Below are 288,358 nucleotides of genomic sequence, written 5' to 3' on the forward strand. Positions count from 1 at the left end.
CAGGAGTGTGGTGTCTGTATGTAATTGTAACTTTAATGCAGGGGTGGGTCTAGCCAGAACGCAGCACCAGCAGAGAGAGCGCTGTGGCAACCACAGACCACTTTGTACAATGCAGATAGAGAGAGAGAGAGAGAGAGATACACACACACACACATATATATAATGACTAATGTATATGTCATGCTGCAGACCATGTATAATTTAACAAGATGATTTGTCATTCCTCTGGAAGGAGGGAGACTGAAGGTTCCTTAAGGCTTATGAAGCAAATCATGGAGAAATAGCTAGGAGTTACATATTTAAATAAATGTACTTGGGCAATCAGAGTGGTTTTTAATGTCATATAGACACAGGGCCTGATTCTAACTTTGGAGGACGGTGTTAAACCGTCCCAAAAGTGGCGGATATACCACCTACCGTATTACGAGTCCATTATATCCTATGGAACTCGTAATACGGTAGGTGGTATATCCGCCACTTTTGGGACGGTTTAACACCGTCCTCCAAAGTTAGAATCAGGCCCACAGTATTATTCTGGTGTCCTGACTTCATGATGTGGAAGATGGGTAGAGATATAAACACCAACAAGGTAATGAAAAGAATTTGCCTTTTCCCTGAACATTTCCAGTTCATCATCGGTTATCTTCCAAGGTTCAGCTGCTCTCATCTTTTCAACAGTCTCTCCGTCAAACTCTTCCTCATGAAGTCTGGACGGCTCAATCAGGTCTTCAAAGGCTTTCATGCTGGAAATATTAATTCAAGAAAAAATATGACTATTTTCTAACCAAACGGAAAAGCCTTGACTTTTATACTAAAATAAAAGCATATTAAAGATGCATAACCACAACGACACGTTTATTCACTCCTACGTTTGTCAGCAAGCGAATCCTTGTAGAGGTGGTAGTTTGGGAGGTAGCCAGTGAATACCTCTACAGTGGTATTCATCTACATTGTCAATCATTATGGGCTATGTGGACTTTTATGAGCGAAACAACTACTTCATGTGCCCCAGGTATTAGGTTGCCCCAATGTAATGCTAAATGTGGGGACCTAAACATTGCTCTTAATAAATATAAAACAAAAGTGGTTCTTCAACTCACCTACTCTGGTATGGCATTTAGATAACAATTTAGACCTTGATTCTGTCAATTACTCTCCAGAGGAGTGAGCAAACTTTGTGATCTAAGTAACCAATATAGAAAGAATTTAGCTAGACCTGGGCCTCCATTGAGTTGATGCAATGTGTACAGTATATTTAAGTAAATGCATAACTAATATGATACAAACTGACTCTGATTTCTTGATTAGAACGTTTAATGAAAGTTGGAGCAGTAGAAATGCAAACGAGTGGGAAAAATTCAACGCTACCTATCTTTAACGGCCTGAAAGCTGGGATTAGCTCAGAGTGTGGACCACAGGTAAAGATATTCAAAGTTACAACCTGGTTTGCAGTCAATGCCTTGGGCAACAATCAAAGGTCAGGCCAGAATGTTTTTTAATTTTACTTCTACTGCGCATTTTCATAGTTTCCTGTTCAAGTCAAATCAAGCTTTATTCGGTTATAAACAAACCATAAATGCACATTATTATACAAATCACATGTATAAAATAGCCAGTTAAAAACCAGATACATATTTAAAATAATAAAAAAATCGATAAGACAAAACCATATCTAAAATGCCTTGATATATTAAAATACAGAATATATAGCAGAGCTTGAAAGTGCAGTAAATAATACCATAAGTTAAAAACATCAGAAGGGTGGCCTTTAAAATTCATCAAGTCATTAATACTGAACAAGAATCTTAAAATTAGCATTATGACCACCGACCCTAATTTGGCTTATCAAACTAACACTACAGTGACTTCCAAACTACTCTACGCAATCACATTGCTGAGGCAATATATCTGTATACAGTGATGCAGATGACCTCAGTCTGAAGATGCAAATCAAATAGAGCTTCTTTACACTTTCAAATAGTGAGATTACATAAAAGAGGTAGAGGCTCTTTGTAGAGGTTGCAAAAGAAAAACAAATTTAATTGCAATTGGGGCGATAGTGAGTCGCAAGCACATGGTAACAGATCCTGACTATTGTAAACAATGGATGGATAAGATACCAAATAATGGACTCTACCAAGCCTAAATCGGACCAAATAAAACCTCTGGTGACGCAGTGCTTTGGTCAGATAGGGTTCCATGCCAGGAGTGGTTCACAATGAGAGATAAATCTCAACTGATGTTTTCTTTGATTCAAGAGACAGCCTTTTGGCAACAAGATGGTTTAGTAATTCACACTTTACAATTACCTTAGTTGACTTAAAGTCATAAAGGTCATCTCTTCCAGTACCCAGCAATCATGTTTTACATGGATGAACCACCCATTTTATTAACCTATTCTAATTTAAGGCAATCAGCAATCACTGCTTCACTCAGCACAACCTCTGGCCTAGACCAAACCGACAGCCACAGCAAGGTCTGGCTATTCTTATGATGTCTTTGAGGTGTTGAAGCCCTCATTCCTCATGCACTTTTAAAGACAAAGTGCATCTAGGAAGAGACAGAGGTCTTCGTAAAAGACAATTTTGAATAACATGGAGAGGGGAGCAGTCGGTGAACCCCCACACCCCTGTGCCATAAGAGGTGACTGAGACTGATCTTGCTTTGTAAACAGTGATGGCGACATCAAGTAGCATGGACCCTAGTTTCTCAGCAAAGTGGAAAGCGCGGCTATAGATTTGTCCAGTTGCACTAACCTGACCCCCATCAAATGTTTCCACGAACCAGCATTATCGAACAGGACCCCTAAATAAGTGAAGGTGTAAATTCACTTAAGGGACGTGCCAGTGTTGTTAAAAGATGGCAGCCTTGCTCTGAGGTCGTCCACACACCATGGCAAAGGATTTTGATTTATTGGTAGAAAGCCCCAGGTCAGACATGAAAGCCACAAACTTGTCTTAAAGTTTTTGGAGCCCGTCCCCCGTTTCAGCCATTAGGACACAACTGTCAGCGTACATTAACACTGACAATGGCCTAACCCCTGCCTGCAGGGATCTGCTTCAATCTCTTCCACACAATCTACAAGCCCATTGATGTAGAAACTAAAAAGAAACGGGGCCAGCATGCAGCCTCATCTGACTCCTTTTCTAATTTTGATAAGGGCTGTACACTCTCCATGGACCCGAACCTTACACTTGCCTCCACATCTTCATGTGGTTGTGCAAGCAGGTGTATGATCCCTGGGCCAGGACCCTTCTTGGCTAACATGTCCCACAGCCTTCCCCTTATGACATTGTTGAAGGCTGTGCTAAGGTCCATAAATGCCAGGAAAAGACACCCCCCTTCGTCAGTACATATTTGTTAATTACAAAGTGCAGGTTCAGGAACTGATCAATTGTTCCAAGTCCCTGTCTAAATCCGTACTGGGCTGATGCTAGAATATTATTCTTATTTGCCCAATTCTCCAGGTGATCTAAAATTATTTGCCCCCATACTTTAAGGGTGGAATCAACTAAAGATATTGGCGATAACGTTGGGGATTACCTCTGTCATCCTTTTTGAAGATCAGGACAAATATAGCTTTGGACCAGGATTACGTGGGACCAGCAGTTTCCTGTTATTTTGCTTTGTCAACTTGAGAACTCTCCAAGAGGGGGCAGGCCTCCAGAAAGGCAAAACAACACTGTAGACGATGTCATAATAAAATTACAATAATAATACACAGTCTTCTAAATTGTCTCAATATTTATATGTCCTAAGAACATTAAATCCTATTCCACATATCTGTGTTAGAAATTAGATTGATATGTTCAACACTTAAAAAGAAACGCAAACATAAGGTCACTTGGGTAATCTATGCCAGGGTCATATATCCAAATGGGATGCAACAGAACATTTTAAGTAGATCATCAGGTCAAGAATCTTCTCTTTGACTTTTAGTACGTGAAGTGCTGAAAGGAATCAACAGCACTCCAGGTGCAGTAATACAAAGAGAAAACCTGAACTGGGTGAGTTTTTACACATCATTTGGCTAAGGTGGGAGACCTGCTAATTGCTGGACGTACCTCTGTTGACTGGGCTTCTTGTTGATGTCGCCAAGTATCACAATATCAGAAAAATCAATTCGAAACTTGCTCAGCAGAGTTGCCATCCTGTGGATTTGGAAACTAGTTTAGTGCCACATGGTAAATATAAGCTTCTTTCTGAGCATCAGTGTACACTCAAAAGACCAATCGGGTTGTTAACTGTAACAACAACTTTCATAGACAGGCATGTGGCATGTTCTTGAAGAATCAAACCTGGATCTCTTCTATGAACAGTCAGCCCTAATCATTAGAGTATGAGTGTGTCAGCAGTGGCTGAGATGTATAATCTTTCTCAGATTTTGACATTTCTGGTAGGGAAGAATTGAACTATGTAATGACTATCCAAGAGAAACTTTTGAAGATGGTCAGATAACCGCATGCTCCACCAGCAACATGAGGATCACACAATGCTCTATCCAGGCAGAACACAGACTCCCCTCATCCCGGATGCCACCCATTCCCTTGGTCTGTAACTCGTGACTTTCACACCATCCATAACGATCACTTACTACTTGCTTAAAGCAGGTGGTAAATATCAGCAAGTTCATCCCTAAATCAGGGTAAACCAGCAGAAAAAGACCTGGTAATTAAAGTCCATATAGTTATTCCTCATTCAAGTGACAGAAATTCATAAATGTCATATTTTGATATGGCAAAACCACCTAGTATTCCAGCATCTAAAACCAGCAATTTGCTAATGAAGGCCCTAGTTTTTTTTATGTTCTTATTGAGAAAGAGGCTCACACCACTTTAATAAGCATCCTTTGCTCAGTTCTTGGCACGTCCATCACTAATCCACACGAGCCAGAGGAATGTCAGATTTTCAGTATAATACCTATGTAAATTAATCTCATTCAAATTCATTGTATGTAAATTTATCTCATGTGACAGTCCTGAGATTCTGGCATAACTGCAACCCTCTAGAATAAACAAGGTATAAACCTCTTAGGGGACTGAAAGCACCAACCTCACATCCATTACAGGCTCTGGCAGAACTTACGTGCGCCTGCTGTCATCAATGGTGTTGAGTTTGCCACCAGTAAACACCCGGATTTTGCAGTCCTTCCACTGTTTTTTTGTGGTGAGCAAGTAGGGAATGAGAAGGGTTAATCCTTCAGAGAGAATGGAGAAAACAATATGATCAAGAGCATGTAGTATGAGTCTGGGTGAAGTCAACTGAACATTACATTCTGGCAAAAACTGACTTGCAGCTCTGGTCCCCCTTCTTCATTGACTGAACTTAGAAGCTACTTTCTAATTCACCCCATCTGCATAACTATCTGAACGCTTTAGAGGAAAAGGGTAAATGCACAATTTACTTTTCTGGAATACCCATCTCAAACACATTGTTCTCTTATTCCAACCTTAAAAAAGCAAATAATGTCTACACAGCAAGCACAAGTGCCTCTTTTATTTATTAAACAAAAAAGGTAATCTGGTAGATGTTAATGTTTACATCAAAGCTAATCACCACAGGTCACACCTATGGATGTTTTCCAGGTTTACACCTTTTATAGTAACTTGCTGAAGAACTGAAGAAGGATTGCATGATAGATATAGAGCGAGAAAAAAGAGAAAGAGACAGAGAACATAAAGAAAAATTGAATGAGAGAAATCGTGTGTATGTATGCGTGCATTTTTGAGAAAGACACAATGATAAAGAGATAATGAGAAAGAAAAAAGAGACATATGTGTAATGAAGAAAGTAGGAATGGCAAAGACCGCCTAAGTGAAAGGCAGAAAGACAGAAAGTGGGAAGAGAGAAATAGCAAAAATGAGAACAGGAGAGCCAAAAAGAGATACTAAGAGAGAGAGAACGTGTGAAAGAAAGAGTATGTGTGCAGGTGTATCAGAGAGAGAAAGAGTGTGTCTATAAAAAGACAGAATTTGTGAGAAGCAGAAGGATAGAGATTTTCAGAAAGGTTATGTTACAAAGAAAGAAAACAAGGGGCGGAGGAAGAGACAAAAAGAAAGCCAGAGTGTGTGTGCTTGAGTGTGCTTGTAAGAGAAAGGAACACTGAGATGGGGAGAAGAGACAGAGTCAGAGTGAGACAGCAAGAGAGATGGAGCGTGGTGAAATGGGAGTCAGATTCACCAATATCTAGCCAGAAGCAGATACATTTCATGACCGTCTCAAGTCATTTGTATTAAATAAGACTTTTCTAGCACATTCTCTAAGGTGTGACCTCACACTATTCTATTTCCACAAGCATCTTTCAAATGTGGTAGACACGTCTATTTAAGTTTTGTTTTTTACCAGTTAATATCTGTAACATACTGCCATGTTACTCAATAACATTTCTATACCTTTAGCAGTATGTGGTATTTTAAGTTTGAAGTGGGTCCCTGTATATCTTCAGCAAATCTCAGATGCCTAGTGTCATCTCCTAAAATTTGGGATAGATGTGCAAAAGGATGTTGTGGTTGCAAATCCAGCGATTCACAAAATCAATGGGTTTGCAATGGCAAAATCCCCTTTTTGTAATGTAGTCCATTTGGAGAGGAAGAAAACACATAAAATCAGCTTTGCCATCCATACAAATTTGGAAGAGATGTGAAAGAGGCATTGCTTTATAACAGTGATTCGGTATGGTATGTTTCAATAGTTTGTGACCACATATTGAGTCACAACCATTGAACAGTTAATTGAACCCTCAAAAGAGATGACTGCTTTGTACATTAGAAGTGTGGCATTGGACTCCTTGCTTGTGGGAATCTGGGCAGCAGCCCCAGGGACAGTAAGCAGTGGTCCAGGGAACCTCTGAGTGCTACCACTGAAATTTTCCAAAACAGAAAACATTTTTGCAATGTTCCACAGGTTCCTTTAAGGAACATGAGCTGCTTTAAAAATGTTTTGGAATGAAATCAAAGAGATTCTGGTTGGCTGTTCCTTTCAGTCTACCTGTGTGATTGTGACCTTCCTAATGAATATTACTTAGGCAGGTCGTTCTGCAACTCCCTGTGAATGGTGATTTTCTGAATCAACCTAAAAATATACACACTGGTTCACAAAATCCAATTGGACGTACAAAAAGTGGGTGTGTAATTTTCAACTACTTTTGTGAATGCAATCTTTGTAGAAATGGCCCTCGCTTGAGAGAAACGCTTTGTGGATGTATCCCTCAATGGATAACACTTATCTTAAAGATGTGGTTGAAGGAATCTGTATCTTGTGGTAATTCCTCTCCTATTAAACCAAAAGGTGAGCAGATTGAGTACCACAAAGAAAGAAACAGGTTTGGTGCTGTTCTTCATACTAAAGCCATTCGTCTACAAGTCTGCACTTGGTATGTGTGAGCACAGATCGTATCCTCCACCCAAGATGAGACCTCATTCCATTCATAATTTCCTATGAGCTTGCCACCATGTGTCTCACCTCCATCATCAAAGAGCCACCAGACATCAATAGTGCCTTTTCCCTGCTTCTTCTGAAATTGAGAGGTGACTTCCAGCTTGATTTTATGGCCTGCGGAAGTAACAGACTCACCAGGACTTGAGGACTTTGCTGTAAAAAAAGACAACAAACTTCAGCTAGAGTGGTTCAAAGTTTTGTTTACCTACACAATGATGAATATGCCTAAAGTGCCCACTATAACCCACTATCTCTATACTAGGTAGTTTTAATAATGAAGCATGCAGGTGATAAAATCCACTTTTTCTGTGTTTGTTGAGGTCCAATTACGAAAGAACTGAAGGCGCACCCCGTTAAAGAACACACCACTATGTATCAGTAAAATTTTGCTTCTCTAATCTTACAATGACTGTTTCTTTGACTCTGACCCTGTAGAGTACTCCACTGCCTTTCGGCTAGCTTTACACTATAAAGATATTAAATATATTCATGAGTACAGATGATGCAAGATGGACGTCTCCAACAGTGACATACAGAAAGCAGTCAGTAGTCATCTATTTTTCAAGTAGGTAGGCTTTTGTTGGGAAGTAGATAAAGTGATAAAAGAATTAGGGGACAAACAAGGCCTCTTTTCTGATATTAGATGACAATGAAGCAAGTAAACCCCTCGTTATCTATGATAACGGAGACCTTACACATGACCATAATTCTTCTATTTCGGTGGTGGCAATTTTTATGACAATATGTATTTTGTTCCTATTAATCATGTGTTCTGTCCCACTGATAAACTAAGTAAACATTCCACAGGGTGCATTATTAATTATGAACAAGGGCTCATTATGTGAATAATCCAGGGCACAATGTTTATCAGTCTCAGAGAGATACCTTTCTGAATTGACAAAGTTATTCTAGGCCAGTTACATCAAGGAGAACTTTGAGATATTGGCTGAGTCATAAAGCCCGCATAAAAACCCTAAAATCTTCTTCCGCAGTTTTCTTTCTATGTATGGAGTAGATTTTTTAGAAGAGTCCAAGAGAGTGACCCAGAAATTCAACAATCGCCTTTGATTTTCAGGAAAATTCTTCCTCTACTAATCTTAAGGAGATTTCAAACATCCTTGTGGAATTTGAGGGGTTTTCTTCTCCTTTTCACCATGGAAACACAGTTAATGGTCCTTTTTTACTGAATAGCCTGTCAAGTGATTCTAGAGTTGAGTGATGCAAAATGTATGTAAATACCTTCAAGCTTAATGGATGCTTTACTTCTTTTTCTAAAGCAATGTGACATTAGCATTTACAATTTTAGGCCAAGCTATTCACAGAGCCATGTTGACTATTTAGAAAAGACATGTAAGGTGATGATACACATCCTGTTGGTTTTTCAATGGTGTGAAAGAGAGTGGAAAGTCAGGAACGTAGCTTCAGGGGGGTGTTAACCCCCCCCTAATGAACGTACTTTGTAATAAGTAGTTCGGTATAGGTGCTCTCAGTTTGGTATGGTGAGGTCTCAGTCAGATTTCACAAGGAAAGTTTGCAGACAAACTCAAACGCACACATACTCTCTCCCTCTCTCTGTTTGGACAAGCTTCAATAATGTTAGTTATTTCACAAAAGTATGTGCCTTCTCCCACTTTCTACCCCTACCAATCCACATTCCTCTACTTTTCCACTGCCCCCTAAGCCCCTCTTGTGTGCCCTACTTGTTGTATGATGTATTTTAACATTATTTCCCAGTGTGATTGTTAGGAAATCTGAAGCTCACCCCCCCAGTCTCACTGCCCAAGCTACCCCCCTGGCACCAGTAATTATTCACCCAATCCAAAAGACTTTTAGCTGTATTTATTAGGGGAGTTAGTAAAATAGGGACATACTGGTAGGGCCAACAATAGGAATACCTCCATTTTTATAACAGGTGGGGTGCCCGGGCAGAAGAATAGGTGAAGCCTCATAACATTTACTCATGTAATCTCTTCTCTAGGGAATTCTATCCACTACAATGTGCAAGAAATAGGTAAAAGGAAAAGTAGACCCGGTGACGAAATAGGAGTATATTGTGCGAAAGGGTTTGCAAACCTATTCCTCACTCCTGAAGGGTATATCATCTATTCCCTTACTTTAAACCATACTATGAAGACTGTACTGTGGAGACCATACTAATACGTATCTAAAACTCAGTCATGCACTTTACTACGGATACTTCTACACTAAAATTGTTACTTTACTCTAGCAATACCAAAATCATGATATAGGGGGTTATTACAACTTTGGAGGAGGTGCTAATCCGTCCCAAAAGTGACGGTAAAGTGACGGATATACCACCAGCCGTATTACGAGTCCATTATATCCTATGGAACTCGTAATACGGCTGGTGGTATATCCGTCACTTTACCGTCACTTTTGGGACTGATTAACACCTCCTCCAAAGTTGTAATAACCCCCATAATGTAATAGTTTCATTGGATGAAAGGATTTTGCCCTTCCTAATCTCCTGCCAAGTAAATGCCATGTAAATGTCTGGATGTGCCAATCTATAGATTTAGCACTGGCTTCATATCTAGTTAGGAATCATGGTCCTCATTTTTGTTGGAATTAAATATAATTTTTTCTGAAGGAAATCTAGGCAATCCAGAACGGTGTCGAAAATCTAGGCCACATGTCTAGAGAAACAAAGTTCCCTAAATGAGATTTATATACTCCTCTGTGCAAGTAAGCTATAAATGATAAATGACAGATGGGTTATTTCTTAGTACTATTTATTCAATTGTTTGCTTCAAAAGATACATAGCAATTTAGACAGAAATGGCAGCTGATTGTAAATAATACTTATTGATTATGGTGCCGTGACAGATGAGGAGGTGGTGAAAACAGAACACATGCAATAAAATGGTGCAACTAATATGTATGTAAGTATAAATTCTATTTAAGAAACCATCTCTCCTTAGTAGATACAAAAGTTCATATTTTTTAGTATGATCAGTGGACTCAGTCTGGTTAATAAGGTTGTCAATGTTTTGACTTCAAATATCTGGAATTCAATGACGTCGTTACCAGGATAGTATGTTGTAAGAGGAGCTGCCATTCAGAAAACGCCACCCAGAGGGTCAACTGAACTAGACAACAAAGAAATAGCTCAAACATTTCAATTGGTGTCATTGAGAATGTCAATGAAGGAGAGATGCAGCTGGGGGAGAAGTTGCTAATTCTGCTTGATTATACATCACCCAGTATAGAGTACAATCCCCCATACCTCCCCATTGAGCAAGGGGCCACTGATTCTCCTGTGGATTTAGAACTTCCTTCTACAAAAGTGGAGTTCCATTTACCACTCAATGCTAAAAAATGACTCTCTGTGTCTCTTTGTGTTTGTATCATTACAGGAAGTGCCAATGAGTGGTTATGAATGAAAACCATCCAGTACAAACTAGCTGGAAAAAAAGCAAAATTAGCTTATTTTAATAGAGTTCAAAGTTTTCAGAAATCCACAAACTTTTAAAAAGTTCAGTTTATGGTCAGAAGTGTCTGGGGTTTAGAACTTGTCAAGATTTATAAAGGAGGCGTTTTAAAATCCAGGAGATCTTCTATGGTTTGGTAAGCAGCCCTCCAGACTGCTGTGGGAGAGGGGTCCCTGGCCTACATTTCCCTAGCAGAAGATTCTGACCATAGATGGTGATCACTGTTGGATTGGATTGGATCTTAATGCTTTCAGTGTATTTGCTCGTGTGGGGAATGCACTGAAAGCAGAGGGTATTCCTGAGCAGGAGCATTTTTTTGGGAGCATTGTTTAGTGGTACTGCTTAGTTGCACTCACAAAAGCACGAAAGACATGAAGATCTCTGCCGGACAAATAAAGATCTCTAAATAATGTGAGTGGTCATCTGGTTCACTAGTAGGCCACCTGCCAAATTGTAAAGTGTAATCTCTCCTTGGATTTGAACCTATAATCTGACAGTTACCACAGAGTATTACCCTAATACGTGTATCTGTTGGTTACCCCCAAACAGGCACATAAGCATCTCAGTAGCAGATGCTCAACTCAATAAGCTATCAATGAAACATGCGGCTTGAATATGACAAACAGATCTGTAGATCCTGTACATTAATCTATGGGCTTCTGTACAGGGAGGAGACTCATTAACCTGTGGGACCCCTGCAGAGATCTTTCTTGCTGGCACATTTTTTGTGTCTTTTCTCTTTACTGCCTGTTAGACTTTTCAACCTTGGCGTGGTCTCCCTTAACTTTTTGCCTCTGTTCCCCAGGTTGTTGATGTGTGCTGGACTGTGCTTTTACTGTTTTTGTTACTCTGGGCACTTTACCACTGCTAACCAGTGCTAAAGTGCAAGTGGTCCTGTTTAAAATGTGTACGTAATTGGTTCTCCATGATTGGCATATTTGTTTTACTGTTAAGTCCCTAGTAAAGTGCACTAGAGGTGCCCAGGGCCTGTAAATCAAATGTTACTAGTGGGCCTGCAGCACTGGTTGTGCCACCCACACAAGTAACCCTGTAATCCTGTCTCAGACCTGCCACTGCAGTGTCTGTAAGTGTATTTTTACACTGTAAATTCGACTTGGCAAGTGTACCCACTTGCCAGGCCTAAACCTTCCCTTTTCTTACATGTAAGGCACCCCTAAGGTAGGCCCTAGGTAGCCCCAAGGGCAGGGTGCAGTGTATGGATAAGGTAGGACATATAGGGGGTCATTCTGACTTTGGCGGGCGGCGGAGGCCGCCCGCCAAAGTCCCGCCGGCAGAATACCGCTGCGCGGTCAAAAGACCGCCGCGGTAATTCTGAGTTTCCCGCTGGGATGGCGGGCGACCGCCAGAAGGCCGCCCGCCAGCCCAGCGGGAAACCCCCTTCCATGAGGATGCCGGCTCCGAAGCAGTTGCACCCGTCGCGATTTTCAGTGTCTGCATGGCAGACACTGAAAATCTTTGTGGGGCCCTGTTACGGGGGCCCCTGCAGTGCCCATGCCATTGGCGAGGGGCAAGCTGCGCCGCCATGGAGGATTCCCCAGGGCAGCGGAAAACCGGCGGTACACCGCCGGTTTTCCGTTTCTGACCGCGGCTGTACCGCCGCGGTCAGAATGCCCAAGGGAGCACCGCCAGCCTGTTGGCGGTGCTCCCGCGGTCGTTGGCCCTGGCGGATTTTACCGCTAGGGTCAGAATGACCCCCATAGTAATGTGGTTTATATGTCCTGACAGTGAAATACTGCCAACTTCGTTTTTCACTGTTGCAAGGCCTGTCTCTCTCATAGGATAACATGGGGGCTACCTTTAAATATGATTAAAGTGTAGAATCCCCTAGAGAGTAGATGGACATGTGGAGTTTGGGGTCCCTGAACTCACAATTTAAAAATACATCTTTTAGTAAAGTTGATTTTAAGATTGTGCGTTTGAAAATGCACTTTTAGAAAGTGAGCATTTTCTTGCTTAAACCATTCTGTGACTCTGCCCTGTTTGTGGATGATTCCCTGTCTGGGTCAGTTTGACAATTGGGTTGTTTTTCACCTCGCACTAGACAGTGACACAAAGGGGGCTGGGGTGTAACCTGCATTTCCTGATTAGCCATCTCTGCTAGGAGGGAGGGGTGGAGTGGTCACTCTCATCTGAAAGGAATGTGCCTGCCTCTGACAATGCCGGCTCCGACCCCCTGGTGTGTGTCTGAGGCCTTGCCTGGGCAAGGCAGGATTTCACAAGAGGGTGTGAGTCCCCTTTGAAGAAAGGTGACTTCAAAGACTAATATGGGTATAAGAAGGGCACCAAAATCTACAGACTTGAGAAAAACACTTCTGGAACCAAGAGGAACCTCTGCCTGGAGAAGAGCTGATAGCTGAGGAAGAAGTGCTGCCCTGCCTGTGACTGTGCTTTGTGGAGCTTTCCTGCAGTGCTGTTTCTGCCAGAGTAAGAGGGCAAAGACTGGACTTTGTGTGCCTTCCATCTTGTGAAGAAATCTCCAAGGGCTTGAGTTAGAGCTTTCCTCCTGTTGTTTGAAGTCTCAGGGACAGCAAAGACTTCTCTCTGCCAGCACCTGGAGTCTCTGGAGAGACTCCTGCTCTGACAAGTGGTGCCCTATCCAGTCCCTGGGCCCTTGAAAGGAAAGCTGGTGGAAATCCAAGGAAATCGACTTCGGACGACTCCGGACCGACGCCGCTGCTGGATCCGGTGACGCCGCCTGCACCCGACGCCGTGACCTTCGCTGGAATGCGACGCTCTTCGCAGGCCCGACGCCGCTGCAGCCCCGCTGAAGTCCGCGACTCCGTGGAAGTCGCAGCACCACGTCGTGACCGACGCCGCTCGAAGTGCGTGGATTCAACGTTTCGCACAGACGCCGCAAACCCTGACTTCGCGCATCGGCTTGTTTTCACTCTTCACCAAAGGTACTGTACTTGGGGGTCTACACGACTCCGTGTCCGGCGCCGCTGGTGTCGGCTTGTTGGGAACAACTCCGTCACGACGCCGTGTTAACATCTCATCGAAGCCTTTTTGTTTCTAAGCACTATTATTTTTAGTTTAATCTTTAAAAATTCATAACTTGACTTGTGTATGTCGGATTTTTGTCGTTTTGGTCTTGTTTTGTTTAGATAAATATTTCCTATTTTTCTAAACTGGTGTTGTGTCATTTTGTAGTGTTTTCATTAAGTTACTGTGTGTGTTGGTACAAATACTTTACACCTAGCGCTCTGAAGTTAAGCCTACTGCTCTGCCAAGCTACCAAGGGGGTAAGCAGGGGTTAGCTGAGGGTGATTCTCTTTTACCCTGACTAGAGTGAGGGTCCTTGCTTGAACAGATGGTAACCTGACTGTCAACCAAAGACCCAATTTCTAACATTGGTGACATACAGTAATTAAGTGTACACTACTGTGTGAGTTCAGACCACTACGTGACCACATACTGCTTGTCTTGAGATTTTAGCTTTTTCTCTTTTTGTGGATTTTTTCCCTACGTCCACTTTGTTTTGTTTCTCTGATCCTTGATTGACTTTGAACTTCATTTGGGAACTTGTTTCTGCATTTGGAACTTTGCACTCTTTTTACCTTTCATTATGTCTCTACTTGGAGATGCATCAGTTGGAGCTGACTTTGACCTTGAGAAATTGGAGAGTTATACCAAAGCTCAGTTGAAGCAGTTCTGTAAAAGTTTTGACTGTCCCATTAAGAGCTCATCCAGGAAGGAGGAGCTGCAAAAGGCGCTGAGGGCCTGGGTGACAGCCAAGAGCACTGAAGGGCACACAGAGGATGAGGGAGATGAGGAGGATGAGGAAGAGTGTGCAGTACACAATGGTATTGTGGGTGGGCCTGTTATGTCCAGGGAGAAGGTCTCCAGGGCAGGTAGCAGTGTCTCATCCAAGGGTCTGACACCTGAGGAGTTGCAGGACGGACAGGCAGAGAGGGCATACCAATTGGAGCTGCAGAAGCTCAATCTGGAGAAATAAAGAGATGAGAGAAGAGCAGTCCTTGAGGAAAGGAAGACACAACTGGCTCATGAGCTTAACTTAAAGGAGTTAGATCAGAGGAGCCAGTCCAGTAGGGATGGTGGCAGCAATCCTACAGTGCAGCCGGAGAGAAGGGTACACATCCCAAAAGACCTTGTGAGGGATTATAAGAGGGAGGATGATATCTACTTGTGGTTCAAGGGTTATGAGTCAGCTCTCCACATGAACCTGGTCCCTGAAGCTCATTGGGGGGCAGCCCTGTCGAAGCATTTTGAGGCAGAGGGGAGGGACACACTGACGGCCTTAGGGGATGCTCAGAGTCTCACCTACCCTGTCATGAAGGAGGCCTTACTCACCAGGTAGGGTCTCACCCCTGAGCAGTACCTGGAGAAGTTTAGATCCTACAAGAGAAAGGAATCCCAAACATGGTTGGAATGTGTTGATTCTTTTTGCAGGTCACTGGATGGTTGGGTGAAGGGCAGTAAGGTAAACACGTATGAGGGGCTTTACAATTTAATTGCTTGGGAGCACTTGTACAGTTTATGTTTTCCAGAGCTGTGCCAGCACCTCATTGACAGCAAGCTGACTGACCCCAGGAAGCTTGCGCAGGAAGCGGACCGCTGGGAGAGCACCAGGGTCCAAAAGAGGTATGGAGGAGACTCCGCCAAGGGTGGGCAGGGTCCCTCTCAGAAGAAAGGGGGGGGGGTAAGAGCAAACAGGGGGAGTTCTCTAAAGGGCCCCAAACTGATTCCCAGGGTAAGGATTCCCAACCCCCCAGTGAAAAGAAGCCATGGTTGTCCAAAGGGAAGCCAGTGGCAGGTGGTCCCCCACGTAAGTGCTATGCAGTTGACCAGGTGGGTAATGTGAGGGTGGACCCCAAATGCCCCAAAAGTACACCAACACCCACTGGTGCACCGTCCCAGGGTTTGGCCAGTGTAGCGCTTGGGGAGGAGTTGGTTTCAGGTGGGTGGGAACCAGCAGAAATGACCCTTGTCTCACTAGGGGACAGTGAGATGGTCCAGAGAAACCTAGTGCCTGATAACACTAAGAAATACAGGCAATGGGTGACCATCAATGGACAGAGGGTGGAGGCTCTGAGAGACACAGGAGCCAGTGTGACTACAGTGAGGAGTCACCTGGTGTCTGAAGAGCAGATTGATCCCCGGGTACTTCACCAAGTAGTTGCGGTAGACAACTCTGAGCGCCTCTGCAGAGTGGCGCAGGTTCCCTTTGAATAGGGGGGGGGGTCTCAGGTTCCTGGAAAGTAGCTGTGAGTCCAACCATGCCTGTTGATTGTTTGCTAGGTAACGACCTGGAGGATTCCCCTTGGAAGGAGGTGGAACACAGGTCTCACGTGGAGATGTTGGGTCTGCCTGGGTGGGTATGCGTATCCACCCGGTCTATGGCAGCCAAGCAGGGTAGTCAAGAGCCCTTGGAGCCTGAAACAGTGGCCCAGGGGACCGCCAAGAAGAGGAAGGGCAGGGGGCGCGGGAAACCGGCCCCAGAAGTTCCCACGGTCCGGGAGGAGGCAGAGCCTGAGGGTGATGCCCCGGAGCCTACAGGGGAACAGGTGGCTGAACTGGGGGAGGTCCCTGAGCTGTCACAGTGGCAGCAGGAAGGGGGACCCACCAGGGAAGCATTCTGCACAGCGCAGAAGGAGTGCCCTACTCTTGAGGGGTTACGGCAGCAGGCTGCAGCTCAGGCGGCTGGCGAGGCGCCAGGTACTCACCTGATTTATTGGGAGGATGGCCTCCTGTATAGTGAGCCTAAGGTTCCCGAGCCTGGGTCAGCTCGTATGCTGGTGGTACCCCAGTGCTTCAGGGCCTTCCTACTGGGTTTGGCTCATGATGTGCCTTTGGCAGGACATCTAGGGCAGGACAAGACCTATAAGAGGCTGGTCTCCCACTTTTACTGGCCCTTGATGCACAAGCAGTCAGCTGCTTATTGTAGGTCTTGTCAGACTTGTCAGGCAAGTGGCAAGAGTGGGGGGAAATGCAAAGCTCCCCTCCAACCTTTACCGGTAGTCAGTACTCCCTTTGAAAGGGTAGGAATTGACATTGTTGGGCCTCTGGATCCCAAGACAGCCATGGGCAACAGGTTCATCCTGGTCTTGGTGGACCATGCCACACGGTACCCAGAAGCCATTCCCCTAAGGACGGTCACTGCCCCCGTGGTGGGACGTGCCTTGATGGGAGTTTTTACCCGCATGGGGTTCCCCAAGGAAGTGGTATCTGATAGAGGTACAAACTTCATATCCACTTATATGAAGTCTCTGTGGAAGGTGTGTGGGGTAACGTACAAGTTCACCATACCTTACCACCCCCAAAGTAATGGTCTGGTTGAGAGATTCAACCGCACCTTGAAAGGCATGATTCAGGGCCTGTCAGAGCCCTTGAGGCGTAAGTGGGACGTCCTCTTGCCATGCCTTCTGTTCGCTTATAGGGAGGTGCCTCAAAAGGGACTTGGCTTTAGCCCCTTTGAGCTCATCTATGGCCACACTGTGAGGGGACCGCTCAGTCTGGTGAAGGAGGCTTTGGAGAAAACTCCTAGTAAACCACCCCAGGATGTATTTAGCTACATGCTGGCACTAAGAAACCAGACTGCCCGCTTCAGGAGTCTCGCTCAGGAGAACCTGGAAGCAAGCCAGGAGGATATGAAACGGTGGTACGATCAGAATGCCACTCTGGTTGAGTTTCAGCCTGGACAAAAAGTGTGGGTCATGGCACCAGTGGAGCCTAGGGCTCTCCAAGATAAGTGGACTGGGCCTTTTGAGGTGGTGGAAAGAAAGAGCAAGGTCACCTATCTGGTAGACTTGCAATCCCCCAGGAACCCTTTGAGGGTCCTACATGTCAACCGCCTCAAACCACACTTTGAGCGAACTGAGCTATCCATGCTCCTAGCGACAGATGACGGGGTGGAGGAAGAGAGTGAGCCTCTTCCTGACCTCCTGTCTGCAGGAGAGAAAGATGGGTCTGTGGAGGGAGTGATCCTCTCCCCCTCCCTGACTGAGGAACAGCAGAAGGACTGTCGCCACGTGCTGGGACAGTTCGCCTCGCTGTTTTCCCTGATCCCAGGAGTCACACACCTGTGCACACATGGGGGGTCATTCTGACCCTGGCGGCCGGTGGCCGCCAGGGCCACCGACCACGGGAGCACCGCCAACAGGCTGGCGGTGCTCCCGAGGGCATTCTGACCGCGGCGGTTCAGCCGCGGTCAGAAAGGGTAAACCGGCGGTCTCCCGCCGGTTTACCACTGCCCTTCAGAATCCTCCATGGCTGCGGAGCGCGCTCCGCAGCCATGGGGATTCTGACACCCCCTACCACCATCCTGTTCCTGGCGGGTCTCCCGCCAGGAACAGGATGGCGGTAGGGGGTGCCGCGGGGCCCCTGGGGGCCCCTGCAGTGCCCATGCCCATGGCATGGGCACTGCAGGGGCCCCCGTAAGAGGGCCCCGCAAAGTATTTCAGTGTCTGCTAAGCAGACACTGAAATACGCGACGGGTGCAACTGCACCCGTCGCACCCCTGCAACTACGCCGGCTCAATTCTGAGCCGGCGTCCTCGTTGCAGGGGCATTTCCTCTGGGCCGGCGGGCGCTCTTTTGGAGAGCGCCCGCCGGCCCAGAGGAAATGTCTGAATGGCCGCCGCAGTCTTTTGACCGCGGTGCGGTCATTCAGCGGCGGTACCTTGGCGGACGGCCTCCGCCGTCCGCCAAGGTCAAAATGACCCCCATGATGTGGACACTGGGGACAGTACACCTGTTAAACATAAGGTTTACAGGGTGACTGACAGGGTCAGGGCTTGCATTAAGGAGGAAGTCTCCAAAATGTTAACCCTAGGGGTTATTGAGCACTCCAGCAGTCCTTGGGCCAGCCCAGTGGTCTTGGTCCCAAAGGCTGCTGCTCCTGGTGCCACTCCAGAACTTAGGTTCTGTGTGGACTACCGGGGTCTCAATGCAGTCAGCAAGACTGACGCACACCCCATCCCCCGAGCTGATGAGCTCATTGATCGGTTAGGAGCTGCCAAGTACCTCAGTTCGTTTGATTTAACATCTGGGTACTGGCAGATTGCCTTAACTGAGGGGGCAAAGGAGAGGTCAGCATTCTCTACCCCAGATGGGCACTTCCACTTCAATGTGATGCCCTTTGGGATGAAGAATGCCCCTGCCACCTTTCAGAGGTTGGTCAACCAGGTGTTGGCAGGACTGGATGAGTTCAGTGCCGCCTACCTGGATGACATTGCTGTGTTTAGTTCCGCATGGGAGGAACACCTGCAACACCTATGGAGAGTGTTAGAGGCCCTGCAGAAGGCAGGCCTCACTATTAAGGCGAGCAAGTGTCAAATAGGGCAGGGTTCTGTGGTGTACTTAGGACACCAGGTGGGGAGTGGCCAGGTGGCACCCCTACAGCCTAAGATTGACACGATTCTGGCTTGGGAGCCTCCCAAGACCCAGACTGAAGTGAGAGCCTTTTTAGGTCTCACAGGATATTACCGGAGGTTTGTTAAGGGATATGGTACCATTGTTACCCCCTTAACTGAGTTGACTTCTAAGAAGCAACCCAAGAAAGTGATCTGGACAGAGGCTTGCCAGAACGCTTTTGATGCCCTGAAGGCTGCCATGTGCACAGCACCTGTGCTGCAGGCACCTGACTACTCCAAGGAGTTTGTTGTGCAAACAGACGCCTCAGAGCATGGTATTGGAGCAGTACTCTCACAGCTTAATGAAGAGGGCCTAGATCAACCCGTAGCCTTCATTAGCAGGAGGTTACTACCCAGGGAACGTAGGTGGAGTGCCATAGAAAGCGAAGCGTTTGCTGTGGTATGGGCACTGAAGAAGCTAAGACCCTACTTGTTTGGGACTCACTTCCGAGTTCAGACCGACCACAGGCCCCTCAGATGGTTAATGAAGATGAGGGGTGAGAATCCAAAACTGTTGAAGTGGTCCATTTCCCTACAGGGGATGGACTTTACGGTGGAACATCGTCCTGGTACAGAGCACGCCAATGCTGATGGTCTGTCCAGGTTCTTCCGCTTTAGTGATGAGAACTCCCATGAGGTTGGGTAGTTGCTCCCCACTTTTAGCTGGGGGGACACGTGTTAGACTTTTCAGCCTTGGCGTGGTCTCCCTTAACTTTTTGCCTCTGTTCCCCAGGTTGTTGATGTGTGCTGGACTCTGATTTTACTGTTTTTGTTACTCTGGGCACTTTACCACTGCTAACCAGTGCTAAAGTGCAAGTGCTCCTGTTTAAAATGTGTACGTAATTGGTTCTCCATGATTGGCATATTTGTTTTACTGTTAAGTCCCTAGTAAAGTGCACTAGAGGTGCCCAGGGCATGTAAATCAAATGTTACTAGTGGGCCTGCAGCACTGGTTGTGCCACGCACACAAGTAACCCTGTAATCATGTCTCAGACCTGTCACTGCAGTGTCTGTAAGTGTATTTTTACACTGTAAATTCGACTTGGCAAGTGTACCCACTGGCCAGGCCTAAACCTTCCCTTTTCTTACATGTAAGGCACCCCTAAGGTAGGCCCTAGGTAGCCCCAAGGGCAGGGTGCAGTGTATGGATAAGGTAGGACATGTAGTAATGTGGTTTATATGTCCTGACAGTGAAATACTGCCAACTTCGTTTTTCACTGTTGCAAGGCCTGTCTCTCTCATAGGATAACATGGGGGCTACCTTTAAATATGATTAAAGTGTAGAATACCCTAGAGAGTAGATGGACATGTGGAGTTTGGGGTCCCTGAACTCACAATTTAAAAATACATCTTTTAGTAAAGTTGATTTTAAGATTGTGCGTTTGAAAATGACACTTTTAGAAAGTGAGCATTTTCTTGCTTAAACCATTCTGTGACTCTGCCTTGTTTGTGGATTCCCTGTCTGGGTCAGTTTGACAATTGGGTTGTTTTTCACCTCGCACTAGACAGTGACACAAAGGGGGCTGGGGTGTAACCTGCATTTCCTGATTAGCCATCTCTGCTAGGAGGGAGGGGTGGAGTGGTCACTCTCATCTGAAAGGACTGTGCCTGCCTCTGACAATGCCGGCTCCGACCCCCTGGTGTGTGTCTGAGGCCTTGCCTGGGCAAGGCAGGATTTCACAAGAGGGTGTGAGTCCCCTTTGAAGAAAGGTGACTTCAAAGACTAATATGGGTATAAGAAGGGCACCCAAATCTACAGACTTGAGAAAAACACTTCTGGAACCAAGAGGAACCTCTGCCTGGAGAAGAGCTGATAGCTGAGGAAGAAGTGCTGCCCTGCCTGTGACTGTGCTTTGTGGAGCTTTCCTGCAGTGCTGCTTCTGCCAGAGTAAGAGGGCAAAGACTGGACTTTGTGTGCCTTCCATCTTGTGAAGAAATCTCCAAGGGCTTGAGTTAGAGCTTGCCTCCTGTTGTTTGAAGTTTCAGGGACAGCAAAGACTTCTCTCTGCCAGCACCTGGAGTCTCTGGAGAGACTCCTGCTCTGACAAGTGGTGCCCTATCCAGTCCCTGGGCCCTTGAAAGGAAAGCTGGTGGAAATCCAAGGAAATCGACTTCGGACGACTCCGGACCGACGCCGCTGCTGGATCCGGTGACGCCGCCTGCACCCGACGCCGTGACCTTCGCTGGAACACGACGCTCTTCGCAGGCCCGACGCCGCTGCAGTCCTGCTGAAGTCCGCAACTCCGTGGAAGTCGCAGCACCACGTCGTGACCGACGCCGCTCGAAGTGCGTGGATTCAACGTTTCGCACAGACACCGCGAACCCCGACTTCGCGCATCGGCTTGTTTTCACTCTTCACCAAAGGTACTGTACTTGGGGGTCTACACGACTCCGTGTCCGGCGCCGCTGGTGTCGGCTTGTTGGGAACGACTCCGTCACGACGCCGTGTTAACATCTCAGCGAAGCCTTTTTGTTTCTAAGCGCTATTTTTTTTAGTTTAATCTTTAAAAATTCATAACTTGACTTGTGTATGTCGGATTTTTGTCGTTTTGGTCTTGTTTTGTTTAGATAAATATTTCCTATTTTTCTAAACTGGTGATGTGTCATTTTGTAGTGTTTTCATTAAGTTACTGTGTGTGTAGGTACAAATACTTTACACCTAGCGCTCTGAAGTTAAGCCTACTGCTCTGCCAAGCTACCAAGTGGGTAAGCAGGGGTTAGCTGAGGGTGATTCTCTTTTACCCTGACTAGAGTGAGGGTCCTTGATTGAACAGGGGGTAACCTGACTGTCAACCAAAGACCCCATTTCTAACACTGCCCCTTTACATTTTGCAGATTCTTCTCTCCGGCTTCATCCTGCATCTTTTCATTCCTCCTGTATAAGCTAAATCCAAACTACAATCTCTCCCTTAAACTTAGATCTAGCAGTTCAAGTACTTATGATTTCATATAGAGAATCAAACAATTGTTTATCCAGTCCCACTTTCTCGCAGCTAAAGTCAGTTGCTAACTCATCTTTCAAATGACAGCATTGATCTTTAGGATATCTACCGTATGCCCCATGCTGGTATTCCCTTCAAGCTTTCATCAAGGTACACAACAAAAGATAAACACCTTAAGCAATGATATATCTTTTTGAAAAACTCTCTTTTGCCATAGGATTACGGTCAACTCTGCCATCCAACCATCCTGAGACACATTCAAAAACGTAACTGAAACTTTATTCTGCATATCCTCAGTAGACTACGTTCCCAGCCAATAGTAGCTTGGCCTCAAATCTTATTGTCTACAGAAAATGGGTGAAGATCTCCCTGTTCAAAAACTATACAGTGGACTTAAAAGTCCCTAAATTGAGAAACGTATAGTTTGAAAATATCTACTTTGCGGTTTCCTTTGACATTCTGTGAATCTTTACCTGTTAAGACATAAGATTTTGCTTCCTACACTTGTCCAGCATATATGTGCCCTGTTGCCCCCTGGGTTATTGCATGATTCATACATATTTTAAATATCTATGTACCAGATTGTAAGGAAATGCCTCCTTGGCATGCTTACCCCCTGACTTTTTGCCTTTGCTGATGCTAAGTTTTGATTTGAAAGTGTGCTGAGGCCTGCTAACCAGGCCCCAGCACCAGTGTTCTTTCCCTAACCTGTACTTTTGTTTCCACAATTGGCAAACCCTGGCATCCAGGCAAGTCCCTTGTAACTGGCACCAAGGGCCCTGATGCCAGGGAAGGTCTCTAAGGGATGCAGCATGTCTTATGCCATCCTGGGGACCCCTCACTCAGCACAGACACACTGCTTGTCAGCTTGTGTGTGCTAGTGAGGACAAAACCAGTAAGTCGACATGGCACTCCCCTCAGGGTGCCATGCCAACCTCCCACTGCCTATGCAGTATAGATAAGTCACCCCTCTAGCAGGCCTTACAGCCCTAAGGCAGGGTGCACTATACCATAGTTGAGGGCACCAGTGCATGAGCACTGTGCCCCTACAGTGTCTAAGCAAAACTTTAGACATTGTAAGTGGAGGGTAGCCATAAGAGTATATGGTCTGGGAGTCTGTCATACACGAACTCCACAGCACCATAATGGCTACACTGAAAACTGTGAAGTTTGGTATCAAACTTCTCAGCACAATAAATGCACACTGATGCCAGTGTACATTTTATTGTAACATACATCCCAGAGCGCACCTTAGAGGTGCCCCCTGAAACCTTAACCGACTATCCGTGTAGGCTGACTAGTTCTAGCAGCCTGCCACACACCAGACATGTTGCTGGCCACATTGGGAGAGTGCCTTTGTCACTCTGTGGCTAGTAACAAAGCATGTACTGGGTGGAGGTGCTTCACACCTCCCCCTGCAGGAACTGTAACACCTGGCGGTGAGCCTCAAAGGCTCACCCCCTTTGTTACAGCACCCCAGGGCACTCCAGCTAGTGGAGTTGCCCGCCCCCTCCGGCCACGGCCCCACTTTTGGCGGCAAGGCCGGAGAAGATAATTAGAAAAACAAGGAGGAGTCACTGGCCAGTAAGGACAGGCCCGAAGGTGTCCTGAGCTGAGGTGACTCTGACTTTTAGAAATCCTCCATCTTGCAGATGGAGGATTCCCCCAATAGGGATAGGAATGTGCCCCCCTCCCCTCGGGAGGAGGCACAAAGAGGGTGTACCCACCCTCAGACCTAAACACGCCCTTAAAATTAGTATTTAAGGGCTCCCCAGAACCTAGGAACTCAGATTCCTGCAACCTAAGAAGAAGAGGACTGCTAAGCTGAAAAACCCTGCCGAGAAGACGGAGACACCAACTGCTTTGGCCCCAGCTCTACCAGCCTGTCTCCCCACTTCTAAAGACACTGCTCCAGCGAAGCTCTCCCCAGGGACCAGCGACCTCTGAGTCCCCAGAGGACTGCCCTGCATCTAGAAGGACCAAGAACTCCAGAGGACAGCGGCCCTGTTCACCAAAGACTGCAACTTTGAAACTAAGAAGCAACTTTGGAACAACTTGCGTTTCCCGCCGGAAGCGTGAGACTTGACACTCTGCACCTGACGCCCCCGGCTCGACTTGTGGAGAACAATCACTTCAGGGAGGACTCCCCGGCGACTGCGAGACCGTGAGTAGCCAGAGTTGCCCCCCCTGAGCCCCCACAGCGACGCCTGCAGAGGGAATCCCGAGGCTCCCCCTGACCGCGACTGCCTGATCCTCAGATCCCGACACCTGGTAAAGACTCTGCACCCGCAGCCCCCAGGACCTGAAGGATCCGAACTCCAGTGCAGGAGTGACCCCCAGGAGGCCCTCTCTCTTGCCCAGGTGGTGGCTACCCCGAGGAGCCCCCCCCCTTGCCTGCCTGCATCGCTGAAGAGACCCCTTGGTCTCCCATTGAAACCTATTGAAAACCAGATGCGTGTTCGCACACTGCACCCGGCCGCCCCCGCGCTGCTGAGGGTGTACTTTCTGTGTGGCCCTGTTTTCCCGCCCTGGTGCCCTACAAAACCCCCCTGGTCTGCCCTCCGAAGACGCGGGTACTTACCTGCTGGCAGACTGGAACTGGGGCACCCCCTTCTCCATTGAAGCCTATGCGTTTTGGGCACCACTTTGACCTCTGCACCTGACCGGCCCTGAGCTGCTGGAGTGGTAACTTTGGGGTTTCTCTGAACCCCCAACGGTGGGTTACCTTGGACCCAAACCTGAACCCCGTAGGTAGTTTACTTATCTGCAAAAACTAACAAACTCTTACTCCCCCCAGGAACTGTTGAAAATTGCACTGTGTCTAGTTTTAAAATAGCTATATGTGATTTATGTGAAAACTGTATATGCTATTTTGCTAATTCAAAGTTCCTAAAGTACCTACCTGCAATACCTTTCATTTGAAGTATTACATGTAAATCTTGAACCTGTGGTTCTTAAAATAAACTAAGAAAATATATTTTTCTATATAAAAACCTATTGGCCTGGAATTGTCTCTGAGTTCTCATTTATTGCTTGTGTATGTACAACAAATGCTTAACACTACTCCTTTGATAAGCCTACTGCTCGACCACACTAGCACAAAATAGAGCATTAGTATTATCTCTTTTTGCCACTATCTTACCTCTAAGGGGAACCCTTGGACTCTGTGCATACTATTCCTTAATTTGAAATAGTGCATACAGAGCCAACTTCCTACATTGGTGGATCAGCGGTGGGGTACAAGACTTTGCATTTGCTGGACTACTCAGCCAATACCTGATCACGTGACTAAATTCCAAAAATTGTCATTAGAAACTGATTTTTGCAAGTTGAGCTATTTTTCTAAATTTTTAAAAGTCCTGCTAGGGCCTTGTGTTAGTCCCTGTTAGCATTTCGTTTAGAGTTTAAAAGTTTTGTGAAAGTTTGAATTAAGTTCTAGAGATAGTTTTAGATTCTTAAAAAGCATTCCAACTTTTAGAAACATAGGGGGTCATTCCGACCCTGGCGGTCAAAGACCGCCAGGGCCGCGAATGACGGAAGCACCGCCAACAGGCTGGCGGTGCTTCCTAGCCCATTCTGACCGCGGCGGTAAAGCCGCGGTCAGAAAACCGGGGCTGGCGGTTTCCCGGCGGTTTACCCCCGGCTGGGAGAATCTGCCAGGGCAGCGCTGCAAGCAGCGCTGCCTTGGGGATTCTGACCCCCTTCCCGCCAGCCTGTTTCTGGCGGTTTTCACCGCCAGGAAGAGGCTGGTGGGAACGGGCATACTGGGGCCCCTGGGGGCCCCTGCACTGCCCATGCCACTGGCATGGGCAGGTCAGGGGTCCCCTAACAGGGCCCAGGGCAGCTTTTCACTGTCTGCTTAGCAGACAGTGAAAAGCACGACGGGTGCAACTGCACCCGTCGCACCGCCGCAACACCGCCGGCTCCATTCGGAGCCGGCTCCTGTGTTGCGGCCCTCATTCCCACTGGGCCAGCGGGCGCTAACTTGCTTAGCGCCCGCCGGCCCAGCGGGAATGTCTGAATGCGGGAAGCGGTATTTTGGCCGCGTGGCGGCCAAATGGCGCTTCCCGCCTGGCGGGCGGCAACCGCCGCCCGCCAGAGTTAGAATGAGGGCCACAATGTCTAATGCAGAAGAAAGTGTGATGGAATTCGACCTCACACCTTACCTCCATCTTAGAATGAGGGAGTTAAGGTCTCTCTGCAAAATAAAGAAAATAACATTTGGCATAAGCCCTTCCAAAGCACAGCTCCAGGAGCTGCTGGCAGAGTTTGACAAAGTCAACCCCTCTGAGGATGACCTCCCAGAGGATGAAGCTAGTGACTTGGAGGAGAATTCCCCCCCTCCAGTCCTAATTAGGGAGATCAGGGCCCCTCAAGCCCTGACTCCAACTGTGATAGTCAGAGATGCTGCTTCCCTCACAGGAGTGTCCAGCACCTCTGTAATCACTGAGGATAGCCTCAGTGAAGATGACCTCCTGCTAGCCAGGATGGCCAAAAGATTGGCTTTAAAGAGGCAGCTACTAGCCATAGAAATGGAAAGACAAGAGATGGGTTTTGGTCCCATCCATGGTGGCAGCAACGTAAATAGGGTCAGAGATTCTCCTGACATGTTGAAAATCCCAAAAAGGATTGTAACTAAATATGAAGAGGGTGATGACATCAGCAAATGGTTCACAGCTTTTGAGAGGGCTTGTGCAACCAGAAAAGTAAACAGATCTCACTGGGGTGCTCTCCTTTGGGAAATGTTCACTGGAAAGTGTAGGGATAGACTCCTCACACTCTCTGGAAAAGATGCAGAATCCTATGACCTCATGAAGGCTACCCTGATTGAGGGCTTTGGATTCTCCACTGAGGAGTATAGAATTAGGTTCAGGGGGGCTCAAATATCCTCGAGCCAGACCTGGGTTGATTTTGTGGACTACTCAGTGAAAACACTGGATGGTTGGATTCAAGGCAGTGGTGTAAATGATTATGATGGGCTGTACAATTTATTTGTGAAAGAACACCTGTTAAGTAATTGTTCAAATGATAAACTGCATCAGCATCTGGTAGATCTAGGACCAATTTCTCCCCAAGAATTGGGAAAGAAGGCGGACCATTGGGTCAAGACTAGGGTGACCAAGACTTCCAGAGGGGGTGACCAAAAGGAAGGGGTCACAAAGCCTCCCAGGGGAAGAGTGTTGAGACATCCAAAGGTAAAAATAGTAAAGAGTCTTCTACAGGCCCCCAAAAACCTGCACAGGAGGGTGGGCCCAGAGCCTCTTCACAAACAAATTTTGGGTACAAGGGTAAAAACTTTGATCCCAAAAAGGCCTGGTGTCGTAGTTGTAGTCAGCCTGGACACCAAACTGGAGACAAGGCCTGTCTCAAGAAAAGTACCACTTCTAACTCCACTCCAGCTAACCCTGGAATGGCCAGTCTCCAAGTGGGATCAACAGTGTGTCCAGAGAAAATCAGGTGTCACACTGAAGCTACATTAGTCTCTGAGGGTGGGGTGGATTTAGCCACACTGGCTGCCTGGCCGCCTAACATGCAAAAATACAGGCAGCAGCTATTAATTAATGGGACAAGTGTAGAAGGCCTGAGGGATACAGGTGCCAGTGTCACCATGGTGACAGAGAAACTGTTTTCCCCTAGTCAATACCTGGCTGGACAAACTTATCCAGTCACCAACGCTGACAATCAGACTAAAGTACATCCCATGGCTATGGTAACTTTAGAGTAGGGAGGGGTCAATGGCCTGAAACAGGTGGTGGTCTCCTCAAATATCCCTGTAGACTGTTTGCTTGGAAATGACCTGGAGTCCTCAGCATGGGCTGAGGTAGAACTGAAAACCCATGCAGCCATGCTGGGTATCCCTGAACTGGTGTGTGTCAAGACAAGGGCACAGTGCAAGGCTCAGGGTGAAAAAGTAGTGTTGGAGCCTGGAAAAAGGGCCTAACCTACCAAGAGAAAAGGAAAGACAACTGGGGAACCAGTTGCAACACAACACCAAAAAGAGAACCTCTCTTCTCTGGAAGAAGTTCTACCCTCTGAGGGAACTGAGCCTATGGAGTTAGAACCTTATCAGGTTGAGCTCTTAGGCCCAGGGGGACCCTCAAGGGAGCAGTTGTGTAAGGGGCAAGAAACCTGTCCCTCTCTTGAAGGCCTTAGGCAGCAAGCTGCTGAAGAGTCCAATGGAAAGAAAACAAGAACACATAGGGTCTATTGGGAAGATGGACTCCTTTACACTGAGGCAAGAGATCCCAAACCTGGTGCCACTAGGAGAGTGGTAGTGCCTCAGGAGTTTAGAGAGTTCATACTGACCTTAGCCCATGATATTCCTCTTGCTGGGCATTTGGGACAGACCAAGACGTGGGAGAGATTAGTCAACCACTTCTATTGGCCCAGCATGTCCCAGAAGGTCAAGGAGTTTTGTGTCTCCTGTGCCACCTGTCAAGCCAGTTGTAAGACAGGTGGGCACCCAAAGGCCCCCCTCATTCCACTTCCAGTGGTGGGGGTCCCCTTTGAAAGAGTGGGTGTGGACATAGTGGGTACACTTGAACCTCCCACAGCCTCAGGGAACCTATACATACTAGTAGTAGTGGATCATGCTACTAGATACCCTGAAGCAATTCCCCTTAGGCCGACTACTGCCCCTGCAGTAGCCAAAGCACTCATTGGTATTTTTACCAAAGTGGGTTTTCCTAAGGAGGTGGTGTCTGACAGAGGTACCAACTTCATGTCAGCATACCTGAAACACATGTGGAATGAGTGTGGGGTGACTTACAAATTCACAACACCATACCATCCACAAACCAATGGTCTTGTTGAGAGATTCAACAAAACATTAAAAGGCATGATCATGGGGCTCCCTGAAAAACTCAAAATGAGATGGGATGTCCTCTTGCCATGTCTGCTTTTCGCTTACAGAGAGGTGCCGCAGAAGGGAGTAGGGTTCTCACCCTTTGAACTTCTGTTTGGCCACTCTGTAAGGGGACCACTAGCACTTGTGAAAGAAGGCTGGGAGAGACCTCTTCATGAGCCTAAGCAAGATTGTAGGAAGTTGGCTCTGTATGTGCTATTTCAAAGTAAGGAATAGCATGCACAGAGTCCAAGGGTTCCCCTTAGAGGTAAAATAGTGGTAAAAAGAGATAATACTAATGCTCTATTTTGTGGTAGTGTGGTCGAGCAGTAGGCTTATCCAAGGAGTAGTGTTAAGCATTTGTTGTACATACACATAGACAATAAATGAGGTACACACACTCAGAGACAAATCCAGCCAATAGGTTTTGTATAGAAAAATATCTTTTCTTAGTTTATTTTAAGAACCATAGGTTCAAATGGCCATTTCTATGGCCAGGATCTGTCTTTCCAAAGCCAATCTTTTGGCCATCCTGGCTAACTGGATGTCCTCTTCACTGGAGTTATCCTCAGTGATTTCAGAGTTGTTGGTCCCTCCTGTGAGGGAAACAGCATCTCTGACTATTATGTTTGGAGACAGGGCTTGAGAGGCCCTGCTCTCCCTAAATAGGACTGGTAGGGGGGAATTTTCCTCCAAGTCACTATCTTCATCCTCTGTGTTGCCATCCTCAGAGGGGTTGGCCTTAGCAAACTCTGCCAACAGCTCCTGGAGCTGTAGTTTGGAAGGTCTGGGGCCCATTGTTATTTTCTTTATTTTACAGAGTGACCTTAGCTCCCTCATCTTAAGATGGAGGTAAGGTGTGGTGTCGAGTTCCACCACATTCACATCTGTACTAGGCATTATGCTTCTAAAAGTTGGAATACTTTTTAAGAAACTAAAAACTGGTTCTAGAATCTAATTCAAACTTTTAACAAACTTTTAAACTCTAAAAGAAATGCTAACAGGGACTAACACAAGGCCCTAGCAGGACTTTTAAGAATTTAGAAAACTTTTCAAATTGCAAAAATCAATTTCTAATGACAATTTTGGAATTTGTCGTGTGATCAGGTATTGGCTGAGTAGTCCAGCAAATGCAAAGTCTTGTACCCCACCGCTGATCCACCAATGTAGGAAGTTGGCTCTGTATGTGCTATTTCAAAGTAAGGAATAGCATGCACAGAGTCCAAGGGTTCCCCTTAGAGGTAAAATAGTGGTAAAAAGAGATAATACTAATGCTCTATTTTGTGGTAGTGTGGTCGACCAGTAGGCTTATCCAAGGAGTAGTGTTAAGCATTTGTTGTACATACACATAGACAATAAATGAGGTACACACACTCAGAGACAAATCCAGCCAATAGGTTTTGTATAGAAAAATATCTTTTCTTAGTTTATTTTAAGAACCATAGGTTCAAATTTAACATGTAATATCTTGTTTGAAAGGTATTGCAGGTAGGTACATTAGGAACTTTGAATCATTTCAATTGCATGCATACTTTTCAAGTTATTCACAAATAGCTATTTTAAAAGTGGACACAGTACAATTTTCACAGTTCCTGGGGGAGGTAAGTTTTTGTTAGTTTTACCAGGTAAGTAAGACACTTACAGGGTTCAGTTCTTGGTTCAAGGTAGCCCACCGTTGGGGGTTCAGAGCAACCCCAAAGTTACCACACCAGCAGCTCAGGGCCGGTCAGGTGCAGAGTTCAAAGTGGTGCCAAAAACGCATAGGCTCCAATGGAGAGAAGGGGGTGCCCCGGTTCCAGTCTGCCAGCAGGTAAGTACCCGCGTCTTCGGAGGGCAGACCAGGGGGGTTTTGTAGGGCACCGGGGGGGACACAAGCCCACACAGAAATTTCACCCTCAGCGGCGCGGGGGCGGCCGGGTGCAGTGTTAGAACAAGCGTCGGGTTCGCAATGGAAGTCAATGAGAGATCAAGGGATCTCTTCAGCGCTGCAGGCAGGCAAGGGGGGGCTTCCTCGGGGAAACCTCCACTTGGGCAAGGGAGAGGGACTCCTGGGGGTCACTTCTGCAGTGAAAGTCCGGTCCTTCAGGTCCTGGGGGCTGCGGGTGCAGGGTCTTTTCCAGGCGTCGGGACTTAGGTTTCTGAGAGTCGCGGTCAGGGGAAGCCTCGGGATTCCCTCTGCAGGCGGCACTGTGGGGGCTCAGGGGGGACAGGTTTTGGTACTCACAGTCGTAGAGTAGTCCGGGGGTCCTCCCTGAGGTGTTGGTTCTCCACCAGCCGAGTCGGGGTCGCCGGGTGCAGTGTTGCAAGTCTCACGCTTCTTGCGGGGAGTTGCAGGGTTCTTTAAAGCTGCTTCTTGAAACAAAGTTGCAGTCTTTTTGGAGCAGGTCCGCTGTCCTCGGGAGTTTCTTGTCGTCGTCGAAGCAGGGCAGTCCTCAGAGGATTCAGAGGTCGCTGGTCCCTTTGGAAGGCGTCGCTGGAGCAGAGTTCTTTGGAAGGCAGGAGACAGGCCGGTGAGTTTCTGGAGCCAAGGCAGTTGTTGTCTTCTGGTCTTCCTCTGCAGGGGTTTTCAGCTGGGCAGTCCTTCTTCTTGTTGTTGCAGGAATCTAAATCTTTAGGTTCAGGGAAGCCCTTAAATACTAAATTTAAGGGCGTGTTTAGGTCTGGGGGGTTAGTAGCCAATGGCTACTAGCCCTGAGGGTGGGTACACCCTCTTTGTGCCTCCTCCCAAGGGGAGGGGGTCACATTCCTATCCCTATTGGGGGAATCCTCCTTCTACAAGATGGAGGATTTCTAAAAGTCAGAGTCACCTCAGCTCAGGACACCTTAGGGGCTGTCCTGACTGGCCAGTGACTCCTCCTTGTTTTTCTCATTATCTCTCCTGGACTTGCCGCCAAAAGTGGGGGCTGGGTCCAGGGGGCGGGCATCTCCACTAGCTGGAGTGCCCTGGGGCATTGTAACACGAAGCTTGAGCCTTTGAAGCTCACTGCTAGGTGTTACAGTTCCTGCAGGGGGGAGGTGTGAAGCACCTCCACCCAGAGCAGGCTTTGTTTCTGTCCTCAGAGAGCACAAAGGCTCTCACCGCATGAGGTCAGACACTCGTCTCTCAGCAGCAGGCTGGCACAGACCAGTCAGTCCTGCACTGAACAATTGGGTAAAATACAGGGGGTATCTCTAAGATGCCCTCTGTGTGCATTTTTTAATAAATCCAACACTGGCATCAGTGTGGGTTTATTATTCTGAGAAGTTTGATACTAAACTTCCCAGTATTCAGTGTAGCCATTATGGAGCTGTGGAGTTCGTTTTTGACAGACTCCCAGCCCATATACTCTTATGGCTACCCTGCACTTACAATGTCTAAGGTTTTGCTTAGACACTGTAGGGGCATAGTGCTCATGCACATATGCCCTCACCTGTGGTATAGTGCACCCTGCCTTAGGGCTGTAAGGCCTACTAGAGGGGTGACTTACCTATGCCACAGGCAGTGGGAGGTTGGCATGGCACCCTGAGGGGAGTGCCATGTCGACTTAGTCATTTTCTCCCCATCAGCACACACAAGCTGGCAAGCAGTGTGTCTGTGCTGAGTGAGGGGTCCCTAGGGTGGCATAAGACATGCTGCAGCCCTTAGAGACCTTCCCTGGCATCAGGGCCCTTGGTACCAGGGGTACCAGTTACAAGAGACTTACCTAGGTGCCAGGGTTGTGCCAATTGTGGAAACAATGGTACATTTTAGGTGAAAGAACACTGGTGCTGGGGCCTGGTTAGCAGGGTCCCAGCACACTTCTCAGTCAAGTCAGCATCAGTATCAGGCAAAAAGTGGGGGGTAACTGCAACAAGGAGCCATTTCTTTACAAAGATATAGTGGACTATGTACTTGGCCTACGTTCAAGGATGGCAGAGTACATGGGGAAGGCAAGTAAAACCCTTGAGGCCAGCCAACAGCTCCAGAAGTTTTGGTATGACCAAAAGGCTGCAATGGTTGAATTTCAACCAGGGCAGAAAGTCTGGGTTTTGGAGCCTGTGGCTCCCAGGGCACTTCAGGACAGATGGAGTGGCCCTTACCCAGTGCTAGAAAAGAAGAGTCAGGTCACCTACCTGGTGGACCTAGGCACTACCAGGACCCCCAAGAGGGTGATCCATGTGAACCGCCTTAAGCTCTTCCATGACAGGGCTGATGTTAATCTGTTGATGGTAACAGATGAGGACCAGGAAGCTGAGAGGGAACCTCTCCCTGATCTCCTCTCCACAGACCCTAAAGATGGCTCAGTAGATGGAGTGATCTATTCAGACACCCTCTCTGGCCAACAGCAATCTGACTGTAGGAAGGTCCTGCAACAGTTTGCTGAGCTCTTTTCCCTAACCCCTGGTCAGACACACCTGTGTACCCATGATGTGGACACAGGAGACAGCATGCCTGTCAAAAACAATTTTTTCAGACAGTCTGACCAAGTTAAGGAAAGCATCAAAGTGGAAGTCCACAAGATGCTGGAATTGGGAGTAATTGAGCACTCTGACAGCCCCTGGGCTAGCCCAGTGGTCTTAGTCCCCAAACCTCACACCAAAGATGGAAAGAGAGAGATGAGGTTTTGTGTGGACTACAGAGGACTTAATTCTGTCACCAAGACAGATGCCCATCCCATTCCAAGGGCTGATGAACTGATTGACAAATTGGGTGCTGCCAAATTCTTAAGTACCTTTGACTTAACTGCAAGGTACTGGCAAATCAAAATGGCACCAGGAGCAAAAGAAAAGACAGCATTCTCCACACCTGATGGGCATTATCAGTTTACTGTTATGCCCTTTGGTTTAAAGAATGCCCCTGCCACCTTCCAAAGGTTGGTGAATCAAGTCCTTGCTGGTTTGGAGTCCTTTAGTGCAGCTTATCTTGACGATATTGCTGTCTTTATCTCCAGCTGGCAGGATCACCTGGTCCACCTGAAGAAGGTTTTGAAGGCTCTGCAATCAGCAGGCCTCTCTATCAAGGCATCCAAATGCCAGATAGGGCAGGGAACTGTGGTTTACTTGGGACACCTTGTAGGTGGAGGCCAAGTTCAGCCACTCCAGCCTAAGATCCAGACTATTCTGGACTGGGCAGCTCAAAAAACCCAGACTCAACTCAGGGCATTCCTTGGCTTGACTGGTTACTACAGGAGGTTTGTGAAGGGATATGGATCCATAGTGACAGCCCTCACAGAACTTACCTCCAAGAAAATGCCCAAGAAAGTAAACTGGACTGTAGAATGCCAACAGGCCTTTGACACCCTGAAACAAGCAATGTGCACAGCACCAGTTCTAAAAGCTCCAGATTACTCCAAGCAGTTCAATGTGCAGACAGATGCCTGTGAACATGGGATAGGGGCAGTTTTGTACCAAACAAATGAAGATGGCCTTGACCAGCCTGTTGCTTTCATTAGCAGGAGGTTACTCCCCAGGGAGCAGCGTTTGAGTGCCATTGAGAGGGAGGCCTTTGCTGTGGTTTGGTCCCTGAAGAAGCTGAGACCATACCTCTTTGGTACTCACTTTGTAGTTCAAACTGACCACAGACCTCTCAGATGGCTGATGCAAATGAAAGGTGAAAATCCAAAACTGTTGAGGTGGTCCATCTCCCTACAGGGAATGGACTGTACAGTGGAACACAGACCTGGGACTGCCCATGCCAATGCAGATGGCCTTTCTAGGTTCTTCCACTTAGAAAATGAAGACTCTCTTGGGAAAGGTTAGTCTCATCCTCTTTCCTTTGGGGGGGGGGGTTGTGTAAGGAAATGCCTCCTTGGCATGGTTACCCCCTGACTTTTTGCCTTTGCTGATGCTAAGTTTTGATTTGAAAGTGTGCTGAGGCCTGCTAACCAGGCCCCAGCACCAGTGTTCTTTCCCTAACCTGTACTTTTGTTTCCACAATTGGCACACCCTGGCATCCAGGTAAGTCCCTTGTAACTGGTACCAAGGGCCCTGATGCCAGGGAAGGTCTCTAAGGGATGCAGCATGTCTTATGCCACCCTGGGGACCCCTCACTCAGCACAGACACACTGCTTGTCAGCTTGTGTGTGCTAGTGAGGACAAAACGAGCAAGTCGACATGGTACTCCCCTCAGGGTGCTATGCCAACCTCCCACTGCCCATGCAGTATAGATAAGTCACACCTCTAGCAGGCCTTACAGCCCTAAGGCAGGGTGCACTATACCATAGGTGAGGGCACCAGTGCATGAGCACTGTGCCCCTACATTGTCTAAGCAAAACCTTAGACATTGTAAGTGCAGGGTAGCCATAAGAGTATATGGTCTGGGAGTCTGTCATACACGAACTCCACAGCACCATAATGGCTACACTGAAAACTGTGAAGTTTGGTATCAAACTTTTCAGCACAATAAATGCACACTGATGCCAGTGTATATTTTATTGTAACATACACCCCAGAGGGCACCTTAGAGGTGCCCCCTGAAACCTTAACCAACTATCCATGTAGGCTGACTAGTTCTAGCAGCCTGCCACACACCAGACATGTTGCTGGCCACATGGGGACAGTGCCTTTGTCACTCTGTGGCTAGTAACAAAGCCTGTAGTGGGCAGAGGTGCTTCACACCTCCCCCTGCAGGAACTGTAACACCTGGCGGTGAGCCTCAAAGGCTCACCCCCTTTGTTACAGCACCCCAGGGTACTCCAGCTAGTGGAGTTGCCCTCCCCCTCCCCCTCCGGCCATGGCCCCACTTTTGGCGGCAAGGCCGGAGGAGAGAATGAGAAAAACAAGGAGGAGTCACTGGCCAGTCAGGACAGCCCTTAGGTGTCCCGAGCTGAGGTGACTCTGACTTTTAGAAATCCTCCATCTTGCAGATGGAGAATTTCCCCAATAGGGATAGGAATGTGCCCCCCTCCCCTCGGGAGGAGGCACAAAGAGGGTGTACCCACCCTCAGGGCTAGTAGCCATTGGCTACTAACCCCCCAGACCTAAACACGCCCTTAAAATTTGTATTTAAGGGCTCCCCAGAACCTAGGAACTCAGATTCCTGCAACCTAAGAGGAAGAGGACTGGTAAGCTGAAAAACCCTGCAGAGAAGACGGAGACACCAACTGCTTTGGCCCCAGCTCTACCGGCTTGTCTCCCCACTTCTAATGACACTGCTCCAGCGATGCTCTCCCCAAGGACCAGCGACCTCTGAATCCCCAGAGGACTGCCCTGCATCTAGAAGGACCAAGAACTCCCGAGGACAGCGGCCCTGTTCACCAAAGACTGCAACTTTGAAACAAAGAAGCAACTTTGAAACAACTTGCATTTCCCGCCGGAAGCGTGAGACTTGACACTCTGCACCCATCGCCCCCGGCTTGACTTGTGGAGAACAATCACTTCAGGGAGGACTCCCCGGCGACTGCGAGACCGTGAGTAGCCAGATTAGCCCCCCCTGAGCCCTCACAGCGACGCCTGCAGAGGGAATCGACTCGGCACCCGCAGCCCCCAGGACCTGAAGGATCCGAACTCCAGTGCAGGAGTGACCCCCAGGAGGCCCTCTCCCTTGCCCAGGTGGTGGCTACCCCGAAGAGCCCCCCCCTTCCCTGCCTGCATCGCTGAAGAGACCCCTTGGTCTCCCATTGAAACCTATTGAAAACCTGACACGTGTTTGCACACTGCACCCGGCCACCCCCGCGCTGCTGAGGGTGTACTTTCTGTGTGGACTTGTGTGTCCCCCGGTGCCCTACAAAACCCCCCTGGTCTGCCCTCCGAAGACGTGGGTACTTACCTGCTGGCAGACTGGAACCGGGGCACCCCCTTCTCCATTGAAGCCTATGCGTTTTGGGAACAACTTTGACCTCTGCACCTGACCGGCCCTGAGCTGCTGGTGTGGTAACTTTGGGGTTGCTCTGAACCCCCAACGGTGGGCTACCTTGGACCCAAACTTGAACCCCGTAGGTGGTTTACTTACCTGCAAAAACTAACAAACTCTTACTCCCCCCAGGAACTGTTGAAAATTGCACTGTCTAGTTTTAAAATAGCTATATGTGATTTATGTGAAAACTGTATATGCTATTTTGCTAATTCAAAGTTCCTAAAGTACCTACCTGCAATACCTTTCATTTGAAGTATTACATGTAAATCTTGAACCTGTGGTTCTTAAAATAAACTAAGAAAAGATATTTTTCTATACAAAAACCTATTGGCCTGGAATTGTCTCTGAGTGTGTGTTCCTCATTGTAGGACGTTGGCTCTGTATGCACTATTTCAAAGTAAGGAATAGTATGCACAGAGTCCAAGGGTTCCCCTTAGAGGTAAGATAGTGGCAAAAGAGATAATACTAATGCTCTATTTTGTGGTAGTGTGGTCGAGCAGTAGGCTTATCAAAGGAGTAGTGTTAAGCATTTGTTGTACATACACACAGGCAATAAATGAGGAACACACACTCAGAGACAAACCCAGCCAATAGGTTTTGTTATAGAAAAATATATTTTCTTAGTTTATTTTAAGAACCACAGGTTCAAATTCTACATGTAATATCTCATTTGAAAGGTATTGCAGGTAAGTACTTTAGGAACTTTGAATCATTTCATTAGCATGTATACTTTTCACATAAAACACAATAAGCTGTTTTAAAAGTGGACACTTAGTGCAATTTTCACAGTTCCTGGGGGAGGTAAAGTAATGTTAGTTTTAACATGCCAAGGAGGCATTTCCTTACACAACCCCCCCCCCCCCAAACAAAAGAGGATGAGACTAACCTTACCCAAGAGAGTCTTCATTTTCTAAGTGGAAGAACCTGGAAAGGCCATCTGCATTGGCATGGGCAGACCCAGGTCTGTGTTCCACTATAAAGTCCATTCCCTGTAGGGAGATGGACCACCTCAACAGTTTTGGATTTTCACCTTTCATTTGCATCAGCCATCTGAGAGGTCTGTGGTCAGTCTGAACTAGGAAGTGAGTACCAAAGAGGTATGGTCTCAACTTCTTCAGGGACCAAACCACAGCAAAGGCCTCCCTCTCAATGGCACTCCAATGCTGCTCCCTGGGGAGTAACCTCCTGCTAATGAAAGCAACAGGCTGGTCAAGGCCATCATCATTTGTTTGGGACAAAACGGCCTCTATCCCATGTTCAGAGGCATCTGTTTGCACAATGAATTGCTTGGAGTAATCTGGAGGTTTTAGAACTGGTGCTGTGCACATAGCTTGCTTCAGGGTGTCAAAGGCCTGTTGGCATTCTACAGTCCAGTTTACTTTCTTGGGCATTTTCTTGGAGGTGAGTTCTGTGAGGGCTGTCACAATGGATCCATATCCCTTCACAAACCTCCTATAGTACCCAGTCAAGCCAAGGAATGCCCTGACTTGAGTCTGGGTTTTTGGAGCTGCCCAGTCCAGAATAGTCTGGATCTTAGGCTGGAGTGGCTGAACTTGGCCTCCACCTACAAGGTGTCCCAAGTAAACCACAGTTCCCTGCCCTATCTGGCATTTGGATGCCTTGATAGAGAGGCCTGCAGATTGCAGAGCCTTCAAAACCTTCTTCAGGTGGACCAGGTGATCCTGCCAGGTGGAGCTGAAGACAGCAATATCATCAAGATAAGCTGCACTAAAGGATTCCAACCCAGCAAGGACTTGATTCACCAACCTTTGGAAGGTGGCAGGGGCATTCTTTAAACCAAAGGGCATAACAGTGAACTGATAATGCCCATCAGGTGTGGAGAATGCTGTCTTTTCTTTTGCTCCAGGTGCCATTTTGATTTGCCAGTACCCTGCTGTTAAGTCAAAGGTACTTAAGAATTTGGCAGCCCCTAATTTGTCTATTAGCTCATCAGCTCTAGGAATGGGATGAGCATCTGTCTTGGTGACAGAGTTGAGACCTCTGTAGTCCACACAAAACCTCATCTCTCTCTTTCCTTCTTTGGTGTGAGGTTTGGGGACTAAGACCACTGGGCTAGCCCAGGGGCTGTCAGAGTACTCAATTACTCCCAATTCCAGCATCTTGTGGACTTCCACCTTGATGCTTTCCTTAACTTGGTCAGACTGTCTAAATATTTTGTTTTTGACAGGCATGCTGTCTCCTGTGTCCACATCGTGGGTACACAGGTGCGTCTGACCAGGGGTTAGGGAAAAGAGTTCAGCAAACTGCTGCAGGACCTCCCTACAGTCAGACTGCTGTTGGCTAGAGAGGGTGTCTGAGTAGATCACTCCATCCACTGAGCCATCTTTAGGGTCTGATGAGAGGAGATCAGGGAGAGGTTCACTCTCAGCTTCCTGGTCCTCATCTGTTACCATCAACAGATTTACATCAGCCCTGTCATGGAAGAGCTTAAGGCGGTTCACATGGATCACCCTCTTGGGGCTCCTGCTTGTTCCCAGGTCCACCAGGTAGGTGACCTGACTCTTCCTCTCTAGTACTGGGTAAGGGCCACTCCATTTGTCCTGAAGTGCCCTGGGAGCCACAGGCTCCAGAACCCAGACTTTCTGCCCTGGTTGAAATTCAACCAGTGCAGCCTTTTGGTCATACCACAACTTCTGGAGTTGTTGGCTGGCCTCAAGGTTTTTACTTGCCTTTTCCATGTACTCTGCCATCCTTGAGCGAAGGCCAAGTACATAGTCCACTATGTCTTGTTTAGGCTCATGAAGAGGTCTCTCCCAGCCTTCTTTAACAAGAGCAAGTGGTCCCCTTACAGGGTGGCCAAACAGAAGTTCAAAGGGTGAGAATCCTACTCCCTTCTGAGGCACCTCTCTGTAAGCGAAAAGCAGACATGGAAGGAGGACATCCCATCTCCTTTTGAGTTTTTCTGGGAGCCCCATGATCATGCCCTTTAATGTCTTGTTGAATCTCTCAACAAGGCCATTAGTTTGTGGATGATATGGTGTAGTGAATTTATAAGTCACCCCACACTCATTTCACATGTGTTTTAGGTATGCTGACATGAAGTTGGTACCTCTGTCAGACACCACCTCCTGAGGGAAACCCACTCTGGTAAAGATACCAATGAGGGCCTTGGCTACTGCAGGGGCAGTAGTCGACCTAAGGGGAATAGCTTCAGGATACCTAGTAGCATGATCCACTACTACTAGGATGTACATATTTCCTGAGGCTGTGGGAGGTTCTAGTGGACCAACTATGTCCACACCCACTCTTTCAAAGGGGACCCCCACCACTGGAAGTGGAATAAGGGGGGCCTTTGGATGCCCACCTGTCTTACCACTGGCTTGACAGGTGGGGCAGGAGAGGCAAAACTCCTTAACCTTCTGGGACATATTGGGCCAGTAGAAGTGGTTGACTAACCTCTCCCACGTCTTGGTTTGTCCCAAATGCCCAGCAAGGGGAATATCATGGGCTAAGGTCAGAATAAACTCTCTGAAACCCTGAGGCACTACCACTCTCCTAGTGGCACCAGGTTTGGGATCTCTTGCCTCAGTGTACAGGAGTCCATCTTCCCAATAGACCCTATGTGTTCCATTTTTCTTGCCATTGGACTCTTCAGCAGCTTGCTGCCTAAGGCCTTCAAGAGAGGGACAGGTTTCTTGTCCCTTACACAACTCTTCCCTTGAGGGTCCCCCTGGGCCTAAGAGCTCAACCTGATAAGGTTCCAGCTCCATAGGCTCAGTTCCCTCAGAGGGCAGAACTTCTTCCTGAGAAGAGAGGTTCTCTTTTTCTTGCTGTGTTGCAGCTGGTTTCCCAGCTGACTTTCCTTTCCTCTTGGTAGGCTGGGCCTTTCTTCCAGACTCCAGCTCTACTTTTTCACCCTGAGCCTTGCACTGTGCCCTTGTCTTGACACACACCAGTTCAGGGATACCCAGCATGGTTGCATGGGTTTTCAGTTCTACCTCAGCCCATGCTGAGGACTCCAGGTCATTTCCAAGCAAACAGTCTACTGGGATATTTGAGGAGACCACCACCTGTTTCAGGCCATTGACCCCTCCCCACTCTAAAGTTACCATAGCCATGGGATGTACTTTAGTCTGATTGTCAGCGTTGGTGACTGGATAAGTTTGTACAGCCAGGTATTGGCCAGGGGAAACCAGTTTCTCTGTCACCATAGTGACACTGGCACCTGTATCCCTCAGGCCCTCTACACTTGTCCCATTAATTAAGAGCTGCTGCCTGTATTTTTGCATGTTAGGGGGCCAGGCAGCCAGTGTGGCTAAATCCACCCCACCCTCAGAGACTAATGTAGCTTCAGTGTGACACCTGATTTGCTCTGGGCACACTGTTGATCCCACTTGGAGACTGGCCATTCCAGTTTTAGCTGGATGGGAGTTAGAAGTGGTATCTTTCTTGGGACAGGCCTTGTCTCCAGTTTGGTGTCCAGACTGACTACAGCTACGACACCAGGCCTTTTTGGGATCAAAGTTTTTACCCTTGTACCCAGAATTGTTTTGTGAAGAGGCTCTGGGCCCACCCTCCTCTGCAGGTTTTTGGGGGCCTGTAGAAGACTCTTTACTATTTTTGTTTTTGGCTGTCTCACCACCTTTCCCCTGGGGAGGTTTTGTGACCCCTTTCTTTTGGTCACCCCCTGTGGAAGTTTTGGACACCCTAGTCTTGACCCAATGGTCCGCCTTCTTTCCCAATTCTTGGGGAGAAATTGGTCCTAGGTCCACCAGATGCTGATGCAGTTTATCATTGAAACAATTACTTAACAGGTGTTCTTTCACAAATAAATTGTACAGCCCATCATAATTACTTACACCACTGCCTTGAATCCAACCATCTAGTGTTTTTACTGAGTAGTCTACAAAGTCAACCCAGGTCTGGCTCGAGGATTTTTGAGCCCCCCTGAATCTAATCCTATACTCCTCAGTGGAGAATCCAAAGCCCTCAATCAGGGTACCCTTCATGAGGTCATAAGATTCTGCATCTTTTCCAGAGAGGGTGAGGAGTCTATCCCTACACTTTCCTGTGAACATTTCCCAAAGGAGAGCACCCCAGTGAGATTTGTTCACTTTTCTGGTTACACAAGCCCTCTCAAAAGCTGTGAACCATTTGGTGATGTCATCACCATCTTCATATTTAGTTACAATCCCTTTAGGGATTTTCAACATGTCAGGAGAATCTCTGACCCTATTTATGTTGCTGCCACCATTGATGGGTCCTAGGCCCATCTCTTGTCTTTCCCTTTCTATGGCTAGGATCTGTCTTTCCAAAGCCAATCTTTTGGCCATCCTGGCTAACTGGATGTCCTCTTCACTGGAGTTATCCTCAGTGATTTCAGAGAAGTTGGTCCCTCCTGTGAGGGAACTAGCATCTCTGACTAGTATTTGTGGAGTCAGGGCTTGAGAGGCCCTGTCTTCCCTAGATAGGACTGGTAGGGGGGAATCTTCCTCCAAGTCACTATCCTCATCCTCTGTGTTGCCATCCACAGAGGGGTTGGCTCTTTCATACTCTGCCAACAGCTCCTGGAGCTGTTGTTTGGTAGGTCTAGAGCCCATTGTTATTTTCTTGATTTTACAGAGTGACCTTAGCTCTCTCATCTGTAGATGGAGGTAAGGTGTGGTGTCGAGTTCCACCACATTCACATCTGTATTAGACATTATGCTTCTAAAAGTTGGAATACTTTTTAAGAAACTAAAACTAGTTCTAGAATCTAATTCAAACTTTTACCAAACTTTTAAACTCTAAAAGAAATGCTAACAGGGACTAACACAAGGCCCAAGCAGGACTTTAAAGAATTTAGAAAAATTTCAAATTGCAAAAATCAATTTCTAATGACAATTTTTGGAATTTGTCGTGTGATCAGGTATTGGCTGAGTAGTCCAGCAAATGCAAAGTCTTGTATCCCACCGCTGCCACCAATGTAGGACGTTGGCTCTGTATGCACTATTTCAAAGTAAGGAATAGTATGCACAGAGTCCAAGGGTTCCCCTTAGAGGTAAGATAGTGGCAAAAGAGATAATACTAATGCTCTATTTTGTGGTAGTGTGGTCGAGCAGTAGGCTTATCAAAGGAGTAGTGTTAAGCATTTGTTGTACATACACACAGGCAATAAATGAGGAACACACACTCAGAGACAAACCCAGCCAATAGGTTTTGTTATAGAAAAATATATTTTCTTAGTTTATTTTAAGAACCACAGGTTCAAATTCTACATGTAATATCTCATTTGAAAGGTATTGCAGGTAAGTACTTTAGGAACTTTGAATCATTTCATTAGCATGTATACTTTTCACATAAAACACAATAAGCTGTTTTAAAAGTGGACACAGTGCAATTTTCACAGTTCCTGGGGGAGGTAAAGTAATGTTAGTTTTAACAGGTAAGTAAGTCACTTACAGGTTTCAGTTTTTGGTCCAAGGTAGCCCACCGTTGGGGGTTCAGAGCAACCCCAAAGTTATCACACCAGCAACTCAGGGCCGGTCAGGTGCAAAGGTCAAAGAGGTGCCCAAAACACATAGGCTATAATGGAGAGAAGGGGGTGCCCCGGTTCCAGTCTGCCAGCAGGTAAGTACCCGCGTCTTCGGAGGGCAGACAAGGGGGGTTTTGTAGGGCACCGGGGGGGACACAAGTCCACACAGAAAGTACACCCTCAGCAGCGCTGGGGCGGCCGGTTGCAGTGTGCAAACAAGCGTCGGGTTTCCTTTAGTTTTCAATGGGAGACCAAGGGGTCTCTTCAGCGATGCAGGCAGGCAAGGGGGGGGCTCCTCGGGGTAGCCACCACCTGGGCAAGGGAGAGGGCCTCCTGGGGGTCACTCCTGCACAGAAGTTCCGTTTCTTTAGGGGCTGGGGGCTGCGGGTGCAGGGTCTTTTCCAGCCGTCGAGAAATGGAGTTCAGACAGTCGCGGTCAGGGGGAGCCTGGGGATTCCCTCTGCAGGCGTCGCTGTGGGGGCTCAGGGGGGACAACTTTGGTTACTCACAGTCGTAGAGTCGCCGGAGGGTCCTCCCTGAGTTGGTTGTTCTCCACCAGTCGAGTCGGGGTCGCCGGGTGCAGTGTTGCAAGTCTCACGCTTCTTGCGGGGAGTTGCAGGGGTCTTTAAATCTGCTCCTTGTAACAAAGTTGCAGTTCTCTTGGGGCAGTGCCGCTGTCCTCTGGAGTTTCTAGTCTTTCTTGAAGCTGGGCAGTCCTCAGAGGATTCAGAGGTCGCTGGTCCCTTGGAAAGCGTCGCTGGAGCAGGTTTCTTTGGAAGGCAGGAGACAGGCCGGTAAGTCTGGAGCCAAAGCAGTTGGTGTCTTCTGTTCTTCCTCTGCAGGGGTTTTTCAGCTCAGCAGTCCTTCTTCTTCAGGTAAGTTGCAGGAATCTAAAGTTTTAGGTTCAGGGAAGCCCTTAAATACTAAATTTAAGGGCGTGTTTAGGTCTGGGGGGTTAGTAGCCAATGGCTACTAGCCCTGAGGGTGAGTACACCCTCTTTGTGCCTCCTCCCAAGGGGAGGGGGTCACATCCCTAATCCTATTGGGGGAATCCTCCATCTGCAAGATGGAGGATTTCTAAAAGTTAGAGTCACCTCAGCTCAGGACACCTTGGGGGCTGTCCTGACTGGCCAGTGACTCCTCCTTGTTGTTTTCTTTGTTTCCTCCAGCCTTGCTGCCAAAAGTGGGGGCCGTGGCCGGAGGGGGCGGGCAACTCCACTAAGCTGGAGTGTCCTGCGGTGCTGTGACAAAGGGGTGAGCCTTTGAGGCTCACCGCCAGGTGTTACAGCTCCTGCCTGGGGGAGGTGTTAGCATCTCCACCCAGTGCAGGGTTTGTTTTGGCCTCAGAGTGACAAAGGCACTCTCCCCATGGGGCCAGCAACATGTCTCTAGTGTGGCAGGCTGCTGGAACCAGTCAGCCTACACAGATAGTCGGTTAAGTTTCAGGGGGCACCTCTAAGGTGCCCTCTGTGGTGTATTTTACAATAAAATGTACACTGGCATCAGTGTGCATTTATTGAGCTGAGAAGTTTGATACCAAACTTCCCAGTTTTCAGTGTAGCCATTATGGTGCTGAGGAGTTCGTGTAAAACAGACTCCCAGACCATATACTCTTATGGCTACCCTGCACTTACAATGTCTAAGGTATTGCTTAGACACTGTAGGGGCACAGTGCTCATGCACTGGTGCCCTCACCTATGGTATAGTGCACCCTGCCTTAGGGCTGTAAGGCCTGCTAGAGGGGTGACTTATCTATACCTGCATAGGCAGTGAGAGGCTGGCATGGCACCCTGAGGGGAGTGCCATGTCGACTTACTTGTTTTGTTCTCACCAGCACACACAAGCTGGCAAGCAGTGTGCCTGTGCTGAGTGAGGGGTCTCCAGGGTGGCATAAGACATGCTGCAGCCCTTAGAGACCTTCCCTGGCATCAGGGCCCTTGGTACCAGAGGTACCAGTTACAAGGGGCTTATCTGGATGCCAGGGTGTGCCAATTGTGGAATCAAAAGTACAGGTTAGGGAAAGAACACTGGTGCTGGGGCCTGGTTAGCAGGCCTCAGCACACTTTCAATTCAAAACATAGCATCAGCAAAGGCAAAAAGTCAGGGGGTAACCATGCCAAGGAGGCATTTCCTTACACTCATTTATTGCTTGTGTATGTACAACAAATGCTTAACACTACTCCTTTGATAAGCCTACTGCTCTACCACACTACCACAAAATAGAGCATTAGTATTATCTCTTTTTGCCACTATCTTACCTCTAAGGGGAACCCTTGGACTCTGTGCATACTATTCTTTACTTTGAAATAGTGCATACAGAGCCAACTTCCTACACAGATGGTTCTGTGATTTCAATTATTAACATTGACACCTGGTGTGAGTTGCACAACACAAGTAGGAACTCAGGCAAGGCCAGCTCAGCCTTCTGGTTTCCAAGGTCAGTAAACTGAGTACTGTTAAACTGACTAAAAGTGACTCCAATTGTTTACAGTGCAAAGAAACAGTGATGGTGTTATATATCAGAGCAATATAAAAGAAAGTTATTATTATTGTTAAAAAAGAACTTCAGATTATCTCGTAGTGACTAATCCTAACTTTAATTGAGGGATGACATATCATCTAAGTTTGTTACCTTTGCAAAGAAGTGATTTAGATAGCCGGTTCTTCATTAGATTGTCCTTTTCAACAGTATCTGTGAATGAAAAATCTATACAACATCAGAAAACAAAAACTGGAAAGTTATGTTTTAGTAAATGAAACACTGCCTAAGGGGAAGCATACATTCTGGTTTAGAGAACTTTTTGAAGCATACACATTCAAAAATATTTATTTCAGTTTATAATTCAAGTTGGCATTTGTTGGTAAATGTTTTAAGCAACTGCAACGTTTTAAATCACTCCTTTAAACTTGCCATTTTTGCCATTTTTAAAAATGTCAAGGGTCTTGGAAATAGTTATTAAAATTATCCATAGTGCCCCCCAATTAATTATATTTTTATAATGTTTTATATTTATTAGAGTTTTTCAAAGTGTTGGGATTGACTGTCAAATATGATGCAATGCCTGCACCACTTTCTTCATAAAAATTGTTAACATTTGAGAAAACAGTATTTTCAACTTAACTTTTACAAAATACTAACATATCTTTTTTTTTATATTTTCATTATTTTGAAATTAAATTAAAGTTTAATAATTGTGTGACATATAGCTTTCTGCATTTCTAGTTAGTGATTAAAGCAAAACAATGAAAGTATACATCTAGTGGCTAACTAGGTATATAAATCAACATTGGATATCTTCAATCTTAGCTATCCCTCATTATAATCAACTTGTAAACCTCTTATTATGCTCAACTGTGGAGTGAATTCCCCAGTCTCATTTACCAACTAAACTCCACCCCTCCTTACCAAAACTGTCCCCTTACATGTGCTATGCATATTTGCAGGACAAATTGTATCATTCAAAAGTAGTTAAAGACTTGGCCCAAACTCATTTAGTCTTTGTGCCCCAAGATCTCTTTTCTTTTATGTAGCAAACATGACCTTTGCTGTGGGTATTTCATACCCCCCCAAAGGCATATTTTATTGTTATTGTTTGATTTTAAATGCAAGTGTTGGTCATTATTGTTTTATATTAATCAGGTGATGATTATTTTTCATAATTGTCACCTTATTCTAGTGCTTTTTAATTGTATTTGTTAAAGATATCATGTGTGTTTATATACGGAATACATGCACATCGGATATTATATTATAGTTGTATTTGATAATATCCATTCATATTCTCAGTTGGCAGCTACTTTGCAGAAATATGGCATAGATGAGTAATGAATGTCATACCTATGAACAGCCACAGCCTGTCCTTTAGGGCAGAGGGGCCACGCCCTCTACCTTTTGTCCTTCATGAAGAGTGGCTGTCAGGCTGAGCAAAGGTCAGCCTGACAGACACTCTTCATGTTCAGCTCAGGCAGCCAGGAGCGAGACATGTGCAATTTGTACAGACTCCTGGCAGCCTGAGCTGAACTCTGCTGGGTTGAAGAGGTCACAGCTCCTATGGCATGACCTCCTCGGCTCAGCAAAGGTGCCTCGAGGCCCTTCCCCTTGGTGATGAGGGGAAGCGTCACCTATTGACTCCAACCTGGGTGCTTCAGGGTTAAGGCCTAAAGCGCCCTTGGTGATTGTCAATCACTGACACCTCGTCACAGAGTGGGATGGGGTGGGGTCAGCAGTCTCACTGACCCCAACTCACTCTGTGACGAAGTTTGGGCTGCTGCCTTTCGTCATTGGCTGACCTAATGTCAGCCAGAGAGGGGAGGCAGCAGTCCCAACCCTCCTTGGACCTCCAAGTTGAAGGTAAATGTGTGTGTGATTTTTAAATGAATGTTTGGTGCGTGCGTGTATGCTTGAATGTTGATGAATGTTGTGAATGGATGTGCGTGCGTGTGTGAATGAATGCGTGTGAGTGTGCTTCCCACCAACCCCCTCCCTCTTAAAATTACCGGCCACCGCTGCCTATGAATAAACAATGTATTGTGTTTTTGTCTTCTGCGCCACACAATTCCACAATCTACATAACAGACAATCTTACTTAATTAAAAAATAGTTTATTTAAAAAACAGCCAAATGTTATGAGATTTCAGGAGTCCTAAAGTGTTGAGGAGTTTTTTCATATATTCTGCCCTTATTAAAAATGAAGAAAGTATCACTGCTGCCATAGTCAGAAAATCACCTGTGTTTCAGAAATGTTAGATCTGCCAGGTAGGACACCTATTGTGAAACACCAGAAATACGGGCAAACGCATTTTCTTCAAAACCTATACGAAGCTGCTTACCATTTCTCTAACAGTAAAAGAAGGTAGATTTTAAGATGGGACAAAATTGAGCAAAATCTATTCTAAATTACTAAAAACAATGATTTTTTTAATAATGTTAAATAAAATGTGCCTCTGTGGTGTCTCCAACAAACTAATAATTAGAATGAGGGTTTAAATCTAAAATCTACATTCGGGATGACTAAAGCTTAATGTCAAGCTAATCTACAGAATATTTTTACCCGTCATTTAAATGGATAAAAATCCACACTGAGTGATAATTGTACCACTAAAAGCATTCCATCTTAAAAACATTGCATCTCATTTACAAAAAATGAGCTGCAAATGTGTGAGAATAAAATTGCTCTTTGTACATGTGTGACAGCATTACCTCTACATTCCCTTCCCCATTCAGTAATGGACTTGCATGCTGGGAAGAGGGCTAGGTTAGAAGTGCAAGGTATATGATAAGTATTCCTGGCCTACTATATCAGATGGCATGCGCCTGCTGCTTTCGCATTCGTCGGCTCCAATAAACCTCATGTGTGAGCTGGAATAATGAAGGGTGTTGCTCACATGAGCTTGCCCTCTACTCCCTGATGTACAATAGTCAAGAAGTCTGGAGCACTTTCCTCACATGAGCCCTAAAGTTTTTTTACATTAATACAAACTGAAGTTCCTTAACCAATCAGAAAGTGGTAAAGCACTACAACCTGATTGATATGTCCCATGCGACAGGATAGCCAAAGTCGACACCAAGCGAAAACATACCTTTGAAGCTTGCGGACCCTTGTAAAGGCTCCTGAACCCCTTCATCTGCTGTCTGTGTGTCTGTCATGACTTCTTTGATGTCTTTTGTGCTTATCCTTCTGGCTTCTTCTGAAAAAATAATATGATAAAGACAAATCAATTTTGTTGAAATAAGTTATTTTTACCCCAGTTCTTTTTCAACATCTTTTTCGTTTGTTCAGGTTTCTAAGGTGTTGCACCAATAAAATGCCATTGAAATACATTCTCACACATCAGAAGAATACATCTCCATTCACTTTGAGTGGCCAGGAAATTCACCAGGTCCAATATAGGAATTACAAACCCCCATCAGGGATACACGTTTCACAGGAACACAACAGCTTCAGAGACGTTCTCCAGACATAAGATGTCTGGGTGAAAAATCAAGGAACAATAATGATTAATCAAGGATGTTGGTGGGTATTTTCCTATTTCCAAGGAGACCCTCAATAAACACTTGAGATTCTGCAGTATCCACCTGTAAGGAAATGCCTCCTTGGCATGGTTGCCCCCTGACTTTTTGCCTTTGCTGATGCTATGTTTACAATTGAAAGTGTGCTGAGGCCTGCTAACCAGGCCCCAGCACCAGTGTTCTTTCCCTAACCTGTACTTTTGTATCCACAATTGGCAGACCCTGGCATCCAGATAAGTCCCTTGTAACTGGTACTTCTAGTACCAAGGGCCCTGATGCCAAGGAAGGTCTCTAAGGGCTGCAGCATGTCTTATGCCACCCTGGAGACCTCTCACTCAGCACAGACACACTGCTTGCCAGCTTGTGTGTGCTAGTGAGGACAAAACGAGTAAGTCGACATGGCACTCCCCTCAGGGTGCCATGCCAGACTCTCACTGCCTATGCAGTATAGGTAAGACACCCCTCTAGCAGGCCTTACAGCCCTAAGGCAGGGTGCACTATACCATAGGTGAGGGTACCAGTGCATGAGCATGGTACCCCTACAGTGTCTAAACAAAACCTTAGACGTTGTAAGTGCAGGGTAGCCATAAGAGTATATGGTCTGGGAGTCTGTCAAACACGAACTCCACAGCACCATAATGGCTACACTGAAAACTGGGAAGTTTGGTATCAAACTTCTCAGCACAATAAATGCACACTGATGCCAGTGTACATTTTATTGCAAAATACACCCCAGAGGGCACCTTAGAGGTGCCCCCTGAAACTTAACCGACTATCTGTGTAGGCTGACTAGTTCCAGCAGCCTGCCACACTAGAGACATGTTGCTGGCCCCATGGGGAGAGTGCCTTTGTCACTCTGAGGCCAGTAACAAAGCCTGCACTGGGTGGAGATGCTAACACCTCCCCCAGGCAGGAGCTGTAACACCTGGCGGTGAGCCTCAAAGGCTCACCCCTTTGTCACAGCACCGCAGGACACTCCAGCTAGTGGAGTTGCCCACCCCCTCCGGCCCGGCCCCCACTTTTGGCGGCAAGGCCGGAGAAAATAATGAGAATAACAAGGAGGAGTCACTGGCCAGTCAGGACAGCCCCTAAGGTGTCCTGAGCTGAGGTGACTCTAACTTTTAGAAATCCTCCATCTTGCAGATGGAGGATTCCCCCAATAGGGTTAGGATTGTGACCCCCTCCCCTTGGGAGGAGACACAAAGAGGGTGTACCCACCCTCAGGGCTAGTAGCTATTGGCTACTAACCCCCCAGACCTAAACACGCCCTTAAATTTAGTATTTAAGGGCTACCCTGAACCCTAGAAAATTAGATTCCTGCAACAACAAGAAGAAAGACTGCCTAGCTGAAAACCCCTGCAGAGGAAGACCAGAAGACAACAACTGCCTTGGCTCCAGAAACTCACCGGCCTGTCTCCTGCCTTCCAAAGAACTCTGCTCCAGCGACGCCTTCCAAAGGGACCAGCGACCTCTGAATCCTCTGAGGACTGCCCTGCTTCGACGACGACAAGAAACTCCCGAGGACAGCGGACCTGCTCCAAAAAGACTGCAACTTTATCCAAAGGAGCAGCTTTAAAGAACCCTGCAATCTCCCCGCAAGAAGCGTGAGACTTGCAACACTGCACCCGGCGACTCCGACTCGGCTGGTGGAGAACCAACACCTCAGGGAGGACCCCTGGACTACTCTACGACTGTGAGTACCAAAACCTGTCCCCCCTGAGCCCCCACACCGCCGCCTGCAGAGGGAATCCCGAGGCTTCCCCTGACCGCGACTCTCTGAAACCTAAGTCCCGACGCCTGGAAAAGACCCTGCACCCGCAGCCCCCAGGACCTGAAGGACCGGACTTTCACTGCAGAAGTGACCCCCAGGAGTCCCTCTCCCTTGCCCAAGTGGAGGTTTCCCCGAGGAAGCCCCCCCTTGCCTGCCTGCAGCGCTGAAGAGATCCCTTGATCTCTCACTGACTTCCATTGCGAACCCGACGCTTGTTCTAACACTGCACCCGGCCGCCCCCGCGCCGCTGAGGGTGAAATTTCTGTGTGGGATTGTGTCCCCCCCGGTGCCCTACAAAACCCCCCTGGTCTGCCCTCCGAAGACGCGGGTACTTACCTGCTGGCAGACTGGAACCGGGGCACCCCCTTCTCTCCATTGAAGCCTATGCGTTTTGGGCACCACTTTGAACTCTGCACCTGACCGGCCCTGAGCTGCTGGTGTGGTAACTTTGGGGTTGCTCTGAACCCCCAACGGTGGGCTACCTTGGACCAAGAACTGAACCCTGTAAGTGTCGTACTTACCTGGTAAAACTAACAAAAACTTACCTCCCCCAGGAACTGTGAAAATTGCAGTGTCCACTTTTAAAATAGCTATTTGTGAATAACTTGAAAAGTATACCTGCAATTGAAATGATTCAAAGTTCCTAATGTACTTACTTGCAATACCTTTCAAACAAGATATTACATGTTAAATTTGAACCTGTGGTTCTTAAAATAAACTAAGAAAAGATATTTTTCTATAACAAAACCTATTGACTGGATTTGTCTCTGAGTGTGTGTACCTCATTTATTGTCTATGTGTATGTACAACAAATGCTTAACACTACTCCTTGGATAAGCCTACTGCTCGACCACACTACCACAAAATAGAGCATTAGTATTATCTCTTTTTACCACTGTTTTACCTCTAAGGGGAACCCTTGGACTCTGTGCATGCTATTCCTTACTTTGAAATAGCACATACAGAGCCAACTTCCTACATTGGTGGATCAGCGGTGGGGTACAAGACTTTGCATTTGCTGGACTACTCAGCCAATACCTGATCACACGACAAATTCCAAAATTGTCATTAGAAATTGATTTTTGCAATTTGAAAAGTTTTCTAAATTCTTAAAAGACCTGCTAGGGCCTTGTGTTAGACCCTGTTTAGCATTTCTTTTAGAGTTTAAAAGTTTGTAAAAGTTTGAATTAGATTCTAGAACCAGTTGTAGATTCTTAAAAAGTATTCCAACTTTTAGAAGCAAAATGTCTAGCACAGATGTGACTGTGGTGGAACTCGACACCACACCTTACCTCCATCTTAAGATGAGGGAGCTAAGGTCACTCTGTAAAATAAAGAAAATAACAATGGGCCCCAAACCTACCAAAATACAGCTCCAGGAGCTTTTGGCAGAGTTTAAAAAGGCCAACCCCTCTGAGGGTGGCAACTCAGAGGAAGAGGATAGTGACTTGGAGGAAAATTCCCCCCTACCAGTCCTATCTAGGGAGAACAGGGTCTCTCAAACCCTGACTCCAAAAATAATAGTCAGAGATGCTGGTTCCCTCACAGGAGAGACCAACACCTCTGAAATCACTGAGGATAACTCCAGTGAAGAGGACATCCAGTTAGCCAGGATGGCCAAAAGATTGGCTTTGGAAAGACAGATCCTAGCCATAGAGAGGGAAAGACAAGAGATGGGCCTAGGACCCATCAATGGTGGCAGCAACATAAATAGGGTCAGAGATTCTCCTGACATGTTGAAAATCCCTAAAGGGATTGTAACTAAATATGAAGATGGTGATGACATCACCAAATGGTTCACAGCTTTTGAGAGGGCTTGTGTAACCAGAAAAGTGAACAGATCTCACTGGGGTGCTCTCCTTTGGGAAATGTTCACAGGAAAGTGTAGGGATAGACTCCTCACACTCTCTGGACAAGATGCAGAATCTTATGACCTCATGAAGGGTACCCTGATTGAGGGCTTTGGATTCTCCACTGAGGAGTATAGGATTAGATTCAGGGGGGCTCAAAAATCCTCGAGCCAGACCTGGGTTGACTTTGTAGACTACTCAGTAAAAACACTAGATGGTTGGATTCAAGGCAGTGGTGTAAGTAATTATGATGGGCTGTACAATTTATTTGTGAAAGAACACCTGTTAAGTAATTGTTTCAATGATAAACTGCATCAGCATCTGGTAGACCTAGGACCAATTTCTCCCCAAGAATTGGGAAAGAAGGCGGACCATTGGGTCAAGACTAGGGTGTCCAAAACTTCCACAGGGGGTGACCAAAAGAAAGGGGTCACAAAACCTCCCCAGGGGAAAGGTGGTGAGACAGCCAAAAATAAAAATAGTCAAGAGTCTTCTAAAGGCCCCCAAAAACCTGCACAGGAGGGTGGGCCCAGAGCCTCTTCACAAAACAATCCTGGGTACAAGGGTAAAAACTTTGATCCCAAAAAGGCCTGGTGTCGAAACTGTAGTCAGTCTGGACACCAAACTGGAGACAAGGCCTGTCCCAAGAAAGGTTCCACTCCAAACTCCAATCCAGGTAACACTGGAATGGCTAGTCTCCAAGTGGGATCAACAGTGTGCCCAGAGCAAATCAGGGTCCACACTGAAGCTACTCTAGTCTCTGAGGGTGGGGTGGATTTAGCCACACTAGCTGCCTGGCCCCCTAACATGCAAAAATACAGGCAGCAGCTCTTTATTAATGGGACAAGTGTAGAGGGCCTGAGGGATACAGGTGCCAGTGTCACCATGGTGACAGAGAAACTGGTTTCCCCTGGCCAATACCTGACTGGAAAAACTTATACAGTCACCAATGCTGACAATCAAACTAAAGCACATCCCATGGCAATGGTAACTTTAGAATGAGGAGGGGTCAATGGCCTGAAACAGGTGGTGGTCTCCTCAAACATCCCAGTAGACTGTCTGCTTGGAAATGACCTGGAGTCCTCAGCATGGGCTGAGGTAGAACTAAAAACCCATGCAGCCATGCTGGGTATCCCTGAACTGGTGTGTGTAAAAACAAGAGCACAATGCAAGGCACAGGGTGAAAAAGTAGAGCTGGAGTCTGGAAAAATGGCCCAGCCTACCAAGAGAAAAGGAAAGTCAGTTGGGAAACCAACTGCAACACAGTCAGAAAAAGAGAACCTCTCTTCTCAGGAAGAAGTTCTGCCCTCTGAGGGAACTGAGCCTTTGGAGCTTGAACCTTATCAGGTTGAGCTCTTAGGCCCAGGGGGACCCTCAAGGGAGGAGCTGTGTAAGGGACAAGAAACCTGTCCCTCTCTTGAAGGCCTTAGGCAGCAAGCTGCTGAAGAGTCCAAGGGCAAGAAAAATGGAACACATAGGGTCTATTGGGAAGATGGACTCCTGTACACTGAGGCCAGAGACCCCAAACCTGGTGCCACTAGGAGAGTGGTAGTGCCTCAGTCGTTCAGAGAGTTTATTCTGACCTTGGCCCATGATATTCCCCTTGCTGGGCATTTGGGACAAACCAAGACGTGGGAGAGGTTAGTCAACCACTTCTACTGGCCCAATATGTCCCAGAAGGTTAAGGAGTTTTGCCTCTCCTGCCCCACCTGTCAATCCAGTGGTAAGACAGGTGGACACCCAAAGGCCCCCCTCATTCCACTTCCAGTGGTGGGGGTCCCCTTTGAAAGAGTGGGTGTGGACATAGTTGGTCCACTGGAACCTCCCACAGCCTCAGGAAATATGTACATCCTAGTAGTAGTGGATCATGCTACTAGGTATCCTGAAGCTATTCCCCTTAGGTCGACTACTGCCCCTGCAGTAGCCAAGGCCCTCATTGGTATCTTTACCAGAGTGGGTTTCCCTAAGGAGGTGGTGTCTGACAGAGGTACCAACTTCATGTCAGCATACCTAAAACACATGTGGAATGAGTGTGGAGTGACTTACAAATTCACTACACCGTACCATCCACAAACTAATGGCTTAGTTGAGAGATTCAACAAGACATTAAAAGGCATGATCATGGGGCTCCCAGAAAAACTCAAAAGGAGATGGGATGTCCTCTTGCCATGTCTGCGTTTTGCTTACAGAGAGGTGCCACAGAAGGGAGTAGGATTCTCACCCTTTGAACTTCTGTTTGGCCACCCTGTAAGGGGACCACTTGCTCTTGTTAAAGAAGGCTGGGAGAGACCTCTTCATGAGCCTAAACAAGACATAGTGGACTATGTACTTGGCCTTCGCTCTAGAATGGCAGAGTACATGGAAAAGGCAACCAAAAACCTTGAGGCCAGCCAACAGCTCCAGAAGTTTTGGTATGACCAAAAGGCTGCACTGGTTGAGTTCCAACCAGGGCAGAAGGTCTGGGTTCTGGAGCCTGTGGCTCCCAGGGCACTCCAGGACAAATGGAGTGGCCCTTACCCAGTGCTAGAAAGGAAGAGTCAGGTCACCTACCTGGTGGACCTGGGCACAAGCAGGAGCCCCAAGAGGGTGATCCATGTGAACCGCCTTAAGCTCTTCCATGACAGGGCTGATGTGAATCTGTTGATGGTAACAGATGAGGATCAGGAGGCAGAGAGTGAACCTCTCCCTGATCTTCTGTCATCAGACCCAAAAGATGGCTCAGTAGATGGAGTGATCTACTCAGACACCCTCTCTGACCAACAGCAAGCTGATTGTAGGAGAGTCCTACAACAGTTTCCTGAACTCTTCTCCTTAACCCCTGGTCAGACACACCTGTGTACCCATGATGTGGACACAGGAGACAGCATGCCTGTCAAGAACAAAATTTTTAGACAGTCTGACCATGTTAAGGAAAGCATCAAGGTGGAAGTCCACAAGATGCTAGAATTGGGAGTAATTGAGCGCTCTGACAGCCCCTGGGCTAGCCCAGTGGTCTTAGTCCCCAAACCTCACACGAAAGATGGAAAGAAAGAGATGAGGTTTTGTGTGGACTACAGAGGGCTCAATTCTGTCACCAAGACAGATGCTCATCCAATTCCTAGAGCTGATGAGCTCATAGATAAATTAGGTGCTGCCAAATTCTTAAGTACCTTTGACTTGACAGCAGGGTACTGGCAAATAAAAATGGCACCTGGAGCAAAAGAGAAAACAGCATTCTCCACACCTGATGGGCATTATCAGTTTACTGTTATGCCCTTTGGTTTAAAGAATGCCCCTGCCACCTTCCAAAGGTTGGTGAATCAAGTCCTTGCTGGCTTGGAGTCCTTTAGCACAGCTTATCTTGATGATATTGCTGTCTTTAGCTCCACCTGGCAAGATCACCTGGTCCACCTGAAGAAGGTTTTGAAGGCTCTGCAATCTGCAGGCCTCTCTATCAAGGCATCCAAATGCCAGATAGGGCAGGGAACTGTGGTTTACTTGGGCCACCTTGTAGGTGGAGGCCAAGTTCAGCCACTCCAACCCAAGATTCAGACTATTCTGGACTGGGTAGCTCCAAAAACCCAGACTCAAGTCAGGGCATTCCTTGGCTTGACTGGGTATTACAGGAGGTTTGTGAAGGGATATGGATCCATTGTGACAGCCCTCACTGAACTCACCTCCAAGAAAATGCCCAAGAAAGTGAACTGGACTGTGGAATGCCAACAGGCCTTTGACACCCTGAAACAAGCAATGTGCTCAGCACCAGTTCTAAAAGCTCCAGATTATTCTAAGCAGTTCATTGTGCAGACAGATGCCTCGGAACATGGGATAGGGGCAGTTTTGTCCCAAACAAATGATGATGGCCTTGACCAGCCTGTTGCTTTCATTAGCAGGAGGTTACTCCCCAGGGAGCAGCGTTGGAGTGCCATTGAGAGGGAGGCCTTTGCTGTGGTTTGGTCCCTGAAGAAGCTGAGACCATACCTCTTTGGGACTCACTTCCTAGTTCAAACTGACCACAGACCTCTCAAATGGCTGATGCAAATGAAAGGTGAAAATCCTAAACTGTTGAGGTGGTCCATCTCCCTACAGGGAATGGACTTTATAGTGGAACACAGACCTGGGACTGCCCATGCCAAGGCAGATGGCCTTTCCAGGTTCTTCCACTTAGAAAATGAAGACTCTCTTGGGAAAGGTTAGTCTCATCCTCTTTCGTTTGGGGGGGGGGTTGTGTAAGGAAATGCCTCCTTGGCATGGTTGCCCCCTGACTTTTTGCCTTTGCTGATGCTATGTTTACAATTGAAAGTGTGCTGAGGCCTGCTAACCAGGCCCCAGCACCAGTGTTCTTTCCCTAACCTGTACTTTTGTATCCACAATTGGCAGACCCTGGCATCCAGATAAGTCCCTTGTAACTGGTACTTCTAGTACCAAGGGCCCTGATGCCAAGGAAGGTCTCTAAGGGCTGCAGCATGTCTTATGCCACCCTGGAGACCTCTCACTCAGCACAGACACACTGCTTGCCAGCTTGTGTGTGCTAGTGAGGACAAAACGAGTAAGTCGACATGGCACTCCCCTCAGGGTGCCATGCCAGACTCTCACTGCCTATGCAGTATAGGTAAGACACCCCTCTAGCAGGCCTTACAGCCCTAAGGCAGGGTGCACTATACCATAGGTGAGGGTACCAGTGCATGAGCATGGTACCCCTACAGTGTCTAAACAAAACCTTAGACGTTGTAAGTGCAGGGTAGCCATAAGAGTATATGGTCTGGGAGTCTGTCAAACACGAACTCCACAGCACCATAATGGCTACACTGAAAACTGGGAAGTTTGGTATCAAACTTCTCAGCACAATAAATGCACACTGATGCCAGTGTACATTTTATTGCAAAATACACCCCAGAGGGCACCTTAGAGGTGCCCCCTGAAACTTAACCGACTATCTGTGTAGGCTGACTAGTTCCAGCAGCCTGCCACACTAGAGACATGTTGCTGGCCCCATGGGGAGAGTGCCTTTGTCACTCTGAGGCCAGTAACAAAGCCTGCACTGGGTGGAGATGCTAACACCTCCCCCAGGCAGGAGCTGTAACACCTGGCGGTGAGCCTCAAAGGCTCACCCCTTTGTCACAGCACCGCAGGACACTCCAGCTAGTGGAGTTGCCCGCCCCCTCCGGCCCGGCCCCCACTTTTGGCGGCAAGGCCGGAGAAAATAATGAGAATAACAAGGAGGAGTCACTGGCCAGTCAGGACAGCCCCTAAGGTGTCCTGAGCTGAGGTGACTCTAACTTTTAGAAATCCTCCATCTTGCAGATGGAGGATTCCCCCAATAGGGTTAGGATTGTGACCCCCTCCCCTTGGGAGGAGACACAAAGAGGGTGTACCCACCCTCAGGGCTAGTAGCTATTGGCTACTAACCCCCCAGACCTAAACACGCCCTTAAATTTAGTATTTAAGGGCTACCCTGAACCCTAGAAAATTAGATTCCTGCAACAACAAGAAGAAAGACTGCCTAGCTGAAAACCCCTGCAGAGGAAGACCAGAAGACAACAACTGCCTTGGCTCCAGAAACTCACCGGCCTGTCTCCTGCCTTCCAAAGAACTCTGCTCCAGCGACGCCTTCCAAAGGGACCAGCGACCTCTGAATCCTCTGAGGACTGCCCTGCTTCGACGACGACAAGAAACTCCCGAGGACAGCGGACCTGCTCCAAAAAGACTGCAACTTTATCCAAAGGAGCAGCTTTAAAGAACCCTGCAATCTCCCCGCAAGAAGCGTGAGACTTGCAACACTGCACCCGGCGACTCCGACTCGGCTGGTGGAGAACCAACACCTCAGGGAGGACCCCTGGACTACTCTACGACTGTGAGTACCAAAACCTGTCCCCCCTGAGCCCCCACACCGCCGCCTGCAGAGGGAATCCCGAGGCTTCCCCTGACCGCGACTCTCTGAAACCTAAGTCCCGACGCCTGGAAAAGACCCTGCACCCGCAGCCCCCAGGACCTGAAGGACCGGACTTTCACTGCAGAAGTGACCCCCAGGAGTCCCTCTCCCTTGCCCAAGTGGAGGTTTCCCCGAGGAAGCCCCACCTTGCCTGCCTGCAGCGCTGAAGAGATCCCTTGATCTCTCACTGACTTCCATTGCGAACCCGACGCTTGTTCTAACACTGCACCCGGCCGCCCCCGCGCCGCTGAGGGTGAAATTTCTGTGTGGGATTGTGTCCCCCCCGGTGCCCTACAAAACCCCCCTGGTCTGCCCTCCGAAGACGCGGGTACTTACCTGCTGGCAGACTGGAACCGGGGCACCCCCTTCTCTCCATTGAAGCCTATGCGTTTTGGGCACCACTTTGAACTCTGCACCTGACCGGCCCTGAGCTGCTGGTGTGGTAACTTTGGGGTTGCTCTGAACCCCCAACGGTGGGCTACCTTGGACCAAGAACTGAACCCTGTAAGTGTCGTACTTACCTGGTAAAACTAACAAAAACTTACCTCCCCCAGGAACTGTGAAAATTGCAGTGTCCACTTTTAAAATAGCTATTTGTGAATAACTTGAAAAGTATACCTGCAATTGAAATGATTCAAAGTTCCTAATGTACTTACTTGCAATACCTTTCAAACAAGATATTACATGTTAAATTTGAACCTGTGGTTCTTAAAATAAACTAAGAAAAGATATTTTTCTATAACAAAACCTATTGACTGGATTTGTCTCTGAGTGTGTGTACCTCATTTATTGTCTATGTGTATGTACAACAAATGCTTAACACTACTCCTTGGATAAGCCTACTGCTCGACCACACTACCACAAAATAGAGCATTAGTATTATCTCTTTTTACCACTGTTTTACCTCTAAGGGGAACCCTTGGACTCTGTGCATGCTATTCCTTACTTTGAAATAGCACATACAGAGCCAACTTCCTACATTGGTGGATCAGCGGTGGGGTACAAGACTTTGCATTTGCTGGACTACTCAGCCAATACCTGATCACACGACAAATTCCAAAATTGTCATTAGAAATTGATTTTTGCAATTTGAAAAGTTTTCTAAATTCTTAAAAGACCTGCTAGGGCCTTGTGTTAGACCCTGTTTAGCATTTCTTTTAGAGTTTAAAAGTTTGTAAAAGTTTGAATTAGATTCTAGAACCAGTTGTAGATTCTTAAAAAGTATTCCAACTTTTAGAAGCAAAATGTCTAGCACAGATGTGACTGTGGTGGAACTCGACACCACACCTTACCTCCATCTTAAGATGAGGGAGCTAAGGTCACTCTGTAAAATAAAGAAAATAACAATGGGCCCCAAACCTACCAAAATACAGCTCCAGGAGCTTTTGGCAGAGTTTAAAAAGGCCAACCCCTCTGAGGGTGGCAACTCAGAGGAAGAGGATAGTGACTTGGAGGAAAATTCCCCCCTACCAGTCCTATCTAGGGAGAACAGGGTCTCTCAAACCCTGACTCCAAAAATAATAGTCAGAGATGCTGGTTCCCTCACAGGAGAGACCAACACCTCTGAAATCACTGAGGATAACTCCAGTGAAGAGGACATCCAGTTAGCCAGGATGGCCAAAAGATTGGCTTTGGAAAGACAGATCCTAGCCATAGAGAGGGAAAGACAAGAGATGGGCCTAGGACCCATCAATGGTGGCAGCAACATAAATAGGGTCAGAGATTCTCCTGACATGTTGAAAATCCCTAAAGGGATTGTAACTAAATATGAAGATGGTGATGACATCACCAAATGGTTCACAGCTTTTGAGAGGGCTTGTGTAACCAGAAAAGTGAACAGATCTCACTGGGGTGCTCTCCTTTGGGAAATGTTCACAGGAAAGTGTAGGGATAGACTCCTCACACTCTCTGGACAAGATGCAGAATCTTATGACCTCATGAAGGGTACCCTGATTGAGGGCTTTGGATTCTCCACTGAGGAGTATAGGATTAGATTCAGGGGGGCTCAAAAATCCTCGAGCCAGACCTGGGTTGACTTTGTAGACTACTCAGTAAAAACACTAGATGGTTGGATTCAAGGCAGTGGTGTAAGTAATTATGATGGGCTGTACAATTTATTTGTGAAAGAACACCTGTTAAGTAATTGTTTCAATGATAAACTGCATCAGCATCTGGTAGACCTAGGACCAATTTCTCCCCAAGAATTGGGAAAGAAGGCGGACCATTGGGTCAAGACTAGGGTGTCCAAAACTTCCACAGGGGGTGACCAAAAGAAAGGGGTCACAAAACCTCCCCAGGGGAAAGGTGGTGAGACAGCCAAAAATAAAAATAGTCAAGAGTCTTCTAAAGGCCCCCAAAAACCTGCACAGGAGGGTGGGCCCAGAGCCTCTTCACAAAACAATCCTGGGTACAAGGGTAAAAACTTTGATCCCAAAAAGGCCTGGTGTCGAAACTGTAGTCAGTCTGGACACCAAACTGGAGACAAGGCCTGTCCCAAGAAAGGTTCCACTCCAAACTCCAATCCAGGTAACACTGGAATGGCTAGTCTCCAAGTGGGATCAACAGTGTGCCCAGAGCAAATCAGGGTCCACACTGAAGCTACTCTAGTCTCTGAGGGTGGGGTGGATTTAGCCACACTAGCTGCCTGGCCCCCTAACATGCAAAAATACAGGCAGCAGCTCTTTATTAATGGGACAAGTGTAGAGGGCCTGAGGGATACAGGTGCCAGTGTCACCATGGTGACAGAGAAACTGGTTTCCCCTGGCCAATACCTGACTGGAAAAACTTATACAGTCACCAATGCTGACAATCAAACTAAAGCACATCCCATGGCAATGGTAACTTTAGAATGAGGAGGGGTCAATGGCCTGAAACAGGTGGTGGTCTCCTCAAACATCCCAGTAGACTGTCTGCTTGGAAATGACCTGGAGTCCTCAGCATGGGCTGAGGTAGAACTAAAAACCCATGCAGCCATGCTGGGTATCCCTGAACTGGTGTGTGTAAAAACAAGAGCACAATGCAAGGCACAGGGTGAAAAAGTAGAGCTGGAGTCTGGAAAAATGGCCCAGCCTACCAAGAGAAAAGGAAAGTCAGTTGGGAAACCAACTGCAACACAGTCAGAAAAAGAGAACCTCTCTTCTCAGGAAGAAGTTCTGCCCTCTGAGGGAACTGAGCCTTTGGAGCTTGAACCTTATCAGGTTGAGCTCTTAGGCCCAGGGGGACCCTCAAGGGAGGAGCTGTGTAAGGGACAAGAAACCTGTCCCTCTCTTGAAGGCCTTAGGCAGCAAGCTGCTGAAGAGTCCAAGGGCAAGAAAAATGGAACACATAGGGTCTATTGGGAAGATGGACTCCTGTACACTGAGGCCAGAGACCCCAAACCTGGTGCCACTAGGAGAGTGGTAGTGCCTCAGTCGTTCAGAGAGTTTATTCTGACCTTGGCCCATGATATTCCCCTTGCTGGGCATTTGGGACAAACCAAGACGTGGGAGAGGTTAGTCAACCACTTCTACTGGCCCAATATGTCCCAGAAGGTTAAGGAGTTTTGCCTCTCCTGCCCCACCTGTCAATCCAGTGGTAAGACAGGTGGACACCCAAAGGCCCCCCTCATTCCACTTCCAGTGGTGGGGGTCCCCTTTGAAAGAGTGGGTGTGGACATAGTTGGTCCACTGGAACCTCCCACAGCCTCAGGAAATATGTACATCCTAGTAGTAGTGGATCATGCTACTAGGTATCCTGAAGCTATTCCCCTTAGGTCGACTACTGCCCCTGCAGTAGCCAAGGCCCTCATTGGTATCTTTACCAGAGTGGGTTTCCCTAAGGAGGTGGTGTCTGACAGAGGTACCAACTTCATGTCAGCATACCTAAAACACATGTGGAATGAGTGTGGAGTGACTTACAAATTCACTACACCGTACCATCCACAAACTAATGGCTTAGTTGAGAGATTCAACAAGACATTAAAAGGCATGATCATGGGGCTCCCAGAAAAACTCAAAAGGAGATGGGATGTCCTCTTGCCATGTCTGCGTTTTGCTTACAGAGAGGTGCCACAGAAGGGAGTAGGATTCTCACCCTTTGAACTTCTGTTTGGCCACCCTGTAAGGGGACCACTTGCTCTTGTTAAAGAAGGCTGGGAGAGACCTCTTCATGAGCCTAAACAAGACATAGTGGACTATGTACTTGGCCTTCGCTCTAGAATGGCAGAGTACATGGAAAAGGCAACCAAAAACCTTGAGGCCAGCCAACAGCTCCAGAAGTTTTGGTATGACCAAAAGGCTGCACTGGTTGAGTTCCAACCAGGGCAGAAGGTCTGGGTTCTGGAGCCTGTGGCTCCCAGGGCACTCCAGGACAAATGGAGTGGCCCTTACCCAGTGCTAGAAAGGAAGAGTCAGGTCACCTACCTGGTGGACCTGGGCACAAGCAGGAGCCCCAAGAGGGTGATCCATGTGAACCGCCTTAAGCTCTTCCATGACAGGGCTGATGTGAATCTGTTGATGGTAACAGATGAGGATCAGGAGGCAGAGAGTGAACCTCTCCCTGATCTTCTGTCATCAGACCCAAAAGATGGCTCAGTAGATGGAGTGATCTACTCAGACACCCTCTCTGACCAACAGCAAGCTGATTGTAGGAGAGTCCTACAACAGTTTCCTGAACTCTTCTCCTTAACCCCTGGTCAGACACACCTGTGTACCCATGATGTGGACACAGGAGACAGCATGCCTGTCAAGAACAAAATTTTTAGACAGTCTGACCATGTTAAGGAAAGCATCAAGGTGGAAGTCCACAAGATGCTAGAATTGGGAGTAATTGAGCGCTCTGACAGCCCCTGGGCTAGCCCAGTGGTCTTAGTCCCCAAACCTCACACGAAAGATGGAAAGAAAGAGATGAGGTTTTGTGTGGACTACAGAGGGCTCAATTCTGTCACCAAGACAGATGCTCATCCAATTCCTAGAGCTGATGAGCTCATAGATAAATTAGGTGCTGCCAAATTCTTAAGTACCTTTGACTTGACAGCAGGGTACTGGCAAATAAAAATGGCACCTGGAGCAAAAGAGAAAACAGCATTCTCCACACCTGATGGGCATTATCAGTTTACTGTTATGCCCTTTGGTTTAAAGAATGCCCCTGCCACCTTCCAAAGGTTGGTGAATCAAGTCCTTGCTGGCTTGGAGTCCTTTAGCACAGCTTATCTTGATGATATTGCTGTCTTTAGCTCCACCTGGCAAGATCACCTGGTCCACCTGAAGAAGGTTTTGAAGGCTCTGCAATCTGCAGGCCTCTCTATCAAGGCATCCAAATGCCAGATAGGGCAGGGAACTGTGGTTTACTTGGGCCACCTTGTAGGTGGAGGCCAAGTTCAGCCACTCCAACCCAAGATTCAGACTATTCTGGACTGGGTAGCTCCAAAAACCCAGACTCAAGTCAGGGCATTCCTTGGCTTGACTGGGTATTACAGGAGGTTTGTGAAGGGATATGGATCCATTGTGACAGCCCTCACTGAACTCACCTCCAAGAAAATGCCCAAGAAAGTGAACTGGACTGTGGAATGCCAACAGGCCTTTGACACCCTGAAACAAGCAATGTGCTCAGCACCAGTTCTAAAAGCTCCAGATTATTCTAAGCAGTTCATTGTGCAGACAGATGCCTCGGAACATGGGATAGGGGCAGTTTTGTCCCAAACAAATGATGATGGCCTTGACCAGCCTGTTGCTTTCATTAGCAGGAGGTTACTCCCCAGGGAGCAGCGTTGGAGTGCCATTGAGAGGGAGGCCTTTGCTGTGGTTTGGTCCCTGAAGAAGCTGAGACCATACCTCTTTGGGACTCACTTCCTAGTTCAAACTGACCACAGACCTCTCAAATGGCTGATGCAAATGAAAGGTGAAAATCCTAAACTGTTGAGGTGGTCCATCTCCCTACAGGGAATGGACTTTATAGTGGAACACAGACCTGGGACTGCCCATGCCAAGGCAGATGGCCTTTCCAGGTTCTTCCACTTAGAAAATGAAGACTCTCTTGGGAAAGGTTAGTCTCATCCTCTTTCGTTTGGGGGGGGGGTTGTGTAAGGAAATGCCTCCTTGGCATGGTTGCCCCCTGACTTTTTGCCTTTGCTGATGCTATGTTTACAATTGAAAGTGTGCTGAGGCCTGCTAACCAGGCCCCAGCACCAGTGTTCTTTCCCTAACCTGTACTTTTGTATCCACAATTGGCAGACCCTGGCATCCAGATAAGTCCCTTGTAACTGGTACTTCTAGTACCAAGGGCCCTGATGCCAAGGAAGGTCTCTAAGGGCTGCAGCATGTCTTATGCCACCCTGGAGACCTCTCACTCAGCACAGACACACTGCTTGCCAGCTTGTGTGTGCTAGTGAGGACAAAACGAGTAAGTCGACATGGCACTCCCCTCAGGGTGCCATGCCAGCCTCTCACTGCCTATGCAGTATAGGTAAGACACCCCTCTAGCAGGCCTTACAGCCCTAAGGCAGGGTGCACTATACCATAGGTGAGGGTACCAGTGCATGAGCATGGTACCCCTACAGTGTCTAAACAAAACCTTAGACGTTGTAAGTGCAGGGTAGCCATAAGAGTATATGGTCTGGGAGTCTGTCAAACACGAACTCCACAGCACCATAATGGCTACACTGAAAACTGGGAAGTTTGGTATCAAACTTCTCAGCACAATAAATGCACACTGATGCCAGTGTACATTTTATTGCAAAATACACCCCAGAGGGCACCTTAGAGGTGCCCCCTGAAACTTAACCGACTATCTGTGTAGGCTGACTAGTTCCAGCAGCCTGCCACACTAGAGACATGTTGCTGGCCCCATGGGGAGAGTGCCTTTGTCACTCTGAGGCCAGTAACAAAGCCTGCACTGGGTGGAGATGCTAACACCTCCCCCAGGCAGGAGCTGTAACACCTGGCGGTGAGCCTCAAAGGCTCACCCCTTTGTCACAGCACCGCAGGACACTCCAGCTAGTGGAGTTGCCCGACCCCTCCGGCCCGGCCCCCACTTTTGGCGGCAAGGCCGGAGAAAATAATGAGAATAACAAGGAGGAGTCACTGGCCAGTCAGGACAGCCCCTAAGGTGTCCTGAGCTGAGGTGACTCTAACTTTTAGAAATCCTCCATCTTGCAGATGGAGGATTCCCCCAATAGGGTTAGGATTGTGACCCCCTCCCCTTGGGAGGAGACACAAAGAGGGTGTACCCACCCTCAGGGCTAGTAGCCATTGGCTACTAACCCCCCAGACCTAAACACGCCCTTAAATTTAGTATTTAAGGGCTACCCTGAACCCTAGAAAATTAGATTCCTGCAACAACAAGAAGAAAGACTGCCTAGCTGAAAACCCCTGCAGAGGAAGACCAGAAGACAACAACTGCCTTGGCTCCAGAAACTCACCGGCCTGTCTCCTGCCTTCCAAAGAACTCTGCTCCAGCGACGCCTTCCAAAGGGACCAGCGACCTCTGAATCCTCTGAGGACTGCCCTGCTTCGACGACAACAAGAAACTCCTGAGGACAGCGGACCTGCTCCAAAAAGACTGCAACTTTATCCAAAGGAGCAGCTTTAAAGAACCCTGCAATCTCCCCGCAAGAAGCGTGAGACTTGCAACACTGCACCCGGCGACTCCGACTCGGCTGGTGGAGAACCAACACCTCAGGGAGGACCCCCGGACTACTCTACGACTGTGAGTACCAAAACCTGTCCCCCCTGAGCCCCCACACTGCCGCCTGCAGAGGGAATCCCGAGGCTTCCCCTGACCGCGACTCTCTGAAACCTAAGTCCCGACGCCTGGAAAAGACCCTGCACCCGCAGCCCCCAGGACCTGAAGGACCGGACTTTCACTGCAGAAGTGACCCCCAGGAGTCCCTCTCCCTTGCCCAAGTGGAGGTTTCCCCGAGGAAGCCCCCCCTTGCCTGCCTGCAGCGCTGAAGAGATCCCTTGATCTCTCACTGACTTCCATTGCGAACCCGACGCTTGTTCTAACACTGCACCCGGCCGCCCCCGCGCCGCTGAGGGTGAAATTTCTGTGTGGGCTTGTGTCCCCCCCGGTGCCCTACAAAACCCCCCTGGTCTGCCCTCCGAAGACGCGGGTACTTACCTGCTGGCAGACTGGAACCGGGGCACCCCCTTCTCTCCATTGAAGCCTATGCGTTTTGGGCACCACTTTGAACTCTGCACCTGACCGGCCCTGAGCTGCTGGTGTGGTAACTTTGGGGTTGCTCTGAACCCCCAACGGTGGGCTACCTTGGACCAAGAACTGAACCCTGTAAGTGTCGTACTTACCTGGTAAAACTAACAAAAACTTACCTCCCCCAGGAACTGTGAAAATTGCACTGTGTCCACTTTTAAAATAGCTATTTGTGAATAACTTGAAAAGTATACCTGCACTTGAAATGATTCAAAGTTCCTAATGTACTTACTTGCAATACCTTTCAAACAAGATATTACATGTTAAATTTGAACCTGTGGTTCTTAAAATAAACTAAGAAAAGATATTTTTCTATAACAAAACCTATTGACTGGATTTGTCTCTGAGTGTGTGTACCTCATTTATTGTCTATGTGTATGTACAACAAATGCTTAACACTACTCCTTGGATAAGCCTACTGCTCGACCACACTACCACGAAATAGAGCATTAGTATTATCTCTTTTTACCACTATTTTACCTCTAAGGGGAACCCTTGGACTCTGTGCATGCTATTCCTTACTTTGAAATAGCACATACAGAGCCAACTTCCTACACCACCCAAAGGAATTTCTCATGCCAGAAGCATCAGTAATTTCAGGGAATAAATATTGGGTCTTATTCTGGCTCCCTGATAATGGCCCCAGTAGACATTAGATATTCCCTAATCACCAGCAATTTTGCTTAACTCCACTGGACCATTAAAAAAGCAGGTGTATATTACAGCAGTGCCTACATTATGGCTTTGCATGATCATGGATTAGGGCTGAATGTGAAATTAGCAAAGCAATCAGACTTATGGGTACAAGCAAAATTCTAACTCATCCATGTAAGTGCCCCAAGCCCATTGTAGGAAGTTGGCTCTGTATGTGCTATTTCAACGTAAGGAATAGCATGCACAGAGTCCAAGGGTTCCCCTTAGAGGTAAAATAGTGGTAAAAATAGATAATACTAGTGCTCTATTTTGTGGTAGTGTGGTCGAGCAGTAGGCTTATCCAAGGAGTAGTGTTAAGCATTTGTTGTACATACACATAGACAATAAATGAGGTACACACACTCAGAGACAAATCCAGCCAATAGGTTTTTATATAGAAAAATATCTTTTCTTAGTTTATTTTAAGAACCACAGGTTCAAATTTAACATGTAATATCTTGTTCGAAAGGTATTGCAGGTAAGTACTTTAGGAACTTCAAATCATCAAAATTGCATGTATACTTTTCAAGTTATTGTCAAATAGCTGTTTCAAAAGTGGACACTTAGTGCAATTTTCACAGTTCCTGGGGGAGGTAAGTTTTTGTTAGTTTTACCAGGTAAGTAGGACACTTACAGGGTTCAGTTCTTGGTCCAAGGTAGCCCACCGTTGGGGGTTCAGAGCAACCCCAAAGTCACCACACCAGCAGCTCAGGGCCGGTCAGGTGCAGAGTTCAAAGTGGTGCCCAAAACACATAGGCTAGAATGGAGAGAAGGGGGTGCCCCGGTTCCGATCTGCTTGCAGGTAAGTACCCGCGTCTTCGGAGGGCAGACCAGAGGGGTTTTGTAGGGCACCGGGGGGGACACAAGTTGACACAGAAATTTCACCCTCAGCAGCGCGGGGGCGGCCGGGTGCAGTGTAGAAACAAGCGTCGGGTTTGTAATGGAAGTCAATGGGAGATCTAGGGATCTCTTCAGCGCTGCAGGCAGGCAAGGGGGGGATTCCTCGGGGAAACCTCCACTTGGGCGAGGGAGAGGGACTCCTGGGGGTCACTCCTCCAGTGAAAGTCCGGTCCTTCAGGTCCTGGGGGCTGCGGGTGCAGGGTCTCTCCCAGGCGTCGGGACTTTAGGTTCAAAGAGTCGCGGTCAGGGGAAGCCTCGGGATTCCCTCTGCAGGCGGCGCTGTGGGGGACAGGTTTTGGTACTCACAGTATCAGAGTAGTCCTGGGGTCCCTCCTGAGGTGTTGGATCGCCACCAGCCGAGTCGGGGTCGCCGGGTGCAGTGTGGCAAGTCTCACGCTTCTTGCGGGGAGCTTGCAGGGTTCTTTAAAGCTGCTGGAAACAAAGTTGCAGCTTTTCTTTGGAGCAGGTCCGCTGTCCTCGGGAGTTTCTTGTCTTTTCGAAGCAGGGGCAGTCCTCAGAGGATGTCGAGGTCGCTGGTCCCTTTGGAAGGCGTCGCTGGAGCAGGATCTTTGGAAGGCAGGAGACAGGCCGGTGAGTTTCTGGAGCCAAGGCAGTTGTCGTCTTCTGGTCTTCCGCTGCAGGGGTTTTCAGCTAGGCAGTCCTTCTTCTTGTAGTTGCAGGAATCTAATTTTCTAGGGTTCAGGGTAGCCCTTAAATACTAAATTTAAGGGCGTGTTTAGGTCTGGGGGGTTAGTAGCCAATGGCTACTAGCCCTGAGGGTGGGTACACCCTCTTTGTGCCTCCTCCCAAGGGGAGGGGGTCACAATCCTAACCCTATTGGGGGAATCCTCCATCTGCAAGATGGAGGATTTCTAAAAGTTAGAGTCACCTCAGCTCAGGACACCTTAGGGGCTGTCCTGACTGGCCAGTGACTCCTCCTTGTTATTCTCATTATTTTCTCCGGCCTTGCCGCCAAAAGTGGGGCCTGGCCGGAGGGGGCGGGCAACTCCACTAGCTGGAGTGTCCTGCTGGGTTGGCACAAAGGAGGTGAGCCTTTGAGGCTCACCGCCAGGTGTGACAATTCCTGCCTGGGAGAGGTGTTAGCATCTCCACCCAGTGCAGGCTTTGTTACTGGCCTCAGAGTGACAAAGGCACTCTCCCCATGGGGCCAGCAACATGTCTCGGTTTGTGGCAGGCTGCTAAAACTAGTCAGCCTACACAGATAGTCGGTTAAGTTTCAGGGGGCACCTCTAAGGTGCCCTCTGTGGTGTATTTTACAATAAAATGTACACTGGCATCAGTGTGCATTTATTGTGCTGAGAAGTTTGATACCAAACTTCCCAGTTTTCAGTGTAGCCATTATGGTGCTGTGGAGTTCGTGTTTGACATACTCCCAGACCATATACTCTTATGGCTACCCTGCACTTACAATGTCTAAGGTTTTATTTAGACACTGTAGGGGTACCATGCTCATGCACTGGTACCCTCACCTATGGTATAGTGCACCCTGCCTTAGGGCTGTAAGGCCTGCTAGAGGGGTGTCTTACCTATACTGCATAGGCAGTGAGAGGCTGGCATGGCACCCTGAGGGGAGTGCCATGTCGACTTACTCGTTTTGTCCTCACTAGCACACACAAGCTGGCAAGCAGTGTGTCTGTGCAGAGTGAGAGGTCTCCAGGGTGGCATAAGACATGCTGCAGCCCTTAGAGACCTTCCTTGGCATCAGGGCCCTTGGTACTAGAAGTACCAGTTACAAGGGACTTATCTGGATGCCAGGGTCTGCCAATTGTGGATACAAAAGTACAGGTTAGGGAAAGAACACTGGTGCTGGGGCCTGGTTAGCAGGCCTCAGCACACTTTCAATTGTAAACATAGCATCAGCAAAGGCAAAAAGTCAGGGGGCAACCATGCCAAGGAGGCATTTCCTTACACAACCCCCCCCCAAACGAAAGAGGATGAGACTAACCTTTCCCAAGAGAGTCTTCATTTTCTAAGTGGAAGAACCTGGAAAGGCCATCTGCATTGGCATGGGCAGTCCCAGGTCTGTGTTCCACTATAAAGTCCATTCCCTGTAGGGAGATGGACCACCTCAACAGTTTAGGATTTTCACCTTTCATTTGCATCAGCCATTTGAGAGGTCTGTGGTCAGTTTGAACTAGGAAGTGAGTCCCAAAGAGGTATGGTCTCAGCTTCTTCAGGGACCAAACCACAGCAAAGGCCTCCCTCTCAATGGCACTCCAACGCTGCTCCCTGGGGAGTAACCTCCTGCTAATGAAAGCAACAGGTTGGTCAAGGCCATCATCATTGGTTTGGGACAAAACTGCCCCTATCCCATGTTCAGAGGCATCAGTCTGCACAATGAACTGCTTAGAATAATCTGGAGCTTTGAGAACTGGTGCTGAGCACATTGCCTGTTTCAGGGTGTCAAAGGCCTGTTGGCATTCCACAGTCCAGTTCACTTTCTTGGGCATTTTCTTGGAGGTGAGTTCAGTGAGGGCTGTCACAATGGATCCATATCCCTTCACAAACCTCCTGTAATACCCAGTCAAGCCAAGGAATGCCCTGACTTGAGTCTGGGTTTTTGGAGCTACCCAGTCCAGAATAGTCTGGATCTTGGGTTGGAGTGGCTGAACTTGGCCTCCACCTACAAGGTGTCCCAAGTAAACCACAGTTCCCTGCCCTATCTGGCATTTGGATGCCTTGATAGAGAGGCCTGCAGATTGCAGAGCCTTCAAAACCTTCCTCAGGTGGACCAGGTGATCCTGCCAGGTGGAGCTAAAGACAGCAATATCATCAAGATAAGCTGTGCTAAAGGACTCCAAGCCAGCAAGGACTTGATTCACCAACCTTTGGAAGGTGGCAGGGGCATTCTTTAAACCAAAGGGCATAACAGTAAACTGATAATGCCCATCAGGTGTGGAGAATGCTGTCTTTTCTTTTGCTCCAGGTGCCATTTTTATTTGCCAGTACCCTGCTGTCAAGTCAAAGGTACTTAGAAATTTGGCAGCACCTAATTTATCAATGAGCTCATCAGCTCTTGGAATTGGATGAGCATCTGTCTTGGTGACAGAATTGAGCCCTCTGTAGTCCACACAAAACCTCATCTCTTTCTTTCCATCTGTGGTGTGAGGTTTGGGGACTAAGACCACTGGGCTAGCCCAGGGGCTGTCAGAGCGCTCAATGACTCCCAATTCCAGCATCTTGTGGACTTCCACCTTGATGCTTTCCTTAACATGGTCAGACTGTCTAAAGATTTTGTTCTTGACAGGCATGCTGTCTCCTGTGTCCACCTCATGGGTACACAGGTGTGTCTGACCAGGGGTTAAGGAGAAGAGTTCAGGAAACTGTTGTAGGACTCTCCTACAATCAGCTTGCTGTTGGCCAGAGAGGGTGTCTGAGTAGATCACTCCATCTACTGTGCCATCTTTTGGGTCTGATGACAGAAGATCAGGGAGAGGTTCACTCTCTGCCTCCTGATCCTCATCTGTTACCATCAACAGATTGACATCAGCCCTGTCGTGGAAGAGCTTAAGGCGGTTTACATGGATCACCCTCTTGGGGCTCCTGCTTGTGCCCAGGTCCACCAAGTAGGTGACCTGACTCTTCCTCTCTAGTACTGGGTAAGGGCCACTCCATTTGTCCTGGAGTGCCCTGGGAGCCACAGGCTCCAGAACCCAGACTTTCTGCCCTGGTTGGAACTCAACCAGTGCAGCCTTTTGGTCATACCAAAACTTCTGGAGCTGTTGGCTGGCCTCAAGGTTTTTGGTTGCCTTTTCCATGTACTCTGCCATTCTAGAGCGAAGGCCAAGTACATAGTCCACTATGTCCTGTTTAGGCTCATGGAGAGGTCTCTCCCAGCCTTCTTTAACAAGGGCAAGTGGTCCCCTTACAGGATGACCAAACAGAAGTTCAAAGGGTGAGAACCCTACTCCCTTCTGTGGTACCTCCCTGTAAGCGAAAAGCAGACATGGCAGGAGGACATCCCATCTCCTTTTGAGTTTTTCTGGGAGCCCCATGATCATGCCTTTTAATGTCTTGTTGAATCTCTCAACCAAGCCATTAGTTTGTGGATGGTATGGTGTAGTGAATTTATAAGTCACTCCACACTCATTCCACATGTGCTTTAGGTATGCTGACATGAAGTTGGTACCTCTGTCAGACACCACCTCCTTAGGGAAACCCACTCTGGTAAAGATACCAATGAGGGCCTTGGCTACCGCAGGGGCAGTAGTCGACCTAAGGGGAATAGCTTCAGGATACCTGGTAGCATGATCCACTACTACCAGGATATACATATTTCCTGAGGCTGTGGGAGGTTCCAGTGGACCAACTATGTCCACACCCACTCTTTCAAAGGGCACCCCCACCACTGGAAGTGGAATGAGGGGGGCCTTTGGATGCCCACCTGTCTTACCACTGGCTTGACAGGTGGGGCAGGAGAGGCAAAACTCCTTAACCATGTTGGACATATTGGGCCAGTAGAAGTGGTTGACTAACCTCTCCCACGTCTTGGTTTGTCCCAAATGTCCAGCAAGGGGAATGTCATGGGCCAATGTTAGGATGAACTCTCTGAACAGCTGAGGCACTACCACTCTCCTAGTGGCACCAGGTTTGGGGTCTCTGGCCTCAGTGTACAGGAGCCCATCTTCCCAATAGACCCTATGTGTTCCATTTTTCTTGCCTTTGGACTCTTCAGCAGCTTGCTGCCTAAGGCCTTCAAGAGAGGGACAGGTTTCTTGTCCCTTACACAGCTCTTCCCTTGAGGGTCCCCCTGGGCCTAAGAGCTCAACCTGGTAAGGTTCAAGCTCCAAAGGCTCAGTTCCCTCAGAGGGCAGAACATCTTCCTGAGAAGAGAGGTTCCCTTTCTTTTGCTGTGTTGCAGTTGGTTTCCCAACTGACTTTCCTTTCCTCTTGGTAGGCTGGGCCATTCTTCCAGACTCCAGCTCTACTTGTTCACCCTGTGCCTTGCATTGTGCTCTTGTTTTCACACACACCAGTTCAGGGATACCCAGCATTGCTGCATGGGTTTTTAGTTCTACCTCAGCCCATGCTGAGGACTCCAGGTCATTTCCAAGCAGACAGTCCACTGGGATATTTGAGGAGACCACCACCTGTTTCAGGCCATTGACCCCTCCCCATTCTAAAGTAACCATTGCCATGGGATGTACTTTTCTCTGATTGTCAGCGTTGGTGACTGTGTAAGTTTTTCCAGTCAGGTATTGGCCAGGGGAAACCAGTTTCTCTGTCACCATGGTGACACTGGCACCTGTATCCCTCAGGCCCTCTATTCTAGTCCCATTAATTAAGAGTTGCTGTCTGTATTTTTGCATGTTAGGCGGCCAGACAGCTAGTGTGGCTAAATCCACCCCACCCTCAGAAACTAGAGTAGCTTCAGTGTGGACCCTGATTTGCTCTGGGCACACTGTTGATCCCACTTGGAGACTAGCCATACCAGTGTTACCTGGATGGGAGTTTGGAGTGGAACCTTTCTTGGGACAGGCCTTGTCTCCAGTTTGGTGTCCATGCTGTTTACAGCTATGACACCAGGCCTTTTTGGGATCAAAGTTTTTACCCTTGTACCCATTGTTTTGTGAAGAGGCTCTGGGCCCACCCTCCTGTGCAGGTTTTTGGGGGCCTGTAGAAGACTCTTTACTATTTTTAGTTTTGGTTGTCTCATCACCCTTCTGCTGGGGAGTCTTTGTGACCCCTTTCTTTTGGTCACCCCCTGTTGAAGTCTTGGACACCCTTGTCTTGACCCAATGGTCCGCCTTCTTTCCCAATTCTTGGGGAGAAATTGGTCCTAGGTCTACCAGATGCTGATGCAGTTTATCATTGAAACAATTACTTAACAGGTGTTCTTTCACAAATAAATTGTACAGCCCATCATAATTACTTACACCACTGCCTTGAATCCAACCATCTAGTGTTTTCACTGAGTAGTCAACAAAGTCAACCCAGGTCTGGCTCGAGGATTTTTGAGCCCCCCTGAACCTAATCCTGTACTCCTCAGTGGAGAATCCAAAGCCCTCAATCAGGGTACCCTTCATGAGGTCATAAGATTCTGCATCTTGTCCAGAGAGTGTGAGGAGTCTATCCCTACACTTTCCTGTGAACATTTCCCAAAGGAGAGCACCCCAGTGAGATCTGTTCACTTTTCTGGTTACACAAGCCCTCTCAAAAGCTGTGAACCATTTGGTGATGTCATCACCATCTTCATATTTAGTTACAATCCCTTTGGGGATTTTCAACATGTCAGGAGAATCTCTGACCCTATTTATGTTGCTGCCACCATTGATGGGTCCTAGGCCCATCTCTTGTCTTTCCCTCTCTATGGCTAGGATCTGTCTTCTCAAAGCCAATCTTTTGGCCATCCTGGCTAACTGGATGTCCTCTTCACTGGGGTTATCCTCAGTGATTTCAGAGTTGTTGGTCCCTCCTGTGAGGGAACCAGCATCTCTGACTATTATTTGTGGAGTCAGGGCTTGAGAAGCCCTGCTCTCCCTAAGTAGGACTGGAGGGGGGGAATTTCCCTCCAAGTCACTATCTTCATCCTCTGAGTTGCCATCCTCAGAGGGGTTGGCCTTTTCAAACTCTGCCAAAAGCTCCTGGAGCTGTACTTTGGTAGGTTTGGGGCCCATTGCTATTTTCTTTAGTTTACAGAGTGACCTTAGCTCTCTCATCTGTAGATGGAGGTAAGGTGTGGTGTCGAGTTCCACCACATTCACATCTGTGCTAGACATTATGCTTCTAAAAGTTGGAATACTTTTTAAGAAACTAAAACTGGTTCTAGGTTCTAATTCAAACTTTTACAAACTTTTAAACTCTAAAAGAAATGCTAAACAGGATCTAACACAAGGCCCTAGCAGGTCTTTTAAGAATTTAGAAAACTTTTCAAATTGCAAAAATCAATTTCTAATGACAATTTTGGAATTTGTCGTGTGATCAGGTATTGGCTGAGTAGTCCAGCAAATGCAAAGTCTTGTACCCCACCGCTGATCCACCAATGTAGGAAGTTGGCTCTGTATGTGCTATTTCAACGTAAGGAATAGCATGCACAGAGTCCAAGGGTTCCCCTTAGAGGTAAAATAGTGGTAAAAATAGATAATACTAGTGCTCTATTTTGTGGTAGTGTGGTCGAGCAGTAGGCTTATCCAAGGAGTAGTGTTAAGCATTTGTTGTACATACACATAGACAATAAATGAGGTACACACACTCAGAGACAAATCCAGCCAATAGGTTTTTATATAGAAAAATATCTTTTCTTAGTTTATTTTAAGAACCACAGGTTCAAATTTAACATGTAATATCTTGTTCGAAAGGTATTGCAGGTAAGTACTTTAGGAACTTCAAATCATCAAAATTGCATGTATACTTTTCAAGTTATTGTCAAATAGCTGTTTCAAAAGTGGACACTTAGTGCAATTTTCACAGTTCCTGGGGGAGGTAAGTTTTTGTTAGTTTTACCAGGTAAGTAGGACACTTACAGGGTTCAGTTCTTGGTCCAAGGTAGCCCACCGTTGGGGGTTCAGAGCAACCCCAAAGTCACCACACCAGCAGCTCAGGGCCGGTCAGGTGCAGAGTTCAAAGTGGTGCCCAAAACACATAGGCTAGAATGGAGAGAAGGGGGTGCCCCGGTTCCGATCTGCTTGCAGGTAAGTACCCGCGTCTTCGGAGGGCAGACCAGAGGGGTTTTGTAGGGCACCGGGGGGGACACAAGTTGACACAGAAATTTCACCCTCAGCAGCGCGGGGGCGGCCGGGTGCAGTGTAGAAACAAGCGTCGGGTTTGTAATGGAAGTCAATGGGAGATCTAGGGATCTCTTCAGCGCTGCAGGCAGGCAAGGGGGGGATTCCTCGGGGAAACCTCCACTTGGGCGAGGGAGAGGGACTCCTGGGGGTCACTCCTCCAGTGAAAGTCCGGTCCTTCAGGTCCTGGGGGCTGCGGGTGCAGGGTCTCTCCCAGGCGTCGGGACTTTAGGTTCAAAGAGTCGCGGTCAGGGGAAGCCTCGGGATTCCCTCTGCAGGCGGCGCTGTGGGGGACAGGTTTTGGTACTCACAGTATCAGAGTAGTCCTGGGGTCCCTCCTGAGGTGTTGGATCGCCACCAGCCGAGTCGGGGTCGCCGGGTGCAGTGTGGCAAGTCTCACGCTTCTTGCGGGGAGCTTGCAGGGTTCTTTAAAGCTGCTGGAAACAAAGTTGCAGCTTTTCTTTGGAGCAGGTCCGCTGTCCTCGGGAGTTTCTTGTCTTTTCGAAGCAGGGGCAGTCCTCAGAGGATGTCGAGGTCGCTGGTCCCTTTGGAAGGCGTCGCTGGAGCAGGATCTTTGGAAGGCAGGAGACAGGCCGGTGAGTTTCTGGAGCCAAGGCAGTTGTCGTCTTCTGGTCTTCCGCTGCAGGGGTTTTCAGCTAGGCAGTCCTTCTTCTTGTAGTTGCAGGAATCTAATTTTCTAGGGTTCAGGGTAGCCCTTAAATACTAAATTTAAGGGCGTGTTTAGGTCTGGGGGGTTAGTAGCCAATGGCTACTAGCCCTGAGGGTGGGTACACCCTCTTTGTGCCTCCTCCCAAGGGGAGGGGGTCACAATCCTAACCCTATTGGGGGAATCCTCCATCTGCAAGATGGAGGATTTCTAAAAGTTAGAGTCACCTCAGCTCAGGACACCTTAGGGGCTGTCCTGACTGGCCAGTGACTCCTCCTTGTTATTCTCATTATTTTCTCCGGCCTTGCCGCCAAAAGTGGGGCCTGGCCGGAGGGGGCGGGCAACTCCACTAGCTGGAGTGTCCTGCTGGGTTGGCACAAAGGAGGTGAGCCTTTGAGGCTCACCGCCAGGTGTGACAATTCCTGCCTGGGAGAGGTGTTAGCATCTCCACCCAGTGCAGGCTTTGTTACTGGCCTCAGAGTGACAAAGGCACTCTCCCCATGGGGCCAGCAACATGTCTCGGTTTGTGGCAGGCTGCTAAAACTAGTCAGCCTACACAGATAGTCGGTTAAGTTTCAGGGGGCACCTCTAAGGTGCCCTCTGTGGTGTATTTTACAATAAAATGTACACTGGCATCAGTGTGCATTTATTGTGCTGAGAAGTTTGATACCAAACTTCCCAGTTTTCAGTGTAGCCATTATGGTGCTGTGGAGTTCGTGTTTGACATACTCCCAGACCATATACTCTTATGGCTACCCTGCACTTACAATGTCTAAGGTTTTATTTAGACACTGTAGGGGTACCATGCTCATGCACTGGTACCCTCACCTATGGTATAGTGCACCCTGCCTTAGGGCTGTAAGGCCTGCTAGAGGGGTGTCTTACCTATACTGCATAGGCAGTGAGAGGCTGGCATGGCACCCTGAGGGGAGTGCCATGTCGACTTACTCGTTTTGTCCTCACTAGCACACACAAGCTGGCAAGCAGTGTGTCTGTGCAGAGTGAGAGGTCTCCAGGGTGGCATAAGACATGCTGCAGCCCTTAGAGACCTTCCTTGGCATCAGGGCCCTTGGTACTAGAAGTACCAGTTACAAGGGACTTATCTGGATGCCAGGGTCTGCCAATTGTGGATACAAAAGTACAGGTTAGGGAAAGAACACTGGTGCTGGGGCCTGGTTAGCAGGCCTCAGCACACTTTCAATTGTAAACATAGCATCAGCAAAGGCAAAAAGTCAGGGGGCAACCATGCCAAGGAGGCATTTCCTTACACCCATTCACAAAGCCTTGCAGTTTACCAACTACGTTTAGAGGTTGGAAACTGTAGGATTTGCCATAGTGGAGCCTCAGCTATCTCTGCCATTTAAAAAAACTAAACATGGAGTCTCTGTCAGAAAAGGCATGCAATGGCCCTTATGTAAATGGAAAAACTCACTGTGAATCAACACCATTGCTTTCTTGTTTTTATCGAAGCAACTCAGTCTATGGTGGGGTTGTTCAGGAAAACCAAAAAAGTATGCAGAGTGGGGTACAAAAACATGGCACCCATTTCTCATACTATTGTGCTGTCTGTGCATTTGCCTTACTGGAGAATGCTCCTTTGGAAGAAAGATCCCCAGTGGGCTGGCAAGAATCTCAAAATGTGGCAGGAGGTCCTCTGATGGGGAATGGAGGTCTGGACTTCTGCTGAACTGATGGTTGGTGGTTCCCCCGGCCTGGTCCAAATAAGACCCTAGGTCACCTTGCAATTTTAAGAGTGGCAGTCATGGGACAAGCCTTCACAGCCATTGTACAAACCCTCCTTATGGATGGTTGTATTTCATTAGTTCTTCTTAATCCTGCTTTTCTGTGCTCTATTAGAGACAGTAATGCCTAAAATATAGTTGAGTTATCATATCTTATGTTGGTATGTTGATTAGTGGCTGTTGGAAACTTCCAAAAATCATAACCTCTTGGGAACCGGAGTGATGCTGAATTTAAAATACCCCATTTTGCGAAATCTCACTTGATATTTCAAACATATGAATTTACAATATTTGCCAGGAAGGAATTTTGATTCAATCATTATGGTAAGTGGTGTGTATGCCAATGATTTATGTGTTCACTGGATTGGCATCATTTGGCTATCTTCAGCTGGAATATTTGGTTGTAAAATAGATGTGGTCCAAGGTCACGTACCGTTCACTTCAGAATGCGTCACGTCTAGTCCTTCTCGGAGTCTTACAATGACAATTCCATACTGAAAATCAAAGGCATCACTGCAAACAAAACAAGGTGTGTTAACAGAAGTGGCATTTTGCCTGCAAAGTAACGAGGCATGCGTAAACTACATCTGGAACAAAATAAAGCTGTACTTCCTATCATGGTTTTTAAAACAAAAACAGCAGCTGCGTAGCAATCTAACCAATCCTCTGAGGTCTATGAATTACTGTCCAATACTGACATCCGGGCATGCCTTGGTTCAAACATAAAATACTAGAAATAAAATAAAATGCATGGAAGTATAAATCTCAATGAAATATGAGATAGAAAAGAAAGTAGTGTCAATAATTAACCTGCGAGGTAACTTAACATGGTTTTGGCCAATCTGGATTGTATGTACGGTGTGTAAATGCATCTATAGAGCCCTCAGTACCCCTGACGAGGCATTGAAGTGCGCTAAACTGAGAAATACACAACCCCGTAACCCAGGGATAGTGACTAATCCAGTGGTTATTTGCTGTTGGTGATTGGGGTTAGTTTTTTGCTCATAAGGAAACCACCCATGCCTTCACAGCAGTTTATATGTGGTAGATTAAATTAATAGGAGTTAAATGTGATTGTAGAGGGGGTAGGATTAGGAGAGGTCATGTAGACTATTGGTGGAGTGGATAAATAGGCCAGAGGAGTTCAAGTATTTTTAGGATGCAAGGGAATGATTTTCAAAGGAGAGGTTGTGATGTATGAAATGAGATTTATGCAATTTGCAGGAATACAGTATCAGAGACTAAGGCAAACAGGCTTGTGGCTTAGACTAGGCTGTATTCACAGACTGGAGGCATGCAGAGGTGAGAAGAGAATGTAAGCAGGCGGTCATTGGAAAGAAAGAATGTGGTGGGGACAATCAAATATTTTAAGTTATGGGGAATTTTTCATGCATAGTTTTAGGAACATAGAGGGAGGCTGTTGTTTGAGACAGCATACAATATGAGGATGCAAAACTGTACAAAGAAACATTATTTGCATGTGAAATAGTGCTATATCTGAGGTGCTTTTCAGAGGCACTAGAATCTGATAAATGGTCTGACTGCCCCTACACGTCCTCTAGGGCACCTCTTGTGCAAGACCAGCTGATCAGCTCTGGGTACAGAAGGGTAAAATAAAGGCATGTATATACATATATATATGCCATATATAAATATGTATGGGGAAATGGTGAATTCAGAAAGTAAAACTGTGTTTAACCGTCGATCATAGTCAGCACTTAATTTGTTAAAGAAATAAAAAGAAAGTGCAAGGTCCCAGTGTTTATTTTAGGGGTTCGCCTTGTGCACCTCCGAATGCCTCTTTCTTCTACCACCTAACACATCCTACAATTTGATAATGTACTTTGCAGACTCTGGGTTTGGACTCCCAGATCGTTCCTCTCCTAAGAGCCCTATATTCCGAAGGCAAGGCCAGAGTATGGTACGGTACCAAAGGAGATTGCACAAGCACTTTTTAATTGGGTAGGGGGGTAAGACAACGTTGTGTTTTGGCACCATTGTTATTTACTCTATATATTAATAGCTTGGAGGCTGCCTTGTGTAGTATTTGGTGGGGACCCCCTCCTCCCCCCCCTTCACCCCCCGCCTCAGATCGGCAATAGGCCCGTACCTTGTGCTGACGATGCCCTCAGGGTCTGCAACAGCTACTCAGTGGTTTTGCAACCTTTATGACCGATCTTGGCCTATCTATCAACATAGGTCAAACCTTTGTTAACAAATGTGGCAGGCTCAAGCAAAAGTGCCATGATTTTAGGACTATTAATGTCAAATGAAGTTTTACATCGACCTTCTGCTACCTGGGTATTGTCTTTGTTGAACGTGGCTCATGGACTCCTGTTATAGAAAACAGGTCGCAGTACTTCAATAACTCTGTCTATGCTATGTCTACGTTTGCCAAAAAGCTATGGGCAAAACCGGTCAGGGAGATGTTAACATTCCAAATGTGTGTCCATAGCTCATTATGGCGCTGGACTCTGGGGTTTAAAAAAGCTTTTGAGCATCAGAAACTAGAGAATGCTTCCTTCAGGAGTCTCTTGGCTGTCCCCAGTAGCTGCTCTAGCTCTGTCTGCCCCACTGAGTTAGGAGGACCTTTTTTAGCCGGCCTGGCCAACATTTAACCCTTGCTACCGTGTCATAAGATCCAGACCAGTGATTTTACAGCATTGAATCGCACAGTCTTGGCTGATTGTCTAAAGTTAGCTTATTGTGGCCCCCTCCCGTGCCTCAAGGTTGTGAAACCCTTTTGTGCAAATCTTGGCCATCGTTACTTTTTTGACACACCTGATGTTTTATCTCACAAAGGGAGAAAAGACTACAAACGCCTATGCTTATCCCATCTTAGCGACCATGGCCAAACCTAGCGTCATTATGAATCAACTAACACTGACCACACAAAAGGGGTACAGCCGTATCTTATCGCTGTTCATATCCCTCACCACAGGTTTGTTTCAACACATTTTAAGTTTGACATACTTTACCAGTTAATTACCTTTCCATTAATTAAGGATTGGACTGTAACTTTAAAAAACTGTCTGTGTGATGGCCTCTCGGCCCAATGTACCCTACACTTTATGCTTTTAGTCTCTTGCGACATATTTTACCTATTCTATGGGAGCAGAATTTTAGGCAATGTCGACCTGCTTTGCTGTAAGATTTGCTGTAAGGTTGCTTGTTTTTTATGCTCTGAGATACGTATAGTAGAAAGCTTAAATGATTTGTAGCAATGTTTATTATACATTTTTTACTCTGTTTTTAATCATTTTGTGATGATACAAATGTTTCCTCTCCTGTTTGCTTTCTTGATTTCTTTTTAAGAGAGAGTCAAATAAAGCTGTTTTAACTTGACTTGACTTGATAATGTCCTTCTGGCATCCTCTGGCAGATGAGAAGACTTCAGTTTGGTTTTAGTTTCTGATTTAATTATTTTTTAAATAGCTGTGGTGATTCAGGAAACGGTTATTTATAAGAAAACAATTATACATATAATTAAGGCAGCATACGTATTGTTAGATGCCTCCAGTTAAATATGCTGCAAATATATTAAATTACCTTCGACTGAATCATGTCACTTATATATCTTGACCTTTTACTCTGAGTCATCTTTCTTGCCCCCACTTGTTTACTATTCCCATTTGTATATTTCAATGTAAAAACATCGCATTAGAGTTGCTACATATAGACTTTTCTCATGTAGTCACACTGTTGCTATAGCTTGGCTACTTTGGTATCACTGTTGCCACATGTAGACTTAAACAAAATAATGTGTTAATATTTCTATAAGGGGTCACTGTTACTACACAGAGGCATTTCTGAAAATTTAAGGAGGCAAATAACTGAAGAAGGTACGAATCTGAAGATAACCGGAAAGGAAGTACGTTTGTAAAGGCAGTACAAGGCTTATATGTGTTCAGTTTCTTATTTAAAAATATATACAGTCCATAAAACCTGTGCGAGCCTGTTTCTGAGCGCTATAATTTTTATCAGATAATGAACTGAGGTACTTAAATTAGTTTCTCGACAGGAAGAATGACGTCTTTGATGAGTCAATCCACAACTCTATTCTACTCTTGTGAATGCTTGTACAGTGCACACCTACGTTTTACTTTTCTACACAATTACCTTCATAAACCTAGAGAACTGTGTAGCAAAGCGCTTGGTTTTCTATAGAATAACGTGGTAGGTGCTATGTGGTGAAATGCACTTATGCTACTTATCTTCCGACGTCGGCAAAAGTTCATATTAAGAATCCTTTGACACCAATTTGCACGCAGTACAAATACACAAACGTAATAAACCCTGTTCTTCAGTGGAAGCATACAACGTCTGTCCAATCAAAATATGTACTCTTGATAATCAACATTTGGGTGAAGCCAAAGCCCCTCTCTGACTTTTGTTTCTGGAAGCTCTTTTTCTGTTGATCCCATGACGCTTTGACAAATAAACGCGACCTGTGTCAGCCCTACCTAATTACTGAGTACATAAAATGGTGTAGTATGAAAAAAGACCACAAGGTGGCGAAAGTGTAAAAGCTAACTTTCATAAACGTCTCTGCCAGTGTACCGGCTGAATTAACAGAAATTAGTTAGGAATAGAATAGCACCAAGCCTCCGTATGATGACATAGCATCTGTGACTGCCAATGTATTTTCCCTCGTTTCACTGAATTAAAAACAACATAAAACGCAGCCATGTTTTATGGATGTTTGTTCTCCTCACCTTCACCCAATATTGCAAACAATCCTGCTGAGCATTGCTCCCCTGATTTGGAGGTTGTTTGTGCTATATGGATCACAAGCGTACACACATGGGGCTGCTTAAGATCCTCAGTACAATTCAGTTTGACTCAACTATATGGTATTTCAATATATTTATGAGTTTATTTCCTCCCTCATCATTAGGGCTGCCAGATGACTGAAGTCATGGCACACACTTTTTTCAGTTCTGTGGTTTCTTTTTACAAATTACTACTTTCAGGTGTATTGGTCTGGTCGATTCTATTGAAACTAAAAAAATGCTTCAATTTCCAGAATTCACTGATTTACTCAAGGAAAGACCCAGAGTGAAGACAAACGGGGGCGTTTGTGTATCCGCCGAGAGTGGCTGATGATGCACTCCTCAAACTAGCAGTTCCTTTACCCATTTACAGGTTGGTGAATGTCAGGGTGTCATCAACCTGTTCCGCTAGGGAAATCCTTCATCTGACGTCCGCGTGCTACCTGCCCTGCCATGTGTCACGCATCTCAAGTTAGTATAATGCATTTCTGGTCATTTTCACGCATTACCGCAATGCCTGAGATTGTAACGCAAGTTCAGAAGTGCGGCAAAACCTTCTTGTTCCAGTTTCTCACTTTGATAAGTGAACTCCAAGAAGTGTTCATCAAAGGCCACAAGGTGGCACTGGTGTACAATGGGAGGTATAGGATTCTCGCTATAGTATGATATTTATATGGTTCCCTCATCTTCATCGCTTGATTTTGCTTGCAAGAAAGTGTCACTCATAGTCGTTGAAATGTCACTCATAATTACACTGAAATTATGAAAATGTCACACATAGCAATCTGAAACCTTGGCAGCTGAGCCCTACAGGACTGCCAGGTCACAGTGAAGTCACCACATAATATGTAGGACAATTCAGTGAAATTAATAGAAACATATGATAAGTTACATGTTTAGACTTGCGTTTGCCTTATGCTAAATAATTGTGACGCGCCTAGTAGACACAACATTACTACCTTAAATGTGTTAAAAGTTTACAATCCGCTCATAAAAATTGACTTAAAAAATCAATTCTTCTTACCCACACTTGCTCTAGCAATACTTGCACAAACATTCATAGGCAATAAGGGCCAGATGTAGGAAAGCTTTAGCGAGTCGCAAACGGCGAAAATCGCCGTTTGTGAGTCGCTAAAGCCACTTTGATATGTAGAAATGCATTTTGCGAGTCGGAACCGACTCGCAAAATGCATTTCCGAGTCGCAAATAGGAAGGGGTGTTCTCTTCCTATGTGCGAGTCGCAATGGTATGCATTTTCATTTGCGACCGCGCAGTTACCATCCACTTGAAGTGGATGGTAACCCAGGCGCAAACGGGAAGGTGTCCCCATGGGACCCCTTCCCCTTTGTGTCTGGCACAAAAAATAATTTTTCAGGGCAGGCAGTGGTCCAATGCCCTGAAAAATACCGAAACTAAAGGTTTCGTTTTTTTTTCAAAGTGCAGCTCGTTTTCCTTTAAGGAAAACGGGTTGCACTTTGAAAAAAAAAAACTGCTTTATTTAAAAGCAGTCACGGACATGGTGGTCTGCTGTTCTCAGCAGGCCACCATCCCCGTGAGTGCCCTGAATCGCTATGGGGTCGCAAATTGCGACCCACCTCATTAATATTAATGAGGTGGGTCTTTGCGACCCCATAGCGACTCGCAGAAGGTGTCTGAGACACCTTTCTGCATTCCAAATTGCGAGTTGCAATTTGCGAGTCGCTGAGACTCGCAAATTGCAAGTCGCAATTTGGAAGACTGCTACATCTGGCCCTAAGTGTCTAAAATGTCCCTTTCTTTAATAATGTCTGAGTAGAGTTTCAGACCTTGTGTCATTATTCCAGATGCCTCAATGTTTTGTAGTTAATTTGAATATCTATCAGTCTGGGTTGGCTTTAAACTGATGACATAGACGTGGAAAGATCTAAAGGATTTAGGTAGTTTACCCTAGGGAGAAAGGGATTTGATAAGGTGATGGAATCGACTCACCTAGGGGTTTCTCAATCCTTGTCGTCAGTGGCTGTATTGTGCTCCTCTAGGCACTGTCCTTTAGGAAAGGGGGAGGGGTTTGGGGAAGCCCCAGGAGTTTCTTGGAAGGATAGGAAAGCCTCTTTCACAAATTAGCACCTTATTACAACATTATCCAGACCAAGGGATCTCACAGCTCAGCAAATGTATAATATCTCTAGAAATGTACAAAACTGTCTTTCAATCACAGAAAGTAATAATAATTATATATACACACTAGGAGATCATACCAAGGGTTCAATGTAAATACATTTCAAGAGCTTATAAATCAGGCGAAAGATCACAGGACAACAGCAGACATTTCATAGTTCAATTCTTCTGCTAAAGAAGTAAGCCAAGAATCCACAGTGAACCACAAATATGCTACTCACATGTTTATGTAAATGTAGACCATTGTCATACCATGGTTACCACAAACTGGTGAACTCTGACATTTAGCACTCTCAGCAACACCCAACCTATGAACTTTGAACTTTTATGCTATGAGGTTTTTACCTCATAGAGTAGACAGTACTCACTGTATGATGTTGACATAGTCATCCAGTGACTTTACATCACAGCTGCCCCATGTGCTTTTATACCCAAGAACTAGTGTGTTGGGTTTCATCCTTCCAAGGCCAGCAGCCTAGGGACACAAGAAAATGTACACAGTAATCACTACTAACAATAGCCTTGATTGGTGGTTATTACTCCTCTAGTTTCAATTGACCAACTAGTTCAAGACACAAAGTCTGAATAATAAACTTCCAAAAACCTACACTACATATACTATGGAAATAGGAAACAGAACCTCAACTCCATCTTGTGAAGAGACTCCATTTCATTTTGTGCCACTCAACCAAACAAGTGTGCAGAGAACAAACCTGTAAAGTATGTGTTACACCTTGAGTTTCAGTATGTAGATTAGTTGCAAGGCGTAGGCATAGAAAGAACACAAACAGTTCCAAGAAACAGCATTGGTTATCTTACCTAGAAGCAGCAGAACACACCCAGCCCAGGGAGTGTTGAGCGTTACTTACAAAAAAGATAGAGGCTGAGAAAGAAATCACATGAGTAACAGATTGTCAACACCAGGACAGTGCGCGCTCTACGGGCATCTAGAATGCAAAAACCCAACACTCGCAAGATAATGTAATTTATGCATGGTGATGATATGTTATTGTTTAACCTTTTGCATTGCAGAATTCCATCCAAAAGATTCATTTTTAAGGTGCTTATAAATACTGTACATTTGCAATGTATTGCTGCAGACATTCAGAGTGTGTTAGGGTGTGGTCCCTTTCCAGGGCCTTCTAGAGACTTTCCCTGCAATATGCCTGGGCATAGTTCTAGGCTAGGCCAAGACTCTATAAAAGAGAGTCAGCCCAACTTCCAGTGCTCACTATTCAGAGGTCCCAGTGCAGAGCAGCAGCTTCTTCCTGAGCTCCTGTCCCGGAGGCCTATTTGGATTTTCCAGTCTTCTGCACTCATCTCTCATTGGTGATCACTGTTTCCAGGTGGTAAGACGGTGTTTGGACATTTCCCAACACCGTAATTGAGAATTTTCATATTCTTGACTTTAATTCTTAAATGAATAACAGATTACTTGTGCGCTGCAATTTTTTGACATTTGTATGGTGGTTTGCAAATAGGGAGGACGCGCAATTTATTCCATAAAGATTTGACTTCGTTATTACATTGTTGTTCATTGCGCGCTGATATTTCTTGACATTTACATGATGTTTTACGAGTTGGCAAGACGTGCAACTCGTTTCATGAGCATTTAACTTTGTTGTTCATTGCGTGCTACCTTTTCTTGACATTTACATGGTGGCATTCGAATCGGCGAAACGCGCAATTCACTTCTCGTGTGTAATTCATGCTGTTCATTGTGCGCTACCATTTTCTGGCATTTACATGGTGGCATTCGAATCGGCAACACGCGCGATTCTTTCCTTGAGGGTTTTTTCATGTTATTCATTGTACGCTACCATTTCTTGGCATTTGCATGGTGGCATTTGAATCGACAAGACGCGCGATTCTTTCCCTGAGTGCTTTTCATGTTGTTCATTGTGCGCTACCTTTTCTTGGCATTTGTATGGTGGCATTTGAATCGGCAAGACGCGCAATTCTTTCCTCGTGTATAAATAATTTAAATTACTGTGCGCTACTATTCTAAGACATTTTCTTGGTAGCATTTCAAGTTGACACGTTGCGTGATTTATTCCTTGAATCTACGTTGTGTGATTTCATGGTGCACATTCCTTTATGGTGTTTAATACTCATATAAAAATCTGCAATGTGCGCAATTCACTTGCCAATGTTTTTTCTGAGAAGAACACAACAATACCAGAGTTCTAGATGTAATGCTGTGTGTTACTGATATGTATTCCTAAAAGGAGATTCATATGGTTGTTTAGAAATTGCTCAGAGTGTTTCCTGATTCTCATGCTAAAGAAAGTATTCGAATCTGAAAGTCCTATTCAACTTTTCCTGTTTCCTCCTCAGGTATTCGGTCATCTAAAGCCTAGTCAGTTTTAGGACTATTCTAGGGTTGTTCATTTTTTTCGGAAAAAAGACGAAGCTTAGAGTTGTAGCATGGTACTGAATTCATGAGATGTAATTTTGATGTTGTGTTTTAACCTTTTGCTTCCTACAGGTCTCCTTCCCAGCTGTTCCCGTCCTAATCCCCTTTTCCCCACTTGGACTCTCTTAGACTCTGTGATAAATCTAATCAGAGTATTGGAGCTGTCTTGTGGTGGAAGTGTTGGGAACGTGCACAGACCCCGAGGATCTGGTGACTCTGACACAGATGTGCTTGCTGGATTGTAATGTATGCATCAGCTATTGCATTCAATGCCTGTTAAAGTGTATAAATATTGGACGCCGTCAGATGATCTTTGAGACTCTCCCTTGTGTGTGACTTCACATGCAGCACTACAGTGGGTCTCCCATGCTGTGAAATAATGTCTATCCTGAGAACCCAAGACAGAAGGCTGTATTCATTTCTGAGGGCAAGGAGAGACAATTTTCCAGAGTTGACATTGGCGAGCCAGCCAGGAGACGCAATAGAGCTTGACCTTTCGGGCGCCAGGGACCACCCCATTGCCTCCCCTCTGGCGATCGGCGCACATACAGGTAAGCAGATACCAGCATTTATGCAAAATCTGCCATTGGGGAGGGGGGTGCAGGCCTCGAGGCACGGATAGACAGGTGGGCCTAGGGCGGTCTCCGAAGTATTAAAATTGTCCTTATTTTCCCTTCCATCTTGAGGGTTTTAAAAGGTACATAAGGTATGGATTGTGAGGTGGACTAGGAGTCTGGTCATACTTGTTTCGATCAGAAGCGTCCAAGTGTCTGCATTAAGTTTACCAGTAGAAAGCAAACCATTTCACGCCATTGAGGGTAGGTGGAAACAAAGTGCCACTAGAGTGTTTGCAAGTGTAAACAGATAAAGGAAGAATTGTGATATCCTGATTCATGATGTGTATTTTATGTGTCTAATAGTAAGGGGTTTTGAATACAACTACTGAAGATGTCCTCTCCTTTACAACTTGTGCTAAAAGTATTTATAGGGGACTCAAATTGAATTTCTAAACATTGTGGGGAATAGTATCACGGGACACGCAGCAGTCCGTACTCATGGCCAAAAGATGGATCATTCGATTCAGTGACACTTGGTCACTTGCAAACATATATACATGGGGCCTACAAGAGTAACAAATTACATAAGTGAATTATCACTTTAAACATGTGGCAGGCATTTCAGCCTGATCAAAAGGAGCAAAATCCATAGGATACGTGCCCCCCCAGCCTACAGCACCTCCCCCTTATGAGGATACAAAAGACTTGAGAAACCTATGTAAAGAGGTAAAAAAAAATATTTAAAAAGGCAGTAGTGGCCATCCTACCATGGGGGAAACATTATCGCCTCCATTTCTCGGAGTAGAAGGTACAAGTAGTACAGACAGTAGTTTGGATAAGGCGTCTGGAAAATAGTACGTCACGGATGGGACGGGTCAAACCCTGAAGATGAGGATGCCCCACTATAAAGATATATAGGGCATGTTGAAGCTACGTTTACATAAAATTAGATGACAATAACCAAGAATTACAGTCACAATCACAATCACAGTCACATCAGCATACATTCCTCTAAAAGAGGAATAATGCCAACGGGAAGGACTCTACATCAAGTAATTTTACACAACATTCCTCGCACTTATCCCAACAGAAGCCTATATAAGGGCCCACTTATGGGATATTGGAATCCCCGCAGATGTCGCACGGCTATAGGGGGTGACAGTCATTTGGATGGGAGTGGATTAGCCTCGCCCCTTGTGATTTTTGAGGAGGCTATTGATCCTGTTAGATGGGGAGTGTGCGCACAGGAACATAGACTGATGAGAGAAGAAACACAACAATTTGGGATAGGACAGAGGGCACTTGCATGTCAGCAGGAGGAAGGAATAAGAAGTAGAGAAGAGTGAGAGAGGGGAGAACAGGAACTTAACAGACTAATCAGTCATCTGGACAAGGCATATGCCTTGTCTGGCAGAATGTGAGAGGAAAGAAGTAGGAAACAGAGGGAGGTCACAAGAAAATTTGACTGGGATTCTGAAGGGGAAGCAGCTAAAGAAAAAAGGGACAGAGTGAGGTGGATCAATTGAGGTTGGAGGGCTCTCATGGAAATCCCAACCAACTGAAAGGTACAATAAGAGTAAAGGGATATGTGACTTTTCAAGAATAAGAGAGTGAGGATGAAGAAGACGTCAATGATGAAGATGAGATAAGTTACTCTAGTTTGAGCAGTCTTATGGTTAGTAGAAGAGTAAAATAGGAATGTAGAACACCCAACATTGTCGTCATATTGGGGGAAGAGTCCTCAGAAATGAACTGACCAATTTTCAATGCGACAGCACAATCTTACAGTATGTTGATGACTTACTTGTATGTAGCCCCACCTGTGAGAAGTGCGTCCAAGATACTGTGAACTTGTTAACAGTCCTAGCACACTAGGGATACAAGGTTGAGAGAGAAAAAATTGTAGTTTGCCCAGGAAGTGCAGTATTAAGGGCAAATGATCTCAGTAAATGACAGACAGATAACAGAGGACAGAGTGACAGCTGTCTGCAACCAGCCAGTGCCTCAAACTGTAAAAGAAGTGCAAACATTTCTAGGATTGTACAATTTTGTGAGACAGTGGGTTTTTGATTATAGCACCCTTATACCAAATTGTTAAAGGGAAGCACTCACAGGGTGTGCCTATACAATGGACACCAGAATTGATACAGGTATAATTGAATTGAAAGAATCCCTTTCCTCTGCACTAGTTTTGGCAACTCTAGATTACTCAAAAAAGTTCTTCCTATTTTCACACACAAACTGAACAATGACAGTTGTCCTTACGCAGATGTATCCAATGGGGTACAAACCAATAGCTTATATTCGTGGTCAACTATATGACATAATGAAAGGACATTTTCCCTGTGAGCAGTCCCTAGCAGAGCAATCAGAAGGCATCAGCAATAACATCTGGTAGCCCATTGAATGTCGAACATGACCCTTTTGCAGTTTTAAAGAAAGCTAAGTGCGCTCTAACAACTTAAAGGGCATTCGGATATGAAGTCATACTTTCTAATGCAGCTATTAAAATAGTATATGCACGTCCACTCTGTCAACCCTGCTCAATTTCTAGTAGAACCGTTAAAAGACATAGACCATGATTGTGCTATTAATGAGGAATAACACATTGCCCTACCACAAGAGACTCTAATTGAAGGAAGTAGAGTACTATATATTGATGCATCCTCTATTATAGATCAGGCGACGGTACCTTACCTAATGTGATGTACTCAGTACTGCCGTATTTACCATTGCTTTCACACTTCTCAACCCAAGCAGCGGAACTACACACCCTGGTACAGACATTACAATCGGTGCATCCAGATGATGTTACAATATATACCCACTCCGCATATGTAGCCTCTACTCTCCATTCTGGGATGAGAAGGTGGTACAAAAGAGGTTTTCAGGAGAGTGATTGTACCCCAGTAGCTCATGGCCCCCTCCTGCAACAACTAATAATAGAACTGTGAAGGGGGGAGGGACAAATCAGTGGTAAAATGCCAAGCACACATGGGGGACTTGGTTTCTGTGTAACAGGACAACAACATAACATAGCTGACCAGGAAGCTAAGGAGGCTGGGAAGATGGCTAATACCATACATACAGTGCAGACATGTGATACAGAGGGGGGTGATGTCCCCTATATGACATTAGCAGCACACCACCTTCGGGACATACAAGAAACAGCTCCTCCTGAGGAAAAGGAGATTTGGGAACAAGGGGATGTAGGATATCCACTGATTTTCTGTATCGACATATATATACGGGCAAACTAGTGATGCCCCAGAGACTGCTCCATTAAGCATTAACACAATTGCACTTACCATCACATGGCCCTAAAAAGGCATTGTTAAATACAATATCAGCAGACTGGTTTGTTCCAGCCCTTCCGAAACTAATTGATTGTTTTATACATCAGTGTCTTATATGTAAACAATACAGTTCATCCAGAACAGGAACACCAGCATTACCACCAGCATCCATACCTAGGCAAGAGGATCCTTTCCAAGAATTACACATTGACTTTGTAGAGGTAACACCATGAGTTACATGATAGTGGTAGTTTGTACTTTTTCTAGGTGGATAAAGCAGGCCTATGCCAGGCTGCGGATTCAAAAAGCACTCCTAAATTAATTCTAAAAGAAGTAGTAACAAGATGGGGCATTCCCAAGGCCATCCATTTGGACAATGCCCCACAGTCTTAATAAGATATTTGAATGCATTACCCAAATGCTGGGAATACAGCACAACCTTGTCTCTGCCTATCACTTTTAAAGTAATTGGATAGTGGAATGCCTAAATGGCGCCCTGAAAGATAAAATAAGGATGATATCAGTAACACTAAACAGAAATTGACTATATTGTTTTTCCCTGGAATTATTCACCCTTAGGAAGGCTCCCGCCTCTGACCATCACCTAACGCCAGACCAGATTAGCACAGGCAGAACAATGCCAATGTGAGACGTCTCACAGAGGAAAAATATGGATGCACATAAAACTGATGATGTGGTATGGCAAGAAATGTCAGCATGTATGTCTGCCCTAACAAGTGCTGTCAAGATTTTTTCTAAAGACGGTCATCTACAACAAGAAAGCTTCACCGCTCCACTGGTGGCACAACAAAAACAACTTGCCCCGGTCTCCCAAGTATTTGTCAAGAATTTTGTTTGACAATGGAAGGATCCACACTTCTGGGGACCTTACACAGCAGTTCAGATTACTCCAACAGCCATAAAGGTCCACAAGCTGAAACATTGGATACAGAGGACAGAGATCAGACCAGCTCAACACAATGTCCTTCCTCCGTGCTAGGAGTAAGAAGAGGGGGTATGGACTCCCCTTTAAGAAACTTAAAAGACTATCGTCCTAGGCACAATAGGATCTTCGATGGGATAATAAGCCCTCCCTTATGGAATATTGTTTTTATTTTTCATTAATGTCTATAATTTTCATATTTTTGTTGCTGGTGTTTAACCTCTTAAAGGATACACACCTGCTAAGTAGTGATTCAAATGTATAGCTGGTACCTTCCTCCTTAAGAGAGAAGGACCTGCTAGGTAGCCAAGTGTTGTTGACCCCTCCTTAAGAGACATGGTTCTGCCAGGTAGACTGATGAATGAAATATTGCTGACCCCCTCCTTAAGAGACATTTCTCATCACTGTATGCATCCCTGGTGGCACCAGAAAATGTGGAAAAAACACTTACATACAACAGCTACAGCACCTTTCAATGCATTATGCTTTGTTTGTGCCCTCATGCCACATGCCGTTTACTGTCAAGAAATAAAAAGGGTTCAAGAACGTCCATTTCCCACATGTTTGATAACACTGATGTCGTGTTACATCAAACGGAGAGTGCAATTTCATGGTTGGAACGTTTCAACACCAAAATGGAATTCCACAGCAATTTTAGAGGAATGAGCTCAATCTATGTTTCAGGTTTACAGCCAGTTTGAAAAGTCAACAATTCTCAGGAAAACGAAATCAATACTTAAAACAGTGGCAGATGCAGGTCTAAATACTAGGAAATGTAATAATGAGCGTGACTCCACCTGTGAACACTGGTGTCAGTTAACATTCCAGGCCCAGGTTTATGTCAGGGAGGAGTAGCAAGGGTATATGATAATGGACTGACCCTTAAGGGTGTGAAAAGGAAAAGGTATAATGATGATTCAGCATATAATCAGATATGTATGAATTGTACCCATATATGGCATTCTGAGGTATTCTCATACACCTTTTTGGATCCAGTTTCTTCCTTTACACACATTTTGCCTTCCAAAGAATACTCAGTGCGTTTTAGAGGAAATGGGACCCATAGTGTAGGAATTAATAAGAACTGCAAACAGATCAATGATATAACATCCCTACAGGAGGGCCTCACAGTATTGAGAGATACCTATTGGATATGTGGTATGTTAGCATATGTCCGTGTGCCATATAGCTGGAAGGGCTTTGTTGCCATATTGGTGTCCCACTTTTGAGAGTTATACTATATGACAAAATAACAGTGGAAGAAATATATGTGCATGCACAGGAGCTACAACATGCACTAGTACATAGATGGAAAAGGGATGTACACCAATACTTCGCCTCAGATGTGCAATAAGTGCCGGATAAGTACAGGTTGTGGAATAGAGCTGAGGTATGGTTGGGTAGCATCTCTCCAGGAGGAATGATGCCTGCCCAGTAATCCATAGCCAATGCCGGTTGGTTACAGCTCACCAGATATGAGTTAATGCTACCAGTAAATGACACAGAGGATGGATTCAATTCCATAAAAGAAGAGCTTTGGGCTATGGACATTACCGTTATGCAAAACAGGATGTGTTGGGCTTGCTAAATGCCATTGAAGGTGGTGTGTGTGATAAAATAGGGTCTTTCTCTTGTACGTTCATTCCAGGAAATGACGAAGACACTGGAACATTAACCAAGGCTATTCAGGCCCTACATACTTTAAGGGACACCATGGCGGGGGAGCAGAGGGCTCCAAGTGGTTGGTTCTCTGGCTGGTTCTCATGGCTACCATCCTGACTATCAGGCCTATTAAAAGCCTCATTACCAGTAATAATAGTCTTATTGGTATGCTGTTGCTGCTAACAAACAATACTGCAGTGCTGCCAGAAGGGAGTAACAAAGATAGGCACTCTAGGAAAGAACATCATCAAGGACACAAGCTAGATCAGAAGGATATAAGTGTTGAAAATTCAACATGAGGGGAGAATATGGGGATAGAAAACAGATCCTTAACTTCATCTTATGAAGAGACTTGATCATGTGCCACTCAACCAAATGAGTGTGCAGAAAACAAACCTATAAAGTGTGTGTTATGCCCTGAGTATCAGTATATAGATTAGTTACAAGGCATAGTCAGAGAAAGAACACAAACAGTTCCAAGAAATAGAACAGGTTATCTTATCTAGAAGCAGCAGTAAATCCCCAGCCCATCACTTACAATAAAGATAGAGACTGAGAAAGAAACCACATGACTAACTGGTGTGCCTGCTATTGTATTCAATGCCTGTTGAAGTGTATAAATATTGGACGCAGTCTTTGAGACCCTCCCTTGTACATGACTTTGCATGCAGCCTTAGAGTGGGACACTCCGCTGTGAAATAAAGTCTATCTTGAGAACCGAAGACAAATTACAAATTATTAACTATTAGAGTCCTCCAATCTACAACAAAGAAATCAGTATCACAGTATCTCATGGCAACTATAATTTTGTGGTTCAGGGCTACTCTGGATGTACATATTTCTTTAATGGTGAAACATCAAGAATATTTGTTTCAATCAATTCGGACCATCATAGTGTGGTGGCTGTGTGGGGAGAAAGGAAGAACTACTAATGTTCCTACCCACCTAAGGTGCCAGTTATACCACTGAACGGGCTTAACTACACCCACCATTATGCACTTGGAGGGTCCAGCAGGAGCATGCACCTGCAAATAATTGGAGCCTACATTTGTCTTTATTACCGGCTGCAACACATCATCCTGTCTATCTTGAAATTCATTGATCTTAACACTGTGTGTTGGAGGAGAACTGTTCTATCCACGGTCTCACCAGATAGTTCATTTGCACTGGCCTTTATTTAAAAAGATAACAATTAAATACAAGAGCTTTGTGTGCTTTTTAGGAGCTGTCCGCCAATGCCAATCGATGCTGGGGTTATTGAATACGAGGACTGCTTGGGTTTGATTCCTCCTCAATCCCCTTCCTTCTACCACCTTACACTTTATAGTGCTCTATCTCATTGTTACAGGTTCCTTTCCATCTCTGTTTTCTCCATTTTTCTCTGCTTGATGTATCTTTCTGTCCTCTTTCGTTTATCCCTTTAATTCCTTCTTTCGCTTGCTCCAACTTAATGTCAAACGATAAAAAATAAGTTCAGGTTCCAAACATGGGTTTCGGTACCCACCACCACTACAACTGGCACAGCGCCATCTGTGTTTACACCACCTGCACAGAATCTGTTTTCCCCTAGATCTCAACTTTTATTTGTATTGTCTTAGTTGTGAAAATATCAGCATGATGTAAAGCACCAGGGTACACACATTTTCAAGAGTTATCTATATAGGGTGAAGAGTTAGTATTTTTAACAGAAGCAGGTATAAATGAGGCAAAAATGCAGACCTTTGTTGAGTGAAGATCTTAAGCAGGATTTTACATCCATTCTTATTGTGCAACACTAAGATGGAGCCAGGTATGTAGATAGAGCCATGGAAATGAATATGAACGTGTCTGAAAATTCAACAACAACGGATATGAAAGATACTTGTACATATCATACACCCAAAGACCTTAATAGTAATTAGAACATTGGAATGTTGGGGTCTCCGCTGGAGACAATGGAGTGCTCTGGGCTTTTACTGGATGGTAAAAGCCCAGAGTGTCAACATTCCAATGTTCTTTGTTCACAGCAACAGCTGTGATCAAAGGCCTCAATGAGCCAGAGGGGAATTTAACCCTTTAGGTGCTTGCATCGGCCGACGCCAGGGAGGGGTGTTAAAAATCCTCCGGCGCAGTGCACTGGAGGATTTAAAAAAAATGTTTTAACCCTGGGAGACGTTGAAGAAATTCTGCGTCCCTCCACACCGCGGTGCGCTGATGTCCCATTTTTCCCCACCGGAGGATCGGAGGAGCAGGTGATTGTCCTCCCCCCCAAAAAAATGGGAAAAATGACCAAAACAACCTCCCTAAATGCTAACAGGAAGGCATCAGTGGAAAGGGGAGAGTCTCCCCTTTGCATCAATGCCTTCCTCACACCGTTTCCTGGCCATGGATCACAGCGTGGCTGCGACCAGGAAATAGCCCTAGACACCAGGGATCTTGTTTGGGAGGTTAGCCCCCTTGTAAGTGGACCAGCCCCCTGATGCGGGCATAATTTTGCACCCCACCCAGGGGATATTTAAAAAAAATGAAAATGATGGGCTGACCCCCTATGGGGACAAAAGCAAACAAACACAAATGATATACAGAATGTGGAACCAATCAAACATTCACCCCCAGTCACAGATCTGGGTTAAATCCATCAATTCTTTTGCTCACCATGGCACCCCAGTTTGGACCCAGCCATATGCAAATCAGTCTTAACCCTGTTCCCCAAGGGAACAGTCGAAACCGAACTGTCAAGCCAGGTCCTCCCTGGACCAGAAACAAGCATCCTGGGACCGGTTTCTGGGTATGACCCATCATCAGCCAGGCCAGCTTGAATCCAGTGGCATAGTGAGCCCGGGATCAAGGTCTGGGCATACCCGGCACACTTACGGTGACAAAAGCAAATAAACACAAATGATGGATGGAATGTGGTACCAATCAAATATTCACCCCCAGTTACAGATCTGGGTTAAATCTATCGATTATTTTGCTCACCGTGCCACCCCAGTTTGGACCCAGCCATATGCAAATCAGTCTTGACCCTGTTCCCCATGGGAACAATCCAGCCCGAACTGCCAAGCCAGGTCCTCCATGGACCGGAAACAAGCATCCTGGGACTGGTTTCAGGGTATCACCCTATGGGGGCATATATATATATATATATATATATGTTTTTTATACATGTGTGGTTTGCCTTGGTTTCCCGATTGGCCCCATAGAAAGCACACATGTATTTAAAAAAAGGTTATGTAGAGAGACTCTCTCTCTCTCTCTATCCCTCTCTCTCTCTCTGTGTGTGTATATATATATATATATATATATATATATATATATATATATATATACTTCGAAACCTTTCCTGAAGGAGTAGCGCTGAACAAGTGGAGACGGAGGACGCTGCATGGACGGAATCAGTCTCTCCTTCAGGTAAGGGTTGATAAGAAGGGAAAGTAACAATCAATTGACAGTATTTTCCAAGCGGTCTGAGTGTGCGACAGAATTTGTCACATATTAAGGGCCCAGGAGTGTTATACTTTTAATGATGTACTTTATATGAAAACTGCAACACCACTCTCAGTGAAAGTTACTATGTAACAGCGACCTAAGCATTTATTTAGCAGTTCATTAGTCATATGAAAAGGGAAGCCTGCGATCAGGATGGAGGAAAGAGCTGCGAGGAGAATACAAAGGGCAGAAACTGTTTTTAAAAAGAACAACAATATATCACAGGATAACGCTGGGGCTCAAAACAATATGATAGCACCAATAACAGAGAATATAAAACAACTATATATGCAATTGGAACGATTCATGAAGAAAGAAATTTCCAAAAGTTGGGAAGTGATTACCTTGGAAAAATATATTCAAGTGGGGAGGGCACCAAGAGGATTAGGAATATTCACACTTCCCAATCATGCAGATACCAGCCCTGAAATGCTAGAGGAATGGGGAGTAAACAGTATGGAATGTTCAAAACATATGATGGAGATCATTATTAAATATGCTAAAAAGGACATTGAGATGATCAAGAACAGTATAAGAGATTTGGAGTCTAGAATTGTATCTTTAAACCAGGAGCAAGAAAGCAAGAAACAGAGGAAGTTAATGGATGTGACTTTGGATAAATATGAAACTCAAATAGAGGAACAAAAACAGCAGACGTTTCTTAGAGATGAAGGAGACTATGAAAGAGGCAGAATATTGACTTTTGCTAAAGGATTTGATATACTAAAACATCAATGGCATACAGGACAATTGAATATGGAGGAGACAAGAGACACAGAAAACAGTGGATCAGAAACAGATATAAGTGAAGGAGAAGGAACATCCCAAAAAGCTAGGAAAATTACTTTTTTAGACAAGATGAAACTACTGTATTTGGGTCAAACAACACCAAAGAACAGGGGCAGAGGAAGAGGCTGTGGCTGGGGAAAAGCAAGAGAACACAGAGACATAGAAAAAAACGATAAGGGGGTCCAGAAAAAGGAAAGGACTACCTACTACGGAACAGAAAGAGGTAATTATTAAGAACATAGAACATACAGATGATAATCTTATGGTGAATTTATCAAAGTATCAACTAACTAAGGAGGAATTGAGTGTATTACAGAAAGGCCTAAGTTTCTGCCTGGAAAAACATTTTGATTATGTAGAAACGAGAATTGATCTGTATAAACTTGTACTTAAATTTAAATTAGCCTAGTTTTTTTCAAAAGTACAAGACAAGAACTTAAGAAAGGATGTGTAAACAGATTTGGAGGTTGATTTAGTAATTGATCAAAAATCTGATGTTAAGAATGATTTGATTCATGATTTGGAAGATAATGAACTTACTGAGACACAAGTATTATCAGAATTAGGCATTAATACGGAACAATGTGAACATACACATTTTAAACCAAAATCAAAATTCTGTCCAGGCCTAACGCCAGGAAACAAGAAACAAATTATAACTGATTTGAAAAAAGTAAAAATGCTGAAAAATAAAATGGTAAAAGAAAATTTGAACATCAAAGAACGCGATGCATTAAAAGAACTGATGAATAACCAACGGATAGAAATTAAACCAGCTGGTAAAGGTGGCAATATTGTCATTTTGGACAAGGAAGAATATCTTGCTGAGGCCTCCAGGCAACTCGGGGTGGAATCAAATTACTGTAAATTAAAAAAGAATCCTATGAATGATCTTGCATTGGATTTACAAAAGAAATTAAACAACTGGCATTGTATGGGTCTGATTAATAATGATGAACTGAAATATTTAATGAATGTGAGTCCAGTCATACCCACTCTTTATTTTTTACCTAAGATCCATAAAACTCTAATTAGACCTCCAGGCAGACCAATTATTTCCAGTTGTAGATCTCTCTATGAGAATGTATTACATTATGTGGACTATTTCTTGGCACCAACAGTGAAAGGTTTAAATTCATATATTAAAGACACTGGAGATTTTCTAAGAATATTAGAGGATATAGCATGGCGGAATAACCACATGTTAGTAACTATAGATGTGGTTTTATTGTATACATCTATTTCACATGAAGTAGGAATAACAGCAGTGAAATATTTCTTACAACAAAGGAGTATACATCAGTTGAGACACTCGGAAATGCTATTAGAAATAATAGAGCTATGTCTTAGAAACAATGTATTTATATTCAATCATGAGTTCTATGTACAAACATGCGGAACTGCCATGGGAGTTTCCTTCTCTCCAAGCTACGCCAATCTTGTCATGAGCTGGTGGGAAAGACATATAGCTTGGGGAGATGAAAATGAGAAATATATGGACAAGGTAGTGATCTGGCTCCGTTATATTGACAATCTATTTATAATTTGGAATGGTACAGAAGGACAATTCAAGTAATTTTTTCACAAAATCGAATTACAGCGATGTGGGATTAAAATGTACACACAAAATGAGTGAAAGTCAGATAGATTTTTTGGATGTAATGGTATATATAAAAAATTGAAAATTACAAACAACAATACATCGCAAGCCCACAGCAACCAATAGTATATTACATGCTGTATGGAGAATTTATCAGAGTGAAGAGAAATTGCTCTGATAGTAATGATATGGATGAGAAATTTAGAGACACAGAGTAGATATTTGTTAAGAGGGGTTTTAAGATCCGTGATGTGAAACACGGAGAAAAAAGAGCCAGATTATTAACGAGAGCACATACTCTTGTTAATAGTAACAAAGATATGGAGCAAGAAGAAGAAGAAACAATTAGGTTGATCTTAACATATAACAAATAAAATAATCAAATATTGAACATTTTGAACAAACATTGGCATTTAATAAAAAAAGACCCTGAAATTGGATCACAAATCGGAGTACAACCTAGTGTAACCTATAGAAAAGTGCCATCTATTAAAGATCAACTAGTGAAAAATAATTTTGAATTGCTGCCAACATCCAATTTGTTAACGAGTTTTACCAAGGGTTTTATTTGTTGCAATAAATGTAAAGCATGCAAAATTGGATGTAATAAGCAGAACATTGTGGGCTATCAAGGAAGAGATATACCTATCTTGGACAGAATAATGTGTGATACAACATATGTGGTATATGTAATAGAGTGCCTCTGCTGACTTAAATACGTAAGGAGCACCATCTGTCCATTGAAAAAGTGAATTTTAGAAAATATTAGAGCAGTGCAAAATGATGATGTAAATTATGCTATGACTAAACATCTGAAAACTCACAGGGGAGCTGATTGGTTACACATGAGATATTTTGGCTTAGCCACTATAAAAAACATGAGAGAGGGGGAGATAGAGTACAGCAATTAAGGCGACTAGAATCAAGATTTATTATCAGATTGAAAACTAAGAACCTCTATGGGATCAATGGGGATGAAGAACTGTACTGTCATCTGTAATGTAAGAATAAGTGCAAGGAAAAGAGAAATTAGCAAAATAAGTTAGGAATTTCGATTTTCAAAAATGAATAAGTTGGTAATAGGTACAGGTCAGTAAGCAGCAAGGGGTACTAGACCCGATATGACAGAGTAGGCTCTAGAAAAGTTGATAGACAAAATGTGCTACATAAATATGTGTTAGACACATTTTATAGAGTAGTATAGAATTCCCCTCGCAATTCCCATTCAGAGAATATGAAGATGAACTGGATAGAAAAAATCTGCTAACTAAGGTTGCTGATGTTGGTATGTGTGCAACAAATATTGTGATTTTAATTTCAAAATGTGTGTTTGTTTAATTTTGGGCAATTTCTGTGTTAACTACATATCCCAGAATGCCACATAATGGTAGTAGATGGGGAAAGGGTTAAAAAGCAGAAAAAATGGACGGCTCACTATTCTTGATCAAGACCTTGGTGGTCAAAACGTGTTGGGTGTCGGGTGTTTGCAGTATCTCATGCAATATAGAATAAGTTGATTTATATCCTGGGAGTGCCGCATTCCAGACTTACTTGTCAATTGTGCAAAAAAAAAAAAAAAAAAAAAATATATATATATATATATATATATATATATAAATATAAATATATATAGTGAGAGACAGAGAAATCTCTCTCTTTCTCTCTCTCTCTCTCTATAATATATATATATATATATATATATATATAAAACACTTTTTTCCATATGTTTTTTTCCGGGAGCCACGATCGGCCCCCAGGGAAACCACACATATATAAAAGTGATATGTGATATATATATATATATATATATATATATATATATATATATATATATTGTGATATTAAATACACAAAGTTACATCTTGGAAGCATATAGACAATTAAAGGATGAGTCAAGCTACAAGAAACTCAGCCATAATCCTATAAATCGGATGATTCACCATCTACACTCTAAATTGGATGACTGGCATCAACAGCAATTGCTTAATTTGGATGAATACAAGTATCTAAAGAAGGAAAATCCAACTTTACCCGCAATCTATTTCTTACCCAAAATTCACAAATCATTAATTAATCCACCAGGCAGACCAATTGTTTCTGCATGTGACTCACTCTACGAAAGAGTATTTGATTATGTAGACTTTTATTTGTCACCTATTGTAATGACATTGAGTTCTTATATAAAGGATTCAGGAGATTTACAAAAAATGTTGACAAATATAAATTCGAGTGATGAATACTTGTTGGTTACCATTGATGTAGTTTCTTTGTATACATCTATCAATCATGACATTGGTTTTAAGGCATGTGAATACTTTTTAAGGCAAAGAAACATTGCTGAATTGGAGCATTAAAAAATGTTACTGTCCATGATAGATATGTGTTTGAAAAATAACATCTTTATATTGAATCATGAGATTTATCAGCAAATATGTGGACAGCAATGGGGATTTCCCTTTCTCCGAATTATGCCAACCTAGTAATGGGCTGGTGGGAGAGAGAAATAGCATGGGGAAAAACAAATGACATGTATTTGGACAAAATTGCCTTATGGGTACGTTTTATTGATGATCTGTTCATCATTTGGCATGGCTCGCAGGAGGAATTTAAGACATATTTCTCAAACTTAAACAAAAATGATATAGGATTACAATTTACATGTAATATGAGTAAAACTTTGATTGATTTTTTAGATATCACAATTTACATTGAGAATGATAAATTATTAACAACAGTTTTTCGCAAGGAAACAGCAACAAATAGCATATTACATGGGGAAAGTTTTCATCCTAAACCTTTAATAAAGAGCATTCCATATGGTGAAGTAGTAACAATGCAGAGAAACTGTTCCAGTGAAAAGGAAGTACAACTAAAATATAAGGAAACCATAACAAGGTTCAGAAACAGAGGGTATAACCACAAAATGTTGATGAAGAATTTAGAAAGAATGAAAAACGTTAATAGGGATGAGCTGTTATTTTCACAGCAAACAAAAAAAGATAACTTATTTGATGAAAACAGGGTAAGGATGATAATGACCTATAGTAAGGAAAGTGGACTGATAATGAATATATTAAGTAAACATTGGCATGTGATATGCAGGGATCCAGTCTAGGACCAATGATTACATATCGGAAGGCCCCGTTAGTTAAAGACTATATAGTGAAAAGCCATTTATCCTTGAAAAGTCAACAATCTTGGTTAGTAAAGCAACAACAAGGTTTTACCAAATGCAACAATTGTAAAGCTTGTAAAATTGGTAAGTCAATGAAATTGGTGAAAATGCCCAATGGCACTAATATGTATATTAATCATAGAATAACCTGCAATACCAAATTTACTATATATGTAATAGAATGCCATTGTGGTGCTAAGTATGTAGGTAGTACAATTTGTATGCTTAAAAAGAGAATTTTAGAACATATCAGAGCCATTAAACATAATGATTTATCTTATGCTGTTACCAAACATCTAAAAACTCATGGAAATATTGATTGGAAAACTTTAAGATATTTTGGCTTGGACCACATTCCAGAACATGAAAGAGGTGGTGATAGGGTTAGTAAACTAAGACAATTAGAATCTAGGTACATTATCAAATTAAGAACTAAGATACCATTTGGGATGAATAATGATGAGGAACTTTTTGTACATCTTTGATTATTTTTTTTAATACTATCAAAAAAAATTGAAATTGAATAATAACAGTATAAATAGAATTTATTATTTGATAAATTGGTCACAATCTAATTATATGTTGGTATTTAATATTTAAATTTGTAAGAATTCTGCATAAATTGGCTCACCATCTTCGAGTGAATTGATGATTTATATAGAGGGTAGACTAACTATATTAATGAGATATTCCTTTCTTGTAAAAATTGTTTATCATTTATTAGTTAAATGCATTGAGGTATACATAAGAAATTGTTATATTATAGATCGTGTAGTTATCATAGACAGGTTGAGACAGAGTAGTTTTATATTTTGAAGAAATAGAATAAAAAGGAAAACACAATGTACTTCAACATCCAGAATGCATTGTAAGAGCTTACTAATTTTGAATGTATAAATAACAACAGAAAGAAAGGACTTTTAAACCATGAAGAAGACTGCCAAGTCGAAACGCGTTGTTTGTTTGTTCACTGCACCAATAAAACAAGAATATTCTTCTTAACGGAGTGCACTGCCAGACTTCTTTGTTTGACATATATATATATATATATATATATATTGTCTAGGGATACATTCTCTCTACATAGAAGTAGTAGATCTGTCTTTTGTCTAGTGGCAGTTTTGACATCATAAAGTAGCGCAGATGGTTTATATGCCTGCTGGAAAGGATATATACGTATTTAGCTGAGTGGATTACTGAAGCCAGGCGTTACCTGCACTTTAAAACAAATGAAATGTATGTGCAAGGGGGGCTATGAAGAGATGAGGGACACTTTTGCTGGGTGGTACAGAGGGAATTAGAGGAGGAGTTCTGGGAGGGGAGCAACAAAAATGACTGTTGCACTGGGTGCCACCAGCTCTAAGGGCTGGATGATGCATATGTGGTAAGGTGAAGTAATAGTGTCTTTTTTATTTTTTTCAGTGTTTTCAGAGAATATGCTGATTCAGAGAAGAAGCAAAGGTAAGCTGACTTGACATTTACTGTTGCACAAATCACACACCAACACCCACAAGCAATTTTGTGACCCCATCTGCCTTCTACATAGGCTAGTGCTTTAGATTGACAGTTTAGCCAGGAGAGATAGTGTATTGTTGGATGACTGCTGCTGAAGTCGTAACTCGGTTATGGTGGACAGCTCTGAGGCAGCAGCAGATACTGAGACAGCATCTGAGGGAGAGGACAAAGGGTCAGAATCTGGGAGTGACTGTTCAGTCGGTGGAGTCCCATCCAACGACACCTCTTCCAGTGATTATGAGGGAGACAATGAGGACAGTCGTGTTGTCTCTGTGCGAGGACAGTCTGTGCAGCTTGACAACAGAGGATTAGCCCAACCCAGAGAACAGGTGTGTGCTGCGGCAAGCACAGAGTGAGTGCTCTCTTGGCAGTCCCCTGATTTAGTTTAGCCCCAAATTCCACCTTTTACTGGTGACGCTGGATAGAAAGTCGATACGACCAACTTTTTGCCAGTCGCCTATGTCCATCTATTTCTGGATGTTGACTTCCTTCAGCAAACTGTGCAGCACACAAATTTGCGTGCAGAACAATTGCTGAGGGAGCATGAAGGCACTTTAGAGCCCTGTTCTAGGGCATGCCAGTGGACTTCCACTTCGTTGGCAGAGTTGAAGATATTTTTGGGCCTTACACTCAAAATGGGGTTAGTGCAGAAACCCTCCTTACAGTCCTACTGGACGACTCGCATGATTGGGGTAACTCCCATCTTCACACCGTACATGAGCAGAGATAGTTTTTTGCTATTTCAGCACATGATGCATTTCAATGACAATTCTGCTGCATTGCCCTGGAACCATCCACACCATGACAGGCTGCTCAAAATTCAGCCTGTCGTGGAACATTTGTCTGCCAGGTTTCCAGAGATCTATACTCCTGGAATGAATATGAAGTCAATGAGTCCTTGATCCTGTACAAAGGGCGGCTGGTATTCAGACAGTACATTGCGAGCAAAAGGGCTTTCTATGGCATCAAGCTGTACATGCTGTGTGAGAGCACTTCTGGCTATGTGTACAGCTTGAGAGAGTATATAGGGAAGGACTCCACCCTAAACCCTGAAGGTTGCCTTCCCGTGTTAGGGGTCACAGGTAGGATTGTATGGGAACTTGTCTAGCCACTCCTTCACAAAGGTTATAACCTTTATGTGGAAAATTTCTATACAGGAGTAAAGCGGTTCAGTGAGCTCTACAAAGACGGCATTGTGGCCTGCAGTACAGTTTGTGGTAACCACAAAGGATTTCCGCAGGAGCTTATTTGCAACAAGCTCCAGAAATCCCAGAGTACTGTGTTCCGTTCCAATGAACTGCTGCTCACAGTCAAGTTCTCGGATAGGCGTAATGTATACGTACTCACTACAATTCATGGTGAGAGCACTTCCCCCATTACGGTCTGAGGTGAGATGGCCGAAGTCCACAGCCCACCTGTATACTTGATTAGAATAAGTACATGGGCGGAGAGGACAAGAACGACCAGGTTCTTCAACCATGCAATGCGTGTTGTAAAACTCACTCTTGATAGAATAAACTGTTTACCCACCTGATCCAAATGGCAACATACAATGCATATGTTGTTTATCATCAGACAACCACAGGAAGACTTATGACTTTCCTTGACTTTCAGTTGTCTGTATATACAGGCTATACCGGCAATTAAAGTCCCCTCCCTTGTTAAAGGCCTGACCCGAAGCGGGCCTTTAATGGCCGGTATAGCCCGCTACGGCAGGCTCTAAGGCTATAATGGAAAATCATATTCCCCATAAATCCACCAATATGGACAGCTTTCCTGTTTGTGGCAAAGTGAGGGAACATGTTTCCTGGAACTGTAATTCAACTGAATTCTAGTTCTCAACCTTCTTGAAAATCATTTGGTTATTCAAAGTATTCATCAACATTTATAATAAATGCCTGAACAAGCAGTAATCAGGAGGTTATCAAATCCTATAGAATTTTGTAATTTCCACTTCTTCACCAAGGGGGTCATTCCTACCCTGGCGGTCCGAGACCGCCAGGGTAGGGGACGGAGGAAGCACCGCCAACAGGCTGGCGGTGCTTCTGGGGCTATTCTGACCGCGGCGGTAAAGCCGCGGTCAGAAAAGGGAAGCCGGTGGTTTCCCGCCAGCTTCCCGCTGCCCCTGTGAATCCTCCAAGGCGGCGCTGCAAGCAGCGCCCCATGGGGATTCCGACCCCCTTCCCGCCAGCCTGGTTCTGGCGGTTTTCACCGCCAGAACCTGGCTGGCGGGAACGGGTGTCGTGGGGCCCCTGGGGGCCCCTGCAGTGCCCATGCCACTGCAGGGGCCCCCTAACAGGGCCCCACATTGATTTTCAGTGTCTGCTTGGCAGACACTGAAAATTGCGACGGGTTCAACTGTACCTGTCACACACCAGCAACTCCGCCGGCTCCATTCGGAGCCGGCTTCCTCTTTGCTGGTGCTTTCCCGCTAGGCGGGCGGGCGGCCTTTTGGCGGTCGCCCGCCAGCCCAGCGGGAAAGACAGAATGACCGCCGCGGTCTTTTGACCGCGGTACGGTCTTCTGGCGGTTCCTGCCAGGCGGGCAGCGACCGCCGCCCGCCAAGGTAGGAATGACCGCCCAAATGTTTAAGGATATGTACGTGCTATTCATACCAATACAGCATCCCATTCCTACTCCAGTAAGCTAATGCTGGATATCGTTGGTCCCACAATCCAATGCTGATATGGAAACAATAATATCTGAGTGTGTGAATTTAGTCAGGCCTGTTGCTTTTAAGTATTAAGATCATCACCTGGAGCAAGTACAGTACACCCTGTCGGAATTCCTCGGCACACACAGGAGAGTAGAAAGCCTTCTTCTTCCTCCGTATCAGCCACCTTTGGTATTTAGCTTGATTTATTGCCATTTCCTTCAAAGACAGTCTTTGGAATCCCTGTAAAAAGAGCAGATGTGAACTCTAATACACAGCTTTATCTAAACACAACATTACTTCCTTCAATAAAACATGGATTGTGTTCCTCAAAAGTCACCTAGGATGCCTACAGCTCACTTACAATACTTGACTACTTACTAATGGTTTCATGTGTTGATAGTCATCACTAACCTCTATACACATGTTGACAGGTTTAATCAACACTAACCTCTACACACATGTTGACAGGTTCAGTTAACACTAACCTCTACACACATATTGACAGGTTTAGTCAACACTAACCTCTACACACATGTTGACAGGTTGAGTTAACACTAACCTCTAAACACATTTGACAGGTTTAGTCAACACTAACCTCTACACACATGTTGACAGGTTTAGTCAACACTACCTTCCACACACATGTTGACAGGTTTGTGTGAGTTACTCCAGCCTGGATCCCCAGTGTAGTCTACTTCTTGCAAATCTTTTATATTTCTAGTTTTCTAGTTTTCTATTGCTGCATGTCTTCCCCAAGCGAGTGAAGCACCTATACACAAACTCCAGAAGGTATGCTAGCCTTGCACCTTCATGGACCCTATTTACATACAGACATATTAATAGAATTGAGGTTATTTAATGTCATTGTGCAAAAGAATGTCAGTGTTGGGGCCTTCCAGGCAATCCCCTACTCTAGAGCTGGATCTAACAATGCAAACATAAAGCACTAAGAAGTGCATCTTGAATGTCCAGGTGGAAATTGCCCATGAACACTTAAAAGTGGTGTCCACTTAGTCAAATTGAGGCTTCTGTGCATTTCGACAATGATCGTTATACATCCAGTTAAAACAGTTGGCCAATTCTACTGTTAAATAAAAATACCACAGAAACTGAATATACCTTCTTAGAAAAATAAAACGATTCAGATGTAGCAACTGACTGCCTATTACATAGATGCCAGCAAGAGGATTCAGTAGAAGACATTCGGACCCGTTCAAGTGGAATTTCCACCAAGCAGTATGCTTGCCATCAAATTAAGTCATAGGGCTTAGATGAGAACAGAACCACAAAGGATTATACCCCAAAAAGCAATAGTCATGCAATGTTTTCAATATGTGTAATATAGACCAGAAGATTCTTTGTAGTGGAATTACCAGCATTATTACTCCATTTATTAGGCTATTGGTATTCCACTGCTGGAAATTACAGATACGAGAAAATTACTTTACCCCTGTTTTTTGTGAATTTATAACCCACCACAACTTCAAAAATCAGGTGCTAAATTTTTATTAATCATTATTTGAGCGACTGAAAACCAAAACAAGGTGATAGGCTAGCACCATGTTGGTGGGAATTACAAAAGAAAAACACACATTTGGTCATTCAGAATAATGCCATTAACAGCTTATTCTTAATAGCTGAAACATTTCAATAAAGAACTCTATAAGCAATATATAAAATGAAATGTCTCCTTACAATGTGAATGTGTCCACAGATCATAAGGCCAACATTTTTTGTAAACGAGTGAACCAAATCCACTAAGGCAGGTCGTATCACTGGAGCTCCAGTCAAAACAAGGCACTGAGGTCTGAGACAAAAAAAGACAAATTACATTTTAACCGCAGTATCCACGGAATGTACAAACAGATTCTTTGGCAATGAATCTACACTCAGGGGCTGTATTGTCTATAAATCAGTGAAAACAGCAAAACAGGTCCATAAATGATTGCATGTATGCAAGTACTGCACACGCAGTATATGTAATAACTATAAATCTTTAAGGATACCTCCTGCAGGACTGTCATGAGTGCAGCTGCAGCTTCTGCAGCTTCTGCATTTAATCCAATTACATTCAATTACTATGCCACCAAATGCACTCAGCACCTTTGCACAAGATTACTCTAATGCACAAGCACCTAAGTAAAATGGGAACTGAGCATTTACAAATGCAGTGTCATAAGGGCAGACCTGTAAACATGCAAGATATATTTCTGATTTTGACCAGCCATTTGCTAAGAATTTTTTAGAGTTTGTTTGAAAATGTCTATATCATCACCCATTTGCTAATTAATGTATTAAATGATTGCCTAACAACAGTTTTGATTTATGCCTTACAGTGTCTTCATGGCTTCATATCTAGGAAATCAGTGACAGGTGTGACATAGAAAAACTGTTACATAGAAAACCTCAATTACTCGAGGGCTGAGCATTCTGTTCTTATATCAATAACGTGTCAATAACTATATCCTTCCGCATTTGTAAACATATTTAAGTTTGAGTCAACACAAGAAATAGCAAAATAGAGAGCATGGATAATAGGTATTTTCACAAAGTCTTTTGTGTATTGTGGATAAAGAGTTAGATTCGTATTTTATAAAGTAATAATTAGATGCTATTGAATCTATATATATTCCAAAAGCAAACATTAGAAATGGTTGTCGATGTCACAGAAAATGTGTGCAAGGGTGAATAATGGCGGACACATTCTATCACACATACACATCAATACAACTTCAGGCAGTGATCAGAGCAAACCAAAGTGAATCAATTAAAAATTTGTAGCAATGTATTAGGTACTAGAAACAACAACAATATATTAAGTTGAAACCCATTTTATATTAACCAAGCACTATTTTCCAGATTATCATAATGATAGTAGGTAATGGTGTACAGATACCTGAAATTTTTGACATGGTCCTCCACTCCGTATAGCCGAATGGAGTGCTGAAGAGCATGTAGATAAGTAAGTGCTTGGGTTGAGGATCCCCAGTTAACATCTATAAGTAAAGAGCACACCCAATTTATGACAATGTAAAAGGACAGAGAAAACTAGGCTAGGTAGGCAAGTTATTAGCCCAGAATGCATACGTCCAACTTAGATTGTAACCAACATATAAGACAGTTAATGTAAGACAGGTGCATCTATAAATATTATTATTTTTCTATTCAGTAACACTGTCTGTATTTAATAAAGAAAATATATTGCTAAATATACATAGTAAAAGGAACTCTTTAGAGGTCAAGTTATTCAATCCCTTCTGAACTTACAAACTAAGCAGTGGAAGGTCCTAAATGCATAGACTATGGGTGGGGAAGGATGTTCTTGGATGAGTAAAAAAGATTTACCTAGCACACTAGGTAAAATAGTTTTATACAAATCAACTTTGTAATTTTCAGAAGGTTTTATTTGCCCGGCATTTGAGAGCTTGTTAGTACAGATTTTGAATAATAAAGGTGCTTACTTCTTGAAAGGAGTTTATAGACATTTACAAAATGTTTTTTTCTTAAGGTTATTATAAAAAACAGTGCTGGTTGGTGTGGATTGTAAACTCTTTTGGAGATGAATTGTAAATACTAGTTGGGTATTTATAGAATTCACATGGGTTTACAGTTGTAGGCTCGACAATCGCAGGTTTCCAAGAATAGTCCTAGACAAACTTCAAAGTGTTCCAATTGCGCGCTAATGCATTATTGTTTATTGTGTAAAACTGTATGAGACACAATGTCTTTCCAGTAAGATAGCTGAACACTTATTTTTATTTTTTTCCTCAACAAAAACGTGTTTCACCATAAAGAAACCCCTTGGTTTCACCTGGGGAGGCATCCTGCATTGTACCAACCTGGAAAGGAATTAACCCTTATGTACTTTTAACAGCCTTGAAAAAGTCACATTGGTGAAGAAACACGTGTCGGCTGGTCTATATGAAAATGTTATAAAAGGACCTATTTCACATACAGCTTTTGACGTATCCTTACTTTAATGGGATTATCTACAACTTGTAAATCATTAACCTCATTGTTTGCAGAGGGTTTAATGTTGTCTAATAGTTCATAATAATCTCATGTAGATTAATAGAATATAAACTCTAGTAGTAGGGCTGTCATTACCTGACCGGCACCAAGATAAATGATTATTTTGCTTACAGTTTCCCACTACTCTATTTGTATTTCTCTCTTATGTGGAGGTGCAGTTGATTATTCCACTACTACCTATGTTTGTTTCACTGACATTTATGGGTAGCCCCAGATCTCCCATGGTATCCTCACAATACCCCCACAATGGAACGACCACTCTAATATTAAACTTTACTGAGGTAAAATTGAGCATGAGTAAATCACTTTTCAAGAGCAAATTCAATTTTTCTGTATTTCAAAGGCCGATATGCATGTATGGGTCTATCATTTAGCATGTATAAGCTTAACTTGGCTTAGTGAATCGGGCCCGAAGACTGAAACATGTACACATATCTCTCAACACACATTTTGACCTGACCTGGAACCACTCGTCTCTCCACAAGACAACTGTATTGGTGAGACACCAATCAGGACTTTAATTAAAAAAATAAAGAAAATGAAGAGGATTCAGTGATTAAATATTTTACTAACTACTATTGAACATTTTAATACAGAGAAGCAACTTTAAATATGTTTTATACTGACAATGCACCATTGCAATATGTAATATCAAAAGAATTGAATGCAATGGAAGATAACAGCCCGAGGTGGCAGATCCCATCACCTACTTGCTTAGTATTTAGATTAATTTAGATGGTCAACGTATAAATATTTAATTTCAAGACAGTCTCAAAGTATTTTGCCAGCTTCGCTTTTGAAGGTTTTAGCACCTCTTTCTTTGTCATGTAGAAACATATCTATTCAACTGTAGATGGGAGCTTCCCTCAAGCAAGAACCATTGTCAGTGATTGTGATGAACCTATGCATGTAAACAGCCTCTGCTCACAATGTACCATGCAGTGTTAGTTGTTGCATAGTTATGGGTAAGTGTTTAACTCTCCTTTAAACAAATATAATCAATCCTACTAACGGCAAGTAGAATTATGTGTTGAATTGACTTACAGCACGTGCTACATAACCCACCATTGCTTGCATGATCTGCAGATTTCAACAAAAACGTGTTTTAGCTCAAACTAAGCAAGTATTACTGAACTACTTTTTAACACATTTTCATGCTAGACCAGTTCCTTTGTAAAAGTCAAACCTTCACCTTTCATTTGCTGTCAGTTGTATTCAGGTGTTTAGCTAGTAGTAAAGACATCAAACTTTTGCCCAGACAGTACTAATGTATATTAAAATGATAAATCTGTGAAATAATACTGCTAAAAATACACTGCATTATGTGGTACACTTTGACTTTTCCTTCAACATTATTCAGTCACCCCTACTGCATAATGTAATCTTCTACTGCTATATAATCCCAGTTGCCTTTATGCTATTATAATGAGGCTTTCAGTTATACCATCCTGGGCAAGAACTAAAAAGGAACTAACCATAAAAAATAGACAAGCATTTCAGAAAAAAAAACGTATATCAGGAGCAGCTGTAACAATAGACATTCCCAGTGTGCTTGAGTCACATGTATTTGTCTGTGGGTTGGGATGACTTGCTCACTGATTATTCTTGAATTTCCACACTTCTTTCCAGATTTACTGAATAACTCAAACCTTTAAATATAGGTTTTTTGCACATGATTGAAACTGTATTTTGGGGATGGGAGACAGTGACGAATGACCTGAAGAGTCTGTTGGGAGTGGCAATACCTCAGACCCCGGCTATGTGCCTATTAGGCCTGAAAACAGGATTAACAATTGGGAAGGTAAAAGAGCACTTCCTGGATCTTGCCTTAGTGCTATTTAGGAGACTAATCGCTTTGGGCTGGAAGTCACCCAGACGCCCTACCTTGACCGAATGGAGACGGGACGTATCGAGATGGGCTGGGGCCGAACTACAGGTCCTGAAGGGTGAAGAAGCAAGGGGCCTATGCCAGACACCCATTGCTCCGGCATGGGAGGGGATGCTGACGGAGTGGGGGCGTGCAGTTATGGGAGAAGGAAATGACGCGGAGGAAACAAACTGACATATTAATTAGGAAGAAGAGTCATTGGAAGAGCGGCACCTAATGCCATATCACATAGCACTGATAACATTACACGAGACTAGGAGATTACCAAGAAGCAGACAGGAGTTGTAGAACACAGAAGGGGGTAAATAGAGTGGAGCTAGAGTGACACCGCACACACGAAAGGATTGTCGATGTCCGGGTGAAGGGCCAGACCCCTCTTCGGAACTGTTGTACCACGATATCCCCCAGAAAATAGACTTGTAAGGAACCGAGGCACCACCATGTTAATGTTGTTTGATATTAGATTAGGACTGTTATGTAGGGAAATGAATGTAAAGGTGTGTGACAGAAGCCATTATGTTAAACTACACTTACACACGCAACCTTTGGGGAACATGAGGTGCACTAACACTGTTAAGATATAGTAAGTTAAATACCAGATTTAAGAATACGTACAGGGAAAATGATTACTAACACCCATGAGCGCGATAAACGTTTGTCAACGCCTAAAATGACTTAATTTGTACAACAGCAAAATGTTAATAAAAATTAATTACAACAAAAAAAAAAATGAGTGAAACTGTATTTAACCATTTTCTGAATGGCGTCTTTTATACCTGATGAACTTACCTGGTTTCTTGTAAGTAACGTAGATATAGAGACTCAAAACAATAACACAGGTAAGCAAAGCAGCTTGCCAGTTAATCAGAAACATCACTCCGCAGCAGAGTACAGCACCAAACAAAGATACCCAGAGGTTGTAGTATTTAAAGGCTGGTCTCCAACCTACAGAGGGTAATATGGTGAAAAATGTCATCAAATTCCTACAGCGCTAACACAATACTAATGAAAATCATAAGTTGTTAAGTGAACTCAATCAAATCTCAGTGATAGTAACTGAAAATAAAGAACAGAAGTAGCAGCTACTACATTAGTAGAATCAAAAGTTGGACATTTGAAATTCATACTAGCTACATCTGCTGATCAAGTATTAGATCTTCTAGAAAAGTGTTCAGAAAATGAGCCTACTCTATTGTCTAACAGCATAAGACTTGCTTACAAAAACCACCAATCAACCCAAGGGAATAATATTTACCCAAAAGTATAAGTGACTTATTTTTCTAAATTCCTTTCATTTATTGGTGACCCATTCCTGTGTCAACTGCTTCACTAAATACTTAGTGGTGGAAATACTGACTTCAATTTTTGCAAAGTGTGTAGGCAGTACCAAAATAACTGAAATCATATGGATTGCATTCTCAACTACAACAAAAGCAGGAATAAACAGAAAGATTGGGAAGAACTCATCATCAGTGCTTAGATGTACTCTCTGGCATTTGATGATGTCATTCTGTAGGCAGAATATGGTACCTTTTCTTCTTTTAGATTTTTCAGTAGCCTCGGATTTGTTGCAATCTAAGCTTGCTCATTACTCCTTCACTGATTATCATGCAGAACTATATTATATTTAAAAAGCCCAAGACACCGGGATCAGCCCTACCTGGGGACTTGGCCAAGGATGCGTGGAAGCAGGAGAAGTTAATGAGGGCATACGAAGCCAGGAAGAAATTGGAAATTATTGGTGCAATGGTGTTCAACTCCGCTGTAGCAAAAAAAACACACAGAACAGCAACACATTTGTTTAGTTGAATTATAATAGCATTCTAGAGACTGTTTCTAATGATGATAAACCATCAGTTACAGTTAAGCAGCATAGCAACTGTCCACAAGTAAAGATGTTCAATTAGGTTCCTATCCACCAATAACATTTATTCATGATAAGATTGGTATTTGCCTTGGAGAGGCACTTCTTAATGACCACATGATTCTCCTATGTTAAGAGCTGCTGTCAGTCCTGACTCTAATTACGCAATTTGAACGATTTCATAGAAACCAAACATGCCCAATTCTATAATAAAATATGGCATTGAAATCTACCTAACCATGCTACCAAAATGTTACACAATAAAATCATTCAAATATCCTCACAGAAGTGGGTCAATTATTCTGCATTAGGGGCCTATCAAACTCTTGAACTTTTAAAAGAGATAATGAGAATGTATCAGATTTCTTTTGTCCTTTCGTTGACATGCTCATGCCTAAAATTCATTTGACAGATGTCATTAAAAAGATTTGTTTGCTAAATGGCATTTTTGCATTGTGTTGTTATATAAATAAAAATAATGTTGCATTTAAACGTGCTACTGCTCTTGTAGGAAAGCATGATTTCTACGTTTGATTTACAATGATTATTTAATTAAATAAAATAATACATTTTTGTGATCTCATATTATATAATTCCTTGATCTCTTTCTCACAACTCTTGGAAAATGTTTGATAGCACATACCTAATCAAGGTTTATTAAAAGTAATTAAGAATTTAGGACAATAATCTATATTTAAATTTCCTTAGTGGTTCAGTGGTTTAAAGATAATAGGGCAAGTTCACACCTGCACCTTTTTTTCCCTTGCCTAAATATATGTTGTTAACATAATTATATATAAACACCACCATCTTCGGTAAAAGGGAAATCATACATTTTAGGTGTTGAGAGTTCTAGTATATCTTTAAGTACTACATGTTTTACTTCTATATAATGTAGGCAATTATTTTAAGAAAGTCAACTGAAGTCTATAAAATGTGTACCACTTTCCAGACATCTAACAATGTAGGCTTCTTCACTGAGGTGATCCCTTTTCCTACCTTGTGCTTATTTAAAAAAATATATTTATTTGCTTCATTGAACAACAGTTTATCAACAGTGACTCAATTTTGCAACACCATACTTTTCAGTGTACATACTTTTTCCTCTTGGCTAATCAGGTCCTTCACATATTCTTGTAATAAAGTGTAGGCTTGTTTCAAGACTAGCCCTGACTTTTCAAATCCACATTTTCTCCCTTTGAATATAAGACTCTTGTTTAGTTCTCTGGTTTACTTAACTTATATACACTAATTGGCATGCAGCCTCCTAAGGTTTGTGCACTTCAATAGTCATTTCTTATATTTGTAGCCATACTGGGATGCCAATACAATTATGGGCTCATTACGAGTTTGGTGGTCCCAATGCAGGATCGCCAAACTCACAGGGAGGACGCCACCGCCATGACGGTGGCATCTCCCCACGCCCTATTGTAAGGTTTCCGCCAGCCTGACCTGTCTGACCGGTGGAAACCTTGAAATAGAGTATTCCCACCAGTCTGACCGACGTGAACAGTGCTACAAGACTGAACTCAGCTCCCTTAATGGAGCTGAGTGCTATCTCGTAGCACAGAGGGGGCCGACCAGCAAAGCAGACAGTGCGCTTTCCAATGGTGTTGGGCAGGGGGACCCTACACTAGATCTCCCCCATCCTTTTCGTGGTGGGGAAAACAGCATAAGAAGTTTGGGGGAGAACAAGGTTGTAATCAGCAGGGTGGTACTGACTTCAGCGCCACCCTGGCTGATTACAACCAAGACCACTGTCACCCCATCAGGATCATGGATCCTGGCAGGGACAGAGGTCGATTGGTGGTCCGATCGCCAAACTTGCAATGTGGTGGTCGGACCACCACAGATGCTATGGTTCAACAAGACTGCCAGCCTTGTAATGAGGCCCTTAATGTCACTGCTACCTTTATTGAATTATATAATCTAAATTGCTTTGCTCTCTGTCTCAAGCTACTCAAGTGTTCTTAAACAATCCAAAGATTTTACATGGCTTTACAACAAAATGAATAAATAAGCATCCAGTTCATGTTTCTTACCTCTTATAGCTCATCAAAAAGGAATGCTATCTCTGGGGCTTACCTATTAGAATAAACCCTAGTGCTATAAAGAAGGTCAAAATATAGCCTCGGAGAGGTTCATTATTTTTCCCATGACCAACAGCAAAGAATTCTAGACCATTGTAAATGTTATCCTTGCACAGAGCCTAGAAGGAAGAGAGAGATATTTTAAATACTACAAATCATACATTTCCCTAATGTTGTCAACTAACTCTTTCACGCCGACAGCACAGTAAATTCAAAAGAGCTACGTTTCATGACTGTTTTATACACTCAACTTTTATGTCATTTAAAATCTGAACAAGTGAATGAAAGTGATGAAAGATTCTCAGAAAAGAAGCAGTTTAAAATGTTCTCCGTAAGTTTAATTTCCACCAGAATATTATCCGACAAAGAAATTACTGTTGCCATGCTCAAGCAAATTGTGTATATGTGTGTTCTGGGTGTGGTTTTGTGTGGGCCTGTGTGTGTGTGCATGTGTGAGAGAGAGAGAATGGGAGTATTTGTATAATGGGTGTTCAAACATGCACATCCACATGTTTGTGTATGTGCTTCTATGTGAATGTCTGTGCTTAGGAAACACAAGATGTAGAAAGTAAGACAGAGAAAGAGATAAAGACATATAGGTGGTCATTCCGACCCTGGCGGTAAAAACCGCCAGGGCCGGGGACCACGGAAGCACCGCCAACAGGCTGGCGGTGCTTCCCAGCCCATAACGCCGCGGTCAGAAAAGGGAATCCGGCGATTTCCCGCCGGATTTCCCCTGCATGGGCTGAATCTCCATGGCGGCGCTGCAAGCAGCGCCGCCATGGAGATTCCGACCCCCTTCCCGCCATCCTGTTCCTGGCGGTAAAAACCACCAGGAACAGGATGGCGGGAACGGGTGTCGTGGGGCCCCTGGGGGCCCCTGCACTGCCCATGCCACTGGCATGGGCAGTGCAGGGGCCCCCTAACAGGGCCCCATAAAGATTTTCACTGTCTGCATTGCAGACAGTGAAAATCGCGACGGGTGCAACTGCACCCGTCGCACCCCTGCAACTCCGCCGGCTCCATTCGGAGCCGGCTTCCTTGTTGCAGGGCCTTTCCCGCTGGGCCGGCGGGCGCTCCTTTGGCGGGCGCCCGCCGACCCAGCGGGAAAGCCAGAATGGCCTCCGCGGTCTTTTGATCGCGGAGCGGCCAAGTGGCGGTTCCCGTTTGGCTGGTGGCCACCGCCGCCAGCCAAAGTCGGAATCAGGCCCATAGAAAGGGAAAAGAGAGAAATAATGAACGATACAGACCAGAAGAAACAGGCAGAGAGAGTGAGAAAGAGATAAAGAGAGAGAAACAACAAGCAAGAGATAAACAACATAGAAATAGGAAAAGGAAGAAAGAGCTGTAGAGAGAGTGAAAGAGAAAAAAGGAAAGAAAGGACAAGAAGAATGAAAAAGAAAGACCAAGTGGGAACAATACCAAGAGATGTAGAGCATGAGAGCAAAAGATGGGTACGGCAGAGAGGGAACAGGTGAGTAAAACAAAAAGCATAGCACAAGTGACTGAGAGGTGGCATGACAAAGCAATGGAGGACAAACATTGAAGTACATAAATACTTAAATATTATCATTTGAACAGGGGATCAGAGGTACATTTGAAAGACTAAGGACCACGGGATAATTTAACATGCTAAGTCTGTGCTGGTAATCATGCATCTTACCTGAAAGACCTTCGGGGCACTGATTAGAGATGTCAGGGCAGAAGAAAGTGTTGCAGAGAAAATGCCAGCTGTGATGAGAGGACCAAATCCAGAAAACATAGCCATAACCTTGCGAGAGAAAGGGTTTATGAAAACAAGCTGACTTTTCAAGCACTTCTCATACTATGTAAAACCTGTAAAGGCTGGGGTATTCTTTACTTTGCTTCTATTTGCAGGCTTATATTTTTCAGAATTGTTCAGTACATTCTACTGAACAATTCAACATTGGAATGTTGACAATAGCTCTATTTGTCTTTCTGCATTTTCCTTTTTAGTTTAGAAATTTCTATCCTCAGAGGGTGGAATGTTCTAATAGCCTTACATCACTTGTTATAGGTCCTTGTCTATGGCTCATCTGTAACTTGAGATCAGGGATTTAAACAACCAGTATAGCCCTCGTCATAATTATCTAATAGTCCAAGTACAGCATAAGCAGCATATGTTTGGCATCCTCTAGTGTTATTGCTAAAATATCCCCAGGATCCTACATCACAATAAAAAATTACACCAGTTGTAGACACCAGATAGAGTGGGAATAACCACGGTTTGCTTTCTTAGTGTTCATGCTTTGCCCTTGGGTTCCTACCAGCTCAAAACTTATAGAAAATCTCCAAAACTCAAACCAAAAAGCTCAATTTGTGCACAATTTGCAGTCGATGCAACGTGTATAAATGCATTTTGTTGAAAACTCTATTTGCATAAAATTATTTTGTTGTGTGTGTGTTAAGCTAGGAAAATGAGTTAAAGCTCTCTTCAGCAGACCCAAAAATATAATTATCTTAAGCACCAGCTTAGAGACAAAAGCAGGAGCGAAAACTGGCACAAAGGCTCTTTTCCATGTGCAACAAAAAGAGTTATATGCAAATATTTTTTATAGAGAGACCTTTTTAGTTCGTTAGAGACTCTGATCGGTCTTTATTGCTTCTTTGGAAATGAAACAGCTGCCATGGGTAGAATGGAAGCAAATTGTTGCGGCATTAATGGATTTGTTTAATGTTGTTGCATGCAGGACACTGGTGTTCAAAGCCATTATTCTGGATAGCGACGTTTATATAGAATTATATAGGGTTATAAAATTTATAAGATAGAAATGTATTGGAGCTGAGGAAACACTGGTTGGAGTTTGAAAACCAATAAGAGCTTGACAAAGACGTCTAATTGAAAGTCTTCAAAATGGAATCACAACAAACCTATCGACTACTAATGTCATAGTTTGATTTAAAAGCTCAAGCCACTATTACTTGAAGATATCCTCTGTTTCAAAAGTTCTGGCAAGGTCAGGGTCTGGATGCTATAGTCATCACTCCTCTCCATGCACAATAGAGCTTGGACTGGTGAACATGTATTTAGAGATCAGTGTGCCTATTCTCCAGTAGATTTATGTACAATGTCAGTTCATTTGAGTCATGAAAATCAAATGATAAAGACACAAACAATTCCATAACATTGTGAATAGGCTTCAAATAAATTTGGTGCATTCAATCCTAAAAGAGTATTTTTCAGACAAATACATTTATGTGAAAATTAAAATGCAAAGATATTTATAGCAGTACAGTAACATTTTGAAATTACTAGGAGCTGAAGTTTGTATGTAAAAACATAGGACACAAATTACCCTGATTACAAATTAATTTTAAACCCTTCATACCACACACCATTTATTGATTATCTGAGCACCCGCTCATAAAAGCCAGAAGATGTTAGATGCAGTCCAGTTCAAAAGTGTGTTTGAATGATTGAACAATCAGTTCATTCATTCATTCCTTTATTTAGTGATTAATTTCTAAAGGAATTGGTTAATTCTCACCTGGAAGTTGTTTACCAATCCATATTCACAGGATCTTTCATGGCAGGCAGTGAAGTTGTAACCTAGAAAGCAGGCAGCCGACTGGCAATTGGAGGTACCAAGATACATGGTGTCTGTCAGGTTTCCTGTTGCATCTCTCACAATACACGAGGCTGATTAGGAAATACAAATAGTCAGATAAACGGTTGCCTAAAATAAAAGTAGAAGATGGGTGGTTCTGAGAATCTATGTACCTGGTGAACCGAAGAAAAACACCATAGAACTTAGGGCCTCATTATGAGTTCAGCAGATGGGATGACCCGTCCACTGAACTTCCGATAGTAAGGTTGCCGCCATGCTGGCTACCTCCCCGCTGGGCCCATTACGATTTTCTCACTGGGCTGACAGGTGGAAACCAAGGGTTCCGCCAGTCAGCCTACCTGGCAAGTGGCAGCAGCATAGTCGCTGGCTCGTAATTGATCCAGCAGCAATGCTGCCGCCGCAGGGGGCACCAGCACCCTCGCAATGCTCATTGTCTGCACAGTAGACAGTGAGCATTGCGAGGATGCTGGGTATGGGGACCCCTGCACTGCCCATGCCAAGAGCATGGGCAGTGCAGGGGCCCTCCTGTGGCCCCCTGAACCTGTTCTCCGCCTTCCTTTTCATGGCGGTGATACCACCATGAAAAGGCTGGTGGAGAACCAGGTCGTAATCGGCGGCAATGCGGCACTGCATGCAGTGCCACTCTGTCTGATTCTGACCTCTGCCATCGTCAGCTCATTTGGATCACCAATCCTGGTGGTGACTGGGGTACCCTGGTGGTCTGACCGCCAGGGTCATAATGTGGAGGTTGGACCGCCATAGCAGCAACGGTCCTGACTGCCACCGTGAGGCTGGAGGTCTCAAGACCACCAACCTCGTAATCATACCCTCAGTGTTGTTCTCCCTCCCTCTCTCTACCCACACAATTCTTCTGATAAGACCAGGCACCCAAAGGCCCATGTAAAAACCAAACTCTATAGGGTTACTATGCATATGATTGCCTGCAGTAGTCAAACTTGTAAAACTTATATAGTCACAAACTCTAAGTGCTTTGAGTGCTTAAATAAAACATCAAAGTACATCAGCAAATATCATATTCCTTATGAGAGTATTTCCTCACATTGGTTGAATGTCAAAATACTATCTACAATAATATTGACCTGCACATAACTACCATTGTTTTGTCTATGTAAGAATACATACAACATTATACATTTAAAGTTCTAATTCTACACGTATGAACCTGGACGTATGGTACAAGTTGATATTTTTGGAGTCATCATTTGTACAAGTCATTTTCAAAACTCAAAATTTTTGGTAACACATATTTGCATTTCAAATCCTGAAAAGAAACTTAATCATGCCCTTTTTTGGAGAAAACGGCTCTTTCCTAGGGTTGGCATTTGTGTATACCCCAAAACATAAACATTTGTAGGGGTATCATCTACTTCTGATAATTTTCCCCCTAGAAACTCCACAGTTCTGTCCTAGTGCTAAACTCATGGAAGCAGCAAATCTGCCATACTTCCCACTTTTACAATTGAAAATACTGGCTGCAAGCAAATTCCACTGATCCTGATATTGCCAATCTGGTTAAGGAATATAAGTACATAGTGCAGCTTTTGATAATTTGAGTAGGACATTGGAGGTCAAGAAATCTTTTGTTATTTGCACCCATCGTGAGTATGTAACTTCTTCTTTTGGATAACTCTTTTTACTGTTACATGATCTGTGTGATGGGTATCTTTTATAGTGTTCATCCTCAACAGACCAGAAGTATGTTTCTTTGCCCATTTCTTACTGGAAGTGGTGTCCCTAATTGTGGATGTGTTACGTTGCATGCATTGAGGGAGGGTGTGTGTGGGTGTGCCTGTGGGGGGGCGCGGTTGTGTGTGTGTGTGTGTGTGTGTGTTTGTTTGTCTGTTTATTTGTTTTATGGATGTGTGAGGTCAAGAAGATGGGGGGAGCCTAAATAGGATTCTTCATAGTGCCTCACCTGTTCATAATTATCGAACATAGTCTAGGAAACAGACAAACAAATACATGTTAACTTTTATAAATACCTGCAACCACAGCAACAGCCAGATAGGTGATGGTGGATATTACAATGGCCAGCATTGTACCTTTTGGAATAGAACTTTGTGGATCCTACAAATAAATTAATAATACTGAGCTTATCAACCTGCTACAAACACTTTGAATGTGACTGCTTACATAACATACAATACAGTCATTTTCAGTAGCATTTAAGAAAAAATGCTGCCAAACATTAAATTGTCCTACCTCAACTTCCTTTTGGCGCTACACTCAGTAAATATTAATTCACTTAATGGTTTCATTAAACTATGTCCTGTTTCAATAAAAAACTGATATTCATGCTAACTACGACAAAATAAACATGTGTTATTAAAAAGACATAGGTGGTCATTCTGACCGCGGCGGTCGGCGCCCGCCAAGCGGTTCCCGCCGAAAGACCGAACCGCGGTCAAAAGACCGCGGCAGTCATTCCGGCTTTCCCGCTGGCCCGGCGGGCGACCGCCAGAAGACCGCCGGCCGGGCCAGCGGGACAGCCCCTTCAACAATGAAGCCGGCTCGGAATGGAGCCGGCGGAGTTGAAGGGGTGCGACGGGTGCAGTGGCTAAGCAGATAGTGAAAATCTTTGTGGGGCCCTGTTAGGGGGCCCCTGCACTGCCCATGCCAGTGGCATGGGCAGTGCAGGGGCCCCCAGGGGCCCCACGGCACCCGTTCCCGCCATCCTGGTTCTGGCGGTGGACACCGCCAGAAACAGGCTGGCGGTAAGGGGGTCGGAATCCCCATGGCGGTGCTGCAAGCCGCGCCGCCATGGCGGGTTCCCTGGGCCAGCGGGAAACCGGCGGGAAACCGGCGGGAAACCGCCGGCTCCCCTTTTCCGACCGCGGCTTTACCGCCGCGGTCAGAATCGACCAGGAAGCACCGCCAGCCTGTTGGCGGTGCTTCCGCCGCACTCCGCTATGGCGGTCATGGACCGCCAAGGTCAGAATGACCCCCATAATGCGTAACAGGCATTAAGGCCCAACCAAGCCCCAGGAAGTTATGCGAACAATCATGAATGATTCTGCTCTTAGATGCGTTGATTATTATGTTACTAGTACCTTTAATGACACAATAATAAGCAGTTACCCATTATGTAACTTATATAAATGTTCATTTAAGTATTAATTTATGAAATCAATGTTTTGTACTAAGCACCCAAATGAGAGATACTGCGCATTTATTTTTTTGCATAGCTTTAACAGGTTATACAATATACCAGATAGTCTCTGACGGATTCAACCAGTACAGAAGTAAGATGGTAAAAGCACTTCAGTTTCTGTGAAGACACTGGTCACAATCAGCAGTCCTAAGCAGAAAAGGATCCTCTAGACAGAATCACTGCACACGTCTTTCATATTTGCAGGACAGAAGCATGCCACACCTCAATCAGTGCAAACATGCTCAATCTCCTGGACCCACAAGGATAGAGCATTAAGCACAGGCAGCCAAACCAAGGGAGGCATTGAAGTCATCCACAGATCATCATGGACTTGTATGCTTCTATAAAAAATAATCTTTCAGGTCCTTCCAGCATACCTCCGCCCCTTCTCCTCTGGGATGTCTGACTCCATTACTGTAGCCCCAACCACTGAATCCAACAATACCTTCCCAAACAACTTCAGGCTCCCGCTTATGTTCCAATTACACTGTGAAGAAATCCTTCTTTCCCAATTTGGAGACAGTCAAGATCAGGGTGCAGGACGATCATCACCATCAAGGGCAACCCTTAGGACTTCATCTGCTTATCCACGACCAGCCTCTCAGCTGCACTGCACACGACTTAGACCATGCAGTCCTCTGCTTCAGCTGAGGCACTTCACAGCAGCACATCAAGGACAGTTCAAAACAACCAAAGCAACATTTTTCTCCATAAAGAGCATCCCTAAGTACACAAAAGCTAAGAATCTCCGTAAGTGCCTAACAGCATTAACACCAATATTCACTGCCTGTTCTCTGCCGACAACCACCAGATACCTAGGCTGCCATGAAATATTGTCATGTCCTTGGCACCGTGGCACAACCAAAAATTCCCAGGCAGCAAAGACAGTATCAGAAGTCAAGGGAAGACCATCCAGCATGCATCTCATTGTGGAACAAGACAGACTACAACACTTCAAGCCTAAGCAAAGACTTGACAAGCATAAATATCTATTCAATACCATTAAGCACCTTCTTCGCCTCACCCAGGACAATATCTTGATTATTCCTTAAAAAGAACACCACCATCAACTACCTTTTCAAGAAGAAAGTAGACAATATCCAGCAGCAAGCTGCCAACCTAGAAACACCAGCCATCACCTGCATGTTATTAGCCCGTGACGAATCCAAGTAAACACACTTTAGCACTCAATCCATTAACAACCTCCATAGTTCCCTTCTGCCTTCTGCTTAGAAACCATTGATCTAGTTACATGTTTTTACCATATGGCAATCCTCCTTACAAGGCACCATACCTCCAAGTCTCCTGAAATATTTGCTCCAGCCAAAATTCCAGTGGCGGCTGGGAAGAAGATGGAAAAAACGGAAAAGAACGTTTCCCCATCTCTGAAATCAGGTCCAAAGTTCTCCACAAATATTTCAGCTGAAAATAAACAAATGAAATCTAATTGAACTAACTGAACAGCCTCTGTCATAAAATTACTTTTAAACAATCTTAATGTAGATTCCCTAACATAGCATTAAACAATATGAAAAACAAAATAAAAAAATAGACTGGTAGGCCAACCTCACCATTATATGTTTTACTTCCAGAAATTTTTATGGGAAGGTATTATGCAGATTAGGAGACCAACTTTAATGCTTCTATAATGGTGAAGTAATTTTCTTCTTTCTTGGTGGGAATCCTCTGTGAAGGACTTGGTCAATGTGAAAAAGTATGTTTCAGCCAAAGCTTTTGAAAACAGTCTTGTAATGTGATATTGACTTTATGACATGACCTCCCTTCAAAGTATCCTTTTGTGGGTAGACGATTTTCATTTAAAAGTATTCGTGACCTCTAACAGTATTGTAAAATACATTTCAAAGTTGTATTCATGGTAAATCCATCACATTTCTATAGGAAATTATAAATCTGGAGGACAACCAATTAGCTGTTCCATATTATCTTTAAGATATGGGAAAGTTCTCAAATCATGTCTCTAGACCCACAGAATTCAGTACACAGCAGGGAGTGACCTCTAAATGTAGCAATCGGAGTAATGGCAGGATGGCAGAGTGTCCTCTTACACTTTGACAGCCTTTATTCCATCCGCCAAGCTCTAAATCAGGCCATAAGTAATTGTTTCTTCAGACTGTAAATATATTATGAAAACAGCAATACCAACTCCTAAGAGGAGTTTGTACATTTAAAAATCCTGTTTTGTCCGTCTGTTTTGTCCATAAAGACATCTTAAGGCTGTACATCAGTGTTTTCATACTTTTGATGCTTAACAGAGCTTTGTATTATACACACGTAGAAAGCAATAACAATGCTGTAGATGGGCTAAACTCCACAGGGTGTGGTCTGGCTGAGTGAAAGAATGAAGGAACATACCTCTGTAACTAAAGAACCCTTTAGACTTCTTCTCTTCATCAGCAGGAATGAAAGTCCCAATGAGAAAATTTCCAATTGCAATCAGCAGAATCCCCAAAAGAACAAGCTGAGCCTGGAACACCACATAAGAAATACTTTGAAGACTGAAATTAAGATGCATATGTTTTTTATGTAGATAAAACACAATCATATTTAACCTTATTGGATTACCATTTGTTGGGAATTCTATATGGAGATTAGGTGTGGCTGGAATTACTGATCCTGGGTGTAGTATCCGCATAATACTTCTACAAATTGGACCCCATTGACTGTGCAGACCCGAAATTACAAGGTGGAATTCCAGGTTTAATACAGACATTTTCCACCTCAACTGAGTAGTCGGTACATGCCTGCAAGGACTCCAGTGTGGAGAAGGCAGGTGAGTGAGAAAAGTAGGGAAGGATGGGGATTATGTTACCTGTTAGGAGGGGCAAGTAATGATCCCCTGTGCCTAGGCTGAGGGTGGAGGGGTGATGGAGAATTGGTCTGGGCTACAGTGCAGCATCTCCAAATGCCAGTTTACAGCTGGTAAAATCAGGTCAAGTGTTCCTGCACCTAGAAAATTCAGCTGCGAGACTCCAGCACACGGATAATTGTTTGCAATTGAATTCTGAACAGACATTTTAATCTGCACAACTTGTTATTAGACCCACAGTGAGTCACTCAAAACCCACACAGATTAGGAAGTCCACCCAAAATATTTTTGGAAACTGAATAGCCTACTAGACAAAATCCCAGAAACAGCCAGTCATTTTATTTCCAAATTTAACCTCTGACCCTTTCGCCTTCCTGTCTATTCTGTGGACACATTTCAAGTAGAACAGGGAGCCGAGTTACATTATTACTTTATGTGGATACATTGGCATGACTGGTCCCCATGAAGTAACAAAGTATCATGGGCTTCTTCTTTCCCCTTTGAAATGTGTCAGAGAACAGCAGGATGAGAACAGCGGTGCTTGCCATGGGCCCTAACCAGCAGATATGCCTTAGTGTCTTTGTACATTTAGTCAATTAAGATCTTTTTGTTCCCAAAGGAATGGAATATTCCTCGTAGTGCAAGCTCTGGATCCTATAGCAGCCTCAATAGGTGATAGCTTTTGCATACAATATTATCCACGCTCAGACCCCTGAAGAGGTTCTCTGCTTGTGAGCTCACTTGCAGTGTGAGGATGCGCACACAGCTCTGAGGGCTTCAATGCTTCTAATCCTGCAACTTTCATACAACCACTAATAATCTCAGTGTTTGCAATATTTTTATGTTTTTTCTAACTGCAATTCATAGCATGTATAATCTGGCTCATTCGGAGTCAGGTGTTAATCGTAATTTGATGCTCATATGATGATGTGTGTTCAAATCGGAACATAAACTAGAGTGGGACTTACCTCATATTATTTTTTCTGCTGACATATTTTTGCAGAAAAAACTTGGTTAAACTTATCAAGTAAAACTTGGAAAGCATTAGTAAATTAGGTCTTATTCCTTGGAAAAAGTCGGTATAACGTAAGTATGGAGCATTCAGTACTCACCACACCCTTAGGTATCAGTAATCACTGGGGGCGGTATGCCGCAACCGGCTACAACACTACTTCGAATATGGTTCAACAAAACGATAGTAAACGTGTGTTATGATGAATGTGGCTACATAGCACAGCTTGAAACCTACAGTATCCAAGCTTGGGAGAAGATTATTTGAAGAACTAAAAATTGGGAAATGAAATGTATCTTTTTCATGGAGCTAAAATACGAGTGGATAAATGTGTGTAAAATGACAAACAAAATAGGGGAATTGTTAGAAATGTTAAATAAATCATTTTATTCAGTAAAAAGGCTGAACAGGTTGTTCATTTATTTATTTATTTATGTCTTCATTTATTTTGCTTTCCTTCCACATATTACAGTGTATATATGTTGGTGCAAAAGAAATGCAGGCAAGATTTTCCTGCCCGGAATCGCCATACCTTTGCTTCCCACTCCATCCCAGCCACAGAGATTCCCAGAAGCAGCACCACAGTCAGACTCCCTATGATGCGGATATCGTTTATTCGGTCCACTAAGCCGGCTCCGTTTTCCTGTTGAAAAGAAGAAAACAAGTATAGTTCCTCTTGTAGCGAAATGCTGATATGAACCAGCACAACCGTAAGGAGAGCTGTGATCACCTTCATTGTATCCATTTAAACCAGTGGTGCCAACGTGGGACTAAGAGGGCCTGGTCCATGCCACATTTCCAGAATATGTATGAAAAAATGAACCAGGGGAATTTAAATGCATCTTATTTGAAAAGTCTGTGGGTATCCTGAAAATCTAGGAGGGATCCTGCCTTCTAGGCCTGTGGTAAACGGATCTGACTTAAAACATCTTTCATTATCAGGATTGCCCTCTAGTGATACATCACCAAGAGTCATGCTCACTATTGGAGGGAGGTAAACTGCTTAGTTAATAAACATTCATCACAAACAGAGAGTAGAGATGATCTTTTTCCCATCATGCGTTGGAGGCTAAAGTGTATGGCTTTAAAACATGTATTACTTTCTCGTTAACAAATGAAAACTTGAGCAAAGCCTATGGTAGCCTATATTTTCACAAGCCACTAAATATAAATAGGTTTAGTAGTGGCACTATGCCCCTTCCTCGCCACACACGCTTCTTTCCCCCGCTCTTCGGAATGGGATGAAGTGCCCCTGAGTTTACTATAACTTATAAATATTCTTTAACCTCAGCCAGAATGTGAGGGTTGGGGCTACTAGAGAGGTTGGGGTGGGCGGCTGTGCAGCAGGAGCTGATGAGGCCTATGTTACCCCCCACTAAGTATCACATGTGCGGATTAACAAAGGTCAGGATACTAGAAAAGGCCAGACCTACAACCATGCCAAGTGCAGTAATCAGAAGGTGATTTTGACAACAAATTTACTAGTGAAGTGTTTTTTTTCTGACCTGAATGGAAATGTGTTTATGTAAACAAAGCAATGCCTCCCAAATTCCTAGATGGTCAACTGAAGGTGCCACATTGACAGTTTCCATTTTCATACACATATCGTAAGAGATATCTCAGAGTTATTAAAAACTGATAGTTTAAGCAGGCCTTTGCCGGAAATTATCAGAAGACCAACAGAAAGCTATATATAATCCATGCATAATTAACTAAAAATATGATAAGTGCTTCAGATATTGTACAGTTGAAGGAAAGTGCTATATTGTCCCCAATTCCATAAAATACTGTCCAACAGTGTTAGACTCTGCCTGGTCAAACCATGGCTTAGGAGGAGTGAAAACCTCAACTATCTCCATTGGGCAAGACATGGGAAAAACTGGACATTACGCATTAGTCATGTTCAAGCTTGAATATCCTAGTGGCGTTCTATTGGATTCTCATGATTTCTCTAGACTACACCTCAGAGGGTCCTGTGAGCAGCTGCCCAGACTATGCTCAACCAGTCCAATGTGCCACCAAACATCTGCAGCTCTAGTTCCAAGCATTGATGTGGCTTCATGAAACGGTCAGGTGCTGCAAAAGTGATGTCTTATGTCATTTCACAGCCATGAGGCTGCATTGTGCTGGCCATCACTGGCATTGCTCACATACATTATATGTGGTGACACTACCAGGTGTAAATCTATTATACATGGGGTGCGATTAGCTAAAGGACCAGGAATTTTGGAAAGAAACTTGTGAGTACACACATCTGTGTCAATAGGCCATAAGACTATGCTTTAAGGGTGTAAAGTTGTTGAATTATAAGTTCCATTCTTAATCATATTGTTTAAATCAGTATAAGAAATGTTTCATTCACAGGAGGGTCATGGTACACTTGTGGCATTGATATGAGTTTTCTGCTTTGGCAAAAAAATGGGTGTAACACTCATTTTGTTGTGTCTTTTTGTTGTTACAAAACTAGTAAAAATACTTTTTTTTAAATTCTTTCTTTCGTGAATGTGGAGATCCGCTTTTGGAATTGAAGGTGTTTTACAATCTTTCATGGGCTAAAATCCCAGACAAGTTGTCTGAGTTTGTAGATGTAAGCTCTTTGTTCCACAATGTGTAGCCTTTACTCACAAAAATTTGGGCTGTGCTCAAAGATGCACACACAGATACTCTTTATCCATATGTGTCTGTGATACCAAGACCTTTCTTTGTTAGTCTTTGCTTTCCTTTGTTAATGAGGGCTGCTGTGGTCTGCCTTAGAATATAAATAGTTGAATAGCCTGGCACTAGGGCCATGTGTTTTGGTGGCCTACTCCCTTGGAACAGCAACCAGCTTTCTTTTATCGGCTGCCTTACTATTCATTAGAAGTAACCTAAAAACGTCCTGAGCTGCTATAAATCACCAAGGAGTTTTGTTTGTTTAGTCCCACAAACCTGTTGCCTTCTCACCATTTCTTAAAGGTGTTTTTCAGTATTTAGCCCATAGAACAAGATAGGAGTGCCTAGGAACGTTGTTCAAAACTAAGCTTTAAGTAAACTTCAGAAAAGCCACTATCAGTAAGAAATGAACTAAATAGAGGATTTAAAACACTAAAGCTTGTGCAGGAAAAGGATTTTCAGTTGCACCTCAAGCAATCATTCCACATAGGAGTACATTCAGAAGAATGGATACTTACAGCCAAAAGATCACTGACAGTTTCTGAGAACCCAACAACATACATAGCCACTGCAACAGCATTAGCAAAGGCAAAGATGAGCCCAATAGAGCCACCAAACTCTGGACCCAAACTTCTTGAGATCAGATAGTATGCACCACCTGAAGGGTAAAACATAATCATTAGAATCTGCAAAGACATTGAAGAACATTGTGTATCTTTTTTGCCTAAAACACCTTGTGGAAGATAACCAAACATTGGCAAAGTCAAGAGGTCTTGCTTTTTTCAAACATGCAATCGCAAAACAAATAGGTCTACCTGTTAATTATGGGAAGTGTTTTGCAGTACTTGGGTGACTTTGTGTGTGTTGCTCCCTGCTGTCCTAGAAAGAAAATACCATAAAGATGCAACCTCTTGCGGTACAACAATATGGAGTATACACAGCTAAAGCTGTCTGTAGGAAGACATAAAAAAATACATGAAGGACCAATGAAACAATGTTTAAATCACTGATTTGTGCTGATTCAGAGCTTTGTCTGGTTTATAATGCTGTAACATTTTTCCTTAATGAAGTATTATATTTTATAGTACATAGTAAAGCCACTGTCCTAACATATCCATAGCGAAGGGGAATATAATTCTAGAGAATGAAAGGCATATTGAATACTATGTACAAAAAGATAACAGACTATTGTGTGAAAAGGTGATAAAGATGCAACCTCTTGCGGTACAACAATATGGAGTATACACAGCTAAAGCTGTCTGTAGGAAGACATAAAAAAATACATGAAGGACCAATGAAACAATGTTTAAATCACTGATTTGTGCTGATTCAGAGCTTCGTCTGGTTTATAATGCTGTAACATTTTTCCTTAATGAAGTATTATATTTTATAGTACATAGTAAAGCCACTGTCCTAACATATCCATAGCGAAGGGGAATATAATTCTAGAGAATGAAAGGCATATTGAATACTATGTACAAAAAGATAACAGACTATTGTGTGAAAAGGTGATACAGATGTGAAAATGACAAATAACATGATTGTGGGCAAACAACTGCCAATATTCTCAATCGTGACATATACATTGCTCATCAGCAATGCATGAATGGCCCCAAAAAAGGTAATGTTGAAAATTCACCTGACAACTGGATGCCTAAACAGTGAGTGAGTCTCTCAAACATGTGTGGGCAACAAACTCCACCTCATTGTAAGTAAAGTTGGCTCATGTGGCTATCCTGATACTCTGGCATTGCCCTGGCCTTTGTGGACCAAGCTGTGACACCAACCAAATATGAATTGATAACTCAAGGGTCAGTGGACATAAACTGGCACGGACCGTGAGGCAATTTGCTGTATCAAAGTAATTAAACTCACTTCTAAAAGTAATTAAACACACTTCTAAACATTGCAACAACCAGTATGCTTAGCTTGTAATAGAGCCCTACTCTATCGTACCTGGTCATACTGTCATAATCTCTGTTAACTGATGGACTGTCTGCGGGGTTACAATTATGTTCTTTCCTGAAAATGATTTGCTTACTCAGGGTTTAAAGTTACATTGTGGTAGTCCATCTATATCTGCAAGACATCCCTGCAAATGTGAGAGCGCATCTGAGATTGGCAGCCAACGAGAATAGAATTTGTGTTTCCACAGTGAACTGAACCTATCTGATTTTGGAGTAATGTGAGTTTTGTCAAAGTTGTAATCTTTGCCATGGTTTGAGTTGGAAGTGGTTCGGCACACAAAAGTGCTATCAAATTGCGCATATAAACAAAAAACTATGGGGACCATTCACAAAATATTTACGAGTATGGGGAGTAGAATAATTATTCCTGTACTCCTTAATGCTAACGTACGTGTCTCAAAATCTCAAGCTCCATATTGGCAAAACTGGAAACAATGGCACAATCCTTTCTATTTATGCTATGTATATTCACAAAGGCATGTAAGAGTATGTAAAAGAATACTACAGTGGTACTACCTTACTCAAAAATACTTTTGTGAATATGCCCCACATGCTTTTTTGGACGCAAGTTAGTGGTCGCACTACCTTGAATCTCCTTGCTTTATGGACCCTTTAATCTCTACTCTCCACAGAAATTGAATGGATGCTGGGCATATAAAAAAGCATTACTACTGACTAGTCCTACGAATGCTTGTGATTATGCATGCCGTATCTGCAGATGGGACTTCATAAAGGCTTTACAATTAATGACCAAACTATACAATCAGTGGCCTCTATTTAGCCAGCAATGAATGAAGATCAAAGTTTCCCTCCTGCATCATATACTGCAAGATGGAGGGGATAATAATGACAATGGCAATAATAAGAATACTTTTTACATATTTTCTTGCTCCACTTCTGTGATTTTATTGCTGTAAATAACACATTTCACTTTCATTGAATTTGTAGGTGCAAGCAAGGCAGCTGCTTCTCAATACACTCTAGGTTGTTGCAACAGTGCCTCCACATAGTGTAGAAAGTGTGACAAAGGCAAAACAATTATCCATACCAATGACATTTACCAGCATCCTAAATTACCTATATCATCCTTTCTTTGATATATATGAGGAGAATGGTGAAACAGTTTTGAGCTTGAAATATCATAAACACAGTCTTTGGGGGCAGATGCTCTGGTGTCATCAATCTTATCAATATAGAAAAGTAGCCATATTTACAATGATCTCCAAAACAAACTATCTTAAATGACATTCAAAGTTAATTTGTCAGTTTACTGACATATTTCTATGGAGTAGAACCTTTATTTTTGTTATGTAGGTATTGAACATTGTGTCAACCTAAATCCAGACAACAATGTAGTATATTACAAAGAACATTTCATTTTATTGAGAGCATCTTTAATGTGAGTTGCTGCACAAAACCCACTTGGTTGCTTGGGGAGGGGGAGTGAGACTGTAATATAGGAACCACAATGAGTGTGGGTGTGTGTGAGTTTTTATAACATATAATTGGGTCAATAAACTACACAGGTTTTTTTTAAATGTTTTCTCATATTGCATAATTAGATATGTTTACATTATAATATGTAAATTTACACATTGATGCATAGGGATTTAAAGTGATTTGATCAGAAAGGACCCAAGCAAGGTTAGTACACAAGTCTCCAGGCTTCAAAGTTATGAACCAGGACAAGGGTATTCATCTGTCTTATTTTTTTGTTTAAATATCATCAGAATTTATAGTTAGGTTCATGTATAGCAATTCTAAATTTGATGATGTTATTTTAGCACAAGAAAGATGGAAACAGCCAGCATATCTCATGCATGTAGCTTCCACTGCAGATAACATCATTGTCTTTAATAGGGTACATAAAAATGTAACTTGTTCCTATTCAAAAAGCTTATGTATTTACATATGATATTTGTGATGAGTCAATGCTTAGTGGCCTGTAACAACATGTAAATAAAACAATTGCCTTACCTCCTCGTACAAAGCCATTGGTGGCAATTGCAGAAGTTGATAACCCGGTGATGAAGGTGACCACTGTTGCCATTAGAATGATTAGGAAAGTTAGACCTGAAGAACAAAAGTGATGCACCAACATCATAGCTCCTTTCTAATGTCTCATGTCAAATCATTCAACTGCCTACCAAATTAATTTCCAAAATTATTTTTTATTTGGTTATATTTCAGTAATGCAGTTTAATATTAATATACTTATATGTTTACTACTCCTACCTATCTCTTTTATCATATTGTTATTCATTTATTTTCCTTGTTCTTTGTTTTATTGTTTGTCTACTTTTTTTCCTTTCTTCTTTTCCTGCCCCAAGAGGGGCAAGCAAAATTATTGATGACCAACTGGTGCTCAGTAACTGGCACCACATTCTTGTTGATCTGATTTTGACCTCAGAATACCAGGGGCATTGCAATAGCAGATTTTTTAAATGAACTGCAATCCAGGGTGAGGGTAATGGATATGAGTTAAGTCACACAACAATCCAGGATTCATATGGCACATGTATGAGCAACACTGCCACATAATAGTAGTGTCCCTTGTAAACACTAGATCCAGCAGTGCCATGCTAAAACTTAAATATAAGATGGGCCTGCACTTTAATTTTAAAATGAGGTGATATGAGCTAAGTGCTATGTTAAGAGAGAGGCTGCAGCAGCTTACTTGCTTTTAGATGAGCACTGGTTTTATTAAAAAAAAAAACTTCTCTCTAACTTTAACAGAACAGTTGGAAAGTCATTCACACCGCATGTATGGAATATAAAAATCGTTAAGCAACACTATATTTTTATTTTGAATGATGCAATGCTATATATCTGTCATTTTCTGCCTTTTCAGAAAATAATATGTCCTGCTGGCCTTTATAGTTTTCCTGAGCCAAGACTCATATGACCAAGTAGTTAATTGATTTGTTTCATCCATACTACATTCCCAGGAGAAGTGCTCTTCTCCAACTGATTTAAGCTTTTTCTGAAGAACAACTTTCCACCTGAGGCTTATTTTATCTTTCTGTTTTGATTAATGTGTTATAGGACGTTTCTGTCAGTGACCTGAATTGAAGTGTAAAGATCTTGCAGGTCAAAGGGAGCCAAACAACTCAGGTGGAACAAACGATCCCTGTGAGGGTCAGCATGGCAAAACAGTTTCACTTAGATGGTCATGATGAACTACCAGATAATTTATAAAAGTTGAGGATTACATTATAAAACCTTTTGCAACAGTGAAATAGATCCCACTTGTAGCTAGTTTATAAAATGCAGTGGACGAAGGAGGGCAGTGAAAGAAGAAAGGCATTGACAGGAGAGTGCAAGAAGATTGCACACAGACACATGAAAGTTGAGAACATGTTACAATTGAATATAGTTCCAGTGCTTCTGCATTTGTTCAAGTGAATTCAAAAGATGATGATATATTTATTTTCCAGAGTCATTTACAATTGTCAATAGGCATTGCGTGGTTTCACACATAATGTCCTAAAAGTGGAAAGTCGAGGTGAAGTGAGCAAGCTGAAGGATCAGAAAGTGAAAAATATGAATCAGTGTGTAAGGAAGTGCTCTGGATACAGAGATGTCATTCCAGTTATGCTGTACAATTCTCTGATAACATATCATGACATAATATCACTTCATATCATATCACAGAATAAGTCACCATTGCAACCAATTTGATGGTCTCCTTTAGTGCCACCAGGATACCGAGTCACATGTGGCCGCAGGTAACATGGCTGTGGGAATCAATAGGTGAAGAAGGTAAGGACAAAGTGCCCACGGCTGGTACTGCTGAATACTGAGGATTCCCTTAATCAGGTCTCCCCTGTCTTGATTCTAACATGTACCCTTTTCTTCCACTACCACATAGTTACTGCCTACCACTTTAGAAGTATGTCTTTTGAAAAACAAAGTTAAAAATTAGGTGGATGGCTGTCAAACCCAACAGTGGCTGTCCACCAAACCTTTTGTACAATGAAAAGAACCGCTGTGATAGTGGTTCCCTTCAAAGTATAGAGATGACCTCTAAGCAGACAGTCATCTCAAAATCTGATGTACCAGAGTCCATCAGGATGGTGGAGGTAATGTCCATCAAACCTAAAATCAGCCCCAGTATTTGAAAGGGAAATGTTTTTTTTAAAAAGAGTGCTTTTTGTATAGAATGCATTTAGGAAATAAAGAATTGAATTTGACAAACAGAATGATGATTGACTGTACATTTCTACTTTTCAGACCTAACATAGTCCTTCGTGTATTCAACTGAAAGGCAGAATGATACATCACACAGCCAATAGTTAGAGAATAAGACTTCTCTGAGTGGAGCCAAAGTCCACACTATGTTTATTTCATTAAGAATTGTCTTGCGTACAGCTGTGCAGTTCAGTCAGAGGGAACCAAAACTAATTATAACTAGATTTGTCTTGCAGATTAATTCCAAAGTGATTAATGGTCCTATGATACACACATAAAAAATAGTTCCTAAAATAATCTAAAAAGGCAGCATAAGACAATCATAAACTGCAATAGTCTGAGTGAGGAAAGCTACACATTGTCAAGTCAGCATCTAATACCAACTGCAACAATGCAACAATGGTGTATTTTGTTAGGATATTGCTAGAAACACAGGGGATTACACACCCAGTCTAAGACTTAGACTCACCAATGCCTGCTTGGCCAACAATCCAAGACAACCTCATGAATAGCATCACTCCCCAAATGTTCAGAAGGCATCTCACCTGGTAAAGGATTAGAGTCAGATTGTTAATGGCCTCAAAAGGACTTAGTGAAAGAAAGGTTATTTATTTTTTAATGGGAGTGGCTCTGGGGACAAACCACACAGTTTAATACCTCTACAGAACTTTACACTATCGACAAGACTGTTTTTTTAAAAATGTGTTACTTTCAACCGATCAACACAGTTTGGCTCCTATATTCTTCAACCTTTACCTAACAAACTTACCGCTCATCCTTCAGAAGGCTAATGAACTTTTGAGTCTCATGTATGAATATGAATGTTTTGTCTTCACACACTCCAATTAGTCTGAATTGATTACTGAATTCCCAGAACATTTATAATAGTAAGAGCCGTCTGATGGTAAATTAAAATATTGAAAATTGGGAACAAGACTAACAGCTATATAAAGTGAATATATGGTTGAAATTTTAAGCAAGTTAAACCTTAATGGCTATCTCAGTGTATTCTACACCTCCACTTTAACCCCTGTCCACGCTAAGGACGTAATGGGTACATCCGGTGGCGCAGCGCTCAGGCGCCACAGACGTAACTATTACGTTCTGGGACTGGCCCATTGGCCTCCCACCCAACCCATCAGGGCAGGGATGGAAAGGGGATCGCTTCCCCTTCCATCCCCGATCCCCCCATCTAATGATGTCAGCGCACAATCGCGCGCTGACATCATTAGAGGGCGCCGGTCACGCTGGAAGCCATTTGCTTCCAGCGCTTCTCAGGAGAAGAAGGTGCGTTTCTCCTCCAGCCGGGGTTGGGGGGAGGGATTCCTCTAAAAGAGGCATCAGGGGAAAGGAAAGGGTTTTCCTTTCGCTCGATGTCTCTTTCATGCGATCAGGCAGCAGGAATGGCTACTACACACCAGGGATTTTGTTTTTTATGTTAATTTCACTACGGGGAGCGGGCCCTTGGGCAAGTGTCGCTCCCCTTTGGGGGGCAATATGTTTTACGCCACATCAGCCTATTATTTTTAGGCCGATCTGTCCCCACGGGGACAGAAACCACGATGACACCAGGGATTGTTTACTTTTGTCTTTTTTTGTGTGGGGGTGGCCCCTTGGGTAATGGTCGCCCCCCCAAAGGGGGCACAGCCCTGTTGGCCATTTTTGACCCCTTGGGGGCAGATCGGCCTATTTTTAGGCCGATCTGCCCCCTAGGGGGACGGCAGCCACTAAGGTTCCAGAGAATAATTGTATTTGTTTTTTTTGTGTTGGGTGCGGCCCCTTGGGCAAGGGTCACCCCTCAAAGGGGTCAAACAACTCTTGGCCATTTCTGGCCCCTTCTGGGGCAGATCGGGCAATTTTGTTTGCAAAGGAGTATGGGTAAGAAAATTTTTGGGGGATCATTGCAAGCCACACCTCCCTGGACTCCTCTGGGTGTCTAATTTTCATAAATGTCTGGGTTTGGTACATTTCCCTAGATGACCGTTGCACCTGGGACCAAAAACGCAGGTTCTCCCCCCTTCAAAAACAGGTAGTTTTGTAATAGATCATTTTGATGTGTCCACGTTGTGTTTTGAGGCATTTCCTAATGCAGGCACTGGGTCTATCCTTACAAGTGAAGTACCATTTTTATTGGGAGACCTGGGGGAATGCTGGGTAGAAGGAAGTTTGTGGCTCCCCTCAGATTCCAGAACATTCCATCACCGAAATGTGAGGAAAAAGTGTTTTTATTGTCAAATTTTGAGGTTTGCAAAGGATTCTGGGCAATAGAACCTGGTGAAGGCCCCACAAGTCACCCCATCATGGATTCCCCTAGGTGTCTAGTTTTCAGAAATATATGTTTGCTAGGTTTCCCTATGTGCCAGCTGAGCTAAAGGCCAAAATCCACAGCTTGGCATGTTGCAAAAAAACAGGTCAGTTTTTTGGGGGGAAATGTGATATGTCCATGTTATGTTTTGGGGTATTTCCTGTCGCGGGCACTGGCCTACCCACACAATTGAGGTACCATTTTCATCGGGAGACATGGGAGAACGCTGGGTGGAAGGAAATTTGTGGCTCCTCTCAGATTCCAGAACTTGCTATCACCGAAATGTGAGGTAAAGGTGTTTTGTTTTGCCACATTTTGAGGTTTGCAAATGATTCTGGGTAACAGAACCTGGCGAGAGCCACATAAGTCACCCCATCCTGGATTCCCCTAGGAGTCTAGTTTTAAAAAATATATAGGTTTGCTAGCTTTCTCTATGTGCCGGTTGAGCTAGAGGCCAAAATCCACAGCTAGGCACTTTGCAAAAACAGGTCAGTTTTCTTTGGGAAAATGTGATGTGTCCATGTTGTGTTTTGGGGTATTTCTTGTTGCAGGCATTAGGCCTACCCATACAAGTGGGGTACCATTTTTATCAGGAGACTTGAGGGAATGCTGAGTGGAAAGAAATTTGTGGCTCTTCTCAGATTCCAGAACTTTCTATCACCGAAATGTGAAGACAAAATGTTTTTTTTGCCAAATTTTGAGGTTTGCAAAGGATTCTGGGAAACCGTACCTGGCGAGAGCCCAATAAGTCACCGCATTATGAATTTCCCTAGGTGTCTAGTTTAAAAAAATATATAGATTTGCTAGGTTTTCTCAGGTGCTGGCTAAGCTAGAGGCCAAAATCCACAGCTATGCACTTTGCAAAAAATAGCCCCGTTTTCTTTGGGAAAATGTGATGTGTCCATGTTGTGTTTTGGGGCATTTTCTGTCACGGACACTAGGCCTACCCATACAAGTGAGGTACCATTTTTATCGGGAAACTTGAGGGAATGCTGGGTGGAAGGAAATTTGTGGCTCCTCTCAGATTACAGAACTTTCTGTCACCGAAATATGAGGGAAAGGTTTTTTTTAGCCAACTTTTCAGGTTTGCAAAGAATTCTGGGAGACAGAACCCAGTGAGAGCCCCACAAGTCACCCCATCCTGGATTCCCCTAGGTGTCTAGTTTTTTTTTTTAAATGCACAGGCTTAATAGGTTTCCTTAGGTGCCGGCTGAGCTAGAGGCCAAAATCCACAGCTAGGCACTTTGCAAAAAACAGGTGAGTTTTCACTGGAAAAATGTGATGTGTCCATATTACGTTTTGGGACGTTTCCTATAGTGGGCACTAGGCCTAGCCACACAAGTGAGATACAATTGTTATCGGGAGACTTGGGGGAACACAGAATAGAAGAACAAGTGTTATTGCCAATTGTCTTTCTCTACATTTTTGCATTCCAAATGTAAGACAGTGTGTACAAAAGAAGTCATTTTGAGAAATGTCCTGTAATTCACATGCTAGTATGGGAACCCCAAATTCAGAAATGCGCAAATAACCAATGTTTCTAAACTTCTTATCTTGTGCTCATTTAAAAAATACACAGGTTTCCTTGATACCTATTTTTCACTCTTTATATTTTACCAAATGAATTGCCGTATACCAAGTATACTATGAAAACCCATTGCAAGGTGCAGCTCATTTATTGGCGATGAGTAGCTTGGGTTCTTGATGAACCTACAAGACCTATATGTCACCGCAACCAGGAGGGTCCAGCAAACATAACGGTATATTGCTTTAAAAAATCTTTCATAGGTGGAAAAAGTTACGAAAGAAAACATAGTCAGAAAGGGCTCTTTTTTTCAACTCAATTTTAATAGTTTTTTATTTCAACTGTTTGTAGGAAAATATAGAAGGATCTACACAAATGACCCTTTGCTGAATTCAGAATGTTGTCTACTTTTCGGAAATGGTTAGCTGTCTGGGATCCACCATTGGTTTCACAACCCATTTCTGTCACAAACTGGAAGGAGGCTGAAAGTACAAAAAATAGTAAAAATGGTGTATGTCCTAGTAAAATCACAAAACTGTGTTGAAAAATGTAGTTTTCTGATTCAAGTCTGCCTGTTCATGAAAGCTTGGAAGATGGTGATTTTACCACCATTAACCCTTTGGTGATGCCTTTAGCAGGGGAAAAAACACAAGCCTTCTTCTGCAGTCCTTCTTTCCCATTTATTTTTTTACAAAATGAAATTTTAGCTCGTTTTTGGCTAATTTCTTGGTCTCCTTTAGGGGAACCCACAAACTCTGGATACTTCTAGAATCCCTAGGATGTCGGAAAATTGCACACAAATTTGGCATGGGTAGCTTATGTGGACAAAAAGTTATGAGGGCCTAAATGCAAACTGCCCCAAATAGCAAAAAAAGGTGTTGCACAGAAAGGGGAAAAGGCCTGGCAGCAAAGGATTAAAGCGAAGTCAAGAACTTAGGGCCTGATTTAGATCTTGGAGGTATTACCACCAATCCCACGTGGACTCAAAAACACCGTCAAGTCGACGGTGTTCCCCTTGCCATATTTAGATGTATTGTGGTTGAGTCATAGACCTCCACAACGGAGTGCTCTACCTAGCAGTGAGGCTGGCGGGTTCCAGCTGACCCTATTTAAATGTCTCAGTCCTGCAGGCGGTGTACTGGCGGCAGATTGCTGGCAGAAGGAGAGCATCACGGGAGCCATTGGGCATTGTACAATGGCAGTGGATATCGCATTGAGGTAAGTGACACACACACACTGTACCTTAGCCATATGGGTCCACCTGCATAACAAACAACACAACACACAACATGTACTTTATTATCCATCGTCCTTCCACCACAGCACAACATCTGCATGTAGAAAACACACATTGCCAGACATCCATGACACAACATACACACATATACACACATACAACACAACTGCAACAACCAACACAATGACACACTCTTCTACATAAAATCACGCACACAAAAGCACAATTGCACACATCACTACAACAACCACCACACAACAACAACACACACCTGAATGTTGCACACAGCAACACAACCCAAAAGACACATCAGACCCACATTCATGTGGCATACATACGGACACAACCACATCACCAACTCCAGCTCCCTCCACCTTGACCAGCCAATCCAATCCCCCACACACATACAGATATTGACTCACAATATCACAGGTACTGATTCACTTGCAATGTGCAAACACAGACATGGTGATAAGTGTGATGCCATCATTACTGTGATGCCAGCATTCATGTGGCAATGAATACTGACTGACACCACAATAACAATTGTGCATGTGTGCAAAATGTGTCTTGTACCAGTGTGTCCCCATCTATCACTGACACAATGTGTTCCCGATATATGCAAGTCAGAGGTATTTTAAAAAAAATACCTCTGGCACGTATATTTCTGCAGAGTCCCCGAGCTCATGTGCAGTGCCATTACAATGTACACAGTACATGCAGTTTCCCTACCTTTAAGTCCAACGACTTCGGGTCGAGTATCCTCTCCAGTGGCAGCAGCAATGGCAGGTGATGTCCAGTCGGGTCTGGTCCAAAACGGAAGTGGAAACATGGAAAAAGGTAGGTGTTGTCCCCCTTCCCCTCTAATCCACCAAATCAGGTGTGGATGTCGGATGGCCACAGTTGGTTGGTAGTAGGACACATCAAAATCTGCTCAGCAGTAAAGGTGGCTGGAGTCCCGCCGTCAGCCCCTATTCCCAATGCCGCCGTTGCAGCAGCTGGAGATTCTTGGCGGAGTTGGCGGGGCTCGGGTGGTGTTTCGTCTATGGTCCCAGCAAACATCTAAATCGGGCGGGAGGACCACCAAGGCAGTAGACTGGTTTTCCAATGGAAAACCGGCAGTGGGACCATTAACAGCAAGATCTAAATCAGGCCTAAAATGCTATTTTGAACAGAGTACAGTTGATTCTGCATTTTAAAGTTGTTTCTTAAACACTTTGGAAGGCATTCTGTCCAAACATCCAGTACAATACACTTGAAAGAATTAAAACAGATAAGACTAGTACCTCTAATGCCGAATGTTTTGTGAATCTTGTGGTTCAATTGAGAATTGGGATTTGCACAAACAAGTATAATACAAACAGTCAAAATCATTTCTAACTGCTAACACTGCCTTACCTCAAGGATACCTGGAGCTCCTCCCTGTTGTTATCTGTAACTATTAACTGTAAGGTTTTGATCCTTGTTAAATACACAGCACCCCTATGCTTCCTGATGAATCTTGTGCTTGGCAAATGCATAAATGAATTAGCAAACATATATTTGAGTCTCTGAGAGTATGGATGACTGTATTTGATTGTATATATTTAAAAAAATACAAGAGCAAACAATGCTTTCAGTTATAAAATAGCTGGAGTTTGGTTTTGCTATTGTTTAAGTGACTGTTGTGGACGTATGAGTACCAGACACAATAATTGGGCTTACCAGCACTCCCTTGATCCAGCCAAACTTCACGGCCCCACCACTGTCCATGATCTGAGTGACAAGTTCATCTTCCGCCATGCTACCGCCTTCACCACTTGGCAATCCATCATAGGGCTCCTAGAACCCAGAAAAACAGTCAGTAAAAAAGAACAATGCATCATGTTATCTAACACATGATTACAGATTCAAAAGACTGTAACAGAAAGTTACATATACATGTTTATGACCATGTTAAACCACTGTCATTCGTGGGCAACCTTATATAATCCTTTTATAATCATTGTTTTCCAATTAAAATAGACTCTTTTACCACTGACCTATCAAGAATTACTCATGCAAATGAACCAACAGCTTATGAATTGACATCTATTGGTCCTGATCTGCTATTTTGGTCCCAGAACTCAGTCCAACATCCATTCTTCAGTAAAGACGTTAGCGGATGTTTACGTGGTCATACAGAACACAGGTCGTGTAAATACTTAAAAAGATACCCATAAACAGGTTTGCTCATGGTTGTCCTCCCTCTCTAGAATTCAGAGTCAACTCTAAGATTTGTAAAAATGAGTAGGAAGTCCCTTTTCTTCAATGAAAGTCTGACCATACGTTGCTTCCAAATCTTTTCAAAAGAACAATTTATAGGGATTGGGTCCTGGACCCAAACGTCACACTTTGGATCTTTGTAAGATGATCCTGTATGGAGTTTTTATCTTAGCATCCACAGGGAGATGTGGCTGGAAGGTTTTATAGTCTTCCAAGTAATCTTCTTTCAATCTTTTAAATCTTGTAAAGAGTGAAGTAATGTTATGTGTGAGGGAAGTGAGTCTCAACTATTCCTCCTAATGCCCCGGACCACTTAATCATCAAATAACTCTTTGCTCAGCAATGTAGATCATCGCTCCACCACACACAGGAACCTGTTTTCTTGTTTGTTTTGTTAAGTGATGCCCCGTTCTAAATGCTGCAATATAGATCATTTCTAGGAAAGCGACTTGGGGGCCAGATTGTGTGCAGAAAACATTACACCATTGTAAAAGCAATCTACTAGCACAGTGCCAGGTCCTTAGAGCTGGTGTTCATGGGATGCGTTTTCAAGAAGCTGTCTTCAGTCAGTGGCAGGCACACATTCTGATGCTCTTTACTTTTTTCTTTTGGCCCCAAGATCTTTGAAGAAGAGAACAAGCATTGGCAAAGCCAAACAGTTTGCCTTTTGTTGGCAGCCTATTGGTTTTTACCATTGCTTGTTTTCTAGGTTTTCTAAATATTTATTACAAAAACATTTTTCGAAATGGCTGCTATTTTTAAAATTTATTTTTTGTTATAAAGATTTAAAATTAAAATTCAACAGGTAGATTTAAAATTAAAATTCAGCCGGTGGGGAGGTATTGAGGAACAGAATGAACCTGAGCTCGCTGTCCAGATCTGCAGTGGAGTCCTGAATTAACTGAGCTCCTGATTGCCTCTTCACCATGCCTTAATTGGGTCACAGTAGCCAACACAGGGGAGTCCCTGAACATATTTTGTACGCTGCCTTCTCATTTTGTGCTGCACCACTACTCTCTTTATAAGCGCAGTCCAGTGGCGTAGGAAGGATGTCCTGGGCCCCTTTGAGAGCACTTGGGGTACAAATGTAGCAAATATCAGAGTTCAATGGGCTCTTCGGGGCTCTAGGACCTGGTGCCGCTGAACCAGCTGCACCAATGGTGGCTAGGCCCCTGGCGCAGTCTTATTCTCTTTCATTGGCTCAGTCTTCCTCTGTTACGGTGGATCTATTTTGCTCACTTGTAATGACTCACACTCTCCCTCTTTTTCAAGTCTCTCGTTTACTCTCCACTGATTCACTTTTGCTTATGAAATGGTTCTCTTTCACTGCCATGGCTCTCTTTCTCTCACTCTTATTCTCTGTCACTCCACCGCATTTATCGTTCTCCTTTCTTTTTCCGCCTCTCTCTCTCTCACTCCTGCATTCGAGTGGTCTCATAAGAGCTTTCTCTATCTCTCTCTCTCGCTCTCCGAATGAGGTGGTCCAGACATTCCAACATCTCACAGATATCAAAGTGCCTTGAGACAGTGGGGTCTCTTGTAGACTGACTCTCCGAGCCCTAGCGAATCTGCAGGAACCTATGTCTGGTCCTCCGCCTCTCACCCTACCGTACCAGTCATCCTTGCAGAATAATACAACTATAACTTTAGTATAAGGTCCATTTAGACCAGAGATCATTGAGACAGGAAATAGTAAAACCTGATGCTCATCAATTCAATTTGTAGTGTGTGGGATATAAATAGTTTCTATTGTTGTCATCCTTATTGAATCAGTGCACATTGTAAAATCAATAGCCTCTTATTTGCTGTGTTCCCACAGACAGAGTTTGCAATAATGTCTTAAAGCAGGGGCTTTGCTGAATATCAGGGCAAGGAGCAGGGCAAGCACAGGGAGAGCAGGCAAGGAAAGCCTCAAAGGGTCCTTACCGCAACAGTGTGAAATAACAAAGCAACCAAACCACAGATCCCATTATTTCAGATGCCTAATTTCATACTTTCATTCTATAGCCAGATTTCCTAAAGGTCACTAAATTCGTAGAACATCACTAGAATAGCACTAATAAAAAAAATTACAGAAAAAAATAAAATAGTACAATTATTCTATATCGCCCCTACATGTTAAAATTCTCAACCCAAACATATGGTCTCCCAGCATCTTCTTACCCTTGATCTCCAAACCTCCCTCCCAGCTAGCACTTACACACCGTATCACAACCATTCACTTCATACTCATTTCCTTATCCAGCCTAATTGTTCCAGAGTTGACTTTATGTTCAGGAGAAGAGCCAAATGGATTGTAATCCAACTTCTCAGCCTGCTCCAGGCCACGTGATACAAGCTGATGCTACCCTGGTGGTATCCAAGGGCCATTGTCCTTCAAAGCAAAGCAACTCTGACACCTTTCCAAGTGCTCATTTTTAATCCCGCTGAACGTCCATCTATCCATTAGTTTATCCGTTGAAGCAACCCGAAGATTGTCCATTCACCTGACCAAAACATGCTGTGGAGAAGGACGGTGTGATATATCACTCATTCTGACAGCAGTCAGACCTCCGCTGCACACTTACCGGTACCCTCTTCTTCCCTTCACGGTTGTTGACTAATAGGAAGGAGACAGAACACATGTGACATCCTCTATCATATATGAATGAGTCATAAAATCGTCACAGATCCTCTTCTAACAGCCTTCCCAAACATAAGAACTCAGCATGGCCTTGCCACCCAATGTCCTAAATAAACTCAATAAACTCCCCTTACCACTCTGTCCCACCTGTAGAATAGGTGTGTGTATCTCGCACGAGGCAAACCTCTCTGTCTGGGGCAACCCTGCCTGACCTTTGCCCCCCTCCTTTTTGATCTGTTCACCTTCGTATAAAGATCTCTATACTCCTGCATCCTCCTTAGCAAGGTGTATTTTACAAATGTTTTACTATTTTACTGATAGACGTCAACTTCCTGAACACCCCAAACAATGCTGTTCAGTTTTTCCATGTGGGAAAAAGCAAACTGTGAAAAATCGGACAAAATCAAATCCATTCAAAACATATTTTGAGGAGTTCACTGAGTTTTTGAAAGCGACATGGTCTGAGGTTATGTCAAATCATGTGGTAGAGCACAAACCAAGCCATGAAACGTGTCTTCTGTGAAACAGCTTTGTACAAGCATTATGACCATCCTCAATTAATTTGTGTTGCAATATTAACATAACCTATACTCGAACATTTATAATCATTCCTTCCTACATTATTTCTTTGTTTTTTATTCCTTTCATTCGAATTCCATTACATCATTATATTTAAAGCATTGCCTCGTTGCACCAACTAGGCTTTTTAGTGTCCGCAAGAAGTCAAGGTTATGTTCTATTTTGTTTACAGATATATAATTGCCCGAAATGCATTGGGGCAATGAGGCAATGGTTTTAGGTTTGAACCTAAAACAGAGATGTTGACAAATTAAAGGCACACATAATTTTAAAATATATTTTGAGAAAATATTCAAATTTCTCCGAAATGTTTCAAAATAAAATGAGTGTTGTGTAGTGCTGGCTGTCTAGGCTTCGTGTCTGAATTGTCAGACTATCCATTATAACGGTAGACTAATCAAAAAGAGGAAATATATTGCCACCAAATCAACAGTCAAGCAGATCTTGTATACTCCCTGGTAACATAATATGTTCAACCCTTAAGTAAGAGTTTGTGTGTGTATCATATCTCCCAAACAATACATTCCTAAAATCTAGCATCTCTTAAATCGTGCAATTAAACAAAAGAACTTTTAGTAAATGTACCAAGCACATCATCCTAGCAATGCTCAAAGTATGATCAAATAGGGTTGCACATTTGAAGAAGAAATCATATGTTTGTGCCATTCTTAAACCAACCCATCACCAAGTTTCAGCTGTTATTGCTAACGCATAGTCTAAACTAGGAGCATCCAACCTTTTCTGTAGAGAGAGCTACTTCTGATCATTTAAAATCATTGTGAGCTACTGAAGGCTAAACAACTCGAGCATTATTACCAGACACGCCCACGCACAGTTTCCTTGACTTTAAGTTTAATATCCATAGAGCCAGATACAATGGTTTGAACAAAATACTGGTTTGACAGGGTTGTCATGTGTTGGTGAGAGCATGGTCTTTGGGGATGTATAAACATGTGTGCATATGAATGGGATATACCTGTATGAGTAACTGAGAGGCTGTGTCATTTGTACCTGTGGCACGGGACATACCTTTCACCACATCTGGCACCATTACATATGTAAAACAAACATACAACCATTTTTTTAAATGGGAGAAATATAAAGTGCAAAAATGTTCATAATGTGAAACATTTTTCTGCACTTTAGGTTTTTACCATTTAAAAAAATGACTGTATATTTTCAGTTATAAATATGGCACAGTGGTCTACTGGGCACTGGTAGCAAGAGGCCTGTTTGTAAATGCAACACTTTGAAAACAAATTTGAGTAAATTAAAATGAAAAGTTAACTTAATCATAAGGTAACTTTTCATTTTCATTTTCTCTGATTTAAATGCATTGAGAAACATCATTTTCTTCTCACATCCAATACTGATTTGACAAAGACTTGTATTTAAGTGTTAAATTCTTAGTGCTTCAATTCTTCACCTCTGTATCCTGGGTCATAAATCTGACTCCATCACTGCTCCTTATCAGGCCCTTTGTTCTGCAGCCTGATGACAATTTAAAATAAACAAAGCCTTCTCTTAACTTTAAAAGGAACAATGTGACCCTGCACTTATTTAAGACTGAACTCCAGGCTTTGAGCTACTATGAAGGGGTCTGGGAGCTACTGGTAGCTCGTGATCAACTGGTTGGAGTCACCTGGTCTAAACTGACACTTGTGATTCAAGAAAAGCACATCTCACTTTGCCAACTTTCAGAGTGGATATTATCTTATTGCACCCCACCCCACAAGACCATCATGGTGCTGTGGAGACTATCATGCATGAAGAACCTCAATCCAGGTCCTTTGGCCAACTCCAAAGTACCACTATTCATGCACTGTGGGCCATCCCTGAACAGCAATTCCTGGACCCCATCACTCAATCCCACATACGCCTGCACTGCTGACTGTAAGCTGCTGTATCTATTAAACAAGCATCGACGTGTATGTTTCCTGTACATCTCAATGCGCTCTTCCACCTCTACAGTCTGGCCAAATGTCTGAGATCAACTAGAGGGGAAGGAAATGAAACAGGCACAATGGCCAGCGGCGCATTGAAGAGGCAGGGGGGCTTAAAAGCCCATGAGTCCTCTCTGTCACCAACACGGAGGGTGCTTGATTATGGCCACACACATCTCCCAGACGAGCACGTCGCGGTTTGTATCGGGATGGTGAATATGGCTGCATGCAATTCCCTTAGTGAATGTGTTAAAAATAGACACTGCATATTAGAACAAAGCATAGGTTTATTTGACAGCTGAACAACTCCCTCCCCCAGGTACAGAGCACTCATGAGGGGGTTGCCTGAAGATTCCATTATCAAGGTTATGAAAAAGAGGGGGGTGAAGGAGCAAACCAATAAATTACAACAAAATGCCCCTGGGATTTGCATAAAAAACTATCAGATTTGGAACCGGATGCACTACTACCTTATATTAATGATCAACCTTTTTGAGGGCTAAAAAAGTATACTTCTAGTGATCTCTGAAGGATGTCAATCCAAAAACCTCTGACGTGCATGTTAAAAAATTATTTTCACATTTGTCTTCTTCTGTTACCTTTCTTTTGTGTCTCCAATCCTTACATAATAAAAGATATTTTTTTTAAACTGGAGGAAATTGGAAAAGAAATAGTCAATCCATTTTTGATCTGTTCCCCTTTGTAAAAGATTTCAAGGTTTAATGACATCTCCAAGGAATAATTGCTGCAGCTCACAAGAGCTTATAATAACCACATGTTAATCTGCTGGCAGTTCTTTCCTCTCTGGGGAGTAGAGAGTGCTGCAAGCGGAAGGGCTCCTGGCAGGGGGGAGGGGCAGTAGGGGAGGACATCCTGGGGTCTGCATCAAAGGATGTAAATAAAGCAGCATCCCAGAGAACAGACAACATGAGCTGTGCTCTCCTAGTTCACGTTAATGATTAAGGGGCTTATTCACAAAGGCTTTTTGGAGTAGGAAATGTGTTACTCCTGCATTACTCCTTATCACTTTTACATACCTTTATGAACTGGCCCAAAAACATCTAAAATGGGAGTAAAATGTTAATATTCAGGTAATATTAATATACAGTTCGTACAAATGGAAAGGGCTCTGCAGTCTTTGCATTACTGGTAGGGAGAAGGATATTTTGTGGTCACTGGCATGTAAGTGTACGTGAAAGAGTACTCTCGTAGTACTACTTCGAATGCTCAGAAATGTTTTTGCGGCCCAGTGCCATTGAGAGTAGCTTCATTAAACAAAAATGACCAAAAGATGTGGTGTAATCGCTTACAAGGTGAAGAAGGATATATTACTATCAAAATAATTCAACATTTTCACTCAAACAGATGTTTTACAAAGCCTCTGAAAATCGTGTGGCATAACATATCTTTCAAATGTGTAAGGGGCCAATCGTATGCTGGATGGTAATGGCAGGGTGGTAACTCCTCACCCAGAATTACCGCTTCTTTTACTACCACCCTCCCAATATCATGCAATTCAAACTTAATACATGATGTGAAAACCGCGCAGTATTTCTCTGTTTTTCCTATTACAGGGGCCCAAGTGATAGATAGTTCCAGGCGCTTTAATACCTAGAAATGTGCAATACCGTTTTGGCTGGAAATGCGACTTTGTTGCTAGAATGGAATTGCCAGTTCGCTTGTGATCGGGCCCTAAGTGCTTCATTTTTTATTTGGCAAACATCTGATGTACAAACATGGAAACTCAACACATTTAGGAAAAACTCAACTTAATTATTTAAACAATATGTTATTACGATCTTAAATTGCTTTATTTTGAATCTGGAGGCCTGGGTTCTAATCCCAGCTTTGGCCTTGGACTCAAAAATCATGTGATTCCAAGCAAATCACGTTTCCCTTTGCCTAAAATTGTTATGAACAGTAAAAAAAAAAGTAACGCCAAGCAAATACGCATAATTTTCATAATCAAATGAACTATCCAAATCGCTTGGTCACTTACCATATATCCTGACCTATTAGGTCTCAAACACATACGGACCTTTGCATGCCATACTCTTCTGAGGCTGTAAGGTTTGAGGTGGTTCTAGTACAACAAACAAGTATGGCAAAAGCCACTAGGTCTGGCCTTGGCAAGCTGGTGCAATGTTTTTAATTTGTTTGTTTCAAGAATGTGCCACAAAATATGACAAATAATGCCACAACCCAAAAATGGTGCCCACAGCCCTGCAATAAAAAAATAATAATAAAAAAACCTATTTCTGATGTTTCTGTTTCATTAGTGATGTTTTTAAATAACAAACCTTTTGACTGTGCCATTCATTTTGTTTACTGTCAAATAGACAAATTTAAATCGCTAAATAACCAAGCAGGCAACTACAATATTTGCAATGTTACTATATCACTTAAATATTTTAGAACAGCACCTTTCATACAGAGACAGTGGAAGTAAATCACCATCTGACTAGAAACCAGACGTGCAGGCAAACCAAATTGCCAGTACTTAAAAAATAACATAAAATAAAAAATGGACACTTTAAACTCACTTTGTCACTGTAGAGAAAGGAACTATTTTAGGCGGATGTGAACAATGTGCTTTGTACAAAAAGTGAAGGTAGTCATGGAAAACTGGACTGACTGACAGCTCTGTGCTATATGCTCTGGTGGGTAGAAACAAAGGCCCTCATTACAACATTGGGGGTAAGTGCCGCTTACCGCTATGCTGACTGTTGCCAACATACCGCGACCGCAGCGGTATACCGCTACCCATATTATGACCCACACATAGAAATCCGCCACTATACAGACACACACACAAGTCCGCCAGCCCAAAGGTCAGTGATAAACTGGTGGTACCAAAACCCACACCGTTACGACAACAGAAATACGCCCAAAGCATCATGACCCACGAATCACCGTGGCGGTCATTCAACCGCAGTAAACCATTGGCGGTACACACCGCTGCGCTCAAAATACACACACACTAACAAAACAACACCACGTTGGACAATTCAAACAACACACACCTGACACACATACACACACCACACCCACACCAATATCAAACACACACACACACTACCCACAACCCTTTACGACCCAAAGATTTTGGCAAGTGAAAGAGAGACAAGCCAGGAGCACCCACATAATCTGAGCCACAGAACATCATCACCCATACACCATCCACGCACCTCACAGCACACACCCCAACACATCACCCCACACACCCTCAGACATACCACTCACACTACACTCATGGCACCACAAAGACATCCAAGGTTTTCAGAGGAGGAGCTAAGGGTCATGATGGAGGAAATCATCCAGGTAGAGCCAGAGCTATTCGGTTCACAGGTGCAGCAGACATCCATTGCAAGGAAGATGGAGCTATGGTGCAGAGTCGTGGACAGGATCTACGCTGTGGGACAGCACCCGAGAACAAGGGATGACATCAGGAAGAGGTGGAACGACCTACGGGGGAAGGTGCATTCTGTGGTTGCAAGACACCAAATAGCTGTACAGAGGACTGGCGGTGGACCCCCACCTCCTCCCCCACAACTAACAACATGGGAGGAGCAAGTCTTGGCGATCATGCATCCTGAGGACCTGGCAGGAGTAGCAGGAGGACTGGACTATGGTAAGTCAACTCTTTACTACTTTATCCCCCACCCTACCTGCATGCCATCACAAACAAAAACCCCTACCCACACCCCCAACACCCCACCACCACACATATACCCCAACTTCACAACCCACCCATCCCAATACTAAGCCCTGCATGCAACAACAATGCATGGACACCACTCACAGACCTGCATGGACACCCATCACCACAGCTTGCACACTAGTGACAATCACTTAGCCAATCCAATCACAACTCACACAAGCCAAAGGTGCCTTGCTAATAACAACCATAGAGGGAAACATACCCATGCACAAGATGGCACACGCAGAAACAATAACACTGCATTTACATCCCCACAGGACCCCCACTCAACATCACTGGAGAGGAGGTGCCAGCCACATCTAGTCCCCCCACAGAAGAGGCCCACAGTGATGACAGCAGCTCTGCACGCCTGGATCACGATGACCAACCTGGCCCATCAGGGACCTCTGGACAGTCGGTTACCCAGGCACAGTCCCAACACACCACAGAGCCTCCCCCCTCAGGAAACACCACCAAGGCATCAACCCAGCGGGCCCATCCTTCTGACCCCAGGACACGTCAATCAGCAGTGTGTCCACCCCTACATTGACCCCAGGCAACTCCACAAACACAGGACGATCAGGGACCTGGGGTCAGTGGCAGTGGGCACACAGTTCAGGGAACAGAGGCACAGGACAACAGGGAAGCTGGGAGGACTGCTATGCGACAGGAGGAGGACAGGCCCAGGGAACCAACCCTCCACGAGGCACTAACCAACATCCTGGGAGCATACCACCATTCCCAGGAGACCATGGGCCAGATACTGGCCAAGTTGCAGGAGACCCAGCGGCTGCAGGAGGGACAGTACCTGGGGATCAGGGAGGAACCAAAGGACATCCACACCACCCTGGTCACCATTGCAGGGGTGCTGGCAGACATAGCCAACACCATGAGCGAGGCAGTGGCACACAAACGGGCCCCGACACTAGCCACACCGAAGAACAGCCCTCCACCTCCGCCGACGCTAGTGGACAGGAGGCCCTGCCACAGGAACAACAGGCCACCAGCACCCCATCCCCTGCAGAAGGAGAACCACCATGCAAAAGGTCCCTGCGATCCAGGCAGAAGCCAGAGAAAATTGCCAAGACCGCCGCCATGAAATAAGACTCTCCTGATTGTCACCCTTGTGTCTCACTGTGTCACCCTGTCTACCTTAAACTGCCATTGCTCCACTTCCTATGCACCCTTGGACAATGCACCTGTGATACAAATAGACTGGACTCTACTCTGGACTTTCCTCCATCAGCAACCCAGCCCATTGCAATACCCCCTCCACTTATTAGCACCTAAATAAACACCCTTGGAAGAAATTATCCTCCTTGTTCGCCCATGTGCCTCATTGTAACGTTCCTCTGGCCTTGTCTTGGCATTCCTCACTGGGGTCAGTAGCCATGAGAGGATGGGGTAACCAGAGTCACCTGCAAATATCGAGGGATGGTCCGCACGTCTGAGAACATAGGCTGTGACATCCCTGATGCCATGACCACTGTCGCTTGGAAGGAACCACTTGCCAGGAAATGGAGCACTGACAGGACCTGCACTAGAGCGGGGATACCTGTGGGGTGGCGGATAGCTGAGATCAGGTCTGGCTCCAATTGGGCACACAGTTCTTGGATTGTGGCCCTATCAAGTCTGTAGGTGAGGACAATGTGCCTATCTTCCATTGTCGTCAGGTCCACCGGGGGTCTGTACACGGGAGGATGTCTCCATCTCCTATTCATCCTCAGTGATTGAACTCTAGGGTGAAAAACGGTGAGCAGAAGGTCATATTCACACATATTTCAACATTAATATGCCATTTTTGCTTTACAGAAACAGTATGTGAACTCGTAAGTCAGTTGATGTGCCAATGTCTGCTGTGATGCAGTTAGGTGCCATAGCCTGTGCCCCCCTGAAATGGCGGCAGCCTGACCTGTGAGGAGGGACAAGTGGAAATGAGGTAATTCCGCTGGCGTTGTGTGCCGTTGCGGTCGGCGGTCGACGACCGCAGGGCAACACTGCATCGGTTATCACTGGGGCCTATGGGTTCCAGGAGCCAATGGCGATGTACGCCGGCGGTGACGGTACGCACCGCCGCAGACGTGACCACCATTTTCTATCTGTGCACTCACTTGCTACCTGACCTTCAACAGGAGAGGACCTACACTGCAAGTTCTGCTGTGGCCTGTGTCTGGAAGCAACAATGGTTCGAGTGTCTGGGGAAAGGGCCCCTGCCTTCACTTCGGAGGAGTTGGAGAGACTGGTGGATGGGGTCCTACCCCAGTACCCTTTACTCTATGGTCCTCCAGACAAACAGGTGAGTACACTGTGAGCATGATGCGTGGGCCATGAATGTATGGATTGCTGTGTGTGTAAGCCTTGTGTGGGGGGGAGCCTGAGGGGTCCTGGGCAGAGTGCTGCATGTATGGTGGTCAATGTATGTGCATAAGGGGATGGGGGGATATGTTGGGCCATGAGTATAACGGTCCGGACGGTATGACTAATACCTTTTCTGCTGTTTTTTTTCTGCAGGTCAGCGCCCATCAGAGAAAGGGTATTTGGCATGCCATCGCCAAGGAGGTGTGGACCCTGGGGGTCTTTGACTGGCGGAGCACCCACTGCCACAAACGGTGGGAGGATCTGCGCCGCTGGGCAAGGAAGAAGGCGGAGGCCCAGATGGGGCTGGCCTCCCAACGAGGAAGGGGTGCCCATCGTACCCTGACCCCCCTGATGTTCTCCATCCTGGCGGTGGCCTATCCAGAGTTGGATGGGCGCCTGAAGGCATCACAGCAGCCACAAGGGGGTGAGTACAGATTCAGAAACATGACTTTGCACGCGTTAAGGTATTACCTGGGTGGGGGATGTGGGCTGTGGGTGCCCCTAGGCCAAGGCGAACATGGCAGGGTATGTTCAATGATGGGCAATCTCAGATGCACTCCAACTCCAATAATGTTGGTGGGCATCTACTACTGGGCAGGGTCCTGTGGGTTTCAGGAGTGCAGCTAATGGCGTTAGGCATTGTACCCCATTTTCTGGTGACTAGCACTGTAACTGGTAGTGCATGGCCTAGTGCATAGAGCTGTTCCCTGTGAGTTGTATACGCCAACAGTAGTGTTGTTGCTGGCATTGACCAAGTGTATCCTCTGTCTGCCCCCCCTTTTTGTTTTGTCACCCTGTCCTTGCATTAGCATAATCTGGTGGAGGAGCAGAGGCACCGGCGACGGAGGGAGCTGCATCCATCATGGGCCTGGAGGCCGAATCCACCAATGGTGAGGGCACAAGAGGGACGGAGAGCGAGGGGGGCACCACAAGGGCCCACAGGAGGGGACAGTACCAACAGCGACCCCTCCTCTGATTGAAGCTCCCTGGCGGTGGCGGACACCTCTGTGCCCACCCCAACTACAGGTACAGCCACCACCCCGTACCAGCACCACCCTCCCAGCAGCCCCTCAGCGTGTTTCCCGTGCCCGTCGGTCACCCAGGAGGGTGGGCATCTCCTTCGCCCCAGGCACCTCAGGCCCTGCCCCAGTCAGCCCTGCTGCCCTCAATAAGGAGGCTATTGACCTCCTGAGATCCCTCTCTTTTGGGCAGTCAACCATACTGAATGCCATCCAGGGTGTAGCAGGGCATTTGCAACAAACAAATGCATACCTGGAGGGCATTCACTCTGGCGCGGCGGCCCAACAGAGAGCATTCCAGGCTCTGGCCAACTCACTGATGGCAATCATTGTCCATGTCTCCAGCCTCCAACTTCAACTTCCTCAACCCAGTCCCAATCCCCTCAACCCCAGCCTATCCCAAGCACACCTTCAGACCAGCAATCACCCAAATCAACACACAGAAGCGGCTCAGGCAAACACAAGCACCACACTTGATCTCACAGGCACTCACACAAGCACCATCCATGTGCAGACACACCAACATCCACTGCCTCCACTGTGTCCCCCTCCTCCTCCTCGTCCACCTCCCTCCCAATAGCATCTCCACTCACACCTGCATACAATACATCCTCATCCACTAACTCCATCACCAGCACGCCTATCACTACACGCCCCTCACTGGCAGTCACCACTCCCACATCCATGCACACGTCCCCTGTGTCCTCTCCCATTGTGTCTGTGACCCCTCCTCCCAAAGTACACAAACGCAAGCACTCAGACACCCATAGCCATCCACCTCACAAGTGCACCTGCACCCAAACACAGCAGACTGACACCTCCTACAACCACTCCCTCTTCCTCCACACCCAAACCTTCACCTTCTTCCTGCCCCAGTGTCCCTAAGAAGCTTTTCCTCGCCAACATTGACCTATTCCCTACCCCTCCCCCACCCCTGTCCTTCACCTCAGGCAAGGGTGTCCAGAACCCAGCCCAGCACCTCAGCCACCCAGTCCACAGCCACTCTGGTTTCTGCAGCAACTGCAGGTGTGAGAGGCTCCAAGGAGGCACCCGTCAGCCCAGCCAGTGTGCCAGCACCACCTGTCAAGGCCAAGAAGGGTCCAACACCTAGCAAGGGCAAGAAGGAAACACCAGCCAGCAAGGGGAAGGAGGCACCACGAGCCAGCAAGGGATAAAAAAAGACACCAGCTGGCAGAAGCAAGGAGGCAACACCATCTGCCAATGGCAGGAAGGGGCACACAACACCAGCCATGGCACTTCAGCCGTCTGAGGCTGCAGGTGCAGACCTGGAGGTTACCACCACCACTGGCAGCACCGCCACCTGCACCACGGCCAGCACCGCCACCTGCATCGAGGCCAGCACCACCACCTGCACCGCGGCCAGCACCGCCACATGCACCGCCGCCAGAAGCACCACTGCCAGCAGCAGCCCAAGTGGGCAGCCGTCCGAGGCTGCAGGTGAAGGCCTGGAGGCTACCACCACCACTGCCAGCACCGCCACCTGCACCGCGCACAGCACCGCCACCTGCACCGCCGCCAGCACCACCACATGCACCGCCGCCAGCAGCACCACTGCCAGCAGCAGCAGCCCCAGTGGGCAGCCGTCCGAGGCTGCAGGTGAAGGCCTGGAGGCTATCACCACCACTGCCAGAACCGCCACCTGCAGCGCAACTGGCATCCACTGAGCAGCCGTCACCGCCGGCGAGCAGTGTGTAGTTGTGACTACATGGGCTGCAGTGCGTCCTGGCCCCTGCAACACCTGTCGGTGTGACACACAGGTGAGAGACTGTGACCTTGCCCCATCCAGGATGAAGCACACTGGGCACAAGGCCCCCTCCAGAACCAGTGGAAGAAGCCATCCACTCACCCCCTCCTTGCCAGGATGAAGCACACTGGGGACAAGGCCCCCTCCAGAACCAGTGGAAAAAGCCATCCACTCAGCTCCTTGTTGCCAGGACGAAGCGCACTGGGCACAAGGTCCCCTCCAGAACCAGTGGAAGAAGTCAGCCACTCAGCCCCTCCTTGCTAGGATGAAGCACACTGGGCACAAGGCCCCCTCCAGAACCAGTGGAAGAAGCCATCCACTCAGCCCCTCCTTGCCAGGATGAAGCACACTGGGCACAAGGCCCCCTCCAGAACCAATGGAAGAAACCATCCACTCAGCCCCTCCTTGCCAGGATGAAGCAGGCTGGGCACAAGGCCCCCTCCAGAACCAGTGGAAGAAAACATTCACTAGCGAGACTGTGGCTTTGCACTCCCCAGGACCAAGCAGTGGGCAAACCACCCACTACTGAGACTGTGGCTTTGCACTTCCCAGGACCAAGCAGTGGGCAAACCACCCACTAGAGACACTGTGGCTTTGCACTCCCCAGGACCACGCAGTGGGCAAACCACCCACTAGAGAGACTGTGGCTTTGCACTCCCCAGGACCAAGCAGTGGGCATGGAGCCCCCTCCAGGCCAGTGGCATTGTACCATCTTCCGGCTGAGGTGCCCCCCCATTCCCCGTCCCCCTGAGTTGCCTGTGAGTTTTCGACCTGATGCCCCTGCAGTGTTCTCTCCGTATTGAGGCAGGAGTCAAGTGTGGCCTTGGCCTATGTGTTATGGCCCAGTGGGCCACGGACATTTTGGAGTGGGCAATGTCCCTCCTTTTGTATATATTGTATATATTGTATGTTAGAAATGGGGTTTTTGGTTGGCAGTCAGGTTGCCCTCTGTCCAAGCAAGAACCCTCACTCTAGTCAGGGTAAGTCACACACAATCCAAAATCAGCCTGTGCTCACCCTCCGGTAGCTTGGCACGAGCAGTCAGGCTTAACTTAGAAGGCAATGTGTAAAGCATTTGTGCAATAAATCATACAACACCATAGCATAACACCACAAAAATACACCACACAGTATTTAGAAAAATATATAATATTTATCTGGGTATCTTCAGGTCAAAACGATCAAAGTTGAAATACGAATTTGTAAAGATATCACTGAAAAGTGATAGAAAGTGTCTTAAGTCTTTAGAATATAAACAAAGTCTCTTTCAAGCACAAAGTACCTGGTTTCTGGTGGAAAATCTCCTCAGAGGGCCACAGGAGAAGAGGGGCGTGGAAAACTGGTGTGTGCGTCGATTTCTCCTCAGCACACACGGACTTGCGTCGTTATTTTCCTCGCGGGGAAGTCGGCGTCGTTTTCCGGCACGTGGACAGTCTCTTTCTGTGGATCGCGGGGATTACCAGATGTCCCGGGTCTGTGCGTGGATTTTCCGGCTTGTTCTCCGGCTGCGCGTCGGTCTGCGGGGCTACGCGTCGAAATTACGATCTCACGGCAGGCGTCGCGTCGATTTCTCCTCTAGACTTCGATCTGCGGGGCTGCGCGTTGAAATTTACAACCTCACGGCAGGCGTCGCGTCGATTTCTCCTCTAGGGGTCGATCTGCGGGGCTGCGCGTTGAAATTACGATCTCACGGCAGGCGTCGTGTCGATTTCTCCTCTAGAGGTCGATCTGCGGGGCTGCGCGTTGAAATTACGATCTCACGGCAGGCGTTGCGTCGATTTCTCCTCTAGAGGTCGGGCGGCGTTGTCCTTGCGAGGCCGTGCGTCGGATCTTCGATCGTCCCCAGAGCGTTGCGTTGATCAGCGTCGGAGTGCGGCGTTTTTCTCACCGCGAAACAAGCTGTGCGTCGAAATTTTCGGCGCACGGAGCGTCCAAGTAAAAGAGAGAAGTCTTTTTGGCCCTGAGACTTCAAGGAACAGGAGGCAAGCTCTATCCAAGCCCTTGGAGAGCACTTTCACAGCCAGACAAGAGTTCAGCAAGGCAGCAGGGCAACAGCAAGGCAGCAGTCCTTTGTAGAAAGCAGACAGGTGAGTCCTTTGAGCAGCCAGGCAGTTCTTCTTGGCAGGATGTAGTTTCTGGTTCAGGTTTCTTCTCCAGCAAGTGTCTGATGAGGTAGGGCAGAGGCCCTGTTTTATACTAAGTTGTGCCTTTGAAGTGGGGGTGACTTCAAAGGGTCTCTAAGAAATGCACCAAGCCCCCTTTCAGTTCAATCCTGTTTGCCAGAGTCCCAGCAGGGGGTGTGGCAGTCCTTTGTGTGAGGGCTGGCCCTCCACCCTCCCAGACCAGGAAGACCCATTCAAAATGCAGATGTATGCAAGTGAGGCTGCGTACCCTGTGTTTGGGGTGTGTCTGAGTGAATGCACAAGGAGCTGTCAACTAAACCTAGCCAGACGTGGATTGAAGGGCACAACAAGATTTTAGTGCAAAGAAATGCTCACTTTCTAAAAGTGGCATTTCTAGAACAGTAATATTAAATCCGACTTCACCAGTCAGCAGGATTTTGTATTACCATTCTGGCCATACTAAATATGACCTTCCTGCTCCTTTCAGATCAGCAGCTGCCACTTCAACAGTGTATGAGGGCAGCCCCAATGTTAGCCTATGAAGGGAGCAGGCCTCACAGTAGTGTAAAAACGAATTTAGGAGTTTTACACTACCAGGACATATAACTACACAGGTACATGTCCTGCCTTTTACCTACACAGCACCCTGCTCTAGGGGTTACCTAGGGCACACATTAGGGATGACTTATATGTAGTAAAAGGGGAGTTCTAGGCTTGGCAAGTACTTTTAAATGCCAAGTCGGAGTGGCAGTGAAACTGCACACACAGGCCTTGCAATGGCAGGCCTGAGACAGGGTTAAGGGGCTACTGAGGTGGGTGGCACAACCAGTGCTGCAGGCCCACTAGTGGCATTTAATCTACCTGCCCTAGGCACATGTAGTGCACTCTGCCAGGGACTTACAAGTAAATTAAATAGTCAATCATGGATAAACCAATCAGTAGTACAATTTACACAGAGAGCATATGCACTTTAGCACTGGTTAGCAGTGGTAAAGTGCCCAGAGGTCAAAAGCCAACAACAACAGGTCAGAAAAAATAGGAGGAAGGAGGCAAAAAGTTTGGGGATGTCCCTGTCAAAAAGCCAGGTCCAACATGACCCCCTACCAGCCTAAAGCCAGGGGAGAACAATCACTATCCTGATGTACTTCCCTGTTTGAGGCGACAGAACAAGGACCCAGGCCCACAACAGCAGGGGCATGCTCCAGTTCTTCGCCTTCCTGACTCCAATTGGATCAGCCTGTCCATACTCTCAGGGCCCACTAAGCCAACCCATGGGGAACCTTTCTCCTTACCTGCGGATCCCATCTGTGCAGCACCTAACCTTACTTTGCTCACAGATGTATCCCAGGAGCAGGATAGTACCACCATGACCAACACAGTGGTGTTGCCCACCCTACCCCTGGGGTGTGACACTTGTCCCCTCCCCAGGGATAACTCTGTCCACCCGGACAGCAAGCCACAGTGATTACTGACAGCTGCCAGGGATGAGAGCCAGGCCCCAGGCCTCTCAAAGCTCTCCAACCACTGTGGCTGTGGAGAGTGGGGGGTGGTAGCCCCAGGTGCTGGGCACCCTTTAACCACTCTCCCTTCCACCAGGTCAGGGATGACAGCCTGAACCTGGTCCTCCCCTCTGGGGCTTTGTACCCTCCCTCCTGGAGCGGTACCCCCAGAGTCCAACATGGTCAGGGTGTTTACAGAAGTCACCATGTACCATTCCTCCACCAGTGCAGGGATGTTAACCTGCAACTGGCCCTCCAACCTGGGGCCTGTACCTTCAGGTTGGACTAGGGCCCGGGGTGAGGCTTCCCTCCCCCTGCCCTCCCTTCTGGGGTCCAGCACCCTCCAACTAGGAGTGGCCTCCTCAGAAGACAACATGGTAGGGGCACTGTTATCAGTAGCCCCTCCCTCCAGGTCCGGGGGGACACCCTGAACCTGGTCTTCCAGCCCAGGGTCTGTACCCTCAGACTGGATCACTGCCTGGCAAACCAGGACTTCCTGGGAGGCACACCTACCCCCCACCAGGTCAGAGTATAACCTCTGCACCTGCCCATTCAACTCAGAGTCACCACCCTGAAGTTGAACAATGGCCTGGCACGCCAGGACTTCCTGGAAGGCACACTGACCCTCCACCAGGTCAGAGTTTAACCTCTGCACCTGACCATTCAACTCAGAGTCACCACCCTGAAGTTGAACAATTGCCTGGCACGCCAGGACTTCCTGGAGGGCACACTGACCCTCCACCAGGTCAGAGTTTAACCTCTGAACTTGGCCATTCAACTCAGAGTCATCACCCTGAAGTTGAACAATTGCCTGGCACACCAGGACTTCCTGGAGGGCACACTGACCCTCCACCAGGTCAGAGTTTAACCTCTGAACTGGGCCATTCAACTCAGAGTCACCACCCTGAAGTTGAACAATTGCCTGGCGCACCAGGACTTTCTGGGAGGCACACCTACCTCCCACCAGGTCAGAGTTTAACCTCTGAGCCTGGTTCCCCAACCCAGGGTCACCACCCTGAGGTTGGGCAATTGCCTGGCACGCCAGGACTTTCTGGGGGGCACACCTACCCCCCACTAGGTCAGAGTTTAACCTCTGAACCTGGTCATCCAACCCAGAGTCAACACCCTGAGGTTGGACAATTGCCTGGCACAGCAGGGCTTCTTGGGAGGCACACCTACCTCCCACCAGGTCAGAGTTTAACCTCTGAACCTGGGTATCCAACCCAGAGTCACCACCCTGAGGTTGAACAATTGCCTGGCACGCCAGGACTTTCTGGGGGGCACACCTACCCCACACCAGGTCAGAGTTTAACCTCTGAACCCGGTTATCCAACCCAGAGTCAGCACTCTGAGGTTGAACAATTGCCTGGCACGCCAGGACTTTCTGGGGGGCACACCTACCCCCCACCAGGTCAGAGTTTAACCTTTGAACCCGGTTATCCAACCCAGAGTCAGCACTCTGAGGTTGGACCACTGCCTGGAACACCAGGACTTTCTGGGGGGCACGCCTACCCCCCAACAGGTCAGAGCTTATCCCCTGAACCTGGTTAGCCAACCCAGAGTCACCACCCTGAGGTTGAACCATTGCCTGGCAGGCCAGGACTTCCAGGGAGGCACACCTACCTCCCACCAGGTCAGAGTTTAACCTCTGAGCCTGGTTCCCCAACCCAGGGTCACCACCCTGAGGTTGGGCAATTGCCTGGCACGCCAGGACTTTCTGGGGGGCACACCTACCCCCCACCAGGTCAGAGTTTAACCTCTGAACCTGGTCATCCAACCCAGAGTCAACACCCTGAGGTTGGACAATTGCCTGGCACAGCAGGACTTCTTGGGAGGCACATCTACCTCCCACCAGGTCAGAGTTTAACCTCTGAACCTGGGTATCCAACCCAGAGTCACCACCCTGAGGTTGAATCTTTGCCTGGCATGCCAGGACTTCCTGGGGGGCACTCTCACCCCCCACAAGGGACACACCGTCCCCAAGGGCCACACAAGAGTCTGGTTGGCGCAGGTCTCCCGACCTCTGCCCATCCGGCAGAGTCTGGGTTTCCCCCAAACCAGAAACGGTTTCACCTGGGTCATTCCTGGGGGGCTCTGCTCTCAGAGCTGTCCCCTGACTCTCAAGGTCCTCCACTGGGGTCTGCAACCCCCTCTCAAACCTATGTCTGGACTTCTGCACCCCCTCACTAGGAGGGGTACTGCCAGACACCAGAACTGTTGGGATGCTGGCTACAGTCACCCCCCCAAGTTCTTCTGACACTGCGGGGCTTCCCTCAAAAGGTGGCCCTACGGTACAGGCTAGGCTTCCCTCCTTGTGTTCCCTCATGGAACCCTCTAGGACCTGGGACCTACCTGGGACACTACCATCCTTTCCCACCACACTCGGTTGGGAACCACCTAGACCACTCCCTTCAGGAGCACCCCCAAATGCCTCTTCAGACTCTCTGGTACTCACCCAGAAGTCTGCCTCCATTGTAAGTTCCCTGGGGTCAGAGAACTCACACTCCACCTGGTGTTGGCGTAGCTCTGGAAAATAAGGACCAGACATATGCTCTCCAGCAATTACATCACTCTGCCCTTCACATGTATTAACCACAGTACCCTTCACCCAACCACCCAGTAACTCAACCTTGGAAAAGCACTCTACTTCACCCTCCTGAGACTGGTGAGACAGTATCTGTCTGTCCCTGACACTCAACCCAAACTCTTCTGGGATGTCTCTACACTCTATATCCAGGACGTCCACCAGGGGGGAACCCTTTTCTCTGTCATTCTCTGCTAGAGTCAGTAAAGTGTCCCTCCCCCCAGTAGGAATATGACTCCCTGTGCCAGTTCCCCAATCCTTCTCAGGGACCCTGTACATAACGGGAACTACCTCATACCCTTGAACTGCCTGGGGCGTGTCAACTCCCTTCTTCAAGTTGGGCACCACATCTCTGGGCTTGTGCCCTTCTACAGCAGTACTAGATGCAAGATTTTTGCTGCCACCATCTGAACTGGACTCAGCCCTTCCGGCCTCCAGTTTCAGCTCTTTACAGCTCAGCTCTTGAGCTGCAATCTTTTCTTCTTCCAGGGCTAAAAGTCTTTTTGCCTCAACCTCTGCAAGATACTCCTCTAATTGTTGCTCCTGTCGCCTTTGACTTCGGAGCCATTCATCTATTTCTGGGTCACTGTCCAACTCTGAGTAGCCTTCCTCCTCATCTGAGTAGTCTTCCTCCTCATCTGAGGGGTACTTAGTCATTTGGTTTCTTGCTGCCTCTCTCTCTGCCCATCTTTCCTCCCCCCAGACTATGTAGTGATGGAGCATCTCCGCTTTAGTAGATCTCCTTGCTACAGGAAGGCCCCATTGTCTGCAAAGCTTCCTTAGGTCAGCCTTAGTGAGGTGGTCAGTACGAACAAAGAATGAGTAGGTAAGCAATCCCATTCTGATAAGATCTTACTAGCAAAAACCAAAATCCAAAGTCCAAAATATCAATAGTATATCCAGGAGGACATCAGAGAACCAAAAGCCAAAAAAGATGAAAAATCAAGTTGACCTTCAACTGTGGGTAGGTAGTGAAATACTTAGCTACTGTATGTCACTGCACAAACACAAGTCCTATCCTCACCGCTGATCACCAATGTTAGAAATGGGGTTTTTGGTTGGCAGTCAGGTTGCCCTCTGTCCAAGCAAGAACCCTCACTCTAGTCAGGGTAAGTCACACACAATCCAAAATCAGCCTGTGCTCACCCTCCGGTAGCTTGGCACGAGCAGTCAGACTTAACTTAGAAGGCAATGTGTAAAGCATTTGTGCAATAAATCATACAACACCATAGCATAACACACAAAAATACACCACACAGTATTTAGAAAAATATATAATATTTATCTGGGTATCTTCAGGTCAAAACGATCAAAGTTGAAATACGAATTTGTAAAGATATCACTGAAAAGTGATAGAAAGTGTCTTAAGTCTTTAGAATATAAACAAAGTCTCTTTCAAGCACAAAGTACCTGGTTTCTGGTGGAAAATCTCCTCAGAGGGCCACAGGAGAAGAGGGGCGTGGAAAACTGGTGTGTGCGTCGATTTCTCCTCAGCACACACGGACTTGCGTCGTTATTTTCCTCGCGGGGAAGTCGGCGTTGTTTTCCGGCGCGTGGACAGTCTCTTTCTGTGGATCGCGGGGATTACCAGATGTCCCGGGTCTGTGCGTGGATTTTCCGGCTTGTTCTCCGGCTGCGCGTCGGTCTGCGGGGCTACGCGTCGAAATTACGATCTCACGGCAGGCGTCGCGTCGATTTCTCCTCTAGACTTCGATCTGCGGGGCTGAGCGTTGAAATTTACGACCTCACGGCAGGCGTCGCGTCGATTTCTCCTCTAGGGGTCGATCTGCGGGGCTGCGCGTTGAAATTACGATCTCACGGCAGGCGTCGCGTCGATTTCTCCTCTAGAGGTCGATCTGCGGGGCTGCGCGTTGAAATTACGATCTCACGGCAGGTGTTGCGTCGATTTCTCCTCTAGAGGTCGGGCGGCGTTGTCCTTGCGAGGCCGTGCGTCGGATCTTCGATCGTCCCCAGAGCGTTGCGTTGATCAGCGTCGGAGTGCGGCATTTTTCTCGCCGCGAAACAAGCTGTGCGTCGAAATTTTCGGCGCACGGAGCGTCCAAGTAAAAGAGAGAAGTCTTTTTGGCCCTGAGACTTCAAGGAACAGGAGGCAAGCTCTATCCAAGCCCTTGGAGAGCACTTTCACAGCCAGACAAGAGTTCAGCAAGGCAGCAGGGCAACAGCAAGGCAGCAGTCCTTTGTAGAAAGCAGACAGGTGAGTCCTTTGAGCAGCCAGGCAGTTCTTCTTGGCAGGATGTAGTTTCTGGTTCAGGTTTCTTCTCCAGCAAGTGTCTGATGAGGTAGGGCAGAGGCCCTGTTTTATACTAAGTTGTGCCTTTGAAGTGGGGGTGACTTCAAAGGGTCTCTAAGAAATGCACCAAGCCCCCTTTCAGTTCAATCCTGTCTGCCAGAGTCCCAGTAGGGGGTGTGGCAGTCCTTTGTGTGAGGGCTGGCCCTCCACCCTCCCAGCCCAGGAAGACCCATTCAAAATGCAGATGTATGCAAGTGAGGCTGAGTACCCTGTGTTTGGGGTGTGTCTGAGTGAATGCACAAGGAGCTGTCAACTAAACCTAGCCAGACGTGGATTGAAGGGCACAACAAGATTTTAGTGCAAAGAAATGCTCACTTTCTAAAAGTGGCATTTCTAGAATAGTAATATTAAATCCGACTTCACCAGTCAGCAGGATTTTGTATTACCATTCTGGCCATACTAAATATGACCTTCCTGCTCCTTTCAGATCAGCAGCTGCCACTTCAACAGTGTATGAGGGCAGCCCCAATGTTAGCCTATGAAGGGAGCAGGCCTCACAGTAGTGTAAAAACGAATTTAGGAGTTTTACACTACCAGGACATATAACTACACAGGTACATGTCCTGCCTTTTACCTACACAGCACCCTGCTCTAGGGGTTACCTAGGGCAGTGGTTCCCAACCTGTGGTCCCGGGACCCCTGGGGGTCCATGAAGCCTCCTCAGGGGGTCCGCAACTGCTCAGAAAATTGAATAATATTAACAGATTAGGTCCCCAGCTTTCAGTAATGCGTCAGTGGGGGTTCCCGGGTACCAGTAATGATAAAGTAGGGGTCCAAGAAGTCAAAAGGTTGGGAACCACTGACCTAGGGCACACATTAGGGATGACTTATATGTAGTAAAAGGGGAGTTCTAGGCTTGGCAAGTACTTTTAAATGCCAAGTCGAAGTGGCAGTGAAACTGCACACACAGGCCTTGCAATGGCAGGCCTGAGACAGGGTTAAGGGGCTACTGAGGTGGGTGGCACAACCAGTGCTGCAGGCCCACTAGTAGCATTTAATCTACCTGCCCTAGGCACATGTAGTGCACTCTGCCAGGGACTTACAAGTAAATTAAATAGTCAATCATGGATAAACCAATCAGTAGTACAATTTACACAGAGAGCATATGCACTTTAGCACTGGTTAGCAGTGGTAAAGTGCCCAGAGGTCAAAAACCAACAACAACAGGTCAGAAAAAATAGGAGGAAGGAGGCAAAAAGTTTGGGGATGTCCCTGTCAAAAAGCCAGGTCCAACATTGTACATACTGTTTATTGATTTAAGTACGTATTTTTCTGAAACTGTACTATTACACTCATTTTAATCCAATCCTTTTGTCCTTGCGTTATTCCTGAGGGTTACGGGGTGTATATGTAATGTTGTTGCATCTGTTTGTGTGTATGGTGTTGGGGGTAGGGGTGGGGGTGTTGCGTGTTACATGTGTGTGTCACTCTCTTTTTCTTCCCCCCTCCCTTGTGTGCTAGGTGCAGTACTCACCGTGGTCGTTTTCGCCAGCGTTCGTGTTCCTGGTGTATGAGAAGGTACACCAGCATTGGGAAAAAGTGCAGCTCGGGCTCCATGGCGTTGTGGTTCTTCCTTGAATGTCGAGAGGTGAGTCGTTTCCCTTCAGTTTTCTGTTTCCCCCGTGCTTTTGATGGCATTGGTGCCGCCCCGGAAAAGCTGGCAGATAAGCGTGTTGTAATGCGGTGGGCGGTACATTGTCTTCCGCCTGGCTATTGGCGGTTACCGCCGTGGTGTTTGTTGCTACCGCCGTGGCAGTCGGTGTGTTAAAGTGGCGGTTTGTGTTGGTGGTTTCCACCGTGGTCATGATTCCAATTTTTTAACCGCCGGCCTGTACCGCTGCTTTATCACCGACAGCCAGGGTTGTAATGAGGGCCAAAATGTGAATGACAAATTGATAAACCAATGGATGAAGACCACTGAAAAAAGGCCCTCTATGCATGTATATTATGTATGACTTTTATTTTCAAAATGATAGTCTAGCAAGAGAGTTTAAGATGGCCAGACCTAAAAATGTCTCTATAGAGCCACCTCTGCTGCTCGGAGCTAGTTCCACATTATATTAAGCATCTAAAATCAATTATTTATTTATTTTGATTGCAGGAGGGAAGCTAAGCCTGCAATAAATACGAATGCAGGAGAATTAGTGGTAGGTCATTCTTGCCAGTGAGTATGTAGCCTTGCCCAGGACGGACTCAGCGCGGACCAAGCTTCTAATTCCAAGTTCATCAGCAAATTAATCTCGAGCACAAGTCGTTTGCACCGAAATGGATTCTGAGTTGCATGAAATTTGCACCATTATCAGCGATTTTCAACCAATGAACACTCTGTCGATTATCACCTGGAGGAATTTTCGTGGCGGAAAGTTAAGCAACAAGACAAAACTTGGAAGTCAAAAGTTATCAGCGTTGTATTCCTTATTCCAAGATCGCCCTGGCAGTGTTACTGCCTGATAATCCTGTGAGATGCTATGTGTCATGATTCCCGCCTCCAATAAAACGCCTCATTAAACTGAAAAGGAATTTTAAATCAAACAATAAACAAAAGGGCTGCTATCTTAAATTAGTAGCAAATTAAATATTTCTAGTGTGTGTGTGTGCGCGCGCGCGCATGGATCTAGTGCTTACCTTACATGAGGGTACAGCGAATGGTGGTATTCAATTATTCAATCAAGGACATTTTTTTTCTCCGTAGCAAACAAATCCACAAGTTTTACTACTAAGCACACTTTGCCTCTGCAGGTCATTGTAAAGTGCTTTCATGCGAAAGGAGGGGTGTCCAAGAGGGACCTAAGAGGGTCCGATCCATTTCTCATTTTTATTACATCCACCAATTCCCTCTTTAAAAAAATGTATATAGATACATTTTATGTGGGCAATACTGAAATTCTAGCGTGGCTCATGGCTCTGGCCCACGAGGATCGAAGATAAAAAAAAAATGCTGTGTTTTCAAGTCAGATACGGATCAGGGTTATGTTCGTGTCTAGTGATTCTTTCAAACAAAGTTGTAGAAGAATGTCATAGACTGAAGTGAGGACTGTCCAACAAAGGTCTAAAGGGGCCAAAGCTGCGTTAGAATTCTAGGAACTCCACAAAGATTAATTTACGTACAATGAATCTAAATATGCTTAATTTACAAAATCTTTGTTAATTGTGAGAATATGGCATGGATTCAGGCCTCCTTGATCTACCTGATGGAGAGACATTAAAAGTGAGGCTTGCCAGTAAAAGAGAGACATCGCTGAAAAGTAGTCAACAATCACCGACAATGTGCATGAGATTGTGGGAGCATCAGGAAGCTGGGCACTGGGGTCTGCCACGGTAGAGGCTTTTTTTAGACCCATAATACTATTTATATGTATCCGACTACAATATATTTTATATTTACTCAATGAAACAACAGGGTGCGATCCTTCCGACAGTTCCAGGTCACGTGGGTGTGGTGACCTGGAAGCAGTATAGTCTGTGACTCAGTAGAACATTAAACTTCTGGAATCACATGGTGGGGACAGAGTTATAAATTTAATTAAGGAGAACAAATCAAAGTTTGTGCCACCTGAATGAGTCCAAGCCTTTCCTGTTGGGCAGGTAACTCTATTGCTAGGCGGTGGTCAGGGAAGTTCAGGAAGGAGCACTGGTGGATTATCTGTCACGTTTGTGAGGGAGTATCCCACCCACCAAACCGTAAATAAGGCCAATATTGGCAAACATGGCTTAGTCTGTTGGCAGAGCACTGTGTAGAAGACAGACACCAACGGCACCTCAGCAGCCTGAGAGTGCCATGGGATACTGGGTGTATCCATGGGATTGGGCATGCCCAGGTCTAACTGCCCCAAAATGGGACAAGCGTAACATGAGGATGAAGTCTACCCAAAGCTTAGTAGTTGTATAAACATGTTGACGGTGATGGATGTGCTTATCTTGAAATCACAAAGTCTACATATTCTGTTCCTTCATCCAATCCTCTCACCTTCTGAGACCCTCCTCCCTTAGGAAAATGCGATTTAATTTGTAAAGTGTTCAGGTACAAATGACAAAATCCATTGTCCGATGAACTCTAATTTTACTTTCCTACTGAAGAAGAATAAAAACATTGAAATGTGAAAAAAAATTTAAATTACAATGTAATATACAATAAAAACACATTGAAACTTCAAATTTGGAACTCTATAACATCAGTCGCACTTAAGGATGGAGAAAACTCTGATAGCGTACAGTTTAGTCTTTCCGTTCCTGAAATATCTTAGCAATGGAGAAGGGGAAAGCTATTGAAACATGACAACAAGAGGAAAAGTAACTTTTTTAATAAACATCGAGAGGTAATGTGACAATGTAACCCTCAAGGACCCGAAGTCTGCACCAATGGGGTATTCTCCCTTGCTGGAAGAGGTATGCAGATATCTTATCATATGAACTGATCTGCAGCGCTCAGAGGCTGCACCACCCACAAGGGGAGTCCTTCTGAAGAGTTTTAGTGGATGCAAAACAACATGATTTCAAGCAAGTGCATTAGGGAAAAGTGAACAGTTTATATGACAGGAGAGTATTACCTCGTTATTTAAAGTTGAATGAAGATTAAAAATGAATTGAAGATGCAAGGACCACATTTACCATAATGCAATGGGGCGTTACTGAAGGCAAGCAGCTATGAAACATTCTCTGATGATTTGTTTGAACGCTACCACAATGTATGTCTCCATAAAATGAAGTACAGATCCCATTTATTTCTTTTTCCTGCACTTTCTCCCTCCCCACGGAAAATTCAGCAATTTTCTGAAAATTACTTTTATACTGAAACACGCTGAAGCTCTCTGCTGATCTTCAGGAAGTTATCCGAATGGTATCAGCCATTCTAAGCCCAAACCATGGCTTTAAAACTCACTTAAATGAAACCAATAAAGTATGTTCACTTTACAGACAAGCCCCATTTTGTGCCTCTAGCTCTGTAACAGAGACACACATACTTCTACAAATCTGCAAGTTCAAGGTCTTGTACCAGCTGATGCTCGAGAGCAGGTAAAGTGGGTAAGGGGTACATATAATGTATTGGGGATGCATGTGTTTTGCTGTTACATCAAAGAGTTTTCATTAATCTAACTATTCTCCACGGCAAATATCAAACTATTCCTATTCATTTTGTTTCACATATCCTCCCTATATAAAGACTCCAGCATATATTAGAAGGAAAAAGTGAGTCAGTAATAGCTCTACGGGTGCAATGTCCTCCCACGCACATCGCTGTCTCCTGGTACACCTGTGTGAGCTCTGCGAGGAACTTGTCAGACTATTGTAGAGAAATCTGGCAGCACTCTGATACATCTTCTCTAGATATGCAGATCAGACGTTCCTATGTATTATATTCTATTGTAACATGAGTATAGCGCTTAGTAAGCACTGGTCAGGCATGGAATGACTGAAGAGATCTGCTTCACCCCGTGGCCACAAGAGATTCCAACTTATTCTACTTCTGGAGGTCCCAAATGACTACTATGACCACTACCTGGTATCTTAGAAGGACAATTACATAAGAGAAAACAGTAACACACTCCATCCTGGCAGATCTCTGACCATCTCTCCCTCCAAATTGAGCCTTCTCAAGGCCATAAAATCTTACAATGGATGACCCTGTGCAGTAACCAGTGTACTGGATTCTGAACATAAGGTATTCCTGCACCTCTGATGGAAGCCGCCTCCGTAGGCTGAGCCATGAATGTCCATCTGTCACACCTCCGCATCATCAAACACCCTGCTGAGCGCTGCGTCCCATAACACGAAAGCACCCTTCAATGGTCATCACACACAATATGAGAATACTTCCCACATGGGTTCAAAACCAAGAAAACACACATTTCACCACACATCCTATGGTGTGCAATCACAATGCCCCTTTCTGCCTTCCCTAGGTCACCACTTTCCAGGGTTTGGGGCTCAAGGGGATGGTGAATATAATGCTGCCTTTCATCATTTCCCAAGTCACTCCATCAGATACCCGGCTCAAGACGGAAGTGAGGCCGGGCTCTAGGTGTTTGGTATTATCCTTGGGATTTAAATCCCATCTAGTCGTCATGGTGGGCCTGAGGTTTATAATAATATTGTGTCAGTCTACCATTTCCATGGGCCCTCGGTACCCTGCTGGGAGTTGCAGAGCACAGCAGCATGGAGAGGAATTTCCATGGTTCCAAAAGCTACTGTCCAGAGCCGAGACAGGGTTCTTCAAAAAATCTCTGAAATGTTACTATTCATAAAAGCCTTTGACTAAGATTGAGAAAACTAGATGCAGTGGCTGAGTAATGGCTGAGAGGGGAGATCTTCCAGGACTCTGAACTACCCTAGGCCTAGGTGGGTAAATAGTTTTCTCCTCTCTTTAGTAACAAAACCCTTCAAATATTTTTTATAATCCAAACTCCAATCCACCCACCCATGTAAACTCAACCTTAGTATGTTCATAAAGAGTCGCCCGACTGGACCATAAAGGTGACATATTTGAGCTATATAAAATATAGAAGTACATATGTAGCCAATACTGTCACGAAGCAGAGACATATTGCGAAGCATAGCATCTTCTACACATGAACAAAATGAAGAAAAAAAAACAACCCCAGATGTTGAAATTGTGCCAGTGGAAGTGTGTGGAGGTTGTTGGTGGTGGGCTCTGCACTCTTTTGGGTGAACGGGGACTAATTTTCAATCATCAAACTATGACCTAAGACAGAGAAAGGAAGTTAAGGGACACAGAAGGAGAAAAAGAAAGAGGATGATAGGAAAACAGTGACAAAGGGATCAAAAAGGACCTGCAAGTGTCAGATAAAGAGACAGAATGTGGGTGGTGGAAAAGAGAGTGAAGTGGTGGAACCACGATATGGAGGTCTTCGGGTCTGGAAGCCTCAGCATTCACAACACTGGGTGCAGGTTCCTCGGAAAGCATTTTTGCCCTAACACCTGCTTTTTTTCTGAAATAATTACTGGCACCAGGGTCATGATTTCCATGAGGACGGTTGTCCAGTGCCTTATTTGGGCATGTGGCTGCAGGCAAGCCCCATGGCACTCATTTTTGGGGACAGCACTTATTTTTTATCATCAGACTGACCCAGTGCAAGAGAGAGTTAAACACAGAAGCACAACAGAGAAAGAAAGACATATAGAAAGGTACGAAAACTGTCATAAATGGAAACACAGGGATAAAAAAGAAACTGAAAGAGTCAAATAAAGTAACAGAGTGTCCCTGGTGGTGGATGCAAGCTGCATAGCATGTAATTAAACTATACTGCCTTGGTATTCAGCATCTAGGACATTTAATAGCCAGGGGCAAAACTGAGACCACCTCGGTGAGTAGGGCCTAGGCTCACTCATACTGGAGTGGGCCCCCTCAGCCCCTACTGTTGTGAGTCTGGGGAGCCTTTTCAGCCTATCTTGCACAGAGACCCCTTCACGTTTTGTTACGCCACTGTTGATAGCACTCACTTCTGGGCAAAATCTAGGTGTGAGAACTAGGTGCCTGATTCAGATGTTGGCAGTAACGGTCACGCCGTCGACTTTTTAACTGGAAACCCGTCCACCACTGTTACAGTCTGCCTGCCGCGTTTAGATGTTGGCAGTCCTATAGACAAAAGCCTGCATTTGAACCACTGTCTCTGCCAAGAAACACTGCCCGCGTCGATAGCGGGAGAGGGAAAGGGGGCTGCCAGCGGGACTTTAGCCACCCTTCCCTCCGTGGGAAAAATGGGTGAAAACCCACCTTTTCTCCTCATTCCACTCCGTCTTCAACTGGACACAACTGGACAATACCGCCGTCCCTGCTGCCATGGACCAATGTAGAAAACACGACCCCCTTGCCCATCGCTGGACTCAAAGGTAGGGACGCAGCAATACCAGGGTACGTTGGGTGGGCACTGCATGGGAGGTCGGCACCACTGCAGACATATACATGTCACAGTAATTTTTTTAAGTTGCTATGACATGCATATGTGGGGGACACGAGTGGGTCAAACATGGATGGGAACACCTTATACATGACACAAATCGCACACATACACAACCGTTACTGTGGTGCCAATATTCATTGGCAAATGAATGCACGTACTACAATGATGGCACATTCACACCTGCTTACTGTGTCCATGTGTACAGAGTTCCAGGGGACCTGTACCTGTCATGTTGTGCTGCGAGTTGTGTGTATGAGTCAGTACGTGTATACGTACATGCGATGTGATTGGCTGGGTCGGGTGGGAGCTGAGTGGGTACTATGGTTGTGTCAGAATGTGTGCCACCTGCATTTGGCTCTGATGTTGTTGTGCATGTTGTGTGTTGTGTTGCTACATGCAACATTCAGGTGAGTGGTGTTGTGTGGTTGTCATTGTTGTGATGTGTGTAGTTGCACTTGTGTGTATGTGTTTGTGTAGATGAGTGTGTAGTTGTGTTGGTTGTTGTGGTTGTGTCGTGTGTTGGTGCAGTGTCAATGATGAATGTATGTTGTGTTGTGAATATCTGTCAATGTTTGCGGCATGTACGTGTTGTGTGGACTGGCAATGGATACAGGTGTGTATGTGGTGTGTTGTGTAGTGTGTTGTGCAGGGGAACACATGTGGCTAAGGTACAGTGTGTGTGTGAGTGTGACTTACCTCTATTCCGTAGCCCCTGCCATTGCACGATGTCCATTGGGTCCCGCGGTGTCTTCGCTCGGTCAGCTAACCGCTGCCAGTCCACCTCCTGCAGAGCTGTAACATCTAAATACAGCAAGCGGAACACCGCCAACTTGGCGGTCTGCTCAGCTCCGCCGCCGACACAATTTGGCAGTGCAACCGCCAAGATCTAAATCAGGCCCGTATTCTTTTACAAATTAAGAACTGCCGCTGTCCCCTCCCTCAAATAGCCACAGAGGGGTCTGCACATTAGCATTAGTCGCTCATGGACCGGTGTCACTTTGTGAACGGTTACAGTCGGACAACACATGACCATCTGATGCTCTATGAATTCAGTTACAATAACACATCTTGGATACATTCCCAAAGAGAGCAATTCCATAGCACGGCCCTTTTTTGTTTCTAGTTCTCAAGGAACAGCAATGCTGACATTACAAATCACAAAAACATTTTAGCAAGGACAATATGTTAGTAAGATATGTAATATACTATCGCAATATATGATTTCACCCTCGGATATTTGCCTCTGGTTCAGAGCATGCTTTATGAGGGTGCAGCAGATGTAATCCATAGGGCAGGGTTCTCCAGCACAGCAAGAGGGTAACAGAGCAACCGAAAGGAAGCCATACATGTCTTTCAGCAGCAGTTCTACACAGGAAGCTAAATACACTGTTGCAATTCCGGATTCTCGTGATAGTGACGATTTCCTGCCTCAGCACTTGTACAGAACAATTCTTGGAAAAGAAACCCATTTTGATAACTGCCACTTATGCCAAGTTAATGCTCCATTAGATCAGATTTGCAGATAATCTTATGTGCAAGTGATACATCACTGTCTGCATCCCCTCCATCAAGACCAATAAATATTTCATAATGAGGCCTGATGTGGTCGTGAGGGTTAGACTTCTACCCGTGAGTCATCACCTCCCTGAAAATGAGCCACACTAAAGTGTCAGCCTGATAAGAAAATTGTTACATTTGTTTCGTGGTTTTTAGTTTTCTTGGATGTACTAAGAGAGTAATTAAGGGCTGTTTCCATGACAATTCAAAGAAGGTTTTAATGGGTTTCCCCGAATGTGATGAACTTCCGGCAAATAGCTGGAACATTTAGTCCTTGTTAAAGTAAATAGTTCTGTGCTACGTGAAAACAAAAGCAAATTGTCAGACCTGCCTTCCAACTCAAACAACCTTAACCAATGGTGGCTTCAGGGAATGATGATGGAAATGTCTTCACTTGTCAGCAAGTGCTACTCTGGGCCAAATTCCAAAGGCAATACAGTAGTTGCACTAATGTTTCTGTGCACAAAATAAGCACTTTCATCTCTGACGCCACTGAACAGCGCCTTGAAATTGTGGAGTGTAGCACCTCAGTGTAGCACCTCACAGAACCAAGTGCACAGAATTCCAACATGGCCGCTGTCTTGCCAATTAAAGACATCCTTTTTATCAGCTTTATAAAGCATGAACTCGGCCCGAAGCTATTAGACGCTTTACATGAGCACCAGTTACTTTACACACGGATACATTAAATTTTTTGAGGGGGCACGGGGAGATTACTGATTTGCCCAGGATCACAGGATGTTGAGACAATGCTGAGACTCGAACCCGGCTCTCCAGTTCCAAAGTAGGCTTCCAAGAGGATCTACATTCTATTATTTATAGTGCTTACCATCCCTGAGGTGGCCTTGAATCACTTTGTATATGGACAGTACTTTACTCCGTCGAGCCCAGTGTTAGTTTCTAGTACTGGTTAGAGGTATTCGGTTACCTGTGTACTGTCACTCTATTAGTTGGATGATGTTTACACTCTAGAGCAGGGGTCTGCAAACTGGGGGGTGGGCACCCCTAGGGGGGCCTCAAATGATCCCTAGGGGTGCGAGGCTCTGGCCACAAAAAGCAATATGCAGATAACAGTGCTTTGTTTTAAGGATTTAAGCAGAAAAAAATTATGCATTTTAAAAAAGATAATAGAACTTAACTGTAATGTTTAAATAGGTCTAGGCATATTTAAACATTGCCAATTTAATAGAATAATTGTGGAAAATTCGGAGGGGAGCCCAAGGATTATTTTTTTTCCACTGGGGGGGGGGTGCAGCATTAAACTGTTTGAAATCCACTGCTCTAGAGGAAGTTAGGCTTAATTGGTAGATATGTTTCAGTTATGATAATTTCACATTCTTGATGATGTCTTGATGTTTTGAACATGATGATATGCTAAGAAATAAGGTCATCTCGGTCAGAGTGCCTAGCGGCACCTAGAAGTGGTGTATTTCGTGATCTATGTGCTATAAACAGTTATTATCAGTGTAACACACATTTTACAATGACACTGTCACAGCAGACTCCCCTCTAATTAGCTGCTGCCACACCACCAGCAATCCCAGGAGTGTTAATTATTCCAAAACAAGGCCTCACCTAAGAGAATAACAAAACTCCCATTAATACAGAACAGCACTGTGAGCATCTCAATGTGACAATTAATCTTATCCCCAATGTGTTAGATTTCCTTCTAGCTAAAGTGGTTTAGAGCAAATATGAGAATCTCTTTCTCAAGGATGGGCATGAGGTGTAGATAAACAAGGGACTTCTCGCTGTCAGTGGTCACAACCCTAAAATGATTGACAAACTACAAATCACTCATTAATGTCATGGATGAAGCCTTCACTCGGTCTTGATTTTTAGCCAACATCATTTTGCACTCTGGGTCTTGGTTTAATCCAGTTAACCCTGGAGTTAAAGGTTCGAAACAAAGGGCTCTGGCCCAGTACACAACCTAGCCAGAGAGTGACGTCATGACAAGATACCAACACCTCCCTCAGTAAAGAATAATCAGGGCCACTGGAGTTATTTGGCAGCAAAGGGCCAAATAATGCAGCAGGGTTGACTAAATTATGCTGCAAGAAAAGGCAAATTATGTGGTGTAATGCCGCATGCTTTCTGGTAGTATTATTCAATTATGTTGTCATTTTTATACTTTTAAAACTGTCAGGGCATAGTTTTAACCTATAGTTGAACCCCGAAATATAGCAATAGCTAACAGAAAGGTGACCAGTCAATTTTAGCAAAGCATCTTCCACTGCGCGGCAACATGTGTTTCTACGTTTTTAATAACCTTTGAACCGGTTTAGCTAGAACCTTTTTTCTGTTAAACTCTACAGATTAAGCAGGAGATGATGGATTATGCGGCAAGTGAAAAACGCTGCGGCCTCCCAGCCGCATAATTCCAGTGGTCGTGTGAATAACTAGAAATACAAACAGACTTCATTTGAATTAGGTGCATCCCATGTAGATCCGGGAGGATCTGTTCTATGCCAGTTTTTCAAAACAGCTGCTGACGTTGGGAATTATTTTCACTTAAATTCACTGCGTGTACCTCACTGTGACTGGTGAATCCTGTAACTCTTGTGAAGGGATGGGTAGCAGACTTCTGTCTCTGGACTAGTGCCTGGCACAAGCCCCCCCACCAAACACCAACTGCACGTACTGCCCAAAACAATTCATAATTCCCACATGGGAAGCTGACCTCTTTGAATCGCTTACTGCCCTGCCTTTGGGGCTGGTGATGAATCAATAGTTTGCAGCCCTAATGTTGCTCACTTAGCCCTGATACTTTTGGTAACATCTCATAAGGGGTAGGCCCCTACAAAGTTCCCTCTTTACTGCGATTTGGAAGCGCTGTAGAACACATTTTATGAGCTGAAAAACTTCGACTTGCAAACAGGTTTTAGTACATTACAAAACACTCTTTTTTCAATCGTAAACCCTGTGATATTGCAAATCACAGGGTTTGCAACTGCAAAAGAGTTTCATTGAAATGTCCATACATGGGTTGAAACATCATTACCCGGTTTGCTTGAAGCACAGGGTTGGAACACATGGATGTTGGAGGTAGCAGTGGTAACCAATAGTCAACAATTGAAACTATGTGACGAAGCAGCTGAACTCCTTCAGGGGCAGTCGGAATGGAAAACAAGCATTTGCAATGCAACGGGTCTCCGTTTACTTGAGTTAAAGCTATTAGCTTTGTAAACTCCTAACCTGACTTTTCTTGCCACATAAAATGAAAAGTAAAACAATTTGACGTAAGCAAGACGACAGCCGCCATGAGCGCAAACCAAACACAAAAAAGGGAACAGAACTCCGCTTGCAGTGAAAAGTATTGGCAAAAGTGCAATTATCCATGCAACAGGGTCGATGTCATGCAAAGTGCTCGACTACTGCCCAGCGAGATCGTGCTGCCTATGAAATAAAGAGAAAAAGTAGTGCAGAAACCATACTGAAAACACAAAGCCTCGTATGTTTTCAGTAGTTTATCAGTGCGCTCAAATCGGGCTAAACACCGGAAAAGGCCTGACGTATGCATGCCTTTCACTAATTAATTCAAGCTAATTTTAAAAGGCAAGCTCACGGACCAACCAAACTGATGGGCTTGACATGGGCGTGGTTGCAAGCCGAGAGAGAGATTACACAAGGGACAGAGCGCTTTGTGCTCAACCCTAAAAATGCAAAGAGCTGAGATGTGCCTTGACAGGAAACAAATTGCCCAAGGAGAAGGAATTCTAGTGTCTGTAACAGGAGACATATTGGACTAATGAAGCTTAAAGCATGTATTTTACATGGTCCTTGTCTGCCTTTTAGTGTGGATCGATGCACTGGCAAGGTGGCTTCCTTCCAGAGCCACCCTGGGGAAAAATCAATCTATACAAGGCTTGCTAAAATTATACCTTGGTGCATCTTGAATGGAGCTCACGTTTGACAACTACTTAGCCTGGAATAATATTACTTAACAATTTACAAACCTTAAAATCCACTACCGGCATCTTAAGTAGTACTTTGTTCTTGTAACAGCAGGGCTCATCAACTTCCATCTGAACCACTAATGCGAATTCATTATAATGCAAAAGGAAAGGCAAAAGGGGTCTACACCACATAGAACAGAATCTGAAAAGAGATTAGAATGACTCACTCTGCCTGACCAGAAATCCCGAATTCCAATGTGATTACTCGAAAAAGACAGTTACCCAGGGCAACAGGATTTCAAAGTGAAGGAATGTAGAAAACGTGTCTTATTTTGCGCTGTTTGTAAAACATGTCACATTCATGCTGTGGTACAGTGGGACTTAAACCCAAAATACGGGTTGCAAAATACTTGTTGCACATTGCAACCAGTATTTTTGATTTTAGTGTTAAATTCTTCAAGTAGCTTAAAGTTCAATATTACCCTTTAAACATAATCTTCGAACTTTTTTGGTTTGTTTAACATTTAACATCGAGTTATTAATGTTTTAAAACTTTAAAACGTACAAATATTCTATTTCTTTACAGGTTAGTTAATGTCTCATGGCCTATTGACATATTCATAAAAACTCTTACTGAGGTCTATTACTAGTTGATTTGGACATCCATTCTACAAGCGTAAAAATTAAATCATTCATTCAATTTTACACAACACATACAATTACACCATAAATGAGAAACAAAACGTGCCTGCTGCTCACATATTGCAGATCAGAGAAGCAAAGCAGGTGTGATGCAGTTTCATCCTTCATCTCATGCAGACAACAAACATTGTTCTGCCTCAGTAGTAGTGGTGGGCATAACTTGCATAGTTTGCTGTAACGTAATCATACAAAATGACTGCAAAATGATGTGAGATTACGCATAATTACGCAAGTGGCGTAACCCAACATTTAGCAGTAGTTTCTTAGTGTAAAATGCACTTTCGTGCCCACAATGGACCTGAGGATCCATTGTGCACTAAGAATATTGCAATAAATGCAACAGAACGTGAACACCAGCAGCTCTATGCACTCATTAAGGGCCAGATGTACAACCCCAAGTTTTGCGACTCGCTATTTGCGACTCATTTGTGAGACGCAAGTTGCGAGACGCATAAACGTATGTACAACAGTGTACTTCACACTGTTTGCGATTCACAATGGGGTCGCAAATGACCTACCTCATGAATATTCATGAGGTAGGTTGCAATTTGCGACCCCATTGAGAATGACCGCCCTCACAGGGATGGTAGCCTGCTGGAGACAGCAGACCACCATGTCGGTGATTGCTTTTAAATAAAGCAGTATTTTTGTTTTGAAATGAGCCCGTTTTGCTTAAAGGAAAACGGAATGCATTTCAGAAACAAAAATGAAAGTTTTCTTTTCATTTTTTCAGAGTAGGCAGTGATCCGAGGGACCACTGCCTGCTCTGAAAAAATGTTTTTGCTACCATTCACAAAGGGGAAGGGATCCCATAGGGACCCCTTACCTTTTGCTAATGGGTTAGCACCAATCTGAGACTTGTGCTAACTGCGATTGTTTTGTGACCGCCACTGTACCTCGCAATTTGGAAGGGAGTTCCCCTTCCTAATTGCGGCTCACAAACCCTTTTTTGCGATTCGGTAAATAGATTACCAAATCGCAAAAATGGGTCTGTACATACCAAAATGCTTTTTTCTCATCGCAAACGGCCTGATTCTGTGAATCGGGTCGATTGCGACAAGAAAAAAGGTACGTACATGTGGCCCTAAGTTCGGTGTTCCTGTGCTCCTTGTGCTCCTTGTGCTCCTGTGGTAGGATTTTTGTGTCAAATTATTCATAGTTACGTGAAAGGGTATGCTCGGATAATTGTCAATAATTTTGCAATAATAGACCGACACAAACTTACTCAAATTACTCTGTGCAATTAAAATTTTGTCCAGGCCTTCTTACTAACGTGGAAAAAAAGGCGTTTTCAAAAGAGTCCTGAGAACTCATATAAATGACAATAACCCATTTTGTAAGCGGCAGCAGGTCTAGGAAAACCAACTGGAAAATGCAAAAACAATTGGATAGCATGCTCTGAAAATATGCTATATGCAGTTAAAATTTGGCGCCTGAGGTTCACAATTGTGAAATTGGTGGACTTTGCATTGCGTCCTTGTATGGAGAAGATTCATATTAACAAAGTAAGCAGAGGTGATCATTCTTAATAAAAGTAGGTTTCACAGCTTTCGTGTTGATTTTCTCTAATTCTACTTTTTGAGATTTTTCAGACACCTTTTTTTCACGCTTCGTCCAATTCAGAAATTTCTCAAAGTTTGCAAACATATAAGTTAGAATGAGTAAGGATGGTCAATATTTCCAGTGGAACAGAATTTAGCAGCGAGTTAAGTCAGTAAAAGTAATAAGGCCACAAGCTCCTTCATACAGAATAGTAATAACATCCACTGCACCCACACAGAAGACAACTAACAACCAAGCACCACTCCAGTGCATCCTGCTAAATGCTCGCTCCTTATGCAAACACGGCACGAAAATCTGGGACACCATCACCACCTATGACCCAGATATCGCCTTCATCACCGAAACATGGCTAACACCCTCCTCAAACCCGACATTGCCACAGGCCCCCGATGGCTACAAGATAATACACTGAGACTGCATCAACAAACATGGCGGGGGCATTGCCATCATCTTCAAGGAAACCATCCAATGCACCATCACCAACGACGAGCCAACGCCCCTCATGGAGCACCTCAACTTCGGACTCCAGACCGATGCTAAAACCACAATGCAAGGCACCCTTGCCTACAGACCCCGGGACCATGCCCAGCCTTCTGCGACACCACTGGAAACCTCATTGCCTCGCTCGCCATCAACTCCCTCTACTACGTCCTACTCAGCGATTTCAATTTCCACCTTAATGACCCCAACAACACCAACTCCACTTCCCTCATAGAGAACTTCAGCACCATCAGCCTCACCCAACTGGTCACCAAACCCACACACAAAGCCAGACACATACTGGACACCATCTTCACTTCTAGCGACAGAATCAATTTCACCAACGTGACTGAACATACCTGGACTGACCACGTCATCGTCCGCTTTACCATCTCCAAATCCCAGCACATCACCTCCAAGCACCTCAGCATCCCCTTCCAAAGCTGGGGCAACACCTCCAAGCGAGATGGCACACTCCGGAGCTCAGAAACTCCAAAGGCGATTGCCGCTGGCTCAAGAAACAATGGCACATGACCAAGGACCCTTCTGACAGAGCCGCCTACAAGGCAGCCCTCAACAACTACCACCACCACACCAAGGCTGCAAAATGAGCAACAATCACTGTCTGCATCGACACCGCAGCCAACCACATGAAAGAACTCTCCAGAATCATCAAGGAATTCTCTAACGCAATAGCCACAGAGGCCACCATCCACACATCAAGGCTGCAAAAAGAGCAACAATCACTGCATCGACACCACAGCCAACCACAAAAATAACTCTCCAGAATCATCAAGGTATTCTCTAACCCAATAGTCACAGAGGCCACCATCCACCCATCTCAGGAATTCTGCAACACCGTCTTAGACTACTTCCACAGGAGGCTCATCATCATATACAACAATTTCAACTCACAACCCTCCACCTTCAGCCTAGACAACATCTCTCAAGCAGCGAACACCAGCCACATGATAACCTCCTTGTCCCCAATTACCACACACACCACCGCAGCCATAATGTCATCCATCCACTCTGGGGCAACCACTGACCCATGCCCCCCACCAGCTTTTCAACCTTAGAGCAAACACTATACCATCTCCACGACAACCTTCCCAGATGAATGGAAGCACGCAAAGGTCCGACCTCCTCCTATGGAAACCCTCCGCTAACCCAGGCACCCTCAAAGACTACAAACTAATCTCCCTGCTCCAATTCTCATCCAAAGTGCTCGAAAAACCCATCAACCATCAGCTCACCGACTACCTGGGCCGAAACCACCTTCTCAACACCTCATAACCAGGATTCCGGGCCAACCACAGCATGGAGACTGCAATGATTACTGCCACGGATGACATCAGGACCCTCCTCGACCGAGGAGAGCTGGCAGCTCCGATCATTCTGGACCTCTCCACAGCATTCTGCACAGTCTCCCATCACACTCTCTCAACAGACTCCACAACAAAGGCATTTAACAAAATTCCCTAAAGTGGGTTGCCTCTTTCATCTCAGGCTGCACGCAAAGCATCCGCCTACTTCCCTTCACTTCTACACCCAAGAACATAACCTGTGGCGTAACCCAAGGAACCTCCCTCAGCCCATCCCAGTTCAACATCTACAAGACCCCCCTCGCAGACATCGTCAGTTTCTACAGGCTCAATATAGTCTCCTACGCCGACGACACTCAACTAGCCCTCCCACTCATCAAAGACCCCCACATCGCCAAAGCCAACTTCCACAATGCCATGACCAATGTAGCAACATGGATGAAAAATAGCGACCTCAAACTAAACGCCGACAAAACTGAAGTCCTGATCTTCAGGAAGCACACCTCTGTATGGGACCACAGCTGGTGGTCAGCAGAACTCGGACCAGCGTCCTCTCCATCAAACCATGCACGAAACCTCTGCATCATCCTCGACTGCCAACCATCCATGAATCGACAAGTAAACTCAGTTGCCTCCTCCTGCATCTACATCCTCCATAAGCTCTGTTGAATCTTCAAATGGATCCCTACCAACACCAGAAAGAAAGTCATGCACGCTCTGGTCACCAGCTGCCTTGACTATGCCAAAGCTCTCTACCCCAGAGTGTCCTCCCAGCTACTTAAAAGACTCCAAACTCTACAGAACACTGCAGCCATACTCATCCTCAACCGCACAAAGCGCTCAAGCATCACCCGACACCTCAGGAACCTCCACTGGCTCCCCGTCCAGAAGAGATGCTAATTCAAAATCCTCACACTCGTATACAAGGCTCTCCACAACCTAGGGCCATCCTACATCAACTATCGACAGAGCTTCTACATCCCAGCAAAACAATGATGCTCCACCTCGCTAAACCTCACACACACCTCCGATCCATCACAGCAGCATCAGAGGCTGTTCCTTCTCATACATAGCAGCCAAGTCCTGAAACAACGTGCCCCTCCACCTCTGAACAGCTCCCTCCCTGGCGGACTTCAGAAGAGACTCAAGATGTGATTTTTCGAAGGAGGCATGGCACCCTCAGTGCCCAGATACCCTTATGAGTGATAGTGCTGCGCTTTACAAATGCTACAATTGACAGATTAATTGATTGATTGATCCACATGAGAGAACTAATAGGGAGCAGGGAATATTAATGACCATGCCCCTCCCTTGGGCAGTACAAGCAACAATAACCCAAGATCACATGATTCCACCAGTTATGATGCGTTACAGTGACACCCAACTTTGTCAGGCAATGAAAGCAATAACGGTCTCCCTTCCCCTAACTGGTGGGATGCAATAACACCCCTCCTTAACCACCCCCCAACAGTAAATAAAATATTGATTAAAATTCTCTGTAGCAATAATGCTCCAATTGCCCTGACTGGTTCACTAGGGAAAATATGTTCACTGCCATAGGTCTTATCGGTGTATTATGAAAGGGTAGATAAACAAAGTAGGTCTGACATGCTGAATGTGAAAAGCATTCGTTAAAATCAATGGGCATTTAAAAGAGGACTGTGATTTCTGTTTTTTAAAGCCTACAGATAGGTATTTTGAGACATGAAATGTTACAGGTTACATCTGAGGAGAAAGATTTTGGTATTGGTTACCACCTCTCATAAACCCTAGGGGTAGGTGATATGGACTGTAATATTTCTTGCTGGAATCTCTTCTGAGCTGTCTGCCAGGAGCTTGTAATAAAAAATTATTAAATAATACAAACATTCATAAACATATATCCATCTAGAGGAGGTCATTTGTGTCAGCTCTGTGCTGCCATTGGTCAGAATGAGTGTTGTTTACACTCTGCTTCCATCTGTGACAGCATACTGCTTGGGGTAATGGTTCTGTCCACATCAGTAATCGCCCCCTTGCCCTATGACTGATGGCATTTTCTGATCATACGTACACATCCACCTGCCAATGAGTGCACTTCAGTTTCAGGGCTGGTTGGCCAGTCCTTTAGTTTTTCATTTTCTACTTTGACATTCCCCCTTTAATTTCCCTGCTTCTCCTCTTTCTGTTTTAACATTTATTAAGAGGATACTACATCTCTCCGGGCAGTTCTTAAGATCATGATGGAACTGTAAAACAATGATATACTATTTTCAATACCTCTGCCACACGGACACCCACTGCTATGTTTGGTTTCATTTATGGGAGCATAGGACCACCTTCTTTAGATGGCAGCAGGCATGGACGTCACTTCACCAAAATGCCAGGGGTAGCGGAAGTGAAATCACACGCCATTTCATCTTTACTTTTACCACACACTTACTTACACAAACACACATTAACTCATACACACACTCTTTTACATAAGCACACTCTCACCCGCAAGCACGCACACATTAGTCATTTAATAGTGTTTTATACTTACCTCACCTTCCAGGAAAGGCTATATTCCAGCTGACTGTACTCCACTACTTTTATTACAGTAATAGTGAACACTATATTATTCTCTATTAGTGTATTTTTAAAAAATGATTGAAAACAAGTAAGTGTAGCCCCAAGCAACGTCGAGCTGTCCCTGTGTTCCTGGCACTGATTGTGCCACCTCTGTGGCCAGGGGTTGCAGAGGCAGTGCCAGGGATAACAAGGGGCAAGCTGGGATCGAAGCTGCGACCCCTGGCAATCCCTAAATGACGTCCATGGCAGCAGGTTTACTTTTTTTGGCTTGCATTGTTTTAATTTATCTTCCCTATGTTATTTAGTTTTTGTTTGTTTTATTGTGCTTGTCAGAGAATTAATACAGAAATCAGTCAGTGAATGGATTAATTGATGCATGAGTGCAAAGACGAGTTACAATGTGTATTTGACGACTTATCGATTGCCTAAACCCATCGACACAAAAGACACTTTCATTCATAAGCCAGACCTATCAGCATTGCCAAGGCTTGTTTTATGGCGGCAGATACCAAGGCAGCATAGATATTTAAGATGTACAGTCACACCTCGTGTAGTTCATCACCGTGTGTTGTGACTGCCAACGTGCAAAGGAAGTGCAATGTATAATGTCTCCAGAAAGTCTCTGATAGCGCCTCTGGGTCCTCTGCATGGCGGTCGTACTGCTGACGTAGGTGTTTGGATTGCCAGGAGATAGCGCCTTCTGTCAATTGACACACTGGGGAATCCCGAGCTATTATTACAGGAGGGAAGGAAAACTTCCCTGACCTTGAAGACAAGGAGATGTCATCTTTCTATTTTCCATCAGTGCTCGAGGTGATGCAGGGAGGCGCTGATTCATCATCAACCAAAAATAAACAATGAACTTTAGAAGGAGGCAAGAATTATTAACAAATGCTACCAGCGACAACAACAATAATATCATTTATTATTATTATTATTATTATTATTATTATTATTGTTGTTGTTGTTGTTGTTGTTGTTATTATTATTATTATTATTATTATTATTATTATTATTAATAATAATAATAATAATTATTATAATAATAATAGTAGGTAAATGCTACACCTGCAATACTAGAATTACTGCTAGTTTCCATAAGAGAATCTAATATTATGGATACACATGAATGAGAAAGACACCACATTCACCCTTCTGACAGCATGCAGTTGAGCGTGAATATTAAATATTAAACAGGCAAGGAACCGAGGTATACTATATCAGGGTTTGAATATAATAATGACTGTCTACAATACAATGAAACAGGTGGGCATAATCATCTCGCAACTCAAGAAATCCATGCCAGACCCGGTTGACCTCACCAGCTACCCGCCCATCACTCACCTACTGTTCATCGGAAAGATCATTACCGTTTACACTCAGCTTCAGGATCATGTTGATATCAAACATCTTCTTCATGACAACTAATCTGGCCTCAGAATCCACTGTATAGCTGTAGAGCTGTAAAGCTACATTACAAATCATAGATGGTCTATGTCTTACCATAGACAAAGGTGACCTCCTGCCTTCTGACATTGCTGGATCTCTCAGGGCCATCGAGCCCTCATCCATACTTTATAGTCCCCAATGGGATTCAACAGCCACTGGTACGTGCACATGGGCACCTCCAGGGCCTAGAAGACCCCTATCACCTGCAAAGTCCCAGCTGGTTCTCCATCGTTTTCAACATCTACATGGAGCTCTTTTGGTGCCTACTTACCAATACGAGGATCAAAATTCAACAATACTCCATTGGCATGTAACTTTATTCAGTTTCTCCTCTGTTCCAGAGATCCAACACCATAAATACTGCTTGCATCTCATCCAGATGTGAGTGGACCAGAGCCTACAAGAACCTCAACCACACCAAGGTGGAATTGCTGCTAACAACAATCTGCAACTATTCCAAAGCTGGATCAATAATTTGAATCTGGATAGGTTTCAACCCCAAATTTCAACCAGTGTCAGATCACTTGGATTAACCATGAACACTGAACTCACCCCCAAGAAACACCTCTGTAAGGACACCAAGACAACCTAATCCCAGTTCTTTCTACTTAAAAGGAGTTACCATTCTTCTCAGAAAGCACCTTTTGAAGTACTGTCAGGCCTTTGCGCTCTTGCATTGGGATGGCAGCAATGCAATGTTCCACGGTCCCTCACAACTCCATCCCTGTATGCATCAGTAGCATCGCCAGCTCCCATTTAGGAAAGAGCCAAAGACACAGTTCTTCAATGAACACTACATCGTGAGCAAGCAGCAATCCACCTTTGCTCCCTGAACCCATCTTCCACTCCAATGCTTCAGTGACTGTATCTCTGCTTTTGGCTCAGTGCGGTACTGCACTGCCTTTTGGCTACGTTTACGCTATACAACTACCACATATATAACATTTTCGACAAACGGTTATTGCATATGAATTCATCTAGAGCCTCAGAATTTACTTAAAATCAAAAACTTGGTATTGGCACTAAAGACCAAAAAAATCATAGTGAAAAAATACATGTAAAAAAATCATATCTTGACTCAGATCAGATGTAATGTTAGTGAGATCCTCTTTCTGTGGCCATGTCATGCCATGTGAAGTCCTGCATAGGCATAGAGTAACATAAGGCAACTTAGAATATATATCTTGTTCATTCTGACACCGTGCAAAATACATCCATCCTAAGACCTGAAACATTTGGCAATGAGCCTTACGTGACCATCTACCACACAACCGCCATTTCCAGACCTGCCTTTTCATGAAGCATAGATTACGTGATGAGAAACATAATGACACGTGCATATGCTGCGATAAAAGATGAACAACATGTGTGAGTCTGTATAGGGATCATCAAAGTTAGTGGTATAAATCTCTGGAGAAATGACACAACAATTAACAAATCATACAACTGGCCAAAGTAGTGATGGTGCGCATTGAGTATGTTGGGTGTTCTCACCTGCTCGTCATGCAGCTCTGCAAGGCTGGGTCTCGCCATCTTGGCCCCGATGCCAGACATGGTGTTCCTGTAGTGGTCTATCCTTGGCACAGCATCCATCGTGTTGTGGCCAAAAGTCCTCATGTAGAAGGTGTTACTTGGCCCAAGGCTGCCTTCACTCTCCGTCTTAGCCATGCTCTCTGCACTTGTGCTCCCAGAATCAACAAAGTTCACGCGGAACCGGCCCTTAGATTCCACCTTGGCGGCTTGGACTCGGCTGAATGGACAACATTCCTGCTCCACCACTGAGCCATGCCTGAGTACGCCATCCCACGTGGCCACCATTGGATCCAGCTTTGGTATGCCGTCTCCGCCCTCCGCTCCAGGCCCTCTCCTCACTACGCCATCTACTGCCCCCATTATTGGTCCATTTCCCAGCATGCCACCTTCACCCTCCACTGCAGACTCTTGCATCAACAAGTCATCTGCAGCCACCACTGGCGGCTGTCTCAAGGTACCATCCTCTGACTTCACGACTGGGTCTTTCGCATGTACACCATTTTCCACCTCCACAACATGTGCCAACGTTCCAAGGTCATGCTTCAATCCAGACACTTGCCTCAGCCTGCCAATCCCTACTTCCACCACAGGCCCTCGCCCTTCCACACCTACATCAACTTCAGTTCCTCTGCCCTGTTGTTCACCAACTGCTTTTTCCGCAGGTGTATTCTGCTGTGGGTGACTCTCCACCACAACCACAGATCCTAGGTGTGGTACACCTTTTGTCATCTCCTCCATTGGTAAACCACCCCCTGGTTCACGACTCAATCCAACACACTTTGCCTTCCCCAAATGTCCTCTTCCCAATACATCATCTTCTTCTTCCACATCAGCCACTCGCCCTAGTATGCCACCTGCTACCACCGACAGGGGTTCTTGTGCCCACACACCACCCCCTGACTCCACTACAGGCTTGTGGTCCAATCTATTAATACTCTTTTCCACCTTATGTCCTTGTCTATCCTGCCACGACCATGACAGAGGTTCTTGCCCTAATCTCATGTCTCCCACCTCCACCAATGGATCTTGCCTCCATGTGGCATCCACGTACTCTTTCCCAGGGCCTTCCTGGAGGATGCTGTGTTCCTCCTGCACCCCAGGCTTGGTCCTCTGTGGCCTAGCTGACGACTCCATCTCAGGCAGTTGCAGTGGTACCCACGGCCCCACTTCTAATGCAGTATTGTCAAAGTGCGCTCCTTCCCTTCACCAGCAGAGGTCCTCGTCTCCGTACATCACGCTGTGTCTCTAAAAGAGGCTTATCACCAAACCTGCTCTCCCCAGCAGCCACCAGATGCCCTTACTCCTCTGGATCACCTTCCACAGGCAATGACAGCTGCTCTTTCACCTCACTCTGCGGGACACTGGAGGTTTATCTGGGCTCCATACTGCTGCCAAGGACTCCCTGGTACTGTGGGCATGTTCAGCCAGTGACCTCTGAACCGGATGTTGTCTAGTAAGGAAGCAAGGTGGAAAGATGCTACTGGCGTTTATGAAACAGTGAGTGTGCCACGGCTGGGAGGGGCTTTCATGGGTTTATAGGGACTGGGTAAGTGTGGCATTTACTGCTCACAGACACTGGGGGATGGGCAGGAGGGCATTTATTGGGCTACAAAAACTGGCCTTTACTGGTTAGAGATCGTAAGGTGGGAGTGAGGGGCATTCACTGGTCACATGGTCTCAAGGGAAGGCCAAATGGGGTATTTGATTGTCGCAAATCCTGGGAGATGGACAGTAAGGCAATTCATTGGGTTACAGAGCACGTGGTGGGCACTTTGGGTAGTCACTCTTCGTGTGAACTCACAGAGGGCACCACAGGTGTATGCTTCTCAGAGAGATTTGGAGATGGGCATTGGGCTCCAAGCACTGAGGGGAATGGGCAAGAATGTCCCTGAGTTACAGAGCCGGGGAACAGAAGCAGCCGAAGGTACCTATTTACCCTGTCGGTGGAGAGGGCTGGGAGGTCGTTCACTGAGCTGCAGGAACTGACCAGTGGGATGTGAGCAGGAGGGGGCCCTGGGTCATATGTAGGAGGGGTGTCATTCGCTGGTCACGAGTGCTGCCGAGTGGGCAGGGCTGGCATTGGGTGGGTTACACGATGGCAGCAATGAATCTTCACCTGGATCTAGAGTGGCAGGGCTGTGTGGTGGTCACCTGGGGGTGGACAGGGTTGCAAGGAGTTTGGGGTGTTTCCCCCGGAGTACTCGGTGCCGTGAGAGGCTTTGTGTAAGTGTCCAGAGGCCGAGCCCGTAGTGTCCAGAGCCCGAGGCTATGCTCCTCCAAGGTGGGCTCTGCAGCTCCAAGGTGGGTCTGTGCTCCCACCGGGGCGGGTATGTACTCCGCAGGAGTGGGGTCTGTGCTACTCCAAGGTGGGTTTGTACTGCCCCCAAAGTGGGTCTGTGCTCCCACCAGGGTGGGTCTGTATTCCTCCAGGGTGGGTAGTGATTCTTAGGGGTGGGTATGCACTCCTCAAGAGGTGGTCTGTCCTCTTCCAATTTTCGCCTGTACTCCCCGGAGTGGGGTTGTGTTCCTCCTGGGTGTGTCAGTGCCCCTCCAGGATGGGTCTGTATTCCTTCTGAGTGGGCCTATGCTGATTCAGGGCACGTGTGTACGCCTCCACGCTGGGTGTGTATCCCTCCAGGGTGAGTCGGTGCTCCTCCGGGGCGGATGTGTAGTCCCCAAGAGTGGCTCTGTGTTTCCTCTCTGGTGGGTGTATGCTGCTTCAGGGTGGGTCAGTGCTCTTCCAAGGTGGGTCTGTATTTCTCCAGAGTGGGTCTGTGCTCCTCCAGGGGAGGGTCAGTGCTGCTCCGGGAGAAGGTTGCGCTGCCCCATTGTTGGTCTGTGATGAAGAGAAGCCCGAGCCCCTGGTGCCCTCGGTTCAGTGTTTGTCGGTGCCCCCGGTCACTACTGCACTGCGCAGGCCGTCCTGGCACCGGCGAGAGGGTGCGGTGGTGCCCGGGCAGCTCTCGGTACCGCAGCCCGCTGTCCGGTACTCCCCGCCTACTCTGTACTGAGATGCGCCGCGGCTACAGCTTCAGCACCACTTTCCCATCAAGTCCCGCCCAGCCTGATTGACGGAGCCGCTGGCCAATGAAAGGCGGGGCCGACAGGGCACCCGCTTGTCGGAGGCAGGAGGGGCGGTCATTCGCTGCTTCCAGGTGTACGCGTGATGTTGAGGCTTGGTGGACCGGAGGAAGGAAGGGGTGGGGATGGAGGCAAGTGAAAGAAGAAGAGAAGGGTGAAAGGAAGAGAGGAGAAGTTACAGGGTGAGACGTCAGTGATGTAGAGGAGAAGAAAGAAAGAAGGGAAGAGGGAGAAGAGAAGATGAGAAGGCGTTGCGATAAACACGAAGAAAGGTGACATTAGGAATAAATGATGGGGGAGAAAGAGAACACAAAAGAGGAGACGAGAACCGAGGAATAGAAAATCGCACTTCTTGAAAGAGTGACATGGCAGGAGAGATGGACCTAGGGAGTGGTTGATGAAGGAGGGACCAGAAAAGCGCGAATAATTAAACATAAGGGGTAGGAGCGGAGGAGAAGGGGTAAAAGATTAAAGGAGGCGGGGGAGAAGAATGGCAGAGGACGAGGGCACGGGTGGATGAAAACGGAGGACTATGGGGAGCGGAAGAGGAGAGGTGGGTCGGCATCTCACCTTGTCAGAGTGAGAAGACGAAAATGCATCTGACACTGTCAGGACCGGCGCCAGCTAACTACTAGGAGAAGATGCGGAGCTCGCTGGCGACTGACCGGGGAACACGCAGCAACTGACTCAATGACTAGGATGAGATGTGGAGCCTTGCTGAACAGTGTCACAGGACAGGCAGGATCCTCCTCCATGGATCAGGGTGAGGTGCAGAGCCGTTCTAGAGTGTCAAACCACAGACTGGACCTTACTATGTGGATCAGGATGAAATGCAGAGCCATATTATATAGTGTCAGAAGTCAGGCAGTACCTCACTCTAAAGATCAGAAATGAGATGCACGGCCATGTTATATATTGCTAGAGCCTTGTTATATAGTATCTGAACAGACATGATCCTACTGTGTGGCTCTGGACAGATCAAGATAAGATGCGGAGCCTTGTGATAGAGTGTCAGAGGTCAGACAGCACCTTACTCTACAGACCAGGGTGAGAAACGGAGCCTTGTAATATAGTATTGGAGCAGGCGGGATCTCACTGTGTGGATCAGGACAGATCACGATGGGATGCGGAGCCTCTGAAGCTATTGACTGGAGGCCAGGGAGCACCTGACCTTATGCATCAGGAAGAGACGCAGAGTGTTTCACATACTGCCCCGGGACAGACAGACTCCTACTCCACGAGTCAGGGAGAGATGCAGAGTGTTTCACATACTGCCCCGGGACAGACAGACTCCTACTCCACGAGTCAGGGAGAGATGCAGAGTGTTTCACATAATGCCACAGGACAGACAGACAGACTCCTACTCCATGGGTCAGGATGAGATGCAGAGTGTTTCACATTCTGCCCCGGGACAGACAGATTCTACTCCACGAGTCAGGGAGAGATGCAGAGTGTTTCACATTCTGCCCCGGGACAGACAGACTCCTACTCCATGGGTCAGGGAGAGATGCAGAGTGTTTCACATACTGCCCCGGGACAGACAGACGCCTACTCCATGAGTCAGGAAGAGATGCAGAGTGTTCCCATACTGCCCCGGGACAGACAGACTCCTACTCCATGGGTCAGGGAGAGATGCAGAGTGTTTCACATACTGCCCCGGGACAGACAGACTCCTACTCCATGAGTCAGGAAGAGATGCGGAGTGTTCCCATACTGCCCCGGGACAGACAGACTCCTGCTCCATGGGTCAGGGAGAGATGCAGAGTGTTTCACATACTGCCCCGGGACAGACAGACTCCTACTCCATGGGTCAGGGAGAGAGGCAGAGTGTTCCCATACTGCCCCGGGACAGACAGACTCCTACTCCACGAGTCAGGGAGAGATGCAGAGTGTTTCACATACTGCCCCGGGACAGACAGACTCCTACTCCACGAGTCAGGGACCAGGACAGACAGACTCCTACTCCACGAGTCAGGAAGAGATGCAGAGTGTTTCACATACTGCCCTGGGACAGACAGACAGACTCCTACTCCATGAGTCAGGAAGAGACGCAGAGTGTTTCACTTACTGCCCCAGGACAGACAGACAGACTCCTACTCCACGAGTCAGGAAGAGACGCAGAGTGTTTCACTTACTGCCCCAGGACAGACAGACGCTTGCTCCATGAGTCAGGATGAGACGCAGAGTGTTTCACATACTGCCCCGGGACAGACAGACTCCTACTCCACGAGTCAGGAAGAGATGCAGAGTGTTTCACATACTGCCCCGGGACAGACAGACTCCTACTCCATGAGTCAGGAAGAGACGCAGAGTGTTTCACGTACTGCCCTGGGACAGACAGACAGACTCCTACTCCATGAGTCAGGAAGAGACGCAGAGTGTTTCACTTACTGCCCCAGGACAGACAGACAGACTCCTACTCCACGAGTCAGGAAGAGACGCAGAGTGTTTCACTTACTGCCCCAGGACAGACAGACAGACTCCTACTCCACGAGTCAGGGAGAGACGCAGAGTATTTCACATAATGCCACAGGACAGACAGACAGACTCCTACTCCACGAGTCAGGAAGAGACACAGAGTGTTTCACATAATGCCACAGGACAGACAGACAGACTCCTACTCCATGAGTCAGTAAGAGATGCAGAGTGTTCCCATACTGCCCCAGGACAGACAGACTCCTACTTCATGAGTCAGGGAGAGATGCAGAGTGTTTCACATACTGCCCCGGGACAGACAGGCTCCTACTCCATGAGTCAGGAAAAGATGCAGAGTGTTTCACATACTGCCCAAGGACAGACAAACGCTTACTCCATGAGTCAGGAAGAGATGCAGAGTGTTTCACATACTGCCCCAGGACAGACAGACTCTTACTCACATACTGCCCCGGGACAGACAGACTCCTACTCCACAAGTCAGGGAGAGATGCAGAGTGTTTCACATACTGCCCCAGGACAGACAGACTCCTAGTCCATGAGTCAGGGAGAGATGCAGAGTGTTCCCATACTGTCCCAGGACAGACAGACTCCTACTCCATGAGTCAGGGAGAGATGCAGAGTGTTCCCATACTGCCCCAGGACAGACAGACTCCTACTCCATGAGTCAGGAAGAGATGCAGAGTGTTCCCATACTGCCCCAGGACAGACAGACTCCTACTCCGTGAGTCAGGAAGAGATGCAGAGTGTTCCCATACTGCCCCAGGACAGACAGACTCCTACTCCATGGGTCAGAGAGATACGCAGAGTGTTCCCATACTGCCCGGGACAGACAGACTCCTACTCCATGAGTCAGGAAGAGACGCAGAGTGTTCCCATACTGCCCCGGGACAGAGAGACTCCTACTCCATGAGTCAGGATGAGATGCAGAGTGTTTCACATACTGCCCCAGGACAGAGAGACTCCTACTCCATGAGTCAGGGAGAGATGCAGAGTGTTCCCATACTGCCCCGGGACAGACAGACTCCTACTCCATGAGTCAGGATGAGATGCAGAGTGTATCACAATACTGCCCCGGGACAGACAGACTCCTACTACATAAGTCAGGGAGAGTTGCAGAGTGTTTCACATACTGCCCCAGGACAGACAGACTCCTACTCCACGAGTCAGGGAGAGATGCAGAGTGTTTCACATACTGCCCCAGGACGACAGACTCCTACTCCACGAGTCAGGGAGAGATGCAGAGTGTTTCACATACTGCCCCAGGACAGACAGACTCCTACTCCACGAGTCAGGAAGAGATGCAGAGTGTTTCACATAATGCCACAGGACAGACAGACAGACTCCTACTCCACGAGTCAGGAAGAGACGCAGAGTGTTTCCCATACTGCCCCAGGACAGACAGACAGACTCCTACTCCATGAGTCAGGGAGAGATGCAGAGTGTTTCACATACTGCCCCAGGACAGACAGACTCCTACTCCATGAGTCAGGAAGAGATGCAGAGTGTTTCACATAATGCCACAGGACAGACAGACAGACTCCTACTCCACGAGTCAGGAAGAGACGCAGAGTGTTTCCCATACTGCCCCAGGACAGACAGACAGACTCCTACTCCATGAGTCAGGAAGAGGTGCAGAGTGTTTCACATACTGCCCCAGGACAGACAGACTCCTACTCCATGAGTCAGGATGAGATGCAGAGTGTTTCACATACTGCCCCAGGACAGACAGACTCCTACTCCATGAGTCAGGGAGAGATGCAGAGTGTTTCACATACTGCTCCAGGACAGACAGACAAACTCCTACTCCATGAGTCAGGAAGAGGTGCAGAGTGTTTCACATACTGCCCCAGGACAGACAGACTCCTACTCCATGAGTCAGGATGAGATGCAGAGTATTTCACATACTGCCCCAGGACGACAGACTCCTACTCCACGAGTCAGGGAGAGATGCAGAGTGTTTCACATACTGCCCCAGGACAGACAGACTCCTACTCCACGAGTCAGGAAGAGATGCAGAGTGTTTCACATAATGCCACAGGACAGACAGACAGACTCCTACTCCACGAGTCAGGAAGAGACGCAGAGTGTTTCCCATACTGCCCCAGGACAGACAGACAGACTCCTACTCCATGAGTCAGGAAGAGGTGCAGAGTGTTTCCCATACTGCCCCAGGACAGACAGACGCCTACTCCATGAGTCAGTAAGAGATGCAGAGTGTTCCCATACTGCCCCAGGACAGACAGACTCCTACTTCATGAGTCAGGGAGAGATACAGAGTGTTTCACATACTGCCCCGGGACAGACAGACTCCTACTCCATGAGTCAGGAAAAGATGCAGAGTGTTTCACATACTGCCCAAGGACATACAAACGCTTACTCCATGAGTCAGGAAGAGATGCAGAGTGTTTCACATACTGCCCCAGGACAGACAGACTCTTACTCACATACTGCCCAAGGACAGACAGACTCCTACTCCACAAGTCAGGGAGAGATGCAGAGTGTTTCACATACTGCCCCAGGACAGACAGACTCCTACTCCATGGGTCAGGGAGAGAGGCAGAGTGTTCCCACACTTCCCCAGGACAGACAGACTCCTACTCCATGAGTCAGGGAGAGATGCAGAGTGTTCCCACACTGCCCCAGGACAGACAGACTCCTACTCCATGAGTCAGGGAGAGATGCAGAGTGTTCCCATGCTGCCCCAGGACAGACAGACTCCTACTCCATGAGTCAGGAAGAGATGCAGAGTGTTCCCATACTGCCCCAGGACCGACAGACTCCTACTCCATGGGTCAGAGAGATACGCAGAGTGTTCCCATACTGCCCGGGACAGACAGACTCCTACTCCATGAGTCAGGAAGAGACACAGAGTGTTCCCATACTGCCTCGGGACAGAGAGACTCCTACTCCATGAGTCAGGATGAGATGCAGAGTGTTTCACATACTGCCCCAGGACAGAGAGACTCCTACTCCATGAGTCAGGGAGAGATGCAGAGTGTTCCCATACTGCCCCGGGACAGACAGACTCCTACTCCATGAGTCAGGATGAGATGCAGAGTGTTTCACATACTGCCCCGGGACAGACAGACTCCTACTACATAAGTCAGGGAGAGATGCAGAGTGTTTCACATACTGCCCCAGGACAGACAGACTCCTACTCCAGGAGTCAGGATGAGATGCAGAGTGTTTCACATACTGCCCCAGGACAGACAGACCCTACTCCATGAGTCAGGGAGAGATGCAGAGTGTTTCACATACTGCCCCAGGACAGACAGACAGACTCCTACTCCATGAGTCAGGATGAGATGCAGATTGTTTCACATACTGCCCCGGGACAGACAGACTCCTACTCCACAAGTCACGGAGGGATGCAGAGTGTTTCACATACTGCCCCAGGACAGACAGACTCCTACTTCACGAGTCAGGATGAGATGCAGAGTGTTTCACATACTGCCCCAGGACAGACAGACTCCTACTCCACGAGTCAGGGAGAGATGCAGAGTGTTTCACATACTGCCCCAGGACAGACAGACTCCTACTCCATGAGTCAGGAAGAGATGCAGAGTGGTTCACATACTGCCCCAGGACAGACAGACTCCTACTCCATGAGTGAGGAAGAGACGCAGAGTGTTTCACATACTGCGCCAGGACAGACAGACTCCTACTCCACGAGTCAGGGAGAGATGCAGAGTGTTTCACATACTGCCCCAGGACAGACAGACTCCTACTCCATGAGTCAGGAAGAGATGCAGAGTGTTTCCCATACTGCCCCAGGACAGACAGACTCCTACTCCATGAGTCAGGATGAGATGGAGAGTGCTTCACATACTGCCCCAGGACAGACTCCTACTCCACGAGTCAGGAAGAGATGCAGTGTTTTTATACAGCCTCACAGGACTTACAGGACCTCACTCTGTGCATCAGGACAAGATGCTGTGCCCTGTTATACAGTGTCAAGAACAGACAGAACTTTACTGTGTGCATTAGGATGAGATGCGGAGCCTCACTGTATAGTTCCATGCTTACAGGAAAGATATCCCTTTAAGGATCAGGGAGAGATATTGAGCCTTGTTATTGGGTCATTGGACAGACATTACCTTGAGCTGTGGCTCAGGAGGTCCAGTGCCTCATTTTATCGTGTCAGAGGACCAGACAGAACCGTAACCTAGGGATCAGGGTGAGATGCGGAGCCTCACTGTGAGGTGGCAGAAGGGCAGACAGGATCTTACTCTATGTGTCAGGACGTGATTCAGAAACTCACTCAGTAGTGACGTGAGGACAAGGAGCATCCTCCTCTAAGGATCAGGCCTTGTTACACAGTGCAATAGGACAGACAGGACCTTACCCTATTGATCAAGATGAGATGCAAAGTCTTACTGCATAATGTCTGAGGACAGCCATTATCTAACTCTATAGATCAAGAAGAAATGCCTTAGTATATAGTGTCAGCAGAACAACAGGAAGTTACTATAAGGGTCCAAAGCGCATACCACTCGTGAATGTATAGTGCAATAGAACATACAGGATCTTACTATCTGGATCTGGATGAAATGCAGAGCCTCTCTATGTAGTGACAGGAGGACAGACATTATCCTACTCTATGGATGGGGACAAGACATAGAGCATCTTACACTATTGTTCATGAGATGTCATGCTGATTCATATAGTGTCAGATTACATTTACTTTATGGGTGTAGAGGAGATACTACTCCTCAAAACATAGCATCAGAGGTTAGAGAGGATCCTCTTCTGTGGGTGGCATGAGATGTGGAGCCTTTTTATATAGGGTCAGGATGTACGGATAAGCATGGGCACTGCATCATTATATGGCTCAGTAGGGTAGACATGGTCTTGCTTTATGGTCTGGACTTACAGTGCCCACTATAAAGTGCCAGAGATGGTTTTACTATATGGATCAGGATGAGATGCAGAGCCCTGTTATATCGAGTCAGAGCTTAGACAGGATTCATGGCTAAGCATGGGTAGTACGCATTATTATACGGCGCTGTTGGGTAGACAGTCTTATTTTATGGTCAGGACTTTCAGTGCCCACTATATAGAGGAAGATAGAATTGTGCTATATGGATCACAATGAGATGCAGAGCCTTTTTAAATCAAGCTAGGAGAACAGACAGGATGATGCTTTATTGGTTGCCCATTATGCAAACATAACTTGGCCGATGGGTACCCATAGTTGCTTTTGGTGACTGGCTCATCAGCGGAACAGCATGGTCTCTGTTGATCTTTGCCTCTCAAAGCTTTTTAAGTCTTCACATGTATCTTAAAGTGTCTTCACAATGTCCTTCTTCACCTCTCCTTTGACACTGTTGCCTGGAACCTCTTCCCATTTAATTTCTGATTGATATTGGTCGACCACAGGACTGCTCAGGTGTATCTGTTGGTATTACTTTTTAGGTGTCCCTGATATATGCTTGGCTATTTTCAAATTTTGACGAGGAAGGTGACAAGGATGTATGATGAGCAGGTAAGAAACGAAAACCTAAGACTTAAGTCCTCAATCTGAGTGTTTCATTAATTTAAGGTGCTGTCAAGGGCCGGACTCTGCGAAGGTCTTTCAATAGTCTTCCTGATTGCCTGTGGAGTAAAAAACACAAAGGTAAAAAAGAACCTCCTTGGCCATCTTGGTGATACTTGATTGCGGATGAAGAATCATGTTACTGGTTGAAAAGGAAGGCCCCAAAACACCCTGTACCATGGCAGCAAAACAGTCCATTGTAAAGGTCCTGAGAAATGCAGCAGCAGTGATGCTGGCAAGCATTTGGGGGGGGCGGGGGGCAAATGGTTGATGGGTGGGTGCAAGGTGAGTGGTGATTATAAATAAAAAGACATAGCCACTTACCTTGCTTGCTGAACAACGTCCTCGCTCCGGTCTGTGTTCTTCTCTTTCTCATCCAGGCTCCACGGGGTCCAGCAAATTCCCCTAACCAATCCTGGTGCTGTTGTCCTGCTGGTAACCAGCATGAGAGCAGCACCAGGACTGGAGGGAGAGGCCTCTCTCAGCATTCTCAAGAGCATTGGAGGTCTGTGTTTTCTTTAACTCAGCTGTCTAAGACAGCCGGGTTAGTGAGGCTTAAAATGTGCTTGTCTGGTTGGCTATCGCAAGACGGCCGGTCAAAGAGACATGAGCACTTTTATACTAGTGCACAGGCAGCCCTCCACTCCTCCCTGCTGCTGCTGCCACTCAACAGCCCCCGCCCCGTCCTGACACTTGGTTCAGGAGGGGTTGACGAAAAATAAAATGGTATTGAATTAACTTCATTACCAAATTATTTTTCGCCTCTGGGACTTTTCTGGGGGCATTTCAATGGGCCGGTGTTCCTTCGTTCTAAAGGAGGAGCCAGCACTGTTCAGCAGTAGAAAAATAAAGCAAACATTAGGGTCAAAAGGCTTTAAGTTGTTGATAAAAGTGACAACAAATAGGGACACAAATGTGTTGCAATGTAGGCATCCCAAGGCAAACCCTCCATGCCCATGGTCCAGGCAGGAAATTAGATCATGGACAAAAGATTATCATCATCCTGAATTGAGAACCTCAGACAATAAACATTTGAAAACCAACCATCTTGGATAGGTTTAGATGTAAGACTAGCCACACCTTCCTCTTCAGGTGGATGGTGCCTTCCAGGTACGAGAAGAACCACCCCATGTTTGACATCCTGGCAAACACTCCTCACAGCCCATAAAAAAGCTTCCCAACTGGTTTTGCAAATGCTGTTAACGACAGAGCTGCACGGGGATAGATCCACGTCTTGCACTGAGGGCAGGACCAGAGATGCACCGCTCCTCAATGGACAGGGATCCACACGAATAGGCCCCTTTCTGGTAAGTGTCCTGTGCTGACGTTACATGGGACTGGTAATGGGAATTAAAGACCCTCTGTGAAAATGTGATGCTGAAAGCAGCTGAGACCTTCAGGTAAAACACCAAGCAAAACATAGGAATCGGTGTGGAAACACAGATGTTCACACGCCCCCCATGTAGAGACACAGATGTTCACATGCCCCCATGTAGAAACACAGATGTTCACATGCCCCCCATGTAGAAACACACATGTTCACATGTTCTCCCCTCCGAGTCCCTAGATCAGTAATAATTTCATCCACGCCCTGCTGTTACAAATGCCAAACTATCCATAACCTCAAGGAGGGAAATAACAGTCAAACATTCAGTGCTTAATTTGAGTTGGTGGTTGCCGGTGGGAAGCACCAGCACTTTTTTTGTGACTGGCACTTATTCTTCCACTTCAGATGTTTTCTAAGTGCAAGAGAAGGAAACCACACACATCAAAAAGATGGAGGAAAATAAAGACAAAATAACCCTCACGGGGGCACAACAGGAACCCTCAAGAGTAAGGTAAGTGCAGGGAGTGCCTCTTAGTGGGTTAAAGAGGCATGAGATGGATTTAAAACTATTCAGCCTTGGTGTTTGACATGTGGACATTTAATTGCTCCTGCTGGGGACTTCTGAGCAGGGCTTTGGGCATCGGCACTCTTTCCCTTACAAATTAAGCACTGATTACATTACATGGCACTGATTGAATAGGTGTTGTATTCACTCTATAGAGCAATGAGTGGAAAAGCATGCAGCCTATGAGGGAGCCAATAGATAAAGATGGGCCTCAGTGGGCGACCCACCACTGGCAGAGAGCTGCTATCATATTTGATATTTTCACCTGCCTGGAGAGGAACTTACTGTCTACAATACATCCACCTTAGGATACATTATAGGCAGAGCTGTTGCCAAGCAGGTGCAATCTTTTTGTCCTCGCTTTGCCAACCTTTTTGTTTTTCTACAGCAAACTCTCAAAGCTATAGCGTTTTTCAGAAAAAAACTAAAATTCAGTATTCCTAATGATCAGGGAGATTTCTTTCTGTGTTGGTGTCATTCTTTGACTTCTATTTTCAAGGTGGCCATGCCCTGAATGACAGACCAGGGCTGGAAGGAAAAATGGGCAAACAGTCCTACATGCAGTGTGGCAACCACCAATAGGATTTGGCAGCCCTCCGTCATATGGGCCCCTGAGCCATCTTTGGGGGTCTCCTACCCTTAATGGCGCAGGAAGATTTGCAATTATGGAAATCTGGGTATCCACCTTTTTATGGCAGATGCCCAACATCAGCGAACCTCAAAATGACTCCCATAGTCTTTTATTTTGTGGGCTCAGAAGATGAGACATTATTTATTTGAAATAGTTTAGGAGGCGTGTCCAGCAGGATAACTTTTTCTTGGCTCAAATTATCTATGGATGCTTTACTATAGGTCAGGAAGTAAAGCAGCCTGTTATCCTGTATAGCCATGAAGGGGAGCTGCTGATATTGTACAGGCTAAGTGTAAAAAGTAGTCCTTCTATAAAGGGCTAGTTTTAAGACCTGTCACATCGTGAGTTTATGGCAGTGTTTGTCCAATGATGTCTATAAGTGCAGGAGTGATGACAGAATTCCAGGATGTCCATATTAGATATATTTACCAGTAATTAATCTAAATATGCATTTTGTACGTACTGAGTAGCTATCCTGAAAATATTGCTCAGCACCAGCCCTCTTGTCCCTGGTTTAAAAGAACAGAGAGTCTATTGTTTCCTTGGTCATATGAGACTACTTTACGGAACCTGAGCCAGCACATTATAATCAGATTACATATGATTTATTCCTTTGTGCTGTGTGTTGAACGAGATAACAGACACACTTCAATCAAATAATATTAGTAAACAGCCTTTGTGGCAGCAAACGATTCATACAAGTTTCAGAATTGTGTAAGTTCCTGGGAAAAGGGATGATTTATCAGCACATAATGTATTCATAAATAAACGAGCATGAATTTTCCAAATAGAACCAAATCAACAGAAAAATAAATTCATACTTTTCAAGGCCAAAAGGTATAATTTAGAATACATTTGCATTTAAAACACTTAGGGTCCTATTACAAGTTTGACAGGCGGGAATGCCATCTGCCATACTCTCGACAGGGTGGCCGCTGCGTACGCAGCGACATCCTCACCAGAGTCAGTAAGAGTTTTTTGCTAGGTCGGCAGGCGCAGACTTAGGTTTCCACCTACTGGCCTAGCCGAAAACAGGTTACAGCATTGGCTCCAGCTCATAATCGAGCCGGCGGCAATGCTGTAGCCTGCAGGGTGCACCAGCACCCTCACAATTTTCACTGTCTGCAATACAGGCAGTGAACATTGCGATAGTGCTGGCCAGGGGGGCCCCTGCACTGCCCATTCCAAGTGCAAGTACTGCCATGAAACCGCTGGCGGAGAACGAGGCCGAAATCCCCATGACAGCGCTGCTTGCAGCACTGCCCTGGCGGATTAGGACCTGCACCATCCTCCAGACCGCCAGGATCTCAGATACTGACAGAGCTGGCGGTCCCATGGTGGTCAGACTGCCAGGGTTGTAATGTTGCAGTTGGACCGCTGCATTTGCTGCTGTCCAGACCGCCACCACGAGTATTGCTTTCTATAGACTGCCACACTCGTAATCAGGTCCTAAGTGTAGCCTCTGTCCTAAGCATTAAGAGCTTATATGCAAATCAGATTGTAGTTGTCATTCTTAGGCCTCGATTGCAAGTTGTGCAGAGCAGAATTCCTGCATTGAATATTGATCTTATTGGATGCCTTGCGGTCCCGAACGTTCAGGGTACTACTGGGTAGCCCAGCTGGTCATCATAAACAACTTGTTTTTTGCAGATGTTGAAGAGCCGGTTTACAGAATAGATAGAGCAGCTGCGGTAGACCATGGATAACCTTCTGTCCTGTACACCAGAAAGCAGGGCACCAAACTCCCACCTCAAACTCTGGCGACAAAACGGGCATGGAGGGAAGCCATGAAATTCCTTGGATAGGAGGGTAAACTGACAAACTCAATACCGCTTTGGACTAGTGACCGGCCGAGTGAACTTTGCAACTTGAAGGGCTTCGGTAGATGGGGACTCATAGGCATTGATTGTCTGGGAGACATATGGAGGACCAGGGCATTGTTACCCTTTGAAGACCTAAAACAAGAGTTCTCGATAGAGGAATCAGATATGTATAGATATCGCCAGTTAGGATATGCACTCAGATGATACATACGAGAGGGAAGACCTGCTCCCAGACTTGTCTCTGTTGGAAGATAGGCTCTTACTAAATCCTGTGCCGGAAAAGTCAGTATCCTTGACCTACTATAAAATTATGAATAATTCCCTGGATCCCTAGTACTCTCTTCATGAGGCATGGGAGGGCGACGTGGGTCCCATAGAAGACGAGGACTGACAAGAAGACCCACAAACTCCCTGTGACGTGGCAATACGAGCCCAATTCCAGCTCATACAACTTAGAATTTCACACAGATCATACTACTCTAGATTCCTCCTCCACCATATGGGCCATACCGACTCAATCCTTTGCAACAGGGGATGTGGTCTGGTTGAGTCATTTTTTCATTTTTCTGAACCTGCCCTCATAATACAATACTTTTGGTCGCAAATAGTACATATAATGAAGCATGTAACGGGCCTAACAATACCACTAGATGCCAGATGGCTCCTATCTTCATATAACAGGGGAGGTGACCTGGCCGCGACATCAGTAGGTGTGGTTGAAATCGGCAGCGGGAGTGGACAAAAGGGACATTGCTATAACACGGGGAGCAAATAGACCCCGAGATTCTAAGACTGGGAACACAATATAGATTGGTGTCAACAGGCAGACTGAGTGGTGTATTAGGGCCGGGGCTGCCCCAAAAAATACAAAAAAAAACTGTGCCCAATGGAGTACACACAGAGACTTGTGAACTCCTAAACAAAAAGGACCAGATGAATGGTGAAAGTCTAGATAATGGTTTTGGGCTGGGGGGGTGGGATATAGACACGGTCTTGGAGCAATACATACGACAGGTACTGTGTGTTGTGTATGTGGTGATCTGGTGTGTTGTATCTGTCCCCATTGGGACATAAACAGAAATCCGTGTCTTTATTGTGGTAATTACTCTGTACTGAGCACCTGTTTGACTCGAATAAAAAACTTTTTATTCAAAAAAGAATACTTATCTTGTAAGTGACTCGGATTTTCTGAGTGCCGGAACAGAACTCGATTTTAACACACGGAAATTAATTTGATCAATAAAATCACCTTGGGGAAGTGTTGAAGTGCAGCCCTGCCACAGAACCTGTCCCTTGACTGTCCCCCTGCCAAGGCACAGGCGAGCAGGTAATACTCCACTCTACCAGGCAAAGTCCTCCACTTGCCTCCACCACCTTACCCATCCCATTCCTCCACTGACTGCCCGCACCAACCTCCCCGCACACACTTACCACCTGCTAAGAGCCGGTGGCACATGTGTGCATCAAACCCGATAAAGGAGCTGCGCACATCTCCCAGGGTCAGGGGATGCTGGGGCTGCAGCATAAAATAAAATAATCCCTACACAGTAAGTTTGCAAATAGTAAATAAATGTTACAACTGTCAGGGTACAACATATTCACACAGCAAACAGTCCCTCCCTGCACTAGCACAGTTAGTACAGGCATTGATCAGGGGCCCATCAAAAGAACAGAAAGTGACTTGCTTAGGATAAAGTTCTAGCAAGGCATAGTCAGGATCATCTACCGTCTCAGTATCAGATGTGGCTGGCTAGGGAGAGAGTAAGGTATTCACCGGTCAAGCATTAGTGCCTGGGGACTGGTTAGGAGACTTCAACCAGCAGCGAAGTACTTGCAATTGAGTGGCCACCTCCCTCCTTTTCACTAGGGGCAGAGATCCCACTCCTGGACTTTTGTCCCATGTTTAGGTTGAGCACAAATCCAGTGACACGTCGTTCAAATCCCATAGTCTTTTTTAGGATTCTCAAATTTCAGGATCAGTGCTCTTTAGAAATTATTTCTTGTGGAAATAATAAAAGAAAGAGCACACACTCTACCCTACCCATTTGATTGGGCCTTCGGGTAGCTATGTGCTCTATAAATTTTCATAACATAACATAACATAACATAGCATTGTACCCTAGCATATCACAATGTCAGGATTTTAAAATATCAAGAAGGAGCAAGGTTGAAATGTGCTTCTTGTGCTGCCAAATAACTTCATGACAGCCAACGCATTGCTTTTCTCAGTGTATGGTGAGCACTCTAGCTGGTAAAATGCTATTTTGCCTGCGGCTATGTAAATCACCGCACACTCCACGAGACTTACAGCAGAGTAGTCGGAGGGATTGTCAGCTGCCATTTTCCCTTCCATAGTTACTCCTGCAGGCTTGTTGAGGGTTGGTACCCACCTGATCCCATCACTGAACAGAAATTTGGATGTCCTCTAGTGCGCAGTGAACCCCGGGAGTAAAGAACAACCAGTGGTGGATTGAAAATATGTTACTGTTATTGCCCTTAAAAAAGATGGATGTCAAGGGTGATATATATTTCAGGATTTATGAGGTATGGGCTGAATACCTCTAGTGATGTTGAGCTAACTGTGTTCTCTCCAGTGGAAAGTCGTGAAAGGTGTACATGTCTGCATGCACCACGCTTTTGCTCATTGGATGGTCACAGTGTGTGTATATTGCACTGTAAGCATTATAATGCTTGCAAAAGGTGTTTCACATCTGTATTAAACCAGTTATCACATCCTAATTCGGCAAATCCAGTCCCCTGCATTGCCAAAATTGGTGTGTATGTGTCCTCGCGCCTGTTATAGCAAATACAGGGTCGGTTTACATATTTGCTGCATCGTGCTGTGTTTGTTACACACTTGCAGGTGCTGAGCACATGTTAAAACAAACCTAGGTACACTGACTCCCTGTTTAGGGACCGGTTGTACCAATTGACTCGTGCATGTGAATGCGGCTGTGTGGGTTTGTGGGCTGGAGGCGGAGGACCGGCTATTCTTAGCAATTTCACTCTTCGTGTCCTTTTGTTGCATCCCTACCAGCATGCACTGCGCGCCAGAGCCACCTCCTCTCATACAGATGTCTTGTCCCGGTGATACTCAGGTGTAGGGGGCGACCAGGCCGCCACGATTTGCAGGGAAAAGTCCCCATTTTCCACCATACGATTCGGCAAATTTCAGTAAATAGCCTGAATTACCAGAAAGTCACGTTTTCACGTGGCAGAGTGGAAATTAGCAACCCGAGCGGAAAGCAATTTAGTAAACACAGAAGAGACTATGAAAGTTGCATTTAATTCCGCAAAATGCCTCACTGTCTGTGTTTTCTGTGTAACTGAGTGCTGTCAATTAACTTATTCAGTGCCTGGAGCATGCATGCCAATATTCTCAACCTGTAAAGTTATAAAGTATGAGATTCTGAAGAAAAAATCAGGGGAATTTATTTACTCTGTTGATGTATATTTAAGAAGAGGCCATTTTAAGCGTCAATAGCTAAAATAAATCGATTTTGCTTGGAAAATCAGGAGACTCCTACCTCAATTTAGTCCTGTGTGCCATTGGTTGATGCAAAACTGTAGTCCTTCTTCTGTGTTTGAGGAATGTCCTGGTTATTGGTTTACAAAATGTGCCCCCCCACTCCCACGTCATATGATGCCGACTGAACCCACGCATACACGCTGCCCCCCAGCTGTATACCCATCAAACGTGATGAAATATTCAGCTCTCGTACCCAAACTCATGCTTGTCCCATTTTCAGCCTAAAGTAAGACATGAGATGTACTGAAATGATTGAAAATAACGTTAGATATCCAAAGCACACAATTATTTATCATAAAACACAAACATGGGTTCCCAGATGTTTCACAATGTATTTCATGTTAGGACTGTATTAGTTCAGTCCAGTTTAATCGGTTTAAGGATCCTTGACCCTCACCCACCGAGGTGGCATGGTTCATCTTTGGGCTTGCTCCTACCTGGATAAGACATGTTCTATCCAGGATGGTATCCTAGATGAGAGCTTTGCATAGGAGACTTGTTGAGTTTTTGGTTTCAAACCAAAGGTGAGTTGCCTGTCCTACGATCCTTCACCAATATACATACATATGCTTTTTATTTTCAAGAAATTTGAAGGACCTCTTAAAAATGTCTAGGGCTACACAATACCCTCCAATTTGTGCTATCTCTTTGTACTCGGTGTTGGTTGAAACCAAATGGCGTTCTCTCTGCTTCACATCTGCTTGACAACTATGAAACTTCAAAAACCACTGCCCAGTTAGAGGTAGCCATTGACAGTGGTATGGCATCGGTCTTGGTTCCTGCTTTTCCCATCTTTCAGACAAGGGCGCTTTCTGCTTTAGTAATTGTTTTCATGGGATCACACAGAATTACTAGGTCATTCCTTCCAAGCTCACTTTTTGCAAACATGCGTGAGTCGTCCTATCAGATTTCTTGAGGGCTCTGGTTGTCTCCGTATAAAGGTTGGTCCTATGGCTCAGCTAAAACTTAATCCCAAATGGCAAAGCTTCCTCGACTGCCATCTATGAGTGTCCATGTTTCTAACTTCTGTGCTAATATATGTTCCTAGCTACTGACTCCAAGTAGGCCTAGGAGGAAGTTATTCTCTAGCACTAACAATATTTTACCCTTTGACGGTGGGTAATGCCTTCCATTGGTAAACATGAACAGCTTCATTCACCGCTTACCTCCCAGACCAATGACTTAAGTGTAACACACTAGCTTACACGGTTTCACCCACATGTCCCTGCTCTTGATAGCAGGTTCCTGTCACCCTTGGCTGCACTCTAGTATGTGCTACCCCACCCTAGGGAATCTCTTCAGGGTAATTTGCTTCAGATGATCCAAACACTTTATGAGTACAGGAGTAGTACCACAGAGATATTCTTATCACAACTCTTACATGACTTTGTGAATGGCCTTGAAAGATTCAACTCTTTACTAGCAACAGGGCAAGAGGCCCCAGTCTTTGCACTTGTTACAATGGTTTATGGACCTGAATATTCACATTTTATTCCTATTTTAGATGTTTTGGGACCAATTCACTTCAACTGTATTATTCCCAGGACGTTTGTGGCACGATAAACCTCCAAGAGGTTGGAGAAACCCTTACTCACCAAGCGGCTACTGAAACTCTTCAAATAAATCTAGTCAAAGAGCGCTATGGCTATCTGGGGTAGGAGACGGACACTTTTCTTTAGGCCTCAGGCATAGGTATTGTTCAGTTACGTGCCTCGTGGATCCGAGATGCCAACATAACCAAAAAGGTAGCAGCTGTAACAACAGACAGCAGCGTTGGTGGTGATCCCCCAAGGGACTGAGGGAACAACATAAAACTTCTGCATTTAGCTTAGAAATATTAAATCAAACAAATGTGTTGTGCGTACATTTACCTACATTAATCACAGACTGACCTCTGCAGGGATTATAGCATGCACAACCCAGATACACTAGGTCCAAAACTACAGGTGATGCTGCCATGAATATCATGTTGATATCAAGACATTCAAAATATTGTAATCATGGATGAGAATGAAAAATCAAGATATTGGTCTTGTAGCGAATAATGACCGTTCTCTTACACAAAATCATTGTTTGTTGGTTGAGCATGGAATGTATAGTTGTTTGTTTGTTTTTACTGATAGGTTGGCTACAGTGATATATTAAATAGCTCCAGATGAAGCACTGGTGTACTAGATTAATGGAGGTTATGATTCTGGAAGGTGAAGTTCATGAATACAGAGAACAAAATGGGGGACTGTCGCAATATCGACCCCAGAAAATCAAGGTACATAACATCGACAGGTACATTTGTTTACATTTTCTATACCTAACTCCACATAAACATACCTTAGCGTTACACATATATTCAAGGTACATAGGTGTGGAGGTAAGTATAGAAAATCCTTAGTTGCACTTGTCTGTTGGTATTTTGTCCCTCGATATTCTGATCATGATACAGGGACCATTTGATATTTTGTCCTCTATATTCCCTACCACAATCATTTTGAAATAAACACAATTTGTAACTCAAAGTGAACTGAACACACAAATAAGATGAACATGGCCATCTAACATACATTTATAGATAGATCATCTACACTTGAAAGATTATAGCACCCCTGCCACCCACTGAGTGGTTTGGACCATTGAAATCAGTAGGAAGTAGATCACCAAGAAGAAGTTTGTTAGAAACGCTTGAGGTAGGTCTGTCTAGGGTGCACAGCAGGATCAGGAGTGTGTTCCTGGTCCTCTGTTGCTCTACACTCTAAAAGCACCACAGTGCCATCAGATCTTGTAGAAGGCGGTGCCCGCTCCCGTCTGGAGAGAACCGGTAACAGAAGAGCCGAAGAAAGAAGCATCCTGACTGAGACCAAGGCATCACAGGTCCTTGCTGATAGCAGGTGGGACACCCATGGAGTGAAGACATCAAATGCAGGGGTGCCACTTCATGCTGCTCAAAGGAATGTTGAAACCATGGTAATAGGAGCAGATGAAATAAAAAAATCCTATGCATAGTAAGTCAAAAGTTTTAAACTTTTCACTTTGTAACAGTCACAATGTTTTGTAACGTATACAAAACCTTGCTTGAAGATTAACATTCTTGCAAATCATATTTTTGCAAAATAATATTGAAGCATAAAGGATTTTGCGTGATAATGCATGTGCGAAAAGTGTGATTCTCCTGAGATTTCTAAAAAAAACACTTTTGTAGATGTTTCATCCCAAATTAAACTTTTCAACATTTTGAAAAAAAAGTCATCGAGTTCGTGGAGAGAATATTCTGTAACTTTGCCCAGTCCCTTCACAACATGTCTTCTGCCTGTAGTCTTCTGGGGGCATCATGAAGAACTAACTTGGTTCTACGCAGAGGACTGCAGTTGTTTATATGTTCCTGGAGTGTGTAAAGTGAATTCATTTAACCCAATATTTCTTCTAGTTAAACCTTGATTTTGAGACACAAAGCTCAGGAACTATGGCTAGCTGTTTTCTGTTTCTAGGATGCATTGTCTAAAATAATCCACTAACTCACCTACACCCCCACTATTCGTCTTGAATGAATGCAGTTTTCAGAGACCCTTTTGCACGCAGTACAAGGTAAAGCTTGCAACCATCTCTAGCTGGTCGAAGAGAACTTCTTCTCAAAAATTCCAAAAAATCACTCCAGTTGAGACCGAAACCAGTCAATCTCCAGCATTATGCTCCATGCATCCCTGGCAGGTTAGGGCTGATGGACGCAAGCAAGAAGCCAGAACATCACAATGCTCTCAGCTTTGAACTATCCCTATGAGGAACGGAGTGAGTCCAACAATCACTAGAAGAATTCAGGAGGGAGTGTTGGCCCTGAAGGAGTGTCTTTGTCCTAAGAATATTATAAGAAAATCCATGAGGTATTTTATAGCACAGTGTTTTGTAAATTTTTAGTCAAATGTTTTTCCAGGTTGTTCTGAAGGGGCCCACACAAAACACTCCCAAAACAATTAACTACTAACAATACGCTACGGTCACCTACCTATCATTTTCTTTCCCACTGTTTTATCACCACCTTGCTCCTTCTTCATTCCATGAGCTCTCTCCCCCTCTTCCCAACTTCGTTCCCATCCACTCCTTCCTGACCCCTATGAAGATCTACTCTTTCCTTCTCTCCTATCTGTGCTGCTCCATGGCCCCCTCCTCCCTGCCCTCCTCTCCGTGACAAAGGCCTACACAAGATTGTACCATTCTTAACATATAGGCTCTTATTCATTTATGTATTTTAACTTTATTGAGGATGTACAGTACAGGTCCTTTCTCTTACTTTAAGGCTGGGCTTGTTTGCAAAACTCACCTTTAGATTCTTGGGGCATAAGAAACTCCACTTACACTGTATTTGTACAGCAAACTAAATCACCCATCTGTTGAAAATGAGTGTGATTTGGTAAAGCCAGAAGGTCTGCCTTTAATGTGCTATTGAATGCAGCGACCGTTTAAGCATGTCTATCTTTCCACACATTAATATATTAAAGGAAGGCCCACTTGTTCTGTCTATTCAAGTTTGATTTTTTTTGCCAAAAAAAGAGTGCAGAAGGTAAGAATAATATTCAACGATCTTTTTAATAGTTACTCCGCTCAGATTTATTTGCAGAAACCTTGGTGTCCACACTGAGTGTCTTTAACCTACAAAAGAGGGCCGTTTGAGTGCCTTAATATTTGAAAGACTGCATGTGGTATCAATCCACTGGAAGGGTAGAGCCGCTTTTGTAGCAGTGCAGCAGTTTTAAAAGCACAGCAGAGTTCCTTGCATATCCAACAGTTTTCAGGCAACAATAAAGGTGACAAGATAACTCTGGTGATTAATGCACCTGCTGGAGAGAGAGAGGGGTTTTGTCTAGTGGCAGTTTTGACGCATCTAAGGTAGCGCAGAGGGTTAATCTACCTGCTGCAAAGAACATGTACTATGTAGATCAAGGAACAGTATTTTATGTGCATAGCTCAGTGGGATGCTGCTTTTGTCACAGAGCTCCTTGTGTTACTGTGCAGTGCATAAGTTACAATCATAATCTAGCACAGTGAGCTATGAACTGCCATCAAAGAGCAGCATAGAAACAGCACGGTACATGATAGAAAGTATGTTTTTTCCCAGTCTTTAATTATTCTAATTGTGCTAAAAAGTGTTTGGGTAGAAATAAAATATTAATAAAGTCAACCCTAACCACTGTATAACTTTCTGAATCCTGAGTTTATTCTTACCCAGACCAATCACTCTTAAAAAGCGCTTACCAGTGTGAATTACATTGAATCCTACGCCTTGTAGTCCCCTTTGTTTTATATAACACTTTCTGTATACTAATTTCCACATGTATGATTCCTTGTCTCTGTATGTGTGTGATGTAAAGTGCTCCAACACCCTATGCTGGTAAGAAAAGCGCTATAAAACAAATTAAGTGCATGCGCGAGAGAGGGGCTACAGAGAGACGAGAGGCACTGTTAGAGGGTGATGGTGAGGAAATCATTAATGAACTCCAATAAAGATTGCTGTATCCTGGTGCTTTGTAAGTTCATCATTTACTATGCTTTATAAATACAATTAAATATATAATGAAAAATGTGTTGTAGAATGCACCGCTCTTGCCAAATTTTTCCAATTTTTCTTGGGGGGAGAACCCCCAAGCCCAATTGTAGTGGTCAGGCTTGCTTGCTATGCACCTTATGGGGAGAGGTCTGATCAAATTTGCCAGGGCTGCTTTGGGTCCCAGTCTGGCCCTGTCTATTACTGGAGCAGTGTTCAAGAATACAAAAACTATTGAGTCAGGATAGGAGGAAGTCTACATTCAATTCTTTCCGTCAAATTATGTTAAATCTTGTTGCAGAATGCTGGATAACTCAGCATCAAAAACCTTTTTAGTAACGTGCTTTGAAGCAAAAGAAGCTCTAACAACTAATGCCCCATCAACCCGAAAGAAATACAACAAAACTTACTGAAAGTCTTCAGACAACAGCCGTCCCATCAAGGCAATGAGTGTGGTCCTCAGAGCTGGACATGAATCACTTCACAACAGGGTCACTGATCTTTTCCTGAGTAGATTCTCCACTGCCAAGAATATAAGCCTTCTTGTGCTTGGGGATTGGCAAGAATAACTTCTATCAATAGTCACTTCTCAAGTGCCTGGAATGGGTTTCTCCCTTTTGTTTTGTTTTTTATACTTGTCTTTGATTGAGGCAAGAGAATCCTCATTCTGTGGTCAAGAAAGGGAGTTCCCACTCCGCAGCCGTGGCTTTCTACCAACTCATCACTTTCTATTTCAATGTTGCAGTTACCTACATGCTATGTTGCATTATCTTTCTTTCGACAGTGCCATCTATCATCCGTGTGGCAGCAGAATGCTTTCTTGAATTTGGCATCTTTATCATACAGCTGTGGGGTCTCCATTTGTTGTATGTGACTGATTATTTAGAATTTGTTTGATAAAAGCCTTGGTTACTTTGGGTTTGTCTAAGATTAAATGAACATGCGATACGTTTGAGGGAGATAAAGGTTTTACATAGACTCTACCCCCTCTCCTTTTCCCTGGGAGTCACATCTGGATTTTATTCTGAAGATATAATTATTCACCCTGGGGTCCTGCACTGATGATAGGTTGATAAGCTGGGCCTTACCTTGACACAGAAAATACCATCCTTACTTTAATGATAAGGAAGTTCTACAATACATCTCTGGGCTCACATGGTGTACTCTCGGGAGGTAAAACAACGTATGCATACACAGCACACACACCCCTTCAAAAAGCCGTCAAGGCACACATTTTCAAAGTATCAATTTATTCAAGTGAAAATGTGATGGTTTTAAATTCTATAGGGAAGAGAATTCACCTCTGGAAGAAATATGTTTTCTTTTGTTGACACTCCCACCAGATGAGGACATTTGGATGTCACCCTGTGTATTGATGGGTGTTCTCCATCCCAGGAATAAATAGCTTCAGACGGTGTGTTGCGTCTTAGAGCCACCCACTCTCAAGCACTGATTATAAATTTTGTGTCAGTGATTAGTCTTAAATCAGTCATTTTTGCTGGTGATCTTTGTGTCCTGTGTCTTGCTGAATCAATCTAATCTACCGAGGTCTTACAAACAGAGGTAAGTGAAAGATAAATCTCAACTACCATCAAGTACCTAATCAACAGTGTGACCGTTCTTCTGCATCACAGGGATTTGGTGAGTAGGTGCTTAGGATGAATAGTGTCTTATCCAGGTGACTGGTTGACACCTGTTCGGTATAAGTCAATAAGGACGCTCAATAAAGGACCACACGCCAATTATGAAAACAATTTAGCTTTACTAGAATTTCAGGTAAATGTAGGCATTTAGCACATTAACAATAGTAGAATAAGAATAGCTATGAAAAGCATCTATTTTTATATAAGTACACTATGAAGAGCATCTATGCATATATATAAGCAAAGAGTTCATTGACAGATATAAGCTTTGATTAACTGTATACCAAAATGCATCACACTACGATGTTCAGGAAGCAAAATATAAATGAGTTGAATACTTCAGATAAGCTTTGATTTACTGCACACCAAAATGCATGTTTCAATTACTGCAGCAGGCTCACACTACGATGTTCAGAAAGCAAAATATAAACGAGCTGAATACTTCAGATAAGCTTTGATTTACTGCACACCAAAATGCATGTTTCAATTACTGCAGCAGGCTCACCCTACGATGTACAGAAAGCAAAATATAAACGAGCTGAATACTTCAGATAAGCTTTGATTTACTGCACACCAAATTGCATGTTTGAATTACTGCAGCAAGCTCACACTACGATGTTCAGAAAGTAAAATATAAACGAGCTGAATACTTCAGATTATAAACACAGTGCAAGCATAGAATATCAATCATAATAATAGAGCAGAGAAACAAAGGCCTTTCATCCCTGTGTGGAACTTAACTTAGTCCACGAAATGCTCGGAAGCCCCCTACTGCCCGCTTGGACCTCTCTCCCCCTCAAGCGTCACGGTCTCTGAACAGCAAACAGGGAGGCAGCGCTGGGCCATGGCAGCTTTCACAACCCCATCTGCGAGCTTCAAATCCCTCACCCGCACTTCAGTGCTTAAATAACTTGAAGCTTGGATTCTATCTCTTTCTGGCATTTTCTAGCTATGTTATCACCACTTGGCTGCTCTGCCCTTCCCCAGCCTTTGTTTTCATTCCATCTTCTCCCTGTACTCTCGGTCTCAAGGTTGAGACGGAGTCTTCTACACAAACAAGCTTGAAAATAATATCATTAACTTTTCCACGTTGCTCCGGGTGTTTCAGCAGGCATCACGCTCATCTACGCTGCTCAAACTAATTAACCCTTTGCGTCACAATGTCTTTCGCACCTTTCCCTATACTGATCAAATAGGTTGATGGATGAAGGGTGTAAGTGAGAGATGGAAGTCTAGGAATGAAGGAAAGTTGGGTAAGAGATGAAGAGGAGAAAGGATGATAGGAAAGATGACCTGATAGTTGATGGGTGAACTGACGATAGACTAGAGACTCTATGGACCTTTAAAGGAAGTTGACCCAAGTAATAGCATTGAGGCCAGCAGCGGTCTCTTGATTTGTAAAATGTGGCAAAATGTTAGCCTGACAGATTTTTGTTTTTGTGCTGAATTGAGATTTATGGGTGTGCAGGAAAATATTAACTTTCAAAACTTTCTGGTTGTATTTTGACCTCTGACTAGCTCAGAAGTCTCTACTTTAGGGGAAGGTCATTGTTTTTGAAAACATATTGATTACAATATTTTGACCAAGGAAAGTAGAGAAGAACTTACTAATCTGGTGAGACCAATGAATGTGAGTTATATATAGGGAAATCTAGAGTCTGTTAGGAGCACTGGAGACAGTGTTTATCCTATATGCACCTTTCCTGCACTGTTCAAGACAGGCCCTTTTCTTACTCCATTATCTGATATTTATGCATTTCCATAGCACTCCAACCTATATAAAAATCCAAGAGCAAACAAGTGTCCAGCCTGATCTTATATGTTCAGGACTATTCCTTCCCAGTGACTCTTCTCGGGCCTTTACAGCTTCCCTTACAGTCATTGCCCTCAGCATGTCTGCTGGCACCAGTTCCATGTACACGCTCACCTCCTCCTGGCACCCTCCTCTTTTATGCCTCACAGGACATCTTGCTGGGAGTTTATAGTCATGACACTTTTGGTGGTTCAAAACATCTGCGGTAGCTTGTCTCTTGAGTGTGTTTATCCTTTTGGGGGATGTTGTGAGCCTCCAACCTGCTTCTGCTAATGGAAGGCTCTTATGTTAGCCTTTGGCTTAAGACTTTGTCAATCGTGTCTTGGCTCACCCCTGTGATGTAATCATCTCTCTGCTAACTATTTGGCTGCTGGGGGTATCCTTCCGCTTCCAATCAAGTGCTTGCATTGAATGCGTGAGGGTCAGCTTTACAATTCTACCTCCCTGTTTCCGCTCTGCCGGCTTCTTCCGATCTTTTCTCGAACTATCATGCAAATGCTGTCTGTATTAACACATCACAAGAAGAACTATTGGATGTACCAATGCTTGTTTAGTACAGACTCTGGAGGGTGAAAGAAAATGGGAGCTTTAGGCACTTCCTCTGTAAGCTCCTTTAATACCCTTGGAGCTATCCACGGGGCGCCACTGAGTGACAATTTCCAACGCTATGACAGAGCTGTAGGCACTACCTCTGTAAGCTCCTTTAATACCCTTGGAGCTATCCTCGGGGCGCCACTGAGTGACAATTTCCAACGCTGCGACACATATTGTGCGCGCGCTGCACGTGCCCCGTCCTCTGTGGGGTCTGTGGGGCCTCTCGCCGCCATTTCCTTTGTCTGAACCACGAACAGTGGGGTTAGCCGAGTAAAGGGGCTGCATCCTCTGAACTACTCACTTCCGCGCTTCTTTGCCACGCTTTATATAGCTACACTTGTAATACCTCCCTTTCCTGAAAAACAGTCTCTAAAAATATTTTCATGTCTCGCCTTCCAATGTAATGCTTTTTTCCTGTAGGTTCCTCTTCGTGCATATTTGTCTTAACGAAAAGAATTCGTTTTTACATGCATACCTCTTCGTCACTTAGACCTATTTTGTTCGATATTAATGAAGAGTTCTGCATTTGCCGAATAATATCTACTTTTCTTAGTACAGTCCAGTTGTAGCATTACTACTCACCAGTAATATGATAGTTACACCACCACTACCCTACTATAAGGCTTGATAACACTTGAATTGTCATGTCACAGTGCCCCTGCCAGGCCCAGGTGAATGTGAAAGCTTTCTAATTAAACCATCACCTGCAACTGTAACTTAAATAATTAAAGGGAAATCAGTTTTTCAGCCCGTTAAGTATTTTTTCCCGGAAAATTCAGTCTGATGAGTCAGTAAGTGTATTCATTGTTCTGTTCAAGTTCTCCACCAGTGGGCAGCATGCAGTCTCTATACAAAACCATATACCCATCTTCCATATTACAGTTCAGTTGTATCACTACTCACCTGTAATAGGAAAGTTACATCATTTTACTTTGTAGTGCGATAACATGCTTTTCGCCTCTAGAGAAAGCAACAGGTTAAACACAGCTTTCAAAGCAGGCTTTCACCTACAATTAGCACTTAAACTATGAAAACGAACAGCAGATTTTCCACCTCACCCCATTTATTTTTGTTTTTCTCCGGAAAATACATTGTCTGATGAGGCAGTCTGCTTATTCATGCCCTGTTGAAGCTCACCACTGGAGAAATAGAATCAAACTGCATTTTCTAAACCACAAAACCACATAGCTTGGAGAGTGGATTATATCAAAATGTTTAAAAAATGCGTACAATTTAGTAGTTACATATTGATGTTTCTGTTTTTTCAGTAAAGCTTCCAAATTCAATCGACATGTATGGAACCCGCGTGATTTGTTTCCAGGAGGTTCAAATGACCAGCCTTGCATAGGGGTGTGGTATTAACAGTAATGCAACCAGCAATTTTAAGGAGTGGATGGCCCCCATATTGGTGGCACTCTATGCATTGCCTTCTGTCGCCATGGTAAAGCACAAAAGCAGGGACTTCTAAGCAGACGCGGGGCCAGATTCACCAGAACATCATCAGACCTTTGCATCAACGATTTGCATCTATGGTTTCTAAATACGTGTCTTTATCAGGCTTAACAACGTTCCAATACTTATGTCTCTGAAACTGACGCGATTACTTCACCAATATTTACTCCCGCCTCTAAATGAGGGTGAAATGTATCTATGCACACACTACTTCGCTCCACCTTTCAAATTTTTCTAATGTGAAGAACCCCATTGCCCTAGAAATACGGGAACGTGGGGGTGATGACCCCCTCCCCGGTTAGTGCTCAAATGGGGAAAGAAAAGGCCACTGGGAGTATTGGTGAATACCCACAAAGTTATTTCACAAATGTATTACTTTCTGGGGCTTTCCAGTTTCAAAAAATCTCTTCCACATTAATACCAATTGTTTACCCTTTTAATAAAGTTACTAGGGTGGAAGATTCCAACAACTTGGTAAATATTGTATGCTGAGCCTCGATAAGAATATTGTTTTCAGACACAAATCTGTTTCTGAAACCGCACGAGGGCTCTGGACCTGCTCTAGGTTGTTTCTATGGAAACGACCAATAGGCACTGGAGACAAAAGGTCACTTGTGATGAGTCAGTGTTTTTTCCCACTAGCTGACCACGTGCACCCACTGTCAAAAGGTCATTCGATGTGCTTTTTGTGAACAACTGTTTAATATATCACAGATGTCAGGGTAGGAGCCATCTGTGACCAATACAGGCAGGTCTCAGGATTTCAGAACGGAAGTTTATGTTAAATCAGGAAAAAAATGTGTCTCGCATTTTTTGTCATTTCCAAGTGTGAACTTAATTTTCTTATATGCTGTGTGACGCTGATGCTCTTTGTATGCCTATATGTTTGTTTACATGACTGTGCACTCGTGTGTTGCATGTAAACGGGTGTGACTGTATGTGCACACATTTGTATTGCCTCTGCATGACTGAATGCAACAAATGCATGTCTGCCTGCTAGCTTATGTGTCTACATGCATGTACTTGAGGTTGCCTTGATTAACTTTCTACTCGTGTGTGTGTTTCTATTTGTGTGTTTCTAACTTTCTATTTGTGTGTGTGTGTTTGTGTGTGTGTGTGTGTGTGTGTATGTGTGTTTGCATGTATGATTGAACTTCGTGTGGATTTTGTTGAAGATAGTCGATGACTGCGTGGGTGCCTAACTGCGTGGCTTAACTGAGTGTAGATTTTCTTGACACTGTGTTATCATATTTTTATTTAATTTAGAAAATAATTCCCCACTTTTGAAGAACATTGATGCCCTATTTAAGAGTACAGGTAAGACCATAAAATGCCCGAGGTGAGGATAACTGTATAGTTTGCTTGTAATACTCAAGGCCTGTGTCTTAGGTTCTGGGTGCAACTTTAGCTGAGTAACTGGCGATATTTGTATGTGTATCCTCCAGGGCCTCTAGAATTATGCGGCTTGGGACGACCAAATAATGTGGCAGGGTCAGCTACAGTATGCAGCAAGAAAATACAACGTATGCACTGTATTGCGCCACTTTCTGTGATAGTAAATTTACACATTTTGTTATTTTTGCACGTTAACACTGGCAAAAGGTTCACCTCGTTAGTACCATTTTAACATCCAAATACAAACATTAGGTGACGGAAAAGTGACCAGTCAGCTTTTGCACAGGGCGTTTCACTGCGTGGCTCGAGGTCTTCGACATTTTAGTAACTTTGATGAGCTAGAATTTTTTTAGTTATTATCTGTAGATCAGTGGTTCCCAACCTTTTGACTACTGGGGACCCCCACTTTATCGTTACTGGAACCCGGGACCCCACTGAATCATTATTTGAATCTGGGGAAAACCCCTCCAATGGGTCATTACTGGAAGCTGGGGACCTAATCTGTTAATATTATTTAATTTTCTAAGCAGTCGCAGACCCCCTGAGGAGGCTTCGTGGACCCCAGGGGTCCCCGGACCACAGGTTGGGAATCACTGCTGCAGCTCATACAGCAGCAGACAGAATATGTGGCAAATTGATATCTATGAAGAAAGCGCAGAATCGCAGGCTCCAGTGGCCGGGTGTCTCGGCGCCAGGTCTCATCATATCTGTGCGTCTCTCTGCCTACGGAGGGTCTACAAATGCAGCGGCCTCTTTTCTTTCTCAACAGGGACGGGCACTGAGGTGCAAACAGGGCTAGTTCAGGGGTGTACATGGTCGGTTCTGGCAAACATAGTCCATGACAGATTTTCAGGGCATCCACACAAGATATATTTGCATTTAATTAATCGAAATTGAAATCTTTTATACAAAGTAAATCACCATCATAAAAACCTGGTGCAGACCTCTAGCGGACACCACTGATGTGGCCCATCTAGGATACCTGTAGCGCTTAATTTGTGCTGTTTTCTGCAGATAGCGGGCACTGGAACTAATTTTAAGAACCTATTGCCACAACAAGAGAGGTAGAAGAAGGGAAATTTAGGTAAGAAAAGAGTGGCAAGGGGTAAAATCAGGGATGAAAAATAACCTGCAAGTATTACATGAGGAGAGCGGAAGTGTAGGCTGGTGGCAGAAAGGGGCGTGAAGTGGAATGTCTTGGTCTTCCACAATCCAAATATCAGCAGCGGAGGTGGTGGGCTCCTAAGAAAAACTTCTGGTCCTTGAACTAACTTTCTCACAGCTCAAACACTGCACATTCTGAGAACTCCTCAAATGAACACGTGACCACGGTGCTCTGGGTTCTCTGCCCCCTCTGCAGGCCACTCATGGAACTGCACGTGGGCAGAGTCTTTTCGTCCTCCATCCAGCTGCTGATGCTGACCCTACATGGGGCCACTCTCATGTGCCTGCCCACCACCACCAACCAGCACTGTGCGCTACCCATGGACTCCCGGGAGGCATATTCAGTGGAGGGGGACATCATCTTTGGTGCTCTGGTCCCGCTATATGGAGAATCAGGACGTCCCTCGGTTACCTTCGAGGGACCCCCATCACCAAGGAGGTGCCAGATGTGAGTTTTTTTATTTTATTCCTGTGATGCTTTAAGACCGTACACGTGCCTAGTGTTGGGATGGTGGGAGTTCTCTACAATACTAGCATACCTTGGGTGACTGTCTTTTTAGTCAAAAGCACAATAATTGTCAAAAGGAAGATTTTCTTTTTTGTGAAAAAGCAATTTGTAGTGCGTGCGTGTGTTTGCTGTTTGTGTGCCTGTTGGCATCTGGTATTATATAAGACAAACCACATTTCACTGTGCTGTATCACTGTGTATCAGTTACCTAGGAATTGTTTAGGGGGTAATTGCAATCCACCTTTTATTGCAGTATTTGAACCAGTGCTTAATTTGTGCTTGTTGTTTCCGGTGCTGAGCACCGGCACTTATTTTTGAGGGCCGGGGCTTACTCTTCTGCCTCAAGCATTTGCTGCGAGCAAAAGACACACATGGGAAAGACGAGGAAGGGGAAAGAGAAAAAGCGTCAGAAAGGGAGAAAGTAGAAAGTTGCTAGAGTGGGCTGAAGGGGCAGGGAGGGGCTATAAATGGATTGAAGAGGCCTGAGATGGCCTCAGGATTCCGCCGCCTCACTATTACGTGTTCCCACATTTAATTGCAGCAGCCGCGTGTTTAAGAGGAGAGCTTTGAGCACCGGCACCTTGTTATTTACAAATTAAGCACTAATTTGAACACATTCTGCGGAAGAGGTAAAGAGAACTATGGATAATGTAAAATGAATAAACAATATTAATATTTGAATCCTATATGTGATAGTATGCTAAACCTTCTACAAGTTGCAAAAGACTATGGACCCAAGTAATTTCCAATCAATGTCCATCTCAAAGACTTCTCTAAGACAATCCATTCTATAGAGAAAGCAACAATATAACCCTGGTTCCAGATGTTTTACAGAGAAGTACCAGAATGCCCTTGCCATGGTATTTGCCACAGAAGAGGTAAACCAAAATGACGAATTGCTCCCTAATCTGACTCTGGGGTTTAAACTGGTGGACTCCTGCTACGTTGAAGCCGTCGCCATTTCGGCCACTCTGGGTCTCCTTTCAGGACAGACACAAATGGTGCCAAACTACGACTGCAACCCGGGCCCAAGACTGGCGGCCATCCTTGGAGACTCTCCCTCTGCCGGGTCCATCCCTATGGCCAGGATCCTGGGCCTCACAAGGTTCCCACAGGTAGGAGTATTACCACTCTTCCTTCTCAAAGCCAATGTTTTGGATCCTGGGTATCACTCATTTATTTCTGCCTGGCTATGTTCCATTTAACACTCCTCAGCAGCGCTAACACGTTTGGCATGGACTCAAGGGGGCGGGGGATCTACTCTTTAGGCCCCCAAACCCTTCAAAGAGCCCTAATCATCCCACGGCTAACAAATATCTGTGGAATATGGGAGTCTCTGGAGAAAACTCTTGTCCTTTGTGGGGGCGGGGGATGGTGGGGTGCCATCTTTTTGTGTTACACCACCGCATGGATTGTGCAGGAAAACTGGCATCAGCCTTAGAGGATAACTGGTACCTGGGTTCACTAAACTGTCAGAACACTAGCAAGATGGTTACTGGGTTAAACCCTGGCCACTGACATCTGATGTGGCTTGCAGATGATCTGTTTAAATCCCAGCAGGGTCAGTTCAGGCTCTCTGCCTCTTCGTTGGTCGATAAACTGTGCACTGTTAACAACACTTATTATTTATAATGCAGAGGCACAATAATTATATTGGTGGTAAACACTATATGAGGAGAATAAGTTATTATTATATCATGATATATCATCTACAACAGTGGTTCCTAACATATGGTGTGGGAACCCCTGGGGTCGCAATGCCAACTCAGGGGGTCAGCAACTTCTTCGAAAATTTAATAATATAACAGTTAATAAAGTGTATGTGAATAAAAAATGAACATGCAAAATTGAAAATTTTAAAATGCTAAGTAAATGCATAGTAATATTCACTTGGAGGCTAAACATCAAGATTATGTTTTCAGATTGGTTCATGTAAGCAATGCAAATACATCAAATAGAATGTAGTATGGGGGTTGCGTGGCCTCAGTTGAATTTAGAAAAGCCTGAACCTACCCATTAAAATGAACATTTTGATTTGTTTATATTTGTTTGAGAATTAAATGAAATATTTCATCATTTGTGTATTCGCATATTTGTTTGATGAATGGTTATTTCTGTATTTGTATGTGTTGTTTTTATAAATTTTGGTGTATTATTTTGTAATCAAAATTGCTTTAGGCAGGGTGCCGTAATCCAGCAATAACTCACTGGGGGTCCCCAGACTCCAATAATGTTTCAGTAGGGGGACCATATATTCTAATGATGATTCAGTGGAGGGTCCCCGATTCCAGTAATGATTAAGTGTATATCCACAAAAGTCAAAAGGTTAAGAACCACTTTTCTACACCATTCCTGTGCCCGATTGTCCGGTCCAATTTGTGAATGTTGAAATTTCCAGTGCTTCCTGGCCCATCTATGTGTAATTCTGCATCTCATGGCTCAAACATAAACACAGGCCCTTATTTTTTAGAGTCCTTACTTGCAAGAACCCTGCTTGTATATTCCCAGCATCGATAGTCGCTGCTTGCATAGACTCTGCTTAAATATATGTTTTCTGAATAGACAATGCTTCCATAGACCCCCCATTTGTGTAAACCATACTGTATAGTCCCTTCCTGCATAGACCCTGATTGCATAAGTCCTGCTTGCATAGACCTTGCTTGCATGGATCTTGCATGTATAGACCTGACTTGCGTACACACTGTTTGCATTCCGATTGTATATACCCTGCTTGCTGAGATCCTCCTTGTGTAGACGTCACTTGCATAAAGCCTACATGTATGTGCCCTCCTTGCATAGACCCTGCTTACTTTATTAATGTCCTCATCAGGTTAGCAAAATATGCTTTTTTGCCTTGATATAAATGGATACCTTCGGCATACCAAATGTATCATTAACAATAGGCTTTTTAATCTTGTCAATATCAACGGGGCTAGAGCTGCTGCCAATCAAGGGTGGTTACTTACCTGCCTGCCGCTTCCGATGCGGGCTGCTTCTGTCACCCCTCCCTTCCCGGCAGTCATTGAGGCACAGGCTCACAATCCAGATGCTGCTCTCATGCTATACCAAGCATGAGAGCAGCGCCAAGATTGGCCTGAGCGGGCTGCTTTGATGCTCGCTCAGGCACAGACAGCCTGTAAGTGCGCATGTGGGTTTGGCCGGCCTAAGATGGCCGGCCAAATCGACATGCACATTTTACAGTGCCCACCACTCCTCCTTCCTATGTCCCGGCCCCACCCTGCCCTAAAAGTGCATGACTCAGCCAGTGAAAAATAAAATGATAAAATATATACTTTACTATCATTTTGTTTGTCACTGCCTACAGAGGAGCCGCTACTGGGCTACAGTGACATAACGTATGGGGTCAAAAATGAGTTTTGAAGGCGGTCTGGTGTGAATTCTTTCCTGCGACTTACATAATTTGGTCCAGGCATCAGCACTGACTTGGAACACTGAATTCACTTCCTGCTTTAGGAGTCTAAAGGTCCGAGGTAAAGGTAGATGGTAGCAGAGAATTTACCTATTTCAGGAGGAAATTATAAATCGGAGGAATATCCAATGAGAAATTTCCTCTACGTAATGATGTTTCTCTGAATTTACCACCTTCTTATCGAAAAGAAGAATATTTTCTATTAATGTCTACGTCTAAAACAAGAAATAAGACAAGAGGCCCTCTTCTCATTGGGCACGATTCACAAATTACATATAGTTCACTTACAGATCTTCAGGTACAAGTAACCCCTGAGTCAAGTGTAAGCCAAAACTAATTACAAAAAACTTTGCATATCACTGCAATTGTGTATTTTGTTTTTTTACTGTAGTGCTTAACCCCTCGGATATTTTTGATTAAATGTATGCTATATATATCATATAGTGTGTGAATGTCATTTATGTCAGAGTCACCACAAAGCTTAAAGAAAGGCTCAGTGAGTTGAATGAACGCAGGTAGGTGGTCCACAGGTCACATATAGGAATCCCAGCAAAGCTGACTTAACTTTACAGCCTTTCAAAAGCTATAAATTGAGTACCAATAATTTGAGGAAAATAACAAATGTTATGTACATCATTTAGAAATGGGCAGTATTGAAGTGGTAAGCTACAAGAAAAGCAAACAATTACTCTTAAAGGTGTACACAAAATATCTGTACTTTGTAGACACTTGGGGGTCAAGTCACGAAGACATTTACAAAGAAAGTGAAGTAGTCCATGTGTAGTCTACTTCAAGTATATTTAAATGCCATTTTGGCTTGGCTCCATATCTTTAAGCTAACTCCAAATTATTCTGGCTTTGGCAGCTTCCATTTTGGCACACATCACACATAAAACATTTTTCATACTTGCCTATATTCTAACCTTGGGCATTTATGAGTAGGTGAAGTACTACTACCGGAGTACTGCTTTGCCTGCTGATAAATGCCTCGACGACCTTGGCCCTCTAGGCTATAGTTGTGTTGATCTGAGTTATGTGTCTGCTTTCATTACCCAGATTAGCTACGGATCAGGTCTTCCACTGCTGAGGGACAAGGTTCAGTTCCCGTCCTTCCTCAGGACCATCACAAGTGTTGACATCCAGCCCTACGGGGTGGTGGAAATACTACTGCACTTTGGCTGGACATGGGTAGGGATGCTGGCTTCAGATAATGACTATGGACAGGAGGGCAGTCACATCCTTCGGGTGGAGATGGCAAAGAAGGGGATATGTGTGGAATATTTCTATATTTTGGCCCCTCACACGCCCAGGGATCGAATCATTAGGATTGTTGAAATGATGACGAAAGCCACCTCAGCAGTGATCATCCTTTACACATTTATTGCTGAGGCAACAGCAGTTTTGGAGGAGGTCAGTTCAGCGAGGATGCCCAAAAAGACGTGGATTGCAGTTTCTAGCTGGATGCCCTCACCCGTGTTTGCAAATCAGCACCTGTGGATGACCTTGAATGGGACGTTAGGGCTTGCCATTGGCAGTGGGGAAATCCCTGGCTTTAGTAACTTTCTAACCAAGATACACCCTTCAAAGTACCTCAATGACATCTTTATCAAAGCCTTCTGGGAAGAGGCATTCAAGTGCATCTGGCCAGGAAACGGAAGTACCACAAATGCTGATGACCCTGCCGCAGAGGATGCTCTAGTCTGTCTGGGGACTGAGGATCCAACATCCCTGGATAGCTCTGTTTATGACGTCACCAACTTCCGCTTTGCATATGCTGCTTACAATGCTGTCCATGTGGTGGCCAATGCCATGCATGCCCTTCTCTGGTGCAAAGATGGCCAAGGACCGTTCGCGCATGGGAGTTGTACAACTGCTCAGAATTATCAACCATGGCAGGTAGGTTGATTTTCACTTTACCAAGCTATTCTCTTGATGAATTTAATTTGAAGATATTTTCCAACTCTGCATGCTTCAAGTGAGGTAGAAGGTGTTTAGTCTTTGTGTGGTAAGACACTAAAAATTGAAATGAAAACCAATGGGCACAATTTTGCAAACAAGAATGGAAGATAGTCATTATCTAAGAAGAGCTGAATCTGGAACGAGTTCCAAAAATATGTCTTAAAAATGTTGTGAAACTGAAAGTAAGTGACAATCTCCATATGTTACAGATTTCTATGGCATTCATTAAAAGGCATGTAAGAGTGTCTAGGGCAGAAAAAATGATAGAAGGGAATTCTTATGCCAATCTCGTTTAACCACTTTCAATTGCTTTGCATGGCATATACTTCCATCAGTTTTTTTAACATCACTGTGGCATTACAGAAGAGGACCACACATAACTTCTGTTTTTTTGTATGATATGTTGTCTTACCTTACCTTAACTTAACTTTTGCTTCTAAAGAAACCTTTCACTATGGTTTGTGAGACTAATATATTGGTAGATAATGCAAAACTGTCACCGGACCATAATTTGCTCATGTTGTTGAGATTTCCGTGCCAGCCGACTAGGTGCAATAATGCAAAAGATCTTACGTACAATACACATTCATTCTATCAATACCCTTTTAGATAGTTGCAGCCAATGGGGATGTGAAAGTATGTTGAAGATATCGCTGATCGTTTGCAGCATGGATACAATCAGTACAACTGCACTTTGGAATAATTGCAATTTCGGTCCTATCTATGCCAGATCTGGTGAATCAGTGGGCTAATGCAATCACTCCACTGCAGGAATCTGTTTCACCCATGGTCACAAGTTCAAGCCACGGTGGGTCATTTTAGCCCTTCAGCTTCCGCTGGTTGATAAAATTAGTACCATTTAGTTTGGTAACAATTAACTGTTATTCTGTGACAAGATCCCCTGAAACACATTTTATGATATTGTGGTAGCTTGTCAGGTTACACAATGATGGGTGAAATGTCAGAGTCGTGAGGGTTCACTGAAGGGCAGTTGAGCCAGACAGACCAGAGCTGAGCATCTAACTACATCTGCACCTGGTGGGGTCATTTATGTATCCATATAACCTACAATAAACCCTCTCCTAATCTACTGGTGGTGTCCATGTAGTTCTACATGTCAACCTGCATTCCAACAGATATCTTGTACACTCCTCATTCGAAAGAACCTTGCATAAGGGAATATACAACGGGTACCCAACATATAGACTGGTAAACGACACAATTTCATGTCAAATTGATTTTGGAAATGATTAATGGCTTCCAATCACTTTGATCCAGAGGAAATACAAGATAAATATATTATTGATGTATTTTTAATTTGGAAAATATAGTTATGTCTTTATGTTGCTAGAGTAAAAGTTACGCTAGATGGTTTAGTTTTTAAATTTGGGGTAGAATCATGAACGGATGCATCCAGTGGTTTGAAAGTGAGGCTAAATTGTCCTCTACATATGGCTTACGGCTGGGGTGCTGAAATTAGGTTTCTCTGGATGGGAGTCAGAATAGATTTATGATCCATGTTGAATAGACCAAAGTCCCAGCTGGGTTCTAATGCTGAAGACTATTGTGCTAAGATGGGAGAAGCCTGAGATCTATGCCTATGAATAAGGACCTGATTATGAGTCTGGTCAGCCACTTTTCAAAGTCAAAATTACCTCTAAGTGGATGCTTCAAATTTTTACAACATATGTCTGCTTGTGTTGGTACCTGTTCATGAAAAGGCTATAATCTTTGCCACAAGTGAATCTGCATGTCCTAAACATGTTTCTTTGCTTTTCTTACTTTTAGTTTCTCCATTACTTGAAGAATGTAAGCTACAGGAACACTGCTGGTCAAAGGATTTACTTCGACTCTAATGGTGACTCCCCAGGATTTTTTGACATCGTAAACTGGAGGATGTTGGATAATGGTATTAGCAGCTTCTCCAAGGTTGGAACATTCACTACACAGGCAACTGGGTCCCATAAACTCATCATCAACAACAGCGCCATCTTGTGGGGTGGTGAAGACATACAGGTCAGAATATAAACAAAGGCATTTAATAACAAACAATCTCTTTTCCCATACCAAGGCAATTTATATCGCTATATTACTGTATCCATTTGGATTCATATTCCATTAGAGCCATTTGTGATGCTTAGGGTCAATCTCAGCTGAGCAATAACTCTGGCTGACAGCAGGGCTCCATGCCTTTTGAACTACCCATGTTTTTTCTCGAATACACATGAGGAGTTTAACATCTGAACACTCCCAAAAGTGAGGTTAACTCATTAAGGCATGCAGTGAGGAGGGCTGCGGGAATCACGCTGCAATGAAGGATCTAATTATGTGATAAAGTTGACTACATTTTGCCATAAGAAAAGGCAAGTTATACAACATTTTCAGAATATAAAACAGTATTTTCTCACAACTTAAACATAGCACACAGTCATTTAAAAAGGACAAAAACAATACTTAAACTACATTTGTTGGGGAAAAGAGTATTGAAAAAAATTCACCATATCTTATTGAACATATTATTCCCCCATAATTATTTTTCCAATAAAAGAACTATAAAAATCTTGCCATTTCCTCAAACTCACTATCTCTTAAAATCTTGCAATTTCCCCTACACTCACTATCTCAAAAACTTGCAATTTCCCCTAAAGTCACTGTAGGAGGCTGGCCTGGTTTGTAGTGGGTACCTATACATTATACCAGGTCCAGTTATCCCTTATTAGTGAAATGTAGTCAGTGTCTAGAAGCCAGGCTGTCTAGAGGTAGCTGTAGGCAGAGCAGCCAAGCCTGAACTAGGAGACATGCAAAGCTCTTGCAATACCACTGTAGTCACACAGTACTCACACACATGAAAGACAATACTCAGTGTTACCAAAACTAAAGGTATTTTATTTTAGTGACACAAGGCTAAAATGCTTTGGAGACTATACTCCCTTAGGAGGTAAGTAAATTAGACAATATATGCACTAGTAACTAAAAACAGGTAAGTAAACAGTCAGAAAATAGAGCAAATAGTGAAAATCACAATAGGTTTCAATGGGCCTGGGGAAACACAAGCCATATGCTAAAATAGTGGAATGCGAAAGTCGGTTTCCCACCTAAGTAAGTGTAGTGTGTAGAGGGGCACTGGGAGTGTAAGAAAACACCAATGGTAAGTAAAATACCCCACCCCGGAGCCCAAGAAATCAGGAGTAAAACACATCAAGATTCCTAAAACACACTAGAAGTTGTGATAGAAGACAGTGCAAGAACCAGAAGGGACTGCAAAACACCAACAATGGATTTCTGGATCTGAAGACCTGTGAAGAAGGAGACCAAGTCCAAGAAACACTGAAGAATCCAGGGAGAACAGGAGCCCCTGCTAACCCGGACCAAGGTGCAAAAGAAGAATCACCGGTGAGAAGACAAAGTCAGTATTGCACCAAAGAAGATAAATGCAGGTTCCTGGTTGGTGCAGAAGATGTCCCACGCCGAATGGATGAATACAGTCTGGTTTTCATCACTGGATTCCGCAAACAAGACTTGGTAAATGCAAAGCTCGTGGTTCACGGAAAATGGCGCTGTCCGGGCCCAGGAAGGACCAGATTGACTCTACCCAGGAGGGGGAGACATAGGGGGCTCTCAGCAACTCAGAAAGTCCGCAGAAGTCCAGGCAGCGCGCACAGGAGTCCCAAAGCACAGGGACAAAGGAGTTGCAAATGGTGGTCATTGCAGCACTACACAAAGGGATCCCACGCCACCGGAGAACAACTCAGCAAGCTGAGCATCACAGGATAGAGTGCTGGGGACCTGGGATAGGCTGTGCACAAAGGAATTGTTGGAAAAGTACACAGACTCCCTAGGAGCTGCAAAACACACAGTGCACAGGGTACTCTCTGGCACAAGGAGGCAAGCTCTTACCTCCACCAAATTTGGACAGCTGGACCTTTGGACAGTCAGGGTCACTTTAGTCCACCACCTGTGTTCCAGGATCCATGCTCGTCATTAGGAGAGGGGACCCAGAGTACCGGTGGTCGCTGCAGAGATGTGCCTGCTCAAGTAGGGAAGTGACTTCGTCACTCCACAGGAGATTCCTTTGGTTCTTCTGGTGCAGGATGAAGACAGGCAGTCCTCGGAGTGTGCACAACCTGGAAATTGTTGCAGTTGCTGGCAGGAGCTGAAGTTACAAGGTTACAGAAGTCATCTTTGTTTCTTTGTTGCAGTTTTGTAGAGTTCCTGGAGCAGTCAGCGGTCGATCTGCCGGTAGAAGGTGAAGTAAAAGATGCAGAGGATTCCTGCTGGAGTCTTGCAATCAGAATCTGAAGAAACACCCATCGGAAAGAACCTAAATAGCCCTGAGAGGGGGATTCGTCACCTAACCAGGTAAGCACCTATCAGGAGGGGTCTCTGACGTCAACTGCTGGCACTGGCCACTCAGAGGCTCTCAGAGTTCCCTGACCATCCTTAAAACAAGATGGTAGAACCCAGGAACACTCTGGAGGAGCTCTGGGCACCACCCCTGGGGTGGTGATGGACAGGGGAGTTTAGTTGCTAAATCCTATGAATAAAGACTGTAATTTGGAGCTTTTTGGAGTGCAGTGAATTCTCTCGTATTCGAAATACTAATTTGAGGGTGGTCCCCCTCGTCACCGGCACTGGCAGTAGAGTGCGCTGTCAAATTCGTCTTTGGACCATATGTGTATATATATATAATTTTCAACTCACCTTCCTGAGTGTGTGGTTTTGTATACCTAACGTGATGTGCTGGAATGTGAGAACCGGGACTGAAACAGATAAAAACGCAACACCCCCACTGACAGACTTATCAAGATATATATATATATATGTATATATATATATTAGTTATTGCATTCGTTGGCAGGTTTGTAGCCTTCTGACTGTTATGACTCTGATTCTGGATGAGCCTTGTAGACTTATTCGTCATAGAGAAGAGTGAGAACAGCTGTTCGTTCTCCTTTTCTCTGAAAGTAGTGCAACAAGCATTATCCACTTGGGGATGGAGAGATCTAACCAGGTGTAAGACCATTCATGACAATACCACACAGTTGTCTTTTATGGACTAAGGGGACACTTTGCATAAGTCTCTCCAATTCAATCTCAGTCACTTGTTACTACACAAGGTGCCCTCCACCTGGAGCAGTACTGCTTAACTCCACATTCATGCCTTTTACCAAGTTATCTTCCTACGTTACCCAACCTTTAACTCATAAACAGCATGCTCAAAGTAACACATCCTCACCATCACTCAGCTCCCTCACTTAACAACAGTTGTCAGGACCCCACCACCTCACACATCCAAATGTTTCAGTATTCTGATGCTGGCGCGCCCATGGAGGGCTTCTTCCCACCTCGGGTTCAGAAACCACAGGCGCGCGGGTGAGACACCATCACAAAGCTCCCCCTTAGAGGCTAACTAGATCTTTGGACATGGTAATGGAGGTAGTAGTCAGAATCATTCAATCACAAATCAATAATATGAAACCATAAACAACTTTTAAACACCATGAATAATTCAACGCTAAATTAAAACTCCAAACTGAATAAAGTTTCAAAGTTTTATTACAATCCAAAAATCTATTTCACATAAAGGGTGCGCAAAACTAAGTTATAAACATACATGAAAACCATAGGCTGACCGAAACATCTGAAAAAATTAACCTACTAAAGATCAATACTGTTAAATACTCCAAAAGAATGATATAGATTAGCAACAGTACAATATGAACACTATTACCAGATTTCAAAGCAGATGATGGTGACATCAGTAAATCATCAAAATACAGTTTTAACAAACACATTCATAGCTGGGCCATTCCTAACACTTACCAGAATTGGGATTTGCATGTGTGGAAAAGGGCTTACCCTTGCGGACAAAAGCAAAAAGGAAGGAAGACAAAAGTAATTTGGAAAACATGTAACTAAAATAACTCATTATAAAAATATGCTGGTGTGGATGACTAAGCTAAAAGGGAAACAAGAAACCACATTTAGTTCTACCTCTCCTCATGAGACAGCAGACAGTAGTAGTTCATCAAGACAGAGTGGTCACCATCTTCCGGCATCGGTTGGCAGCGGAATCAGGACAGTGCATAACACGGGCTGCACATAGGACAAATCAGCACTTCAGAATTAGTTGGGGACATTAGTGCTGAACCACACAACAGAATAGGATATTTAAAACTATATGATGAGGAAACTCATCATGAGACTTAGAGAAGAGAATTAGACAGCAGACCTAAGCAAACATAGAACTGATTTTCAGAAGAGCTGACGATGGACTGACTTCTTTTTCGAAGTTCTCCACTAATCAAAATACGCAAAATTCATTCATTGGTTCTTCAGGTGTGCATTCTGGACTTCAGTTCCAGCATCCAATAGCAGGCAGCAGTACCACCAAGTTTGCAACGTTCAAGAATTTTCTCAGCAAAAGTGCATTGTCATCTGGTAACCTAACGTGACTAACAAAATATTACATTCTCTAATAATTTGCAACTTACAGTACCTTTCACACAATCCACAATAAACTAAGCTAATATTCTTTCACATGAATACTGTGATGTCCTGTCCGGTTTGACAGCTAGAAAAAATACTGTTACATTAACTCAATTTGAAACATGCTTTTCTCCTGCAATATAGTAGAACATTCAACATTACATTAGCAGACTAGGACAAGATTCGAAGTCAGAGGGGACAGAATAAACAAGTACTTTTCCATGGTTGCTTGCATAAGGAACCTTTCAGGCCTCGCCATGTTAAGAAAGCCTAATGCACATTAATACAATTCATACATTAATAAAAAAATGTGCACGCCTTAATAATCAAATGAAATATGCAAAACAAATTATTTAATTTCAAATATCATTCATGTTATGTTACGTAAAGGCAATTTTAAATGTATATATTTTCTATGCACATAATTCATAATAATGAAATCCATTTATTTAAATGTGTGTTTAATTTGCATTCATTTAATACACATAATGCATTTTCCTTCTACTATTTATACCTGAAAAATAATACTCTCATGTTAACATTCATTAACCCCCAGGGTGCCCTGGACGAGTTGGTCTCACCCTCAGCCACGGTCGCCATGTGCCGAGGACGAGACCAGCTTGTCCTGCACCCGGCCCATGGGGGGAGCGCTAGAGCTCCCTCGTGGGCCTCCGACCCACGCCCCCATCAGGGATGGAAGGGGAATAGCTTCCCCTTCCACCCCTGATCCCCCTCTAACCCCCTAGTGGCGTCTGATGATGTCAGCACGCAAACCTCATCAGAGGTCAATTCCCATCGCGCCGGGAGGTGGGCGCAGGCAGAGACGTGAAAGGAAAGGCCTTTTCTTTCCTTTTAATGCCTCTGTGAGCATTTCAGCAGCCCGATCTTGTAGCAGGGAGGGTTTTTTTTGGTTTGTTTATTTGTGCTGGCGAAGGGCTGCTCCCCAGGGGGGCAAATAATGATTAGGCCTTATCTGCCCCCCCCGGGGGCAGATCATCCTTTTTTAATTAGACCGATCTGCCCCCAGGGGCAGCAGAACCCACTAGACACCAGGGATCATCATTTTTTTGTTTTTTTAACATGTGGGGAATGACCCCTTAGGCAAGGGTCGCTCTCCTGGGGGCACATTATTTTTAGGCCACTTCTGCCCCCCTGGGGGGCGGATCGGCCTATTTTTGTTAGGCCAATCCGCCCCCGGGGGCAGAAACCACTAGACACACGGGGTTTATTTTTTGTTAGTCAGTTCACGCTAGGGAAATGACCCCTTAGGCAAGGGTCGCTCCCGCGGGAGGGCAAATTTATTTTAGGCCATTTCTGCCCACTTTGGGGCAGATCGGCCTATTTTAATTAGGCCGATCTGCCCCCAAGGGGACAGAAGCCACTAGGCACCAGGGATTTTTTAAAAAACCTTTTTTACAGATGAGGAATGACCCCTTAGGCAAGGGTCGCTCCCCTGGGGGGGCAATTTTATTTTAGACCATTTCTGCCCCACTTGGGGGCAGATAGGCCTATTTTTCTTATGTCAATCTGCCCACAAAGGGGGCAGAAACCACTAGACACTAGGAATTTGTTTTACGCCAATTTCACACAAGGGGAGCGACCCCTTATGCAAGGGTTGCTCCCCTGGTGGGCAAATTTATTTTAGGCCATTTCTGCCCCCTATTTTAATTAAAACGATCTGCCCTCAGGGGAGGCAGAAACCACTAGGCACCAGGGATTTAAAAAAAATATTACAGATGGGGAGTGACCCTTTAGGCAAGGATCGCTCCTGTGGGGGGGAAATTTATTTAAGGCCATTTCTGCCCCCCTTGGGGGCAGATTGGCCTATTTCTATTAGGCCCATCTGCCCCCAGGGGGGCAGAAACCACTTAGGCACCAGGGATTGGTATGTGTGTGTTTTGTTCGGGAGGGCAGCCCCTTGGGCAAGGGTGCTCCCCATGTGGGCACATTACTGCTGGCCATTTCTTGCCCACCAGAGACCATGGAAGATTGTTTTATAAAAAAGATGTTAGGTATGGCCATACCCCCACCCCAAAAAAATGGGGACAAAGTTGTTCTTCCCACCGGTGGGCAGATGGAGCAATTACCACTCCACGGGGGCAGAAAGCCTACTAGATGCCAGGGAATTATAAAAAAAATAAAAAATAGTGGGCTGGTGGCTACCAATCAGTATGGGCATGGTTTTGCCCCTAAACCAATTGAAGGGGGTAACAGTCTTTCAGCTCTCCCCCTGCACGCTAAAACATCTAATCCCATGGTAAGCAAGAGGACATTTGATTATTTGTGGTTGTGGTTTTACATTTGGGCCATGAGAGCTTGTCTAACTCTTTAAAAATTGTCTCACTTGGAATGGTGAGGACTGCACTTAATGGACTTTGGGACGCTGCCATCTAGGAAAATCTATGAGACCTAGACACATCTGAAAAGTAAACATCGGGGTGAGTCCAGAGTGGTGTGCTTCACATGCACCCTGCACTATTTTCTTACTCACAAAGCCCTGCAAACCTCCAACTATGCTCGAAATCACAACTTTTTCCCACATTTTTGTGCTGGAACCTTCTGGAAACTGCAGGAATCCACAAAATTCCTACCACCCAGCATTGTCACATCTATACCGATAATAACTCTGCCCCACTTGTCAGCCTAAAAACTTTTTTTTTCAAATTGCCCTTTTGGACCCGTTTTGGTTCCCCCTCATTTTTGACATGTTTTTGGCTCTTCCCTGTCACAGGCACTTGGCCACCTACACAAGTGAGGTATCATGTTTACCAGGAGACTGAGGGGAACATTGGGTGGTAGGAAAGCTGTCCCGGTGCAGTGGTGAGCCCACACAAAAATTTGGGAAAAATTAGATTTTACTAGCTAAATTTGAGGTTTGCTGAGGATTCTGGGTAAGAAAATACTGGGGGACCCACACAAGTCACACCTCCTTGGAATCCCTTGGGTGTCTAGTTTTCAGAAATGTCTGGGTTTGGTAGGTTTCCCTAGATGGCTGCTGAGCCCAGGAACAAAAACGCAGCCTCCCCCAACAAAAACAGGTAGTTTTGTATTTGATAATTTTGATGTGTTCACCTAGTGTTTTGGGGCATTTCCTGTCGGAAATTTGTGGCTCCTCTCAGATTCCAGAACTTTCTATCACCGAAATTTGAGGAAAAAGTGTTTTTTTGCCACATTTTGAGGTTTGCAAAATTCTGGGTAACAGTACCTGGTGAGATCCCCACAAGTCACCACATCTTGGAATCCTCTAAGTGTCCAGTTTAAAAAAATGCACAGGTTTGGTAGATTTCTGTAGGTGCTGGCTGAGCTAGAGGCCAACATCCAGAGCGAGGCCCTTTGCAAAAAACAGGTCTGTGTTCTTTGGGAAAATGTGATGTGCCCATGTTGTGTTTGTAGAAATGTTTAGCTGTCCGGGGTCCAGCATTGGTTTCACAGCCATTTCTGTCACTAACTGGAAGGAGGCTAAAAGCACAAAAACAGTAAAAATGGGGTATGTCCCAGTAAAATGCCAAAATTGAGTTGAAATGTGGTTTTCTGATTCAAGTTTGCCTGTTCCTGAAAGCTGAGAAGATGGTGATTTTAGTACAGCAAACCCTTTGTTGATGCCATTTTCAGGGAAAAAAACACAAGCCTTCTTCTGCAGCCCTTTTTCCCCATTTTTTTAAACTACGTTTTCGCTGTATGTTGGCTAATTTCTTGGTCTCCTCCAGGGGAACCCACAAACTCTGGATACCTCTAGAATCACTAGGATGTTGGAAAAAAGGACATAAATTTGGCGTGGGTAGCTTATGTGGACAAAACGTTATGAGGGCCTAAGCGCGAACTGTCCCAAATAGCCAAAAAAAGGCTTGGCACATGAGGAGCAAAAGGCCTGAGAGCGAAGGGGTTAATAATTCACACATTTATGAATGCACAATGTTTTCATATTAAATATGGTGTCAAAATACGAATGGTAAGCACAAATGTCTACCACAATTAAAATTAAACGTGCACAATTTCATTTGTGTGTTATTGTCTCTGTTAAGTTTTTACAACCGCAGATTTATTAGTTGCCATATGCTAGGTCTGTGCCACTAATTTATTCATTAAATGTTGCTCTATCTCACTGACAACAGAAAGCCTTCCTCATACAACTATATTCTGGTTCACTAGGAGTCACCACTCACCCATGATTGGACTTACTCAGCCCACCCGCATCTCCTTCACAGTCGAAATGTTACATTTACACTTTTAAATTGACAATGATATGCACATTTCTGTAGTGAGGAAACAAAAAAGTATTGTAAGTGGTTTCTCTTTATATTTCTTCTTTTGAAAATGAGCAGACAGTGACTGAGGAAAATGGATAATAACAAATACTAACATTTTATTATAACAGGCTCCCATAAAAACGGACTTAAATCTTTTCTATACAACCCCCAGGCCCCGAAATCGATGTGCAGCAGAAGTTGTGTTGCAGGCCAAAGAATCCTGATACGGAAGGGGCAGCCTAAATGCTGCTATGACTGCGTGCCGTGTCCTGAAGATGAGATCTCCAACCATAGTGGTGAGTTGCTTTAACATATACTGATAGCAGTGGTTACTTTGAGCTGGTGGTTTCCGGTAGGGGCATGGCACTTATTTTTGAGGGGGATGCACTTATTTTTTTGCATCAGATATTAACTGCGAGCAAAACACAGTAATGGAAAATAAGGGGAAAGAGAAAGACAGAAAAGCGTCTCAAAGGGAGAAAGCAGAAAGCTGCAAAAGTGAGTTTAAGGGAAAGGGATTGGCTGTAAATGGATTAAAGTAGCCGGAGGTGACTTCAGGATTATGCTGCCTCAGTATTCTGTGCTCACAATTTAATTGCAGCAGCCGTGTGTTTCAGAGGAGACCTTTGGGCACCCGCCGGATTTGTTTACAAAATAACCACTGACTGCTAGGTTTGATTATCAGTCTGCAGGATACCTTGTTTCCAGTTCTAGGTTGTCCTTTTACATTTCTAGCATAGTTATCTTATCGAATGCTACCATTGTTAGCCCAGTTGGTCAAGTTTTAAGCATTGCTAATCCAATTGGTTGGTGATAACCATTGGTAGTCCAGCTGGTCAGAGTTAAAATCTGAGGGAAAATTTGGTATCTGAAACATCTCCATCCCGAAATATGGGGTCTGATTATGAGTTTGGGGGTCGGAAAACCCGAACGCCAGACCACTGGTGAGGAGACTGCCCTGGAGCTCACGATCTCCCCACTTGTCCTATTAGGAGTTTTCCACCGCTCAGCCCAGTGGAAAAGATGCTGTGGCATAGAGATGAGTACAATGCCATCACACAGGGTCCTTCCTAGCACCCTCGGAATGCTCAGTTGCTGCTAAGGAGGGGGATAGAATGAAGACTTAAAAGGAGAAGAAGGACACACAGGATAATGTTGGAAAGAGCGGGTTAGGTGAACAGGAGAGAGGAAGCAGGTTGATGAAAGGAAGGGAAAGGCTGCAGTAGATCAACAGAGGCAAGGATGGTAGAGAAAAAGAGGAGGGTTTTTAAAACAGAAGACAGGTTATATGTTGTACTGGGTCAGTTTGCCTTACTGAACATGCTGTGTTTTCCTAGGTTTAATGTGATTTATCTGGTCAAATAGAAGAACTGGATTTTTTTTTACTACAATATAAGTAAAGAACCAGGAAATAAGAGGTATATAACAATAAGTTAATATATAGTTCTTAAAAACCTCACTACATATTCTCAAACATATGCATATAGAGTTGCAGAAATACATTTTCTATCAAGGCCACATTCTTTATGTTGTTGAGCCAAGTCACTACTCTCGGTGGGTGTCCCATGTGCCATAGCCACGGAATTGATTTTTTGGTGCATGTATGTTGCACTTGGGGTGGGGGCACACATCATTTTGGTTGGGTATTTATTTTGCATTTTTCTTTATTATTTAAAAAAAAAAAAATGAAAAGTCTTGTTAGAAGCAGTAATTACATTACACTCTCTAAATATTCTTTTTGGAATCTTTGAAAGTGTATCTTCCTATATCTAACTTTGATTGCCTTTGGTGGAATACTTGTGATGATCTGAATCTTGATTATTATTCTGTTCATTTATATATTGCAACGTTCTTGAATAAAACTCTGTGTTTGTGGATGATGGTCAGAAAGGGGGTGGACAATGCTGAAATGAAAAGAGCTGCAGTGCTTGTAACTTTTAATTTGTCTTATCACTATAAGGAAGGTGTTTCTCCTTTCCAGGTAGAAATATTGGGTCCCTTACTGGCAATCCAAGGTGTTCCCATTTACAAAGAGGAGGTAGTACTTGTGTATTTATAAGGCATCATAATTCTACTGAGGCATCAAAATACTTGACAACAATATAGCATTTCCCTTTTTCTGGGTTGTTAAAGAGTGCCTGTCATTATCAAGGATTGATTATGTTTATGCTTGAGGGTTTGTGTTCAGATCAAGCAAACATAAACAGCTATTAAGTGGTCATTTAAAGAGCAACTCCCATAAAAATGTTATTACAAACATCAATAATGACACATTAGGCCTGATTTAGAGTTGTCTAGTAAAAATAATTTCTCTGTTTTTGGAGGAAGTTCTAAACACTGGGGATAGTCCACTGGTGGAACTTAATACACTACAATATCCTTTTAGTGAAGGATATTACCACCAATCAAGTTCCCTTCCCTTAAAAGTCTTTCTCAAGAATCCTTAGTATTTCCCATTACCAATCAGCTTCATATCATCTCCCTAGTCTAATCAGCAGTCAGGTTACATTACTGCTCTACCAAGTTTTCAGAGTCACATAATTTATTGCGAGAGATAGAAAACACAATGTAATGAAACAAAAGAACAGGGGCAGAGTGGGTGACCAGCAGGGTCATACCCTAGTGATCATTTCTACCATACCATACAAAAAATGTTGTATCTATAGATTCTCTTACAAGGGAGTCTGGATCAACCGAGCACAATTGTAGAAAAAAACTCCAACACCAGGTTTCGGTTGAAGTGGATCCTTCTAGGATCTGTGATGAAGTCGTGCTCCAGGAACTGAGTTACAACACACCAATATAGAGGCTTCTAAAAACGGTCACATGGTCACCTATTCATGATGATTCAGCAACAACTATCACTTTGGAGATGAGCTGTGTTGGAAGTTTAATGACAGTTGAGAATTTTAAATTATGTTACATTGTATGATCTTTGCAAATTATTTCTACAGCTAGTGAATAGGAACAATTTTTAGAGTTGGAATTACCCTCATTTATGATTAATTTCTGATGTATTCTCAATAGGAAGTGAGAAAAGTGTCTTGCTGATTGCAACACTATATTATGTAACTGGATGTTGAGCTCTAATTATCAGAGGAGAATCACTAAATGACTACACTGGATATGTTAATTTGGCTGACACATCTTTCCTCTAAATGCCCCTTGTTTGAAAAGAGGCTTCTTAATTTAGGCAAGTATTCTCTTGGAGGGAATTAAGGAGATTCTGTTTTAGTGTTTGTTTGAGGAATAAAAACATTTCAATCTTTGAAGAGTTAGGTTGCAGTTCTATGAATTGAAGTACTTCACCCATTCAGAAAGTGTCCGTAAAGCATACTAAAAACAAATTACACACACACTCAGTCAATGTAATTATATTTTTAAAGACACACTTCATCTTCTGTTGTATGATCATTAACATATCATGTTTAACACAAGTTTCTATTTCATTTGATTTTATGCCAACCCCAACCCCTACCCTGACCTTCTTTTTATTAAGACTCCATTGACTGCGTGATGTGTCCGGACGATCAGTGGCCCAATGAGAATCAAGATCTTTGCATCCCTAAAGTCGAAGAATACCTTTCTTTCCACGAGCCTTTGGGTACCATTTTATCTTCTCTTACTGCGCTGTTCTTCCTGCTAACTGTAAGTGTTCTCTGTGTCTTCATCAAGAACCGCGGTACTCCCATCGTCAAGGCAAACAACCGGACTCTAAGCTACATTCTTCTGGTGTCAATTCTGTTCTGCTTCCCCTGCTCCTTGCTGTTCATTGGTCGACCAGAAAGAGTACACTGCTGGTTGCGTCAAGGATTGTTTTCTATGTTCTTTTCATTTGCTGTCTCCTGTGTACTTGCAAAAACCATTACTGTGCTCATTGCATTTCGCGCCACAAAGCCAAATTGCCCCTTGAGGAAATGGATGGGGCCAGTCATTCCTAATTCCCTGGTTATAATATGCTCCACAACTCAGATTCTACTTTATAGCACTTGGCTGGCAGTTTATCCTCCATTTCGTGAGCTGAACAAGCAGACCTTTAAAGGGAGGATACTGCTAGAGTGCAATGAAGGATCTCCTTCCTATCATTATGGCATGAAGATATTCCTTGGCCTTCTGGCATTGGTGACTCTGGTTGTCGCCTTCTTGGCACGAAAGCTACCAAGTGGCTTCAACGAAGCACAGCACATTACCTTCAGCATGTTGGTGTTTACCAGTGTTTGGATATCCTTCATCCCTGCCTACCTAAGCACCACAGGAAAGTACACAGTAGCTGTGGAGACATTTGCTATTCTGTCTTCCAGTGTGGGATTACTCTGTTGTATTTTTGCTCCAAAGTGTTACATCATACTCTTAAGGCCCGAAATGAACACCAGAGAATATTTAATAGGAAAGTATTTGCCCAACAGCAAGGAAAGGCTTTAAGCTTATAAGTGCACTCTAAATGGAGACAGAAGCCACTGTCTTGCAACTCAGTTATCACAATTAAGTGCATTCTTGGAGTGTAATAGGAGAGAGGAAGACAGTAATTTTCTTTGGAAGACAATTGACCAGAAGCAGGTAACTCCTGCAAGAAATGGATGGTCATTGTCAACCCTTAAAACACATGCTGTAATGCCCTAACATGGGTGGTCAACCTTTCCTAGAAAGTTTAATTTTGTCAGGTACGTGGCCTTTTTGGAACTGAATGTAAAAGAGTTTACCTAAAACCCTTTCAGTACACTTCGTGAATAAGGCAGTGAAGTTTTGTCGAGTGATTTTATCACACAGAATATTATATGTGCTTATTTAAGAACTCTTTAATCCAAGACGTGTATATCCCTTTTATGTGTTTAATGTCTAGAATAAGGCTGTCCTAAATTAAACTATTTGAATGTAACTGGTTTGAGAAATGTTAGTACTATATGGTGAAATCAGAAGACCTTCTGCTTTGATGTGGCTCAAAGTAAGTCTAAGTCAACCGCCTTCCAATGAGTTTGCGTTTTAAGAGGAACTTCAAACTATATTTCCCAGAAACATGTGATTTCATGCGGCCAGTGCCATTGTGGGATACTATGGTCTCGAAATGCCACAGACTGTAAGCAGTCTTTCTTGGAAAGTGCCCAAAGGACTGGGAGTCAATTGCGTTGGCCATAAGGACAACTTCATCCTGTAAAACATTTAAAAGAGACTTACGTCACTTACTTCTATGAATGGTCCAAGATCAGGTGAAGCAATGTCTGAAACCTAATCTTTCCCAAGGAATTGCCACTGCTGGTATCCATGTAACTATTGTTTATTTGTGTAGGTGCTTATATTTTACTCCTCTTCTGTACACTAAATTGTCTTTTATGTTTTTATTCTAAGATGTTCACCTTTTGTAACTATATTACATATTTATATTGTTCTTGTAAAACAACACATAAGTAAAGCACACACTGAGTCTTAGCCACACTACATAAAACTGCTATTAAACAAATTTAAAGAAAAACAAATCATAATAAGCTTCAGTGGCCAACTAATTTACTTATTTTATGCTGGCACAATTTATAAAATTACTTGAAGTCCATATTATTTGAGTTATCTACATTTCCCGGACAGGTTGTGTGTTAATTAACAAAATTAATTTACAGCCCATTAATATCAATGTTTTGGAAAAGATTATTGAGTAAGTGTTCTTCATGACAAGAATAAAAAAGACATCTTACGGTTCAATTTATAGATCTAGGAAACACAGATGCTGCATAGGTTTGCTGGTTTTAAGAGTTGGAGTTCTGTCATGTATTGCACTGTGGTCTGCAAATCATTAAAACAAAGTTTCAGCTTATAAAATCAATCCAAAAACATTGTTGGAAAGGAAAGGAAATTCCATGTCTTTTATAAACATGTGATAATTAAGATGTTAGGAAAATGTCTCTATATTCTTCTACATGGGGAAATGAATGACCATTTGCTTATTAACTCGAATTAGATGAGGTAACACAGTTTGTAGGTTTTGAACTAAGAATTAATACTCAGTTTACACCCTGTGACAACCATGGTTTCATCAGATTGGCTCACCCATGGTGAATACAGATGCCAAGGGTCTAACATCTTTGTTCCTCATGGTAAGATGTTGGCGTTCATTTCTGTTTAAGATCACGTAGAGGGCTTTAAACCATATGGAATTTATCTATGGCCGACTGGAGTCTTCAGTCCCATTACAACATGGGTTGGGTAAGTGCACAGTCATACTGAGGAAAGTAAAACCTTCCAATGAAGTGTGAACGGGTACTACAATACAAAGAAAAATGTAAGGAAAAGGGGGCCACCCGGAAGGATGACCTCTGGTTAATAACTACGACTCAATCTGCCCGCGCTAGCCAATGGCTTACATTTTTTGAGACGTACCATACAGGAGACAAGCAAATTGGTGTAAAAACTTACCAACTAGAGAATAATAGTTGAAAGGTATAAAAAGAGAGAGTCAGGTTGGAGGTCATGTTGGCAGCCGTGTGAGACAGCTGATCAGTGTTCCTTTGTCTCCGCTCTGCTCTGCTCCTGCCCCCTGTTTGTGTGTGGAATGGCTACCTCCGGTTGAAGGGTTGTGGCATATCACTATGGAACACAGTTGGCAGCTCAACATGAAAATAACTATCTGCTGGGACTCTGCTCGCTGTGTGGGCTCCGTCCGGTCCTCGGCCCATAGCATCTTCTCCCTGCTACAGCATTTGTTTTTTAAAATGCTGGTCTTGCAGGCAGGACCTCTGTTTTGCATTGCAGGCCGCTATGCCTGTCACCATGGGCCAGAAATTCCGGCAAAACTAGCAAGTAGCGCAAAAGGCTGGCACACTGGAGGGGCCGCAGCGGGAAGGTCGGAAGCTGGATCCTGCCGCTTGAATCTGTTAGAGGGCAAAAAGTAGATCAGCGCCGGAGAGGGAATCCTGGGGAGCCTGCACCAGCAGGAGGAGCTGGCTCTGTGGACAAAAAAGACGGCCACCTCGGCACCACGCATGAAGCTCTTGAGGAAGTCTCTTCCCATGGTGGATACACCTATGGCTCCCCTACAGCCCACTCATTCTTGTGCTCATGGAGCAGATGGCCTCAGCTCCTGGAACTACTGTACCAAATGTGGAGGCTGTCACCCCAGAAGTGAGTACTATTGTGCCTGTGACTTTGGAGATACAGGGTGAGGCTGCCCACACTGTGAATGATTCTCTGAGCCCTCCTGCCGTGAACTCCCAATCACTGCTACATGGGAATCTAACTATGGTGGGGCTAGAAGGGAATGCGGAAGGGGCCAGCTGTGGGAATGAGGTTAGTGGCTAAGTGGGATCTACTCTGGTCCCGCATCAGAAGACAGAAGAGGTTCTGTCTTTCCCCCCTTAAATCCTGATCCTGAGCAAAAGGGCTCCCAGCCTTGTGCTAGCTTGAAGGCAGCTTATAAACCAGGAGCAGATGGAGGCTTAGGGGACAAGTTCTACTCATTCTCAGACCAGTAGAGCTGGACTAGTGAGGATGATTTTGATGAAGAGGGGAGCCAGGCAGGGAGGATTTTGCAGGTCGAGGTGGCCTGTGGTGCATGTGCACCTGAAGAGGGTGAGGCCTCAGAGTTTGGGGCAGTAGGTTTGGAGGCTCAATGTCTGCCACTGTTAGAAAAAAAAAGGGGGTCACGCCCGTGCCTGGACAGTCTTAAGTGGGTACCTAAGGCATCAAACGATTTGCAGTGGGACTACTCCGCAACCCCCATTTTTGATGCTATGCTCTCTGAGGGCCATAAGACATCAGAAGGTACCAACAATGTTCTGGAGGTGGTTTCACTGGAAACTGAATACCAGAGTATCATGGAGCACCGGGATGAAACAAGAGCCGACAGTTGGAGGACTTAGTCAGCTTGCTGAAAAATGCTGAGTGCCATCCGCCATATAGCTAAGTCATGCTCTGAATTTGCTGAAAGAATGGGGGAAGCTGGAAACAGGCTCTTCAAACTACAGGATGATCTGGCAGCTCAGAAAGAGGCAGGTGACTTATTTAAAGCTCATGTGGATGATACTCAATGGAAGCTAGCAGATCTGGAAGACAGCCCCAGCTGTAATAATCTTAGCGTTCTAGGAATTCTGGAGGGGGATCAAGGTGGAGATGTTTGCAGATTCATTGTGGAACTCTATAAGAAAGCCTTCCTAGACCTTAAGCAATGGAACTGGGAAACCAAAGTTCAGTGAGCTCATAGATTTCCAGTTAAAATGAAAAGGGGGACTGGGCAGAAAGGGGTGAAGCCTAGGGCAGTACTAATATGCTTGAGTAACTTATTACTGCGACAAGCTCTCTACGATCTTGCCCGTCCTGATCGGTGGCGATCTGCCAAGAGTTGTGATTTTGTTTGTCACCTGATTTCGGCACAGCCACTGTGGAAAAAAGATGGCGGCTCCCACAGCTAATGGCACCACTGCAGAACAAGGGGGCCCAGGTCTTTCACTGAACCCTGCAAAGCTCAAAGTGATTGTCAAGGATAAGACCCATTATTTTACCACTGTAATTCAAGTCAAAGAGTTTCTGTGCTTGCTCTGACCTCTGCACAGGGTGGCAGTCCTGGTTGACAGCACTACAGGTGGGATGCTTTGGCACCTTTTTTCCTGTAATGAGGCTAGCTCACCATGTTTGGTTTAAGGATTACTTCAGGGGAACAGGAGTTGGGTGGGAGGTAGGGAACACTACCCCATTGTGCAATGGACCACAAGGGTCCTGAGACCTTTCAGGGGTGGAGGGTGGTGGTGGGTGAGCGTGGGTTGATGGGAAGTGCAGGTTGGGAAGGAAGTGAGGGTTGGGGTATGGGGAGGAGGACCAAAGGGAATGGGACACAGCAGTGTAAATATAGATATAGAAGACATAGGAAAGACAGTACTAGTCTATTTTTTTCTGGGTCATTTAGTTCAGAACATGCAGGAAAGGGAATTGGAGGTCAACAATCAATACAGGTCTTTTGGTTCAGGGTGATACTTGTCCACTGTAGCATTACCGCAGGAACCAGACTAGGCACGGGGCCAACACAGGTGGCAGGTGTATATCTAGAGGTGGCGATAAAATCAAGGAGACGGGGATGGTGGGAGGACGAATTACACTGATGGGACATAAGGTGCAAATCTGTACCGTCAATATATGTGGCATAAATAATAGACACTAAAGGAGAAAAGTTGCATTAGCCCCAAGATCCATGCAATATGACATAATATGTATTCAGGAGACCACATACTGATGGGAAAACAGGAATGTTTCACTGATTTGGGGCTGACGCTCCTTGCATGTACGCAGCAGGGTGTAACAACTCACAGCGTGGCAGTTTCGGTTAGGAATTTGTTTTGTTCGGCTGGCCACACCCTGGGGTAAAAAGGTGGCCATTATCCAGGAGTGTATTATGGTTGCTGCTAGGTTTACTCTATGCATTGACTATGAGTCAAATGATGGGGTGTTGCGTTGACTTGCCTGCACGGCCGCTTTCTTTAGTACTCTGTTGAGATCTTAATATCCACAAAGGCACTGGAATTATCAAGGAACGAAACCTATTGTATTTAGGGCATTAAAAGGCTAGTAATATACCATGGCCTTGTCGATGTTTGGTAAAAGATTAAGGCCCCGGACCCAGGGTATACGTGTTATTCTTCTCTGCATAATTATCTGGTACACCTGGATTTTTTTTTAATTCTCTTCAGCATTAGTAGTCAAAACTGAAGTAGAACTCTTCCCCAGAATACTATCAGATCATAATCCTTTACTTTTAGAAATCCCAGTACCTGGTTTTGTCAGGCTTCACAGGCTCTGGTCAATTGACAAGAAGTTATGAACAGAACCATTATACCTCAAACATATGCATGATTGGCTGACAGATTTCATGACTATTAACAGGGATACCGCTTCCCCTGGGATGGTTTGGGACGTGTTGAAAGCTGGAATTAGAGGGGGAACCTTAAGCTTTAGCTTGCATCTGCAGAAACAGAAGGACACGAAACATAGGGGTTTACATCAGAAACTTATGCTAGCTGAGAGAAAGCTGGTCCAAGCTATAGTTGGGGGCAGAGAAGTAAGCGTAATACAAGCAGAAATAGCGATCTTGAAAGCTAAAGTTAATTGTTATTTTAGCAAAGAAGCCGCTGCCAGATATCAAGTGTTCCGGGCGGAATGCTATGAGTACGGGGAAACTACAGGAAGGATCTTAGCCGAACGAATTAGGCAGAAGGTGGTTGGTGGGCACATAAACGCCATTCATGTCTCTTTACGGCGGGTTCTCAAAACTCCAGCACAGATTCTGGAAGTTTTTCAGGCCTTTTAGTAGGATCTTTATTCTGTGGATGTAGGATCCCGGGCAGAGGGACATGGGGAGTTTTGGAGAGGGCTGACTACAGGTAGGTTAACTAGGGATGATTACAATATTTTGGATTCTCCAATCTCCATGGAAGAGACAGAGGGAGCAATGTCCTCCTTGCCCCTTGGTAAGGTGCCCAGCCCTGACGCTCTTCGGATGGAGTTTTTCAGTTTTTCTTTTCCAGAACTCTGGAAGGACATGTTGGCTGCTTTCCTTGCAGCACAGAATGGGCACACTCCGCCTTCCTGGCAGGCCACGACTACAGTGATGTTTAAGAAAAAGATAAATCACCACTATCGCTGGGCTCCTATAGACCAATTTCCCTGCTGAACGGCGACAGGAAAATTTAAGCTAAGATCCTAGCTAATAGGCTGGGATGTGTAATTCCACCTGTAAGACTTGGCATCCTTGGCGGGGTCTCCCCTGACTTTTTGCTTCTTTTACCCAGGTTGTTGATGTGGGCTGGACTCTGTTTTTACTGTTTTTGATTCTCTGGGCACTTTACCACTGCTAACCAGTGCTAAAGTGCAGGTGCTCCTGTGTAAAATGTATGTATAATTGTCTATCCATGATTGACATATTTAATTTATTAGTAAACCCCTAGTAGAGGGCACTAGAGGTGCCCAGGGCCTGTGTTTCAAATGCTACTAGTGGGCCTGCAGCACTGGTTGTGGCACACACATTAGTAGCCCTGCACACATGGCTCAGACCTGCCACTGCAATGTCTGTGAGTGCAGTTTTAAACTGCCAATTCAGCTTGGCAAGTGTACCCACTTGCCAGATCTAATCCTTCAATTGTTTACATGTAAGGCACCCCTAAGGTAGCCCCATGGGCAGGGTGCAGTGTATGTTTAAGGTGGGACATGTGCTGATATGTTTTACATGTCCTAACAGTGAAATACTGCCAAATTCAGTTTTCACGGCTGAAAGGCCTGTCTCTCTCATAGGTTAACATGGGGCTGCCTTTAAATATTATTAAAGTGCAGATTCCCTTTGAGAGCAGATAGAAATATGGAGTTTGGGGTCTCTCAGCTCACAATTTAAAAATACATCTTATAGTGAAGTTGGTTTTTAGATTGTTAGTTTGAAAATGCCACTTTCAGAAAGTTGGCATTTTCTTGCTTAAACCATTCTGTGACCCTGCCTGTTTGTGTATTCCCTGTCTGGGTCAGTTTGACAGTTGAGCTGTTTGCACCTCTCCTCTAGACAGTGACACAAAGGGGTGTAGCCTGCATATCCTGATGAGCCATCTCTGCTAGAGTGGAGGGAGGAGTGGTCACTTACACCTGAATGGGCTGTGTCTGCCCTCTCACAACGCAGTCTCCAACCCCCTGGTGTAGGTCTGGGCAAGGCAGGATCTTGTGAGCAACAGAGACTTTCCCTTGAAGTATGCCTACTTCAAAGGCAGAAAGGGGTATAGGTATTGGACCCAAAACCCCTGAAAATTAGATCACTTCTGGATTCAAGAGGAACCTCTGCCAAAGAGAAGAGCTGAAGAGCTGAGGATAAGCGCTGCCCCTGCCTGTGACTGTGATTTGTCAGGCTATCCTGCAGTTGCTGCTTCTGCCTGTGAAAGGGGACAAAGACTGGACTTTGTTGTGCATTCATGCTTGAAAAGAATCTCCAGGGGCTTGAACTGAGCTTGCCTCCTGTTTTGAAGTCTCAGGGACATCAAAAACTTTCTCTGCCAGCACCTGGACTCTCTGCTGAGACTCCTGCCCTGCCAAGTGGTGCCCTATCCAGTCCCTGGGCCCTTGAAAGGTGAAGTTGGCAGAACAAGAGCTGAAAATCCACACACAGAACACCGTGCAGGGACATTTTTGGCTCATCATCTGCAACGCGGCTGATAATCTACGCGCCGTCAGTTTTGCGGCTGAAATCGATGCTTCACCTGCATCACGGCTGGGAGATCCATGCATCGTGGCTGGAGAAACAACGCGCAACATCCACCTTGCGGCTGCTGATAACGACTCAAACCCCATGCAGCACAGTTTTCTAACACCATGCAACCGGATTTTCCACGCATCGACCCTGGCCATCAAAGTCATCCCGACTCTGCGCGGATCTGAGGTGCCCATCTGGAAATCGACGCATCGCTCTCTTGGGAGGGAGAAAAACAAAGCATTGCCGACCCGACCGGAGAAGGAAGTAAGGAATCAACGCATCGCTGACTTTTCCAACACAGGGTCACCCATGCGGCTTTATTTTTTACGCTAACCAGGTTTCCATTGTTTTCTATGGAGTAAGACTCTTATTCTTTTGAAAATTCATATTTTAACTTGTGTATGTGGGATTTTTGTAGTTTTGGTCTTGTTTGATTTAGATAAATATTACCTATTTTTCTAAACAGGTGTGGTGTCCATTTTGTAGTGTTTTCACAGTATTCCTGTGTGTGTTGGTACAAATACTTTACACATTGTTTCTGATGTTAAGCCTGCCTGCTCATGCCAAGCTACCAAGGGGGTGAACGGGGGTTAACTGAGTGTGATTCTCCTTTACTCTGACTAGAGTGAGGGTCCTTGCTTGAACAGGGGGTAACCTGACTGCCAACCTAACACCACCTATTGTATCTTACAGGCAGCATAGGTTTATCGCAGACAGGGAGACAGTGGACCATATCAGGAGAGCCATCACACTATTTGATCTCGCAGAGGCACAGCGGGTGCTGCTAAGCTTAATAATATTAGACATGGAAAAAGCTTTTGATCACGTCTCCTGGTCATTCCTCTGGGCTGTTTTGGAGTGGAACGGAGTGGGGGAGGGCTTTCTTAATGCAATTAAAGCTTTGTATTAAGCCCTTTTTCAAGGATTTGTGCTATGGATCTGGAATAAAATTTGATTGCCATTTCTAGAGGTACAAGGCAGGGTGTCCCTGTTCCCCACTATTGTTTGCACTCCATATTTATACCCCTTTCGAACTATGCTTGAGGCTTCTATGGGAATTAAGCCAATTGTACAGCATGGGGTGGAATACAGGGTATTTGCAAATGTAGATGATGTGGCCCTGGTGACTGCAGATCCAGGTACAGCTGTACCAGACATTGAGAGGATAGCTAAGAAATTTGGGACCTACTCTAGATATAAATTGAATCACGATAAAACTTAGATTATTTGCTCAGTCATAGTCAGGATGAGGGATTGGCGCGTGGTGGAAGAGACTGATTATCTGGAGGTCAGAGTTACGGCAGCGATGGATCATTTAGTGGAACTAAATTTAGTCCCACTGTTGGGAAAGGCCAAAATTGATCTAGACATGATAAAAATCTCTCGCTCTTGGGCCGCTGTAATGTTTTGAAACAAATATTCTCCCAAAAGTAGAGTTGACTAAGTTGGAGGCTCTTAGTAGCAACTTCTTATGGGGATCTTTAAGACCTAGAAGGGCCATGGAATATATGACCCTTCCAAGATTGTAGTGTGGGTGGTCAGTACCCAAATTTTCTTTATTATGTGGCATGTGTCTTACAGCATATGGGTATTTTGATCACAGGTGAAATGTAGGGCGTTGGTCCGGCAGAATCCCCTATGATCTATGAAATGGGTCTTGGTTCAGAGGCAAAAGGATGCCTCGTCAGAAAAGTAGAACCAAGCTACTACAAGAAAACTAAGTTTAAGATCCTAAAGGCAGCATACAGGATATGGGGACAGGTCAGCCGTTGGTTGCATATGGGAAGGATAGGTTTTTATACTCCTATGTCTGCCTCCCCGCCTTTTATTTTTCAGGGTACAGTTGTGAAAGGTTGGAGGCAGAAAGGTATAACCACGTTGGGCAATTTATCTGTGGTATCTCAGCTTAGCTCGTTTTCGGACCTGCAGGCACAATATAATCACCCCAGGCAAGATTTTTTTAAATATATTTACAGTTGCATGATTTTCTCCACCGACTAACGAACGAATGAACTTTCTCCTATGGAGAAACTTCCTTGAATAGAGTCTGTAAGGTAAGAATTTAGAATAGGTGCTTTATATGAATTACTGATTGACATTCGGATGGATGATTTTGCAGCTCAGAATTAGAAGTGGGATTCTCAATTTGGAAAAAGAGGGTCCTTGGTAGGAAGAATCGCAAGAATGGCTGATATGGTCCTTCTGACAGCTAGTTTGAAGTGGCAGCATTTTAAGATAGCCTTTAATTTATATTATACACTAGCTAAAGTCTCTAAATGGGGATGTTTAGATGGTAAATGCAACCGTTTTGGGGCAGATAAGACTGAGATTATGCATATGTGTTTTCCTGTCCCAAGCTGGTATCAGTTTTTTCAGGAACAGAGGTGTATCTCAGCAATATTATTAAAGGGCGGATTTGCTTCACACAATCCCTGGTGTTATTGGGGATAGTTGAGGAAGAATAAGTAAACAAAGTTGTAAAGAGGGAAGGCTGCCTCATATTCGGAGTGATGACTGTTGCTCGATTATGTGTAGCCTCCAATTGGCTGAAATCAGATCCCTCTTCATTTGTGATCTGGAGAAAGAGATTCTTGGCCATTTTTGGTATGGAGGTGGGTCTCAATAGGCTGAGAAGTGATGAAGAGGAGAGAGAATCTGGTCTGCAGTGACTAAATGGTTAGATTAAGAATGAGAATGAATAATTGCACGACGACATTCTCTGTATTTAGCACTTTATGATGGCACTTTATGAAGTATTGTTTCTGCATTTTACAGTCCCCTGGGCTTAAGCTAAATCGTGCAGGACTGTTGTAGCCCACATTGTATGGGCAATAATTTTGTTTTTTTGGGAGGGATGGTGTAAGTGGTTTGTTCTTACCTAGCACCAGAACTTTATGGAGATTTGTGCAATAGAATAGGATTCTCCTTTTTTCTTTTTATAGGCTTTCAACGTTTTATGTAAAAATTATGGAGTTTTTCTATGATTATTACTGTGATTAATGCTGTGTTGTCCTGCACATTAAATAAAAATTATGATTTAAAAAACGAAAAGTACAGAGACTATGATGGTGAGAAGAAGACACCCATTAATTACTCAATGAGGGCATTGTTTGTATAGTATCTGAGAATTTACTAGGGACTTAAATGAGAATAAAAAGAACTACCATTAAAAAAAGTAATCAACATCCCATTACAGGAAGTTGTCTCTCTCTATATAGTGCACTAAAATGAAGTACACTGCAGAGACTACTGTGGATCCCCAATTAGTTTGCAAAGACAAAAGTAGGTAGGAATAATGCTCTATTTTGTGGTAGTGTGGGAGAGTAGTTGGACTTATCAGAGGGTAGTGCTAAGCATTTGTTGTACTCACAGAGGCAATAAATGAGACACACACTCAAAGAATAAATTCAAGACCAATTTAGAAAAATAATTCTTTTTATATATGTTTCAAACCCAAGAACTTGGTAATCAGGTAAGTAGACTTTTAAGCATAAATACTTTGCAGTTTCAGGAATCAACACAGTGCAATTTTCAGGGTTCTCTCAATGTTATCCTATGGAGGAAAACAATGTTCAGCAAACACTGGGTTAACAACGACTTGAAGGATCCAGCTCAGGAAGCAAAGGTGCGTACTGGGCATTAATCAGAACACCACCAGCAGGTTACACCGGGCAGCACTGGGGCGGCCGGGTGCAGGGGTGCAGTAAGGCGTCACATGCCCAAGGTTTCCTATGGTATTTTGACCCTGTGACAAACAGGCTGCAGGCTCTGGCTGGAAAGCCATTCAGGAACAACAAACAAGTGGATTGTAGACTTGGGGTGCTCAGGGATGCAAATGCACCTTTGGTCCTCTTCTCCTGTGCCCAGGGGCGACGGATGCAGGGGTGCCTTTAGGTGTCAGGTCTTCTCGTCCGGGAGCACTTGAGGTCAGGGGGTCCTGGTTGTTGAGGCTGCATGAATCGTCAAGGAGCCTGGCAGAGGTGGACCTAGGGTTGACTCGAGCTCTTAGGAGCAGGGGAACATTGTTAGCACCGATGTCCCACCTCAGCTGGGGTCAGGGGTCATGGGTGCAGTGGTTTCTGGAGGTGTCAGATTTTCTCTCACTACAAGCCTGTGGGACAGGGAGGCTGCAGGAGTCTCGGGAGAGTCCAAGATGGGTGAGAGGACATTGGGCAGCTAGGGAACCGCATAGGCACCGTTGGTTGGCTTCACCTCAGGTCATGAATGTGGAGTACAGTGGTCACTTCAGGTGTCAGGTTTCTGTGGTTCCAGCAGCTGCATAGGCTTTTCCTTCAAGTTTCTTGTTGAAGGGCAAGTCCAGTGCCCACAGGAGACTTGGGTAATCAGGTAAGTAGACTTTTAAGCATAAATACTTTGCAGTTTCAGGAATCAACACTTAGTGCAATATTTGGAGTTCTCTCAGTGTTATCCTATGGAGGAAAACAATCTTCAGCATTATTGAATGCTGGACGAGTTGGCTTTTTGTGCAGAGTCCTTCAAGATCAACTGGCTGTCTGGTGTCGTAAGCTGCTTCTTCTTTTTCCTCTTCTGCAGGTGCAACTCTTCTTTGTCTGGATCTTCTTAGGTTGTTGAAATCTGAGTTCTTCGGTTCAGGGGTGCCACCTAAATACTCAATTTAGGGGCATTATAAGGGTGGCGGGCGGTAGCCTATGGGCTGACCACATTGAGAGTGACTACACCCTTCTTGTGACCACTTACGCTGGGAGGTGGGCATAAACCTAACCCTAGTGGCCTAGTTCCTTCCAAAAAAGATGGAGGAATTTAAAAATTAGTGTACACTTCAGCTCGCCCACCTTAGGGGTGGGACTAGCATGGAGTGGAGTAATTTTCCTGCCTGTGCTGCTGCCAAAAGTGAGGTCAGGACAGGGGTGTTGGCCACCTCTGCCATTTGGGGAGAGCTGGGCCGTATTACAAAGACAGCAAGGCCTTTGAAGCTTCCCGCCCTGGAATGTCCATCCTGCCTGGGAGAGGAGGTAACACCTCCGCCCAGTGCAGGCTTTTGTCTCAGGTCCTTGAGAACGCTGGCTCTGACCTTGGGGAGCCAGAAATGGGTCTATGGTGGCTGAACTGGTCAGGACCAGTCAGTCAACACACTAGTAGTTGGTAGGTTTTCAGGGGGCACCTGTAGGATGCCCTCTGTGGGCATTTATTAATACATCCATCACTGGGGTCAGGGATGGTTCATTATTCTGAGATGTTTGATACCAAACATCCCAGGATTCAGAGAAGCCATCATGTAGCTGGGAACTCCTAATGACCAGTGTGCAACACATGAATTTAAAATGACTTCCATGCTCACTTATTATGTCTCAGAATTGACAGACACATAGCAGGGGCTTATCTGTGCATACATATATATGCCCTCACATGTGCCTTGATGCACCCTGCCTTAGGGATGACTTACACCTGGCACATGCAGTGATAGGGGACCTGGCACACAGGGGTGTGTGACAGATCGTGATTTCAATTTAGCCTGCACCAACACACGCAGTCTGCAGTGGCAGTACTGTGTGGGTTTGGTGAGGGGTCCCTGAGAGTGGCACAATGGGTGCTGCTGCCTTCTGAAACCTTTCTTAGAACCCTAGCCCCTGGGTTCCAGGGGTACCATATACTACAGACTTACAGTGGTAGCTAAAGATTTCGCCAACTGTGCAAAACAATAGTGCAGTTTTGGGGTAAGAGATTTGGCACTGAGGGCCTGGTTAGCAGAGACCCAGTGCACTAAAAGTCAAAGCCACATCAAAAAACAGAGAAGAAGTGGGGGATAACCATGTCAAAAAAGGTATTTCCTACACCCATTGATTCTAAATAACACATTGCCATTTTGAATTCTTAAGTGAGACGTGAAAACTGGATTATTGAAAAACAAAGGTGTGTTTCAACATAGAAAGGGAACATCAGACCGGTGTGCATTGAGGCTTTCTCTAAATTGATACAGGTTGCGCATAAACTACATATCAGAATAAGGCTCTTAAACACAAACATCGATGCGCTCAGATAGCCAACTGAAAGTTAAGTGCTGCTGAGTAAGACTGTGATAACCAAATCGTTTTGTTTTTTAGGTCACATACTTACATATTTTGTTTTTAATTTTTTTATTGTATTATTCAGACGCCATTACTCTTTAGCACTGGTTTCCGTGAAAGCATTAGCAGTTTCACCGAAGGGGCTTTCGGTCAGTTCTCGTCATCCATTGGCCTGCTGAATTATCATTCACACTTTGCTCCACCCACGTCAGAATGCAACATGCCTTTGCTTCTTCACAATGTGAACATCTGCCATAAAAGTAGTCCCTTATATTTTTAAATAAAATGCGTGTCCTTGTAAAATGTCTTTCTTTGCTTTTAACAAGCGCCCTACAGCTCCCAGACACTGCTCCCATGCCATCGTTGCTGCCTGCGTCATGCCGCATCCTACGCGGGCACTTGGAATGAATGTTCTATTTTTAAGAACGATAAAGACTTTAAGCACTCTAAGGTGCAGGCACACAGTGGGCTAGCTTTGGATTTTGCACCACTACATAACAAAAACTTAAGTAAGATATCTTCCTAATTACTGGCATGCATGAACACACACGGGTGATTTGATTTTCTGATGTTATGCCTCCTTTTGTGACAGGCTATGGCATTGTAAGGTGGGTTTTAGTATTTTTTCTAATAATTAGTGCATGAAATGTAGCTACGTGCAGATGTGCATCGCGTAACAGAATCTCGGAGTGGGTTTATGTGTACTTTGGGTACTGGACTGTCTTGGTGGCACATCAGTGTGGATTTGCACTTATTCGGTGTATTAGGAAACCTGTTCCGAGGCATATTGGATGTGTCTGCAGACGTACCCGGTGCATGTTACATTCACTGAGATGTGCACGTTCAGAACATGCGGAATTTAAGATTGATGTGCATCTTGTGCCGTATGCTGGATTAATTTAGGGGTGAGTATGCACCAGTGTGAACGATTCTTTGGGGACCTGAAGGGTATACTGATTAGTGATCTGGGAGGTGTTCATCTGTGCACAAACCACCTCTTGTTGTGTATGTCTTGCACGGCTCTGTTGTACAACTGTGTGGAGTGGCAGAGTGATTCACCAGCTGAAGAGAGGGGAGCTCAGGAGAGACAGAAGCGCGTGTGCATGTGTGTGGCATACATATGTGTTATTTGGAAGTGGTGCACTACACATTTAACCCAATATCACATGGATGCGTATTTTAACCCGTGTGGATCACTGAATTCTTACTGTGAGGTATGTGTGGTTGTCTGTTCTTTGTGTTTGGCTGGATTCAGTTAGCAGTGCACATGATAAAAAGTTATTTGTCAGAGATAATGTCCTAATAAAACTTTAGCTGTTTTGCATATATACTTATTAAATGTATTTAAATCTATAATAATAAATTGATGATTTGCTTAAATCTATATTTTGAACATTTAAGACGCATACCTATGGTCCCTGTGTGCTCTAGATAAAAGTGACATTTTGCAGAATGTCACACTCACAGTTGTGAATTGCTCATTGCTGCATGCCCCTGGAAAGTATTATTAATTTTAAAAAACACAAATATCCACTCTGGGTGTATTATTTGTTTTTTTTTTTAAACCAAGATCCCCTAAAACATACATCAATATTTTGTTGAAATCTGTCTCTTTTGTGCAATCCATAAAAAGTCGAAAACAAAAGATCTCATTCTGAATTTATTTTTTAGTCACAAGAAGCAGTTGCCCAATATCAACAGTACAAAATAATTAACTGTATTAAACATTAATCTCCTGTAAAAATGCTTATATCGCTACCAAAATATTTTTCAGATTTAAAAAGCAATCTTATATACATTTTAAATTATAAAATAATTTGTGATATACTCAGCCTTCAATCTTAGTAAACATAATCACTGCATAGCTGAACATATAACAGTCATGCTGCTTCACTTCTAAACTTGTTTTTTAAAGAAGGTCAACGTTCAGAAGTACCCTCAGCATGATAAAAGACGTACACAAATAAAACTATAGGGCCTGTTTCACAATGGACAATTTTAAAGCTCAAAATCTATGCATCACAGGTTTCTTAACAAGATTTGCACCGATTTAAAACATCAAGTGCAAAGATGTAATTCAGACATTGCCATGGATACACCCCACCCATATTTACTCATAGGACTTAGTGCTGTGGAAATGTGCACTTCAACATCAAACATTTTTTTCTTTTATTCCTACACCAGGAAAATACTTTCCCATTTGAGAAATCCCTCATCTTACTTCCACAGGAAATGCATGGGGCTAGAGGAGGGTACTTCCCCGTTTGGTTTGCACTCCTTCACCAACTATTGTTGGGAGTAAAGGTTTGTATACAAATATTGAGGATAAAAACATAGGGAAGGTGTGTGAATACCCACACATTATGATTCTCTGTGAGTCTGCTACCTTTGTCCACCTGTGTAAACCACCCTCAACCCCCACCTAAACCGTGCAGTTACTCAGGAAATCAACCATCCTTGTGGATTTTCAAAGTGTGCATGTTCCATCCATTGATGTATCCTGAATCTCTCAACCAAGATCTGACATTTGAGATCAGAAATGGGATTCTGGGAATCAGGCACTAGCATGACATAGCATAATACAGCATGAAACATATCATGCAAAAACTTAAATATCTTCAAACAGGAGTTTCAAGAACTAGTTCCCAGTTTAGTATGCTGATGACTTGTGAGGAAGAAGGACGCCATAATGCTCAGGTTTATCTTATATTTTCTACTTTAAGGGCAAAGGTAAATCAGTGCGCGTCAGACAGCAGAAACAGGCTGCGTAATGCTTAGTCTTATGCATCCCATATTGGTGGAAAACTGTGGTTTCGACTCAGTGAAACCCCGTAATAGTGGTGTGACAGTCGAGAGGTGCCATGACGACAACTCACAATCCTAATGCTAACAAGGCGTCAAAATAAAGTGGAAAATTCTCTTCCATTTCATAATATCCAATTGCATGCTGGGCTTTTATCCCCACTGATAATGAAATAACTCTTTTAGACAACCACTGACAACAACAATCGCTCTCACTTTCGTAAAGCTTTGTGTTCATCAATAGTGTCTTTGCCAATACAGCATGCTTTTAATAATGAAAGCACTGTGAAAGCCAATAGCAGTGACAGTATAGAAAATGCAATTTTCATCCTTTCAAGATGGCTACGAGGCTGGGTGATGCAATGTGGTGTGAGGCAACATGGCAGCCATTTTAAATACAAAACATTACTTTCTTTACTTTTAACAGGGCCGCCAAACTGTGTTATGGCAAGTCACGTCAAGCAATGTGGTGGCCTTCTTGATAGTATGTCACATTATTTTCCTATTCTTTCGACATAGCCAACGGTTTGCATGAGACCACGTTGCATTGTTCAACATGGCCTTAAAGATATAGGAACTAGACTTTCCAGACAGTCGATCTCCGCTACTGGCTTTTGCCAACGCTGTGGTACTTTAAAAGAATCCACCATTAGCAAAAAATAACATCGGTGGCCAGCGATCTGCGGGAGAGGGTCAGTGAGAGAGAGCCAGTGGAAGAGGAGAGGGACACAAAGCCAGGGGAGAGCAAAGAGAGAGACAATGCTAGAGAGGCAAAGGAGGGCTGGAAGTGAGTGTTCTGAAGTGAAGAAGTTCTCAGTGTCAAACACTATGAAAGACAGAGGGAGAGGACAGAAGCAGTGGGAGATGCTGGGGAAACAAGGTGAAGAACACAAATATACTCCATGTACAGAAACAGGTGTAGGGAGCAGGACATGCAGTCCTGTTGGGTGCTAGATGAACCGGAAATGGGGAGGAAATAGGCAATAATAGGGAGGAAAGCAAGCCAATAAAGAGGAGAGAACTAAGGTTGACAACACACCCACTGAATTTAGAAAAAGGGCTGACCAAAAAGCTGGTCTATGTAGTTTTGAACGCAATGCTATCTGCAACTGCCTGTTGAAGGTGTCTGTATCAAGAGTGCAAAAAAATGGGTGACTACCACTTTTTATCTAAGAAGAACAAAACTTTTGATTCCAGATGATCAACTACGATAACATATTCAAAGCACATTACATGTAAGTAGGCACACTATGCTTGACCGCACATCTATATTTCTTGACAATAGACACAGGCCCGTCATTGCAAATGCCTGGTGTTTAGGCTGACCTCCACTGGTCGCAATTTACTGAGTCGGAGAAATAACGCCTAATTACAAATTTGTTGTGATAATGGGGGTCAGCGGTACCCGACTGCCATTTTCCATGATGAGTTTCAGCAGGCTTCACCTGCCGAAATTGAACCTATCAAGGGACAACTGTAGAGTGCTGTGTTAGACCCCATACTCCTAGCTGCAATATTCATGGTGACAGGAGTAACCACACACGTCGCAGTTAACGAGGTTTCTCGTAACAAGGATCATATTGTCATTACATAGTTATGAATATTAAATCTATACTTCGTTATTCAAAATTATCTTGGCAATATAGTTGTAGTCAGCATTCTGGATTTAAAATTTTCCTACAGCAATGTAAAAAAACCTTGATATTTTGAGACGAAGAGACATGACTATGACATAAGAATGTATGGCCTGGCAGTAGAGCCACTGACTTTGGAATCTTAGCATCCAGGTTCAAGCCCTGACCTCAGCATTCCACTCCCCATGATGTGATTATGGGCAAATCACAATGTCCCTGTGTCTAAAATGTAATGTATGAATTGTATTTGTGTAATCATCACTTGATGAATGTGATCTTGTTGATTGTCTCACCTTCACCCAAGGAATGTGCATTATATAAATACCAGTGCATACATACGTGTAATGTTCAGCATCTTTAAATGTTGCTACATTTATCAGGCACTTTCAGAATTCAAGAGTGCCTTCTGCCACTTTTTTTTTTCTTTTTAGGAAAGGCCAGATTTCTATTCATAAGAAATGCTTAGCGGCAGTATTGAAGACATGGTGCCCTGATTACCTTGTATAAATGTAAAGGACAAACAGCTAACCCACACAAAGTGCATGATATTAGTCTCTTCTTACATAAGGACCAATGTAGGGAGACCAAAATAGGACAAGAAGGATTGAGTTTGCACATAGTTTTATGCTATCTACATCTTCTTTTCCATTAAACGAATTCACATGGAATCCATGTATCTATCCTACAGCTGAAGCATTGATGGAGCCCTCTTAGATATACATTGGACTCCATGACTTACGGTATACCGTATTCTATACCTCCAACCAATCAACCACAGGAATTTACAGACTATCAGATAAGGAGGGCCACAACCTGGGTATGATTTACAACAATCTTTAACTTCCATTTGCAACATGGTGCTCCTGTTGTTCTGGCTCTACTAGTCATACCCCAACCACTTAATTGAAACATTGTAAGGTCTAGCAAGCAAAAAATACTGGCAACCTTAACAAGATATTTAATGTTCTACATATTCTTTTGAAATCACTCTCTTTCAAGTATATTCCAATATACTTTCTCTAAACTATCCAGGTCTTTAAGCTCCATACTCCACAGATTCTATGATCTGTTTTGGATCAATGGCAAATAAAGTAAAGACAAAAATCATTTTAGTGGGGAATGTGAGTTGACTGCAGTAAGCTGTCTACCACATCTTCACAGGACACTGTTTATTACTATGCTTTGCTTGTTTCTTCGCTATGTATTGTTCTCAAGCCCTTGGGCTTGCACCACTTTAAATTACTCCATAATTTGTGCCGGTGTTTGCAGATGGTCAACACTGGCATTCATTCTTTGTGACCTGGACTTATTTTTCATTGTCAGGCTTTGATCCAAAACAGGACCAGGGGCACCAGAAAAGGGAGAAGAGAAGCAGGAAGAAAAAGAAAACATTGACAAAGGAGAAATTGGGGATATAAAAGAAAAAGCAAGAGTTGGATGAAGAGACAGGAAGTATGTGGTGCTGAAGAAGGAGGCAAGAGGAGGAATCAAGACCAGTTGGCCCTTGTCCCTGTCAACCCCCGCCATTTGACAGGATCCCTAGAAAACCTTGGGCCACTATATTTATTATTATTTTTTATATCAATTAAGCACTTTTTCCAATGGGTCATGTCTTGGAAAGGTGGCTTCACCTGTAACAACCCTGAGACTGAATTTGGGATTCAACACCATCAATCAAAACAGTATATGCGAGAAAGTGAAATGAGGCAGGACATGCGAAAAGATGGGGAAGGCTGCAAGGGAGTAAACACAGTTAGTTGTAAGGAGATTTTTAACAATAATACAAATAGCATTTGTTATTCTCAATTAGTAAAGTCAAAACAATCACAGCCATCTCTTAGGGACATACGATAGACAATCAATTCGGATTAAGATGAGGAAATACTTGGTGCCAATTATTAACAGAAATTACTACTACAAATATATATAAACACAATAGCGTTGATTATCAGAGCACCTGAATGATTGGAAATATAAAAACTGTACAAAGTAAAAGTTTTCCTATGCATTTAACACAGGTATTTAGGTTCTGCACTAATTGTGAGGGGAAAATAAAATTAGAAATTGCATAGTTGTCCAAATTACCACTGTAAATTAGTGCACTTTTTTAACATTTACAAGAAGAAGAATTTGATTATTGCACAACTAAAAAATCTATATGACTATGTGCCAACCCCTCACAGCGCGAGTGTCTCCAGGGCTAACTCAAGCTACCTGTATGTTTACTCAAATACAACATGTATAATCCTTAGAAGGAAATGCACAAAGTTTTAAATCTTCTGTTGTGGAGCGCATCTATACTTCTGTATTTTATTATGAAGCACTGCTTAGTTCTGTATTTTATTGTTGACAGCAGCTATATTTTTGCATTCTGCTGTGGAGAGCAGCTATACTTCTGAGGTTAGAGCTAAGACCTGGAAATCTCTTCTTCTCTGCCGGGATAGGACAACAAATCTTTCTTGGCGCAGGTCCTTCTGAAAAGTCACCATCCTAACAACCCAGGAGAACAGTGTGCAATGTACAAGACAAGTAGAATAACCACCACTGTTTTGATCCCTTCCATGAAGCTCATCTGAGGGAAGGGTTTCACTAATGTATTATTTCTCTAGATCTAGAGAAAGATACTGTCCTTTTTCTACAACTGAAATAGAAAACAGTGTTGCACCAGTCAGATTCTGCATATTTACCAAGTATGGGTGTGGCATGGTGGCACTATAGGTTATTCTATGGCAGCATCCTAAACCAGTTCCAAGGACCAGCTACCCATTGGCAAAAACACATTTTCACTGTAGATCTTTCAGTTCTGTTATGATTTTGTAAAGATATGTTGTTTTGTTGATGTCACATCCAACTGAGCCAATTGTTGACACCAAAATATTTAGGTAACAAAAATTGTTGAAAAATGTAAAACTCACACGTTCCATGGAGTCATGGAGCAGTTGAACTTGAATTATAATTAAATAAATCTATTGCTTATTGCAATCAAAACACCAACATGTTTTATCCTGCCAAAGTGCTGAAATAATATTTTGTGAAGCACCTTTCCAATGTTGGTGACTTTGCATTTAAAAAAAAAAAGTATAATTCCTAAGCAATTTTATAAGAAGCCTCATTTGAAAATGAATACTTTTGCAGGAGAGCATCTGCTATAAAAGAGAGAATTGTTGGTCACATTGCAAATCCTACCTTTTAAGAGCTAGGAAAATGTATATTTGCATATTTTAGGATTAACTGATGCTCAGCAGTGCATAAAAGGCTTTACATTATAATGGAATACTCTGAGGGAATTACTCAAATGTCTATTTTTGATACTTTTATAAACTTCATTAAACACAAATAACGGGTACTGGCACAATCTGTCCTAACAAAAACTGTGGGTTTGAGACTGGTTACTCGTTTTCAACTGGACATTGATTAACAGTGATTATTGTAAACAATGACAATAGTTAGGCACTTGGGGCAAGAATCACAGATAATACGCTTGGCCCATTTATGACTGGTTATAAAATAGGAGGTAGTTCACATTTACACCTGAAGAAAATAGTCAAGAACAATCTGTGAATCACAAAAAATGTGTACACTGTAGAGTGGATCAGTCGAGAAAAGAAAATTTAATCATGGAAAATCTCGAATTATAAAACCACAAAGTAACAGTGTAAAAAGTGTTTGTCTGTTAAAGTAATATACTATAACTATATGACCCAATTCAATCAGTGAATCAGCCTAGTAAACATGAACAAATATGGCCATATAATTTGCTTCCGATTTGTTACTCACCTGAATATTTTGAGAAATGCTCTATAAGTGTATTTATTATTTTGTTTTTAATTTGTGTTTGTTATGCAACATGCTGTCTTTAGATTGTCACTGCAATCCTTGTTATAAGTGCTCTGAAGTTTTCCAATCAATGCACAAACTCCCGTTTGCACACAAATCAGAATTACAAGTAATATAGAGTTTTGCACAACCGATAATGTCCTGGTTCGTTAAGTCTGTACAATCCAGACACTTATGGCAGGTCAAAAACCGCTGAAAAAGGTCTGCTATTTAAACAGGCATAAGGATTTTGGGTGCAGGAAGATATTCCTAATTATACATGGTTCCAATCTTCAGCGGAGATAGAACTGCATAGAGTGACCTTGAACGGTTTGGCTGAGCCAGTCCAAATGGTTTTATTGATGTCAGATGAAAACCTCTTTGGAGGGCTTGTCCTCAGCTTTTTCCTCACATTTCTTTACTTTTTCTTAAACTCTTAAGTGACAAGATTGATTCCTTAGATCTGAACGCAAGAGTATGAGAACTGGGCTTGAACAGCATGGATAGCCATGACTCTATGGGTCTCACCATTAAAGGATTTGCTTTGCTGGAATAAAACTCAGTAGCATTCCATAGCCGTGGCTTCTCTAACTGTGCATGTAAAGGGTATTATGCAGCCTACATCGATATTCCATCTATTTTTCTGACTACTCACAGAACACACCCAAATATCACCAACTGGGTATGGATTATGGTAAAGCACTGTAAGTTACACTTGCTTATCTCACAGTTTTTTTTCTGTCAGGAATTGAACATATTTTGTGCAGTTACGCTTTTTTACCTCAAAATATTATACAAGCTTAAAAAATCATTGTGATTGAAGGCCTTTTTGTTTTCATGGTTAACCTTCATCTTTTCGCAGCAAATTGTCTAAACACACCATCCTATAGTTGCCTTAAGTAATTGCCCCGTGGACATTGCCTCTGGATATTTTACAAAAATACTACCCAGAAAGTATGTTTGCAGTTGAGCTAGTCTCCTAGGAAAATGTATGTGCAACCTGATAGTGTATGATCAAATACCAGAAGTCGGTTCAGCAATTCAACCTCCTCTGGACATTAAAAAGGTAACCATGTGTCTAGGTAACTGCAGTCATTGCATGGCAATGGTTTGGGCCAGGATTAAGTGATATAACAATATATTATTATTCATTATTATATCATGAATTATGGATGTTTAAATTAATCACAAACAATCTGAATAGAAGCTATAGAATGTGTCTTAAATATTCCTGAAGTTATAGAAACAATCACAGGCCAGGTCTCTGCTCCTCAGTGAGTTTTCTTTTGTGTCTCTGGAGGTGCTTCATCATATTTGAAGCCTGAGAGAAACACCTACCACATTCAGTACACGGATAGGGTTTCTCGTTTTTGTGAATTCGCTGATGTGTGGCCAAGTTAGATGGCTGACTGAAACTCTTGCCACAATCCTTACATGTATATGGTTTCACTCCTGTATGTACACTCTGATGATACAGCAAGTTTGTTGAATAACTGAAACTTTTCCCACATTCACTACACTGATAGGGTTTCTCGCCAGTGTGCACTCGTTGATGTTGCAACCGGTTTGATGGACTGCTAAAAGTTTTTTCACATTCACTACATTGGAAGGGCTTTTCACCAGTATGTATTCGCTCGTGTCTGGCCAAATAGGCAGACTTGCAGAAACCTTTCCCACATTCACTGCATATAAATGGTTTCTCGCCAGTGTGCTTCCTCTGATGGGAGATGAGGTAGGAGGCCTGCTGAAAAGATCTCCCACATTCATCACAGACATACGGCTTTTTACCTGTGTGTGTTCGTAAATGTGTGGTCAGTCCTGCTCTTTGACTAAAGCCCTTTCCACATTTACTACATTTATGCAATTTCTGGCCTGTGTGAATTTGCTTGTGACCATTCAGCTTTGATAATTGTCTGAAAGCTTTCCCACATTCATCACATACGTACGGTTTTTCACCAGTGTGTATTTTCTGATGTTCAAGCAATATTGACGCCAAACGAAAACTATTTCCACATTCCTCACATGCAAATGGTTTCTCGCCTGTGTGTATCTTCTTATGTATTTTTAAAGATGAAGACCACTTAAAGTTCCTTCCACATTCCTCGCATGTGTACGGCTTTTCATCCGCATGTATCCGCTGATGCATGATAAAGTTTGATTTCTGGCTGTAGCTCTTGCCACATTCCATGCAAGTATACTGTTTATTTTCTGTGTGAATTTGCTCATGTACTTTCAAGGTGGAGGGGCCCCTAAAACTCTTTCCACATTCACTGCATGAATATGGTTGCTCTCCTGTGTGCTTTCTTTGGTGTATAACCAAGTTGGCCCTCTGGCTATAACTTTTTCCACATTCCTTACATGTGTACATGGTTTCCCAGGCATGCAGTCTCTGATGATTAACAAATGCTGACTTCCGGCTAAAGCTTTTCCCACATTCCGTACAAGTAAATGGCTTTACACCTGTGTGCAGGCGCTGATGCGTAATCAGCTCATAATTGTGATTGTACATTTTACCACATTCGCTGCAGGTGAACGGTTTGTCTCCTGTGTGCTCCCTCTGATGGTAGATGAGAGTTGGCAGTCGAGTGAAACATTTTGCACACTGAGTACACGCATAAGGTTTCTTTGGTGTGTGTTTTCTTTGGTGCGTTGGTAATGAAGAGTAAGAATTCTGCTGCTCAGACAAGCGTGTGGGTTTGCATACATCCCTCACAAGGCCAATGGATTTTCTTAGTGCAGTTGTGACAGAGTTTCCATTCTCTGTTTTAATTGTTGCCCATTCATTGCTGGTTTCTGTCTGCATGAGATACTGCACATCTGTGTCCCTGGCAATTTCTTTTACAAGACATTCGTCATTTCTCCCTTTTTTGTTAGGATACTTTTCATGATTAAATGCTCGATCTTCATCAAATGAACCATCTTCTGTTGAAATAAATAGAAAAACTAAATGTGAGCTGACATTGATGACTATTAGAACAAACTCTGACCTCAGCTTCCCGATATCAATGTTTAAGATATTTTGATCATAAAGGGTTACATGTTTTGCTGACTTAATTTAGAGAACATTTACATTCCACATGTTTATGCCATTTACTGTGCTTCTAGAATGATGGTCAATAACAAGTTGTACAGAAGGTGCCAAACATGAACTATGACATAAGATCTCACTACATGGATATGCTAAAATGGGACCCTGTTTACATTCCTATTACATATTAAAACTAGTCAATAAAAAAGTTTATCTAAAATACTGTTAGACACAGACTAATTTCAATTAGGGATGCAAAACTGCAAACCTGTCAAAGATCGCATATTTTTTTATTAATTATATATTTAAACACATTTGTTTGGAACTCAAATTTTACAAAGTGTCCAAGAACTCCTCCATGAAAAGAACTAAGAGGAACATCCTAGAATTCACCTCCGAAAGTAGCTCATGTAATACATCAAATGCTTTGAAAATAAGGGGAAGAGATAAATTCAAATTGAAAATTAAGGTCTTAAGGGAAACATTCCATTGTCATATTCGAAGAAAGCTAACTCGATTATTCTTGTATTCAGATGGTGGGTAGTACGAAAAGCACCAACTCAACTTAATGGCCACATGTCAGCTAGTCTCAGACTAGTTAATTATGACACAGTTTAACTTGATTGATATTGGCTTGCACAAAGATCAAAAATCCGTTAGCTGCAAGGAGTAGAACCAGGCAGCCTGAACCAGCCAACTTAAACTTGAAATAAAAGCCTACAAAATGTTGGTCTAAGTTAAATAGTGAGACTTAGAGTTTGAAGAATTTGCTTCATTCATAATGCTTTCTGGAACAAAGGCCTGGAATAACTACAAACACCAGCAGTTTAATGGTTCCCTAGCAGAAAAATCAGATGGAGCAAAACGCTATTGATCTACTCAACAAGCAGGATGGCAGGACCAACATGTAAATCAACATTTGTTCCGGAGAGTCTTGAACCCTGAACCAACAGATCAATCCAGCGAACACCTTCCCAAGAATCTACTCAACAACTGATGCAAACATACCTATCGACCCTAATAAAACAAACCACCAGACTGTAATCACAAATGTGGCGTGGCACACTCATCTGTCTCACAGTATTTCTAAATTTTGGATTCGGAGAGGATATTTTAGACAGCCAGAAATAAATGTAGCTGACAAACTCCTTGTCACATATCTAAAGAAGATATTATAACCGTCAATTACACAAATTTACAAGTATACTTACATGGAAAATAAACATTTGGAGGTTACTTGCTAGTTGACAGAATTAGCAGTGTTGCCTCTATGAACCAGGGGTGCATGCCTGTATTTTGGTGTAATTTAGAAAATGGATTGTGTAGCTAAGCATTCATGTCCTCTTCATAAAATATTTAATTACAACATCCTAATTCATATCTTAAAAGCAAAACTGCTCGATAATCAATGTTATTTAAGTTTCTCCTTTAGTTGAGCTCTACAGCATGAATCGGACTGATTACTATAATCTTTCAACCTGTGTTTTTGATTTCTCAATTAAAAGGGGTTTCAAAGAGTGTTGATTATTAATTGATTTAACTCACAATTCAGTAAAATGCCTACTTAATTAGCCATAGATACCACAACACCAACTACTAAACAACCTAGATAGCTGGTTTACACAACCATACCTTTTCGGAGTGCAAACTACAATTCTTCTAATATTAGAAGTATTTTTTTATATGGAATATTGCCTAAACCAGTAACAAATAAACATGAGTCATCAAACTAATAGATAAGCTCTATACTGGGTGCCACTAGAACAACGTTTGATAAAATTCTTCTAGCACCCATTAATGGATGAGCATAGGACAAAAAGGTTTGTGTCCAGACAGGATTTAGGAAAATGGGCAGGGATAAGAGACCAATGTTTTAAAATGTATTTTATTTCAGTGAAGTATATTGTACTTAGACCATTCACCTGTTGGAAACATTGTTGTCCCATCTGTTAATGTTGCACTTTGATATGGTAGCGTTTTGTGGCTGTCAGCACTGTACCAACATTTGTTAACATTTCCTTACTATTACTTTTAAGATGGGGCCACCTAGAGTTGGGTCTTATTGGAATACTTCTGGCAGTGCAGATTATGTATGTTACACTCTGATTAATTTCTTACTCTTTAGTACTGAGCTTTTATCAGTTTCTTGGTCACCTGTGGAATCTGCCACTCGGTTATTCTCCTCAAGGTTCATTTTGTAGCAAGAAGACTGTTCCATTTCATCTTCAGAAATCAATTCATTCTTCAGAGTTTCACACCCTTTAATGAAAAGTACATAATATCTTACATTATTCATTGATTAACCAATAATATGCTTTCCTTAGAAATTATTTCAGCCATTTTCACTGTTTAATCTCCATGTGATCCTGTAATCAGAAAAAACCTCAGTAACATTATTTCATTTTTGTTATATGAGCAACTTACATGTTAGTTATAACAGCTAATGAAATAGCCAAGTGGGTTACTTTGTCTGCTGGCACAAACTCTATGTAATCTGGGAGGCACGTATTTCAATTTCCATAGGTTGAGTCAACCTTTCATTCTTCCACAGTTAACTGAGTTAGCATTAATATGTGCAAATACAATTACTAGGGCCAGGTTTAACTTTACCTATTTTTCATATAAGGTTTGCTACCACTATATCAAACTGCTGATAATTACAGCTGTAGCCATCACACAAATCAATGCAAATGAAAATATTGACCTCAATGGGTGAAATTGAGATTTGGCGCTGCTGGGATTTGAACCTGGAACCTGCAGGCTGCATCTCAGTAGCAAACATTGACAAATCTTCCAAAGGCCAATTGGAATAAAACACAAAACTGAGTTCCCTGAGCCCACTGACTCTGCCCTCACACTCTCTACTGTGGTGCAGTTGTTCACTGTTATATTATCAAGGTCACATTTGTAGCCTCGCTTTAACTTACCCACTTCACAAAGGGTCCTATTACAAGTTGCTTGGAATTAACAACCTTGAAACTGGGCATATGATTAGAAGTTCCTGGAATGGAAATAAAATATGGACCTGAGAACACCAGCTTACTTAGATTTGGCAGAAGTGGTATCCCCTGGGAACACCACTGCGGTCAACCCATAATGTGGGCCCATGGAGGTTATTTCTGGAATTAAATGCTTTTAAGTCTAGAAAGGTTTCTTACTTGTTAACCCTAATAATAACCCTTACTTTTAGATCTGTATCTCTTTAATTTCTAAGTACTGTCATCAGTAATGTTTCTTTTGCACATCATTGCTCTACTCTCTCTAAACGAGCACGTGCGGTCCATGGATTAGCAGAAGTCTGGTGGAACAAGTTCTTGATAATCTTCCTTGACAATTAAGATCTGAGTCTTACCGGCTTTCAGCTTTGAGACCTACTTAGCCATCAATATTTGGATAGCAAAGCAGGACTCTTGCAACTGTTTGATTCCATATAAGGACTGATAATTAACCATTACCAATAATTAGATGTAATCGGCAAAGAAGAGTGTCTTCAAACAGAGGCCTCGATCAGCTTCTTAAATGTTTGTTGAAGCCATTATCTGTACTTTTGCAAGTTTTACTTATGGTGACCTAAAATGACAATATCTTAAATGTGGTCACACCTCATTGTTATTACGCATATCTTTACGCCCTAAAATTCATTTTCTTAATGGATTCTGGTCTTGAATTGCAGCAAGTGGAAACCAATAAGCATCTGTCTTCTGAATGTTTAGAGCTATGGAGTACCTGTACCTGTGCTTGCTCATATTATCAGATTTTAATGCTATACTTTAAGCTACTTGTGTCTCCATCTTTTTTGTTTGACATTGGTAAGACTGTGTTTCTTAGTTTTTAGTGCCAAAACGTTGGACCAATGGGCTTCCTATTATTTTATTTGGTCATCTTGTATCACTTAGTCAATAAGGCAGGTATTTGTATTAGCATTGTCGCCTGGCTGTTACCACGATGGTTTACGATGTGAGTTTCCAATAGCTGTCAGTTGTTAGTTCAGTCTGACTTATTTCTTAGGTTTTGAGCGCTTTTCCCTGCCCAGTACATGTTATCCCTTTGTTAGACTGGCAGAGTCAGCTAAAAGTTAATACTGTGCTACAGTGCATCTGTACAGCCAAGTTAATAATTCAGAATACTGCTACTGGCAACAACGCTTAATTTTAATAGCTGGGCATTTTAGTAGTGTATGTGGTTGTGTGTTCCATGATTTTAACACACAATAAACCATTATAATGGACTGGCTATTAAAGGCATCAGATCTAATTCGTTGTAATATTAATAAGTTGTAATATCCATTCTTACCTATAGAGTTATCCGTTCCCTCAGTTTCCTGAAAGTCCATACTGGACATGTTGGTAAGCAGGCCTTCAGACTCTGTTTTCACAGTTACAAACCCTGATCACAAAATACAAAAGGCCAAGATATTTCATTCATGCTATTCACTCAAAGTAATATAGGTTTTGAAGACGTATTCGATATCAGTGCAGCACAATTGCATGTGGCTCTTTTGTAACTCACAGCTTTAACCAATCCAAGAAATACTTCACAGCACATTAGAGTCAATATTAGTCGATAACAATCATATACATTATTTCTCAGTGTTATGCTTTGTGCCAGTCAGTACTTTATAAAATGAAAGAGACTTTAACAATGGATAGGTATATTGTGACCTAAAGTATGAACTACAAAAAAGAAAAGGACCTAGCACCATCTAGATCAAAAAAATAACCCCAAACAAATTTAAAGTTTGCTTATACTAAGTGGTACAATCAGCCTTGCACTGAGCTTTAAGGCCAAACGTACCTACTGGAGATTCTTAGGGTCATCTCAAGCCGTCTTGGCAGCATTCAGGTCCCCTTACGAAAATATGGAGGGTGTCTGAATAATGGGAGGCATAGAAATACTCAAATCCATTCTGAGGTAGCCAACTGGATATCCAGGGATGGGGTTATATAAAAGGTGTTGGAACTAAAAACAGCCTAAGGCACTCATCAAGGGCCCTGGGTTTCATCAGTAAGGACTCAGCCAGCTATGTCCACACACCTGGGAAATATCTCATTCTGCAGATTTTCCTATGGATATATTCCACCAGAGAGCCATTTCTCTATTGGAGAATGTATTATCACCACCTTTGGAATGCTGGTAAAATATAAATGTTTAGCACCCACATTTTGGTTCCAAAACATTGAAACATTAATTACAGATTTGGAATTTGAAAGCAACGCCTACAAGAAGCCCCTTCCAGATACTCAATTATGGCAACACCAAGGAACAACCCATATTTTGCATCTGAATTCTAGTTTTTTGTTTAAAAAATGATGTGTAGTGGAGAGCTGTTTACACAAACCTGTGTTTAAGTGCCTGGCTAGCAGCAGGCCCTCCCCGCAGTAAGTAACTGGGACTTACAGTCCAATGTTAACTTGGCTTCGGCCTCATCTTAAGACTAATGGGCTTTAGCCCCAACAGGTCACTGATGGATGACTTTAAGCCTCCCTTTAATCTTATACTTGGGCTTTCGGCTCACTGCAGTCAGTTATTGGTGAAGGTTCTCCAGTAAAGTGTAACATATGCCTGAAAATCAGTTTTCTCAACTTTGTCATACTCTGAAAATGAGGCGGTGAGTGGTGGAAACTTCGTTTTCAAACTGGGAGCCTTTGCCAGACACTGAAGTGGGTTTGGGATGGCAATAACAGACTGGTGGGTGCACAGAGGGATTAGATGGGTACAGCAAAAATCAGGAGTAGGAGAAGAACACTAATATCAGGAACAAGCGCTGCATATGACAAATTAAGTTTGAGAGTTTGAAAATAAAATGACATGGGGGGATGATATCAGGAAAGTGGAGACTGTGGATGAAAGCCTTAAGAATAACTTGAAATAATATCTGCTCAATGAAAAAAATCAGAAATAGCCTGGGTGTCTACGTGGTTGGAGATTTATTACCTCTAGGGTCTGGCTTTAAAACTGGTCTTTGAGGGAGCATCAATGTGCATCTTTTCTGTAACTTAATTCATAAGGATATTTAGGTTAAACATTTTTACTCACCTGTAGAATTTTCCATGCCTTTGATATTCTTTCATGGCTTATCCTTTTGTGTTGCAGATCAGTTTTGACTTCGATATTTGGAGTAACAAAGAAACATGAAAAAGAAATGCCATTTTAATAAGAACAATAAAAAAAAAAATTATACTAAAAGTAATACTAATGATAATGGCTCAGCAATTTTCTAGAAGTTGAGGCATGGTTCCTTAAATAGGTAACAGAAAATGTGGAGAAATGAGGACGAAGATAAGTTAAACGCTGGATAGTGTCAAAGTGGCACTACATTAGGACCATCTGTTGAATATTTTTGCCTCGTGCATGAGCAAAGCTTGAAGAAAACCCTTAGTGACAAGTCATTTTCCCCCCTAAAGCACATCCAAATTTGGTACACAATTGAAAAAAATATTGGAATAACTGGAGACTTCAATCAGAATTTTTCGAAATATCTTCCAAAATGTTTCCAACAACTCGGGAACATCACAGTGAAAAGCCCAAGCAGAGCAGTACAGAGCAGAGCAGTACTCACTTGTGATTGGCGAACATTTTTGAGCCTCTACTTTTTTGTTTTTATTTGACAGAATTGAAAGTTCAAATGTGGGCACTCAAACCAAGTGTTACTTATAACGACTATATTTATTTAAATCATTTTATCAGAATCTTACAGTGTGTAGTTCAGTGCACGACCTAATTCCAGTTGGAGAATTTGAATTCAAGAGTAATTTTATATCCCTGTAGCACATAATTTATTTTCTGACATATTTTACCGAGATAACGTGTTATGATAGGGCTGGTCGTGGAATTTTTTATTGTTTGATATCTGCGTGAGCTCATTTCCGGTGGTCCTCTTGTTAAAGACCTTCATGACAATACTGCAGTAGGAAGGACAACAATGCAGAAACTTGGGGGAAATGTAAAAGCACGGAAACAGGAAGCAAAGCACCGCATCTGCCCCAAAGAAGGGAGTGCATCCGGAAGTATTCTTCACAGGGGGAATTGAATTGATGAACTAATCCTGCTGGCAATGAAGGACATTCCTCTACTTGGCACATTGAATTATCAACTTAAGAGCACGGTACTCCATTGCCAGGAGCAGCTTTTCTGCTGAGTGGCAATGGGTGACACTATAAACATGGAAATACCAGTCACACTTCCAATTTGGAAATTTCACATATAAGCAGGCTGGAAACTTGGCAGCCACGTTTTTCTTCTCATAATTATGCCCCACAGATGACAAATGGGTCCACTGGGAAAGGCATTCTCAATCTTTTTCAGTTTTACAAAATCATTTATACTTTTTGTTTAAAAAAAATATATATATAATAATAATTATTCAATGTGCGGTTATTGTCGACCTTGGGGTGTGTTGCTGAAAGGAAGTTGGGGGTCTCCTGCACTGTGAAGCCAAGGGACAGGCAGAGAACGGAAAAAAAAAAACAAGCTTCCAACCCAGGGTGCCTGCTAGCATAAAGAAATGTAAATGAATGCAACTGGTTAATAAGCCATACTGAAGGCTGCCTCGGAGCCATTACCGTTGTTTTAATACATGGTTATCGCAAACATTTTCTCAGGGGCCAAAAAGTTTGGTCTGACATGTGCCTGGGGGCCGCATTGATGCCAGGGCACTGGCGGTCGGGTGGGGTGACTAGGTGGATTGGTGGCAAGGTAGGTGTAGGGGAAGCAAAGGATATACACCTAGTGGCTGAAATAAACAATGGGAAACCAGAATACCTGGAATTAATCCTGGCTTACCCACTTTTCCAAATTGTGTGATCCTAGGCAATTTTTTAGTGTCACTTTCCCTCCTTTTTCTGCATTATCACATTTAAGATGACCTCGAAATACATGATTCATGGTGTGCGCTGCACAAAACCTGCTTCTATGTTTGATTTAATAAACTATAATGTTGTTTATGTATGACAGGAACCCAGGCCACCCATAAAGTGCACATACCAAGTGACTTGCCTCTTTAATTTACTATTGATGGTGTTCTCAGGGTAAGGGAAATAATTAATGTTTCCAAATTTATGTTTGAAAACTATCACTTTAAAAGGAATGCATTTCAATGCACTGATAAAATAAATTGTACTAAGGTGAAAAGGTTCTGCATGTAAACTAAATACACTTAATTAATTTTGAAGAGACTGTCTTAGTTTTACACTTATGCTGCAAGATGTCTTTAAAAATGAAGGCGTTTCTAAAGTTAAGTGCAGAAGTCCCTAGTTACTTCCTTTCTTTAGCACCGATTAAGTTTGAAATAAATGATTGTGTGTGTAGTTAATATTTTTGTTAGTGCGGAGTCGAGCAAACATCTGCCCAGTGCTCCTGTTGCACCAGGAGCCGCATGTAAAGGTCAGAGGGGCATGAGGCCGTACTTTGAGTATCCCTGTTTTAATATATGGAGTAATTTGAGCATCAATACTGGCAAAGACGTATTATTTTCGGGAGGTAATGTAAGTGTGTTCCTAGCTGAGTTCTGCAGTGCGGCCTTCAAATGAAAACATAAAAAACGGCATGCATTAGGTTTAGTCTGATTGGGTATTACAGAAAAAATGCTCCACAACGCCAATACAAAACAATCTAATGTGTCAACTGACAGAGAAGTAAGTGGCGCTGATAAAAGTGCTCGGCCTTCCTATGTAAGGTGCTACCCTGCAGGTGACTAATGACGTGTGCAGGGAAGACGCCTCTATGCGTAGCCAGTGCTTGATTAACCCACTCATTCCCGTCCCCAACACAAACGTGTACACAAAGTGAATACCATACCTACGAACTTTTACGAAACGTCCCAGACTCTTTTTTCCTTCGGGTAGGTTCATATTTGCCACATCGTGGGCAAATCCAAAGGGGAACTCGTTCCCAAAGGAGGTGGGCAGAATAAGAAAGAGGTCTGAGAATGAGGAACAACTCAACAGACTGAACACAGGACGCGAAGAGCGGGGGCGGAAGGATTTCAAAAACGCAAACACGCAAAAAGTATTGTCTGTTTTCCTAATCATTAGCTTCCTATCAAACGGGATGAAAGTGAAACTGCGCTGTTTATGCAGTGCCTGACCCCGACAGTCCGGCACCTGACCCCTTCACCAGCAGACATGTCTAAAGTCAGCATTTCCTGGAGCTGGCAAGCTGTCATAGACATAGAAAACATTCCAGGGCTGTGACGCATTCCGTTTCTTTGTTGGTGCAGCCGCGGCCATATTACAGCGGTTAACGTTTCTACCAAACAACCGACAATTTGGTATTCAGTCAAGATTTTTGAGACAAAAACACACTAATTTTGTAATTTAATTTATTTTCAGCGATATATTAGAATATTATTTTTGCTGAGCCATACTAATTTTACGTATGTTTGGTAATTGATCAATACATATTTCTATTTATTTTTAAGAGAATATCCGCACAGTTCTAAAACTCGTAAAGTTTCTAGACACCGATAAATATACAAAACAATATATAATTTTTAATTCAGAATTAGGTCTTGCCTACTATGCAGCGAGACCTGTTAAAATACAGGACCTTGGAGACCGCTATATCTTACCATTGTATCGTTTTCTTGTTACTCATTTGCCTGCTTCTTAATCGCACATCAGCTTGTCAATCTTGTATTTTTTACTCTCAGAAAGCATTACCTCTTTATCATAGCTTTTGATTGGATGGCTTTATGCTTCTACTGCTTACTTTTCAATCACCACGTTATTCTTTTGGTTTAAGCACTCCATGAGAGTGCATGTGTTTTCCCTCGTGCTGACCTCCTTGTGTGCTTTTCTCATACATGCCATCATTCTAGAACAGAAAAGTCAGAGATTTTGAGAAAAAAAAAGAAATAGGGGAATGTATGTTTCCCATTAAGTTCTATTGAAGCAGAGGTAATTTCAGGCAGGAGACAGCTAAAATAAAGCCATTTTTGGCATAACAAATTGTGAGTCTCTCACCTGAATCAGTTCTATCAACATGTATGTTCTCTCCACCTCCACTATGTTGTGCTCTTTGACACCCATGTGATTCTTCCAACTGTTATCCATGTTGAGCTCAACTTTGGGTGCTTTCCTCCGTGCTAATACTTGCCTGTGTGCTTCACCCCATCCATGTTGCTCTTACCCCTGTTATGTCTCCTCCTGAACCCACGGTCCTTGTTGCTTCACCCACCCATGCCCTCCTCTCTTGCCTGTTGCTTCTTCTTCCCCATCCCATGCCTACGCCTATTGCTTGTTCCCCCTTGCGCTTCTCCCCGTCCGTCCCATGTTGCTCTCACCGGAGTTTCTCCTCCACACATTCAGTCTTGCTTCCCCAGGAAATTAAAAAACGTGATTGCACACTTTTTTGTTTTTAGTTACCGATCCAATTTGGATTGGTAACTAGAAAGGGGAAAAAGTGTTAGCATCATTTTGTAGGCACAAGTGTACATGATGCATGCACCTACAAAATGACGCAGGTGGAAACTTCATAATCTTTTTTTTTAGTTTTTTCAAATTCTTTAGCCATGCTGTGCATCATCAAAGATGCTGTGCAACATTGCTAAAAACCATTGGCGAATGCAGGGACGTTTCATCAAGTGAGATCAGGAGGCCACACTCCTTTCTGACAGAGGGGAATGGTCGCGTCAGGACTATTTACTCACAAAAATCAGTTCCCTTCATCACAGCTTCGTATTAATAATCCAGGGCATGGACAGTAGTCCCATGTCGTAACAAGCATTTTCATTGCAATTGGTTCCGCATTTTCCTGAGTTTGAGCTATTGGCATTGTAAATTCATAACTGGACTTTTCTTGCCACATAAATTGGTCAACACTGACTCATAATTTAATTTTTTCCTAGAATATAATCCCAGTGGCCCAGCATTTAACTAAAGCACCTCCATTTACCTTCTTCCTCTTATCTCATAACACATATAATTATCATATAAACTTTTATCAGAAAGAAACCTTTGGCATTAGAGTGTAATGCTCAAAACACCATAACAAAAATATAATTTGGGACGGATTGGAGGGTGAAAGGAAAGAGGGAGTCGGGAGTATATATGGAGAGAACAAGTGGTCTAATAACGGTGTTATGGGCCCTGGATTAAGAAAAGAAAATGGTTGACTGGAATTTTGGTAGGAAAACAGAGTCATCATTAGAGTTGAGTAAGGTCCGTAGGTCTCTGGGCCCCGGTGTCACTGCACCTGTTGCTTCATTGATAACTAGGCCTCAGGAGAGAAAGCAGATGGGGCAGAAAAAGAGAAGCGAAAGGAATACAACAGACAAAAAGAAGAAAGAGAAGGGGTCTGTAAGAAGGAGATACAAGGTGAACCTTCGTATCTTCTTTATTCATTAAGTACATACACAAGCGGCACAATACAAGATGAACCTTCGTTTCTTCTTTATTCAGTAAGTACATACACAAGCGGCACCAACCGCTAGCTCCCAACGCCGATCTCCAACTGCCACACCACATTCCACCTCCCTCACTAAGCTCCGTTCCACATTTTGCATTCCAACCCACAATACCACACACCTCCCTCTCAACAAAGGAAATACAAATATACCATTGTCTGATGGAAAAGAACAATACAAGAAACTTATGTCTCAGCATATGCATAGATTGAAATGCCCTATAAATTAACAGATGATATAACAAGTAACAAAATATATAAACACATTATTTGTCAGTTACATAATCGCTTAAGTAAGTGGGAATTCTTCTTTCTCTCAAACTGCGACGCAAAACTTCATCCACATTCACATGTGTCTTGTGACAATCCATCGCTTCTCGGGCATCACAATCATTTCCGAACAGATACCCATTACACTCATCCAAATACTTCTCATCTCGCTTGTTTTCAACACACGTATCCTCCTTCCTGCATATCGGTAAACGTTTTACGTTCCACACTTTACTATCATCCAATTTCACAGCATTTCTCAAAATCTTCACAATTTTCTTTGGCTCAGACCATCGTGGTTTTCCTTTCTCAACTATTCCCGGTATTTTCACACAGAACCTTTGCCCTGCTTTCAATTCGTCCAAACTAGATCTGACATCATGGCACAATTTAGTACGTTATTGATAATCCAATACCTTGTTCGTCATCTCCTTATCACACTCTAACCCAAATTTCACCCGATGTTTTCCATTAACCACCATGGAACCAACATTGTAGACGGCTTCCTTCCCCTCAACAATTCAAAAGGCATCTTCCCTGTTACGGAATGCAGTGACACCCTTTAAGATGAAAGCATCTTTCTTAGAGCCTGTCTCCAAGGAATGCTAGTTTTACAAGCCAATTCTATAGTTTCCTTAACAACTCTATTAAACCTCTCAACCTGACCATTCGAAGAAGGATTATACAAGGCCACTTTCACATGTTTGATACCATTCCTTTCCAGAAATGCAACCATTTTCTTAGAAGGAAACTTGTAGGAAAGTACCATCTTGCCTGGCATGTTACCCCCATTTTTCACTGTATATATGTTGTTTTAGTTGTATGTGTCACTGGGACCCTGTCATCCAGGGCCCCAGTGCTCATAAGTGTGCCTGAATGTGTTACCTGTGTAGTGACTAACTGTCTCACTGAGGCTCTGTTATCCAGAACCTCAGTGGTTATGCTCTCTCATTTCTTTCAAATTGTCACTAACAGGCTAGTGACCAATTTTACCAATTTACATTGGCTTACTGGAACACCCTTATAATTCCCTAGTATATGGTACTGAGGTACCCAGGGTATTGGGGTTCCAGGAGATCCCTATGGGCTGCAGCATTTCTTTTGCCACCCATAGGGAGCTCTGACAATTCTTACACAGGCCTGCCACTGCAGCCTGAGTGAAATAACGTCCACGTTATTTCACAGCCATTTTACACTGCACTTAAGTAACTTATAAGTCACCTATATGTCTAACCTTTACCTGGTAAAGGTTAGGTGCAAAGTTACTTAGTGTGAGGGCACCCTGGCACTAGCCAATGTGCCCCCACATTGTTCAGGGCCAATTCCCCGGACTTTGTGAGTGCGGGGACACCATTACACGCATGCACTACATATAGGTCACTACCTATATGTAGCTTCACAATGGTAACTCCGAATATGGCCATGTAACATGTCTATGATCATGGAATTGCCCCCTCTATGCCATCCTGGCATAGTTGGCACAATCCCATGATCCCAGTGGTCTGTAGCACAGACCCTGGTACTGCCAAACTGCCTTGCCTGGGGTTTCAGTGCAGCTGCTGCTGCTGCCAACCCCTCAGACAGGTTTCTGCCCTCCTGGGGTCAAGCCAGGCTTGTCCCAGGATGGCAGAACAAAGGACTTCCTCTGAGAGAGGGTGTTACACCCTCTCCCTTTGGAAAATGGTGTGAAGGCAGGGGAGGAGTAGCCTCCCCCAGCCTCTGGAAATGCTTTCATGGGCACAGATGTGCCCAATTCTGCATAAGCCAGTCTACACCGGTTCAGGGGACCCCTTAGCCCTGCTCTGGCGCGAAACTGGACAAAGGAAAGGGGAGTGACCACTCCCCTGACCTGCACCTGCCCTGGGAGGTGTCCAGAGCTCCTCCAGTGTGCTCCAGACCTCTGCCATCTTGGGAACAGAGGTGCTGCTGGCATACTGGACTGCTCTGAGTGGCCAGTGCCATCAGGTGACGTCAGAGACTCCTTCTGATAGGCTCCTTCAGGTGTTGCCAGCCTATCCTCTCTCCTATGTAGCCAAACCCTCTTTTCTGGCTATTTAGGGTCTCTGTCTCTGGGGAAACTTTAGATAACGAATGCAAGAGCTCATCAGAGTTCCTCTGCATCTCTCTCTTCACCTTCTGCCAAGGAATCGACTGGTGACCGCGCTGGAAGCCTGCAAAACTGCAACAAAGTAGCTAAGACGACTACTGCAACTCTGTAACGCTGATCCTGCCGCCTTCTCGACTGTTTTCCTGGTGGTGCATGCTGTGGGGGTAGTCTGCCTCCTCTCTGCACTAGAAGCTCCCAAGAAATCTCCCGTGGGTCGACGGAATCTTCCCCCTGCAACCGCAGGCACCAAAAAGCTGCATTACCGGTCCCTTGGGTCTCCTCTCAGCACGACGAGCGAGGTCCCTCGAATCCAGCAACTGTGTCCAAGTGACCCCCACAGTCCAGTGACTCTTCAGTCCAAGTTTGGTGGAGGTAAGTCCTTGCCTCCCCACGCCAGACTGCATTGCTGGGAACTGCGACTTTTGCAGCTACTCCTTCCTCTGTGCACTTCCGGCGGAAATCCTTTGTGCACAGCCACGCCTGGGTCCACGGCACTCTAACCTACATTGCACGACTTTCTAAGTTGGTCTCTGGTGACGTGGGACTCCTTTGTGTAACTTCGGGTGAGCACCGTTTCACGCATCCTCGTAGTGCCTGTTTCTGACAATTCTCCGGGTGCTACCTGCTGCTGAGAGGGCTCCTTGTCTTGCTCGACGTCCCCTCTGTCTCCTGGCGCAATTTGCGACATCCTGGTCCGTCCTGGGCCACAGCAGCGTCCAAAAACACTAACCGCACAATTTGCAGCTAGCAAGGCTTGTTGGCGGTCTTTTGGCGGGAAAAGACTTCTGCACGACTCTCCACGGCGTGAGGGATCCGTCCTCCAAAGGGGAAGTCTCTAGCCCTTGTCGTTCCTGCAGAAACCTAAGCTTCTCCTGTCCAGTAGAAGCTTCTTTGCACCCACAGCTGGCATTTCCTGGGCATCTGCCCATCTCCGACTTGCTTGTGACTTTTGGACTTGGTCCCCTTGTTCCACAGGTACCCTCGACTGGAAATCCATCGTTGTTGCATTGCTGGTTTGTGTCTTTCCTGCAGAATTCCCCTATCACGACTTCTTTGTCCTTTGGGGAACTTTAGTGCACTTTGCACTCACTTTTCAGGGTCTTGGGGTGGGCTATTTTTCTAACCCTCACTATTTTCTAATAGTCCCAGCGACCCTCTACAAGGTCACATAGGTTTGGGGTCCATTCGTGGTTCGCATTCCACTTTTGGAGTATATGGTTTGTGTTGCCCCTATCCCTATGTGTCCCCATTGCATCCTATTGTAACTATACATTGTTTGCACTGTTTTCTAAGACTATACTGCATATTTTTGGTATTGTGTACATATATCTTGTGTATATTTCCTATCCTCTCACTGAGGGTACACTCTGAGATACTTTGGCATATTGTCATAAAAATAAAGTACCTTTATTTTTAGTATAACTGTGTATTGTGTTTTCTTATGATATTGTGCAAATGACATTAGTGGTACTGTAGGAGCTTCACTCGTCTCCTAGTTCAGCCTAAGCTGCTCTGCTAAGCTACCATTATCTATCAGCCTATGCTGCTAGACACCCTATACACTAATAAGGGATAACTGGGCCTGGTATAAGGTGCAAGTACCCCTTGGTACTCACTACAAGCCAGTCCAGCCTCCTACATTGGTTGTGCAGCGGTGGGATAAGTGCTTTGAGACTACTTACCACTCTTGTCATTGTACTTTTCATAAGAGAAAAATATACAAAACAAGTTCAGTGTGTGTACACATAACTAAAAAGTTTTGCATTTCCTCTTTTCACTCTTTTCTAAAGTGCTGAAAAGTACTTCTAAACTTTCAAAAAGTTCTAAAAAGTTTTTTTATCTGTCTTTCTAAAAGCTCTGACAAACTTTTTTCTCTTTTTCTATCACTTCAACTCTCTCTAAAAATGTCTGGCACAGGCCAAAATGTTGATCTGTCCAAAATTGCATATGATCACCTTAGCTGGAAAGGAGCAAGGAGTCTCTGCATAGAGAGAGGTTTGAGTGTAGGGAAGAATCCTTCCTTGGAATTGTTACTTAACATGCTTAGAGAACAAGATAAGGCTAAAAGTGCCCCATCTGTTGAAAAAGTAGCTAATGGTTCCCAATCTGATCCAGGGACTCCCCCAGGAAAAGATTCAGGAAAGAAACTTCTTAGCCTGCCCATTACTAGACAGTCTAGCATAGTTGGTACTGAGGTGGAGTCACATCATACAGATGATGTGCTCTCACATTACACTGTCAGCCAAGCTGTTAGGGTGCCCTCTGTAAGGGACAGGTCTCCTTCTGTTCATTCTCATCATACTTCTGTGTCTAGGAATGTCCCTCCCACCAACCCTGATGACAGATTGTTAGAAAGGGAACTCAATAAGTTGAGGGTGGAACAAACCAGACTGAAGCTTAAAAAGCAACAGTTGGATTTGGATAGACAGTCTTTAGAACTAGAGAAGGAAAGACAGAAGTTGGGTTTAGAAACCCATGGTGGCAGCAGCAGTATTCCCCATAGTCATCCTGCAAAAGAGCATGATTCCCGGAATCTTCATAAGATAATTCCCCCTTATAAGGAGGGGGATGACATTAACAAGTGGTTTGCTGCACTTGAGAGGGCCTGTGTTGTACAGGATGTCCCTCAAAGGCAGTGGGATGCTATCCTATGGCTATCATTTAGTGGAAAAGGTAGGGATAGGCTCCTTACTGTGAAAGAAAGTGATGCCAATAATTTTACAGTTCTTAAGAATGCACTCCTGGATGGTTATGGCCTAACCACTGAACAATACAGGATAAAGTTCAGAGAGACCAAAAAGGAGTCTTCACAAGACTGGGTTGATTTCATTGACCATTCAGTGAAGGCCTTGGAGGGGTGGTTACATGGCAGTAAAGTTACTGATTATGACAGCCTGTATAACTTGATCCTGAGAGAGCATATTCTTAATAATTGTGTGTCTGATTTGTTGCACCAGTATTTGGTGGACTCTGATCTGACCTCTCCCCAAGAAATGGGAAAGAAGGCAGACAAATGGGTCAGAACAAGGGTGAACAAAAAAGTTCATACAGGGGGTGACAAAGATGGCAAGAAGAAGGATGGTAAGTCTTCTGACAAGGGTGGGGACAAATCTAAAAATGAGTCTTCATCAGGCCCACAAAAACACTCTGGTGGGGGTGGTGGGCCCAAATCCTCTTCTAATCAAAACAAGGAAAAGAAACCATGGTGCTATTTATGTAAAATAAAAGGCCATTGGACAACAGATCCCAGTTGTCCAAAGAAAAGCACCGAGCCTCCTACCACTACAACCCCTACTGCTACACCTAGTGTCCCTACTAATAGCAGTGGTGGTGGGAGCAAACCTACTAATAGCCAATCCAAGGGAGTAGCTGGGCTCACTTTTGGTAACTTAGTTGGGGTTGGTCTTGTTATGGAGACCACAGAGGCTGTGTTAGTCTCTGAGGGGGCTATTGATTTAGCCACCTTAGTTGCTTGTCCCCTTAATATGGATAAGTACAAGCAGCTACCCCTAATAAATGGTGTTGAGGTTCAGGCCTACAGGGACACTGGTGCCAGTGTGACTATGGTCATAGAGAAACTGGTCCACCCTGAACAACACCTACTTGGTCACCAGTACCAAGTAACCGATGCTCACAACAACACACTTAGCCACCCCATGGCTGTTGTAAATCTCAACTGGGGGGGGGGGTTACTGGTCCAAAGAAAGTTGTGGTAGCCTCAGATTTACCTGTAGACTGTCTACTAGGAAATGATTTGGAGACATCAGCTTGGTCAGATGTGGAGTTGGAGGCCCATGCAGCAATGCTGGGCATCCCAGGGCATATTTTTGCTTTGACAAGGGCCCAGGCCAAAAAGCAAAAAGGACAGGGAAGCTTGGATCCTGGAACAATGGACCAAGTGCTCCCTAAAGCTAGGGCTAGTAGAAGTAAAGCACTACCTACTATCCCTCCCTCTACAGTGGATTCTACTTCTGAGGAAGAAGAATTCCCACCCTGTGCAGAACCTACACCAGAGGAGCTTGAAGCAGACACTGCTGAGCTTTTGGGTGAAGGGGGGCCTGCCAGGGAGGAGCTGAGTGTGGCACAGCAAACCTGTCCCACACTAGAGGGTCTGAGACAGCAAGCTGTCAAACAGGCTAATGGGGATGTCAGTGACTCTCACAGAGTTTACTGGGAGGACAACCTCTTGTACACTGAAGCAAGGGATCCTAAACCTGGAACTGCCAGGAGGTTAGTGATTCCTCAGGAGTACAGAAAGTTCCTCCTAACTCTAGCACACGACATTCCCCTAGCTGGACATCTGGGACAAATGAAAACTTTGGACAGGCTTGTTCCCTTGTTTCATTGGCCTAGAATGTCTGAGGACACAAAAGAGTTTTGTAAGTCCTGTGAAACCTGTCAAGCCAGTGGCAAGACAGGTGGCACTCCAAAGGCACCCCTTATTCCACTGCCTGTGGTTGGGGTTCCCTTTGAAAGGGTAGGGGTTGACATAGTTGGCCCCCTTGACCCTCCTACTGCTTCAGGCAATAGGTTTATCTTGGTGGTAGTGGACCATGCCATAAGATATCCTGAAGCAATTCCTTTAAGGACCACTACAGCACCTGCAGTGGCAAAGGCCCTCCTGGGAATCTTTTCCAGGGTGGGCTTCCCAAAGGAAGTAGTATCAGACAGGGGAAGCAATTTCATGTCTGCATACTTAAAAGCCATGTGGAAGGAGTGTGGTGTGACTTACAAGTTCACTACACCCTATCATCCACAAACAAATGGACTGGTGGAGAGATTTAACAAAACTCTCAAAGGCATGATTATGGGTCTCCCTGAAAAACTCCGCAGGAGATGGGATATCCTGTTACCATGCCTCCTTTTTGCCTACAGGGAGGTACCCCAGAAAGGAGTGGGCTTCAGCCCCTTTGAACTCCTCTTTGGTCACCCTGTTAGGGGTCCACTAACACTTGTCAAGGAGGGTTGGGAACAACCTTTAAAACCTCCAAAACAAGATATTGTGGATTATGTACTTGGCCTCAGATCAAGGATGGCTGAGTATATGAAAAAGGCCAGTAAAAACCTTCAGGCCAGCCAAGAGCTCCAAAAGCAATGGCATGACCAGAAGGCTGTTTTGGTTCAGTACAAACCAGGGCAGAAAGTGTGGGTCTTGGAGCCTGTGGCCCCAAGAGCACTCCAAGATAAATGGAGTGGTCCCCACACAATTGTTGAGAAAAAGGGTGAAGTCACCTATTTAGTTGACTTAGGCACTGCCAGGAGTCCCCTTAGGGTGCTCCATGTCAACCGCCTGAAACCCTACTATGACAGGGCTGATCTCACCCTGCTCATGGCAACTGATGAGGGACAGGAGGAAGACAGTGATCCTCTACCTGATCTCTTCTCTTCCACAGAACAAGATGCTCTAGTGGAAGGTGTAGTTTTGGCTGATTGTCTTACTGCTGAGCAGAAAGACCATTGCATAAATTTCCTGGGTCAGTTTTCTGAACTCTTCTCTACTGTGCCAGGTACCACTTCTTGGTGTGAGCACACTATAGATACTGGAGACAGCTTGCCTGTCAAAAGTAAGATCTATAGGCAGCCTGACCATGTCAGGGACTGTATAAAGCAAGAGGTGCAGAAAATGTTAGAACTGGGAGTGGTTGAGCACTCTGAAAGTCCATGGGCTTCTCCTGTGGTACTTGTACCAAAACCTCATTCCAAGGATGGAAAGAAGGAAATGCGGTTTTGTGTAGACTACAGAGGTCTCAACCAGGTAACCAAAACTGATGCTCACCCTATACCCAGGGCAGATGAGCTCATAGATACACTGGCATCTGCCAAGTATCTAAGCACTTTTGATTTGACTGCTGGGTATTGGCAGATCAAATTATCAGAAGATGCTAAACCTAAAACTGCATTTTCAACCATTGGAGGACATTACCAGTTCACAGTAATGCCTTTTGGATTGAAAAATGCACCTGCCACTTTTCAGAGGTTGGTGAACACA

The 288,358-nt window shown here is 44.3% G+C and overlaps 4 protein-coding genes across 5 annotated transcripts; 1 reads left to right on the forward strand and 3 right to left on the reverse strand.

The window, feature by feature from the left end:
* Positions 1-529: 529 nt before the first annotated feature.
* Positions 530-131,719, reverse strand: LOC138267056 (solute carrier family 12 member 2-like). Its single transcript, XM_069215904.1, has 20 exons — positions 131,483-131,719; positions 128,845-128,955; positions 126,847-126,958; positions 125,768-125,895; positions 123,305-123,389; positions 121,221-121,372; positions 119,375-119,482; positions 117,707-117,830; positions 115,418-115,519; positions 114,547-114,702; positions 110,734-110,833; positions 109,533-109,644; positions 107,937-108,077; positions 86,129-86,235; positions 79,265-79,344; positions 48,936-49,043; positions 7,462-7,590; positions 5,086-5,197; positions 4,065-4,151; positions 530-743 (listed from the first exon to the last, which is right to left on the reverse strand). Exons 1-20 carry the CDS (start codon positions 131,717-131,719, stop codon positions 530-532), a joined length of 2,505 nt encoding a protein of 834 aa, XP_069072005.1.
* A 199-nt stretch (positions 131,720-131,918) lies between these two features.
* Positions 131,919-192,926, reverse strand: LOC138267847 (uncharacterized). Its single transcript, XM_069217069.1, has 4 exons — positions 189,879-192,926; positions 143,894-144,010; positions 137,592-137,667; positions 131,919-135,004 (listed from the first exon to the last, which is right to left on the reverse strand). The coding sequence occupies exons 1-4, from the start codon at positions 191,049-191,051 to the stop codon at positions 134,829-134,831; spliced, it is 1,542 nt and encodes a 513-aa protein (XP_069073170.1). The 5' UTR covers positions 191,052-192,926; the 3' UTR covers positions 131,919-134,828.
* Positions 192,927-223,798: 30,872 nt separating this feature from the next.
* Positions 223,799-243,488, forward strand: LOC138267057 (extracellular calcium-sensing receptor-like). Its single transcript, XM_069215905.1, has 5 exons — positions 223,799-224,056; positions 227,428-228,267; positions 230,119-230,346; positions 239,239-239,362; positions 242,566-243,488. The coding sequence occupies exons 1-5, from the start codon at positions 223,799-223,801 to the stop codon at positions 243,486-243,488; spliced, it is 2,373 nt and encodes a 790-aa protein (XP_069072006.1).
* Positions 243,489-258,956: 15,468 nt separating this feature from the next.
* Positions 258,957-277,733, reverse strand: LOC138267510 (zinc finger protein 271-like). 2 transcript variants are annotated; one of them, XM_069216513.1, is made up of 5 exons: positions 277,386-277,733; positions 274,626-274,693; positions 272,883-272,975; positions 270,744-270,848; positions 258,957-268,483 (listed from the first exon to the last, which is right to left on the reverse strand). In XM_069216513.1, exons 2-5 carry the CDS (start codon positions 274,639-274,641, stop codon positions 266,811-266,813), a joined length of 1,887 nt encoding a protein of 628 aa, XP_069072614.1. In that variant the 5' UTR covers positions 274,642-274,693; positions 277,386-277,733; the 3' UTR covers positions 258,957-266,810. The 2 variants fall into 2 exon arrangements, with proteins under 2 accessions (XP_069072614.1, XP_069072613.1); XM_069216512.1 differs by having other exon boundaries at positions 270,708-270,848; positions 277,386-277,723.
* Positions 277,734-288,358: the final 10,625 nt, after the last annotated feature.

This window comes from Pleurodeles waltl, chromosome 12 (assembly GCF_031143425.1).
Source record: "Pleurodeles waltl isolate 20211129_DDA chromosome 12, aPleWal1.hap1.20221129, whole genome shotgun sequence".
Classification (NCBI taxonomy): Eukaryota; Metazoa; Chordata; class Amphibia; order Caudata; family Salamandridae; genus Pleurodeles; species Pleurodeles waltl.

Bases quoted from the DNA above. Each gene is read 5' to 3' on its own strand.
- LOC138267056 (XM_069215904.1), bottom strand. From the start codon at position 131,719: ATGTTTGGTTATCTTCCACAAGGTGTTTTAGGCAAAAAAGATACACAA. The intron at 115,520-117,706 runs GTAAGCCCCAGA...TTTTTGCTACAG, and splicing joins ACTAGGGTTTATTCTAATAG to CGGAGTTGAACACCATTGCA. The intron at 49,044-79,264 runs GTACGTGACCTT...TTATTTTTTCAG, and splicing joins GACGCATTCTGAAGTGAACG to AAGAAGCCAGAAGGATAAGC.
- LOC138267847 (XM_069217069.1), bottom strand. From the start codon at position 191,051: ATGGAGTCGTCAGCTAGGCCACAGAGGACCAAGCCTGGGGTGCAGGAG. The intron at 137,668-143,893 runs GTAAGCCCAATT...ATCCTTTACCAG, and splicing joins GCTGGATCAAGGGAGTGCTG to GTGAGATGCCTTCTGAACAT. The intron at 135,005-137,591 runs GTGAGTCTAAGT...TTTGTTCTTCAG, and splicing joins TGTTGGCCAAGCAGGCATTG to GTCTAACTTTCCTAATCATT.
- LOC138267057 (XM_069215905.1), top strand. From the start codon at position 223,799: ATGGTATTTGCCACAGAAGAGGTAAACCAAAATGACGAATTGCTCCCT. The intron at 224,057-227,427 runs GTAGGAGTATTA...TTCATTACCCAG, and splicing joins GCCTCACAAGGTTCCCACAG to ATTAGCTACGGATCAGGTCT. The intron at 230,347-239,238 runs GTCAGAATATAA...TACAACCCCCAG, and splicing joins GGGGTGGTGAAGACATACAG to GCCCCGAAATCGATGTGCAG.
- LOC138267510 (XM_069216512.1), bottom strand. The intron at 270,849-272,882 runs GTAAGAATGGAT...TTTTCATTAAAG, and splicing joins GGGAACGGATAACTCTATAG to GGTGTGAAACTCTGAAGAAT. The intron at 268,484-270,707 runs GTAAGAAATTAA...TTATTTCAACAG, and splicing joins TAAAAGCTCAGTACTAAAGA to AAGATGGTTCATTTGATGAA.